Genomic DNA, 264785 nt, shown 5'->3' on the forward strand with positions numbered 1-264785 from the left:
TTTAATTATGTACTGAACGGAGTAGTTTTTCTTTTCGTCATTAAAAACTGATTCATATATTGTGGATTAAGTTGTTCCAAGTGCCATTAACGAGTAACTAATTAATCTGCCCTACCGCTGGGGTAAGCCTGCCATCACTTTGCTGATCCCAGACAAAAACTTCGAAACCTCGGAAATCTTGGTCAAAACCGGCCGCTGTGGCCGATCGGTTCTAGGCGCTTCAGGCCGGAACCACGCTGCTGCTACGGTCGGAGGTTTGAATCCTGCCTCGGGCATGGATGTGTGTGATGTCCTTAGGTTAGTTAGGTTTAAGTAGTTCTAAGTCTAGGGGACTGATGACGTCAGATCTTAAGTCCCGTAGTGCTTAGCCATTTGAACCATTTTTTCTTGGTTAAATCGGACTATTTTCCCGCACGCACATAGTCTGCAGACGGGAAATGGCCAATGGCCACGATGTACCGTGGTAAGCGGGGACGTGAGAGGGGGAATGTTTCCTCGTTTGCGTTCCAGTGCTGACGACACCAGCGGATGCGCGCTTCCTACCGATCGGCGCATGTAAATGACGTACGAGATTAACAAGGACGTATTCAAACGTAGTACTCATTTTCAGTAAGGAATCAGGTGATGATGGCGATATGTATGATCGCCGAAATATTGTGCCCGTAGGACACTGTAGACCGGCAGTACACCCGTGGATATTTTGATTATCAAATACGCCGGGAGAAACTCAAGAATCACGACATTTAAAGTATTCAGTTGACGGGAGGTAGTGCCGGCATCGCGGTGCATATGATCGCTGATTGACGTCGACTTTTTACTGTCTCAGTAAAGAAGTATGGAAAGTACTGGGTCTTCCAAAATGATATTTACAATCTTGATCATATGTATTTCATAAATGGGGAGAGGTACAGACATGCGAAAGACGTACGGACATAAGTGACTTTTCATCTCTGACAATAATAGATTCTGATTGAGAGAGAGAAAAAAAAGCAGAAATCAATTACTTTTCCTACAGATAAGGGAAACATCAATTCTCAAGTATCTGACTGCGAGATTTAAAATACTCTTACGTGTCCTAACAACAATACTGCAATGCTTCTGCACTCAACAGACAACTTACCTCGTCTTGCTGCTGTAACCGCGTGACCAGCAACACCAGCAATACATCTGCATCTACATCATACTCTGCAAGCAACCTAATGGTGTGTGGCCGAGGGTACTTTCGGTACCACTATCTGATCCCTCCAACCCTGTTCCACTCGCGAATAGTGCATGGGAAGAATGATTGTCGGTAAGACTCTGTATTGACTCTAATTTCTCGAATTTTCTCCTTGTGGCCAACAAGCGAGATGTATGTGGTGGGAAGTAATATGTTGTTTGACTCCTCCTGAAAAATACTGTCCCGAAATTTCAGTAGTAAATCTCTCCGCGATGCACAACGTCTCTCTTGTAACGTCTGCCAGTGGAGTTTGTTTAGCATCTCCGTAGCGCCCTCTCCCCAGCTAAACGATCCCGTGACGAAACGCGACGCTCTTCGTTGGATCTTCTCTATCTCTTCTATCAGTCCTACCTGATAGGGATCCCAGGTAGATGACCAATACTCAATAATCGGGCGAACAAGCGCCTTATAAGCCACTTATTTCGTGGATGAGTTACATTTCCTTAAGACTCTTCCGATGAATCTGAGTCTTGTGTCTGCTTTTCCCACTATCTGTTTTATATGGTCATTCCACTTAAGGTCGCTCTGGATAGTTACTCCTACATTTTTTTACGGCAGACGCTGTCTCCAGCTGTTTGTCATTAATAAAGTAGCTGTACAGTAGTGGGTTTCTTCTCATATGTATGCGCAATATGTTACATTTATTTACGTTCAGGGTCAACTGCCAGTCTGCACCAATCATCAGTTCACTTCAAGTCGTTCTGCAATTGCATCTTTCAGCACGATCGAGCACCTGTTCACAATGCACGGCCTATGGAGGAGTGGTAAAACGACAATAACATCCCTGTAATGGACTGGCCTGCACAGAGTCCTGACCTGAATCCTAAAGAACACCTTTGGGATGTTTTGGAACGTCGACTTCGTGCCATGCCTCACCGACCGTCGTCGATACCTCTCCTCAGTGCAGCACTCCGTGAAGAATGGGCTACCATTCCCTAGGAAACCTTCCAGCAACTGATTGAACGTGTGCCTGCGAGAGTGGAAGCTGTCACCAAGGATAAGGGTGGGCCAACACATATACTGAACTCCACCATTACTGATGGAGGGCGCCACATACATGTAAGTCATTTTCAGTTAGGTGTCCGATTACCTTTTATCGCATAGTGTACATACATATTGGAAATTCCTTATTTTTAGAAATTTACGTTTTATTCACATCTCCATGAAATAAAATACTTTATTTGTGTGTAAAAACATTACAGTCCTAGGCATGGTTCATGTATAACCGAAAAGGCTGAAAAAGTATGTAAATGAAAACAATCATACCCTGAGACTGAGTGAAAACATATAACGGCCGAAATCGACAGAGGCTTGGGCCCGTCGATTCTGCCGCATTGAATGATACCACTCAAACCCGCCAAAATAACCCGCCGGAAGTTGGGACAGCAGTATCATTTAATGGAAGACTGTTCACCCCACTACAAAAACGGTCTTAAAGCAACTGCAGAAATTGAAAAATTCAAAAATGATTGGAACCACAACATAATAATCGATAAAGAAATCTGTTGTAATTGACCTAGCACTGATCAATAGCGACGACCATGACACCTTCCTCATAGACATCGCAGTACAAAGTACTCACAATTTGCAGACCACCTGCAGTCAGAAGATGGCCGATTGCGAGCATTTGGCAGATGAGGTAGAGGCCATGAGGGCACAGATACTTGAACATATCGTCCTTCTAGTAACGTCGGAGCCTGGTGTTTTCCCAAAACTAACTGTGAAGACCCTATGACAGCTAAAACTGCATCCTCCTCTCTGTTGGCAAGTACAGAAAGCATCTGGAAGGAACACCTGCAGAGTATTTCATGGCAGATTAAAGCTGTGTGCCATACCGGGACTCAAACCCGGTTTTGTAACCTTTCACGAGCAAGAGATCTACGTACTGAGCTACCCAAGCACAATTCACAAACCCACCGTCTCAGTTTTACTTTCTACAGTACATCTCCCACCTCTTAAACTTCACGTAAGTTCTCTTGCGTAACTTGTGGGCTCTGAGCACTATGGGCCTTAACAGCTGAGGTCATCAGTCCCCTAGAACTTAGAACTACTTAAACCTAACTAACCTAAGGACATCACACACATCCATGCCCGAGGCAGGATTCGAACCTGCGACCGTAGCAGTCGCGCGGTTCCGCACTGAGCGCCTAGAACCGCTAGACCACCGCGGCCGGCTGCGTAACTTGTGGGATTAGCGCTCCTGGAAGAAAGGAAATTGTGGAATTGGGAATGTTTCCAGAATGAGTTTTCATACTGCAGCGGACTGTATGCTGATTTCAAACTTCCTGGCAGAAAAAAACGATGTGCCGGTCCGGCGGAAGTAAAGCTTAAAAAAATGGCTCTGAGCACTATGGGACTTAACTGCTGTGGTCATCAGTCCCCTAGAACTTAGAACAACTTAAACCTAACTAAGCTAAGGACATCACACACATCCATGCCCGAGGCAGGATTCGATCCTGCGACCGTAGCGGTCACGCGGCTCCAGACTGTAGTTCCTAGAACCGCACGGCCACTCCGGCCGGCAGTAAAGCTTCGAGCGTATGATTCACGCTTGCCATAGCTCAGTCGGCATTGCACTTGCTCATTAAAGGGAAAGTTCCCAGGTTCAAGCCCCGTTCTAGTATACAGTTGTAAATCAGCGCACTCTCAGCTGGAGGGTGAAAATTTATTCTGAAGATGTGCAGAACAGTTGATTGGGTTATTTGGAGAACATGATTAACATAATGAAAAAATGAAATGTCGTGTGGCTTGGGCCTCCCGTCGGGTAGACGTTCGCCTGGTGCAAGTCTTTTGAGTTGACGCCACTTCGGCGACTTGCGTGTCGATGAGGATGAGATGATGGTTAGGACAACACAACACCCAGTCCTTGAGTGGAGGGAAATCTCCGCCCCAGCCGGGAATCTAACTCGGGCGCCTTGGCATGATATTCCGTCGCGCTGCCCACTCAGCTACTGGGGCGGACATTAACATAATGATAAATTGTTATTAAAACGTTAGAACCTGTAAAAATTAGTGAACTAGTAAACAATAACAAAAAGAACGACAATAGTAATAATAATAGTAATAACAATAATAATGATAATAATGAGACATAGGAGGATGTTGACTCCTTTATTACGTGAGGGCTTACTTCTTATGAGAAGATGACTTGCAAAAACAAACGTACTTGAGGAAGTATGTGATGAACACCTCTCTCTGCCGTGTGCATATCTACTAATTGCAGCAGCTGTTTGGGTTGTTATTGAATCGGTTGTTTATAGTAAGGGACTATCCCTGCACTTACATGTGTTTGTAAGTATCTGTCTTTTCTGGAGCAGAGACCCGGGTAGGGCGTGCTGCACTAGTCCTAACTGAAAAAGTGATGTGCGTTCTGGTTCTGTCTCATGGTTTTGACCTATAAACGTATAACGAGCGATGAGATTAAGTTGGAAAGAGTCTGTAGAACTATTTTCAGTCACATTCTTCTCTTCCTCCAGTGGTTCTCGTACGTTTATTTTTTTCCGCTTGTTTATACCTCATGATCTGTCACATGGTTTTTACATCTACCAGAGCTTGCTGAAAAGTAATACGTCCAAATTTTTTATGTGAAAAATCTTCAAACTTTTTAGATAAAAAGAACTTTATTAACTTACGCTATATGAAGCAGTTTCGTTCCTTTCGCCAAGCTATCCTGAATCAGATTTTCAAAAAAAATGTTTCATGCACTTGGTTAATGTTAACAGCTTACTTACCTCATTATTTAATTTACGCACCATCTGCAGCAAAAACGTGTGAAGCACGCGCCCGCGAGCGCACGTGGGCATGAGCGTGTGCTTATGTGTCTGGGTACGTGGACGGATGTAGGGGAGAAGAGAGGAGAGCCCTTTGTTTTAGTTCCCTATTTGGTTACAATCTATGAAACAAACTTCTATAAAATAAAAATAAATAAATAAAAATATTTAAACCGCAGCAGAGGTCTCACTCTGTCTCAAATTTATTTACAAGAGTGTTTCATCAAACATGAGGGTATTAACAGATTGCTTGTGGTGTTTCATGCCTTAAAGCCTTTGGTGTACTCTACAGTATCCGATTTCCATAAGGCTTCTAACACGTAGTTAAAACATAATCGTATTGGCATACACATAGGTAGTTGAAAGACATTCATTAGGGCTCGATAAGTGAGGGTGATATTGAGTCAACGGAATAAAATGGGCGGACTGAGACCAGAGAACAAAAAGAGCCATTCCACCATTTTTCATAACCACTATGCCAATGGAACAATGCTCACTTGTAATCGTCAGCTCCTTCTCCTTCCAACAGGCTGTAGGAATGGATAACAAGAATCATCTCACCAAGACAACCTCGAAATGTTGCGAAGGTCACTCAAGTTTCGTCGCATGGCTGGTACGATCTGTGTAAACACTTCCATCCACGGCCGTATTTACGTGCAGACTACATGGGCTGCAGCTTACGAACCCATATCACAAAGGGGTTCGCACCACAAACGTTCAGAGTAAGACAATATGTTTGTTTTGATACTATTTAAGTCAGCATCCACGCCTCGAACCCCTCTCAGATTGCAGTCAGATTTCCAGTGGCGGCAGGTGTGATATTGTAGTTGACAAAACTGCCCAGACCTTTAAAAGAATGGTGGAACTATGGCATTTTGATGCGAGTTCGATTTCACGGGAAGCTGATATCTTCCATACTCATTTCATGCAGAAAAGAACCATAAAATATTTTGCTTCACAATGCCTTTTTTATCTCCTCAAGATGCGGAAAAAAATTTTCAGGTAACTTTATTCCTTAAGGAGATATTATGTCTTAAGATCCACTGTATCTAACAAGATAACACATTGTCTCGTGACGTCATGGATATCAGGCGACATCTAGTCGAAAATTCAGAAGCCAAACTAACAAACGCGATTTTTAATCTGTAAATCTATTCTTATAGAATATATTTTTGTTGTTGTAATAAATATACTACTACAAACGGGAAATAACTCCAAATACTCATCAACACCTATATTACAACATTGAGGGCTATATCCGTTACTGTAGGCAAATCACTACAATATACACTCCTGGAAATGGAAAAAAGAACACATTGACACCGGTGTGTCAGACCCACCATACTTGCTCCGGACACTGCGAGAGGGCTGTACAAGCAATGATCACACGCACGGCACAGCGGACACACCAGGAACCGCGGTGTTGGCCGTCGAATGGCGCTAGCTGCGCAGCATTTGTGCACCGCCGCCGTCAGTGTCAGCCAGTTTGCCGTGGCATACGGAGCTCCATCGCAGTCTTGAACACTGGTAGCATGCCGCGACAGCGTGGACGTGAACCGTATGTGCAGTTGACGGACTTTGAGCGAGGGCGTATAGTGGGCATGCGGGATGTCGGGTGGATGTACCGCCGAATTGCTCAACACGTGGGGCGTGAGGTCTCCACAGTACATCGATGTTGTCGCCAGTGGTCGGCGGAAGGTGCACGTGCCCGTCGACCTGGGACCGGACCGCAGCGACGCACGGATGCACGCCAAGACCTAGGATCCTACGCAGTGCCGTAGGGGACCGCACCGCCACTTCCCAGCAAATTAGGGACACTGTTGCTCCTGGGGTATCGGCGAGGACCATTCGCAACCGTCTCCATGAAGCTGGGCTACGGTCCCGCACACCGTTAGGCCGTCTTCCGCTCACGCCCCAACATCGTGCAGCCCGCCTCCAGTGGTGTCGCGACAGGCGTGAATGGAGGGACGAATGGAGACGTGTCGTCTTCAGCGATGAGAGTCGCTTCTGCCTTGGTGCCAATGATGGTCGTATGCGTGTTTGGCGCCGTGCAGGTGAGCGCCACAATCAGGACTGCATACGACCGAGGCACACAGGGCCAACACCCGGCATCATGGTGTGGGGAGCGATCTCCTACACTGGCCGTACACCACTGGTGATCGTCGAGGGGACACTGAATAGTGCACGGTACATCCAAACCGTCATCGAACCCATCGTTCTACCATTCCTAGACCGGCAAGGGAACTTGCTGTTCCAACAGGACAATGCACGTCCGCATGTATCCCGTGCCACCCAACGTGCTCTAGAAGGTGTAAGTCAACTACCCCGGCCAGCAAGATCTCCGGATCTGTCCCCCATTGAGCATGTTTGGGACTGGATGAAGCGTCGTCTCACGCGGTCTGCACGTCCAGCACGAACGCTGGTCCAACTGAGGCGCCAGGTGGAAATGGCATGGCAAGCCGTTCCACAGGACTACATCCAGCATCTCTACGATCGTCTCCATGGGAGAATAGCAGCCTGCATTGCTGCGAAAGGTGGATATACACTGTACTAGTGCCGACATTGTGCATGCTCTGTTGCCTGTGTCTATGTGCCTGTGGTTCTGTCAGTGTGATCATGTGATGTATCTGACCCCAGGAATGTGTCAATAAAGTTTCCCCTTCCTGGGACAATGAATTCACGGTGTTCTTATTTCAATTTCCAGGAGTGTAGTAGCAAAGTAAAGCTGTTCCTGTAAAAATATGATTATGGACCGCCATAGAATACTAAATAATCGCCATATACAGCAGGAGGAATTTAAAAGCGGAAGTACCATTTTTTTCATTTTTTACAGCTCGTCGACCCTAACAGATCATTAAGGGGAGCACACCGTGGTTGAGGTCGAAAAAAAACGATTTTCGGTTTTCATCATATTTCGATATATTAAGGTTTTGCCGGCCGGAGGGGTCGAGCGGTTCTAGGCGCTACAGTCTGGAACCGCGTGACCGCTACGGTCGCAGGTTCGAATCCTGCCTCGGGCGTGGATGTGTGTGATGTCCTTAGGTTAGTTAGGTTTAAGAAGTTCTAAGTTCTGGGGGACTGATGACCTCAGAAGTTAAGTCCCATAGTGCTCAGAGCCATGTTTGATTAAGGTTTTATTTAAGTACTCTGAAAAGGATTTTGCTGAAAAGAAATTTTTTTCGAGCATTTTCCTACGACGTGTGTTTATGTGCCACGCCCACTTTTTTGCCGCCCGCTTTCCTGCATATATTTTAGATCTTTATATCCCCTACATTGCACGTTAGGAATTTTTTTTTTACTCCCAAGTGTGTTCGCTATCCTTGGAATGCAACGGTCGATATTCTTTTGTTTCTGCTGTTTGTAAACAACACATTTTCAAACACGCGGTTAGTTTTGTTCAAGTGTGATTGCGAGTAGGTGTTATACTTACGTTTGCAGTGCTTGTTTACGTGTGTTTATTGAAGAAGATGACGAAACGTAAAGGCATTTTCAAGAAACGACAATTTAAAGGAAACAAGTATAGAAAGCTTTCCGTACATGAGGTTATGTCACCTGGCAACGATGTTTCTAATTGTAATTCTTCAACAAATGCATCATCAAAGAAGCTCTCACCATTTCAAGAGAGTTACAATGAATTTACTGTAAGAGGCAAGGGGTGCAGTAACATTATCATAAATTTGAGAATATTATCAGATGTAATTTCTAAATTTGTACAATGTAGACATTGTGGTGAGTCACAAAGTGTGAAAATTTGTGAGAGTGCCAGTGGGAGAAAAGGCCTAACAATTGCTTTGGATTTAATTTGCACTAAATGCTCAGGTGTGATTTCATTTATGAGATCTTCAAAAACCAGATGCAACTGGCCCTTATGAAATCAATACGAGATTAATTTATGCCTTACGATCCAATGGCAAGGGCATGGCTGCAGGGAGAACATTTTGTTCAGTGATGAACTTACATCAGCCACCAAATAAATTTGAAAAACTGATTGCAATATTAGAAAAAGCTGTATGTGAGGTCAGTGAGGAAAACATGGCTCTGAGCACTATGGGACTTAACTTCTGTGGTCATCAGTCCCCTAGAACTTAGAACTACTTAAACCTAACTAACCTAAGGACATCACACACATCCATGCCCGAGGCAGGATTCGAACCTGCGACCGTAGCAGTCCCGCGGTTCCGGACTGCGCGCCTAGAACCACTAGACCACCGCGGCCGGCGAGGAAAACATGAAACTGGCTGCTAGGGAAGCAGTGGAAGAAAATAATGGATGTTCGGATATTGCAGTTGCACTTGATGGAAGTTGAAAGAAAAGAGGACATACTTCTCTGAATGGAGTAGTGACTGCCACGAGTTTAGACACAGGTAAAATGTTAGATGTGGGGATAGTGTCTAAATATTGCAAATGTTGTAAAGTCAATGAACATAAAGAACACAACTGTGTGGCTAATTTTAGAGGAACAAGTGGTGGTATGGAAGTTCGTGGAGTACAACAATTATTTCATCGCTACGTAGAAACAAGAGGCGTACGGTACACCAAATATTTGGGCGATGATGACAGTAAGGTATACAACAATGTGGTGAACTCTAAGCCATATGGAGAGCCCATTATTAGCTAAATAGAATGTGTAGGTCATGTTCAAAAACGTTTGGGAAGAAGGCTGAGAAAACTAACTGCTGATATGAGAGGAAAAGAATTAGAAGATGGAAACTTGTTGACTGGACAGGTCGGTTAACTAAAACTGAAATAGAAAACTTGCAGATATACTGTGGGCAATCAATTAGGAGAAATGAAAATCGGGAAGCAATGAAGAGAGACGGGCCATATTCTTCCATAAGTCCTCTACTGATGATAAGCCATGTCATGGATTGTGTCCATCAGGAGAAAATTCGTGGTGCAAATTCAATAGGGCTCAGGCAACTGGAGAATCTTATTCTCACCAGCATTCTCTTCCTGCTGCTGTTATTACAGTTATTAAACCTATTTTCAGAGACTTGGCTCATCCTGACCTTCTAAGGAAATGTCGGCATGGGCAGACACAGAACAAATGAATGTTTCAACAGCATAATTTGGAACCACCATCCTAAAAGTGTATTTCAAGGCATGCATACAATGAACCTAGGAGTTCATGATGCTATTATTACATTCAATAGTGGTAATATTGGAAAGTGTCGCGTACTGAAAAAGCTGGGAATTAATCCTCGTGAAAATGTCACTGGGCTGCAACATTACGATCAAATCAGGATAGCTGACGCAGACATGTCTGCATCTAATATGGCCAAGAAAGCAAGACAAACATCCAGGAAGGTGAAAAAAAAAGCTGGAAGACCTGCTAGAGGCAAAAGAATGGCCATCATATGCAGCAGGACAGTTTTAATTAACTGCAAGTAACAAATTTCAAAGTCAATTTCCCGCTAACTAAAATTTTCAGTACATATGCCAGATTATATCAGAAATTATCATAGATAAATGAATGAAATTTTCAGAGACTCTGCGTAACATAAAAAGCCACCTCTGGTACTACATTCATTAATATTCCCTCATTAGGAAAGTCACAAAAAAATATTTTCTGCAGAAAAAACTTAATATTTTTTGTTAATAAATTTAAAAAAGTATTTCTTAAAAACTAGTAACATCTACTTTATCCATTTTATACAGTCGACTCTATTAGCAGCATGTAACATACAGTAAAAATATTACGCTCCTGCATCAAATAGTTTTTCAGAAATGGGTCAAATACTTGCCTAAATTAACATGGGTTAGATAGGCAGGGTGTGGTCCCCTTAACTGTTTATTCCAGTAACCGGTAATTTTTTATCAATTCTTCTGATGCCTGTAGCAGTCAGTTACACTGTCTGAACAAGACACCTAAACGACAGGAGCGTGGGGTGTGCATACTAACTGTATCAGCCACGTAAACGTCTCTTGTCGGCAGAACAACTCTGCTTTAGGTCGTTATTTAAATCCTTGGGTTTCGGAGAAAACGACCGACTACGCCGACAGCATTCCTTTTCGTGTCCACCATAACTGTACTTGTTTTCACAGTTTTCTTCTTTCGATCTTCTGTATTTTCTCTGTCAGTCCTACCTGTTACGGATGCAACACTGACGAGCAAAATTCAAGAACTGATCGAAGGAGTGTTTTGTATGCAACGTTCTTTGTTGATGGACTCTACTTCCTGAAATTTCTTCTAGTGAATGTCAGTTTGGCATTTGCCTTACTCGCACTTAATTTTGTGTGTTCGTTGCATTTCAAATCGCTCGGTAAGCATCCTGACTAGATCAACTGCAGGTTTTCCTGCATTTCGTTACAATTTGGTAGCGGTGCGATTTTTCTGTGTTAGGGGTCAATTTCCACTAGTACAAAGAATCTATCCACTGCAGGTCTTCCTGCATTTCGGTACAATTGTATAGCGTTGCGATTTTACTGTGTACAACAGGTTCACCGGCGAAAAGCTGCACTGAACTTCTGACGCTATCTACTAAGCCAGTTTCTGCCTAGCAAGCAAGAAGACCCGCGTTCGAGACCCGGCCGCAGCAAAAAATTTTAATTCATTTCGTCTGCTACGATTATTATCAGTTATGTATATTGTGAAAAGTAATGGCCCTATAAGCCTTCCTTGGCGAACATCCAAAGTTACTTTTAAGTCACCTCACCATTCAGAATGACGTTTTGCGTTCTGTTTGGTAGAAACTTTCCACTCCAGTCGCACAGTAGGTCAGATATTTTGTATGCTCGTATTTTGTTGATCAGGCGGCAGTGAGGAACTGAATAGAATAGCTTCTGGAAGTGAAGGAACACGGCGTTTTCTGTGTCTCGTGCACGAACAGATAGTGTTGTCGGAACCCATGCTGGTCCCTGCAGAGGAGAGTTTCGCCCTCCAGAACGTCGTCATGAACATGTTCCAAAAATCCGCAACTGACCGACGTCAAAGTCACATCTTCACGAAAATTACTGATTTCTGAATTAATTGCAATGTTGACCGGCAAAAATTGTGGACAATACCTATACACCGGGACATATTTAGGGTTTATTTGTTATCTCTCACCCATCACGATCAAACTTTAATCATAATTACTTCGTATAGGTATATATTTGAGAGCCTCAGAAGCTTGTTAGTCTCTAACCTACACTACTGGCCATTAAAATTGCTACACCAAGAAGAAATGCAGATGATAAACGGGTATTCATTGGGCAAATATATTACACTAGAACTGACATGTGATTACATTTTCACGCAATTTAGGTGCATAGATCCTAGAAATCAATACCCAGAACAACCACCTCTGGCCGTTATTACGGCCTTGATACGCCTGGGCATTGAGTCAAACAGAGCTTGGATGGCGTGTACAGGTACAGCTGCCCATGCAGCTTCAACACGATACCACAGTTCATTAAGATTAGTGACTGGCGTATTGTGACGAGTCAGTTTCTCGGGCCCATTGACCAGACGTTTTCAAATGGTGAGAGATCTGGAGGATATGCTGGCCAGAGCAGCAGTCGAAAATTTTCTGTATCCAGAAAAGCCCGTACAGGACCTGCAACATGCGGTCGTGCATTATCCTGCTGAAATGTAGGGTTTCACAGGGATCGAATGAAGGGTAGAGCCACGGGTCGTAACACATCTGAAATGTAACGTCCACTGTTCAAAGTGCCGTCAAAGGGAACAAGACGTGACCGAGACGTGTAACCAATGCCACCCCCTAACATCACGCCGGGTGATATGCCAGTATGGCGATGACGAATACACGCTTCCAATGTGCGTTCACCGCGATGTCGCCAAACACGGATGCGACCATCATGATGCTGTAAACAGAACCTGGATTCATCCGAAAAAATGACGTTTTGCCATTCGTGCACCCAAGTTCGTCGTTGAGTACACCATCGCAGGCGTTCCTGTCTGTGATGCAGCGACAAGGGTAACCGCAACCATGGTCTCCGAGCTGATAGTCCACGCTGCTGCAAACGTCGTCGAACTGTTCGTGTAGATGGTTGTTGTCTTGCAAACGTCCCCATCTGTTGACTCAGGGATCGAGACGTGGCTGCACGATCCGTTACAGCCATGTGGATAAGATGCCTGTCATCTCGACCGACCAGCAACCGTTTTGTCACTCACCTCAAAACTGTTGTCTTTGAACTGTCGAAACCAATTTGTGCACGTTGTTTCAGGCACAGCATGTTCTCCATTTGCTTCCACTACATAACGATGACTTTCTGTTGTGTCGATTCCCTAAGGTCTCGACACAATGAGTGGCTAGGTGCACGCGAAACTAACGCAGACGGGCGTAAATTCTGAAACAGGAGACTGGATGAAAACTATAAAGAAAAGAACGTATTGGGTAGATTACTTAACTTTTAATGATGTTCTTCTTGTTGAAATACATCTCTTGCATAGTAGTAAGCAATTAGCAATGATACACATGGCGCCTTGCTAGGTAGTAGCGATGGACTAGCTGAAGGCTATTTAATCTGTCTCTCGGCAATTGAGAGGAATACTTGGTAGGTCTAGTCGCAAGCTATGTCGTCCGTACAACTGGGGCGAGGTCAAGTCCGTGTCTTGTGACCTGCCCTGTGGTGGCGCTACGTTTGCGAATACACAGTGGCGACACGCGGGTCCGACATGTACTACAGGACCGCGGCCGATTTAAGTTACCACCTAGCAAGTGTGGTGTCTAGCGGTGACACCACATTCCTCCCCCGCAAATCGGCGAACGGTCGTGAGATAAGGCTTCCGCCCGCCGTGGGGAGGACCCCATGTTGACGTATGCGATGAGGTGGGGAGCCGAACAACAGGCGAGGCTGTGCCACCCGCACCCGGCCATTCGGTCCGAGGGGAGCTAGGAAACGCCTGCAAACCTAGTCCAGGGTGCACGTCAACATGAGGTGTTTGCGCACGGAATGATATAGAAGGGTCGACCTCCATGTGGTCGGAGCACCCGACGGGCGAAGACGACATCTGGTCCGGAGCGGGCAAGAAGTCCATGGCGGAGGACGGCTGGTCACGGGAAGCAAGCGGCGGCGCGGGACCCAGGGAGGCGCGAGGCGGCTGCAGCGAAGCGTCCGCTGCTGGCGGCGCCGGCGGCGGCTGCGGCGGCGCGACGCCATGAGGCAAAATGGAAGGCATCGTCGGTAACACCTGGGGATGAGGCGAGCCAGTAGATGGGTCCCCAAGGCGCTGACCGGACGGCTCCGTCGCTGAAAGCAGACGGGGAGCGGCAGAACCCAGGCGACGACAGAGGCGCAGCTGATTGAGATGCCGACGCACCTCACCAGAGGCCCCCAAAACCAAATACATCGCGCGGCCGAGGCAGCGAAGAATGCGCCCTGCGAGCCAACGCTGTGAACCGCGATAGTTGCGATAAGAGACAACGTCGCCAGGAGCAAAAGCAGGAGTCTGCCGCTGCACAGGAACCTGATGTGGCGGATGCAGCAAAGACATCAGAGTTCGATGAGGACGACCATGGAGCAATTCAGCCGGCGAGCGACCATCGCGGGGCTGAGAGCGATATGAGGACAAAAAGAGCAACAAAGCGTCCTCCCGAGAATGCGACTCTTTCAACTTCAACATCTGTGACTTGAAAGTCCGGACCAATCGTTCAGCGGCACCGTTTGACTGAGGCGAAAACGGCGCGGACGTCAGATGTTGAATACCATTGGCCTTGCAGAACGACTGAAATTCTGCGGACATGAATTGTGGGCCATTGTCGGAAACAATAGTCTGCGGAAGACCTTCAATGCAAAAGATAGCAGACAAGGCTTGGATTGTGGCAGAAGACGTCGTGGAAGACATCCTGACAACAAAAGGAAAATTACTGAAAGCATCGACCACAACCAACCATCGAGCATTCCAGAATGGACCAGCAAAATCGATGTGCAAGCGTTGCCAAGGGGAAGTGGCTTTCGGCCATGCAAAGAATTTCCGCGGCGGTGCGGATTGTTGTTCGGCACACGCCACGCAAGAGGAGCACATATTCGTAATCGCAGCATCGATTCCGAACCAAGTACAGTGCTGACGAGCAAGTTGTTTCGTGCGCACTATACCCCAATGTCCTTGGTGAAGAAGCTTTAAGACAGAGGACTGTAACGAACGTGGGACCACGACTCGGGATTGATCATTATCGGAACGCAACAACAAAACACCACGTCGTACAAAAAGTCTCTCCTTGTGAGCAAAAAAACGGCGAACCAAAGGATCCTCGATCCGTGACTTTGACAAGGGCCATTGCGTAGCAACAAAACGCAAAACGGAAGCAAGGACAGGGTCAGCAGCTGTGGCAGTAGCTACACGACGAAAATCAATCGGAAACGATGCGACCACGTCATCGGCTTCCGAATCAATGAACATGCAAGCAAGTTCGGAAGAATCGAATACTTTATCCTCAGCAACAGGCAAACGGGACAACGCATCAGCGTTTCCGTGCTTAGCAGTGGACCGATACAAGATATCGTAGCGGTACTGCGAGAGAAAAAGAGACCAGCGAATGAATTTCTGCGCTGTACGTGGAGGTACAGGCTTGTTTGGATGAAAAAGTGATGTCAAAGGTTTGTGGTCCGTGATGATTGTAAAGTGACGACCATACAAGAAATCGTGAAACTTTGTTACACCAAACACAAGAGCCAAAGCTTCCTTCTCTATTTGGGAATAATTTCTTTGCGCAGATGAGAGCAATTTTGACGCAAAGGCAATAGGGCGATCATGCGAACCATCTTTGTGCGCAAGCACAGCACCGATCCCGAAATCCGATGCATCGACCATCAACAAAAGGGGTTTTCGGGGATCGAATGGCGTAAGGCAAGTATTTGAAAGTAACGCCGATTTCAACTGGCGAAAGGCGCGTTCGCATTCCGTCGTCCAGACGAACGGAACACCAGTACGGCGTAAGCGATGAAGCGGAGCTGAAATGGAAGAAGCATTGCGCACAAACCGATGATAATAATTTACCTTACCCAGCACACTCTGTAGCTGTTTTAAGTTCTGCGGTGACGGCAAGTCCTGAATGGCACGAAGGTGCTCTGGACTCGGATGTATACCTTGGGCGTTAAGGACATGGCCCAGGTACGGTAAGTCACGAGCAAAAAACACACATTTGTCCTTCCTCAAGCGAAGACCATTCTGACGCAATACCTGAAATAATGTTCGGAGATTCTGCAAATGTTCGGCTTCTGTCTGTCCTGAGATCACAATATCGTCCAGATAGTTCGCAGCAGTAGGGACCGACGCACAAATAGTTTGTAAATATTGCTGAAATAAAGCAGGGGCGGATGCACACCCGAATGGCAGTCTTTTGAAGCGATACAAGCCAAGATGCGTGTTAACCACTAAGACGCGCTGGGATTCTTCGTCCACAGGTATTTGCAAGTACGCATCTGCTAGGTCCAATTTTGAAAAATATTTTCCCGGGCACAGTTTGTCAAAAAGATCTTCCGGGCGGGGCAAAGGAAAAGTAGCAGTCACAAGTTGTGGATTCACAGTGGCCTTGAAGTCCACGCAAAGTCTCAGTTTTCCGGAAGGTTTTGGCAAAATGACTAAGGGTGAGGCCCAGAGAGAAGCCTGCACACGTTCAATTACACCTTGAGATTCTAAATCGTGCAATGTTCTTGCGACCTCATCACGCAATGCGTGGGGAACATTGCGCGCTCTGAAAAATTTCGGTTGCGCGTTGTCTTTCAGTTCCAAATGCGCTTCATAGTTCTGAGCGCAACCAAGGCCCGGTGCAAAAATGTCTGCAAATTCTTCACAAAGACTAGAAACACTGGCGGAAGGCACAGTCTGATTTACTGAAAGGACCTGATTTACAATAGACATATTAAACAATTGAAACAAATCTAAGCCAAACAAGTTCACTGCACTAGAGGAACGAAGAACATAAAATGACACAAGTTTTGTCTGTCCCTTGTATGTTGCAAGAAGGCTGCACTGTCCTAACACAGGTATATGCTGTCCTGAGTAACTAGTTAACTTAACATTTGCGGCACGCAATGGCGGGGCGCCCAGTTGTTTGTACGTGTCGTGATTGAGCAATGAAACTGCAGCTCCGGTATCGAGCTGGAATGGTATCACTTTTCCTGCAAAGTCTAAGTCCACAAAAAGTTTATTGTCTTGTTGACGACAAGAGCGACTGTCTCGTGCAATGTGAACTGATACAGGTCCAGAAGCACTCGCAACTTTACGGGATTTCCGGCGACGTCGACGCACACTTTGGGTGGGACGAACACAGTCACTGTTAGCTAAAGTGTCACTGGACGGGTGGGAATGAACTACATGAATGTCCATGGGCGAAGGTCCACGAGCCTGATTGTCCTGGGTTCGATTCCGGCGCGAAGCAAAGGGCCTGGAATTTGTGTGAGTGTCTGATCTTAACTTTTTCTGGCAAACACTTTGTACATGTCCTTTCTTGTGACAGTAAAAGCAAATAGCTTGGCGTGACGGGCAATTTTCACGCGAATGTCTAGTTGCACACCGCGGGCAAGATTTCACTGCATTTGCTTGCGTACGCGGCGCACGTGGTTGCAAGCTAGGCTGCCGCTGCGAAGTCGGGCGCGAGGGCCGCTTAGCGTCCCGTGCAGCGGGCCCGGCGGGCCGATTAACGTGACACACTGCTGGCGAAGATTCAAATGATGCCTGAGCAAAGTCAAGTGTGTCTTGCCTGTCCAATATGTCTATCACTTGTTGCAGGGAGGGATTAACGAGTTTCAAAATCTGTTCCCTTATGCGAACATCAGAAACGTTCTGTGCAATTGCATCACGCACCATAGTATCTGAATATGGGAGGCCACATTCACAGGCAAACGCGCAGTCTCTAGTAAGTCCTTGCAAAGTTGCTACCCACTCCCTGTTAGTCTGACCGGCCGTACGTTTTGTACGAAAAAACGTATACCGTTTGGCAACAACATTAACCGTTTCTTTGAAATAGGCATCTAAAGCCGACAAAATTTCCTCGTAGGTCAGAGTTGCTACGTCGCGTCGGGGAAACAATTTCACTATCACACGGTAGGTAGACACACCGACACAAGAAAGCAAAAACGGCTGCCGCTCGTTACCTTGAATTCCATAAGCTGTGAGGTGGAACCGGAACTGATCGGCCCACTCAGTCCAGCTCTCGTTATGGGCCTCAAAGGGCCTAAATGGCGGTGCGACAGCGGTGTGTGGCTGCGGTAGCGATGAAACGGCTGCCGCCGCATCGGTTTGCAGCGCACGTTGACCCTGGACGAGCTGTCCAAGGGCTTCCAATAACGCCTGCGTCTGCTGATTCTGCAAGCGAAAAAATTCGGACAGTACATCTGGAGAATGCGGCGAAGCCATGACACAAGCAAATTAGAGCAAGTATAACACAAAGACTGCAACGTGGGCGCGGCATCCCATCCTCGTCGCCAAAATATTGTTGTGTCGATTCCCTAAGGTCTCGACACAATGAGTGGCTAGGTGCACGCGAAACTAACGCAGACGGGCGTAAATTCTGAAACAGGAGACTGGATGAAAACTATAAAGAAAAGAACGTATTGGGTAGATTACTTAACTTTTAATGATGTTCTTCTTGTTGAAATACATCTCTTGCATAGTAGTAAGCAATTAGCAATGATACACATGGCGCCTTGCTAGGTAGTAGCGATGGACTAGCTGAAGGCTATTTAATCTGTCTCTCGGCAATTGAGAGGAATACTTGGTAGGTCTAGTCGCAAGCTATGTCGTCCGTACAACTGGGGCGAGGTCAAGTCCGTGTCTTGTGACCTGCCCTGTGGTGGCGCTACGTTTGCGAATACACAGTGGCGACACGCGGGTCCGACATGTACTACAGGACCGCGGCCGATTTAAGTTACCACCTAGCAAGTGTGGTGTCTAGCGGTGACACCACACTTTCCACAGCAGATTTCTTGAGATAAAAGCAGAAGAGTAACACTTCCTGCAAATGCTATATTGTAGGTGCAAAACCCGAAATATTGCGGGCACTATGTAGGTGTGTTCTTTTCGGTCCACTTGAAGGTCACGCAAAGATCTGAAAAGCCTTATTTTTCTACTGTTAAACAGGCGTCGTGTGGCTACACTTTTACAACTGCTGCACACTCTTCGCCAACAGCGAGAATTAATTTAAGCTACGAATAGTTAAATACCCCTGGAATGTGTTATCACAGATGATCTGCATACCTGTAACTAACCGCGCATTTTAATAAAGTCTGTACAGCTGCTAAGAGTGTTTCCAAAAATGTCTTTAATCAAACATGTCAGATAAATCCACAGAATGATATGGAGGAAAAGAATGGCATAAATTTAGAAGGGGTTGGTGCTTGCTGAGGATGCGGGTGATGGAGCAATTGCTGAAAGCAGTGACCGCGGGGCAGTCGCCATATTGCTGTTGTGGCTGTCACCTTGGTAGTAGAGGACTGAGCAGACAGGATTAGCAAATGTACGGGAAGCTCACGACTAAAAGGAATGGTGCTGAGAGTTGGCACATAGGGTCCTCAGGGTCACTGTGCGTAAGTAGGAGGGAAGGGAAAGGTAAAAGTAAGTTAGGTTGAGAAGTACGGATTATATAATGACGGGGAGAGGGAGCTTACTGAAATTACATTGAGACTGAGTATGTAGAATGTCGAGGTCTGGTGGTACCCCCAGGTTATATAACTTGTTTGTATGATTATGTTTCCATAACTTTTGTTCCCTCGCTATACCTGCACTGACATCCATACAACACCGTGAACAGCAAGGCGAAGCGTACTTCACATAGGTCTGCAGCTCGTGGTCGTGCGGTAGCGTTCTCGCTTCCCACGCCCGGGTTCCCGGGTTCCATTCCCGGCGGGGTCAGGAATTTTCTCTGTCTCGTGATGACTGGGTGTTGTGTGCTGTCCTTAGGTTAGTTAGGTTTAAGTAGTTCTAAGTTCTAGGGGACTGATGACCATGGATGTTGGTTGGTTGGTTGGTTGGTTGGTTGGTTGGGGAAGGAGACCAGACAGCGTGGTCATCGGTCTCATCGGATTAGGGAAGGATGGGGAAGGAAGTCGGCCGTGCCCTTTCAGAGGAACCATCCCGGCATTTGCCTGGAGTGATTTAGGGAAATCACGGAAAACCCAAATCAGGATGGCCGGACGCGGGATTGAACCGTCGTCCTCCCGAATGCGAGTCCAGTGTCTAACCACTGCGCCACCTCGCTCGGTACACCATGGATGTTCAGTCCCATAGTGCTCAGAGCCATTTAGCCGTACTTCACATAGCACCAAATATTTGTGTTTGTTCTCATACCACCACATATGTAGTGCTAGAAGAATTAGTAGTTAAATGGCTTTGTACGTCTTTAATTAGTTTAATCTTGACTTCGCAAGCTCTACGGAGCGATATGCTGGGGACTGTATGTAGTACCTAGACTCATTGCTTAATGCTGATTCTTAGAACTTCGTAAATAGGTTTCAGCTAAATGGTTGGTGTCTATCTTCAAGATATATTTCAGCGTTTTCTTGCAGCTCTGTCCCGTGTCGAACAAAACTGTGACAGTTCATACTGTCCTTTGTGGATTTTCAGTGTACACTGTTTGATATGGGCCCCGCACACTTCTGCCAACGAACCGAAGTCTTACAGTTCATTTTCCTAAGACTGAATGCCATTTCATATCCCCACAAACTATTACACAGCGGCATTTGTATAAGCTGACAGATCTAATTGTGTCTCGTTGATATTGTAATAATAGAAAACTGCGATTTTGAGTTTGGTGAAGCGCACAGTTTCACATTTATGAACATTTAAAGCGAGTTGCCAATCTTTGCACGACTTACAAAGCGACAATTTGCGTGTTTAAAATATGCAACCAGTGGCTTTTTGTTTAATTTTGCAATCATTTATTTTCTGCACCGTTAACTAGTTTTCGAGCCACTGCCGGCTCATTGTTAGATGGAGGTGTTGCAGGAACATTAAATGGTAGACCATGTGTAGCTGGACGCAATGAGTGGTGTCAGCGAAACTGAAGAAACTTTATTTACAGGTAAGAAAAGTCAATAAAGCGAAAATAATTGTTATGTTTTAGCACAGACAATAGAACGTAAGTATCCTAAAACGTAAGTTCTTTCCGTTTTAAACATTTTCCGTTACCAGTAACTAAATTTCCATTATTTTCGCCGGCGCCACGGTCACTGCGTCCAGCTGCATATGGTCCACGATATTATGTTCCTGTTAACACCTCCGTCTAATGACGAGCCTGCAGTGGCTGGAAACTACTAAATGGTACAGAAAATAAATCTGATCAAAATTTTAAAAAGCAACTGCGACTCCTTCCATCTCATACCCACATTAATTGTGTCACCGCCAGACACCACACTTGCTAGGTGGTAGCCTTTAAATCGGCCGCGGTCCGCTAGTATACGTCGTACCCGCGTGTCGCCACTGTCAGTGATTGCAGACCGAGCGCCGCCACACGGCAGGTCTAGAGAGACTTCCTAGCACTCGCCCCAGTTGTACAGCAGACTTTGCTAGCAATGGTTCACTGACAAATTACGCTCTCATTTGCCGAGACGATAGTTAGCATAGCCTTCAGCTACGTCATTTGCTGCGACCTAGCAAGGCGCCATTATCATTTGCTATTTATCTTGTGATGCATGTACCGTCAGACCGATGTTCACCAATTATGGATTAAAGTTAAGTATTCCACAGCTACGTCCTGTTTTTGCTAGTTCATTTCCGTGTCCTGTTCCAGACCTCACGCCAGCCTGCGTGAGCTTAAACGCGTGCCTTTCGGCTTGACCTCGTAGTGGCTTGGCTGTCTTGCCAAGTCACAACATTAATTGCCAGTTGATGTCAACGTTGCGGTTCGCCATCCACAATGGACACAGTGAACTTTGAAACTGTCAATATCTGACTGAATATTTGTCTAACTTTTTGAAATAGTACTTTACCACTGATAATTGCATCATTTTCAAAAGTTTAAGGCCTGTTTCACACTGGGACACTGGTGACGGTCGCCAGTGACGGTCACTGGTGACTGTGGTTCAAATGGCTCTGAGCACTATGGGACTTAACATCTGAGGTCATCAGTCCCCTAAAACTTAGAACTACTTAAAGCTAACTAACCTAAGGACATCACACACACATCCATGCCCGAGGTAGGATTCAAACCTGCGACCGTTGCGGTCTCGCGGTTCCAGACTGAAGCGCCTAGAACCGCTCGGCCACTACTGCCGGCGGTGACTGTGGTGAACACTCTCGGATCACTGGTGTCCGATACCGCAGGTATTGCCAACTAACTAGTTAGTTAAGTGGACTCGTATAGGGGTAGCAACTAAATTTCGCTAGCCTTTTACGGTTCGAAAAATAATGTATTAAATTTGAAAAAAGGACATAAAACTTACCAATTCTGTTTTTCTTATCCATGCTCTTCTCATTGAAATCAGACACAAATTTCGTTATAATTTCTTGCCACGCACTCGTTTTCATCAGTTTGTTGTTATAGTAATCGCTTTTCACATCCCAAATAGCAGGACAGCTTTCTACTTCACTTACAAAATCTTCCGTGGTGTGTGTGAAATCTTACGGGACTTAACTGCTAAGGTCATCAGTCGCTAAGTTTACACACTATTTAACCTAAATTATCCTAAGGACAAACACACACACCCATGCCCGAGGGAGGACTCGAACCTCCGCCGGGACCAGCCGCACAGTCCACGACTGCAGCGCCTGAGACCGCTCGGCTAATCCAGCGCGGCAAAAAAAATCTTCCGTGTTAATCAAATCTAAACTCATGAGTACAGTGCGTACAGTATAATGTACAATGAATCTTTCGCGTCACTGTCTCAGAAATGGCTGCCCGTCAGTTGGCAAAACTGCAGCGTTGTGTCTGTGATCAGTGTTCCAGTGTGAACACTCCAGTTCAATCTAATGCATATGCGGCGGTGACTGCTGTGAGCACAGTGACCTTGTCCGTCACATGTGGCGAGGATGAGTGACTGCTGGGTCACAGTGGCTCGGTGAGACAGTGTAGTGTTCCGGTGTGAACGCTCCAGTTGAAACAAACTAAGATGGTCACCTTCGTCGGTGACCGTCGCTAGTAACCGACACCAGTGTCCCCGTGTGAAACGGGCCTATGATTACTGTTAATATTTTCTGCCTGGCCGTCAGTATAGAACGTGAACAGATATTATCTCAACACAGTTCTAGTAACAAATTCTGTTTCATACGCAGTGATAAGGAACTACTGTAAATAAGCGCTGGTGTAGTACTGAGTCAAATTCTTTTTTGAGTGTCTAAATTTATACACATCTTAGCTGGGTTTTATATCAGACCCTGACAAGTCGTGAGACTTATAGTCCTTTAAGATGTCCTGTGATGATGTCTTACCTTCCGAAGCGTCGACCAATGTAGAAAACAGTGGTTGGCCGTGTGATCTGCAGTTGCGGCGTTGAGTACGCAGTCCGCTAGGGTTGAGTCGTCTGTAGTTCAATACGAGCGTCATTTTGCGTTCGGTGAATCAGCATTGCCGTCGCTCGACGCGTTTCACTCGTCGAAAGACATTGCCACCGCCATGAAACGTCGAATATTTCGACCGACGTCATACTGTGCTATGTGTGAGCTACATTGTTTATTAGCGTATGGTCTTGAGACTGGTACTTACATCTGTTGCTTCATAATTGTCTATAGTTTGTATACTAAAATGCATGCCAGCCTTACCTTTTTTGGTGTATTTGTTAATTTCTTATGTGTCCTGTGCTCTCATGAGAAACAAGTGAAAAATATGGAGTATATGAAGTATGAGACAAGCCATGTTTGAGCAGCAAACCTGCTGTCGTTCCCTAAGTCACGGCCGCACCATTACAGAACAACGAGAAATTGAGGTTCCAAAATGTACATCGTGGTTTGCTGATATCGATACAGAGATTGCTGCGCACACAGAAAGTTGCAGTGTGTCCATCAGCTCAGCAAGTGGCTTATTGTGATACTGATGGTAAGCTGAAGCAGATTTTCAGGTCCTAAAATATAATCAAGTTTTCCCAAACCTATGTTCACGAAAAACCTTCGTCGGAAAGATCTAACAGCAATGTTATGGGGGCTCACAGTGATAGATGTCATATATAATTTTGTTATATGAATTTTTAGTATCTGAATCGATTGTGAGCGAGCATCGATGTTTTAAGCTGCATCCCAGAAGTTAAGCTAACATCTTTGAACTGCGCGAGGGTGTAATGGCACCAGACATGGTTTAGTTGTGGTAGAGACAGAGTCGAAGTTGAGATGTGTTAAAGTTAGGCTGATAATGTTAATCTGTGTTAGTGACGAACTATGGCAATATTATGTTTAAAATTTAATGTGTTAGTTTATTATCTTGTTCAATCGACATGATTATGAAACTGATTTGTGAAGCAAGAAATCTAATGGAATGTCAGGTAAATACAATAACGATGTTATTTTTTTCACTATTGCTGCGCCATCGAACGAACTTGGTTATTGTACTGAAAGTTGTTAGATTTGGGAGATAGGAAACTATTGTTTGGATGTTAGGAAGTTCATTTAATTTAATTTTAAAATCTGCCTTGAGCACTTCGTCTTTATACACAAAAACAGTGTGTTATTTATGCGCATATTTCGTTTTCTTACCAACCTTTTTCTTACAGTTCTTTTTAATGGATGACCCAACCAAGTATGTGCGATTTGCAATTAACAAAGAACTCACTGCACCTCTCGAGTATCTCTGTGTAGATACAATAATTTGCAGCTGTAGCATAGCGGCGCGCAAGACAGTAGTACTGCAACACGTTATCCAGATTTGCGCAGAATAGAAGTAAGGAGAAAAGATTATGATTTTTTTATTTATTCAATCAGGGCCAACGTACGTTATTAGACACAGTTTTGTGATCAAATTTTGCAAAGCCAATTACTCTAGGTTTCATGTTCAAGTTAATTATTCAGGCAGTTTATACTGGTCCAAATTCTCGCAGTCAGATTACTAACTTTTACAGTATGAAATACTTCCCTTTTCACTATGACCATTAATTTTTATTTCGGTGCAACTTTGCATTCGTTAAACGACGGATGATTTATTATCACAGCTCTGGCTTACAATCAGAAACAGAGTACTTCAGGTCATATTAATCCAGGTAATTTCCAACAGACCTATATGTTAGTATTCCGAATGTTAAAATTACTGGAAAGTGTAAATTAGGCCTTATCTTTGACTAACTCATGTGTTTAGAAGACAACATTAATAGCATTTCGATGAAGAATCCACTACATAAGTCCCGTACGAGGTGTGAAAACTGGCTGGCTCTAGTGACAGTACCATAACATATAATTTTCTTGGTTTTTTTTTTACTCTTGATTTGGCAATGTTAATGGTAGAGATGAGTGGATGCCCTTCCTCTCATATATTACCAACTGGGGCTCCTTCTGCACCCCACTATCATATAGCCCAGCCTGGTACCGGATGAAAAGAACTGGACTCTTCAATAGGTACTATCTCAAACAGCCCGCTCTACCCTAGGGGTAGAGAACGGAAGTATTAAAACAAAAAAGAGAACTCAGTACACCACTTTGTCCACCACAAGACTCATAGCAAGGCAGGTGGAAACATGGGCGAAAGGTCGGGTTTATCCATATAGTGATAGTTATCTTAGAACATCATGCTGCTCTACATTCAGAAAACTTAATTTAAGGAATTACAGTCCACTGAGGTAAGCGTAGGGTGAGGATTTTATTGGTACTTTTTCGGGACAGAAATAACTATGAATGATAATAAATGTTTATTTTATTTGGTGATAACAGAAACATTGGATCACTTGTACTTGGGCTCGAGCGTGTCCCTGACGAATGTAATATACTTCTCCTTGGCCTCGTCCTGAGACATGCCCTTCTTGCCAGACCATGCCTCCCACTTCGCCTTGCCTTTCAGGTCCAGCATGCCCGGTTTATCTGAAACAAACCAGTGACAAATAATTCAGCACAAGCATATATAATCTCTCTCGTACGCACACGTGCACGCAAACAATGTGCAGTAACATTTATCACTAATCTAAAGCTCGGTTTACACCTGAGCGAAAACAAGCGAATGAGCATCAGCGAATGGTCTCTAGTGCAAACTGTAGGCGAACTCTAACAGAATACGGCCGCGTTCGATTTCCATTCGCTGGTGCTCGCTCGTGTCCCAGTCGTCGTCGGTCTTTCAGCGAACAATCAAAGGAAGTTCGCACCTTCTCTGCTTCGAAGCTAGTACATTCATCTGATGTTTTGCATACGATTTGCTTTAATCGTTGAAATGAGCTGCGTGAGTGATGAGTGGTCGGAAGAGAATGTAATGTTACTGAGAGAATGATATACAGGGTGATCGGAAACATCCGTTACAATCTTCTAAGACTTCTAGAGGGCAATGATTAGCTACAGGCGTTTGGAAACATGTTTGCCAGGTAGGTGCGCGACAGGGCATTTATAGTAGGGAATGCTTGCGTTGGATCGGCTGATGTCATTTGACGTTTACCTTACCACTCTGTCCTGGTTCGAGCTTCTTCCACATGTCTTTATTAGAGCAACGTGTTTGAGTACAAGTTTGCAGAACATACTGACATGAGCCATCTGTATGGCGCAGCTTACGGTAATGGAAGAGCTGCTCTTAGCCTTTATTATGATCTTTATCCACAACGTCCGACTACATCGCATACCCTTTTCGCCACAATTACGCAACGGCTTCGAGAAAAGGGTAACTTCACTGTCAGCAGGTGTGACTCTGATACTTCCAGGCGAAGCTGCACACCCTAAATGAAAGAGGCCGTACTGCAAATAACAGTGTTAGTGAAAACTAAGTTTCCTTTTGCACCACACTGATATCACGTGCAGGTGTGCTGCTATTGTAACTGATCCTATACCGACGTTGTTTGTAAACACACACACGTGCGATATCTAGGTGTAGAACGCCGCACTATAATGGATTGCAGCATTTCACTTGAAAGTAAAACACCAGTAGGTTCAAAAATGGCTCTGAGCACTATGGGACTTAACTGCTGAGGTAATCAGTCCGCTAGAACTTAGAAGTACTAAAACCTAACTAACCTAAGGACATCACACACATCCATGCCCGCGGCAGGATTCTAACCTGCGACCGTAGCGGTCGCGCGGTTCCAGACTGTAGCGCCTAGAACCGCTCGGCCACCGAGGCCGGCTACGTCCTGATGGATGATAACTCGCGTGATCATGAAGCTGTTGTCGTGAACACCAGAATGGAGTCAAAATAAATAAATAAACCAAGAGAGAACATTAAGGATGGAAGACCAAAAATGAGATACTCGATGTGAAAAACGTGTGCCGGTGAGCTGCTACCATTAATCTACAAGCTCCTACCATTAATCTACACATGGAAGAAACAACGAACAGAAGAAAGATTCAAAGGTGGGATTAAAACGTATGATGTATGGATGTCACCGATTCAAAGGTGAGATTAAAATGCATGATGGATGGATGTCACTGACAATATTCGACGATGACATTACTATCCTCGGTGAAAGTGAAGCACAGGAAATGCAAAATAGCAGTGCCTATGTTATGAAGTACAATACAATGTTCCTTCGGATATGCATGCTTGTTCGAAGGAACAGGCACTCCAGCGACTATAGCCGCCAAGAAATACAGGACATGTATTCGTAATTTCGAATATGAACCACCATCGGCTGTATATTGGAATGACGACGAAAATCTGTGCAACACCGTAACACGAGCCCGGATTTCCCGTTTTTCGCGAGCGGCCACTTTAACGGCTTCGGTTATCCGTCAACGAATCACGGGCAGATCCAGACTTCCATATGTCGTCGTCTATGTACGTTACGTATATTTTCGTCTAGGAAGGGCCTGGTATTGGTCAATAAATACGAAATAGCAGTGCCTATGTTATTAAGAAGTACGATGCAATATTTCTTCGGACAAGCATTCCGTATTTATTCGCCAATACCAGGCCCTCGACTCTCAATAAATATGTCCTCCATGGACGGAATACACGTAACGTACGAATCCACGTCGTGACATGGGTGAAGTCGTATGAGAGTTTGGGTGTGGCCGGGATTCGGGCATGGATAGCAGAAGCGGTTAAGGTAACCGCTCGCTTGAAACGGGAATTCAGTTTCGAGTCCCTGTTCGGCACAAATTCGCAACTGCGAATACACTTCCGGAACTACAGAACCCGCTCAATGGAATGAGAAGTCCAATGGGTACAGAAATGGAGAGAGTAAAACGAAGAAACATGGAGCGGTTGAGGTGTAGCAGAAGTAAGAATAGCGATAAACTGGTGACCACGAAGTAGATGAAATTAAGGAATTCTGCCACCCTCGAAGCAAAACAACATACGACGGACAAAACAAAAAAGACATAAAAGCAGAATAGCACAGGCAAAGAATATTCGAGGAGGAAACAAGTCTTCTAGTATCAAATATCGGTCTTAATATTAAGAACAAATTGCTGAGGATGTTTGGAACTGCATCAGGTACTTTGGTAAAGCAGGGGAAGAAGAGACTCGAACCATTTAAGATGTGGTGCTACAGAACGATGCTGAAAATTAGTATCAAATATCGGCCTTAATTTGAAGTAGAAATTGTTAAGAATGTTTGGAGCACAACAGTATATGGAAGTAAATCGTGTAATGTGGGAAAATAGGGAAAGAAGAGAATCGAAGGGCTGAAGATTTGGTTCTGTAGAATGATGTTGAATATTAGCGATAAGCAGTGTGGAGTTTCTCGACAGGGTTCTGCAGAATGATGTTGAATATTAGTGATAAGGAGTGTGGAGTTTCTCGATAGCATTGGCAAAGAGAGAACATATGGAAATCATTCAGAAGAAGAAGAGAGAGGGTGATAGAACAAGTTTTAGACATCACTGAATGAAGTCCATGATACTAGAGAGTAAAAACTGTAGAGGACGACAGAATGGAATACATCCAACAAATAGCTGAGATGAAGAGTTTGACGCAAAAGAGGAGTTAATGGCGGGCCGTATCACAACAGTCAGAAGACTGATGGACCACTCTCTTCCACAGCACGCCATAATGAGGCGCTGAATATGAGAAACGGCAAACGTATTTCTCATGTCCAAATAATTTCCTGCTTCAGGAATATCGACCCTGTCAGAGTTTCTGAGATATTTCATCTGCTGAAGGGTGACGAAGTGCTAGATGTGTGATGAAAGTTAGTGTGATAAATGTTCGTTGCCGTACACACAGGCACCACAGCCCACTTTGAAAATACTAAGTAAATTCAGAGAACCAGTGATCGATGAATAGTTTTAACTATTCTTTTACTTCCACCATATGCCTCGCATTGGGATCTTGAGAAAAAGATAAGCAGTTCTGGTGCGAATACAGGCAGATAGTCACAGTCATTTTCCCCTCGCTCCTTGCCTGGTACAGATGGGCATTGTAGCGGAATGTGGGCATCACCAAATGATGTTTGTGGTGTCACCGCCAGACACCACACTTGCTAGGTGGTAGCCTTTAAATCGGCCGCGGTCCGCTAGTATACGTCGGACCCGCGTGTCGCCACTGTCAGTGATTGCAGACCGAGCGCCACCACACGGCAGGTCTAGAGAGACGTACTTGCACTCGCCCCAGTTGTACAGCCGACTTTGCTAGCGAAGCTACACTGACCAATACGCTCTCATTTGCCGAGACGATAGTTAGCATAGCCTTCAGCTACGTCATTTGCTACGACCTAGCAAGGCGCCATTACCAGTTATATTGAGCTTATTATAAAACCTGTACCGTCAAGAGCGATGTACACCAATTATGGATTAAAGTTAAGTATTACATCATCTACGTACTTTATTTGCAATTCTCAAGACATTGTCCTGTTCCAGACCTCACGCCAGTCTACGTGTAATTAAACGCGTGCATTTCGGCCTCCTCTAGCAACACGGTGTTGGCACTTCTGCCAATACTTCAATGTTCTAGCCTCTAAAGATAATGTCTGATATTGTCGTAGGAAAGTCCCAGGAATGCTCCAGACGAGGTCAGTTGTAGAACAGGAACAGATTAGTGATGTACCCTTCATAACAGAGGGGAATTATAAAACTGCCCATGATTAAACACAAGTACATGTTCAAAAACGTATAAGCGCAAATTCAGCTTACTGTCTTCTCTGTTTGTAAATAATTAAAAGAATGAGGGAAATGAAGGAAGATAAAAAGGAATAAGGGTGAAAGAGGAATGTGTATTAATTATCATTGTTAATGTGATTAGATGTGGTCTTCTTCCCTTCTGTTTTTCTCAAAATATTTTGGAAGAAATGTTAAATGGGACTGATGAACTGTTTACCACATAATATTACCTAAGGATTACCAAAAACGAAACAAAAATAATGATATTACTGAGAAGTGGCAGGAAAGTGCATGTCAACAAGGTGAATAGCAAATGTGGGAACGGCACAAAAGAAAAAGTGATACGAAATTTTTTGGCGTTAAGAACTTAAACATAGGACTAGCACTTTAGTAACAGTCTGTACAACATAATGTTTGGTGCAATATATACAAACGCAATGCTTTCAACGTAGGAACTAGGAAGGACGAGATTGGAAGCATGTGAAATGTCCTGTTATAGAGAGTGGTCGAATGAAGTACGAAGTGAAGAACTATTATCTTAGAAAGAACAAGTTGATGGTTAAGTTTATCAAAGAAGTTGATGAAGTGAAATGAAGATTACTAACAATATCAGTACCAGTACACAAGCTAACTAAACTGGCGATAGAGAGGACTGTAAAGGCTGTACCACGAATCACACATGATAGGGAAGCCTTAAAGACTGGATCATGTTTCACGTGTTATCGTTGGTGGATGCAGGAAGAATGAAGATCAGGCCACAGGAGAGGCAAAACCTAGGCTACGGCGTGGTCATACCAGTCGAGCGTCTGAACGATTTAAGAATGTTGACAACAATACATGAGGAGTTTAACACAAGACGTAGACACAACTTTCTTACCAAGATTGATAGCTTTGGAAGTCTGGAAGCCTTTCTGTAATTGATGAAATTTTCATAATGACCATGACCAGATTCAAAGAGTAAAGAATGAAGACTAGAGGGTGATTTCTCGCATACTAGCTGTACAAAAATGCTGAGAGGCATATTGACTCTTAAAAGTTCCTGGCAGATTGAAACTGTGTTTCGGACCAGACTCGAAGCCGGAACCTTTGCTTTTGACGGGAAAATATTCCGCAGACTGAACTATCTAGGCACACCTTACGAATCTCACCTCTTTACTTACATCAGCACCTATCTGCCACGAAGGCCCGCAAGGTATGCAGGCGAACTTTTGCCAAGTTTGGTAGGTAGGAGATACTTGCTAGTGGAAGTAAAGCAGTGTGGGCGGGTCACGAAGTGTGACTGCATGGCTTTCATCACATCACCAATAGCACGTTTTCACCTTTTTTGCAGTTCATTTAAAATTTTTATTCTAGGATACCATCAATTGGGTTGCAATTGTAAAAAATTTCCTGTCTAATTTACCTAAATTTATCTATAACAAGAGCAAACAATACATCAACATTAAAATCAAATTATTTTGTTTGAAACATATATATATACTCTTCTGGATACAATATCAGCACTGATGCTGTTAGTGTCATTTTTTGAAATCTTTGCATAAAGTAAATCGTTCGAAGGATGCTTTGATAATGAATAAGCTGAGTATAAACATTTGTACAACATTGTAGCTCAATGTATTTCAGCACAGTGAAAGACAGTTGGGACCAAAACAACTGATCAGTCGGGAGTCCATTTATCAGTGAAATGCAAAGGTTCTGGGATTAAATACCGGTGTGGCGCTCAGTTCTAATCTGTCGTAAGTTTAAAAATCAGCGCATACTACACTGTAGAGTGAAAATTCATTCTGCCATATTGAGTATTCTTAATCAGTGACTTCTATTGTGGCCTAAACACATTTTCGTCTATTACAAGACATTAACATTTAAAATGTTTTATCTCTTATAAGTGCAAATCACTATGCTCTTCGGGCTTTCGTCCATTATCTGGTGCCCTGCTTGCTCAATACCAACATAATGTCGACGAATAAAAATATATTACAAAGGAGAGCCTAAAAATTGTTTCCTTACAGGTGTCAACATATTGTAATATTATCTGATTATTAAACGGCAGAAATAGCAGTTCTGAGAGTTAACACATAATGTGCAAGTTCCAAAAATAAAAACAGAATGTTTATTCAGTGCAGTAATAGTTATTCTTGAAATCAATGCCACGTTATACTCTCATATCACTGTATGCGCTCGCTTTACTTGCTAAACACGAACTGTAACTTCTGTGCAAGAGGGAAGCAGAAACAGCAAAGATACAGCAGTTTAAAAGTGTGTTCATACATCGATAAATGTGTCACATGTATACATACTACATCTATGTTGTTATAAATGCATTAGACGGTCGAAACTTTAACAAACAATTTCAACATGGGCAGCATGTCGAAGCATCAAATGCATCTGCAAGATGGGGTAAAGTTAGGAAAAGGACAAAGGATTTCTTTATTGGATTTTGGGCGTAAATTAATTAAAATAAAAGTCTGCCGGATGGTACATAATAATAATAATATGACAGAAGCAAGTGACTACAGTTACGTATATATAACTACATCTGTATATGAAAAAATGTGGTTTGTCTTCGATAAAATAAGATGTAGAATCTCAACGATTCTCATATTTTGCCCATGCTTGCCTTTTTGCGTTTAATTAAATTGTCTTTCATAATTTCAAAGTTTAGGTTACTGGTATATTCGTACATAGATTGGCTTTATCAAAGGAGGTAAATCTATCTTCCTCTGGGATGTGGATGTTTCTGGTTTGGTCGCCCAGTTCTTGTGAGTTACGAGTTCTACATTTTTCTTCATGTGTGTACAAAAAAAAATGGCTCTGAGCACTATGGGACTTCTAAGGCCATCACTCTCCTGGAACTTAGAACTACTTAAACCTAACTAACCTAAGGACATCACACACATCCATGCCCGAGGCAGGATTCCAAACTGCGACCGTAGCGCTCGCGCGGTTCCAGACATGAGTGTACAGCTAGCTCATTATTAAACTATTCAATTTTATATTTGATAAATACGCAGATCTAACTATACCAATAGCTATGAGATGAGTAGAAATTTCAATCTTCAGTTCAGCTCATAGTGTTGGGGGTCCTAAGGTTCATTATTACGCACTCCCTACTTTCCTTCTCACAAAAATTAACCGCTTTCCTAAATTTGGCGTTACATTATTTACTTGGATTGTGGTTCATTTTTGTATTACAGATAATGTTAAAGAACTGATGAATTTTCTTTTCATAATCACTAATCCCCCCCATGAACCATGGACCTTGCCGTTGGTGGGGAGGCTTCCGTGCCTCAGCGATACAGATGGCCGTACCGTAGGTGCAACCACAACGGAGGGGTATCTGTTGAGAGGCCAGACAAACATGTGGTTCCTGAAGAGGGGCAGCAGCCTTTTCAGTAGTTGCAGGGGCAACAGTCTGGATGATTGACTGATCCGGCCTTGTAACATTAACCAAAACGGCCTTGCTGTGCTGGTACTGCGAACGGCTGAAAGCAAGGGGAAACTACAGCCGTAATTTTTCCCGAGGACATGCAGCTTTACTGTATGATTAAATGATGATGGCGTCCTCTTGGGTAAAATATTCCGGAGGTAAAATAGTCCCCCATTCGGATCTCCGGGCGGGGAATACTCAAGAGGACGTCGTTATCAGGAGAAAGAAAACTGGCATTCTACGGATCGGAGTGTGGAATGTCAGATCCCTTAATCGGGCAGGTAGGTTAGAAAATTTAAAAAGGGAAATGGATAGGTTAAAGTTAGATATAGTGGGAATTAGTGAAGTTCGGTGGCAGGAGGAACAAGACTTTTGGTCAGGTGATTACAGGGTTATAAATACAAAATCAAATAGGGGTAATGCAGGAGTAGGTTTAATAATGAATAAAAAAATAGGAGTGCGGGTTAGCTACAACAAACAGCATAGTGAACGCATTATTGTGGCCAAGATAGACACAAAGCCCATGCCTACTACAGTAGTACAAGTTTATATGCCAACTAGCTCTGCAGATGAAGAAATTGATGAAATGTATGACGAGATAAAAGAAATTATTCAGGTAGTGAAGGGAGACGAAAATTTAATAGTCATGGGTGACTGGAATTCGTCAGTAGGAAAAGGGAGAGAAGGAAACATAGTAGGTGAATATGGATTGGGGGAAAGAAATGAAAGAGGAAGCCGTCTGGTAGAATTTTGCACAGAGCACAACTTAATCATAGCTAACACATGGTTCAAGAATCATAAAAGAAGGCTGTATACCTGGAAGAATCCTGGAGCTACTAAAAGGTATCAGATAGATTATATAATGGTAAGACAGAGATTTAGGAACCAGGTTTTAAATTGTAAGACATTTCCAGGGGCAGATGTGGATTCTGACCACAATCTATTGGTTATGAACTGCAGATTGAAACTGAAGAAACTGCAAAAAGGTGGGAATTTAAGGAGATGGGACCTGGATAAACTGAAAGAACCAGAGGTTGTACAGAGTTTCAGGGAGAGCATAAGGGAACAATTGACAGGAATGGGGGAAAGAAATACAGTAGAAGAAGAATGGGTAGCTTTGAGGGATGAAGTAGTGAAGGCAGCAGAGGATCAAGTAGGTAAAAAGACGAGGGCTAATACAAATCCTTGGGTAACAGAAGAAATATTGAATTTAATTGATGAAAGGAGAAAATATAAAAATGCAGTAAATGAAGCAGGCAAAAAGGAATACAAACGTCTCAAAAATGAGATCGACAGGAAGTGCAAAATGGCTAAGCAGCGATGGCTAGAGGACAAATGTAAGGATGTAGAGGCTTGTCTCAATAGGGGTAAGATAGATACTGCCTACAGGAAAATTAAAGAGACCTTTGGAGAAAAGAGAACCACTTGTATGAATATCAAGAGCTCAGACGGCAACCCAGTTCTAAGCAAAGAAGGGAAGGCAGAAAGGTGGAAGGAGTATATAGAGGGTTTATACAAGTGCGATGTACTTGAGGACAATGTTATGGAAATGGAAGAGGATGTAGATGAAGATGAAATGGGAGATACGATACTGCGTGCAGAGTTTGACAGAGCACTGAAAGACCTGAGTCGAAACAAGGCCCCGGGAGTAAATAACATTCCATTAGAACTGATGGCCTTGGAAGAGCCAGTCATGACAAAACTCTACCATCTGGTGAGCAAGATGTATGAGATAGGCGAAATACCCACAGACTTCAAGAAGAATATAATAATTCCAATCCCAAAGAAAGCAGGTGTTGACAGATGTGAAAATCACCGAACTATCAGTTTAATAAGTCACAGCTGCAAAATACTAACGCGAATTCTTTACAGACGAATGGAAAAACTGGTAGAAGCAGATCTCGGGGAAGATCAGTTTGGATTCCGTAGAAATGTTGGAACACGTGAGGCAATACTAACCTTACGACTTATCTTAGAAGAAAGATTAAGAAAAGGCAAACCTACGTTTCTAGCATTTGTAGACTTAGAGAAAGCTTTTGACAACGTTAACTGGAATACTCTCTTTCAAATTCTGAAGGTGGCAGGGGTAAAATACAGGGAGCGAAAGGCTATTTACAATTTGTACAGAAACCAGATGGCAGTTATAAGAGTCGAGGGGCATGAAAGGGAAGCAGTGGTTGGGAAAGTAGTGAGACAGGGTTGTAGCCTCTCCCCGATGTTATTCAATCTGTATATTCAGCAAGCAGTAAAGGAAACAAAAGAAAAATTCGGAGTAGGTATTAAAATTCATGGAGAAGAAGTAAAAACTTTGAGGTTCGCCGATGACATTGTAATTCTGTCAGAGACAGCAAAGGACTTGGAAGAGCAGTTGAACGGAATGGACAGTGTCTTGAAAGGAGGATATAAGATGAACATCAACAAAAGCAAAACGAGGATAATGGAATGTAGTCAAATTAAATCGGGTGATGCTGAGGGGATTAGATTAGGAAATGAGACACTTAAAGTAGTAAAGGAGTTTTGCTATTTAGGGAGTAAAATAACTGATGATGCTCGAAGTAGAGAGGATATAAAATGTAGACTGGCAATGGCAAGGAAATAGTTTCTGAAGAAGAGAAATTTGTTAACATCGATTATAGATTTAAGTGTCAGGAAGTCGTTTCTGAAAGTATTTGTATGGAGTGTAGCCATGTATGGAAGTGAAACATGGACGATAACCAGTTTGGACAAGAAGAGAATAGAAGCTTTCGAAATGTGGTGCTACAGAAGAATGCTGAAGATAAGGTGGGTAGATCACGTAACGAATGAGGTATTGAATAGGATTGGGGAGAAGGGAAGTTTGTGGCACAACTTGACTAGAAGAAGGGATCGGTTGGTAGGACATGTTTTGAGGCATCAAGGGATCACAAATTTAGCATTGGAGGGCAGCGTGGAGGGTAAAAATCGTAGAGGGAGACCAAGAGATCAATACACTAAGCAGATTCAGGAGGATGTAGGTTGCAGTAAGTACTGGGAGATGAAGAAGCTTGCACAGGATAGAGTAGCATGGAGAGCTGCATCAAACCAGTCTCAGGACTGAAGACCACAACAACAACAATAATCACTAATCAATATATTAATTAAGATATTGCCTTTGTTGGCTTCAATTTCTACGACTTGGCTTGTTTTTAATTTGTTGTTAATGCCACACAGAGTACTACATTTGTGCATTTGTTCGCTAATGTAATTAGCACCACGATTCTCCTGTTTGGAAATCATTCTGGCGATTTTGCATGTGATTTCGTTTTGCTAGTGTTGGGATTTGTACCCATAGAGGTGAGAAAAAGAAGGGAAGTGGCTCTTGAGTCTTATGCTGTACGCTGTTTTGGTGTCAGAAAGGGCGCCATTTTAAGTAGCCAAAAACAGTAGCAGACTACTATTGTTTACGAGTATTTCTTGTTCATTACATCTGTCATTGCGCGCAATAACTGTTTTAAATACTAAGAATTACAGAGCTTACATGAATAACATAGTGTCACGGATGGCAATTTCGAACGTTTTTCTGTCGTTGAATGCTTATTTGCTCTAGTAATACGACACAGTCAGAGTGACGTCACGGTGAATGCGGTGAACCTGATGTTTTGCGTTAGTTAAGATGGCGGACATCGGCTTCAATTTGTGAAGTAGCCACCTCCTCTCCCACGTCCATAGTTATACCATGCCAATTGATACTCTGGTGACAGCGGTAATATTCTTTACCATACTACTCCGTAATTTTGAGGGCATTTTAAATTTTAAGCATTTGTTTAATAGGTCTGTTTCTGCGTTAGTGAACTGTATAAGTCAGATTCCTTGCTTCTTTAAAAATCTGAAATTACTATTATATGATCTATCTTCACTGTATTTGTTACACTGATTCCATTCTGTAAGCTCAGTACTTTTATTTTTGTGCCTCGTTCTAATATCTTTACAGACAACATGAGCAATGTCATTAATTAATGTAAAAAAAAATATCGGTTTGGAGGAGCGACAATACTTCCCTAATTTTAGATATGACACATAAAACAGGTGATTAAGTTTCCAGAATGAGATTTTCACTCTGCAGCGGAGTGTGCGCTGATATGAAACTTCCTGGCAGAGACACGAACTCGGGACCTTTGCATTTCACGGGCAAGCGCTCTACCAACTGAGCTACCCAAGCAGGAGCGCTTCTGTTAAGTTTGGAAGGTAGGAAACGAAGTACTGGCAGAAGTAAGGCTGTGAGGACCGGGCGTGAGTCCTGCTTGGGTAGCTCAGTTGGTACAGCGCTTGTCCGCGAAAGGCAAAGGTCCCGAGTTCGAGTCTCGGCCCGGCACACAGTTTTAATCTGCCAGGAAGTTTCAGGTGATTAAGTTGTTATTTATGAATAAATTTAGCACGAATTTCTCACTTTAACCACAGCACTTCACTAGCCTTTTTACTAGATGAGCTATCTTTGTTTTAGGATTAATTTTAAGACTGAAAAATGTAGGGATCATTTTATTTTAACACACTGTTTACGTAGTCTAATGGACTCAGTTGTTTTTAAGTTTAATTTTCGTCTGTTGGTGTAATACTTTACCTCTCGCCAAGTGGGGTAGCATCAATCATTTTCTTCATGTAGGGTACCACATCCCTCCATTTATTGATGGAATTTTAAAGCAAAGTAATAGATACTAGTGTGGCTGCGCACCTGTGTTGTTGTCGCCGACGGTGGCCTGTTTGAAGAGCGCGTACAGTTCAAGCAGCTCCTGGTCCGAGGGCATCTTCGTCAGCTTCCTTACATCCTCGGCTGCCTCGTTGAAGCGCTGTCATAGAACAGAAAGGTCTTTTCAGCTGTGTTAGCAAATTGCATCCAGCACTAAACAACTACACATTGATCAAAAATGATTACCATTATTTTATCGCTCGAGGCTAAAGCTATAGATCATGAAAAAAAATTTTCAAAATTGAAACTACTTTAGTGCCTTCAGCGCTTATGAATTTAGAATGCACATAAAGAGCAAGGACGCGGTAGTATCTGATCAGTGGTGAACATCTGAAGAGCAAGTAAAAGCTGTCGTCAACTCAGAGGTTGGTTGGACGGTCGCAGTGGAGATACGTTCAAACAGCTGTGAGTACATCTACCAGTATGTTATGCACATGACGAAAAACATTAGCAGTACTCACAAACAGTAGAATTCGTGATCATGGAACAAGATGTTTAGGTACTTTGGATTAAAGGTCACTCAGGTATTTTGTATAACGTAACTGATGACCTGTAGGCCAGGGAAGCTGCCATATCCGGAACCCTCTTACAAGGGGAGACCACGACGTTTGGAACGCGGATTTACTACAAACGTCGTACACTCGTAGTACTCCATGAGGACGACAAAATGTGTAAGCAGTAGCTTGTACTTCTCAAGCGTTATTGAGAAAATCGCAAGATAATTTCGGTCGTCAAATATATTCCTGCGCGTGGCCATTTTTACCATCAAGCTCCGGCAGCCGAGTGATTAGCGTTCAAGCAACGTAATCGCTGTATAGAGTCTTGATCGTCAGTTTCGTTTTATTTTCAACACAGTCATTTTCTTTGCTATTTATATTACAATTAATATAATGGGAAAAAATACGTGTAATCGGATGAACTTTTATTAAATTTACAATGCTATTTGCAGTCTACAAATTTTTATCACCACAAATAATTTAATATTCATAACTTGATGTTTTTCATGTTTTGACGAAAAATACCATCCTGCAACTCGTACTCGTAACTTCGAGAGCGACAATTAATCGTACATCTTCCGAAAGCCGTGTGTGCCGGTCAAAACTTGCAGTTAACAGGTAGTTTCGGGTTCCTTCCAGGTATAATGGATTTCTCAAATCACGGATAAGCATACATTTTCAGTATGGTCGTTTACTAGTCGATAGTTATGAATATTATATTATTTGTGATAATAAAAAGTTGTAGACTGCCAAATAACTTCGTAAATTTAATAAAAATTCATCCGATTACACATATTTTTACCATTACATCAATCGTAATATAAATAGTAAAGAAAATGATTGTGTTGAAAATAAAAAAAAAGAAACTGACGAACGGGTATCAATCCATCGACCCAGCGGTTACGGGGCTTGAACGCTAACCATTCGGCTGCCTCCGCTTCGTGGAACAAAATGGCCACGAGCGGGTATATATATTTGACAACCGAAATTATCTTGCGATTTTCTCAACAACGCTTGAGAAGTACTCGCTACTGCTTACACATTTTGTTGTCTTCATGGAGTACTACGAGTGTACGAAGTTTGCAGTAAATCCGCGTTCCAAACGTCGTGGCCTCCCCTTGTTAGATATCAAGTTACCTAACATCGACATATTACTTCATATTAAAATGGATGCCATATCCCACTGGGAAGAAGAATGGAAAACTTCAGCTGTAAATGAAGGAAAATATTATAGTTGGATACAACCCACATATGCAGCTAAGCATGGTATCACAACATGTCTGTAAACCGCAGACTTATCTCTGCAATCACGAGGATGAGATTTACTCGCAGCAGTTTTCCTTCGCATTTATTTCGTCTAAGAAATTCTGACATTGGTGATTGCAGGAGGTCAGATGTGGAGGACACTAATCATTTAATCTTCCCCTGCTCGAAGTACTATCAACATAGAGAACAATTCCTTTTCAGATCTTATCAATCTCAGGGATCCATTCCCAACACGTACTATTAGTTTTTAATAAGGACTGATAGAGAAGTGCTTCGATGTCTGTCAAGACCTATTTTAGTGGTCAATTTAAAAATCTGACTATAGGTCCTTAGTTAAAGTGCAACTTCTCTTTTTAAAGAATGTCTAGCGTTTATAAATTACCGTTGGTGTGCCTTTGTTCACACAACACAAAAAATAATGTTTTGTTGTGTTAATGAATCATGCTCATGTCAGAGTTAAAGAAATACCAATTTCAAGTGTTACTGGATAGTGTACTCACGCTGGAGCCCAAATAATAAATAATGGAACAAGAGCAATTCTAAACATAAATTTACCAACAGTAAACAAACACAGAGCACAAAACAGAATTTTGTACAAGGAAATAAAATTATACGTTGTCCAAGGAGATCAACGAATCAACTAATCTGAACCACGTGCACTGAACCACAAAACTTCACACATCTGGAGTTAAAGAGAATTTAAAGAACCTTCCGCCAGCGGCATATATTTTACAATATCTTACCATTGTGACCCAGAGCTGCAAAATCCTCCTCTGTGATTGTGAAACAGCTTTGCTACGGATTATCGAAGTATAATAATGTGTTACACGCTAAAATTCGTTATCAACGCGAAAGGAAGAAACGTTTGCAACGATAAACAAAGGCTGTTGTAACGCCTCTTCCGGTTATTAGACGAACTAGTTTCGAACAGTCGCAGATATGGCATCTCTTGCGAAAAATATGTGAACTATATGGAACTCTTGGGATCCTTATTTTGTAAACAGTACGAAAAGATTGATTTATAGATATATTTTTTCTAGAGGTTCATGGCGTGCAGTTTTATTCGGGATATGTCACGATTTTAATAGCACAGCTTAAACTGCTGCTAGGGAAACGATCATCAGTGATAGTTACTCTCACTATCGTAGCTTTTCCTTCGATACACCAACCAAAAATTAGGACGTATTTAAAATTTTTATATTTTCTTTTTACAATGAAGAAAAGGTAGTTTTATTAAGTATTATTCATATTTGTCTTGTTTGTTCAGGCCTAATACATAATAAATAAATTAATGGTATTCTTTGAACAGTTGGGCTCTAACATTTTTTTCCGTGGTTTACATCCCGCTAACATGCTGCCATCTGTTGGTCCACAATGGTAGTCAGTTCTCTCTCTTTCTACAGAGTTTTCGGAAATTACCGTTGCAAACTTCTAGGACTTGGAGAGAGGAATGAGGACTTAATATTTTGAACAGGAACCCATATTAGGAAAAGTCAGTAGTTGGACAAAGTTTCCGGACATGGATTCCTATTCAAAATACTATTATGTGCTCCAAGTCCTAGAAGTCTGTAACGGGAATTTCCAGACAGCCTGTACACTGAATTCCAATTCTTGTCAATGTTATTGCCAGCTGCCAGCAGCATTTTTTACTTTAGAATTCACTCGTCCAGAGGCAGGTTATGTAGCTTTCACGAAAATAAATCGTGTACAAATAGGAGTCTCAGTTCGTCATAACACTTCAAAAAAACAATTTATATAAATTAGTTTTCATTCAATATTCCGTGTGGGGCCCAAAGCTTGTTAATTTAAATGATTTGGAACTGACTCCTGTCCCGCTGGTTTACACACAGTACCGATGATTCTATTTCGGTAAGCGCTGAAGTAACGTGAACAGAAAGCTTTTAATACATAATTTTTTTTGATTGTTTGGTTACTTAATCACTTGCTTTTAAAACATAAACTGTCGCTTGTCGGAAGATTTTTTTTTTATTTTGAGAAATATTTGTCATCATTCATTAGCTTTCCTTGAATTTCTTAGACATGTGGTTTCATAATATGAATCATTCTTGCTAATACTGTACATCTCATTGAATTCATCTGGTCACCTCTTTTCATCCAGTCGTTTGGTTTCTTCCATTCCCACGCCACTGGTCGTTTCGGCATTCTGATCTTAACACAAAATTCGCTATAAAAAGGACACCTATTTATAAACGTTGACGAAAAGTTGACCTAAAAATTTTCTATTGGTATTCAATATAAAGCAAATATCGGAACGGCAATACCACTAATGACAGGCGATAACAGAATGCAGTCAACAATAACGATTGAATATTTCAACTCAGAAATGAAAGCGCCAGAATGCGTAGACTGTTTTCATTCCGTTGCTCTCACAGACTGGTTTCACTCAACAGAAATGAATGAATAGTAATGCTGTGGTCAGTTGGTCCGATTAACTGGCGATTAAATCGGTGCTTCCAACCACTGTATTCCGCGTTCTACATTGCTGTCGCAGGAAGCTATGGGTAAACTTATGAGGCAATCGTTGGACGAAAGAGGATGTGTGTTCTAATATATCTGACGTGTTAACAGAGAGCAAGTATATTTCAGCTTACACATATTCGTCGATTCGCCCTGAAAAAGTGCTTTTACTGAGGTTATTACATTTGTAACTGGAGCCGGCCGGAGTGGCCGTCCGGTTCTAGGCGCTACAGTCTGGAACCGAGCGACCGCTACGGCCGCAGGTTCGAATCCTGCCTCGGGCATGGATGTGTGCGATGTCCTTAGGTTAGTTAGTTAATTAGTTCTAAGTTCTAGGCGACTGATGACCTCAGAAAAGTCCCATAGCGCTCAGAGCCATTTTAACGTATACCAAACGGAAATAGCACGTGTAGCAGATTTTTGAAACATTGGAGGACAAGGAAGAACTAGTTATATGTAGTTTGTGTGGGTGGTCCTATGCCACATATGGAGGAATGCGTAACCCCCAACTATGCCACAAAGATTATTACAATGATGAGGGGCTATGAAAATAACTAAGTCTTTAAATAAGAAAAAGAAAGAATGTACATCAACATTTATGAAAATAATCGTATGCAAATGTATCGAAAACATCTAACAGGAGAAATATCTACATTTATGTAATTCAGCCACATGCATAGGTCAGTGTGTGTGAAGGGGGGGGGGGGGGGGGAGGGTACCGGGTACCAGGTACCACGCTTGTGGGATGACAAAACTTTGCAGGTTCTGTGGCACGAGTTCAGAAATATTGTTTTCGTCATTTCTTCCGTGTTTTTTTTTTCTAACAACTGAAAAACTCAGTATTATAGTGCATCGACAGGTTTGAACAAGAATCTGAAACACGTTGCAAAACCATGGAATTTATATCAGATCGTTTTGATATTTTAGAGCCCAGCGGTCTGATTAAAACGTCAGAAATTGGACTCCCCGAGCGTAAAAAGTTCAGTTGACAGTTAAGATGTGATTTCTGATTCCACGCCTCAGAAGATTTCTGCAAGTTTCTGAAGTCCAGAAGTACCGTTGGATATCTTAGTTCCTGACTGAATACGGATTTAGTTCTTTTCTTAACCCTATTTTCGTGTTAACATTTTTCTAAGCTTCGTATGTTTCGGTAGCGTCATGTGAGAGGAGTTTTTCACAACTTAGGTTCACATGAATCAAGAATTATTCTCTAGTTTATCAGTTTTGTCAATGAAAGATAACATAGCTAAATGTACGCATCGATTATGATAACGCAGTTTCATAATTAACAGCAGAAAAAGTTAGAAGGAAGAGATTCTAAGCTACATGATAAAGTCATCTATCACTAAGAAGGCTTTAGATTATTTGTACTACTTCATTAATAATTAATTAAACCGTATTATTTATAAAAATTTACATTTTTTCCATTCATAAAAATTATTTACAAAATAGTTAACAATATACTTTCCTTATTTGACCACTTGTATCGAAGTGTTGCCTTCCCCTAAAAAATTATTTGATATTTTTGAGGAGTTGGTGGGGTTTGGGAAGGTGACAAGTTAAAACATCGCACCAGATGTCAAACTACGCTGTGACGCTTCTGGCCATATGACAATTTCGTATGTCTTTGAATACAATTGTGAAGATAAAATGCTTTTAAAGTTAGTTTCTCCTGATTGTCTCGTGATGGGTCGAGCACACACCACCAGGAATTTTGTTCTTTTCTCAACAATACATTGATTCACCGAGACTGACATACTCGATTTAATTGTTTTGTGCCGACGCATTGAGACACCCCAAATTTAATGTAATTTATACCACTAGTAAAATGGTCTCACAGCGTTATTAATTTGTAAATGGTGTTTAGCTCTACTATCAATTTTAACTACTAGTTATTAGCTGTCACTGTAGTAACTTATGGAGATACATAAAGAGATCGTCTAGAGCTATTATTCTGGAGAGAAAAACTCGCATAGTTTCATCTGAAGAAAAGTAATTTCATGCCTGCATCGCGGTTGTTAATAAGGTTACGATAATACACTGTTTGCTATGTTGAAGAGGCCCTAATGACTAAGCGTGAAAATGAAACTAGATTATCGGTGTCTTTAGCGTAACAAAAGGTATTTAAAGTGAAATAGATGCCTCGTCCTATGTGTAGGATTCGAGGAAGAACAGAAGCCCGACGTCATGGAGACGGCGACTATTTGGAACTCTCTACCCCCTCATCCTCCACCTCGTCGTTCTGTTCAGGGCTCCGACAGAAGTTGTGCGAAGGTTCCGTCTATGGAAAAACTACTCTGTGAGCAGCACTACAGGGAACACTTACAAATATGTGTTCGAAAATTGTGGAGGGTAAAGTGTTTCCTGTTCTACATTAAGCCCTTTCTGCGTCCTTCAATTCGTTCAAGACCAAATTCTTTTTCTGCTCCACCTCGCCGTTCTGTTCAAGGTTCCGACAGAAAATGTGAGAAGGCTCTATCTGTGGAGAAACTACTCTGTGAGAAGCACTGCAGGGAACACTTATAAATGTGTGTTCGAAAATTGAGGTGGGTAAAGTGTTTCCTGTTCTACATTAAGCCCTTTTTGCATCCTTGAATTCGTTCAAGACCAAATTCTTTTTTCTGCTGATCATGTACACGATTCCTAATGTGTAGTTCCGGCAATCTCCCTTCCAGAATGTATTTCCGCTTTATCTGTCATAAAGGATTTTATTTTATAGTTTATTCTTTTTATGCTATCACACATTCGTTTCATCTTTCTCTCGTGTAACACTGCATCTCTACGTTGTCTGATTTTTCTGTCGTCCATTTTGCACGCGTTCCAAGTCTTAAGTATCTGTACTTAAGTCGGCCTTGTTGCCAGTGATGTCCATAACCTGACTCTCTCACCTTGCTTCCATTCTACATTTTTTTTATCGGTAAGTTATCTGTGATCAAATGACGGTCGCGCTTGTATTCCGCTGTACTGCTTAAGATGTGTATTAATTAACTCTTTTCTCTTTTCATTACGAATCTCACAACGTATTACCCTGTTAAAAACACCAAGCTTCTTTAACGCTATGGTGTTCAAATGCTGAAATTGTGAACAGGATTACATCTGACACTATGAATCCCAATGTCCCTTTAAATGTAGGATATGGAGGATTTGATACGGCGACTGTAATACTGACAATCACCTACCAAGTGAGTATAGCCCAGAATGTAAAAATACGCCTGAGAACACGTTTTAGTTACCAAAAACTTAATTGTTTTGCACTAGATACTGAAAAAATAGCTGTTATCGTTTGACACTTTCACTGTTCTGCACTGGAGATGTTCACACCAGGGAACCTGCGCCAGACTTTGACACTGTAATGACAGTATTTAAAATAAGTGACGTCGTTGGAATAAGTGTAGTTGGCGACAATGACATGTGTTTGTCGTTTCGGAAAGTGTATTCTTTCAGAAAAGTCAACTTGTACGATGGGCAGAGATAATGGACTATTGCTTTTGTCACCATTATTGTATATGACGATACTGTATACAAATTATCTAGTTCAAAACTAATTTAAAATGAATAAAATGGTATTTGTAACAAAACATATGAAAAGGGAATCTCTTACTTGTGATTAATAAGCTAGCTTCGTAAAGGTATGACGCTGGGCATCGATGATCCCTTTTTGCCTATGATAGTTAAAAGCCTCTTATGTTAAAATTTTCCACAAGTAGTAAGTTTTAGTGCAAAATCCGTATGGAATGTCAAATGCCGGTTAAAAAAATCTTTCTAACGATACCTCATTCATTGCTGAACGATTAGTACGTGTTGATAAAAAGAGATATTGATTTGAGAAATGATGTATATGATACATTAACGCATCTTTTTGACACTAACCTTTCCTTTAATGTTGCATACACTTCGATGTCATCCTAGAAACATTGCAACCGATGACAGACTGCCGAACTTCTGATGTCTCATTGTGAGAAATCTATTGTATTCCTCACCTTTGTGTCGCAAGTGAACTCTCACGTGCTACCCATGGCACACAATGGCCACGGCCGGATGACTGATAGGCTAAACGATAACAGCTACTGACCTCCAGAACACTAACCGGTATAAAAATCCAATAATCGTATTTCAGGAGCAGTTGCTATATGTAAAGTTTTTCTCTTTACCGAAAAGACGTACCACTCATCAGTACATCAAGGAGAGGAAAGTAATGTTAAAATTCTCACAGCCTGAAGCAGTGGCTCCCAACAGGGGGGAAATTATCCCCTGAGGAGTAAAATGAAATTTTCTAAGGAAGAAATAAAAAGGGTTCAGTAGTGTTTGGGTCTCGAAACTGAACTATTTTCAAAAGATCACTATTATTATTATCATCACTATTCCATAAAACTGTATTACTGATTACATTAGTTACCAATAATTAAATTTTTTATTTCAAATACTACCATTAAAGCTTGAGAGAATGTGGTGAAGGTTACAGCTTGTCAAACGAATGCATGAACACCACCTCCCTTGCTCTCCAAATAGTCCATCTGTGACGGTAATAATGATACATATTTGCTTAAATATCTCTTAATAATGCCCTCTCCGAGTTATATGTAGTTCCAACAATTGACCAGAAACTACTTCATTATTCACTTCGCTACAATAAACGATCTACTTCAGATCACAAAACAGCAGTAATTACGTAGTGGCTAGTACAGTGCTGTGCGGAAGTGGTAAGGCGCAAAGCACTGGCACCATAAAGTCTTCCAATTTCTGTAATTTTAGGTGTAAGCAGTCCAAGAATCTCATGGTACACAAGCATATGGTGTAGTGTACACCCTTTGACTTCGTTGATTTTAAAATGGGATTGCTGGGTGTGAGTAAAGCAAGTGAGAGGAAGCACGTTTTGTAAGTACCATCAATGTGGATAATTAGCTTTCTTTTCTGAGGAGGAGTTGTACGTAATCATCGCAATGAATTGAGAATTACATCTTTCTATAAATATGAATAAAATGTTGTTACAATTAAGCAGTACCAGTTGTATCATTAATTCATTATTTCGGGGGTTTAATAAGACACATACTAAAACTAACTACCATTTACCTTCCATCATTTAAAAAATAAAAGCGTTCACAGATAATGCTCTTACATTCTAAAATTTCCTTAGGCGCTAATGTTGTTGATGGCTGGGAGACGGGGTGGGTAATAGCCAGTATCTAATTGCACTCAGGGGTCATAGTCTCCAAAAGGTTGGTTAATCACTGGCGTAAAGCAAAACCAAAGTTTGATGCCTGCCGCATACACGTTTAGTGCTGCAAATTTAATTGAACTTGGTAACTTCTGACAGCAAAAAACAATTCTCTGTAATGTCTCTCTTCCATTGCTTCTCGCGAATTATACGTCAGACATATGCCGTCATGCAAGAAATCCTTTTACGATACTGTGTTGGAGAAATTCTATTTGCTCGCAGATACCAGTGAGGCAGAATTTGTAAACATCTGGATTTGTGGTCGAGTGCCACACGGCATCGATAGTAGAATCCCTGGATTCTTAGCAAATTTATTGAGAAACACGATACTTTTTCGGCCAGCAGGCTATGGAAGAAGATCAAAACCGGAAGTGTTCGCTTGTCTAAGCGATCGTAGAACACTACTGGTGACACTTCTTTCGTTTGGTCGGCTACAATGCTAAGTTGGTATTGAAATTTAAAAATATTATAGCCTAACTTATGGGAAAAGGGTCTTTTTTTCAGAAGACTTTATGGTTTTCCTACTTGTTGCCTGTTTGTTGGTGAGATACTAAATTCCTTTCTTTCATCTACTTCTATATCTATATAGTGCGAGCTACTTTACGGCATGTGGTAGTGGACTGTGTGTTGTGAAGATGTGTACTTGTTAGAAGCTAAAGCTGAGAGACTGTTAGCAGTGTATTATTTATTGCTGGTCCAATGGCTGAATAAGGAGTTTCTCGAGTGCAGTCACACAGCAACAGATCTCAGGTGAGTGACGTCGGAGTGAATTGTTTTCTTCGATAACATGATATTGGCGAAAGCTATCAACACAATTCGGGAAGCATAGCAGCATAGAAAGTGCATCGGTGTCACCGATAGTGTGTTTTCTTTACCAATCCTAGCACAGTTACAGGGCAGCAAAATAGTGAGGGAATATGGAGCACTTAAGTCATCCTTTCTTCCGACTTCGCAGAAGGATGAGGAGAAAGTTTCGTCTCAGTTACGTTTATCCTTTCTTTTTATTTATTTTTCTTGATTTTTGGGATGTCAGTTATAACGATATGGAGGTGAGGAATACACGACGCCCACTCCTTGAGCGCAGAAAATCTCCGGCCCGGCCGGGAATCGAACGCGGGCCCTTTTGGTTATCGATCCGCCGCGCTGATCGCGTAGCTACTACCGATGGGGACTAAGTTAACCCTACAGTTCGGAGAAGGAGAAGGAAGCGAACCAAGCCCGCATCTGTTTGTACAGTCGCACTGTTTAAGGGAAAATTGTGTCGTTCTGCTTTGGTCTTCACTCATGCAGGGTTTAAAGCGCAGTGTCAACTCTCTGCTGGAGACGCGGAAAACACGTTTTTCGAGGGAAGGAAACACAGCAAGTGTACTTGCAATGGAGCGGCAAACGGCTCGCAGAGAAGACTGACACGATTTCACACACGGAAGACACAACAGTTTCGACAAGGGAAACTCCCCTTCGCACACTCCTCAGATTTAGTGGTAAGGGGGCCCAGTGGAGAGCCGGTCAAAACCTGAACACAGATAAAGTATGAAAACAGGAAGAAGGCATACTGAACTTTGAAGAAAAAGTGAAATAGAAATAGTGAACGGTCGAAGGACAAGAAGTGCAATTTAAAGCAATTTACAACTGGCTAAAAGAGCAACGGCGTCGCGGTTAACGTCAGAGTGTTAGCTGCCCTCTGTAATACAAAACTGAGTGAACGGATCAACGATGAACTTGAAAGAGCGTCATGGAACGCCCGCCCCGAACAAATACAACGAACAATAACGAACAGAATGAGATAAAAAAAAGATGGCCACGGTGTTGGACTGCCTAGTTCAAACCTCTCTTGTGCTAATAGAGATTTGAACACGGGTTACACACTTGGCAGTCCAACACCGTGACCACATTTTTTTTATTTTCTATTTTGTTGATCTCATTTTCTTCGGTCAAGGTTCGTTCGGTTTGTTCGATGCGGACGTCCCATGACGCTTGTTCAGGTTCATCGGTGATCCACTAGCTTAGGTTTTTTTTTTTTTTTTACTGAAGACACAAGACACCTAACCCTCTGACCGAACACGCTGAGCTACCGTGCCGGCAATAATCTCTACGCCATTGATGTGTTAGGCTGGTCTATCTTGCACTTCTTGCCCTTCAACCGTTCACTGTTTCTGTTTTGCTTCTTTTTTTCACAGTTCAGCAAACGTTCTTCCTGTTTTCATGCTTGATCAGTGTTCAGTTTTTGATGGGCTGTCCACTGCGCTACCTTACCCCTAAATCTGAGAGGGGTGCGATGAGGAGGTTCCCTGGTGAGTAGTAAGCGAACAAGCGCAGAGAACCAGGAAGTGAAAAGAAAATACAGTGAAATGAAAAATATACAGATGTATCGTGAGTGTGTTCTCTGTAAGGAGTACAATGTCCAGTGTTGTGGTGCAGAACTGTGTATTACATTTCGGTGAATTTGAAATGCTAATGAGTCACACAGAACTGAAGAGTGGAAATCTGACCACATAGGATAGATATTGGAACAGTAAATAAATAAATAAATAAATAAATAAAAAATGGATGAAATATGTGAAGAAACTATAACAGAGTGCCAAAAAAAGGAAAAGTAGAAATGTTCAAGGAATACTGAACACTGATCAGTTTAAAGAGGAAAGAAAGGAAACAGATAGGTTAATTAGAAGAATCGAAAGAGATTCTGAAAAGAGAAAACTTGCAGAACTGACTAAAACTTTTGTAAAGTAATACTCGTGATTTTTATCAGTCATTTAAGGGCAGACTGAAAGGAAATAAAACCCCATGTGTCTATTCATAAATGAATATGGCAGGTTTCGTTAAGCCACATTGAAAATTGCGAAATAGTTCCAAAATATTTTGATCAGTTTCTTAATTTCCAGAACCAATCTATAATGTGGAATTCTCAAACACTCATAAAATCTAGTAGAAGATTTACCACTGACTTTCAAAGAAAGCTAATGGAGAAGACTATTACAGCGGAACTTCAGAAATGGCCTTTACCAAAAATAAAAAAAATGTGCTACAATTAATCTTTGAAGAAACCTGGAGAACAGAAGAAATTGCAGGAGAGTGGAAGATAGCATCGATACATCGACTTCAAAAATTTCTTTGCTACTAGTTGCATATAAACTATTTTCCAAGATTCTACTAAACAGAGTAGAAACAGTACACAGTGAACATCAAGGTGGTTTTATAAAGGCGTATGAACAAATATTTAGTCTGAAGTCCATCATTTTCCACAGATTACGGAATTCAGAAGATATTACAGTAATGTCTGCTGATTTCAGAAGGCCATTACTTTTGTTGACAGAGACAGTATACATAAAATAACCCGAGACTTCTAAATTAGTAAATCTTATTCGTGACACACTTGCACTCATAGTATCTAAACTGAATTTACGGAAGTCAGCCCTGCGAAATGAACACAGGTTTACGGTAAGGTAATGGTCTATCTGCAATTCTTTTTAATTGTGTTCTAGAAAAAACAGCGAGAATATGGAAATAAAAACTGAATGAGTAATATTTCACCAATGACGTTTGGAAGAGGAAACGAGAATACTAGAATAAACGGCTCGCATTTTGAGATGATTGTGCTATACTTTCCGAAAATATGACCCATGTTGTAATAAAAATTAACTTTTAGAAGAAAGTGGCAGAAGGATCGACTTCATAATTTATGCAGGAATAAATAAATATTTAACAAGGGTTAATGCACCGAAATTACTGAAAACAAATACCGGCGAAATAGAAAAAATTTTTAAATTTCAGTATCGTGGGGAAATAATCCAAGAAAATGGTTTGTAAAAAGCCGCAGTAGAGAAAGGATGCATAAAGCGTATATAGTGTAACTAAAGACCTTCAAAATAATAAGTGCCCGTCTAAAAATGCAAAAATAAGGCGTTACAATACAGTAGTGAAACTAGAATGTCTAGATGGAAGCGAATGTCTTGCGTTAAATTACAATATAGATAAATTAGAAATAACAAAGCCAAATGTTTAGGAAAATATTATACATACAGATAATTATGGAAGGCTAAAAATTACGAAGTAACGATGGACTTTATCTAAACACAGAAAACATATCAGAAATAATGAGAAAACGAAGAGTGATATTTTTTGGACTATAGACTAGCCAAAACGATCTTCAGATATTTATGGTTTAATAAGCCAACAATAAACTGGATCTATGATGCCAAAAAATACTGAGAAAAAAGAGTTATAATAGCTGAAGGAATAACTGTCAGAAAAGGATAGGAAAAAAGTACTGGATACAGAAGATTTCGAAAGTAGGAAAGGGAAAAAAACTGATCTTAAATTGTCAGAGGAAAGGGAAAACCATACTGAATAGACGAGAAAGTAGAAAAGAAAAGAACAACAGACAAGGAGTTGAAACTGGCTCATGATCCTTAGTTGGCTCATTCGAGGATAAAACGAAAATTAAAAAGGAAGCCTGTCGCACTTGGAAAGAATTCTAGTAGAACGAATGGTAAGAGAGACATTGGCAGACCAAACAGTCGTTGGCAACTACTTTCACTGTGAATCGCCCACTTTTTGAAAGAAGAAGATGTGAGAAACAGTGTGTTTTGGCTGAGAAACTTAAAATTATTAACATTTTCCTGCACTTTGTTCGCTAGTTTAAATTATTAGTTCTTGGAAGCTTTCTGTGTTGCTAAGGACAAGACAGCAAGCCCAAAGTTTCGAGGTTTGATCTGCAGTCAATCCTACGATTTCTTTTTCTGTCACTTATCTCTTCTTTCACCTCTGCTAATAAAGTGTTGATCTGAAAAATTCCAAATTGCACAGCGGTTCAAAATCGCCATTAAACTTTAGGTCCCTCTATAATTGATTGGGTAAGTCATTTCAAAGGTCGTAGCACGGCAAGTGCATGCTATGTGTAAACTAATCTTCAGGTTGAGGACAGATTTACTTACCGCGAGAAATGATTGTTCAACATAAATGGAGATGTTAGGCAATCCTGCAGGTTGCGCTGTTGTACACTAGTGGCCATTAAAATTGCTACACCAAGAAGAAATGCAGATGATAAACGGGTATTCATTGAACAAATATATTATACTAGATCTGACATATGATTATACTTTCACGCAATTTAGTTGCATAGATCCTGAGAAATCAGTACCCAGAACAACCACCTCTGACCGTAATAACGGCCTTGATACGCCTGGGCATTGAGTCAGAGCTTGGATGACGTGTACAGTTACAGCTGCCCATGCAGATTCAACATGATACCACAGTTCATCAAGAGTAGTGACTGGGGTATTGTCACGAGCCAGTTGCTCGGCCACCATTGACCAGACGTTTTCAGTTGGTGAGAGATCTGGAGAAAGTTCTGGTCAGGGCAGCAGTCGAACATTTTCTGTATCCAGAAAGGTCCGTACAGGACCTGCAACATGCGGTCGTACATTATCCTGCTCAAATGTAGGGTTTCGCAGGGATCGAATGAAGGGTAGAGCTACGGGTCGTAACACATCTGATATGTAACGTCCACTGTTCAAATTGCCGCCAATGCGAACAAGAGGTGACCGAGATGTGTAACCAATGGCACCCCATACCATCAAGGCGGGTGATTCACCAGTATGGCGATGACAAAACACGCTTCCAATGTGCGTTCACCGCGATGTCGCCAAACACGGATGCGACCATCATGATGCTGTAAACAGAACCTGAATTCATCTGAAAAAAATGACGTTTTGCCATTTGTGCACCCAGGTTAGTCGTTGAGTACACCATCGCAGGCGCTCCTATGTGATGCAGCGTCAAGGGTAACCGCAGCCATGGTCTCCGAGCTGGTAGTCCATGCTGCTGCAAACGTCGTCGAACTGTTCGTGCAGATGGTTGTTGTCTTGCAAACGTCCTCATCTGTTGACTCAGGGATCGAGATGTGGCTGTACGATCCGTTACAGCCGTGGGGATAAGATGCCTGTGATCTCGACTGCTAGTGATACGAGGGCGTTGGGATCCAGCACGGCGTTCCGTATTACCCACTTAAACCCACCGATTCCATATTCTGCTAACAGTCCTTGGATCTCGACCAACGCGAGGAGCAATGTCGCGATATGATAAACCGCAATCGCGATAGGCTACAATCCGACCTTTATCAAAGTCGGAAACGTGATGGTACGCATTTCTCCTCCTTACACGAGGCATCACAACAACGTTTTACCAGACAACGCCGATCAACTGCTGTTTGTGTATGAGAAATCGGGTGGAAACATTCCTCATGTCAACACGTTGTAGGTGTCTCCACCAGCGCCAACCTTGTGTGAATGATCTGAAAAGCTAATCATTTGCATATCACAGCATTTTCTTCCTGTTGGTTAAATTTCTGCGTCTGTAGCACGTCAGCTTCGTGGTGTAGCAATTTTAATGGCCAGTAGTGTACGTATCCATGAACGGCACCTGTGCAATGTCGTCAATACGTTACTAGTGTCGGTTACGGTGAGAAATTTTTGTGTAGTTGTAAGTGCATTATGCCGGAGCTAAGTGGATTCTAACGCGGGTGCTTTCGTAACCAAGGGAGCCGAAGAGTTTCAAGGGTCATTGTATCGAAGATATATACAGCAAACAGGGAAAGCGAAAAAACGCCATCCGCTAAACTACAAAGTCAACGAAAGTGTATGTAGAGCGATCGTGACGGTCACTGAAGAGGACGACATCTGGAAAAATCACTGCAGAAATGAATGTCGCACTCGCGAACCCTGTCAGCATCAAAACAACACGAATGGAGCTCCACAAACGGGGAATTGCAGGGCGAGCTCTAATTCCAAAACCACTTATTGGTGATACAGTTGCCTGTAACACGAATACATGGTGCGGAAGCAATAATATCTGGAGTGTAGAGCAATGGAAGAAAGTCATTTGGTCGGATGAGTCTAGTTTCACACTGTATCCAACTTCTGGCTGAGTTTACGTCCCAAGATTGAAACATGGCGGAGGGTTCGGAATGATTTGGGTAGCCAAACCTTGGTGTTCCATGGGGCTCATGGTTACTCTGCAAGATCGCATTACTGCCAAAGATTATGTGACCATTCTGGTAGATCAAGCCATTCCCACGGTAGAAGTGTTTTTTGCCCAATGATGCAAAATTGCAGCGGTGTACTGTAGGTCTCTAGAAGAGCGCAGCGTTCCAAAGGATTGGAAAACGGCACAGGTCATCCCCGAAAAAGAAGGGACGTCGAACACATGTGCAGAACTATAGACCTATATCTCTAACGTCGATCAGTTGTAGAATTTTGGAAGACGTATTATGTTCGAGTATAATGACTTTTCTGGAGACTAGAAATGTACTCTGTAGGAATCAGCACGGGTTTCGAAAAAGATGATCATGTGAAACCCAGCTCGCGCCATTCGTTCACGAGACTCAGAGAGCCATAGACACAGGTTTCCAGGTAGATTCAGAGTTTTTTGACTTCCGGAAGGCGTTAGATACAGTTCCCCAAAGTCGTTTAATGAATAAAGTAAGAGCATATGAACTATCAGACCAATTGTGTGATTGGATTGAAGACTTCCTAGATAACAGAACGCAGCATGTCATTCTCAATGGAGAGGAGTCTTCCGAAGTAAGAGTGATTTCAGGTGTGCCGCAGGGGAGTGTCGTAGGACCGTTGCTATTCACAATATACACTCCTGGAAATGGAAAAAAGAACACATTGACACCGGTGTGTCAGACCCACCATACTTGCTCCGGACACTGCGAGAGGGCTGTACAAGCAATGATCACACGCACGGCACAGCGGACACACCAGGAACCGCGGTGTTGGCCGTCGAATGGCGCTAGCTGCGCAGCATTTGTGCACCGCCGCCGTCAGTGTCAGCCAGTTTGCCGTGGCATACGGAGCTCCATCGTAGTCTTTAACACTGGTAGCATGCCGCGACAGCGTGGACGTGAACCGTATGTGCAGTTGACGAGACTTTGAGCGAGGGCGTATAGTGGGCATGCGGGAGGCCGGGTGGACGTACCGCCGAATTGCTCAACACGTGGGGCGTGAGGTCTCCACAGTACATCGATGTTGTCGCCAGTGGTCGGCGGAAGGTGCACGTGCCCGTCGACCTGGGACCGGACCGCAGCGACGCACGGATGCACGCCAAGACCGTAGGATCCAACGCAGTGCCGTAGGGGACCGCACCGCCACTTCCCAGCAAATTAGGGACACTGTTGCTCCTGGGGTATCGGCGAGGACCATTCGCAACCGTCTCCATGAAGCTGGGCTACGGTCCCGCACACCGTTAGGCCGTCTTCCGCTCACGCCCCAACATCGTGCAGCCCGCCTCCAGTGGTGTCGCGACAGGCGTGAATGGAGGGACGAATGGAGACGTGTCGTCTTCAGCGATGAGAGTCGCTTCTGCCTTGGTGCCAATGATGGTCGTATGCGTGTTTGGCGCCGTGCAGGTGAGCGCCACAATCAGGACTGCATACGACCGAGGCACACAGGGCCAACACCCGGCATCATGGTGTGGGGAGCGATCTCCTACACTGGCCGTACACCACTGGTGATCGTCGAGGGGACACTGAATAGTGCACGGTACATCCAAACCGTCATCGAACCCATCGTTCTACCATTCCTAGACCGGCAAGGGAACTTGCTGTTCCAACAGGACAATGCACGTCCGCATGTATCCCGTGCCACCCAACGTGCTCTAGAAGGTGTAAGTCAACTACCCTGGCCAGCAAGATCTCCGGATCTGTCCCCTATTGAGCATGTTTGGGACTGGATGAAGCGTCGTCTCACGCGGTCTGCACGTCCAGCACGAACGCTGGTCCAACTGAGGCGCCAGGTGGAAATGGCATGGCAAGCCGTTCCACAGGACTACATCCAGCATCTCTACGATCGTCTCCATGGGAGAATAGCAGCCTGCATTGCTGCGAAAGGTGGATATACACTGTACTAGTGCCGACATTGTGCATGCTCTGTTGCCTGTGTCTATGTGCCTGTGGTTCTGTCAGTGTGATCATGTGATGTATCTGACCCCAGGAATGTGTCAATAAAGTTTCCCCTTCCTGGGACAATGAATTCACGGTGTTCTTATTTCAATTTCCAGGAGTGTACATAAATGACCTTGTGGATGACATCGGAAGTTCACTGAGGCTTTTTGCGGATGATGCTGTGGTATATCGAGAGGTTGTAACAATGGAAAATTGTACTGAAATGCAGGAGGATCTGCAACGAATTGACGCACGGTGCAGGGAATGGCAATTGAATCTCAATGTAGATAAGTGTAATTTGCTGCGAATACATAGAAAGAAAGATCCTTTACATTTAGCTACAATATAGCAGGTCAGCAACTGGAAGCAGTTAATTCCATAAATTATCTGGGAGTAGGCATTAGGAGTGATTTAAAATGGAATGATCATATAAATTTGATCGTCTGTAAAGCAGATGGCAGACTTTCATTGAAAGAATTCTAAGGAAATGCAATCCGAAAACAAAGGAAGTAGGTTACAGCACACTTGTCCGCCCACTGCTTGAATATTGCTGACCAGTGTGGGATCCGTACCAGGTAGGGTTGATAGAAGAGAAAGAGAAGGTTGGTTGGTCGGTTGTTTCGGGGAAGGAGACCAGACAGCGAGGTCATCGGTCTCCTCGGATTAGGGAAGGACGGGGAAGGAAGTCGGCCGTGCCCTTTGAAAGGAACCATCCCGGCATTTGCCTGGAGCGATTTAGGGAAATCACGGAAAACCTAAATCAGGATGGCCGGACTCGGGATTGAACCGTCGTCCTCCCGAATGCGAGTCCAGTGTCTAACCACTGCACCACCTCGCTCGGTCAGAAAGAGAAGATCCAACGGAGAGTAGCGCGCTTCGTTACAGGATCATTTAGCAATCGCGAAAGCGTTACGGAGATGATAGATAAACTCCAGTGGAAGACTCTGCAGGAGAGACGCTCAGTAGCTCGGTACGGGCTTCTGTTGAAGTTTCGAGAACATACCTTCACCGAGGAGTCAAGCAGTATATTGCTCCCTCCTACGTGTATCTCGCGAAGAGACCATGAGGATAAAACCAGAGAGATTAGAGCCCACACAGAGGCATACCGACAATCCTTCTTTCCACGAACAACACGAGAGTGGAATAGAAGGGAGAACCGATAAAGGTGCTCAAAGTACCCTCCGCCACACACCATCAGGTGGCTTGCGGAGTATGGATGTATATTTAGATGTAGAATGATGGTGATGTGTTCCAAGACGACAGGCCCCCTGCTCAAATAGTTCACATCGTCCACGACTGGTTATGTGACCACGAGGATGATTTTTCGTATCTCCCCAGCTCACCACACTGACAGATCTCAATGTTATTGAGCCTTTGTGATTTACTCTTGAGAGAAGGTTGCGTGACGCCATCCATCTCCAGAATCGTTACCTGAACTTGCCACCATTTCGCAGGAGCAAGAATGGTATAAGATTCCCATAAAAATCAAACAGGGCCTTTGATTACCTATTCCGAGAGGACTGGAAGCTGTTTTGAACGGAAACTGTTTTCCTACACCGCGTTAGACATAATGTTTTGCGATTTTGGTGTTTCCATATTTTTGGCCAACATTATGCATTAACTACACACATGCTCATAAATTAAGGATAATGCTGATATACGAGGTGTGGCTAGAAAAAAACCGGACTAGTACTGGTGAAACAATAAAACGAATTCAATAAGGCTGAAAGTCTCGTGGCCTGTCACGTGACTCTCGCTCCGCCTACTGCTCGAGTTTCATCTGCCTCCTGCACTCAGTCTGCCCGTGGCGTCTGTTTTAAGTAGTTGACGTTTTGTCTGTGCGTCGGAAAATGTTGAGTGTACAGAAAGAACAGCGTGTTAACATCAAATTTTGTTTCAAACTAGGAAAATCTGCAAGTGAAACGTTTGTAATGTTACAACAAGTGTACGGCGATGATTGTTTATCGCGAACACAAGTGTTTGAGTAGTTTAAACGATTTAAAGATGGCCGCGAAGACACCAGTGATGACACTCGCACTGGCAGACCGTTGTCAGCAAAAACTGATGCAAACATTGAAAAAATCGGTAAACTTGTTCGACAAGATCGCCGTTTAACAATCAGAGCAGTATCTGAGTTAACAGGAGTTGACAAGGAAAGTGTCGAACAAGTTTACCGATTTTTTCAATGTTTGCATCAGTTTTTGCTGACAATGGTCTGCCAGTGCGAGTGTCATCACTGGTGTCTTCGCGGCCATCTTTAAATCGTTTAAACCACTCAAACACTTGTGTTCGCGATAAACAATCATCACCGTACACTTGTTGTAACATTACAAACGTTTCACTTGCAGATTTTCCTAGTTTGAAACAAAATTTGATGTTAACACGCTGTTCTTTCTGTACACTCAACATTTTCCGACGCACAGACAAAACGTCAACTACTTAAAACAGACGCCACGGGCAGACTGAGTGCAGGAGGCAGATGAAACTCGAGCAGTAGGCGGAGCGAGAGTCACGTGACAGGCCACGCGACTTTCAGCCTTATTGCATTCGTTTTATTGTTTCACCAGTACTAGTCCGGTTTTTTTCTAGCCACACCTCGTATGTTGAGACAACGCTCTGGTGGGCGGTTTGCGGGTTTTTAATCACCTCGGGGTATGATCATGCGGTGCATTGACCTGCGGTCGTTGCACAGTGGCGCTGGCAGCAGTCCACATATGCACAGGTGTGTTGGTGCATGTCAGAGTACGCTGCAGCGAGTAAGTGTGCAGACGTTTCCCGACGTGCTAATAGTGACTGTGTGTTGAAAATGGCTCAAAGAGCACATATTAACGACGTTATGAGGGGTAGAATACTAGGGCAACTGGAGGCTGGTCAAACACAGCAGGTCGTAGCACGGGCCCTCCGTGTGCCACAAAGTGTGATCTCAAGATTATGGCAACGATTCCAGCAGACAGGAAATGTGTCCAGGCGCTACAGTACGGGACGTCCACAGTGTACAACACCACAAGAAGACCGCTATCTCTGCATCAGTGCCCGCAGACGGCCACGGAGTACTGCAGGTAGCCTTGCTCGGGACCTTACCGCAGCCACTGGAACAGTTGCCTCCAGACACACAGTATACAGACGACTGAACAGACATGGTTTATTCGCTCGGAGACCTGCAAGGTGCATTCCATTGATCCCTGGTCACAAAAGAGCCCGTAAAACCTGGTGTCAAGAACACAATACACGGTCATTGGAACAGTGGTCCCACGTTATGTTCACGGACGAGTCCAGGTATACTATGAACAGTGATTCTCGCCGGGTTTTCATCTGGTGGGAACCAGGAACCAGATACCAACCCCTTAATGTCCTTGAAAGGGACCTGTATGGAGGTCGTGGTTTGATGGTGTGTGGGGTGGGATTATGATTGGTGCATGTACACCCCTGCATGTCTTTGACAGAGGAACTGTAATAGGTCAGGTGTATCGGGACGTCATTTTGCACCAGTATGTCCGCCATTTCAGGGGTGCAGTGGGTCCCACCTTCCTCCTGATGGATGATAACGCACGGCCCCACCCAGCTGCCATCGCGGGGGAGTACCTTGAAACAGAAGATATCAGGAGAATGGAATGGCCTGGCTGTTCTCCAGACCTAACATCATCGAGCACGTCTGGGATGCTCTCGGTCGACGTATCGCTGCACGTCTTCAAACCCCTACGACACTTCAGGAGCTCTGACAGGCACTGGTGGAAGAATGAGAGGCTATACCCCAGCAGCTGCTCGACCACCTGATCCAGAGTATGCCAACCCGTTGTGCGGCCTGTGTACGTGTGCATGCTGATCATATCCCATATTGGTGTCAGGGAACATGGGCAGGAAACAGTGGCGTTTTGTAGCAATGTGTCCGGGACGGTTTTCTCAACTTATCACCAATACCGTGGACTTACAGATCTGTGTCGTGTGTGTTCCCTATGTGCCTATGCTATTAGCGCCAGTTTTGTGTAGTGCAACGTTGTGTGGCACCACATTCTTCAATTATCCTTAATTTATAATTATCAGTGTATATCAGTGAACACTACTACGAGATACTACTTGAATTTGAAGTTGGATGTTGGTAATAAGTAATGTTTCATACTGGGAGTAATGCTGTGATGTTCACATCACTACTCCATCTGTACAAAGGAGGCATTAACGTCGTGGTAGAATACGTAAGTGCATTGGTGATGGCCACAAGGCCAGACGCTATTAAATTATGTGCACATGCAAATTTTAGCAGCCTTAGATATGATTTCGTGCTGTTGTAATTATGACATGTCTCGTTTTTTTTTGGGGAGGGGGTCATCAGTTTACTGACTGGTTTTATGTCGCTGCCACGAATACTCTCCTGTGCCATCTCAGAGTAGCGCTTGCAACCGACGTCCCCAGTTATTTGTTAGGCATATTCCAGTTTCGTTCTTCTCCTACAGTTTTTAGCCTAACAGCTCCCTCATGTATCATGGAAATTATTCCTTGATGTTTTTACTCATGTCTTATCATCCTGTCCCTTCATCTTGTCAATCTTTACCACATGTTCCTCTCTTCTCGATCCTACCGAGAATCGCTTCATTTCTTATCAGCCCACCTATTTTTAAACATCCTTTTAAAGCACGATTTTCAGACGCTTCGGGTCCCTTATTTTCCGGATTCCGTGTGTGCAGGAGTTTAAATAGGCGCCCCGTAACCAAGTCCCTCGTCGCGATCGATGTTTTCCTCTGCTGGAAACAGAAATGCAGATGTTCAGAGGCGACTCCGGTTGAACCGTTCGGTAGATTATGCTGAGTGGAAGTTACAGCGGTTGGTCGCTGTGGCCGAGCGGTTCTAGGCCCTTCAGTACGGAACCACAAGGCTGCTACGGTCGCAGGTTCGAATCCTGCCACGCGCATGAATGTGTGATGTCCTTAGTTAGGTTTAAGTACATCCAAGTCTAGGGGATGATGACCTCAGATGTTAAGTCCCATAGCGCTTAGAGGCATTTGAACCATTTTGAAGTTACAGCACAGTGTCACCGCCAGTTGCTTTCTGGGAAAGGTATGTTGATTTTAATTTGCCATTGCCTTACTCCGCTGTAATTGGTATTCTTGACAGAACGGAAACGATGATAGTTGCAATACATGATACTGATACAAGGCAAACAATCGTGAAAGGCCAAATCTTGTCGAAAGTAGACTCTCCGCAAGGAAGTGGGATACGGAAGTACCAAGGAGTGAAGAGACATGCTTGACGTTCTCTGAGGCTACAGATACCGCGATAATGAATAGCCCAGTAGGCAGTTCAGTTGAAGAGGAATGGATACCTCTAAAAAGGGCAATCACAGCAGTTGGAAAGAAAACCGTAGGTAGAAGCAAGACATTTGGCAAGAAATCGCGGATAACAGATGAAGTACTTCAAGCTAATCGCCCAAAGAACGGGTACAAAAATGTTCAGGGAAGTTCAGAAATACAGAAATACAAGTCACTTAGGGGTGAAATAAATAGGAAGAGCAGAGAAGCTAATACGAAATGGCTGTATGAAAAATGTGACTCAGCACATAGGAAAGTGAAAACAACCTTCGAAATTAAAAGCAAGGGCGGTAACATGGTGGAATGGGAATTCCTCTGTTAAACGTAGAGGCGAGAGTGGACAGGCGGAAGGAGTACATTGAAGGCCTGTGTGAGGGCCTTGTCTGATGACGTGATAGAAGAAGAAACAGGAATCGAGAGGGAAGAGCTAGGGGATCAAGTATTAGAATCAGAATTTAAGAGAGCTTTGGCGGACTTAGGAATAAATAAGGCAAAAGAGACAGATAACATTCCATTGGAATTTCTAAAATCGTTGAAGGACATGGCAACAAAACGACTATTGACGTTGGTGCGTCGATTACACGAGACTGGCGATATACCATCATGTCATCCACACAATTCCGAAGATAGTATGAGCCGACAAGTGCAAGAATTATCACAATCAGCTTAACAGCTCACAGGCAACGGCCTTGCCGCAGTGGATACACTGGTTCCCGTGAGATCACCGAAGTTAAGCGCTGTCGGGCGTGGCCGGCACTTGGGTGGGTGACCATCCAGGCCGCCATGCGCTGTTGCCATTTTTCGGGGTGCACTCTGCCTCGTGATGCCAATTGAGGAGCTACTCGACCGAATAGTAGCGGCTCTGGTCAAAGAAAACCATCATAACGACCGGGAGAGCGGTGTGCTGACCACACGCCCCTCCTATCCGCATCCTCAATGAGGATGACACGGCGGTGGCCTGAAGACAGAGTGCTTTTAACAGCTCATACATCAAAGTTACTCACAAGAATGCATGAGCCGAGATGTGCAAGAGTTATCGCACAATCAGCTCAAGAGCTCATATATCAAAATTGCTGACCAGAATGCATGAGCCAAGTGCAAGAATTATCGCACAGTCAGCTTAACAGCTCATGCATCAAAGTTGCTGACAGAAATAACAGACAGAAGAATTGAAAATTGAGGATGTGTTAGATGGCGATCAGTTTGACTTTAGGAAAAGTAAAGACACCAGAGTGGCAGTTCTAATGTTGCAGTTGATGACGAAAGCAAGACTGAAGAAAAATCGAGACACGTTCATTGGGTTTGCCGACCTGGAGAAAGCGTTCGATAATGTAAAAACGTGCAAGGTGTTCGAAATTCTGAGAAAAATATGGTAAGCTTTAGGAAGACTGGTAATATACAATATGTACAAGAATCAAGCGGGAACAATAAAAATACGAAGAGCGAAGTGCTCAGATTAAAAAGGGTATAAGACAGGGATGTAGTCTTTCGCCCATACTGTTCAGTCTATATATCGAATAGGCAATGAGGGAAAGGTTCCTGAATGTAATTAATATTCAGCGTCAAAGGATATCAATGATAAGATTCGCTGATGACATTGCTATCCTCAGTGAAAATGAAGAAGAGTTAGAGGACGTGTTGAATAGAATGAACAGCCTAACGAGTACATTATGTGGATTGAGAGTAAATCGAAGGAAGAGGAACATAATAAGAAGTAGTAGAGATGAGAACAGCGGAAAACTTTACATCTGAATTGGGGATCACGTAGTAGATGAAGTTAAGGAATTCTGCTACCTAGGAAGCAAATCAACCCATGCACGGAGCAAGGAGAATATAAAAAGCAGACCAGCACTGGCTAAAAGGGCATTCCTTGCCAGGAGACGTCTGCTAGTGTCCAACACAGGACTAAATGTGAGGAAGAAATGTCCAAACATGTGCGTTTCGAGCACAGCATTGTATGGCAGTGAGACATGGACTGTGAGAAAAATCAAATGGTTCAAAATGCTCTGAGCACTATGGGACTTAACTGATGAGGTCGTCAATCCCCTAGAACTTAGAACTACTTAAACCTAACTAACCTAAGGACATCACACACATCCATGCCCGAGGCAGGATTAGAACCTGCGACCGTAGCGGTCGCGCGGTTCCAGACTGTAGCGCCTAGAACCACTCGGCCACTCCGGCCGGCGACTGTGAGAAAACCAGAAGATAAGAGAATTGAAGCCTTTGAGATGTGGTGCTACAGAAGACTTGAAAATTAAGTGGACTGATAAGGTAAGGAATGAGGAGGTTCTCCGCAGAATTGGCGATGAAATGAACGTATGGAAAATACTGACAAGAAGTGACAGGACGGTAGGACATCTGTTAAGCCATCTGGAAATGACTTCCATAGTACTAGAGGGAGATACAGAGGGTCAAAACGGCGGAGGAAGACGGATTCGAATACATTCAGCAAATAATTGAGGACGTTTGTTGCAAGTGCTACTCTGAGCTGAAAAGGTTGACACACAGCAGAGGAATTCGTGGCGGGCCGCATCAAACTAGATAGAAGACGGATGACTTAAAAAAAAATCTGCGATATGTGTAAGAGCAACCTGAAGAGTAATTTGTAATAAAACCTAAGGCGATAAATTATGGTTTGATGGTTTGTACGTCTTCGTCTATAGTCTGCAAGCCACCTTACGGTCTGTGTCGGAGGGTACTTTGTGTACCAATGACAGTTCCCCTCTTTCCTGTGCCAGGCGCGAATAGTTTCTGGTAAGAACGATCTCGTGTGGGCTCGGTCCCCTCTGATTTTATCTTCATGGTCTTTTCCCGAGACACACATAGCAGAAGGTAATGTGTGTCTACTCTTCTAGGAATCTACGCTCTCGAAACTTAACAACAAACGACACCGTGATGCTGAACGACTAGAGAGCAGCGTCTGCCACTGTAGTTGGTTGATCATCATCGTCACGCTCTCGTACCTACTAAATGAACCTGTAATGAAACGCGCAGCTCTTCTTTGAATCTTCTGTATTTCATATGCCAATTCTATCTGGTGCGAAACCCATACTAACGAGCAATATTCAAATATTGGTCGAAATGCCCGTACCATTGTAATTTCTTCCTATCCATTACGTCGTATATTCATTCTTTTATTTCTATTCTCCTTATTATTTCGGTGTTACTCATCTTCTCTTTCCTGGAGAGTCTTGCCGATCTTCTCCAGAAGTCCATCTCTAGAGCTTGTAATTTTTTAATGTACTTCAGGTTAATTGTCCAGGTCTCCAGGTCTCCGTTCCATACAGAACCATACTCTCTAATATAGATTTGTATATTAATTTTTTAGTTCTGCTCATTACATTCCTGCTCCATAAGACTGTGTTAAGTATCCCAATGACCTTCCGTCAGCTAATAATTCTTTTATTGATTTCTGACTCTGATTTTTCCCTCGATTTCTAAAATGGATCCCAAATAACAGAAAGTATTTATCTTTTTCAATTTCATTCCTTCAATCATCTGAATCATTAGTCAAGTATACTGTTTTTTGGTAATTAATCTGCAAATCCCAAGTTTTGTATGCTACTGCTAGTTTATTGCTCCTCCCGATATTGTGGTTCAAATAGCTCTGAGCACTGTGGGACTTAACTTCTAACGTCATCAGTCCCCTAGAACTTAGAACTAATTAAACCTAACTAACCTAAGGACATCACATACATCTATGCCCGAGGCAGGATTCGAACCTGCGACCGGAGCGGCCCGATATTGTGCTACGACTACTTGATCATCAGCAAACATTAAATGATGTAGGTAAACTCCATCTCTTATTTCTAATCCCATACTATTACATTTAAGAGACCATGTTCTTAGGCTAATATCTATATAGGTTTTAAATAATGATGGTGACATGCGACAGCCCTGTAAAAGGCCTTTGCTTGTTCTAAATTTCTGTGAAAGTTTATGACCAACTTTCACTTGACAAATGTTATCTTTATACATTTGTTGTATTATTTTAAGAAAGGAAGGACCACGCGGTGTGGCCGCGCCGTTTGAGGCGTCCTGTCACGGACTGCGCGGCCCCTCCCGCCGGAGGTTCGAGTCCTCCCTCGGGCATGGGTGTGTGTGTGTTGTTCTTAGTATAAGTTAGTTTAAATAGTGTGTAAGTCTAGGGACCGACGACCTAAGCAGTTTGGTCCCTTAGGAATTCACACACATTGGAACACAATCAAGGAAGGATTAATGTTTGCCTTATGTAGTGCTCTCCAAAGTAATTTTCTTGGAACAGTATCATACGCTTTTTCTAGATCTATGAAAATTAATCCTATATTTTTTGATTTTTCCTTATGTTGCAAAAATTCTCATTAATGTGTTTGTAACACAAATTCCTCGATAGTTTGAACAAATTTTGCGATCCCCTTTCTTAAATATGGTATTAATGTGGCCTAGCTTCATCTCGTTGGGTATTTAACCTCCTTGTATCATTTTGTTGAAGAGCTGTGTTATCAGTTTCACAATTTCGTCACCGCCATATTTCAGGCACTCCAGACTGATATTGCCCGGTCCAGGTGATTTACCGTTCTTTCCTGTTCTCAACGCCTGAAGTACTTCACTTTCTAAAATCTCAATCGCATCATCTTCATGTCCATTTTCTTCCACTGTTCCTTCTTCTAGATATTCTTCTCTGTCCTTATTTCATAATTTTTGAATGTTTTCTTCCCATTCCTTTTGTGTTATCAGTTGGAGATTTGTTTTGCTTTTTGTATCCTGTCGAAGCCTTTTTAATACTGACCACGCTTCTTTTGCTCTCCCAAATCCTAATTTGCTATTAACTTTGGCACATGTTCTTTCCCATGCTTCGTTTTTTGCCATCCTTATTTTTTTCATCACTTCATTCTTCTTTTCCTTGTATATTGATATTGTTTCTTCTGATTTATCATTCAACCACTGAAGGAACGCATTTCGTTTTTCTCTAACGAGGACCTCTATTTCCTCTGACCACCACTCTGCTGCACTGTTGTGGTTGCTATCTTTATTACCCAACACCTCTGTTGCTATGATTTTAACATTAGTTTTTATATAGTCATATACAGGGCTATTACAAATGATTGAAGCGATTTCATAAATTCACTGTAGCTCCATTCATTGACATATGGTCACGACACACTACAGATACGTAGAAAAACTCATAAAGTTTTGTTCGGCTGAAGCCGCACTTCAGGTTTCTGCCGCCAGAGCGCTCTAGAGCGCAGTGAGACAAAATGGCGACAGGAGCCGAGAAAGCGTATGTCGTGCTTGAAATGCACTCACATCAGTCAGTCATAACAGTGCAACGACACTTCAGGACGAAGTTCAAGAAAGATCCACCAACTGCTAACTCCATTCGGCGATGGTATGCGCAGTTTAAAGCTTCTGGATGCCTTTGTAAGGGGAAATCAACGGGTCGGCCTGCAGTGAGCGAAGAAACGGTTGAACACGTGGGGGCAAGTTTCACGCGTAGCCCGCGGAAGTCAACGAATAAAGCAAGCAGGGAGCTAAACGTACCACAGGATGGTGCTCCACCGCACTTCCATCATGATGTTCGGCATTTCTTAAACAGGAGATTGGAAAACCGATGGATCGGTCGTGGTGGAGATCATGATCAGCAATTCATGTCATGGTCTCCACGCTCTCCCGACTTAACCCCATGCGATTTCTTTCTGTGGGGTTATGTGAAAGATTCAGTGTTTAAACCTTCTCTACCAAGAAACGTGCCAGAACTGCGAGCTCGCATCAACGATGCTTTCGAACTCATTGATGGGGACATGCTGCGCCTAGTGTGGGAGGAACTTGATTATCGGCTTGATGTCTGCCGAATCACTAAAGGGGCACATATCGAACATTTGTGAATGCCTAAAAAAACTGAGTTTTTGTATGTGTGTGCAAAGCATTGTGAAAATATCTCAAATAATAAATTTATTGTAGAGCTGTGAAATCGCTTCAATCATTTGTAATAACCCTGTATTTACTCTGTACTTCCTTCAAATGATTCAATCAGTTTCCATCCTGGCCGCAAAGTGTGTTCTGATACTTTCGTCTTGTAGGCTCTGCCGGCCGAAGTGGCCGTGCGGTTAAAGGCGCTGCAGTCTGGAACCGCAAGACCGCTACGGTCGCAGGTTCGAATCCTGCCTAGGGCATGGGTGTTTGTGATGTCCTTAGGTTAGTTAGGTTTAACTAGTTCTAAGTTCTAGGGGACTAATGACCTCAGCAGTTGAGTCCCATAGTGCTCAGAGCCATTTGAACCATTTCTTTCTTGTAGGCTCTCAATATTAAAAGGTCGTTTATAAGTACTGTGAAAAGTAATGGCACTGTAACACGCCCATATTGCTTTTAGACTGAAAACTTTTGATGTCTCACGTATGCCGACTGCCACAGCTCTCGTATCCCAGGCGGCCTAAATGAAAAGAGCTGCCCCAGCTAGTGGCCGCCATAAATATTGATAGAGGGTCAGGATCTCATATTAATATTCTACCCCGTATCAGACCGTGGGAAGGCATGGACTACGACCCTTCTTGTAGAGAGCCACCGATTTGAATGGATACTAGGGAAAGGGATAGGAATCGCAATACTAATAAACATGAGATTTAGAAAATAAGGAGATGAAATCAGTATAGACAAGGTACTATTAACCGACGGCAGCCTTAACCGATATAAAACATTCACAGAACTACACATAGAGAGAGAATTGACCTGTAATTACTCAACTTTGAATGAAACACTTCGAAAAGAGAATGCTGAACTACGAGAAGTAAGTTTAACCAAAAAAAAGGGGGGGGGGTTGGCAGATTTCGATGAGTCGTACCGCACGGCTGGCGCTGCTGGTCTCCGTAGTATAGCAAAATCTTCGCGATCGTCAAACGACCGAAACGGCGATCGAGTCCCGGCATTATTGCTGGACTGTGTCCGTAGCAAAGAAACGTTAAACTTTACCGCAACATGGCGGAGCGTACCCATAGAGACCACGCGGTCGCTGGCGAGACGGCAGCTGGTCGTTCCTTCAGCAAGGTTGCGACCGGCCAGGAGAAGCGGTGCTCAGAGATTTTGTTAGGTTTGCCGGCACCTCAAACTGGTGTTCCTACGACTGAAAAAAGTAGTTGTGGTGCCAACTTGCTGGGTAGTCAAGCGGGTAGCTGTCGCATACTGGGCGTTAGAACTGGCCGCCTTCTTTTTGCCCCCAAGGTTTCCTAACCTGGCGCAGCTTCGCCCGCTGGAACGGCGGACTTTCCTGTATTAGTGCGCTTCTCTGGACCAACAAGAAGCTCCGTTTAGTCTAGAATCTTTTTAACGGTCACCGCCAAATTCAACGAACTATTAATTTCTGTCAAAATGACGGCAACCAAAATCTGCTTACAAAACAGATGTCGGGTCCTCTGTATGTAGGGTATTATTATTACAAGTTTTTCTTCCTTTCTGTAATTTTAGATTCCTGGTTTTTATGTTGGTAACGCCACGTAGCGCTCTATATGAAAATCACTGACTGTGCTGTGTGAAGTCTGTGGCTGGTTTGCATTGTTGGAATATTTGCTATTGTAGTGTTGGGCAGTTGCATGTGAGCAGCGCGTAGCGTTGTGCAGTTGGAGGTGAGCCGCCAGCAGTGGTGGATGTGGGGGGAGAGATGGCAGAATTTTGAGAACGGACGATCTGGACGTGTTTCCATGAGAAAGAGTAAATTTGTAATAATGTGTATCGTGAACTAATATATATACGATGACTTTTGAACGTTATTAAGGTAAATACATTGTTTGTTCTCTATCAAAATCTTTCATTTGCTGATTATGCCTATCAGTAGTTAGTGTCTTGAGAAGATACAATCTTTTATTTAGCTGGCAGTAGTGGCGCTCGCTGTATTGCAGTAGTTCGAGGAACGAAGATTTTTGTGAGGTAAGTGATTCATGAAAGGTAGAAGTTATTGTTATTCAGGGCCATTCTTTGGTAGGGATTACTGAAAGTCAGATTGCGTTGCACTAAAAAATTGTGTCAGTTTAGTGTTGATTAGAATAAGTAAAGAGAGTAATGTCTGAGTACGTTCAGTTTTGGTCAGCTGTTTGAAAAACAAATGACGTAAGAGGTTTATCTGCACTGTAATTCATTAATTTTTCTAAGGGGACGTTTCAAATTGATGAGCAAATTATGCATACAGGAGTGGTTGTTCCTCATTAAAAGGTACCGAATCTGTCACCTGCTTTCATATTCATCAATTACTTCTCGGCGCTTCCTTTGCTTCCGGCCTTGCGCGCCGCCCTCGCGCTAGTCATGACACGTGGCATTCTTGGGAGGGTTCGTAACAAAATGTGTTACCCGTTCAGAATGACATAGTGTGTTCTATTTGCTAGAAAATGTTCAATACACTCACGCACTTGGTCTGATATTCCGTACGCTAGTATTTCCATCATTAGGTGGAACTGTATCAAATGCCTTTCCGACGTTAAGGAACACGGCATCCACCTGGACGCCTGTATCTACTTGATTTAAATTAACTTTTTAAAACCACTTGCGTGGCTGTTTGCTGTGTTAAGTTATAAACCTTATTATTCCGTTTTGAATCCTGCAGGACTGTCCATAAATGCGTAAGAGTATTAGGGGATGGAGATCTCTTCTGAATAGCACGTTGCAAGGCATCCCAGATATGCTCAACAATGTTCATGTCTGGGGAGTTTGGTGGCCAGCGGAAGTATTTAAACTCAGAAGAGTTTCTGGAGCCACTCTATAGCAATTCTGGACGTGTGGGGTGTCGCATTGTCCTACTGAAATTGCCCAAGTCCATCGGAATGCACAATGGACATGAATGGATGCAGGTGATATCACCTGTCGAGTCGTATCTAGACGTATCAGGGTCCCATATCACTCCAATTGCACACGCCCCACGCCATTACAGAGCCTCCACCAGCTTGAACAGTCCCCCGCTAACATGCAGGCACTGTAGATTCATGAGGCTGTCTCCATAACTGTACCCGTCTATCTGCTTGATACAATTTGAAACGAGACTCGTCCGACCAGGCAACATGTTTCCAGTCATCAACACCCCAATGTCGGTGTTGACGGGCCCAGGAGAGGCGTAAAGCTTTGTGTCCTGGAGTCATCAAGGGTACACGAGTGGGCCTTCTACTCCGAAAGCCCATATCGATAATGTTTCGTTGAGTGGTTTGCACACTGACACTTGTTGATGACCTAGTATCGAAATCTGAAGCAATTTGCTGAAAGGTTGCACTTCTCTCACGTTGAACGATTCTCGTCAGCCGTCGTTTGTTCCATTCTTGCAGGATCTCTTCCCAGCCGCATCGATGTCGGAGATTTGATGTTTTACCGGATTTCTGATATTCACGGTACACTGGTAAAATGATCGTACGGGAAAATCCCCAATTCATCGCTACCTCGGAGATGCCGTGTCCCATCGCACGTGCGCCGACTGTAACACCACGTTGAAACTCAGTTAAATCCTGATAACCTGTCATTGTAGCAGCAGTAACCGATCTAACAACTGCATCAGACACTTGTCTTATAAAGGCGTTGCCGTATTCTGCGAGTTTACCTGTCTCTGTATTTGAATACGCACGCATATACGTGGCTTTGGCGCTTCAGTGTAGTACCGCAATAGTGAATACCAGTAGTAAGATGTATAGGGGTAGACGTAATACCGATCGTTTTTGTAAATTTGCTGTCATCTTTTGATCACCGCTTAGCGAGAGTTTGAATCCCAAAATTTCCAGGTTTTCCACGGTTACCCAAAATCGGAAATATAAGCTAGACCATTTAATTACTTTCCTGTCATCGCCCAATACCAACTTGCGCTGCTTCATTCATCACCTCGATGTCACGTGGCTTTTGATTTAATAGATATTCCCTTAATTTTCTTACTGCTTTTCTTGCTGCTATTAAGCCGATGCTAAAATCAAAGTGGTGTTCTTCGTTGTATCTTTGATAACTGCAGATTTTATTTTGCCACTAATGGTTTCAGAGCTGTAACGAAAACTGAGCAAAAGACGGAGCGAATCATTTTGTTCGATTTTTTTTGATTTTTTTATTTTTTATTTTTTTTGTGACGATCCTTAGCCTCTAAATACTTTATGAAAGAAAACATGTTTCTCACCGAAACAAAATTTTAGTGACTTTGCCGAGTACAACATGGGATAATGTAATTAAATACCAAGATACTTGGATAAAGATACTGAAGCTGAATGAACGTGTATGGTTCAGGTAAGGCGTGTCTGCAAAAGAACGTGCTTGAAAAAGACTTATGATCGAAATTAGCTAATCGCTCCATTTAAATGAGGAACGCTCACATTAAAGCCTGCAACGGATGATATTTTCTTTCATAAACGAATCTTTGTAGTCGAAATCTTTGACTGCGAGATGGAGATCTGTGTCCCACAACCGATCTCACCACATTCATTTGATGCGTCCGCTCAGTGTTATTAAAACTGGGACCCTGTATGAAACTACTTATATTTCAAGCCTGTTACAAGGGGAGCCGAGATTACTGCCTGCGTCTAATCTGTATCGAGCAGACTTATCGATGATAAGATAGCTCTGTGTGCGTCAGGCGGGTTCCAAAAATACGGAGACGATATGCGCCGATGCGCCTTTCCATGTAAAGGTCAATTAACGCTGGACTTCAAGAAACAGAACTTAAGAGCATTGCACAATGCATTTCAAATGGAGGCAAACACATAGAACGTCAACTGAACAGAACGCCACCGTCCAGGATTCTTGGAAAGAAACTTTGTACGTTGACGTCATCTGCTAGCCTTGGATGTTGAAGTGTTTTGTTGCACTGCGTAAGGTTACACTAATAGACTTCATGCTCTTGTGTCTTAATTTGCATTTTTATTGCTTAGTTTGTTCTCATTGCATATTGCGAAGTTTCCATGAGGACACGGTAAATTTAATTCGCTTGTTCACTGACTAAACAGATTAGTATACGAACGCCTGTTATTATTTGTTTATTTACAGGAAGAAAGAGCCTACACTGAGCGTAAATAAGGAACAGATCCATTAAAGGAAAATATAAATTTTTGCCTATATTTGACAATTAAAAAGAATATTGACTTCTGTCTCGCGATCTTCGCCCGAAATTTGTTTGAAGATTTTTCTAACGCTTCACCAATACGTTTGGCTGGCATTGTCAAAGCTTCACTCTCTATCGCTGGTGTCCGCAACTACGGGGAGAAGCATTGACAATGCCAGCCAAACGTATTGGTGAAACGTTAGAAAAATCGTCAGACAAATGTCGGCCGAAGATGGCGAGACAGAAGCCAAGTGGCCACGAAAGACTCAACAATTTCGTAATTAAAAACAAGCCAAGACACAGAAGACAAAGCAAAAACGTGATGTCTACTATATTTGAAATATTGTTTGTTGGATAACTGTTTTCATATCGTGTGCCACAGCCCTAAATTTATTAGAACAATGCATTTTCCTACTTGGTTGTAATATGACGACAGTCGTTTATTTCACACTATGAACGTTGTGTCGTCCGCAGCTCGTAGTGTAGTGGCTAGCGTTGCTGCCTCTGGATCACGGGGTCCCGGGTTCGATTTCTGGCGGGGTTGGGGATTTTCTCTGCCCGGGGACTGGATGTTTGTGTTGTCATCATATCATCGTCATTCGTGAGCGTGGCGAGATCGAACTGTGTAAAGATTGGGACTTTGTTTGGGCGCTGATAACCGCGCAGTTGAGCGCCCCACAAACTAAAATCATTAAAAAAAATGGCTCTGAGCACTATGGGACTCAACATCTGAGGTCATCAGTCCCCTAGAACTTAGAACTACTTAAACCTAACTAACCTAAAGACATTACACACATCCATGCCCGAGGTGGGATTCGAACCTGCGACCGTAGCAGTCACGCGGTTCCGGACTGAAGTGCCTAGAACCGCACGGCCACCGCGGCCGGCCAAATATCATCAACGATGTGGGAGCGGGTATATTTAAATTATAATGACAGACGTGCGAGGGAACTGCAGAAAGTCAGTTACACATGACGTCTCACGCAAAGACCATTGCGCAACAAGAGCGGCGAAATATCAAAGGAGAGTACATGTACTTTGTTTCCTGCAGACACAGTTTTGCTGCGGTACGGATAATAGGTGCGTGACACTGCGGGAGTGAAGTGGCGCGGCAACAGGAAACGTACAACAAAGTTTAAGTGCGCGTGACAGTAGGATTTTTGTGGGCAAGACGTCTACATTGCACACAGATTCAACGTTAAATTCTGGCGGTATTCAGACCAAATCCAATGTCGCATCCAGCCTTAGTGAAAATGGTGCCAACAATTCAACCAAGGCCGGACAGACGCGGGTGACGCCGATCGGGAAGGGAGGCCATCGATATCGACCACAATTTTCACGCTATCGAGTCACTTTGAAGTGTAATGCAGCATTCAGTAAAAGTTTACTCGCCCGCCATATTAATCTACGAGGGTCACTCCAAAAGAAATGCACACTATTTTTGTGAAAATACAGTTTTCATTCTGCATGTGTGAAAGTTTTACAGTGTGTAGATACATCCTTCCCGCTTGTTTTCAAACTTAGTTCAACTTGTTCCCGTGAGTGGCGCCGTCACAGCATGTCTTCAAGATGGCTGCTACACTTGACGTTGTCAGAAGCAACGTGCTGTCATAGTATTCCCGTGCTGTGAAAACGAGACAGTGGGAAACATCCACAAGAGGTTGAAAAAGATATATGGAGATGCTGCTGTCGATCGCAATACAGTTAGTCGGTGGGCAAGCAGGTTACGTGATGAAAGCGGGCACGGCAATATTGAGGATTGCCCTCGCAGTGGCAGGCCTCGTACTGCACATACTCCAGACAATGTGCAGAGAGTTAACGAATTGGTGACTGCTGACAGAGGCATCACATTGAAGGAATTGTCACGCTACGTTGGGATAGGGGAAGGAAGTGTTTGCAGAATACTGAAAGTGTTGGCGCTAAAAAAAGGTTTGTGCCAGGTGGGTTCCCAGAATGTTGACAGTGGCTCACAAAGAAACAAGAAAAACGGTATGCAGTGAACTTTTGGAACAGTACGAGAATGGTGGAGATGAATTACTTGGGCCAGCCGGAGTGGCCGTGCGGTTCTAGGCGCTACAGTCTGGAATCGAGCGACCGCTACGGTCGCAGGTTCGAATCCTGCCTCGGGCATGGATGTGTGTGATGTCCTTAGGTTAGTTAGGTTTAATTAGTTCTAAGTTCTAGGCGACTGATGACCTCAGAAGTTAAGTCGCATAGTGTTCAGAGCCATTTGAGCCATTTGAATTACTTGGAAGAATTGTGACAGGTGATGAAACATGGCTCCATCATTTTTCACTAGAGACGAAGAGACAATCAGTGGAGTGGCATCATGCAAATTCACCCAAGAAAAAAATATTCAAAACAACACCTTCTGCTGAAAAAGTTATGGCTACGGTGTTTTTCGATTCCGAAGGACTCTTGCTTGTGGACATCATGCTAAGTGGAACCACCATAAATTCTGATGCATATGTGACGACAGTGAAGAAACTTCAAGCTCGACTGAGTAGTGTTCGACCACATCGGCAAAAGCAGGATGTTTTGCTGTTGCAAGACAATGCACAGCCACATGTCAGTCAAAAAACCATGGAAGCGATCACAAAAATGGGACGGACAACACTGAAACACCCGCCTTACAGTCCTGACCTGGCTCCATGTGATTATCGTCTCTTGGGGAAACTGAAAGACTCTCTTCGTGGAACAAGGTTTGAAGATTATGACTCCCTTGTGCACGCTGCTAAACAGTGGCTCCAACAGGTTGGTCCAGAATTTTGCCGTGCGGGTATACAGGCGCTGGTTCCAAGATGGCGTAAGGCAGTTGAGATGGACGGAAATTATGTGGAGAAATGAAAATATTGTTGCTAAAGGATGTATCTACACACTGTAAAACTTTCAAATATGTAGAATAAAAGATGGATTTAAAAAAAATAGTGTGCATTTCTTTTGGAGTGACCCTCGTATAACTTACTTTTTTAAGTCCTCTCGTATATACCCACACAGAGACACTGTGTAAAATTAAGAAGATATAAAAAAACACTTTAAAATGGCACAGTGCCGTTCGTGTGAAATAAATGGTTGTGATCATAATACAGTCAAAGTGAAAATAGAATTGTCTTGTTTGTTGTGCTTATATTTACATATTTTCTCGAGCAAATACATGTTGATGTTTTTAAATGTTTGTACGATACTTTTAGAACTTTTTTCAGTTTCTCTTTGGTGTGTGGATTCACGATTCGTCAAGAATTTACATTATGTACTTGCCTTTGAATATTAAGGAAATCTATTAGCACTGCTTCTTCTTAAATGCTGATACTAAACTTGGCAAAAAGTGTAGCAGACTGTAGCAAACCACATAACAGATGACTACAACACCAGCAAAACAGCGGAGGCTGTGTTCCTGAACATTGTGCAGGCTCTGGAGGACAATCCTGGTCACTGGCTACCTGAAAGGTGGGGGCTGCGAAGCTCCTGGTGCCTTCACTTAACGCTTTGTAGTGATTAAACGACGACGTAGCGAGAGCGTCGGAGTAAACACGAGAGAGAGAGAGCTTTAATAAAACGAACACCATGTACATTGTTTCAGCCGGCCGGCGTGGCCGAGCGGTTCTAGGCGCTTCAGTCTGGAACCGCGCGACCGCTACGGTCATAGGTTCGAATCCTGCCTCGGGCATGGATGTGTGTGATGTCCTTAGGTTAGTTAGGTTTAAGTAGTTCTAAGTTCTAGGGGACTGATGACCTCAGATGTTAAGTCCCATAGTGCTCAGAGCCATTTTACATAGTTTCATGTAAGGTGAAATAAAGTGATTTCATATTATTGGGATAAGCCAAATTGAAACTCAGCAATTTGGAAGAAATTTGGTTATGTACTTTGTGACAAGGAGAAATTCAAAGATATGGTAGCTAATTTTGGTTGTAAAAAGTATATTCCTACACAGGACACAAACCTGGGACTTGAAATTTGGTAAAATGCTCGAAAGAAATTGGAAAAAGTAGTGAACTTTTTTAAAAAAAACTCAGAGAGACGCGAAAGTTTCTGAAGTCTCACCGAATTAGATAGCGGCGACAAACAAAAAACTCATCAATCTTGTCGGCAAAGACATTTTACCTCTAGAAGTTGTATGTGTGGAAGTCGATTTCTCGATATTGCGAGAAAATTAACGGAAACCTCCGGTCGTCTATGTGAAACAGTTTCTAGAGAGGTGAGGGTTGTTTCAATTGACGTAGGAAGAGCACTAACATAGATCCATCGTGTGATTCGTATCATAAAATAAACTTCAGCGGAACGACTGCACATTACATTAACAGTGAAGTAGCAACAGTTGAGGACGCAGTGTTGTGCACCAAAGATTTCGAGAGAGACTTAAAAACAACTGGAGAAAATATTAAACATCAACTGATAAAGATATTACGGTCTTTTGATTTGCTCAGCACTGTGCGAAACGTCGTGTTTTGGCCGACAGATGTCCAAACTTTGTAGAAACAGTTCGTCGATGTAAGAGACACTTGTGCTCAGCACACGTCCTCATCACTCGATCGATAAGAGTAATGTTTATTAATGCTTGTCAAGCTGTCACCACTGTTTCAAAACATCTGGCCCTCAGGACCGCCTGCAGATGTCACTGAAAGGAGATGTGAAGACGCGACAGAACAGCAAACTAGTTGTGTTTGAGTCGATCAGCTCTGTCTTCAGTATAATGTCCCTGTGACACCTTCATCTGATGATGAGCCTGCAGTGTCTCAAAAACTAATTAACGATACAATAGATCAATCCAAAATACAAGACAGCGACTGGTTGCATATTTCTATCCAAACAGATCGCCATTTAACTCGCAATGGTTCGAAGTTACAGCAGTTTTGTACGAGAAAAATCAAGACAATTTAATTGACGCTATTGATGAAAAAATATTGGAAGATGTTTTCTAACACCATTTAAAAATGCCTCCTGTGATCTCGAAACCTCAAAACACCGAAGCTGTATATACACTGCTGGCCACCGTAAATGTAACACCCTAAAGGAAGCATCCGAATCAAGTGAAATTGACACCATTGGTTTGCAGCGATGAGATATGCAACTGATTAGAATTTCAGCGCAGACGCACATCACGCGCGCCTGTGGCGCCACCTCATAGCGCCATTTAAGGCTTGGCGATTTCGACGAGTGTACGTTTGGCACGTGTGTGTACCTTGTGGTTGTTTCACAAGACGATCAGTTATGCCTCGTAGACAACAGCGAACATCGTTTGATCAATTATCCGAGTTCGACAGAGGAAGGATAGTGGCTTACCGAGATAGTGGATTATCATACAGAGAAATCGCTAGTCGTGTTGGACGAAACCAAACAACTGTTAATGCGGATATGTGACCGTTGGATGCAGGAGGGTACGACGGACCGACGTGGTCGATCGCATTCACCTCGGTGCACCACTGCACGTGCTGATAGGCAAATGGTGCGCATGGCAGTGACGGATCGCTCAGTGACATCCCGAACCATAGCACAGCACATTGCGTCTGTAACGCATCATCCAGTGTCTGCGCGTACCATTCGACGCCGTTTACAGCAGAGTGGTCTGTCCGCAAGACGTCCATTGCTTCGTCTACCATTGACGCAGGACCACAGACGTCTCCGTCGCCAATGGTGTGATGACAGACGGATGTGGACGGCAGAATGGAATGACGTTGTCTTTACTGACGAGGCACGCTTCTGTCTGCAGCACCACGATGGTCGGATTCGAGTGTAGAGACACCGTGGAGAGAGGATGCTGGACAGCTGCATTATGCACCGTCACACTGGTCTTGCACCGGGTATTATGGTATGGGGCGGTATTGGATATTACTCTCGCACGCCTCTAGTACGCATTGCCGGTACTTTAAATAGCCGGCGCTACATATCCGAGGTGCTGGAGCCAGTTGTCCTTCCTTCCTTCAGGGCTCGGCCACAGCCATATTTCAACAGGATAATGCGCGACCACACGTGGCACGCATTGTCCAAAGGTTCTTCGTCAATAACCAGATTGAATTGCTTCCATGGCCGGCTCGCTCTCCGGATCTTTCGCCGATAGAAAACATGTGGTCCATGGTTGCTCAACGAGTGACGCAGATTACGTCTATAGCTGCCACACTAGATGATCTTTGGCAACGTGTGGAAGCTGCTTGGGCTGCTGTACCCCAGGAACACATCCAACGTCTCTTTGACTCAATGCCGCGACGTGTGGCAGCGGTGATCTCCAACAATGGCGGCTACTCTGGCTACTGATTCTGGCAGGAACCACATGTCACAGACGTCTGTAAGCGTAATCATTTGATACTTGGTCAACATGTTATCTACAAAATAAATTTTGTTGTGCTACCTCTTGTCTTTCTTGGTGTTGCATTTACGGTGACCGGCAGTGAATGTGTCTTGTCGAAGCTGATACCACTTTCCTTTCTGGAAACCAATCAGGGCGAAACCTCATTTCCAATAGATTTGAGGACTAAGGCGAAAACACCTTTAATGAGAAAGTGGGAAATAACAACAACGCACAAACTTGAAACGTTTTTAAAACCTAAATACGAAAGTGCCGAGAAATATGAGATTATAACGGTAGCAACGAATTGCGTTGCAAGAAACGGTTCAGAAACAATAAAATAACATATGAGGTTCTAGCAGAGCAACAAACCTCAATGACTTTTTTAACGAAGTTAAAGACCGTCGGAAGTTGAATCTGCAAGGGACATTGGTGGTGCGGCAGATCAAATTTCGAAATATATCATCGATAAAGCCCAGTCTGCGGAAGGCAGCAGACTGGTAGCGCGGACGTGAAAGCATGTATCCACACTTTTCCAAACTGCCGTACATCTTCGAGCATTGTGGCTCGCCGTCGACACTATAATATACCGGCTATGGCACATTGCAGCCTTGTGATCACCACCATGCCTTGATCGCCGACCTCATACTGCTAGCATCCCCACAACACGGACTCCGAGCAGCTGCAGTGAGCGTACCGGAACGCTTCTGCTTTATGGCCGGACAACTGTCTACAACACTGACCATCAAACTTTTTTGCTTTTTTTTAGTACCGTCTGACTTCCATCTGTTCCCAATAACGAAAGACGATTTGAGGGAACATCATTATGCTTCTGATGAAGACGTTGAGAGAACTGTGAAACTGTGCTTGCAGAAACAGAGTGTTGTGTTCCTGTGCGACGGCTTCAGAAAACTAGTTCATCGTTGGCAGAAATGTATCCAATTGGCTGGTGATTTCGTGGAAAAGTGAATTTTGGTAATTAAAGATCACATTCTAAGGATTATTTCTGCTTTTGATTTATTAAAATATTCTCATCCAAAGTCAATTAACGAAGGCGGAGGCACTACTTCTCATTCAACATTCCTATAATCAACCTGAAACCTTCCAGTGTCTCCAGGTCTCTTCCACGTATACAACCTTCTTTCGTGATTCTTAAACCAAGTGTTAGCTGTAATTAAATTATGCTCAGTGCAAGATTCTACCAGGCGGCTTCATCTTTCATTCCTTTCAAATGGCTCTAACCACTATGGGACTTAACATCTGAGGTCATCAGTCTTCTAGACTTAGAACTACTTAAACCTGACCTTAGGACATCACACACATCCATGCCCGAGGCAGGATTCGAACCTGCGTCCGTAGCAGCAGCGCGGTTCCGGACTGAAGCGCCTAGAACCGCTCAGTCACAATGGCCAGCTCATTCCTTTGCCCCAATTCATATTCACCTAATACTTTTCCTCCTCTTCCTTTTCCTACTATCGAATTCCAGGCCTCCATGACTATTAAATATTCGGCTCCTCTTACTATCTGAATTATTTCTTTTATCTCATACATTTCCTCAGTGTCCTCCTCATCTGCGGAACTAGTTGGCATATAAATTTGTACTACTGTGGTCGGTGTGGGCTTTGTGTTTGTCTTGTCTGCAATAATGTGTAGGCCTACACTGTGCTGCTTATAAGTAGCTTATCCGCATCTTTATTTTTTTACTCATTGAACCTACTCCAAAATTATGAGACTGTAATTGCCTGACGTAGCGTTTTTCTGTTGTCTGAGTGACTCGGTGTTTAATGGACTAATAAGAATAATTTTACTTATATTGCATAATGCATTTAAATATGACACGATCACAAAAAGTGCTAAATGCTTTGAATGTCAGTTTTCTTCCACTCATTGCATCATGTTACAACCACCTTAATTTCGTATTGCTTGCTACAAATACACTCCTGGAAATTGAAATAGGAACACCGTGAATTCATTGTCCCAGGAAGGGGAAACTTTATTGACACATTCCTGGGGTCAGATACATCACATGATCACACTGACAGAACCACAGGCACATAGACACAGGCAACAGAGCATGCACAATGTCGGCACTAGTACAGTGTATATCCACCTTTCGCAGCAATGCAGGCTGCTATTCTCCCATGGAGACGATCGTAGAGATGCTGGATGTAGTCCTGTGGAACGGCTTGCCATGCCATTTCCACCTGGCGCCTCAGTTGGACCAGCGTTCGTGCTGGACGTGCAGACCGCGTGAGACGACGCTTCATCCAGTCCCAAACATGCTCAATGGGGGACAGATCCGGAGATCTTGCTGGCCAGGGTAGTTGACTTACACCTTCTAGAGCACGTTGGGTGGCACGGGATACATGCGGACGTGCATTGTCCTGTTGGAACAGCAAGTTCCCTTGCCGGGCTAGGAATGGTAGAACGATGGGTTCGATGACGGTTTGGATGTACCGTGCACTATTCAGTGTCCCCTCGACGATCACCAGTGGTGTACGGCCAGTGTAGGAGATCGCTCCCCACACCATGATGCCGGGTGTTGGCCCTGTGTGCCTCGGTCGTATGCAGTCCTGATTGTGGCGCTCACCTGCACGGCGCCAAACACGCATACGACCATCATTGGCACCAAGGCAGAAGCGACTCTCATCGCTGAAGACGACACGTCTCCATTCGTCCCTCCATTCACGCCTGTCGCGACACCACTGGAGGCGGGCTGCACGATGTTGGGGCGTGAGCGGAAGACGGCCTAACGGTGTGCGGGGCCGTAGCCCAGCTTCATGGAGACGGTTGCGAATGGTCCTCGCCGATACCCCAGGAGCAACAGTGTCCCTAATTTGCTGGGAAGTGGCGGTGCGGTCCCCTACGGCACTGCGTAGGATCCTACGGTCTTGGCGTGCATCCGTGCGTCGCTGCGGTCCGGTCCCAGGTCGACGGGCACGTGCACCTTCCGCCGACCACTGGCGACAACATCGATGTACTGTGGAGACCTCATGCCCCACGTGTTGAGCAATTCGGCGGTACGTCCACCCGGCCTCCCGCATGCCCACTATACGCCCTCGCTCAAAGTCCGTCAACTGCACATACGGTTCACGTCCACGCTGTCGCGGCATGCTACCAGTGTTAAAGACTGCGATGGAGCTCCGTACGCCACGGCAAACTGGCTGACACTGACGGCGGCGGTGCACAAATGCTGCGCAGCTAGCGCCATTCGACGGCCAACACCGCGGTTCCTGGTGTGTCCGCTGTGCCGTGCGTGTGATCATTGCTTGTACAGCCCTCTCGCAGTGTCCGGAGCAAGTATGGTGGGTCTGACACACCGGTGGCAATGTGTTCTTTTTTCCATTTCCAGGAGTGTATATACCACATTTGAAGATGACCATCACTATGATGTGCATTCACGAACCTGTGTTCTTTTCATTGAAATTTATGCCACAGCAGCAGATCAGTGTGCGTCACACACGCCCCTCAGTGGTCGGTACTGGACACACTGTCCGAAAAGGACTCTGACTCTCAGCAGTACAGACCGACCGGCGTGTCATCCTCAGCTGATAGGCGATGCAGATACTCAGCACATGTGGTCACCACACCGCTCTGCCGACGTTGTCAGTTTTTGTGACTGGAGCCAATTCTCAATCAAGTAACCAGCCAACTTTAGTCGGATCATGGCTGAATTCACCAAAATCAGTTATAATGAAGCTCTTCTTAAAATATTACTGTCCCTGAAAGTATTCTTGTTTGTTACTGAGCACTGGTAAGAAACAATGTTAGATGATATCTTCCCACCTTTCCTGAAATCCAAATGTATCAAGGAGCCACTGCAAGTTGGAATTTTGCCGACGCCTTGCACCAGGCATGGGCAACCTATGGTGACCGGCGGACCTGATCTACATACTTAATCTCGTGGGTCACCTCGTCACAAGAAGCGACAGCAGCGCTCTTAACGCTTAAAGTCACAACTGTAGCGTCTGTGACGTTATGTTTGTGGAGTATCGCACCAATATGAATGGCACCCATTTCTCGATATTCCACACCAGCAAATTATGCCTCGAAACACGCGATTTTGGGAGTTCATTCATTATTTTATGTTCACCCAATCATCAGATTTTTATATTTATTTACGCGTCGGAAACATTATTTCCTTATGACGTTTTACAATAGCTGTCTTAAGAACTTCAGTTGCAAAACCCTGTAGCACCTTGCTCTCTCTCACGAATTTCTTGTGTGGGCGGGATTGAAACCAATCGTGGACCGGATACATGGCCGGATACTGGATAAGGAATCAGTCTGAAATCCCTACTGCCTGTTACTATTTGCCCCAACCTGGGGCAAGCTCTTTTCATTTTTTCTGCCTGGGATTACAAGAGATGTGGAAGACAATCGTTGCCGTCGTTAACTGACAAAGTGTGCCTGTTCTAAGCTGGAAGTGATCTTTTGCAGCAGGTTGAGAGAGTGAACACTGTACAAAAACTGCTCTGGAGACTACTGGAGACACAGCACACACTGCTTAAATGCATTCAGACTACAGCTTCAGTCTCATCGCCATTACACAGATACTCACTTCCTGTCACCAAACAAATGTCGAGAAAGAGGTTTTTGATCAAAAAGCATAAACTATGCAAGCCATGAGCGTTGCCAAACTCCTTGCTAACTGTGTAGCACTAAGTATCTACAGTCGGATGAATAGTCAGGTGTAGCGGTAATACGAGGATTGCCCAGAAAGTAATGCAACGCATTTTTCTTGCACAATTCTTTATCGAACGTAATGACAATTACACACACGAAAGAATAGTGTTTCATCTACATTATTTTTCCGCGTAATCTCCATCCCTATCTATGGCCTTCCTCCAGCGCAAATACGTGCGGTATACCCTGTCGGTACCAATTCTTGTCCTGATGGCGTAGCCAGTGCTTCACTGTATGATTACCTCCTCATCGGCCTCAAAATGTCTTCCACGAATGGCATCCTTTAATGGTCCAAACAAGTGGAAGTACGAGGGGGCTCGCTGTAACATGTCAGGTGTGACAGCCGTGGATGGTCCCCCGACTGCTGCAAATCGTGGGACTTCAAACCGTGTTTTGATGACCTCACCCTCTGTGCAAAGCGACTAACTGTACTCTTGTCGATGTCAGATGCTCCATAGACTCTGCATAAGCGTTTGCGAATATTCCCCACAGTTCCTTCTCTGCACTGAGAAATTCAATGACGGCACGGTGCTTGTAACATACATCACCTACAGACGCCATTTTGTAACTGTCCTGCAGCTACGCTATCTGTCGGAAGCAACGGAAACTTTGCGCGCACTCTCAGGAGACTTCAAACAATACATCGTAACGGTTCGCATTCGTAGCGTTGTTTCCGAACTGAAAAAAAAGTGCGGTGCATAACTTTCTGGACGGCCGCTTTGGCCGAGTGGTTCTAGGCGCTTCAGTCCGGAACCGCGCTGCTGCTACGGTCGTAGGTTCGAATCCTGCCTCGGGCATGGATGTGTGTGATGTCCCTACGTTAGTAAGGTTTAAGTTGTCTCTAAGTCTAGAGGACTGATGACCTCAGATGTTAAGTCCCATAGTGCTTAGAGCCATTTGAACCATTACTTTCTGGGCATCCCTCTTAAATAAGATATACTAACCATCCTCGAGCATCAGTCTAACTATTGTTGAAAACCGTATCAAAATCCCTACAGTCGTTGCGTAGATTAGCCTCTACTTACTGACGGAAAAATGCGGGCAATAAATGATTTGTGATAAGTATGGATTCTGGTGAAGGTTTGTAGGTCTCTAGAGTTATGCCGGCTGTTTAGTGCTTTTCTCGACAGATAACGCCTCTTCTGTAGCTAACGGGCTCACTAGATGTCACTTACCGACACCTGTGGAACAGGTAACAACCAGTAATACGGGATCGAACTCCCATGCATGAAAAAGCTTCAAACATCTCCTTATATTACAAAGGAGTCAATCTGTTGAACATCTGACGCTGACCATGTAAGCGACGTCCATCTTAGAAAAGATTCTAAATTTTAGAAATAATTCAAAAGCCAAGATCGCTTAAATATTGTCTACTCGATAACCTGTTTCAACACACTAAATGTGCCATCATCGGATCTGAATGTAGATTAGCATTTATAAACCATTTGGGTATAACGATATATGAGGCAGGCCAGCTGATGTAAAATCATTGTCACAAAAATTAAGAAACAACTGCTCTCCTGGTCATTCTTTTCCATAAGATACGCAAAACCGAAGTCACAAGATAAAACTATTTGGTACATGACCGCTGCTCGACTGACAGCGGTCGGCATCGCAGTGTGGTTCGGCTCTGAACTTCTTCCTCATCCACCCTCTTCATCACACACAGCCCCAAGTGAGTTCTTCGTGTTCCCTAAAGTGAAACTTCTGCTTCTCTGGGAGGTAATTTTCGTCAAATGAAAAGTGACATTTGCAGTCAACGAGTATTTTGCAGTGTTTGACAGAACCTACTTTTCGACGATTGTATATCTCTTTCCCTGCTTTTTTGCCAGACATCAAAAGACCATCGTATACCCGATAGCTTTACCAGCAAACACGGAAAATGCAGTAGCACCAAACCCAAATGATAAACATTCACATGCAGATTTGCAGTCAAAGCAATGAACAAACGGTGGTGCACCGAAGAAGGTAAAGACCATTTTAAGAGCTGGTAAAATGATGGCCGCTGTTTCTTGGGATTCTCAGGCAATAATCCTCATAGATTAGTTCATATTAGTGCATATTCACATGCAGATTTGCTCCTCAAAGAAACCCCCGATCGTAACGAGATATTCATAGCCGGCTTCCTTACATACGGCCGAGCAGCACCCCGGAATCTGATTTATGACACGATCATTATGAGGAATTGTAGCAATTTCTCCAAAATGGCGATAACAGAATCCGCTGAACATTTGATCGGATTCTTCTCCTCCAAAGAGGCACCTTGTTACAGAAGACATATTTCTTTGCGTCGGTTGGCAGCTATGCAGGAAAGCTCTGAGGAACGAACGCATTATTTGCCTTCTACTGTATTTCCCAGACGGCAAAAAGTGGCCACTGCCTTTCTCAGCAGTTGGCAGGAGACCAGGGGAACTTGTCTAGGAGAGGGCACTCCAGTGTCATAAAAGTCCGGCTCATGGCCATGTCGTTAAGATCTTACTGTATTACTTGTCTTATCAGCGGCTGCTGTTCGGAAGACGCCAACGGTTATCGCATTCGACTTGCCGCCTAGAGTGTCGTTACAGCTTTCCTGTTCATTACCTTGGACAGAGGCACGTAATGTCGCCCGCGATAAGGCGCCAGCCTTGATGCTGCAAACCATCATCGACATCGCCATGTGGTAAGAAGATATTGCAGCCTCCCTGCATTGTCGCCCCGACTGAATTCTCATGACTGCAATAGCCTCTCAGATGTGTCTGGTTTAACTCGAAAACTTTCTCCAACTGTACCTATAGCAAGGAGATTAAATTTAGGTTCGAAAATAACACAGTGTCCGCCAATCTGTAAACACTGCCTGTTTATTATCATCATCATCATCATAACTATTATCATTAGTATTATTGTTATTATTTAAACTTCCTGGCAGATTAAAACTGTGTGGCGGACCTTTGCCTTGCTCTACCATCTGAGCTGCCCAAGCACGACTCACGCCCCGTCCTCACAGCTTTACTTCTGCCAGTACCTCGTCTCCTACCTTCCAAACTTTACAGAAGCTCTCCTGCGAACCTGGGAGGACGGGGCGTGAGTCGTACTTGGGTAGCTCAGATGGTAGAGCACTTTCCCGTGAAAGGCAAAGGTCCCGAGTTCGAGTCTCGGTCCGGCACACAGTTTTAATCTGCTAGGAAGTTTCATATCAGCGCACACTCCGCTGCAGAGTGAAAATCTCATTATGTATTGTTATTATTAGTACTATTTCTACATCGATATTCCGAAAACCACCGTACGGTGCGTGGTAGAGGGTACCCTATACGACTACTTGTCATTTCCTTTCCTGGTTCAATCTGAAATAGAGCGAGGAAAAAAGATCATCTATATGCCTCCTCATGAGCCCTCATTTCTCGTATCTTAGCGCTCCTTACGCACAGTGTATGTTGGCGGCAGCCGAATCGTTCGGCAGTCAGTTTCAAGCGCCGGTTCTCTAAAATTTCTCAATAGTGTTCTTCGAAAAGAACATCACCTTCACTCCAGGGATTTCCATTTAAGTTCCCGAAGCATCTCCGTAACTCTTACGTGTTGTTCGAATCTACTACTAACGAATCTAGCAGCCTGCATCTGAATTGCTCCGACGTCCTACTCCAATCCGACCTGATACAGATCCCAAATACTCTAGCCATATTCAAGAACAGGTCGCACCATCGTCTTATATGCGATCTCCTTTACAGATTAACCGCACTTTCCTACAACTTTCCCAATAAACCGTTGTCGACCATCGCCTTCTCTTCCGAAGGTCTTGCATGCTCGTTCCATTCCGTCTTGCTTTGCAACTTAACGTCCAGTTATTTAAACGATTTGACTGTGCCGAGCAGTACACAACTAATGCTGTATCCGAACATTACAGGTTCTTTTTTCTATTCTTTCGCATCCACATTCATGAAACCAAGCAGAAATTTTGTCTAACACGGGGACCCTCCATACCGTAAAATCACGGATTTTGATGCGCTTCAAATATGTTGTAGAGCCACTTACCCTGAGAATCTGGCTATCCGCTTGTTTAGCGACAGGCCTTGGTTTTTGAGAAAATAGATTTTGAAGTTCATTGCGAGATTTGTATACCCGTAACATTACGTATATTCCGAGCAAGTCAGTGTAACGCAGCGGTAAAAGTTCACGGCTACTGCGCTGGAGGTACCGCGTTCGAATCCTGCTCGTGTATTTTTTTTTCTTCTTCTTCAAAATCGACCGAATTTTTCAATTTTATTTCATATAATATCAACACAGTGTAAGGTGTTCAAAATTATAAATATATATTCAGTTAATTTTTTCTGTCATACAATATTACAACATCTTATTTTTCATCGTCCACATTTGCAGGATGTGCCAGAACAATATTGTGGATGACATTTATCACAGAAACAACAGAAGTACAAATTTTCGCAGCACCACGCGCATTTAATGAAAGCAACCGTCTTGCAGGCGCACGGTTTCTTTATGAGCGATACCGGGAAACACAATTCTTTCGCATTAAAAAAAATGTCTCTTTCATCCGCTAATTTCGATGCGAACCATGCGTATCTAATCATGCTTTCAAAATTAGGTGCACTGAATTGATGTAGGATTAGCGAATGTAATTTTATCGAATCTTTCCTAGAAGCGATCTTCTTATTGTCTTTCATAAAGTAGGGAGCATTCTGAATAATTTTCGTGAAGATTTTCACCTGTCGGTAAAAATAATCATCGCAGGGCTGGCAGTAAGGAGTGCACTTTGGTGGGAACACTTTTAGGGTGCAGGTGCTCGCTTTCCTTTCATCAGTAAATAAATGATCGTATAAAGCTGAATCGGTTTGCCCTTCCCACGAATTGATAATGTACAAAAAAATATTCTATCCTTCGTACGGAAGAATTACAGAACGCAAAAATTCTTCGTACACCAGTTTCGTGAACTTCTCGGATTTCGTGCAGGACACGACTACATTTCTGTATTTCCCAGTTAATTCGTCTACTAGTTTTCGAACGTTAGGACCAAATTTTCCGGACGGTTCTCGCATACATAAAAAACATATAGGAGCAGGATTCGAACACGGTACCTCCAGCGTGGTACCCGTGAACCTTTAGAGCTACGCTACGCTGAGTTGCTCGGAATATATGTAATGTTACGGGTATACAAAGCGTGCAATGAACTTCAAAATCGATTTTCTCAAAAACCAAGGCCCGTCGCTAAAAAACCGGATAGCCAGGTACTCAGGGCAAGTGCCTCTACAACATATTTGAAGCGCATCAAAATCCGTGATTTACAGTATGGAGGGTCCCCTTGTAAGTCCTATCTCCTTACAGCGACTCAACTTCGACACATTACCGTACACGACAGCATCATCAGCAAATAACCGCAGACTGCTGCCCACGCTGTCCGCCAAATCATTTATGTACGAGCATCAGTCCTACCACTCTTCCCTGGGGTACTCCTGACTATACCTTGTCTCTGATGAACACTTGCCGTCGAGGACAACACAATGGTTTCTATAACTTAAGAAATCTTCGAACCACTAACTTACCTGCGAACTTATTCCATACGTTCGTACCTTCGTTAACAGCTTGCAATGGTGCACCGCGTCAAATGCTTTCCGCGAATCTAGAATATAGAATCTGCCTATTGCTCTTCATCCATAGTTTGCAGTATATCATGTGAGAAAAGAGCAAAGTGAGTTTCGCACGAGCGATGCTTTCTAAAACCATGCTGATTCATGGACATAAGCTTCTCAGTCTCAAGAAAAATTACACTGTTCTACAAAAAAAAATTTTTTTTCTATTTCTGATAAAAAATATTGTGATCCTAGTTGTATTTTGAGTGCTGAATTGAAAACTGTTTTTGGTTTTTTTCTGTCATGGATAGTTTATGAGTAATCGCAATTTTATTTTTATTTTCAGTTTCTGATATAGTGCAGCAAACGTGAGGTGAAATTCGACAAATAAACGGACATCTTTATGATGTTATAAGTTCATCACATTAATGGAGGGTGGGATCTAACATATAACACAGTAACCTTTGTGTATACACTTTGAAGCATTTATTTGACATGAGAAATTACAGAAAATTGTCAATGAGCCACTGCCTTGTAATGCACATCACTTTTCTCTCTTGTATTGTGAATCTTTCTTCTCTTGAATGATATTCCAGCAATAATCTGCTAACATAGAAGGTACCCACTTCCCTTCATAGCGCCTTTCTATGGTAGAAATGTCTTTATGGAATCTTTCCCCATGTTCATCCGATACATCACTACAACTCTCTGTGGAGAAGTCCAGATGAGAGTCCATCATATGTACCTTCAAAGACATATTGCACCCCAAATCCTGATACGCTTTGATCATATCCTTCACAATTGCTTTGTAGTTAGTAGCTCTTCTTCTTCCGAGGAAGTTTTCCGACACCATCTTGAAACAGTCCCATGCGGTTTTTTCTTTATCAGTTAAACATGCTTCAAAATTTGCATCTTTCTGCAGCTCCCTGATTTGTGGGCCCACAAATACACCTCCCTTTATTTTTGCAACTGAAAGACGGGGGAATTTGGTAGCTAGATATGCAAACCCACAGCCTGTTGGATCCATGGCCTTCACAAATTGTTTCATCAGGCCAAGTTCGATGTGAAGCGGTGGAAGTAGTATACGAGGGCCGTTCAGAAAGTAACCCCCGGTTGATTTAAAAAAATACACCAAGTTAAATAAAAATATTTTAATATATACATCTTACAATTACATCTTTGCACTATTTTTCTACATAGTCTCCATAGCGATTGAGGCACTTATCGTATCTCTTCACAAGCTTTGAAATTCCTTCTGCATAAAAATCACCCGCTTGTGCCTGGAGCCAGCCTGTGACCGCATCTTTGAGCTCTTCGTCGTCATCAAACCGCTGTGACCCGAGCCGTTTCTTCAAATGCATGAAGAGGTGATAATCACTTGGCGCCAGGTCTGGGCTGTAAGGTGGATGGTTGATAACGTCCCACTTGAAGGACTCAAGAAGGGCCGTTGTTCTGCGAGCAGAGTGAGGACGGGCGTTATCGTGCAAAAAAACGATACCGGAGGTCAGCATACCACGGCGTTTGTTCTGTATAGCCCGTCGTAACTTTTTTATTGTTTCACAGTACACGTCTTGATTAATGGTCGTACCACGTTCCATGAATTCAACCAACAACACCCCTTTGGCATCCCAAAACACCGTTGCCATCAGTTTTCTGGCAGAAAAATCTTGCGAGGCTTTTCTTGGTTTGGTAGGCGAATTTGAATGTGCCCACATCTTTGATTGTTCTTTTGTCTCAGGGTTCACGTACTTAATCCAGGTTTCGTCACCGGTCACGATTCTGTTTAACAATGGTTCAAATGTTCAAATGTGTGTGAAATCTTATGGGACTTAACTGCTAAGGTCATCAGTCCCTAAGCTTACACACTACTTAACCTAAATTATCCTAAGGACAAACATACACACCCATGCCCCAGGGAGGACTCGAACCTCCGCCGGGACCAGCCGCACAGTCCATGACTGCAGCGCCCAGACCGTTCGGCTAATCCCGCGCGGCTACAATGGTTCTCCTTCGTCCTCATAACGTGACAGAAAGTCTAATGCAGAGGCCATTCTTTGAGTTTTGTGGTGGTCGGTAAGAATTTTGGGCACCCATCGTGCACAGAACTTACGGTAACCCAATCTTGCTGTCACTATCTCGTACAAGAGAGTCTTAGAAATCTGTGGAAAACCACTAGACAACTCCGACATTGAGAAACGTCGATTTTCACGAACTTTTGCATCAACTGTCTGAACGAGTTCGTCAGTCACCAATGATGGTCTACCACTCCTCTCTTCATCATGAACGTTTTCTCGTCCACTTTTAAATAAACGTACCCATTCACGGACAACTCCTTCACTCATAACTCTTGGTCCGTACACGGCACAAAGCTCACGATGAATAGCTGCTGCAGAATATCCTTTGGCTGTAAAAAACCTTATGACAGCACGCACTTCACATTTGGCGGGGTTTTCTATTGCAGCACACATTTCAAACTGCCACAAAAACTAAACTAGCGCAGGTACGACGTTCACTCGACCACGGCTTGGTGCCGACTGACCTGTTGAGTGCGTGAACGCACAGATGGCGTCGCTACTCCCCCCACAACCCGCACTGTGACCAATCGGAGGTTACTTTCTGAACCGCCCTCGTATATTCAGGAGCTAGCAGACTTTCACGTTGTACATTCTTTTCATCAACTTTCCACCTTCGCCTTGGCCATTTCTTTTTCATGTAGTGAGAATTTCGGTCTTGACTATCCCACTCGCAAAGAAAACAGGCATACTTTGTGTAGCCTTGTTGCATTCCCAGTAACATAGCAATTACCTTGAAATCTGCAAATATTTTCCATTTGTGTTCATTGTATTTTAATGAATTTAGCATCCTTTGTACGAATTCGTAATTCTCTTTTGTCAAACTAGCGTAAGCCACTGGAGCAGAGGGTATTTTATTTCTGTTATGGAGCAAAACACCCTTCAGACTTGTTTTCGATGCATCTATGAAAAGTCTCCACTCCTGTGAAATATAAGCGAAGTTTAGCACTTTCATCAGGCCAGCAACGTCATTGCAAAATGTCAGTGCTTCGTCAGTTGAAAAATAAGAAATAAAGGCATGTTCTCTGTGCCTGAACACACTGATTTTAGTACTTTGGTGCAGTAGATTATACTCTTGTAATCTTGAACCAAGCAGCTGTGCCTTTTGTTTACTTAGTCCTAGATCACATACTAAATCATTTAAATCTGCCTGTGTTAACAAATGTGGCGATGACTCACTTGTGCAGTGATATAAAGAATCATCATCTGTGATTTCTTCAGTACTACTTATTTCACTGTCACTCGGAATTTGACCTCGAGCTCTTGAAGGTACTGGAAGGTTGTCGGAATGCTGCACTGACATTCTCGCAAGGCAGATCTGGGTAAACAATGTGCCTCTTCGACTTTTTGTTTGTAAAACCCTGAATTTTTGTTAGACATGGTCCTTAGGCTCCCTCCACACCATCGGAACAGCAAACAACGCCACATTCTCTTTACCTTTCCACCACTGAATTAGTTTGCAGTAACATGTAGCACAACAGAAATGTGGTGCCCATTCTTTATCTTGGTCTCTTACCTCTACTCCAAAGTAATGTTTGTATGCTTTCTTTATGACTGAAGAAATTTTCTTCCTATTTCTGGCAAAAGTGAACTTCCCACAGATGTAGCAGAAGTTGTCTGGCTTATATCGACATCCACGACGACGTGGCATTTCTGCAAATTTAAAAATACCACTTTGGTAATACACCTGTATTAAATTAATAGTAGGGAACTAGAGGAACGCTGATGTGTAAAAACAAGCAGTCGTTTTACCTTCAGCACCAGGCTCAATCAGTTTACACACAGGAACTAAAAAATTCAACCGTGCTCGGAAATATGACAGACAGTTACTTGTCAGCCAAAACACCCACTTGTTAAGGCTGACACAAATTGCGGCTAACACCACTGTTGTAAACTCGATGAACCTGCCACTAGGAGGCGTGAAGCTTTACTGCCGAGGCAGAGATCGGCTGTCGCCGTTCGAGTTAATGAGATGTTTCAGGTGGTCCTAATGACATAGGTGTGGCGGGGGATAACCTGATAATGTCTGATTCTTCCCACCTGCTGATGCACAAGAAATTATCACGTTCTATCACTACTGGATGCAGCAACATACCCGTATTTCTCTATAATGTCTCTGTGTTTGCCATAAATTGTGAATATACATATATATTACATGAAAAGTATCCCTGACAACGATATTTTGTTTACATTTTTGAATTTCCCGCGGTAAAATGGTCTAGAAGCACATACTTTAATATCAGAAATGGAACCCATGTCGAACAGTGTTATTATATTCGAACTGAGAATATGTTCAAGTATTCTGCCGCAAACCGAAGTTAGGGATATTGGTCTGTAATTTTGCGGGTTCGTTTTTTTACCCTACACACAGGATGACCTGTGCTTTTTTCCAGTCGCTTGGAACTTTGTGCTGGGCGAGAGATTCGCGACAGATAAGGGGCAAATGCCGTAGAGTACTCTTCGTAAAACCAAAATGGGATTCGGACTTGGTGACTTATTTGCTTTTAAATCTTTCATCTGCTCCTCGTGTGCTTGAATGGTCTGGTGCCTTTCTGTAGAGACGCCACTTCGGCGACTTGCGTGTCCCTTAGCTACCCCAGTTATCCACCCTGGAGAAAGGGGACCTGCAGTTTGACGTGGAATCAGAACCATTCCTCGTTTCTGCCATCTGGTCACCTCGTGAGAGGTGCAGGCTGGGTTAAAAAGCAGACTGAAAAATCTGTGGTCTGAGTGGAATTCGATCACGCTACATATCGGTTTCCAGGTACGGGGCCGGCCGCTGTGGTCGAGCGGTTCTAGGCGCTTCAGTCCGGAACCGCGCTGCTGCTACGGTCGCAGGTTCGAATCCTGTCTCGGGCATGGATGTTAGTTAGGTTTAAGTAGTTCTAAGTCCAGGGGACTGATGACCTCAGATGTTAAGTCCCATAGTGCTTAGAGCCATTTGAACCATTTTTGAACCAGGTACGGGCTCTATGGCTAGACCACCCTGGCGTGTTGGTGCTAAGTAGTTTTGCTTTTACTTCGCGTGTATTTTTCTCTAATATTCTTGGTCTCTAATATTCTTGGTTCAAGAATCATAAAAGAAGGTTGTATACCTGGAAGAATCCTGGAGATACTAATAGGTATCAGATAGATTATATAATGGTAAGACAGAGATTTAGGAACCAGGTTTTAAATTGTAAGACATTTCCAGGGGCAGATGTGGATTCTGACCACAATCTATTGGTTATGAACTGCAGATTGAAACTGAAGAAACTGCAAAAAGGTGGGAATTTAAGGAGATGGGACCTGGATAAACTGAAAGAACGAGAGGTTGTAGAGAGTTTCAGGGAGAGCATAAGGGAACAATTGACAGGAATGGGGGAAAGAAATACAGTAGAAGAAGAATGGGTAGCTCTGAGGGATGAAGTAGTGAAGGCAGCAGAGGATCAAGTAGGTAAAAAGATGAGGGCTAATAGAAATCCTTGGGTAACAGAAGAAATATTGAATTTAATTGATGAAAGGAGAAAATATAAAAATGCAGTAAATGAAGCTGGCAAAAGGGAATACAAACGTCTCAAAAATGAGATCGACAGAAAGTGCAAAATGGCTAAGCAGGGATGGCTAGAGGACAAATGTAAGGATGTAGAGGCTTGTCTCACTAGGGGTAAGATAGATACTGCCTACAGGAAAATTAAAGAGACCTTTGGAGAGAAGAGAACCACTTGTATGAATATCAAGAGCTCAGATGGCAACCCAGTTCTAAGCAAAGAAGGGGAGGCAGAAAGGTGGAAGGAGTATATAGAGGGTTTATACAAGGGCGATGTACTTCAGGACAGTATTATGGAAATGGAAGAGGATGTAGATGAAGATGAAATGGGAGATAAGATACTGCGTGAAGAGTTCGACAGAGCACTGAAAGACCTGAGTCGAAACAAGGCCCCGGGAGTAGACAACATTCCATTAGAACTACTGATGGCCTTGGGAGAGCCAGTCATGACAAAACTCTACCATCTGGTGAGCAAGATGTATGAGACAGGCGAAATACCCACAGACTTCAAGAAGAATATAATAATTCCAATACCAAAGAAAGCAGGTGTTGACAGATGTGAAAATTACCGAACTATCAGTTTAATAAGTCACAGCTGCAAAATACTAACGCGAATTCTTTACAGACGAATGGAAAAACTGGTAGAAGCGGACCTCGGGGAAGATCAGTTTGGATTCCGTAGAAATGTTGGAACACGTGAGGCAATACTAACCTTACGACTTATCTTAGAAGAAAGATTAAGAAAAGTCAAACCTACGTTTCTAGCATTTGTAGACTTAGAGAAAGCTTTTGACAACGTTAACTGGAATACTCTCTTTCAAATTCTGAAGGTGGCAGGGGTAAAATACAGGGAGCGAAAGGCTATTTACAATTTGTACAGAAACCAGATGGCAGTTATAAGAGTCGAGGGGCATGAAAGGGAAGCAGTGGTTGGGAAAGGAGTAAGACAGGGTTGTTGCCTCTCCCCGATGTTATTCAATCTGTATATTGAGCAAGCAGTAAAGGAAACAAAAGAAAAATTCGGAGTAGGTATTAAAATTCATGGATAAGAAGTAAAAACTTTGAGGTTCGCCGATGACATTGTAATTCTGTCAGAGACAGCAAAGGACTTGGAAGAGCAGTTGAACGGAATGGACAGTGTCTTGAAAGGAGGATATAAGATGAACATCAACAAAAGCAAAACGAGGATAATGGAATGTAGTCAAATTAAATCGGGTGATGCTGAGGGGATTAGATTAGGAAATGAGACACTTAAAGTAGTAAAGGAGTTTTGCTATTTAGGGAGTAAAATAACTGATGATGGTCGAAGTAGAGAGGATATAAAATGTAGACTGGCAATGGCAAGGAAATCGTTTCTGAAGAAGAGAAATTTGTTAACATCGAGTATAGATTTAAGTGTCAGGAAGTCGTTTCTGAAAGTATTTGTATGGAGTGTAGCCATGTATGGAAGTGAAACATGGACGATAACCAGTTTGGACAAGAAGAGAATAGAAGCTTTCGAAATGTGGTGCTACAGAAGAATGCTGAAGATAAGGTGGGTAGATCACGTAACTAATGAGGAGGTATTGAATAGGATTCGGGAGAAGAGAAGTTTGTGGCACAACTTGACTAGAAGAAGGGACCGGTTGGTAGGGCATGTTCTGAGGCATCAAGGGATCACAAATGTAGCGTTGGAGGGCAGCGTGGAGGGTAAAAATCGTAGAGGGAGACCAAGAGATCAATACACTAAGCAGATTCAGAAGGATGTAGGTTGCAGTAGGTACTGGGAGATGAAGAAGCTTGCACAGGATAGAGTAGCATGGAGAGCTGCATCAAACCAGTCTCAGGACTGAAGACCACAACAACAACAACAATTATGAACCATAGTCTTGAATGTGATAATGTGTAGAATTAGCATCCAGCTATTCTATCTGATAATTTTTTCGGTTTCTTTATTTTACACACACTTTAATCAAGGCCTTACATCCTCAAGAAGTGAACTATGTGACTAAGTGAAATTTAACAGCTTACGTTTTCGCAGCTGTCCATCCGTGAGAAAGTTAAGGTTAAGAAAATAGATCGTTCAGCACCTGATATTATAATATTTCAGCCAGGCATAAGCAAGAACAAGAAATACTCGTACAGCCATAACTTTAATTCTGAATGGTACCAACAAAAAAGTTGACTCTGCTGCTGTGAAGTAAAATGTGCAGTCCTGCTTTCTGTGTTTACTATTTGGAGGTAATTTAACGTGGATAAAAGAACATTTTATAAATGTGAAATGAAAGAAAAAACTGAAAATCGTGAGGAACGAAAGAGACAGGTTGAATATGTAGTTTCATTGTCACTTTTAGGAACTGACAGTATTAAGGAGAAATTCGGTGATGCGGTATGTATGTTTGCCTCCTTTTACACAGTTTAAAAATACAAGCTAAAAATTTTCTGGAGCAGCATCCCACTAATTTTAGGTACGAGCCGCCACAGACTGTCTTACACAGTCAAGACAGATAATGGAATTATATTCGATTTTTCTACAAACAGGCCGAGAAATGCCTCCCCTCTCACCTCGTCGCTCCCCTCCGTCGCTCCCCTCCCTCCCTCCCTCCCGTCACTGAGACAGAATCGTCTACGAACCAAAAAGCCTTTTACCATAAATCATATGGATCGCACATGTCGTCATTACATTGAAACCAACATGCCGGTCAGCTGACTGGCAGCAGCATCGATTTGCAAGCGACATCTGCAGTACTCTTCACTGTATCTTAATACTTTAAAATTTTCATTAAAGATTTGTTTATTACAATGGTGATATCCCGAGCAGCGTTTGGTTGAGCCGAAAGAAATGTGAAAGGAAGTAAAAAAAAAAAATGCGAATACATTTTTCGAGATTAAGTCAGTGAATTTAAGTACTGAAGCTAAGAAGTGATATCTTACCAAGCAGATGCGAATGGCCCTCTATTTGAAAGTATGTGTGTCTAAATTTTAGAAACTCAATAATAAAGGTCAATATATACATCTGTCACGAAAAAGTAAGTGTGGAAATTTATTAAATATTACTCGGAAGGTATTTCTTTTCTTTTGTTTTCTGTTCAACTTAAAATTTTTTTAAACTGGTTACAGTGTTCCGACTGATGGAGTACAAGGGAATATTTGGACCCTTGCTTTGAAAAGTTGAAAGTTAGGATTCCTCAGATCTAACACTCGTTGAATGACGAAGATCATGAGACGACCGAATACTGATAACTAACATACTACAAGAATTTTCTCTATAACCAACGTTTTCTGAACTATAATGCTTCTTATATTGATATTGTTTCGGTATCTACACTGGATTAAACAAAAGTCACGAAATAAACGCTTCTTTTGTGTGGAAACGGGACGTTATGGACAAATATAGTGTCAAATGTGTGTAGGTGTGAATTCCTAAGGGACCAAACTGCTGAGGTCATCGGTTCCTAGACTTACACACTACTTAAATCACCCTAAACTAACTTATACTAAGAACAACACACACACCCACACCCACACACACACACACACACCTCTATGCCCGAGGGAGGACTCGAACCTCTGGCGGCAACAAAAACAGGAGATCACTAATGTCCTGAAATTCTGTGAAAGAATTGTCAGTAGAGTGTTTAGAAGTGCCTGTCATCTTGTCACCTGACCGAATGCAAAAAAGATACCTATTAATACTGGCAATTTCGGAGAAATTAGGTTAGCTACGTGGGGGTACCCAAAAAAACCAGAATTATTTTTGAGAAGATATATATTTTCAAATTGTTTACAAAATAATCTTATCCCATTCGAAATACTCTCCATTACAACTAATACATTCGTCCCACCGGTGTTTCGACTGTCCGAAACATTTTTTGTAGTTATCTTGAAAAATGGCTGACAGCTCCTCCCTCTTTTTTTCTCGACTTCTCCGGTGTTGTTAAATCGGTGTTCTTTCATGCCCCTTTTTATGCGTGGAAATAAGAAAAAGTCGCACGGAGACAGATCAGTCGAGGAAGGTGCGTGGGGCAGCGGAACCATGCGACTTTTAGCAAAAAACTGTAACAGCTGTGTGGATGTGCATTGTCGGGGTGGAAAACCAGTCTCCTGTCTGCTAAATCTTTCGTTAAAATTCGCTAAACGGAGATCCAAGATAACCCACTAATCTCTGATAGTTGATCAACTGCTTGTCGACGTTCTGTGAGCAAAAGCTCTCGAATTTTTCCTATATTTTCGTCGATTCGGGCAGTTGATAGACGTCCAGAAAAAGGTCGCCATTTTTAAATTGAGCGAACTACTCGTAGAATTGAGTTTTCTCATAGCGTGATCTTGGTAAGCTGTTTCCATCATTAAAACAGTTTTACCGAGAAGAAAAAATTTCACAGCTGCACGTTATTCACTTAAACTTGCCATCATATAAAAGAAACAAGAACAAAACAACGCTAGCTAGCGAATAGAGTCACTGCAGATGAACAGAGCAAGCCAGGTCGACAACACAGGCTGCTCTGAGCTGGCAATGAGATGCGCTCTTCACGCCTAGAAGCAGAAATGCGTACTACACAAGCTCCGTCCACGGCAGTGTTAATCCGGTTTTTTTGGGTCTCTCTTCGTATACTATACATGGATAACGTTAACAAGTCGTTCAGTTGTTAAAAGCGGTGCATTATTCCAGTTATAAATTACAGAAAAAAATAGAAAAAACTGTCAGCTCCGTTTGGCATGGTGCGTAATGAGTGACATTCGGCTTTTTGCCCTCCGACATGTGACTTGAATGTTAGTTTGAAACCGTAAACGGCACAGTTAGGACGTGCTAGGCCTAACAGTATCTGATCAAAAGTATCCGGACACTTATTAGTGCACAATATATGGGGTGTGTTCCCCCTTCGTCCGGCCTAAAATCTGCTGAGAAAACTTTCCATAATGTGTTTGTCTGTGGAGAAATCGCAGCCCATTCTTCAACAGCTAAAATCGGTAAGGTATTGATGTTGGACGCTGCGTTCTGGTGCGTAGTCGACGTTCCGACTCATCCCAAAGGTGTTCCGTTGGTTTCACGTCGGGACTCTGGGTAGGCCACTCCACTTCAGGAATCTTATTGTCCACGGACCGCTGCTTTATGGTCTTTGGTCTTGATGACTGCACGGCTCAAAACTTATGCCTCGTCTGGACCCGTCAACACCGACATTGGACTGTTGATGACTGGAAACATGTTGCCTGGTCAGACGAGTTTCGTTTCAAATTGTATCGAGCGAATGGACGTGTACGGGTATGGGGATAACCTCATGAATCCATGGACCCTGCGTGTCAGCAAGGGATTTCAAGCTGGTGGAGGCTCTGCAATGGTGTGGGGCGTGTGCAGTTTGAGTGATATGGGGCTCGTAATAGGTCTAGAGATACGACTATAACAGGAGGCACGTACGTAAGCATCCTCTCTGATCACCTGCATCCATGCATGCCCATTTTGCATTCCGACTTGGGCAATTCCAGCAGGACAATGCGACACCCTGCACGTCCAGAACTGCTACAGAGTGGCTCCAGGAACACTCTTCATTCTTCTGAATTTAAACATTTCTGCTGGCCACCAAACTCTGCAGACACGAAAATTATTGAGCATATCCGGGATGCGCCGCAACGTGCTGTTCAGAAGAGATCTTCACCCCTCGTACTCTTCCGGATTTGTGAACAGCTCTACAGGGTTAATGGTGTCAGTTCCCTCCAGCACTACTTCAGACATTAGTCGAGTCCATGCCACGTCGTGTTGCGGCACTTCTGTGTGCTCGTGGTGGACCTACGCCATATTAGGCACGTGTACCAGTTTCTTTGACTCTTCAGTGTATTATGTAAGTGTAAAACAGTTACACGAGGAGCGATATCTCCTAAGCTCACTTGCACCGCTAATTGTTGAGCTGAGGAACGTGACGTTTAGCTATCGTTACGTCTAGTGCGGAGAGACAACATTTGACTGTGGCATTCTGTTGACCCCAGCGTGAACAAAACCTGATGCCAGGAACGGAATTCTCCACTGCGGTGGCGGTAACGACCTAGACCGCCGACTCATTCGGTACGGAGGCAGCCGGGCGGCTCGGGAGGTCGTCGACTCCCCGCAACCGGCTTCGCCCTCTGTCCTTGCGGTGAGCGGGTACAAGGTACGGGTGCGGGTGCAGGTGGAGGAGGAGGAGGAGGAGGAGGAGGAGGGGACAACCGCGGCCGCCTCACGCTGCCTGCCTGCTCCACTGCTGCTGCGGAGCCGCCGAGAGGAAATGAAGCGCCGGAGAGACCTCGATCGGCGCTCGTATTTCCGGTAGACGTGGTCACAAGAAATATACGAGGTGGTCTATTGATCGTGACCGGGCCAAATATGTCACGAAATAAGCATCAAACGAAAAAACCACAAAGAACGAAACTCGTCTAGCTTGAAGGTGGAAACGAGATGGCGCTATGGTTGGCCCGCTAGATGGATGGCGCTGCCATAGGTCAAACGGATATCAACTGCGTTTTTTTAAAAATAGGAACCCCCATTTTTTTATTACATATTCGTGTAGTACGTAAATAAATATGAATGTTTTAGTTGGACCACTTTCTTCGCTTTGTGATAGATGGCGCTGTGATAGTCACAAACGTATAAGTACGTGGTATCACGAAACATTCCGCCAATGCGGACGGTATTTGCTTCTTGATACATTACCCGTGTTAAAATGAACCGTTTACCAATTGCGGAAAAGGTCGATATCGTGTTGATGTATGGCTATTGTGATCAAAATGCCCAACGGGCTTGTGCTGTGTATGCTGCTCGGTATCCTGGACGACATCATCAAGTGTCCGGACCGTTCACCGGATAGTTACGTTACTTAAGGAAACAGGAAGTGTTCAGGATATGTGAAACGTCAACCACGACTTTTAACAAAAGATGATGCCCAAGTAGGTGTTTTAGCTGCTGTCGCAGCTAATTCACGCATCATTAGCAGACAAATTGCGCGAGAATCGGGAATCTCAAAAACGTCGGTGTTGAGAATGCTACATCAACATCGGTTTCACCCGTACCATATTTCTATGCGCCAGGAATTGCATGGCGACGACTTTGAACGTCGTGTACTGTTCTGCCACTGGGCAAAGAGAAATTACGCGACGAAGACAGATTTTTAGCACGCGTTCTACTTAGCGACGAAGTGTTATTCACCAACAGCGGTAACGTAAACCGGCATAAAATGCACTATTGGGCAACGGAAAATCCACGATGGCTGCGAGAATTGGAACATCAGCGACCTTGGCGGATTAATATATGGTGCGGCATTAAGGGAGGAAGGATAATTGGCCCCCATTTTATCGATGGCAATCTAAATGGTGCAATGTATGCTGATTTGCTACGTAATGTTCTACCGATGTTACTACAAGATGTTTCACTGCATAACAGAATGGTGATGAACTTCCAATATGATGGATGTCCGGCACGTAGCTCGCGTGCGGTTGAAGCGGTATTGAATAGCATATTTCATGACAGGTGGATTGGCCCGCACGTTCACCGGATCTGACGTCCCCGGATTTCTTTCTGTGGGGAAAGTTGAAGGATATTTACTATCGTGATCCAGCGACAACACCTGACAACATGCGTCAGCGCATTATCAATGCATGTGCGAACATTACGGAAGGCGAACTACTCGCTGTTGAGAGGAATGTCGTTACACGTACTGCATTGATGTTGACGGATATCATTTTGAGCATTTATGGCATTGATGTGGTATTTACAGGTAATCACGCTGTAACAGCATGCGTTCTTAGAAATGATAAGTTCAGAAAGGTACATGTATCACATTGGAACAACCGAAATAAAATGTGCAAACGTACCTATGTTCAATTTAAAAAACCTACCTGTTACCAACTGTTCGTCTAAAATTGAGAGCCATATATTCGTGACTATTACAGCGCCATCTATCACAAAGCGAAAAAAGTGGTCCAACTAAAACATACATATTTCTTTACGTACTACACGAATATGTAATAAAAATGGGGTTCCTATTTCAAAAAAACGCAGTTGATATCCGTTTGGCCTATGGCAGCGCCATCTAGCGGCCCAACCGTAGGGTCATCTGGTTTCCCCCTTCAAGGTAGACGAGTTTCGTTCTTTGTAGTTTCTTCGTTTGACGCTTATTTCGTGAGATATTTGGCCCGGTCACTATCAATGGACCACCCTGTATATCCATTCTCTACAAACCACTGCTAAATGCATCGCAGGCGGCTCTCAATTGTACCGGTTATTAGGGTTGCGCCCGTTCCATTCGCATACGGATCGCGGGAAGAATAATTGCTTAAACACCTTTTTGCTTGCTGTAATTAGTCTAGCCTTGTCGAGGCGACCTCTGCGGGAACGGTACGTAGGACGTTGTGCAGGATGGCCAAGATAAGACGCCCCATGTTATACTGAATGTAGTGTTGCTATATCTAGGTGGGACCTCGTCGGGACTCTGAGATGAGGTTGTAGAAATGAAGTTTAATTAATACAATTACTTTTTATTAAGAACACAATTACATAGAACTTGTTGCTGAAGATGTAGTTGGTACACCATATTTTTCGGATGATTTCAACTTTTTCAGCAAGTCTTTTTTTCCCTTTTACGTATTCATAAATCTTTATGCAAGTCAACTTCTTGTTAAATTGGCACTGTATAAGAATGATTCCACACTCCCTGGCAGCGGTGGATTTCTTTCATCAGTCCAATAGGCCGACATCAGCGAAAATACTCTTCCCACAGTAACGTTGTGTGCGGGAAGAGAAAAAAATTCTCGCATAGTTTTAGCGGTTGGCACTTGCGATCAGGATTTTTGATTTCCTTAAAAAAGTAAATATACCTTTCTTCCACGGAGTGTTTAGACTTCCAGTCTTCCGAGTCACGCTTGGTTTCTAAAGAGAGAGCTCTCCAGACACATATATTCCTGAAAACAGTTGTCGCCTGAAATTTTCACGCCATTTTTAGTCAGGTATATAGCAGTGTCTTCAATCATCACCCAATCTGGGGTTTCAGATAGCGTCATCCAATCAAACACTTGATTTTTATTAAAAGAAATAGCCCATCTCTCTAAGTAATCAAAGACTACGTACAAAAAGTCATTGTCTCTTCCTCAAATTTCGAAATCAAATTAAATTATTTCTTGATTAGGGTTCTCATTCTTTAATTTGTTCAAAATAATCTTGGGTCGCATACCAATAAAATAAGCAGTCTTCCTTTCATTCAGACATCTTTGAATATCGATTAATATATTTATTTCAGCTATCGAGACTTTATTCTTCACCACGCTTTTTATATTTTTTTCAAACAGAGTCAAGTTTGACTGCAGAAACATGAAGTAAAATTTACTGATCAGACTACTGAAAAAATTTTCGGCTGCCTGCCTTCGGCGTGAAAAAGTTGTTGTAATAGAATCCAAAGCTTAAGAATTTTCTCAGTTGCTTGCATTAACGACAGACATCTTGTTTTTGAGTGAGATAGGAGAGTCTGATGATTGACATCAACGTGTAAGCAGAACTTTCTCAGCTTCTCTGTCTTTACCGTGTATATTGAAAAATAATTGAATATTTTCATGACTATTATTTCAATGTCGACTCCAGCGGCGCTTGACATAATACGATGGAGAATATGGGCAGGGCACTCAATTCCTTTTACATTTTTTCCTAGTTCTTGTTTAATGTGGTCAAACGCATTCCGCTGGTCGCGTCGATGAAGCCCTCAGAAGTTGGTGTTGGCACTGTCTCCACAAAAAGGCGCTTAATTTATCTAATGGAATTTGCAGTTGTCTCAAAGTTCCAGGGCAAAACTTTGCAGTTGTCTCTGATGTTTCGTTATTCAGCGAATAAACTTTACCTGCTTCCGTTGGATTCCATCAGTTTCAGTTAAGTGTTTAACAACTAAAGGACACGTCTTTTCAGCCTTGTGGTTCGATGCGTCGGTACCTGTACCGTAAAGTGAAAGTTCTTGCAACTGTTCTACGCATTCTGGCACGGAGTGTGGTGCGAGAATATTTTTAACAATCGCTGTAGCTTTAGTCCTGACTGTACACTGCTTTACGGTGGCTTTGAAGTCGAAGGGTATATTGCGGCATTCAGTCAAGAAAAGTAAAGACCTGATGATGCTTGACAACTTTATAAGCTGCTCTTAGTTCTGCATCAGCAATGAGCAATTCTTCTTGGGTGTCTTCTGTAAACATGAATATAGAAATAGGCTTTGATGTCGATGATGCCGCGTATGAATTTGTATGAACCTTCGCAGAAACATGAAATCTCACTTCTGCCTTACCTCCGTGGGTTACTGAGACAAAACAGCTTCAAATCTCACACAGTGCCTCCTGGTCCGTGCGTCTTTTCTTGATGAAGAACCACTCTTTTGTGTAATCACCGAAAAGTGACACTTTCTCTTTCCATCCCTTGGCATTTTCTTGGGTTGTGGTAAGTTTATTAGGTGGTGAACAGTCGACAGTAACACTTCAGTCACTGAAGTACACGTCACTACACACTTCACGCCCTATATAACAATATTCAACACTTCAAACATTACTTACTTGCACTCGTTTTTCGCGTTACGTTTACAAATACTTTTGTTATCAGATCGCTATTTAAATGAGAACTGGCCGATTCTTCCGCATGGCGGTACTTAAATAGTTCCAACCACGCACTACTGGAGAATTCTGTATTTTCTCGAATGATGACACTTGGTCTAGAAGGTGCTTGCATCGTCGATACAAGATACGCAGCATGGAATGCCGTCTGTGAAACGACCTTGTCAACATAAACTTGACATAAATAAAACTAAGTAATGCTCATTTACATGTTGCGCAAACAGACGGCGTTACTTCAATACTTGATCCAAGCTCGTAAAAGTATTTTGCAAAATCGGGAGAAAAGTAGGGGTGGGGATGTCGGGAGAAGAAGTCCCATAACGGGACGGTCCAGACATATCGCGACGGAAGGCAACTCTAACTGAACGTGATATTTGAAGCTATGTGAGTGTTGCTATTTCTTAACGCTAGGGCGGCGCTCGAGCGGGGTCACGTGATGTACAGCAGCGATTTAGTGATCAGTGCTGCGTTGTCGATAGTCACTTTGAAGCTTCTTGTCAATGCAATTTGGCAGAATGCCTTTCTCAATCCAACAAAGAGTGTTTATTGTTGAAACTTCTTTTGGATGTAAATCTTTACAAGGTTCACAATACAATATCCAGACACAGCTGCACCTGGAAAAAAGTATTATGCAGAAACTGATGACTGAAGTTAGAGTAACAGGTCCAATCGCTAACGCCAAACATAATCCTGTAATGAAAGACTGTTCGCCGGAAAACACTGGGCGTGTTCAAGAGACTATGGTAAAAAGTTCACGGAAATCAACTACACGTCCATCCTTCTAACTAAATATCAAACGAACGTCATACCGGAACGTGTTGAAGCTGTTATATATGAGAGCATACAAAGTAAGCATTATAACCTACGGATTACGCACAACGACAACACTATTGCGAGCGACCGCAACGGTCGCAGGTTCGAATCCTGCCTCGGGCATGGATGTGTGTGATGTCCTTAGGTTAGTTAGGTTTAAGTAGTTCTAAGTTCTAGGCGACTGATGACCTCAGAAGTTAAGTCGCATAGTGCTCAGAGCCATTTGAACCATTTACACTATTGCGAATGGTTACTCACGCATGTCGTTGGTGGTTATCTGGATCCAAATCTTTACTTCAACTCAGACGAAGGCGAACACTCAAGGCACATGCTATCGGTCAATAGACACTCCCAGGGAACGCTTTGAAGTGTGTCTGCATCATTTGAAAGTAGTCGTTTGGTGTGCAGTTTCAGGCCAACAGTTTGCAGGCCCCAATTTCTTTAACAATACTGTGAACTCTCAAGTGTATATAACGAAATTATTGCAGCCATTCATAGTGCAGCTAATGGGGGAAGAACGAGAGTGTGCATTTTTCCAGCAAGATGGCGATACGCCGCATCATACTTCACGGTTTTCAACGTCATACGTCAAAGAAGCTTTCGGAAAAGAAAATACAGTTTCTGCAGATTTGTGGCCTTCCACATCTCCCGATCTGTCTACCTGTGATTTATTATTAATAGGTTATTTTAAAAGGTAAAGTCTTCAGTAACAATCCACATACAACTGAAGGGCTGAAAACAAACATCGCAATAGACTGCAGAAATGAGACCAAATGCACTGACAAAAGTTTGCAGAATCGCGTTGAGACATGCTGTGAACTATTGACCTACTGAATGTGATTACGTTGTTTTTCATAATAACGATAATTTGCTATTCTGTATTTACAATAAACGACTGGTTGGTGGTACTCTGTTCATAAGTCAGGGGCTTCTTATTTTGGCTACCCTGTGCTGTAGTCTAGAATCCTCAAAGTTGTCCCTTGTAACGTTGTATATACTCTTTCTAGGGATAATTTGGGTCTATCTTCAAGAGTCAGTCCCTCTACCGAAAAATTAGGCCTATGACCATGACATCCAGGTAACGTACTTTGGGGGCAAGAAACATTAACACATGTCAACTTGGATACATTGTTGTTGTACTGGGATTCTTATGAGCCTTGTAAGATGTGTTTTTTAGGCATCTTTTACTCGCTTAAAAACAACCATTTCCAGGCTGCTGCACTGCGTTGCTTGTGTCAGTCATTTCTACCGTCCTTTCGGCTGCGATCGTTGTCCGCGAAATTTTGAATGTATTAGGATGGGCTTTATTGGCGTTAGAGTAATTTTTGTTTACGTCCGTGGAAAGGCGTACGTAGAGAGGTGTGTGTGTGTGTGTGTGTGTGTGTGTGTGTGTGTGTGTACTACTCCACCACCGCTATTGATAACCTCTGTGAGTGGGTGCGCGTGTTTTAATACCTATTGTGTGAAGTTTCACAATTAACTTAGTCTGCTGAACAGTGTTTTGTTTCGGAGTTGTTAATGTTTTAAACTATAACCTATACACGACGCGAATAATGCAGCGTGTTTTATTACGTCATGAAACCTTTATTATGATATTCGTTTTGATGCGAGACATAATGTTTGCGTTACATTAGGAAACTCTCATATGCCCGCAGACCTTGCTATAAAATGAAAGCAGAGAATACTGGTTTGCAGAACTTAAGGAAGACATTAACTTTCGCACGCTGTAACACTGCCAAGTAACACAGCTCGATGAACCTTGGACCGTACATGGAAGGAGCTACTACAGTGTAGTACAGAATGTAAATAAAAGAAGTGCGCACTGAGATGAGCAGAAATTACAATTTTATTCAAAGGGTACACGGAAGTCCTGTGATTCATGATGGTTCCCCGGACATTATAAAAGGCGAGACGTGGTTCTCAGTGGGGTATGTGGTCACCACGGACGACAGTGCATGTGCTCTGCAATGTGCCCTCATGCTGATGACAAAGCCGACAAGTAGCTCTTGTGATAGGACGTACCTTCCGTCCTCCAGCACTTGTCAACTCCAGGATGGTGGCTGGTGCATGTGAACTCGCTGCAATACATCTCCCAAACGCATCTCTCACGTGTTCGACGGGATTTAGGTCGGGTAAACGGACAGGCCAGTCCATTTGCCGAATATCCTCCGGATCCAAGAGTACCTCCAGCTGCGCTGTTCGAGGTGGTAGCTCATCGCAGTCCACAAAAAGTCAGGATCAGCTGACCCCAAAAATGACGCACATGGTGAAGGAGCAGTGTTACAATAGCGGTAAACGGTGGGTATACGGTGTTAAAAGATTTGGGATCAGTAAGCCCATGCAACATTACCCTCCCCACAGCATAACACCTGCACCACCAAAACGATTATGTTTCTCCAGTGCTAGACGTTCCCTCATAGGGCGAGAAAAAAAAAGGCTCTGAGCACTGTGGGACTTAACTTCTAAGGTCGTCAGTCCCCTAGAACTTAGAACTACTTAAACCTAACTAACCTAAGGATATCACACACGTCCATGCCCGATGCAGGATTCGAACCTGCGACCGCAGCGGTCGCACAGTTCCTGACTGTAGTGCCTAGAACCGCTCGGCCACCCCGGCCGGCATATGGCGAGCTGTGGGAACCATAATGCATCCAGTAACATTGTCGAATATGACGGTGCGGTGAGCATAATGTTACATCAACGTGCTAACCTCCAAATCTTCGAACTCCGAACACTCACCCGCCAATATCATGTGACACTGTACATGTGAGTCTTTTCAGGGGTGCAGTCGGCCTTGACTTCATTTTTGTGGATAACAATGTACGACCGCATCGAACAGCGCTCGTGGAGGAGGTCTTGGAACCAGAGGATTTTCGGCGACTGCATGGTCCCCCGACCCCATCGAGCGTGTATGGGATGCGTTGCAGAGAGCTATTACAGTACGTCCATATGCAACAGCGACCATCTAGGGGTCATCTTCTGGGCGTTTACATCATTGGTCGACTGCTGCTGGTGTCACTCCTGTCTACATAACGGCAGGAAACTATCCAGGAGTGACACCACCAGCAGTCGACCAATGGTGTAAACGCCCAGAAGATGACCCCTACGTCGGGTTGAAACCGGTTGGCGGTATTATAACAATAAAAATTGAGAATGCGCTAGGTGACGATCAGTTTGGCTTTAGGAAAAGTAAAGGGATGAGAGAGGCAATTCTGACGTTACGGCTAATAATGGAAGCAAGGCTAAAGAAAAATCAAGACACTTTCATAGGATTTGTCGACCTGGAAAAAGCGTTCGACAATATAAAATGGTGCAAGCTGTTCGAGATTCTGAAAAAAGTAGGGGTAAGCTATAGGGAGAGACGGGTCATATACAATATGTGCAACAAACAAGAGGGAATAATAAGAGTGGACGATCAAGAACGAAGTGCTCGTATTAAGAAGGGTGTAAGACAAGGCTGTAGCCTTTCGCCCCTACTCTTCAATCTGTACATCGAGGAAGCAATGATGGAAATAAAAGAAAGGTTCAGGAGTGGAATTAAAATACAAGGTGAAAGGATATCAATAATACGATTCGCTGATGACATTGCTATCCTGAGTGAAAGTGAAGAAGAATTAAATGATCTGCTGAACGGAATGGTCTAATGAGTACACAGTATGGTTTGAGAGTAAATCGGAGAAAGACGAAGGTAATGAGAAGTAGTAGAAATGAGAACAGCGAGAAACTTAACATCAGGATTGATGGTCACGAAGTCGAGGAATTCTGCTACCTAGGCAGTAAAATAACCAATGACGGACGGAGCAAGGAGGACATCAAAAGCAGACTCGCTATGGCAAAAAAGGCATTTCTGGTCAAGAGAAGTCTACTAATATCAAATACCGGCATTAATTTGATGAAGAAATTTCTGAGGATGTACGTCTGGAGTACAGCATTGTATGGTAGTGAAACATGGACTGTGGGAAAACCGGAACAGAAGAGAATCGAAGCATTTGAGATGTGGTGCTATAGACGAATGTTGAAAATTAGGTGGACTGATAAGGTAAGGAATGAGGAGGTTCTACGCAGAATCGGAGAGGAAAGGAATATGTGGAAAACACTGATAAAGAGAAGGGACAAGATGATAGTACATCTGCTAAGACATGAGGGAATGACTTCCATGGTACTAGAGGGAGCTGTAGAGGGCAAAAACTGTAGAGGAAGACAGAGATTGAAATACGTCAGGCAAATAATTGAGGACGTAGGTTGCAAGTGCTACTCTGAGATGAAGAGGTTAGCACAGGAAAGGAATTCGTGGCGGGCCGCATCAGACCAGTCAGTAGACTGATGACCATAATGCGATTAAGACTGTTCTTGAATTACTAATTAGTCATACTAATCGCTGCTTCTCTCGACAACCATGTTGTCCAGAAAGCGACCATCTAGTTGTCAGCCGCGCTGGTGGAGAAATGGAACACCCTACCAACCTTGTAATCAGAAAAAGACCACGTCGCAGGGCACGCATTGTCATCCACGGTGATCATACACCCTATTAAGTACCAACTTCCGCCTTTTGTAATGTCCAGGGGAACATCATGAATCGCAGTGACTACAGTGTGATTATTATCTTTGAGGAAAAGTGTCATTTCTGTTCCTCTCTCAGCGTATTTCTTTCATTTGGCCTCTGTCATTTCTTCCTATGTATGGTCCCAGTTTCATTGAGCCATGTTACTAGGCAGCGACACATCGTGTGAAAGTTACTTTCGTCCTCACGTTTTGCACACCAGTAGGTGCAATAAATGAGCAGTGAAAAAACTATATAAATCAGCCATATCTAGTGCAATGACAAAACAATCAGTGAAAAAGAGTGGGAAAGATAAGTACCGGGTGATCAAAAAGTCAATATAAATTTGAAAACTGAATAAATCACGGAATAATGTAGATAGAGAGGTACAAATTGACACACATGCTTGGAATGACATGGGGTTTTATTAGAACCAAAGAAATACAAAAGTTCAAAAAAGTATATTGCTAGACGCGTGGAAGGTCTCTTGCGCGCGTCGTTTGGTGATGATCGTGTGCTCAGCCGCCACTTTCGTCATGCTTGGCCTCCCAGGTCCCTAGATTATTGGCTTTGGGGTTACCTGAAGTCGCAAGTGTATCGTGATGGACCGACATCCCTAGGGATGCTGAAAGACAACATCCGACGCCAATGCCTCACCATAACTCCGGACATGCTTTACACTGCTGTTCACAACATTATTCCTCGACTACAGCTATTGTTGAGGAATGATGGCGGACATATTGAGCATTTCCTGTAAAGAACATCATCTTTGCTTTGTCTTACTTTGTTATGCTAATTATTGCTATTCTGATCAGATGAAGCACCATCTGTCGCACATTATTTGAACTTTTGTATTTTTTTGGTTCTAATAAAACCCCATTCCAAGTATGTGTGTCAATTTGTACCTCTCTATCTACATTATTCCGTGATTTATTCAGTTTTCAAATTTATACTGACTTTTTGATAACCCGGTATGTCTCGCCGAGTCTTTAGACAACGTAGGCACATTGAACTTGCGTTCTGATGCGTGTAATGGTGCCGATGTGTATGACTAGGAATGCGTCCGCGAGCATTCAGTGTGCTCTCGATTATGTTGAAACCGGCAACACACCTAGCTCAAAGAATCTGCGAGAAGACGGCGCTGAAAGGTTTGTACAGTCTTTACACGCACATATTTGTAATACTCACTCTACATATTCTGCACCCAATGATGCCAACACACCTTCCAACCAGTCTTCTTTGTGTGTATTATCGTATCTGTGTTTGTTTATTGTTTACATGGCTTCCTGTTTGGTTCTACAATGTAAGTGTTGTTCTCTTTGCTCCCAACGTGCATCATCATTTTGTGTACACGCTTAGCTTGCGGGACGGATCGTTTGTAACAGCAGATGTGTAGCGCTTAATTTGGCCTAGTTGTAGATGAACTCATTGTTGGCCCCCAAACCCTCCAATCACAGCAACTCTCACTCAGACTATTCCTACATCAATTCCGTTAAGAATCATGTAGGCACTGAGTAGGGACACACACACACACACACACACACACACACACACACACACACACACACACACACACAAAAAAAAATAATCCCACTCTAAGTGGAACCACCAGTCCTCCTTGATGGTCACGAAACACTCATTGATTTGTTTACTTTTGCTTCAGGGCGCAAAAAACAACTGGGGTCATACGCGCCCAAGTCAAAACTATAGAACACGAACACAGAAAGGAGTTAACCGACTATACGTCAGTCCCAATTGGCAGAATAGAAGACAGCTAAAAACAGGCACGTGGAAAAAGGGCTAAAAAAGACACCATACAGAAACAGAGGACCAAAACTAAAAATTAAATGGCCTTCACCATATTGCTTCGGTGGATAAAAAGCAAAACGCGATCGACAGCCCGCGCATCATTCGCTAAAACGGCTGACAAATCAGACGGCAAACCCAAGCTGGAATGTGATTGGTTAAAAAAAGGGCATTCCATCAGGAAGTGGCGAATAGTTAAAATTAGGGCGCAATCTGTACAAAGTGGTGGGATAGCGCCACTTAGCAAATGACGATGGCTAAAAAGGCAGTGCCCAATACGCAGCCGTGTTAAAACAATCTCATCACGGCGAGAGGGCCGAGAGAAGGTCGTCCAAGACGCCGGGAGAGGCTTAATAAGCCGAAGCTTATTCCCGTGAAGCGAGGACCGTTGGCGATGCCAAAGGAACACCACCTCCTGACAGACGGCAACGCAGAGGTCATCCGAGTGAATGTAGGTACTCGCAGGCTGAGATACGAGGAGGGCAGCCTTGGCAGCAGCGTCAGCAGCCTCGTTTCCTTGTAGACAGACATGACCAGGAAGCCACAGAAACATGACACTGGCTCCACCAAGAGTGAGCAAGTGACAGTTTTCCTGGACCCACTGCACTAAGAGATGGGCAGTGTACAGCGCACATAGACTTTCAAGGGAACTGAGTGAGTATGAGCAGAGGACACAATTGAAAAGGCTGTGTTACCGGATGTACTCTGTGGCCTGGTACAAGGTGAAGAGCTCGGCTGTAAATACTGTGGAGTGTACCGGAAGCTAATATCGATAGACACAGATGCCAATGACGACGGCACACCCAACCCCACGGTCAGTCCGAGAGCCATCAGTGTACACAAAGGTACTATCGCGAAGTTCCACGCGAAGGTCGTGAAACAAAGTGGTAGACCGACGGTGGAGTAGTGCCCTTAGAAAGCGATTGAAGGACAAGGTTAATATGGACCGCTTCACGAAGAAAGGTGGTGAAGGGTTCACACTCGCCGGGAATGTTGCAGGTAGTGTGAAGTTAAGCCGCCGTAGCAAGTGGAGAAAGCGGACTCCAGGAAGTAACAGAGAAGCGAGATGAGCCCCATACTGACGATCAAAGGAATCACCAAAGAAGGAGGCATAGGAGGGGTGGCCACGCATGGCAGACAAACGGCATGTATACCTGCTGAGGAGAAAGTCACAGCCGTAGGGCAGTGGTAGTTCAGTAGCTTCAGCATACAGACTCTCAGCTGGGCTGGTGTAAAAGGCACCCGTGGCCAAACGGATGCCATGATGGTGGGTAGTGTTGAGACGGCGTAAAAGGGATGGGGGTGCAGATGTATAAAGTTGGTTAAGGAGGTCAGCCAAGAGGGCACCTCTCTGACAGGTCCTGGGAGAATCACAAAGGGGATGATGCGTATTAAAATCACCGAGTAGCAAAAATGGGGGAGGTAGCTGTCCTGGTGACAGCGAACGACGGAGGGACATATATGGTACAGAGGGAAAAAGACAGGTGGAGAAGGAAAACGCGAACTGCAACAGCTTGAAGATTGGTAGGTGGGAGACACGATGACTATGAATGTCATCCGTTATGAACAGCATGACACCCCCATGAGATGTAATGCAGTCCTCAGGGGGAAGGTCAAAACGAATCGGTAAGAAATGTGATAGCTCAAAGTGATCGAGACGGCACAATTTCGTTTCCTGAAGGCAGAGTACAAGGGGACGCTGTAACGCTAAAAGCATCTGTAAATCCTCTTTGTGGGGCCGGAGGCTGCAAACGTTCTATTGGAGGAGAGTCATGAGGAGGAAGAGATGTAGGTGTGTCACTTCGGCAGCTGCTGAGTGACAGCTGGGGAAGAGGCACTACTGCACGGCCCAGAAGCAGGAGGATCAGTTCAGCAGGTAGCAGGAGGTGCATCTCTACCACAGGTGACACATTTGGCTGGGTGTCGACAAGACGTTCTAGTGTGGTTGAAACGATGACACTGGTAGCAGCACACTGGGTTCGGAATGTACGGCCGGATGGTGATAATTTCATAGCGAGCTTTGCACTTGGACAGAAGCGCCACTATCAAAGGGCAGAAAGAGAGTGCGTGTGGGCACTAAGGAGGAATCTACCTTTTTCATTACACAACGGAGGCAATGACACCCTGACCAGAGAGGTAAGATTGGATTTAGGCCTCGGTTATACCGTCGAGCAGCCTGGTGTAAATTACACCACGGGGAGAATTCAATGTTCCTCGACACGAACAGGGTGAACTTGGAGAAGAGAGGCAGCAAGCAGTTGTGCTTGAGAATCAGAAGTGGTCTCCAAAAGCAAAGTGCCATCCCGTAAACGAGAGCAGGATTTCACAGGGCCAGCAATTGTATCTACACCTTTCTGAATAATGAACGGATTTACTGTGGCGAAGGATTGACTGTCTTCAGTACGTGAGACCACGAGGAACCGTTGGGCAGCGGGAAGGGTCTTTGAATCAGTAGCCTCATTACATTTACGTTTTATAGACACTGAGCGGTGAGCTCCCTGGACCTGGCCTGTACTAGGGGGTACGTGTGAACCCTACCTGTCGATCCGGGGCTGGGAATTACACGTTACCCAGTCACCTGTTATGCGTCAGACACATAGGGAGGAAGAAGAAAGAAGAGGACCCTCAAATGGAGGAACGAGAGGGGAAGGGAAACAAAGAAAGGAAAAGGGGGCGAAAACAAAGGTGATACTGTTCTTACGTCAGCGACAGAATGCAGAACATTCTCAATAATATCCCAGAAATATTGCCCAAGGGAGGGGAAAAAGAATAGGAAGAGGATAGACACGCAGCATGGAAGGGAAAAAAATGCTGCAAAGGCTGGGGCCTCATGGTAGCTAAGCACGAACCCTGCAAAGAGTGGCGAGCTCCCTGGGGGACGAAACACTCATGCTATCCACCACAGAATATTACTCAAGTACAGGGTTATTACAAATGATTGAAGTGATTTCGCAGCTCTACAATAACTTTATTATTTGAGATATTTTCACAATGCTTTGCACACACATACAAAAACTCAAAAAGTTTTTTTAGGCATTCACAAATGTTCGATATGTGCCCCTTTAGTGATTCGGCAGACATCAAGCCGATAATCAAGTTCCTCCCACACTCGGCGCAGCATGTTCCCATCAATGAGTTAGAAAGCATCGTTGATGCGAGCTCCCAGTTCTGGCACGTTTCTTGGTAGAGGAGGTTTAAACACTGAATCTTTCACATAACCCCACAGAAAGAAATCGCATGGGGTTAAGTCGGGAGAGCGTGGAGGCCATGACATGAATTGCTGATCATGATCTTAACCACGACCGATCCATCGGGTTTCCTATCTCCTTTTTAAGAAATGCCGAACATCATGATGGAAGTGCGGTGGAGCACCATCCTGTTGAAAGATGAAGTCGGCGCTGTCGGTCTCCAGTTGTGGCATGAGCCAATTTTCCACCATGTCCAGATACACGTGTCCTGTAATGTTTTCTTCGCAGAAGAAAAAGGGGCCGTAAACTTTAAACCGTGAGATTGCACAAAACACGTTAACTTTTGGTGAATTGCGAATTTGCTGCACGAATGCGTGAGGATTCTCTACCGCCCAGATTCGCACATTGTGTCTGTTCACTTCACCATTAAGAAAAAATGTTGCTTCATCACTGAAAACAAGTTTCGCACTGAACGCATCCTCTTCCATGAGCTGTTGCAACCGCGCCGAAAATTCAAAGCGTTTTACTTTGTCATCGGGTGTCAGAGCTTGTAGCAATTGTAAACGGCAAGGCTTCTGCTTTAGCCTTTTCCGTAAGATTTTCCAAACCGTCGGCTGTGGTACGTTTAGCTCCCTGCTTGCTTTATTCGTCGACTTCCACGGGCTACGCGTGAAACTTGCCCGCACGCATTCAACCGTTTCTTCGCTCACTGCAGGCCGACCCGTTGATTTCCCATTACAGAGGCATCCAGAAGCTTTAAACTGTGCATACCATCGCCAAATGGAGTTAGCAGTTGGTGGATCTTTGTTGAACTTCGTTCTGAAGTGTCGTTGCACTGTTATGACTGACTGGTGTGAGTGCATTTCAAGCACGACATACGCTTTCTCGGCTCCTGTCGCCATTTTGTCTCACTGCGCTCTCGAGCGCCCTGGCGGCAGAAACCTGAAGTGCAGCTTCAGCCGAACAAAACTTTATGAGTTTTTCTACGTACCTGTAGTGTGTCGTGACCATATGTCAATGAATGCAGCTACAGTGAATTTATAAATCGCTTCAATCATTTGTAATAGCCCTGTATGTGGAAACCGTACCAAACAGGACTGGCAAGGCATTCAAGTGTAAAATGATGGGCAGCACGAATAGTCACATTTCTTTCACCTAAAGGGAAGTGTCATGACAGACACATTGAGCGAAAGCTACCAAACGGATCCTGCTGTATTTCCATGCTAATAAGAAATTTTACTTAAAATTTGCTGTTTATGAGGGCTGATCGTTACCACATAAAGAATTAATTGCTACATAATGGTTATTAGATGTGTCTAAAATTAATGAAACTTTTCGGGCGCTGATCGCAACAGTGTGCCCACAGAATTTGCAACTGCTGCGTATCGCCATATTTTGGACTATGGGGAAAGCAGAATCATTGACATGAAGGACATAGAAACATCATACAGACAGATCTCGCAGATAGTTGGCTGTGATGCAATGACTGAAGAAGAAGTGATGGCTAGATGGACTCAGGACGACGGTGAGGAAAGAAGAATATGCATGGGTACCTCCAGAGAAACTAGACATGAAGAAGATGATAGGATTATTGGAATAGCTCTGACATTTGACGCCCAGGCAGAGCTTACAGACAGTCACCACGAACCTTCAGAGGCATACTGCTGGAAGTTGGGCTGAGACCTAGGGGTGCCCCGTGGCTGCTGCTCGAACCACGCCACAAACGACAGGGACTTTCTTGCTGTAGAGCCAGAATCAAATGGAACAATTTTTCATGATGGATAAATCCGCTCCAGTTGTACCTGAATAATCCTTCATCCAAATAGTCATACAAACGACACGGGTTTCTGGAATTAAATCCCATCTTCAGTCGCTACAAAAAACAAAACCAAGTGGGATGATTCATAGAATCAATTAACATTAGAAGGGCCTATAAAATATGAACTTCAGGTTATACCTTGATTGCTTACGAGAAAGTTTTACCAGACGCTCTTTCTGGGCTCTCACGACATGCGGCGGACTGGGACTTTCCATGGTAAGCTACTGTTGTGATTCACAAATTGGCATTCTACGGCTTGTATGCCTTCATTTCTACACTCCTGGAAATGGAAAAAAGAACACATTGACACCGGTGTGTCAGACCCACCATACTTGCTCCGGACACTGCGAGAGGGCTGTACAAGCAATGATCACACGCACAGCACAGCGGACACACCAGGAACCGCAGTGTTGGCCGTCGAATGGCGCTAGCTGCGCAGCATTTGTGCACCGCCGCCGTCAGTGTCAGCCAGTTTGCCGTGGCATACGGAGCTCCATCGCAGTCTTTAACACTGGTAGCATGCCGCGACAGCGTGGACGTGAACCGTATGTGCAGTTGACGGACTTTGAGCGAGGGCGTATAGTGGGCATGCGGGAGGCCGGGTGGACGTACCGCCGAATTGCTCAACACGTGGGGCGTGAGGTCTCCACAGTACATCGATGTTGTCGCCAGTGGTCGGCGGAAGGTGCACGTGCCCGTCGACCTGGGACCGGACCGCAGCGACGCACGGATGCACGCCAAGACCGTAGGATCGTACGCAGTGCCGTAGGGGACCGCACCGCCACTTCCCAGCAAATTAGGGACACTGTTGCTCCTGGGGTATCGGCGAGGACCATTCGCAACCGTCTCCATGAAGCTGGGCTACGGTCCCGCACACCGTTAGGCCGTCTTCCGCTCCCGCCCCAACATCGTGCAGCCCGCCTCCAGTGGTGTCGCGACAGGCGTGAATGGAGGGACGAATGGAGACGTGTCGTCTTCAGCGATGAGAGTCGCTTCTGCCTTGGTGCCAATGATGGTCGTATGCGTGTTTGGCGCCGTGCAGGTGAGCGCCACAATCAGGACTGCATACGACCGAGGCACACAGGGCCAACACCCGGCATCATGGTGTGGGGAGCGATCTCCTACACTGGCCGTACGCCCCTTGTGATCGTCGAGGGGACACTGAATAGTGCACGGTACATCCAAACCGTCATCGAACCCATCGTTCTACCATTCCTAGACCGGCAAGGGAACTTGCTGTTCCAACAGGAAAATGCACGTCCGCATGTATCCCGTGCCACCCAACGTGCTCTAGAAGGTGTAAGTCAACTACCCTGGCCAGCAAGATCTCCGGATCTGTCCCCCATTGAGCATGTTTGGGACTGGATGAAGCGTCGTCTCACGCGGTCTGCACGTCCAGCACGAACGCTGGTCCAACTGAGGCGCCAGGTGGAAATGGCATGGCAAGCCGTTCCACAGGACTACATCCAGCATCTCTACGATCGTCTCCATGGGAGAATAGCAGCCTGCATTGCTGCGAAAGGTGGATATACACTGTACTAGTGCCGACATTGTGCATGCTCTGTTGCCTGTGTCTATGTGCCTGTGGTTCTGTCAGTGTGATCATGTGATGTATCTGACCCCAGGAATGTGTCAATAAAGTTTCCCCTTCCTGGGACAATGAATTCACGGTGTTCTTATTTCAATTTCCAGGAGTGTATTTCTTGAGCCCATGCCACACGTCTGCTTGTTCGCAGTTGGTTCATAGGTTACGTTAGTCTGGCCGTATGTGCCTATCTGTTGCTACATTCATGGTTTTTCGGTTAGGTCCCCATTACCGGGTGTGGTACTGGTTGACTCACAGAACCTTTCATTGCCTCAATCCGACTGGATCTCGCATGCTACTCAGCAGTTTTTGGATGACTGGTGCGACTTTCTCGTACACAATCAATATTTATGAACCGATGTTCACATTTTTACGGATCCTTTTAATGTCAATTTTATGAAGCATCCCTCTTAGTTTCCCCTGTTTTTGTGGCGCCTGAAGATGGGATTTACGTTTTGACACATGGGTCGTGTGTACGATTTTATCCAAAGAAATGATTAGGGTTATGGATGTCCCGTAAAGAGTGTGTTATGAAAATGGGACAACGTTTGGCATTCTATTATGTTCAGCGATATGTCTCTTCCTTTGTGTTGGGCAGATAGACGCCAGTGTGTCTGTAGACGATCTAGTGAATGGCTGGTGGAAATTGAAACGCCAGCACTAATATCGTTTAGAATGAGATTTTCACTCTGCAGCGGAGTATGTGCTGATATGAAACTTCCTGGCTGTTTAAAACTGTATGCCGGATCGAGACTCGAACTCGGGACGTTTGCCTTTCACGGGCAAGTGCACTACCATCTGAGCTACCCAAGCACGACTCACGGCCCCTCTTCACAGCTTCAATTCTGCCAGTACGTCGTCTCCTACCTTACAAACATCACAGAAGCTCTTCTACGAAACCTGCAGAACTACCACTCCTAGAAGAAAGGATATTGCGGAGATATGGCTTAGCCACAGCCAGGGGGATGTTTCCCGAATGAGATTTACACTTTGCAGCGGAGTGTGCGCTGATATGAAACTTCCTGGCGGATTAAAACTGTGTTCCGGACCGAGACTCGAACTCGGGACCTTTGCCTTTCGCGACCAAGAAGCTGTGAGGACGGGTCGTGAGTCGTGCTTGGGTAGCTCAGATGGTAGAGGACTTGCTCGCAAAAGGCAAAGATCCCGATTTCGAGTCTCAGTCCGGCACACAGTTTTAATCTGCCAGGAAGTTTCACTAGTATCGTCTGCTGGGCTCCTACTAGGAGCACGGTAGTCACGGACAGAAGCGATTTTCGAGACACACATCGCCAACTCCTGGATCATTTTACAGGGAGATGTTGCATAAGACAACACGACTGATTTGATATCATCACTGAAGGGAGGCTGAATGCTCGCCAGTATGTGGTAAGAAGGCAAACCTTGTTGTCACACCGTTCCTGATCAAGATACAAAATAGCATATCCTAGCAGGACAGTGCAAGACCTTAGATTGCAATTCAGTACATAAGTCGTGAGGAATCTACAGATCCTTGACAGATGTGTCTGGTCCCCCTTATTTCTCACTTACAGAGCACGTCTGGTATGTGATGATAACATTATTTTCATGCCATACTTTAACAGGCACTTGTGTTCAAAAACTGATACAGCTTGTGTTTCAGGTATGGTAAGAAACCTCCCCCCTCCCCCCCCCCCCCCCCCCGCCCCAAAGATGACATGCGGTGTCTGTTTACTTCCAGGCGACAACGAATACAAGAGCGTGATCGTCTGCTTGGAGGTCACATCTCGTACTGATTATGACTGGTATCAATTCCGAATGGAATGAAAGTTTGATCAATTAAATGCGCTTTGTGATGAACGTCTCCACAGAGTTTGATAATTATCGGACTCATATCTCAAAGTGTAACACTTTCCATTCCGTCAGTGGATTAGCAATAGATTTGTCAGTGAAATGGGTAGACAGTAACGTGGAAATGATACAACGAGATGTAAACATAATACAAACTGTAGCAATAACCTAGCATTCACATACTCCAAATACAGGAAGCTTCTATCAATTATATTCTCCGAGAAAATCTGTCTAAATGCTCACTGAGAATATCGCGACTATAATGTAGCATGTCGGGGTAAACAAACATGTAACTGAGTTTTGCCTTTATGTAAACAGGGCATAAAAATAAAAAGAAAATCTTTAACTGGTAGAATTACGGTAAATTGATTTGCTTTTTTCCGTTAGCGTGCGTTTAATGATTTTTTGTAGCACAAAAATGAATATTAATAATTTTTATAGAGCAAATATAAATATTAACTGTAAAAATGTGCGATCGATAGGGACTTTTGAATTTGCTATCCACCAGGGAACATTTGATGCTCTTAATAAGACGCAGTGTTGTGCGAAATAAATAATGAGCAGCCCAACGCGTTATGCGTCAGTCAGTCCGCTTCACCAGGAAGTAGGCATCACGGCTTACTAATATTCGTACGTGTTCCGGTGACTCTGGACGTGATGTGCTTATGCTCTCCCCTGGAGACGTGCTGCTAACAAGACTTGTGGCGTTGCGTGTTTGTAAACTTACCTCGTCAAGGGATGCCATTCTTGTTGCCGAGAGGTGACACAGTGACCTGCAAAAAGAAACAATTGCTTACGTAAGAGGCGATATCCGAGACTCAATGCCGACTTGACAAGGCTGACTGCGGCCGATTGTGAGGCGTGCAGGCCTAGAGGAAATTGAAGCTCCAGCACTAATGTCGACTGCTGAGTTCGTTCTAGGAGCACGGCAGTCACGGACATTCAAGGTGAACCAGAACCTCTGTAAATGTCGCTTAACTCTATAAAAGCTATCGTTGAAGAGTTGGCTTGTCCGTAGAGCAAACATGTCAATTGTGTACTTTGTGGCAAACAAAAGTAAAAAGAGAACTGAATAATATCGGTCAAATATTTTATCAACCGATCTGTCTAGAAATAAGTAATAATATAGATTACAGACACGTTTGACGCACCTCATTTGCTGCAGATTCAAACGTGCGTGAAATGTTTCTCTATTTTTATTTCTTACATTTAGGCAAATTGTTCCACAAAATATTTGACTGATTTTTTCATTTTCTTTTATTTTCATGTTTAGTTCAGAAAGTATGATCTTATTGACACATTTGCTTTCCTAGTGTCTTCTGTTCTTGACATGTCCTTGATTAGGAGGAAGCGTTTTTGACAGATAATACCACTCCAATTTGTGTGCAAAATGTCTAGGCATTGAAGAGATGAACTTTTTGGCTCTTCATTTACACAGTTAGCAGTAGCTACTCGTGAAATACATCAATTTTTTTTTCTCAAATCACTAATCAAGGTTTTGTTAACTACCATGGTTATTTTAAAAGGAATTAATTTTTGTTGTTGTAAAATAGACATCACGATATTCAGTTTGATATCCCATTTTCCCCTTTTGCAATTCATCGTTTGGCTGTGAAAATTCGGACAAAAACCCGTTGTGTAATTTATAGTGGGTCTGCTTTCACGCTGCTCAAAAATTTGAACAATTAAATGCAAGACAAAAATTCATGGTAGAAATGAATGACAACTATGTAGGTAGGCGAGACACACCCAGATCTCTACATTTTCTGGAGCTTGCGAGGGTCGCAGGTTCCTAGAATGTTACAAAATTCCACGTGACGTTCTAGTGACGGGATCAGTTGCATATGGTAGTTGTTGGATGGGCAGCCAAGAGAACAGATATAAGGAAATCTTCATGTTTTAATTTATGAAAAATATGCTACTAAGTGGTGGGATGTAAGGGGGCGTAGCTGTCAGCCACGAGCAGTGGACTGAGTACCTAGCCACTGACTGCATGTAACCGACGGCCGGTCGAGGAATTATTTATTTACTCGCTTCCGGCAGCTAGCGGCCATTTAGACATATAGTACAAACCATAAACTGATGACATAACAGTGATACAAGTATAACAAGATTAATGATTAATGTTGTTGTAGTGACACAAAAGAATAAAGATGCACGTATCCGTTTGACAAAGGTATTGAACATGCCGTGTATGAATTTTACACGGCACCAGAAGTTAACAGATAAAACGAAAAAGTAATAAAACTGGAAATACGCCTGTTGAGAGCCTAAATTGAAAAAATATACATATAAAATACATATTAACATGACAGTAAAGGTAGTTCCCGGTGCTGATGTAGGATGCTGCGAACACAAAAGAGGAAGATTATCGAAGGCTGCCGCTGAAAATGAATATGAAACAAAGAAATTAATATCTGGTCTGATACGTCATTATTACTGTAACGTTCTGACAGCGCCTGGAATGCTTTTCAACTGAACTCTGATTGTAGTTACTGAACCTCGTAGTCAGTCATGGATTGGTTGGTGTAAACTTGTATTAGTTATGAGAAAATATAAGGGCGTTATTGTTAACTGCTATTGGAAGGGATTCAGTAGCACAGACAGTATTAATTGCGATGGATGGTCAGTGTAATGTGTTCCGTGAGGATTTTTCAGTGACGCTCCGCTGAATTTAACTATGATAATAAGTTAGTGATTACTTGGCGAGTTCTACTTGATTTATTCTGGGCTAGTTATTCCTCGACTTTTGTGAATTTTTCCTGAATTGTGGATTAACGAAGTGTTACACACGACTGCTTCTGATTAGTCAGAATAAACGGGAAGTCAGGGCCTAGTAATGATTAGCAAGAATCGTTTATGGGAAGGGGATTATATTTTTGTATAATTTAGCCCCTGGTTTGTATTTCACCTGAGGCTGTAATTATAATTACAGTGGAAGCCCTCAGGTTTCACGTAGGTCGGGAGGTGGACGGAACAACTACACCCGTGGATAATACGAGGGCAGTTCAATAAGTAATGCAACACATTTTTTTTCTCGGCCAATTTTGGTTGAAAAAAACCGGAAATTTCTTGTGGAATATTTTCAAACATTCCCGCTTCGTCTCATAGTTTCATTGACTTCCGACAGGTGGCAGCGCTGTACGGAGCTGTTAAAATGGCGTCTGTAACGGATGTGCGTTGCAAACAACGAGCAGTGATCGAGTTTCTTTTGGCGGAAAACCAGGGCATCTCAGATATTCGTAGGCCCTTGCAGAATGTCTACGGTGATCTGGCAGTGGACAAAAGCACGGTGAGTCGTTGGGCAAAGCGTGTGTCATCATCGCCGCAAGGTCAAGCGAGACTCTCTGATCTCCCGCGTGCGGGCCGGCCGTGCACAGCTGTGACTCCTGCAATGGCGGAGCGTGCAAACACACTCGTTCGAGATGATCGACGGATCACCATCAAACAACTCAGTGCTCAACTTGACATCTCTGTTGGTAGTGCTGTCACAATTGTTCACCAGTTGGGATATTCAAAGGTTTGTTCCCGCTGGGTCCCTCGTTGTCTAACCGAACACCATAAAGAGCAAAGGAGAACCATCTGTGCGGAATTGCTTGCTCGTCATGTGGCTGAGGGTGACAATTTCTTGTCAAAGATTGTTACAGGCGATGAAACATGGGTTCATCACTTCGAACCTGAAACAAAACGGCAATCAATGGAGTGGCGCCACACCCACTCCCCTACCAAGAAAAAGTTTAAAGCCATACCCTCAGCCGGTAAAGTCATGGTTACAGTCTTCTGGGACGCTGAAGGGGTTATTCTGTTCGATGTCCTCCCCATGGTCGAACGATCAACTCTGAATTGTATTGTGCTACTCTTCAGAAATTGAAGAAACGACTTCAGCGTGTTCGTAGGCACAAAAATCAGAACGAACTTCTCCTTCTTCATGACAACGGAAGACCTCACACAAGTCTTCGCACCCGAGAGCAGCTCACAAAACCCGATCTCGCACCGTCTGATTTCCATATGTTTGGCCCAATAAGGACGCAATCCGTGGGACGCACTACGCGGATGATGAAGAAGTTATTGATGCAGTACGACGTTGGCTCCGACATCGACCAGTGGAATGGTACCGTGCAGGCATACAGGCCCTCATTTCAAGGTGGCGTAAGGCGGTAGCATTGAATGGAGATTACGTTGAAAAATAGTGTTGTGTAGCTAAAAGATTGGGGAATAACCTGGTGTATTTCAATGCTGAATAAAACAACCCCTGTTTCAGAAAAAAAAATGTGTTGCATTACTCATTGAACTGCCCTCGTAGATGGCCGACAGATAAGGGAATCGCCACAAGCTATAACGTTGATACATTGGGTGAAGTACGTTAGTCCCTTGAACTATTAGCCTAATATATTTCGAAAGTACCAAAACTAAGTTCTCATGAGCCCCATCCGGTCAGAGAGATATTATTTCTCTTAATCTACCGAAACTGATAAGTGTGAAGGCTGTTGTGATGCCTTTGAAAATGACGCGAAGATTATCTAACCCCATTTTTGTCCATTTCAGACTTCTGCTTCGTTTCTAAGTGACTTCATCATTAATGTCACGCCAAATTCAAGTGTTCCTCTTTTTCTTTCGTAAACGGACGTATTTACGCGATATATACAGAGATTTTAAAGCAGATGTCATTGCCACAAAAAGGAAATTCCTACTTGTTAAAAGCGCGTGAGAGAAATACAAAAAGGACGTTATAAACTGCTCAAAACAAAGTTATGCACCACTTGCATTTCTACGATATCTGTGTACCTAGATTAAAGAGAAACTTGTGATGAAAGAATATACATTTTGTTGAAAAATTAAAACAAACCAGTCATAAAAATATTGGCAGTCTATTCGTAAGTGCACAACCTGGTACATACTGAAATCAAAGACTAATTCTGCATAGAATTCGGTACGTCGTTGCTGCAACTCGTGCACTGTAACATGACTGGATCATCGTTGGCATGCTCCCGTTGGGCGGTTAAGACGTAGCTGCTCAACCCTTTCCAATGGCGGCCCCCCTGACGTCATCTAGTCTGTGACGAGGTTTCCCTCGAGCAAGCATTGCAAATTTCAACTGATTCCAAGTACGCTGGAGTCACCTAATACAACAGGCCATTCCATTCGGTTGATTCGGAAGGTGTTCACGAGGTGAGCAAGGTATGCTCATGCATTATCGTCTTGGAAGAATAACACATCGCCGAAATGTTTACCGAAGGGTTGGACAAACAGGGCGGGGGGGGGGGGGGGTCTGTCCTGATACTGCACGGCCCGCAACTTAGTCTCTATCGTGATGAAAAGGACTGACATTCGTACACTATGAAGGCCCAAAGCGTGGCTGATTTCTCTCTCTGCTGATCTGGTGAGACTGCTTGCTTTAAACGTGCGTTAATATCTGGCCATCTGTTGACTCTTCCGTGCCGATCGTCGGGTGTGTATAATTCGTTGGTGAATACTTGCCGACACCATTGATCTAGACTGCAAGGTTACATTCCGGAAGGTGACAGGTGGGGGTCGGGGGGGGGGGGTAGTATTCTAGTTCGAAATGGTCGCCTAGAGGTCAAATTGATCCTGCGAGGCTGGTTGCATACTGTGTGTCGCCACAGCCCTCTCAATTTTCTCCAGAAAGGCAGCCTTACTTTGTAGGTAAAAATCACCTGCGTTCGAAACTTCACGCTCTACACTCTCCCAAATTTTTAAAAAACGTCATTCTGTAATACTCTGTACAATTTTATATTTGTACCGATCTGTTGGCGATATAATTTAATACACCCAAGCCAAATAATAAAACCGACGTTTGCAATTCAATCTATCAAGTGGAGCGATTAAGAACTGGTTTTTCCTCTCAGTTATGCTCATAATCATGCAGTTCCTTCCGAATTAAAAGCACGCTGTGACTCCGTGGATATTTTCTCTCTAAGTATTTCCAGTTTCCTTCGGTTATTCACGGCTGGTATTTCGGAGAACACAACTGTATTGTATGCAAACAATCCACGTGTGCCACTCACATCGCCTGGTCGTTTACATATACTGGGAACGGACAAGCTCCTTCACACTTCCTTTACACCCTCATAACGTTCTCTTGGTTTTTTATTGGACATTCATCAAGCAGAGCAACTGAGTCGCTACCGTCAATCTTAATTTTCTGTGTCCCAATCAGTACTCCACGAGCTTGTGTATCAGCTGACAAAGTAATCTAGTGTCGAAAGACTTTGGGAAATCTAAGCGTATACAACATCTCTCTTCGTCTTCGTCTATCATTTGCGAGGTATCGTCTGCGAAATATTAAAACGTTAATGATATAGCTTTAGGGTCGTGTGCATATCTTCTTATACAGATATCCATCCAGACACGTACTCTGAAAACCAGTGTGATGTGCGTGGCAGAGGGTACTTAGCATTTTACATCTTAGGGTTTCTTCCAGATCCAGTCTCATACGGAATGTGTAAGGAATAACTGAATACCTCTGTGTGTTCTGTAGTTAGCGTTACCTTGTCTTCACGAACCCAAAGAGAGCAGCGATACGTAGCGGGATGAAGAAAATCTCTCGATGCTTCACTTCACATTGTTCTCGGAATTTTATAAGTAGACTTTTGCGGGATATTTTGCGTCTATCCTGGCAGTTCACGATTTTCAATATGTTCGTGAGTCAAATAAATCACGCACGTGGAAGGACACAGCTGGAATGCAGAAGCGACTGCGTGTAGCTTCCTTTGCAGACTGACTGCATTTCCTCAGTATTCTTCCAATGCAACGGAGTTTGTCGCCTGTCTTACCTACGATCGAACCTATTTGGTCACTCTGTTTTACATCCTACAAATATTTTACTCAGGTAGTTTTTTGAGTTTACCGATTCTGACTGACTCACTGTCGTTTTGCTTATATAACACTATGGTTTCTGTTTTTGGTTTTGCGAACTACATCAGTTTACGTTGCTGCGCATTTAAAGAAAATTGACAGTCCTTGCACTACTTTGCAATCTTATCAAGATCTGATTGAATATTTCGATAGCTTTTTTTTTCAGACAGTAGGTCGTTTGCGAAAAGTCTGAAGTTACTATTGGCTTTGACGTCATTAACATACTACATGAACAACAGAGGTCTCATTATACGGGGTGTTAAAAAAGCCTCTACGCAGTGCCGTATGATTGGTAGCCGCGCGTTCCGTATGCCGCAGTGAATATACCGAAATGAAAATCAGTGAAATACAAGTTATTAATTTATTGAATATTCATTTTACTTACAAATTTTCACATGAAATGTTGAAAGTGTCCCTCCTGCTGTTGAATATACAATTCAGTTCGTTTAATCATTTTTCCAAACACAAGATGAAACATTTCTTCTATAACAGAAGCAGTGAAAGTGGATATTGCAGTTTTCAATTCATCGATGGATTTTGGACGGTTTTTATAGACATTGCTTTCGATGCACCCCATAAGAAAAAGTCAGGTGGTGTTAGGTTAGGCGATCGTGGAGGCCAAAGTCCCTGTGAAATTATGCGATCATCAAAAACATCAGCAAGCAGTGACATAGAAACGCGAGCTGTATGCTCGGTTGCACCATCATGTTGAAAATAACCGTTTAGTATTTCACTTAACACAAGTTCTCCTATGAATGGGTACAGAATATCACTGCAGTATCGTTGTGCGTTTATTGTCTCGTTGAAAAATATGGGACCCACAATCCGACGTCTAGAAATTGCAATCCAAACTCCTATTTTCACAGAATGAAGTGGTTCCTCATGAATACACAATGGATTTGCAGTACCCCACATACGAGAGTGTGCTTTGGCCGAGCGGTTCTAGGCGCTTCAGTCTGGAACCACGCCACCGCTACGGTCGCAGGTTCGAATCCTGCCTCGAGCATGGAAGTGTGTGATGTCCTTAGGTTGGTTAGGTTTAAGTAGATCTAAGTTCTAGGGAACTGATGACCTCAGATGTTAAGTCCCATAGTGCTCAGAGCCATTTGAACCACTGTCAGAGACGAGTGTCGCGTCCTCTTATAAAGAGGGAGTTTTCACGTGTTCGTGGTGAGGAAGTGATAGTATTGGTTAAAATTCATATGGCTTCCATTGGTGGGCCATAGTCATAGGCTAATATTCCCGCTCTGATGCAGAAGAAGGGGTGTTGTTAGCTAACCTCCTGTGGATAGCATTGGCCGCCTATCGTCATTGGATAGAAAGCCACTATACCACACTTACGCTGGAGAAGGGTTAGCCGGCCGTGGTGGCCAAGCGGCTCTAGGCGCTTCAGTCTGGAACCGCGCGACCGCTGCGGTCGCAGGTTCGAATGCTGCCTCGGTCATGGATGTGTGTGATGTCCTTAGGTTAGTTAGGTTTAATTATTTCTAAGTTCTAGGCGACTGATGACCTCAGAAGTTAAGTCGCATAGTGCTCAGAGCCCTTTGAACCATTTTTGAGAAGGGTTATTGGTTGAAATTCCTGCTTCCGCTATTGGTTGGTCGTCATCATTGGCTAGATTCGAAACGGACAGACCAAGAGAGGGGGAATGTTTACCCAAAATATAATTGTCCGCCGAGGTGACTTGCAGCGCGTTGTTTATGCCGCTCACACACCGCGGCCGCGTATTTACTTCCTTGATGGCGGTGAGCCACGACACCGGAAGCCTATAGCCGTCCTCTCTATTGAAATTACATGCATTCTTAGAAATTTCAACCGCTTCTCGGACCTTTCTTCTATAAATGTTTGTTTCTTTAGCCAGCACACGTACGTTATTCGATGTCAGGGCCACAGTTCTCATGATGTTCCGCTACTGCCGATTTTGAACTTTGTTTTAGCCGCATACGCCGTTCGTGTTCCTTAATGCGTTCTTTAACAGTTCTTCCCGTTTCGCCTATATACACTTTGCCGCAGTCAAATGTCACTAAATAGACGCCTGCATTGTGGAGGCAATCAGGTGCATCCGTTTTCCGTCGGAAAAAATCTTTTATTTTGTTTTGGCTAAAGAAAGATGTCTGAAAACCATTTTTCTTCAAAATTCTGCTTATGCGGTCAGTGTTCCCAGAAACGAATGGTAACCTGAGGGAGCGAGAAGGCGGTTCCTCGTCATTCTTATTAGCGGTATAAATATTCCGCCTAAAAGCCCTGTTGATTGACAACTATCATACCCATTTGCCTTCAATATCCTCTTTAAAAAAATCAACTCTGATTCGAAGTTGTCGTCATCACTGTACGAAAGACACGTGAAGACTGAGTGTTGAGTACCGCTTTCTTCTGTGCTGGGTGGTGGTGCGAAGGGCATCTAAATACCTGTTTGTGTTAGTCGGCTTTCTGAACACTCTGTGACCTAGAGTGTTATCAGATCTTCTGTATACCAACACATCTAGGAACGGGAGACCGACCAGACTCTCAGCCTCCAAGGTAAATTTGATTTTGGGATGAATTCCATTTAAGAAGTTGTGGAACGTGTGAAGTTGTTCTTCGCCTTGTGGCAATATAACAAATGTATCGTCTACATAGTGGAGCCAACAAGAAGACTTCAAAGGAGCACTACTTAACGCTTGTTGCTAAAAATGTTCCATAAAAACGTCAGCTGCAACTGGCGAAATGGTTGAGACCATAGGAAGGCCGTCGGCCTGTTCATAGAATTCACCATTGTATTTAAAATAGCTCGGACGAAGACATAATTCAATTAGTCACAAACATCTGGAGCAACATTCTCCCTTATGACATCCATTGTATCTGATACTGGGACGTCAGTAAATAACAATGTCACATCGAAGCTGACAAGAATGTCACCTGCAGATATCTTCAGTGTGCGTATAATTTCTAAAAAATGTTTCGAATCTTTCATAAAAGTATTTGTTTGACCAACTAGATGTCGGAGTTTGCCAGATAAATGACGTGCTAAAAAATAAGTCGGTGAGTTAACCCCACTGACTATAGGCGTCTGATATCAGGTTTTTCACTTTCCGAACGATTCTGTTCGTCGGATCGCTTTTTAACTTGCGATACCTATGTATTCGCCCATAGACTTCTCTGCAGCCATCGTCCATTCCTGTCATCTATGCCCATGGTCCACCACAGTTGCATCGGCCCCTGTTTTGGATGGCGCCATTTTGCCACGCACGGTATACTTTAGCCACGGCGGCAGTGAACATTTATCATACTTAACGGTTTCGGAAATTCTTCCACCCTTGACCCAAAAGACATTGGTCACGACCTTTCGCACGTCAGGTAAATCGCTCCGTTTCCGCATTACGAGCACGACTGCGCTGTTTCCCGTGACCCCCGGTACACTTTATACAGGATGATTCAAAAGTAACTGTTCACACTTCGTATGTGTAATTTACAGTCAAAATAAGAGTAAAATATTAAATAAAGTTTTGTCTCTTTTATTTCCGAATTATGGTGCGTAATGACATTTGTGGTAGGCTTTACATCACGGGCCTGTACAGGCTTTTGGCGCGTCGTGTTCGCCTGCATATCGACTGATGTTGCTTTTTCGACGGTGCCCCTGAACATTTCAGTCGGGAGGCAAGAGAGCGTCGCAAAGTTGCTTATCCGGATGTGAGGACCGCTCATGCAGGACCAGACTTTAAACCTGTACTTTTACCTTTGGGACTGTCTCAAGGAGCTCTTCTATAGTGCTGCAACTGAGGATGTGGCACAACTACAGCAGCGAACTGGAAACGGCTGTGCAGTGTCCAGAATGTGATGGACGGAGCCTGCAATATTACGAGAGCGGTAAGAAGTCGAGCATGCCACTGTCTTCGAATACATGGACATCATTTTCAACACGTGGGGTAAAAATACGGTACGTAGCTGAGCTGAATTTCGGGTCCCTTCGTATCTCTGCTTTCTGAGAAGAACTGATTTTTGTTGTTTGGGTTGCACGTTTGACCCCTAATCTACTGCATAATTCTGAAATAACGCAATATCAGACAAAGCTTTATTTAACGTTTTATTCTTATTCTGATGATTACATTACACCCAAGAAACACGTACCGTTACCTTTGAATCCCTGTATATCTTCCACTACCTGTTCTTCCACCTGCCGTCTACGACTCGTCATTGCACGTTGACGTCCAAAACAGGCAGTGGTCACATTAATGTGACTGGACGGTGTATTAAGATCTCCTGCAATTAATAGCCATTGTGATCGTCGATGGAAACGGTGCCACTCCCCAGCAACTGACTGACTTAAAAACCAAACTGTGACTTGACCCTGAATCACTGAGACACCAGGGGAGAAGCTCATCATCATCATCTTTTCTTTGGAGCCTTTGTCCCACTTCAACGCAGGGTCGGCCTTGTTACTATGGATCTGGCGGTGTTAGTTGCAAAGTGTGGCAGGATAACCATCCTGTCGCCACCCCGAACCCTCCGGGACGGAATTAATGTACTCCAGCTGCCTGCGTCTAGTGTAAGCCATGAAATAGTGCGAAAGTTTCCAAATGTCTGCGAGTCGTGTAACTAAGGAGGAACGGGGGGACCAGCCCAGCATTCACCTAGCGGGATGTGGAAAACTGCCTAAAACGACATCCAGACTGGCTCGTCGTTAATCCACAGGGCGTATTCGATCTGGGGCCGGCACACCTACCAGAGTCCAGCTAACCTAGTGGGCAGGGGAGAAGCTCATGAATATGGTAAATAGTCTACAGGCTATTCCTTTTTGCTATTCCTTTTGTTGCCCTAATGTGTACTGTATACAAAATACCAGACAGTTATAATGATTTGAAGAAACCATATAGAGCTTCAGTCAGTGCTCGCAAACTCCTCTGGGAACACAGGACTATTCTTTACTGAAACTAAGATGCACATTATCCTGTAATAAAATCTTTATGAAACATGCTATATACAAGCGCAATTCTAAAATATTTGGCAGTGTATTATGTTACTTTTTGATATCGCCTACGAAACTTGGACGCTCATCGTAGAGTTTGTAAAAGTTACGTCAATGGTCTTTTATGATGTAACACTGCCAACGCCCAAAATCATGAACAACAGCTTTTTTTTCAAAAAATATATTTTCTCGATCGGAAAGTTCGTCCGAACACCACAGTCCTTTAATAAGATATTTTATGGTCATACTGGAGGTGACATGCCTTTGCTTTACCTCAGCCTTTAAACTGACTTATCAGGCTTGTTAGAATGGGACTTACAGATTAACGTGAACCCCAAACCACAGTTCAAACTGAACTACTCGCAGAGGTGAAAGAAACGATATGTGACTGAAAAATCTTAGCATTAATTATGGATCGAACTTCGAACCATAAGAGTGAAACCGAGCGAGGTGGCGCAGTGGTTAGCACACTGGACTCGCATTCGGGAGGACGACGGTTCAATCCCGTCTCCGGCCATCCTGATTTAGGTTTTCCGTGATTTCCCTAAATCGTTTCAGGCAAATGCCGGGATGGTTCCTTTGAAAGGGCACGGCCGATTTCCTTCCCAATCCTTCCCTAACCCGAGCTTGCGCTCCGTCTCTAATGACCTCGTTGTCGACGGGACGTTAAACACTAACCACCACCACCATAAGAGTGAAACCTTAACAGAATACCAACTGCCTATGTCAATGATTACTCCTATCCAGCTTATGCATCTACATTCAAACTCTCCAAACTACTCTCATGTGCGTGGCAGAGAGTACTTCCCAATGTACCATTTACGAGGGTTGTCCAGAAAGTAAGTTCCAATCGGTCGCGAAATAGAAACCACAGTGAAAACCAGAAACGTTTTATTTGCAACAGTTAGGTACACCTTCCAGCTACTTCTCTACATAGTCGCCGCTCCAACTTCGAGTTTCGTCATAGTGTTGTATCAACTTTACAATATCATCATAGAAAGCAGCCGCCTGTGCTTTTGGCCAGTTACCTGCACTGGTCTGCAGCTGGTTGTCTGTGGAAAAATTTTGTCTTCATAGCCAGCGGTTCCTGTGAGCAGAGACAAGACTCAGGGGGAGCCAGTTACGGACTGTATTGTGGGTAATCAAACACTTCTCATCGGAAACGCTGCAGGAGCGTCTTCATTGCCCCTGCAGCGTGCGGCCAAGAATTGGCATGAAGAAGGAACTGCTCGACAGTTGTGTTATGTGGGCTGCATGACACAGGTGAAATCTCTAACCAGGCCATCATACTCGACGGGAGACGCTGTTTCCTACGCATCTTTACGTGCTCACTGTTCACTCAAAACTGAAAAGAGCGACGCGATACGATAGACGGGCATACTAGAGACACTGCCCAACACATGCAAAGCCTTACCGGATTTTCCCAGTGGTTTCCATTTCGCGACCGATCGGAACTTACTTTCTGGACAACCCTCGTATTAGGGCTTCTTCCCATTCCATTCACGTATGGAGCGCAGGAGAAACGATTGCTTAAACGCCCCTATGCGCGCTGTCATTAGTCTAATCTTGTCTTCACAATTGCTGTCAGAGTGATACGTAGGGTGCTGTAAGAAGTAAGGAAAGGAGAGTAGTATTTAACATAGATACGGAGCACACTCTCAGATTAAGGAAGGGTTGGGACGGACATCAGTCGTGCCCTTTCAAAGGAACCATCCCGTCATTTGCCTGAAGCGGTGTAGGGAAACCATGGAGAACCTAAATCAGGACTGCGTGAGGGATTTTTGATACAGAGTGTTGAAGTACATTTCTGGATTCATCACTTAATGTTGGTTTTTGAAACTCTGTAAGTATGTTGTCTCGGCATAGTGAAAGATTGTAACTCTAATTTGCTTTGCTGAATAGCGTAAGATTGTGACTTGAATTTGGTATGCTGAAATCGGGTGCTAATTAGACCATGAAAGCGGTTTAAAACTGTGAGCTGTCTTGTGAGGTTAACCGTGCGTTTACTGGGCCACTGTTTCACGACTGGGTAACTAGTCTAGGTTTACCACATTACCAATCAGACTATCATTGATTATAATCTTTTACAGTCATACAACAACCGGTAATATATCTATATAAAAAAAGGAGAATTTAAATAAAAAGAAAGAAATCAGTTTATATTTGCAAATTTATTTTAAAGATTGTTCATTGAAATTTCAGCATATTATACGTGAGTTATAACTGAGCTGGTGCCTTATTTACGATTGTGAGACTGTGAGATTGGAATATTACGGAACACATAAAATATGGAGTCAAGATTGGGAGACTGGATACAACACTGCATTCATAAAACAACACACAAAGAACATTGAAACGCATGCAAGAGAAAGTTAATCACTACAAACAGATTCAAATTTTTACCCAAAGAATTTCCGTTCGAAGCACAATCCTGTCCGTCATGTAATTACCACACACTGGTATACTAAATTCACATTAAATCTTTGTGAAATCTTCCCAAGAAGAATAGCTGATGGCTACTTTGGTGATTACACCACATGCTCCACGTGGTCAACTTGATTTACAGAAAGCGTATAACTCCACAATAATTTAGATAATAAAAATACATTCGATCGAAAAGCAAATTACAAAAGAAAAACCTCGAACTGGTTACTAACGTCTTACTATTAACCTGATGGGTCAAACAGTTATATAAGGACGTGGTACTGGTCTCACAAAGTACACGCCACGTGGGTTGAACATAAAGAAAAGTTGGTATATTCAAAATCTTTTCAAGACGATACGTTATAATCACACAAGCATTTGGCTTTAAGATTGATCTTACTTAGAGTTACTGACCAACACGTGGTTCCACTTTACTCACAAAGTAATAACAAAGCAACTACCGCCAAATAATCTGAACTGGACACGAGAATCACACTCCGCTGCAATTAAAGATAACCTTAGCTATTTTAAAGCTAACCCGAAATAAAATGATTAAATTCTCAGTTAACCTGAACTTAACAAATCCATTGTCCTATGGACTTAACAGACACGCGCTTGGCCGGAGATCTTACCACTTCAGACGCTCGCACCGCCAGACTGCAACTGCTGGACTGCCCTGCGCTACTACTGGACTCCAACTGCTTACTGTCCAGCTGCCAGACTCCTACTGAACTACCCAGCGTGCTCCCGAGAGTCGCTCACCAAGACAAACGGAAGGCGCCAGAGAGGCAGCTTCCTATACCAACATGACAGGGGACGGACCGGACCATACTAAGAATGGAAACCTCTCTGCTTTTAGGAACCGTAGCTACCTGTTTCAACGTTGGTCCTACTGTTCTCTAGCAGACAGCCTTGTCTGCTACCCTCAAGCATGCAGCTACAAACACATTTGATCATTCATCCTCTCACACAGAAGGGAAGGGGGATGACAGTATCTTATCATACACAGTATATAAAAGAAAGCGGATGTAGGTTCCGTATGAGACTGTGTGACATGAATTACATATAAGAATTACATATAAACTGTGCTTTAAAGTGTAGTAGTGTGAGAGATCGTTCTTGTTTACGTGTAAAAGTAACACGTTCCACTACTCAGTCTCCTCCCAGATAGTCAGAAACGCCACAGTAAATTTAGAAGAGGAATTTATTCCATAAAAGACAACAAATTTGAGAAATTAAACATGAAAGGAATCCAACAGAGACCTTTCATAACCCCAACGCTCCGGGAAAAGACTGTGCAGGGAATTTTCTGGCCATGCTAGGACATTCCCAAGCAGGCTTCTCACACCCTACTTAAACCAAAAGTGTAAAGAAAAAAAGGCAAAAGGTCACCAGCTACTTGCTAAAACACAATAATTTCAAACATCTTTACAATCTACCAATTTCAAAGAGAGAAAAATAAAAACACACAATCTGTGACACCTATTTAAAAGGTCGTGTAGACCTAAATCGGTCAGCAAGTAAAAACAATGGTTCCTGTGTCATTGATATGAAAACAATTTCTGGTTGTTACCCTTATGGAGTTCACCAGTATTTGCTCATTGCAAGAGCCAACTGATCACAGGCAAATTTATGACTGTTTATTAACAAGCAAAATTTATGAAAATAGCAAAGGTGCCACAGCAATTAAAAAGCAACAGGAAATAACATCAGTATTACAAGGCAGAACATTACAATGCACAATCGGCAAAAGCAAAAAAATGATAAGAGAAAAAACATGTTTTACAAAGTGGTTATCGCAAAAAAATTCTATATCTTATAAAACTAATAATTTGTAGAATTAAAATAACTATGTGGCACTAATTTAATCACTCTACAATATTTCAGTTGGTTAGCAAACAATGAGCACTGTGTCATTATACTGAAACTACAATAATTGTGTGATTGTTACCCTTAAGGGGTTCCTCACAATAAATATGCCCCATGCAAAGGCTAATCGATCACAGTCCAATGAGAATGAATAGCAATCTGACTGATAAAGGAAGCAGTGCCACAGCAATGAATTTACCAAACAAAATAACACAAATCTAATACCTAACACAAGAACAAACATTGATCAATAAAACAGTACAATAGTCAACATCTAAAACAAAACACCAATAAATAAAACACCTGCAAAATACAATAGTCAAAGTTTTTAAAAAAATATAGAACACCTGCAAAATACAAGAGTCAAAGTTTAATAAAGACCAATAAATCGAGTCCCTGCAAAACACACGAGTCAAAGTTTCTGTGACAGAAACACACGTATATGCATTGAACTAAGAACCGTATAATCACTGTTCACTTATACACTCACTAGTTCCACTGTTCCGTGGCACAAGATAAGGGGAGGGGGAGGGGGTTCGTCGCCGCAGCTGTCAGTAGGGATTTTTGTCCATCTGTTGCGTGCGATCCCACCGTCTCTGCCCTCTCATGAAGTTTCTCTTGTGTCACGAACATCTCGATTTTGTTCCATGTTTGTATTGTCAAATTCGTGCAGTATCCTCGATTGACATGCCAGGTTGATATTCCTGGGCAAGGATGACACTTCAATGGCTCTTCTTCGTGTCACCCTTAGCGACCAGAGAACATCTAACCATGAATTACTGTCGCTTGACAGTAGGCATCCGTCAGGAAATGTCGATAGGCGTCGTTGACGTCTGCAAGTTTCTTTGGACAGTACCTGTCAAAAGGCTCCACGCCCTTTGTGTTGTTACACCGCAGCCGTCTCGTCACGGTCGCGTGCGTGAGGTGCGTTGCCAGGAGATGGATTTCCGCGCGGTGGACCGCTCGCCCATCTCGGGTCATTCCCTTCAGCTAGGGTCGCGCGGGGCGGCCGCCCATTAGCTGCAGGTATAAGGGAAGTGTTTGCGGCGTCCCATCCTTCTTTTGTTGTCGGCCGCGCTCCCGAAGTGGCCTGGCTGACAGCGTGTCCTGCTGGGAAACCCGCCAGTTTACAACTAGCTGGCTGCTCCCGCTGTCTCTTAAGAGTTTTGCCGGTTCGCTTTCACGTTCTCAACTGCATTCACAGAAATTTTTCATCATTCTTATGTGATTACACAATGTCATACATAATACCACTTAGTATTGTCTTTCACAATTTTTAACACAATTTTTAAGAACAAAGTTAGATGAATCGACAATATAAAATTAAAAGTTAAATGACTTGACAATATAAAAAAGATAAAAGTGAAATGACTTTACAATGTAAAAATAAAAATTAAATGAACTGACAATACAATATTTAAATCCACATCACTAATGTGGTTCACTTGTGTTTTAATAAATCAAATGCCACTTATTAATTCACTAAAATGAATAGGGTTATGTCTTGCGCAAGTATAGGTTAGGAGAGCATGGGGTTCACATGTTATTTACACACACACATGCACATCTGTTGTCTATTCTACAAACTAACTACCCATAAACATCCATTACTCAAAATTCTACTTCTATCCACTACTAATTAATCCCACAAGCCACTTCAATGCTACTTCAACAAAGTGTTTATACCACTACAACATTTTTTATACTTCGTACTCTTCTTGACGCTCGCGGCATACGTCTTGTCACATGATAAATATGTAGAAACTTTCCTTAAACATACACAGTAAAAAGAACAATGGTTATTTACACGCAAAAACATTTATACCAGTTCTCACACCTGAAAAGAGACTCGCAATTATACATTTGTCATACTCATAGATTCACACATAAAACAGTAAGAAAATTTCATCTAAAATTACGTTATTACAAGACTTAATCACACAGATGGCTCTGAGAAGGTAAAATATTTTAATTATACAGGTTATATTACATTTTCTTACCCATTTTGCTTCGATTTCGTTCCTTCTTTACGTTACCTTTCGCCTTCAAATCAGTTATTTCGCCTGTGGTGGTTATTCTGGATTCATTTCTCATGAATGGCAAAATTGTGGTCACCTCTATTCTGTAAAACAGTATCATCTTAACATATTGAACTTACAACAGACACAAAAGATCCGAATCCTCCTGTAGTTTAAATGACAAATGTTTTGCTTCATCCTTATTACCTTAAACCAAGCTTTCCTTCGTTCCCATAATCAAAATTATTTAACCATCCTCTACCTTCAAGAGGGAAATTTCCTCAGTACAAATCATATAGGCTGCAGTGCATCCCGCACCAGCGAAAACAGTAGGCTGTATTGCTCACAGCATCAGCAAAACACAAAACACATAAACGTCGCTTTTCTGGGACAAGTATTAACGCAGAATAAGTTTTCCAGGCTTTGGCTCAACATCAATCAAGACTACAAAAAGGATCCATATTTCCGTTCCATCCTCCATTTGCTGAAAAAAAAAACTGCTCGTATTTGACTACCACAATAATATTTCAGAGCCACGTAAATTACACAAACCACAATTCTTCTTTCACCTTGAACGGAATCAATATACTTACGAAATCCACAGACAGCACTTTACGTACTCAGCTATAAAGAACAAACAAGACATATATCATCAATATTAACATATCGTCGCATATTGGGAAGCCAATGGTTAAACAATCGTATTATCGCATCCTGTTTTCAAGATTCCAGATTTACTCATTCCTTTCTCAGAGTTCTCCTATCTTAAAATATTCATACAGCACGCATACTATAGTAAGAGATCCTCATTTATACCGACAGATATAGAATAGTAATAGATAGATAGTAGCACTGAAAGGAGAAAATCGGAAACAAGGCTACTAACAGCTGGGGACCTGGGTTTGCCAGACCCATAATATCCATAGATCGGATATTCCCCTGAGTTCTTGCAATTTCAGCAACGATCTTGCTTCTCTCAGGAGCGACTCTTTTCAATTGACACAAAAAAAGCATTTCACTTGTTCACAAGGAAACCTTTTATGTTCACATTAGAACCAACCTAAATCCTAATTGCACAAGGAAAGAAAACAAATTAAAACATCATTTCAATCAATCACATAGAAATATCTGTATCATTATTTTTACTAACATATTATTCAAAACCTGCCTACGCCACAAATTTAAACTAATCAATTCATTCTCCTCTCTACAAACCTTATGTACTCATTTGCCATGTCGCTCATTTGTTCCGATTGGCGCCTTCTGGGCTGATCATTTGTCATTGCCGGTTTCGTTCATTCCCATTTGTTGGATTATGTCTGGGGTTGGCCGGCCGAATTTCGACATCATGTGGGGCTCCGCCTACAATTCTACTCCCACCGTGTTCATCGTAGTAACGATGCTGGTTGCCGTACCTGTTGCGTTCACGATCTTGTCCCCATCCTCTATCATTTCTGTTGCTCCATCTGTGTTCGCGACTGTTACCCCAGTTTCTGTACGGCCTGTCTCGATTATTGTTTCGTTCGCGTCGCGACGACCAGTCACGCCGTTGATTAGTAATACGGCCACGACTGCGATCGCGCTGCTGAGCCCCGTAATAACTTTGTGCCTGATTAGGCGGGCATTCTGGTGTATTGTATTCCAACTCTTGGAGAAGCGTTTTAAACGTTTCCACGTCCTCTTTGCATCGTCCCGCAAGAATGACGTGCCGCAAGTGCATCGGCAATTTGGTGATGCATATCCTAATTAGTTCCGCAGGTCCGTATGGGTCGTATAAAAATTGATTTGCCTGCAGCATGTGGTCGAATAGGCGTGCAGGGCTGCCGAAACCAGACTGGTTCAAATTTGGCAGCATAATTATGCCATGTTTGACCCTATCTTGTGCCGCTTCCGACCAATAGGCGGAGAGAAAGGCTTGTCGAAACTCCCGAGTGGAGTTGCAGTGACGCGCTGCCGACCTCATACGACTCGCCGGTTCGCCTTCCAAATAGCCACACATATACTCTATTTTATGTGAACTTGCCCAGTCGGGAGGAAGACAGAACTCAAATTGCTCGAGCCATGCTCGTGGATGTATGCCTTTTAGAGAATTTCGGAATATCTCAAATTTTCTTACCGTAAGGAAATGTTTGAAATCAAATCCCCGCATTTCCTCCTGGCGAGGCCCTTGAATGTTTCTATTTGCCTCATGTCTGCCCCTTAAATTACATTCTTCCCTGTCGTCAAAAGCTCCCTCATGGCCTGAGTCCCTCTCTGCACTGTTCGTACGGCTATTTTTATTGCTATTGGCGAGTTCGGAATCACACGCCATGCGGTTTTCCAGATGCGCCACGCGTTCTTGTAAATCGCCTGTTACAGCTTTGTGCTGTCTGTTCACTTCAAACTGTCCCTTCTGGAATTTAAGAAGCGAACGCACTTCTTCGGTCTCTGCGGCCGCTACCTGTGTGATATTGTTCTCGCTTTCCATCAGCTTCATCGTGCCTACAATGTCCGCTAATGCCGCGATCTTCTCATCTATTTGTCTCTTGTCCTCCGCCCCAGTCTGCTTCAATTGTTCGACCTGCAGTTCCAACGCGTGGATCGCTAAACTGTTGTCCGCTATTGTGTTGCTAACGGCCGTGGGACAATGCGTTTCAGCCTCCTGGACCCTCGAGAGTATCTGCTGACGATCTCTTTGGCATTGTTCTCTCAGCTCTTGGAAATTCCTAAGTAGCCGTTCTTCGCTTTCTTTAGATTCGGCCTCGCCACTGCGCTTGCTCTGTTCTAGGACTTGCAGACGGTCATCGATTTGTTCAAATGTACGGCCTAATTCTTTCATAATGTCACTTTTTATTTCACTTGCCAGATTGTTTATTCTTTGTGAGATATCATCGGACACTCTCTGCATCGACTTGTCAACTTTATTTGTCTGCTGGATTAATTTTTCGTCTATTTGTTCGCCTAGCTCGCGGATCGATTTTTCAGATTTCTGCGTCATTTGTTCGCCTAGCTCGCGGATCGATTTTTCGGATTCTTTTTGTTCTCGGAACAATTTTTCTGATAATTCTTTTTGTTCTCGGAACGATTCTTTATTTTGTTGTAATAAGGCTTTCACGAGTTCTGCCAAATCAATTTCGTTAGTTGGAGGCACATTAATTTGTGGCTCTGATGTGAGGCCGTTCGTGCTGTTTTGCATTTCGTCTGAAGTATTCCCCATTGCATTTTCGGAACCGCCCGACGCGTTAATATTGGAAATCAAATTATCCCCTTGGTCCATGTTGCTTAAGTTGTCGGACCGCTTACTTTTAGCTTGGTTACGTGTCAGCATTAGTGCAGTTTACACCCAGTACGCAACACACTAATCACAATAAATGTGTCCCCCAAAATTTACGACAGTCACACGAAAGATACTCAACCTAGTACGCACTTTTTTTTTTTTTTTTTTTACACGCAAAACAAATTTTTATGTTTAATCGAAACAGTGGAATTTACAAGCGAGAAAAAAAAACACACATATATAGAACAAACAAATATAGAAAACAAAACAAGACAAACAACACAACGCCGCTCAACAACGCCGTGAATCTTTTGAACGTCTGCTCGGAAACAACGCAAAAGTTGTTTGAGCGCTGTAGGGAAAAAAAATTAAGATTATATAACGCTTGCAATCTAACGTCTCAGAGATTCCAGAGTCTAGCGGAATCACAGAACAGGGTCGCCATGTGAAAGATTGTAACTCTAATTTGCTTTGCTGAATAGCGTAAGATTGTGACTTGAATTTGGTATGCTGAAATCGGGTGCTAATTAGACCATGAAAGCGGTTTAAAACTGTGAGCTGTCTTGTGAGGTTAACCGTGCGTTTACTGGGCCACTGTTTCACGACTGGGTAACTAGTCTAGGTTTACCACATTACCAATCAGACTATCATTGATTATAATCTTTTACAGTCATACAACAACCGGTAATATATCTATATAAAAAAAGGAGAATTTAAATAAAAAGAAAGAAATCAGTTTATATTTGCAAATTTATTTTAAAGATTGTTCATTGAAATTTCAGCATATTATACGTGAGTTATAACTGAGCTGGTGCCTTATTTACGATTGTGAGACTGTGAGATTGGAATATTACGGAACACATAAAATATGGAGTCAAGATTGGGAGACTGGATACAACACTGCATTCATAAAACAACACACAAAGAACATTGAAACGCATGCAAGAGAAAGTTAATCACTACAAACAGATTCAAATTTTTACCCAAAGAATTTCCGTTCGAAGCACAATCCTGTCCGTCATGTAATTACCACACACTGGTATACTAAATTCACATTAAATCTTTGTGAAATCTTCCCAAGAAGAATAGCTGATGGCTACTTTGGTGATTACACCACATGCTCCACGTGGTCAACTTGATTTACAGAAAGCGTATAACTCCACAATAATTTAGATAATAAAAATACATTCGATCGAAAAGCAAATTACAAAAGAAAAACCTCGAACTGGTTACTAACGTCTTACTATTAACCTGATGGGTCAAACAGTTATATAAGGACGTGGTACTGGTCTCACAAAGTACACGCCACGTGGGTTGAACATAAAGAAAAGTTGGTATATTCAAAATCTTTTCAAGACGATACGTTATAATCACACAAGCATTTGGCTTTAAGATTGATCTTACTTAGAGTTACTGACCAACACGTGGTTCCACTTTACTCACAAAGTAATAACAAAGCAACTACCGCCAAATAATCTGAACTGGACACGAGAATCACACTCCGCTGCAATTAAAGATAACCTTAGCTATTTTAAAGCTAACCCGAAATAAAATGATTAAATTCTCAGTTAACCTGAACTTAACAAATCCATTGTCCTATGGACTTAACAGACACGCGCTTGGCCGGAGATCTTACCACTTCAGACGCTCGCACCGCCAGACTGCAACTGCTGGACTGCCCTGCGCTACTACTGGACTCCAACTGCTTACTGTCCAGCTGCCAGACTCCTACTGAACTACCCAGCGTGCTCCCGAGAGTCGCTCACCAAGACAAACGGAAGGCGCCAGAGAGGCAGCTTCCTATACCAACATGACAGGGGACGGACCGGACCATACTAAGAATGGAAACCTCTCTGCTTTTAGGAACCGTAGCTACCTGTTTCAACGTTGGTCCTACTGTTCTCTAGCAGACAGCCTTGTCTGCTACCCTCAAGCATGCAGCTACAAACACATTTGATCATTCATCCTCTCACACAGAAGGGAAGGGGGATGACAGTATCTTATCATACACAGTATATAAAAGAAAGCGGATGTAGGTTCCGTATGAGACTGTGTGACATGAATTACATATAAGAATTACATATAAACTGTGCTTTAAAGTGTAGTAGTGTGAGAGATCGTTCTTGTTTACGTGTAAAAGTAACACGTTCCACTACTCAGTCTCCTCCCAGATAGTCAGAAACGCCACAGTAAATTTAGAAGAGGAATTTATTCCATAAAAGACAACAAATTTGAGAAATTAAACATGAAAGGAATCCAACAGAGACCTTTCAATAGTTCACGTCTCTCTTCTAGTGTCTGCCAGTTCAGTTTCTTCAGCATCTCCGTGACACTCTCGCATGAATAAAACAAACCTGTAACCACCTGTGCTGCCCTCCGTGTAGCTCAATATCCGCTGCAAGTCCTCTTTGGTACGGGTCCCACACACTTGAGGCAATATTGTAGGATGGGTCGTGCGAAAATTTTGCAAGCCATCTCCTTCGTAGACTGATTGCATTTCCCCAGTATTCCACCAAAGAAGGGAAGTTTGCCACATACTGTACCTAAGGCTGAGCCTGTGTGATCTTTCCACTTCATATCCCTGCTAACTGTTACGCTTAGGTAATTGTATGATTTGATCATTTCCAGTTGAGACCCGATGATATTGTTGTCATAGGGTAATTTTTTTATGTAGTGCTTAATTTTACATTTCTGAACATTGAAATCAAGTTGATAATGTTTGCATCATTTTGAAACCACTTCAAGATAATTTCGCTTTCTGAAGGTTGTATCACGCTACAGATCAGTGCATCATCTCTGAAAAGTCTTAAGTTTATATTAATATTGTCATTAATTAACAACATGAACAGTAAAGACCCCAGCACGCTTTCCTGGATCACTCCTGAAGTTACTCGTACATCTGTCGATGACTGTCCAACCAAGATAACGTACTGCATTCATACTACCAAGAAATCCTCGATCAGGTTACAAATTTCGCTTAAGAGCTGATAAGCTCGCACTTTTGATAATAAGCACTGTCCACCTCCACAGGAGTGTGTTCAGCGAGGCAGAATGCAATGCGAGAGGCGCGGGTTCGATTCCCAGCTGGGTCGCAGATTTTTCTCCGCTCGGAGACTGGGAGTTGTGTCGTCTTCATCATCATATCATGCTCATCAATACGCAAGTCAACGAAGTGGCATCAACTAAAAAGACAGGCGTCATGCGACCGGTCTGCACGACGGAAGTGCTTTCCAGATGAACATTTCATTTTCATAATAAGCGTTGTGTGTGGTACTGAGTCATATGCTTTTCTTAAGTCAAGAAATATTGCATCTACCTGAGTGCCCCGATTCAGGCTTTCAGGATACTGTGTGTGAAAAATGCGAGTTGCGTTTCACACGATCGATGTTTTCAGAAGCCATATTCTCTTTTAAATAGCCACCACAAAAAAATCTAAAGACGAACACCAAACGCATCGAACAAATCCTGGTCTCACATCTTAATTCCATAAGAAGGTCCTGTTTTGTATTGGGTACTTATACTGTGTTGCTTCTCAGGGACGGTGCGAGGAGTACAAGGAAGCGAAATGAGGGATGTCCAGGGGGAGTTCCTTTACAAGAAAGAGCGAGGATGGACTTAGGCAGCTGAACGAGTGTCGTTGGTGTCCCCCGAGACACGGAAAGAGTAATCCTCCACAGACGGTGGAGAAGGTCTTTCGTTTCAGAAAGGGTTTCTTGAGGATTCTTAAGGCTTTTTAATGGCCACAAGACAATTACTGATCTACCCAGTGTAATCGACGTTATTTTCAACAACAGATTTTCGATATTGTCAACACCATCTCCCATATCTGGGACTCACTGAAGAGTACACAGTCTTACATTTCTTCCTGAACTCCTAACCCTACATTTCAACCAACATCGTCCACTCGCTACTTGCACAGAATACTCATCCGTGTTTTCCTCACAGCCATTTGTTTGTTGGTATCCCCGCCGGACTCTCTACGGAAAGGTACGGGCCACGTCAACTGGTAACTCACCTATATCTGTCCTACAGGTGGTAAAAAAGAACGAGTCGTATGGAATTGCCGGCCGAGTCACTGAAGAGTTGCTCAGTCACTTAAGTGGAAAAGTTATCTTCCTCTTGGCACGCTAACAACTTTCCTTCGCCAAGTGCAAGGATTGCCTTAAGTACAGTGCCTGATAAAGTCAAGCACGGAGAATGCTTGCTCACATGTACACGTACAAACCATCGACGGGTAAATAATGGGAGTTTGTAATCTACCCCGTCCTTCCTATTTGCAGCTATTGTCCACATTAGTATTTTATCAAGATTTGAGAGGAGCGAAGATTACAATAAACTTTCTAGTTTGCTTATTTTTTAACGTTTGGTTGACTCCAGTTCTTCTTGTCTAGGGGTCTGATTCTTGAAGCTGAAATTCTCACATTTTAGGTCCTCATGGTTGAATTGACCGACATAAATCTGAAAATTGTTGTTGCAGAATTTTTGTTGTTACGTTAATATATTTTGTCACATTTTAGTATATCATACAGTCTTTTGATTTTTCACAGTAACAAAGCCGAAATTACGTTGTTCGGTCAAAATACAAAAATGCGTCCGATCTCAGAGTCATACTTACTATTCTTTCACTCAGCGGAAATAACAAATTCTAAAGTGTTACAGTTTTTCTTGACAAATTAATTTCTATTAGTTTCGATTTTCATTTCATAAATGAATCCAGAAATAAACATAGTAAACAGTACTAGCTTGCGTAATTAATAATAAAAATTTTAAGTGTGCCGGATAATTCGTAATTTCAAATGTTTCTAAAAAATTAATTTTAACTGTATATTCAGAACTAATACTTATCGATTATAGCATCCAAAATAAAGTAAGTCCTTTTCATAAATTTTAGCTTGAAATATAATACACTCTGTGTGTATAAAATTATATGAAAGTTTTCAGAAAAGCTACTGAGATAATACTGACCTGCCCAAAATTCGAAAAAAAAAAAAAATTACTGGTATCGACAACCACTGTTGAGGAAAAGTAATGCTAGAGGAGGAGGTCCCGTTACAAGTTACAGTCACCTGTGATACGGAGAACGGCCACCAGAGCGCGTTTGTGTTGCTCGTGTTTAGTGTTATTACCAGAGCTGGTAGGATACGTAAGGGGGCGTCAACAGCACCAGATGTTGAGTGGTCACTTTGCAGGACACGGAGGTGCGGCTTACTTGTGTCAGACAGCGGCACGTCACGGACATCCTGCGTCCTCATGCCATAATTCTCAAGTGACCGTATCGTGGTGCCATTTTTCAACAGGACAATGCTTGGTCACAAATGGAACGTATCTCTATGAAATGTCTGCGTGATGCTGAGGTATTCCCATGGCCAGAAAAATCTCCAGATCTATCCCCGACAGAACACGTGTGGGACAAGCTCGAACGTAAACTCCGTCCCAGCACTAGTTTCCAGGATACCAACGTCCAGTTACAACACTTGTGGTCCAGCTTGCCTTAGGGGAGGATACAAAGGCTTTATGACAGAGCATGTGTCCAGGTCAGAGGAGGTGCAAGTTTTTTGTAAGTCTGGCTCGGTTTTGTAATCACTGAAGTAATAACAAATACATTCTGATCTCGTGATGTTTCATTTCGTTTCCCCCTCCTGCTTCACTGTTTCGTCAGGCAGTGTAAATATGTTTCGTCTTTATAACGAGAGCATGTTGTAAGTAGTGTTATTATTGAGGATGAAACTGTGTATTGGCACATAGCATGCTCTTTTCATACGGCTCTTAAGTTCGGAGCACAACACACGATATTGGCGCAGAGTTTGGTTATGAGAAAGCGTTCGCCAGCAGTCTGCTTTGCTGCTCAAACATCTGTGATGAAAACTTAATTAACTAGCTTCCAGTCGGGAACCATGTAACAGTCGTGCTTTGCCGACCTCGGCGAAGGAGCGTAGCAAGTAAAACATCGCAGCCCATGCGCATCTGATACTTTTGTACGAGAAAGTGCGGCTGGAGTCTATAATTTTGATGCTAAACTGATTGTATTACTACCCACCACCTTGGCCGCAGTCGATAACGTGATAACGCTTTGGCACTTGACCCTAATGTAATCTGTGCCAAATCTACACATATTTGCTTCATTACTATCTAATCTAACATCCATTATTCCAGCCAGTCTTGGAATGCGTTTAACCTTGAAGTGAATTATTAATCAGCGAGGCTTCATGTAAATTTTATGTGATATGTTCGTGGAGGGAGCGACCTAAATTAGAGGCCAGTTACGGAGTCTACTCATGGGTGTACTTATTCACCAAATTACGTTGTCCAATAATGAAAGGCAGGTTGCGTGAACAAAATGAAAATATTGCGGTTCAACGGCGGGTTTAGCGACTTGATTTCTGGAGCCGCGAGATGGAGGGATACAATCGAAGAAAAATATACTCACTAGTTTCTGTTTCAGAATACAGTGGGTACAGCGAAGCCATCCAGTGTCCAGAAATAGTGCTACCCATTTCTTTTTATTGCTCCTTGATCGTCGCGGAAAATGGAGTCTTGTTTGGGTGTAAGAAATCGTATCCACTAGGCATCAAGGGATCACCAATTTAGTATTGGAGGGCAGCGTGGAGGGTAAAAATCGTAGAGGGAGACCAAGAGATGAATACACTAAACAGATTCAGAAGGATGTAGGTTGGAGTAGGTACTGGGAGATGAAGAAGCTTGCACAGGATAGAGTAGCATGGAAAGCTGCATCAAACCAGTCTCTGGACTGAATACCACAACAACAACATGATATCTAGAAATAGATATCAACTAAAGGGGTGAAAGGAGAACACAGATGGATCCCGCTGCAGTTGCTGACTTCACTACTGCACGGATCTAAAGCTGCTTTTCAAATGGCTTTCCTTATCGATCTTGCTTTGCGAGATAACCAGATAGCCCAGTGGAAAGGATAGTGGTCGTTGCACGCCAGACAAAACTAAAATTTCCTTTGCTTTTTTAAAACAACTTTCATATAACTCTACAAGGTAGTAACTCGATGGGAGACTACGTGCCGGCCGAAGTGGCCGTCCGGTTCTAGGCGCTGCAGTCTGGAATGGCGAGACTGCTACGGTCGCAGGTTCGAATCCTGCCTCGGGCAGGGGTGTATGCGATGTCCTTAGGTTAGTTAGGTTTAACTAATTCTAAGCTCTAGGGGACTAATGACCTCAGAAGTTGAGTGCCATAGTGCTCAGAGCCATTTTTTTGGAGGCTACGTCGTGAACGAAGGCAGGAGAGTTCGTTCTTTCAGAACTCTACAGGGTGGGTCTAAGGCCTAAGTGACGCAAGCAGCCGCTTGTAAAGGTCTTACCAAGAGATAACATTACCAATAGATAACCTTCCTTCGGAATTTCTAAAATCGTTCGGGGAAAGTAGCAACCAAACTACTATTCAAGTTTGTTTGAAGAATCTATGAGTCTGGATACATACCATCAGACTTCCGGAAAAATGTCATCCATCTAATTCCGAATCTAGCAAGGGCAGATAAGTGCGAGAACTATCGCACAATCAGCTTAACAGCTCATGAACCCAAGCTACTGACAAAAATAATACACAGAAGAATGGAACAGAAAACTGGGTATCTGTTTGATGATTAGTTCGGCTTTAGCTAAGGTTAAGACACTACAGAGGTTGTTCTGACGATGCGCTTGATAATAGATCCAAAACTTAAGGAAAATCAAGACGCGTTCATAGGAAGTAGCGTTCGACAATGTAAAATTGTGAATGATGTTGGAAGTTCTCCGGAAAATACATGTAAGCTATTGAGAAAAATGGGTTACATACATTACGTACAAGAAGCAAGAGGGCAAAATAAAAATTACGTTCTCGGGTTACAAAGAGTGTAAGTCAGATGCAGTCTTAAGTCAGATGTTGTCTTGTGCCTTGTTGTTCAGTCCACAAGTCGAAGAAACAATGGTGAAAATAAATAAAACGTTCAGGAGTGTGTTTAAAATCCAGATGAAAGGATATTAATGGTTCTCAGTGAAAATGAGAAATAATTGCAGGACCTTTTAAAAAGAATGAAGAGTCGCCTAATGAGCATAACTGTGTACTGAAAATAAGGCGAAGAAATACGAAAGTAATGAAGAGAAGCAGAAAAGAGATTAGCGTTATATGTAGCAACAAAATTGGGGACCACGAAACAAACTAAGTGAAGGAATTCTGCTGTTTTGGAAATAACCCGACGGACGACGCAGCGAAGATATAAAAAGCAGACGAGCACAGAAATATAGGCCATTCCTGAGGTAATTTAGAAGGATGTAGAAATTTAGGTGGGCTGATAAGAAATGAAGAGGTTCTCTGCAGAGTCGGCGAAGAGAGGAACACACGGAAGACATTGACAAGGAGGGACAGGATTTGTAGGACGCCTGTTAGTACGTCGAGGAATAACTTCCATGGTACTTTAAGGAGCTTATGGGATAAAAACCGTATGGGACGACGGTAGTTGGAATGTATCCTATAAATAATTAAGGGTGTTACTCTGAGATGAAGACGTTGGTCAGTGGCAGGAATTCGTGGCAGGTCACATCAAACCAGTCAGAGGGCTAACAGAAAAAAAAACAGGAATCCAACTTATGATGACGGAGGATGGGGAGTTAAGCGTCAAATATTATGCTGCATTTGTGGAAAAATGTCCTAGAACCGGCCCTAGAACTATGGTGTGGGAGCATTCTTTTTAGTTACCTTTGCATCGGCTGTTGAAAGTGCACTATATTGGTATTTGCTAAGGTACCTGAAAGTTGGACTTATTCTGCTGTTGCGTGCATACACGAACTCTGGGTCTGAGATATTATTATCGAGAGTGGTAGCGGGCGAACAGTTGAGAGTAGTCGGACGCAGAGTGACGTCGCATGGGGAGAGGTCGCAGCCTGCTTTGACGGTGCTTCTAGCGTCTTAGGAGATTATGGTATTAATCGAGGATTTTTGGTAATTCGCCCTTTTTGTTGCACGTGGTTGTTGCTTGCTTGCAGACTGGCGAGCTTTATCAGATTTGTGTTTGCGTACGTTGAAAGTAAGATTCACATCTTTGTTGTGACCAGATGCGAGATTGATTATAGACATTGTGGAATAATTAAGGGTTTTGCTAATCAAATTGTCCAAGGAAAAAAAGGCCTGAGTAAAGTTTGTCAGTGTATGAATCTTTAATTTTTAGGATATAGTAAATTAAAAGTTTTTATTGATTCCTTTCATCTTTTTTTGCACTACTTAAGGCTTGTTGAATAAACCCTTCCGGAACATTTAATTTCTATAAAAATAAAATAAAGGAACAATTGCAGCAGTAGTTGTGACCATGCATTGCACGGAACGCAACATTTCTTTTGAATAATTTTTGCACGTTGCTGAGAATATTCTTGCGGCTGCAGCGGATAGACGAGGTAAGTTGTCCGCTGCTTCCAGGGGAATTGCAGCATAATTGTTAGGAGACGTTAGAGAATATTTTAAAAATCGCAGTCAGATACTAGAGAACTGATTTCTCATGATTTATGGGAAGATTAATTAATTTCTGTTTTTGTTCTCTATCAGAATACTGGCATTTCAGATAGTTGGAGATTCCGGAAAATGTTTGAATACTGACATGTCGGAATAAGTGTGTTCATAATACAAGTTGTAAGGCTACATATCCGATTTTATGATAACGATAATAGAGTTCCATTAGACTGCCTTGCAATTTTTACAAAAAGAAGTATAGATAAGGGTAATATTGTCAGAGATACAGCTTTGCACATTTCCGTACGTCTTTCTCAGGCTAATAACAATTACAGTTTCTAGACAACAAAAGTTTCATACTATATGTAAGAAGCCAAACCAAACTTGGATATTGTTGTAAATTTATGTCTAGTTATGATCTATTGACATATTTCAAATGAATGTTTACATATAACATCAAATTCTAAGATACTTCCTCTACGTACCATCTGCTTTGGGCTAGATTCAACTACTAGGAACGCGGTCGCCATTACGTTCTTTTCCCGATGCCTATTATGTGAAGGATAGTAAGCGGAGGCTGGCATCGACTCCCTGTAAAGGTAATGCTGCATCCCTTCCAGCATTTTAGTGGCGCGGAACCAGTTTTACAGGTATCCAAGGCTTACCTGACATCGGCAAGCGAACGAGGACGTCGCAAACCGGACCGAATTCTGACGAAGGAAAAAATTTCCACTATTTGAGTTTGGAAGGTAGGAGAGAATGTGTTGGCTCACGGTTCACGACCACACTATGTTCAGTGCTCTCAGTTACGGTCCAAAAATCTCTACGGAGTGTCAGATTTATGTCAGAAAATAACGTTGGTAGCGATCTGTCTGTTGGACGGGAACGTTAGACTTGGTGTACTAGTGGCTGTGCAGCTGCGTCGGGTTGAATTCTCTCCCTTCTCCTCATATCAACGCAAGAACACCAATAGCACACAGTACATACGCAACGAATGTTGTGATTTGGAATGAATAGTTAGTGCAGCAATGTGAGCCTTTAATCTCACGTTGACCGCAATGTTATTTAGAGCTGAAGCACCAAGACGTATGGCACAAGTATTAGGAAGGAAATCGGTTACGTCCTTTTCAAAGGCGATTTACGGAAATCACGGAAAACCTAAATCTGGATCGCCAGACGAGATCTGAAACTCACTCTTTCCTAATCGGACTTTCTTAGCCACTGTGTCACACCTCTTGGTACGAACGTTCTTCTTTTTCTTTTTCTTAATTTTCTTATTCGTTGTCTGTTACGACCCGTGCACTAAGTGTAGAACAGTAGCTACCCAAAATGACTATTTTGTCGGTCGGTAGTGAGTCAATCCCTAATCAAGTTTAGGGATAGCCTTTACGAACTCCTCAAAACGATCAGGAACTGGAGGAGAAAAATCACTCCATTAAAGCGTTGAACCGTCCGAAAAGGAGAAAACGGGATAAGCATCTCCGGAATTTCATAAGACGACTACGCAAAAACAAGACATTCAGGAAACAGACGTGTATCAGTGTATGGCGCATCTCTTCATGTTTTTAACTCACTCTGTAGGTGCTCAATCTGGACACTGATTGTGGCGCGGCGAACATCAGTCAACACGGTTGTTCTTGTAGAGAAAACTCTGACTAAAGGCGATCTACTGATTGGAACTAGAACTAGATACACACGGAAGAAGCAAAGAAACTGGTACACCTGCCTAATGTCGCGTAGAGCCCCCGCGAGCATACAGAAGTGCCGCAACACGACGTGGCATTGAGTCTACCAATGTCTGAAGTATTACTGGAGGGAACTGACACCATAAATCCGTAAGAGTACGAGGGGGTGGAGATCTCTTCCGCACATTACGTTGCAAGACATCCCTGATATGCTCAATAATGTTCATGTCTATGGAGTTTGGTGGCCAGCGGAAGTGTTTCAATTCACAAGAGTATTCCTGGAACCACTCTGTAGCAATTCTGGACGTGTGGGTGTCGCATTGTCCTGCTGGAATTACCCAAGTCTGTCGGAATGCACAATGGACATGAATGGATGTAGGTGATCCGCCAGGATTATTACGTACGTGTCACCCGCCAGAGTTCTATCTAGACATATCAAGGGTCCCATATCGCTCCAACTACACGCGCTGCTCGCCATTACAGAGCCTCCACCAACTTGAACAGTCCCCTACTGACATGCAGGCGCCATGGATTCATGAGGTCGTCTCCATACCCGTACACGCTCGATACAATTTGAAACGAGACTCGTCCGACCAGGCAACATATTTCCAGTCATCAACAGTCCAATGTCGGTGATGACGGGCCCAGGCGAGGCGTAAATCTTTGTGTCGTGCAGTCATCAAGGGTACACGAGTGGGTCTGCGGCTCCGAAAGCCCATATCGATGATTTTTTTATGAATGGTTCGCACGCTGACACTTGTTGATCCCCAGCATGGAAATCTGCAGCAATTTGCGGAAGGATTGCACTTCTGTCACGTTCTTGAACGGTCTTTTTCCGGCCGCAGCGATGTCGGAAATTTGTTGTTTTACGGATTCTCGGATGATCGTACGGGAAAATTCCCACTTCATCGCTACCTCGAAGACGCTGCGTTTCATCGCTCGTGCGCCGACTAAGCACCACTTTCAGGCTCATTTAAATATTGATAATCTGTCATTGTAGCAGCAGTAACCGATCTAACAACTGCGCCAGACACTTGTCTTATATAGGCGTTGCCGACCGCAGCGCCGTATTCTGCCTGTTTACATATCTCTGTATTTGAATACGCATGCCTATACCAGTTTCTTTGGCGCTTCAGTGTATAATTATGAACGGCAGCGAGGGTCCTCCAGTACATCTATACTCCGCAAGCCACTCTGTGGTGGATGGCGGATGGTGGCTTGTGTAACAGTGTCAGTTTCCATATTTACTGTTCCAGTCGCGAATGCTTCACGCGAAGAACGATAACTGGTGAGCCTCTGGGTGATCTCCAGCCTTCTTGTTCTTCCTGCAAGGTACACCTAGGAGGAAGTAATATGTGAGTTGACTTTTCTAGGCACTTACACTCTCCGATTTTTAGCAGTGGACCACATTCTTATGCGAAACGCCTCTCCTCAAGCGTGTGTCACTGGAGATGGGTGAGAATCGCCGTGCTGCTTTCGCACTTCTATATGAATCTGGAACGAAACATGATGCTCTTCTTTGGGATTCTCTATTTTCAATCCCGTCTGGTGTGGATCCCATACTAACGACCAATAGTCAGATGTTGGTCGAACGAGGGTTTTGTAAGGAACCTGGTTTGTGGATGGACTACTCTTCCTAAGGATTCTTCCAATTAATAACGTTCTGGCATCTGCCTTCCCTGCGATCTATGTGGCCGTTCCATTTTCAACAGCTCCATACGCGTACTTCTAGATATTTATTGGCTGTGACTGCTTCCAGTGCTGCAGTCGCGTAATCACAGAACAATGGGGTTTTCTGTTTATTTATACACAATGCGTCACATTTGTTTATGGTTAGAGTCAACAGCCAATCCCTGCACCACGCGTCTATTCTGTCGGTCTTCCTGGGTTTCCCTACAACTTTATAGAGTTGCGACGTCCCTGTATACAATAGCCTCATCTGCGAAAATTCTCATGGAACGATGTTATCAACTATCCATTACATACATTGTGAATAGTAATTGTTCATAACACTCCATTGTAGTACGCCCGATTACTTTTACGTCTGAAGAATATCATGCTGTGCTCTATTTATTACGAACTCTTCAATCGAATCACACAGCAGGTCTGATGTTCCGTATGGTCGTATTTTTGTCATTATGTGACACTGCAGAAATGTATGAAACGCCTTCTGGAAGTGAAGGTGCACTGCATCAACATGAGCGCCAGTGTCTACTTTCTGGGTTTCGAGGGCGAACAGCGTGAGCTAGGTTTCACACAGTCGTTGCTTGCGGAATCCATGTTGATTGCTAACGGTTTCTAGAAATGTCATAATATAGGAGCATAAAATTTGTTTCAAAATTCTACAGCAGACCGACGTAAACGATATTGGCTAGAGTTTTGTGCCTCTGTTCGAATATCTTTTATGAAAACAGGAATGATGTGCGCTCTTCCCCAGTCACTAGCAACACTTGGCTGCTGTCCGCTGTACAAGCATACGTGAAGTTTAGTTCATCATGCAGATGTTTCCAGCACGTAAAAATGGGAACAGTGAATAAAGATAGTTGCCTGGAAGGCAGAAATCGTGAAGCTGCCTTGCAGAAACCTATAGAATGTGCCTTCTGTCCTTTTTTATATGCCTGAAAAGTGGAAGGGTAAGAGACGTTCGCTGGTGCCAGTGCAGAAGAGATCGCAAGATATTCCGCAAAGAAAGCTGGTTCAGTGGAAATACTACTATGATGGGGTAGGCTAGAAATAGTCGTCGGTCGTTGATAGCCAACTATCTCACAGAGTCCGACCCACATCGGGTAACAGGATGCATTCATTCCCAGGGAGGTGACGCATAGTTCCCAGCATTCTTTCTTCTGATACTTAAAATAAAAAATAAAAATTATTTGTCCATTTCGGGCAACCGTTTGAAGATTATGAGACTGACCGTCAAGGAGCCTCGTTTAAATCTTTGAAAATCTGGCTGGTGGACTCAGATCGTAAACGAAAGTTCCTAATTCCACCACAGCATCGGCCATCGGTGACGAAGGCCCTTGGAGACTGGCTTCACGTCATAGTAGTGCCGAGGATTCCAGTTGCTACATAAGATCATCGTCAATTAGTTCAGATGCGTAGAGAGCAAAAGTGACGTTGGAAATTTTAGTGTTCCAGTTTGCTTTCTGGAATGCCCGAAGGTTTGGTGGGGGAGGGAGGAAGCGCGGGGGGCAAGGGGATGGGTTAGGCAGGACTGAGATCTGGTCATTGTCACAGACAATTAGGTACAACCCACTGTGAACTATAATAGGATGACTAAGTTGGACGAGCAAAGTGCAAGATCAACGACTGAGAAAGAGCCATGTGCTACGCTAATATATGTAGAGTATCCGTCATTGAGATAACACAGTTCAAAATCATCAAGCAACTTTTTGATGAGGAGATCCCTACCAGCTTGTCTTGAAGTCCTCCATAGGGGGTTATGCGCATTTAAGTGCCTGAGATGCAAGAAAGGTGGGAAGGAGTTGCTCCAACAGGTTAAGCAACACGAGATGTTACAAATTGTGATAACAACGGTGGTTCGAACATGGACAGCCACCATCTCCAACTGTGTTTTGAGGGGCAGCCGTTCGCTATAGACATTCGACTGAACCAGCGTACAGTGCAGATCCATCTGGACATCCTCATGGGGTACGCACGATTCCTACGGTGAACTTGGTATAAGTTGATCTTAGAGCAGATATTAGCAGAAAGATGGGTTTAGTGCATGGCCATACTGTTGCAGCATAGAATTTTGTTATTTGATGGTCTACAATGTGATCAAGAACCCTGCCCCACGATGTCTCTCCTCCCTCTTTGTCTTAAACTCGCTTTGAAAATTTTTTCACTAGCGGAATTCGATATGGCTACTTCCATAAAAAGTTTCAGTACAGCAACATGCATTAGCAAAATCTTATTCGGAGGCGTACCAAACATTACACCAAATAGAACGATCATTAATATACTAGCTCGGTAAGTGCTTACGTCTCTGATACTTTATTGGGACTCTGCCACATTACTCGCCTGAAATCTTTTTAATACATTTTCACTACATTTTCGGCTGTCGTTCTTTCGTATTTCATTACCGAGAATGGGTAAGACGTAGCTCAATAACAGTTTGAAACACGTCCACAAGCTCATAGGCCATGCGGGGTAGCCGCGCGGTCTTAGGCGCCTTGTCACGGTCCGTGCGGCTCCCCACGTCGGAGGTTCGAGTCCTCCCTAGGGCATGGGTTAGTGTGTTGTCCGTAGCGTAAGTTAGCTTAAGTAGTGTGTAGGCATAGGCACCGATGACCTCAGCAGTTTGGTCCCATAAGACCTTACTACAAATTTCCAAATTTTCCAGGCTCATAGCCTGACACGCGGACCATAACGTTAACGTTCGCTGCTCTCAACTTCACCATTTATTGCGCAATTTTTAGTGTACTTAATTTTGTATCAGGTACTTTATTTACTTTTCCGTGTTTGTAGAGAGGATAAAGTTGAGATAATAGTCATATCTATATAAGCACAAGGTTTTCGTTATCTACGGTCAAGATATCGAATTGGCTTTGACGTGTACCCACCGGGTAGGCAGCTTCAACGACATTAGCAAACACCAGGCGTGCCTTTGCTCCATTGCAGTCCGCTGGCACGCCTTTGAAGTATATCTGTGATTTATTTTCTACGAAGTGGTGTAAAAAACACTGTCGACGAATGTCTCGCTTTATCGCTGCCTTGTGAGTGAGACTATTACAGGAATGGTGTCGCACAAAAGAAGGGTCCAAATTTGTTTATTGGTTGAGCAGTCTTATAGACGAGTTTTCACGAGATAACTGTGTTAACTGTACGTGAAGTAAGTTGCAAGAACGATATTTATGACGAAACACACCGAATGCGGTGGCGGCATGGTTAAAGTAATACGTTCGTACATAGGGAGAGGGATGTTCAATTTCTGCTCCAGTCGCTAATGTTCTTCCAACCAATCGCGAACAATTGTGGCCCGGTGACATGGGGCATTGTCATCTAGAGAAGTTTCACCGTCGTTTGGGAACACTGAGTCTATGAATTGCTACAAATGGTCTCCAAGTAGCCGAACATAACCATTTTCAGTCAACGATCGGTTCAGTCGGGCCAGAGGAATGAATACTTCCATGCAAACATATATAATAGTATTGTCCATCAACCTGGAATCCTTTGAAAGTGGAATTAATAGAATGGATGGTGAAGATGCAACGAAGAACGTCGCGTTTCGTCAAGGGGTCGTACTCTGAAATGACGAAGTCATGGGATAGCGACATGCAAATATACAGTTGGCGGTAGTATGGCGTACACAAGGTATAAAAGGGCACTCCATTAGCGAAGCTGTCTCCCCCCCCCCCCCCCCAAGTCCTTTTGTATTTCCCTCCTCTGCCTACCCCACTCCCTGTCGCGTCTGCCCCCCACCCCTCTTATGGGTCCTCATCCTCCATCAGCTCCTTTCCCGGTTCCCCCCTTCGCTTTTACTCTCCTTTCCCCCCTTTTTTTGTTTTCCCATCATCTGTCCAGTTTCCCCCCACCTGCTTTCGGCTGTGGTACGTCACATTTGCCAACTTTTTAGTGCAGTGTTCCAGTGACTATTCAGTGTTGTTCGTCTTTCTCGTGTTGCGAACAGAAACCATGCTGTCGCTAGGTGTGAATTTTATGTCTTTTGCGAACAGAATCCAGACTGTCGCCGTGTTTTTTCATTGTCTGTCTATTGTTTTACTTGTCTGCTTCGTATGTATTTTATTAGAATCATCATCCCTCTGTTCTTTGTTTTAAGTTCTACGATTTCTTTTCGCCATGTTACTCTTTAAGTCTCCGATTTTATCGCCTGTTTTTCTTATTTATTCTCTTCATCTTTCTCACAAAGTCTGTAGGCTGAAGAGCGGCATACTAAGCTGCTGCCAGCCCGCCCCCTTCGGGGGGGGGGGGGGGGGGGGGGGAATTGAAATTCAATAAAGAAAAAAAAAAAGCGAAGCTGTCATTTGTACTCAGGTGGTTCATGTGAATATGTTTCCGACTCGATTTGGTCACACCTCGAGAAGTAACCAGATTTTGAACGGGGAATGATAGATGGAGCTAGAGGCATGGGGCATTCCACGACACAATTATGGAGCGACCACCAGCTTACACAGTGCCCTGTTGACAACTTGGGTCCACGGTTTCGTGGGGTCTGCAACACACTCTAACCTTAAAATCAGCTCTTACAAACAAATATCAGGACTCATCTGACCAGGCCACGGTTTTCCAGTCGTCTGGGCTCCAACCGAAATGGTCACGAGCCCAGGAGTGGCGCTGTAGGCGATGCCGTGATGCTAGCAAAGGCTGTCGCGCCGGTCGTCTGTTGCCATAGCCTATTAACGCCAAATTTTGCAGCATTTTCCTGACGGACACGTTCGTCGTGCGTCCCACGGTTATTTCATGCGCAGTGTCGTTTGCCTGTTAGCACTGACATCTCGGTCGCTAAGTGAAGGCCGTCGGCCACTGCGTTGTCCGTGGTGAGAGGAAATGCCTGAAATTTGTTTTCTCGCCGGCCGTTGTGGGCGAGCGGTTCCAGGCGCTTCAGTCCGGAACCGCGTTGCGGCTACGGTCGCAGGTTAGAATCCTGCCTCGGACACGGATGTGTGTGCTGTCCTTAGGTTATTTAGGTTTAAGTAGCTCTAAGTTCTAGGGGACTGATGACCTCAGATGTTAAGTCCCATAGTGCTCAGAGCCATTTGAACCATTTTTTGCTATTCTCCGCACACTCTTGACACTGTGGATCTCTGAATACTGAATTCCTTAACGGTTTCCGAAATGGAATGTCCCATAAATTTACAGGGTGTTTCAAAAATGACCGGTATATTTGAAACGGCAATAAAAACTAAACGAGCAGCGATAGAAATACACCGTTTGTTGCAATATGCTTGGGACAACAGTACATTTTCAGGCAGACAAACTTTCGAAATTACAGTAGTTACAATTTTCAACAACAGATGGCGCTGCGGTCTGGGAAACTCTATAGTACGATATTTTCCACATATCCACCATGCGTAGCAATAATATGGCGTAGTCTCTGAATGAAATTACCCGAAACCTTTGACAACGTGTCTCGCGGAATGGCTTCACATGCAGATGAGATGTACTGCTTCAGCTGTTCAATTGTTTCTGGATTCTGGCGGTACACCTGGTCTTTCAAGTGTCCCCACAGAAAGAAGTCACAGGGGTTCATGTCTGGCGAACAGGGAGGCCAATCCACGCCGCCTCCTGTATGTTTCGGATAGCCCAAAGCAATCACACGATCATCGAAATATTCATTCAGGAAATTAAAGACGTCGGCCGTGCGATGTGGCCGGGCACCATCTTGCATAAACCACGAGGTGTTCGCAGTGTCGTCTAAGGCAGTTTGTACCGCCACAAATTCACGAAGAATGTCCAGATAGCGTGATGCAGTAATCGTTTCGGATCTGAAAAATGGGCCAATGATTCCTTTGGAAGAAATGGCGGCCCGGACCAGTACTTTTTGAGGATGCAGGGACGATGGGACTGCAACATGGGGCTTTTCGGTTCCCCATATGCGCCAGTTTTGTTTATTGACGAAGCCGTCCAGGTAAAAATAAGCTTCGTCAGTAAACCAAATGCTGCCCACATGCATATCGCCGTCATCAATCCTGTGCACTATATCGTTAGCGAGTGTCTCTCGTGCAGCAATGGTAGCGGCGCTGAGGGGTTGCCGCGTTTGAATTTTGTATGGATAGAGGTGTAAACTCTGGCGCATGAGACGATACGTGGACGTTGGCGTCATTTGGACCGCAGCTGCAACACGGCGAACGGAAACCCGAGGCCGCTGTTGGATCACCTGCTGCACTAGCTGCGCGTTGCCCTCTGTGGTTGCCGTACGCGGTCGCCCTACCTTTCCAGCACGTTCATCCGTCACGTTCCCAGTCCGTTGAAATTTTTCAAACAGATCCTTTATTGTATCGCTTTTCGGTCCTTTGGTTACATTAAACCTCCGTTGAAAACTTCGTCTTGTTGCTACAACACTGTGTTCTAGGCGGTGGAATTCCAACACCAGAAAAATCCTCTGTTCTAAGGAATAAACCATGTTGTCTACAGCACACTTGCACGTTGTGAACAGCACACGCTTACAGCATAAAGACGACGTACAGAATGGCGCACCCACAGACTGCGTTGTCTTCTATATCTTTCACATCACTTGCAGCGCCATCTGTTGTTGAAAATTGTAACTACTGTAATTTCGAAAGTTTGTCCGCCTGAAAATGTACTGTTGTCCCAAGCATATTGCAACAAACGGTGTATTTCTATCGCTGCTCGTTTAGTTTTTATTGCCGTTTCAAATATACCGGTCATTTTTGAAACACCCTGTAGTTCCACCTATAATTCCGCGTTCGAAGTCTTAATTCCTGTCGTGCGGCCATAATCGCGTCGGAAACCTATTCTCACGAGCCACCTGAGTGCAAATGACAGCTCCGCCAATGCACTGCCCTTTTATACCTTGTGTACGCCATACTACCCTCATCTGCATATTTCAACATCGGTATCCCAAGACTTTTGTCACTCCAGTGTACGATCCCATGACTGAATGCAACGTTCTTCGTTGGATCTTCTGTATCCATTCTATCAATACTACTTTATTAGGATCCCACGCTGATTATCAATGCTCAAAATATGATATGGTTATTGCTAAGAAAAAGGGAAGGGAGACCAACAGTATCGAAAATAACTATACTAGATAGTGTAACATTGGATGCACATTTGCTCGATTCATTTAGGATCAATTCCCACGCCAAATATCTCGAGAACTTGTTTTCAAAAAATGGTTCAAATGGCCCTGAGCACCATGGGACTCAACTTCTGAGGTCATTAGTCCCCTAAAACTTAGAACTAGTTAAACCTAACCAACCTAAGGACATCACACACATCCATGCCCGAGGCAGGATTCGAACCTGCGACCGTAGTGGTCTCGCGGTTCCAGACTGCAGCGCCTAGAACCGCACGGCCACTTCGGCCGGCCGCATGTTTTCAATCTTTCATTAATTATACCGAGTGAAGTGGCGCAATGATAAGAAACTTTTTCCCGGAGGAACGCGATTAGTATCACTGTCTAAACACCCCGATTGTTAATGTTATTTCCGTCATCCGATTAACGCGAATGCCGGGATCGCTCCTCTAAAGAGACTCGACCGATTCCCTGCCCCATCTCTCGCGAATTCAAGCTTCTACTCCGTCTGTAATGAAGTTGTCGTAGACGTAATGGTAGACCCTAATCTTCCTTTCTTCCTAGTGAGCAACAGACTGGAGTACAGTACTACCTACCACATGTTAAAAACAGGTAGGAAGACTTACTCGAAACAAAAGTGGTCCGTATTTATGGTAGGTTTCGGTTTCTTCTGCCCAATCAAAAAATGCTTGCCGATTGAATGTGGGAGCGTAGAGGAAGGGATACTGCATTGGACAAGAATACACTGACACCTACCCAGTAGCGTATTGCCGCTCCGTCCGAACAGGCCTCTGAGGGCCCAACGGTACCGACCGACCACCGTGTCATCATCAGCCCGAACTGCGCGCATGTGGAGCGGCGTAGGGTCAGCACAACGCTGTCCCGGCCGGTGTCAGTTTTCGTGACCTGCAGCCGGTACTACTCGGTCAAGTAGCTCCTCAATTGGCCTCACAAGGGCTCAGTGCACCCCGATTTCCAACAGCGCACGAAATACCAGGATTGTTAGCCACGCCCGACGGTGCATAACTTCGGTGATCCGACGGGCGGTGTGTTAGTCGCGGCATGTCCGTTGGCATGTAATAATGATCTAGTGGAGGCAGTTGCTGGACGATGCTATTGTGCATTGCAAAGGTGCAACGCCGAAAGAAGTAAGAAGCGAAATGCAGAAAGACCTGAAGGAGATTGACGATTGATAGGAAGTTGATGCTGAAGTTAAATAAATGTAAGATAATGCCCATAAATTGGGCGAAGAAACCCAGTACTGTTCGATTCCACTGTTATGTTATGCTAACCGGGGACCTAGAAACGACGGAGAGACTCCGTCCCCGCCGCAGCCACAATGGTCCACAAGCCCACGACGGCTACTGCAGTCCACTTCACCCCTCCGCCACCCCACACAGAACCCAGAGTTATTGTGCGGTTCGGCCCCCGGTGGACCCCCCTTGGAACATCTCACACCAGACGAGTGTAACCCCTATGTTTGCGTGGTAGAGTAATGGTGGTGTACGCGTACGTGGAGAACTTGTTTGCGCAGCAATCACCGACGTAGTGTAGCTGAGGCGGAATAAGGGGAACCAGCCCACCTTTGCCGAGGCAAATGGAAAACCGCCTAAAAACCATCCACAGAGTGGCCGGCTCACCGGACCTCGACACAAATCCGCCGGGCGGATTCGTGCCGGGGACTGGCGCTCCTTCCCGTCCGGAAAGCCGTGCGTTAGACCGCACGGCCAACCCGACGGGCTAATGATCTCATAAAAAAAATTGCTGGAAAACCAGATGCCAGGCTGAGATTCATTGGGAAAAACCTTAAGGAAATGTAATTCATGCACAAAAGAAGCGACCTACAAAACGTTCGTTCGACCTATTCTTGAGTACTGTTCTACAGTCTGGTACCCTTAACCAGGAGTATTAATAGAAACAGAGAAGATTCTGCATCTTCAATAAGACAATACTGTTCTTCGTCGCTCCAAAATCAAGTTGTCATGATTTGCGAAACACCCTGCCGACATTACGCTGCTCACGTGATTACCCAGCTCGCCTGCTGCTGATTGAGCATACCTATGACGCCACCTAGCGAGATGTGTACCCCTTGGACCCAGTTCCAGCCAGCATATGTGATTTATGGACGGTTGTTGGGTGGTTATGCTTCACAATGACTTTCCAACCCTTCCAGTGTTTCGAGGAGTCAGTGCAACGTTGCGTCCCGTCGTCATCAGTCCCACGTCTAAATTTACATATATACTCCCCAAGTACCAGGGTACTTCTGGTACTACTATCTGATCGTCCCATCCCTGAAACATTTATGAACAAGTGAGAAAGATTGTTGGCATGTCTCCGTATGAGCTCTAATTTCTCCGCTTTTCTCGTCGTGGTCATTTCGCGAGGCTCCTGTTGGGGAAAGTAAAGTGTTGTGCGAATTTTGTTGGAACGTACGCTCTAGAATGTTCAACAGTGCGCCTCTCCGTGATGCAAAACGCCTCTCTTGTAGCGTCCGCAACACGAGTTGCTTTTTTTTTTTTTTAAAAAAAAAAAAAGGTCCGTAACACTCTCGCGCGGAGTAAACGATCCCGTGACGAAAAGCTACACACTTTATTGGATAGACGTTGAGGTCAGAAGGTGCAACAACTTTAATCGGGAGAGCAACGATGCCCATAATGGTACATGGAAACGGGCGCTTGATGCTGAAAGGTAGCAGAGAAATAAACTAACAGTGAGTCATGCACCATCTAATGAAATCAAGAATGTTGCCAATATTCTTGCATCACGGACATCGATATAATCTCTCGCAGCATATGGGAGTTCCGTGCCCTTGTGCCGTCTCCACGGCGTAATTCGGCCTGCTAAATGAAGTAACGCACGGTCTACAGATAACTCCTGACAGTAACGACGGAAGATGTCTGAATACAAATCAGACACGGCTACAAGTGCGTGAAGCATTTATTCAAGAATGTCGCGGCGAAAACTATGTCGTCAATGGGATATTTGTGAGGATATTCCGTGTACACGTAATTTATTTAATTGTCGGCGATGCCCAACTGTATCGGATCTTTGTGGAAGCCAAGGACCACAGCATGAACTTGTGCTCCTGTGCTTACGACCTTCCGAACCTCGTGAACTAACAAAGCAAGCTGCGTTTCGCGCAGTCAGTGCTTGCTGAAATCATACTCGTTCCTGAATAGGAGTCGTTCTGTCTCCGAAAATGTCATAGACGAACATAATATACAGGGTGTCCCAGGGAGAATGGTCACAATTCAGGGATACGACAGGAATGTTCATCTGAAGCTAAAACCTTCATATGGACATATGTCCTATTCCGAATAGTTTCGAAGATAGAACAGATTTAGTGCACATTTGTTTTTATACCATAGTGGCGCTCATGTATGTGTCTTACCCACCCAACTTCTTTGATGTTTTGCTCTAGCCTAACGTACCCCGTTGCTCTCTTTGCTCAATTCGATTCTCGGCCGGATCGGGGGTTTCCTCTGCCGGGGAATGCGTGTTTGTGTTGTCATAATCATTTCATCATCATTGGGGAAAGTAGCGAGACTGGACGCTGAAACGATTGGGAATATGTACGGGTGCTGATAACCGCGCAGTTGACCGCCCACAAACCATATCATCATTATCGTCTCTGGTAGGAATCTGTTTCTACCATTCAACTGGCCCTTGGACGAGTCCATGATGTGAGTGAAGTGATGGGAGGGATTGAGAGTATATCAGACAGATCCATCGGTTTAACTGCGTCTGTACAAGCGCTGAATAAAATGCCAGACATTTACACTAAGTGGTGTGGTATCGATAGCTACAATGCCGCGGCGTAGGTAGACGTTCCTAGGTTGGCACTACGACACAGACACCGACGGCAGCGCCCGCTAGCCGGCGCTGCGCAGCTCTACGAGCACCGCTCCGGATTCTGTCCATTTGATCAAGAGCAGACGACCAAGCAACTTAGCTTTTACTTCATAGGGGGCTAGCCAGGACAGACTTTGCCTTTGTTAACTTCAATGATAGTTTGTCCAACTACTAGTAACTGTTAGCTTTCATACGTGAACGGCTTCGCACCTACGCGCTCATCTGTCCGCAAAGTTAAGTAATACTATAATTTGTGTATGTTCATACACCAGTAAATGAGCTTTAACGTATACGCAGTACCGAAGAACTTCAGCTTTTCCTGCTCCTACTCGCGTCCTTCACTCTCGGCCTATTTTGCAGAAGCAGTTCACGGGAGCAGATCCACGCGCCGCCTATCCAGGCGGGATACAAAAAAGGTGTATGTTTACAGTTTCTGCGGTGGTGGTATTCCTGCTGCTGTCTAAGAATACCGTCGGCATTTTCCGATATGTCGAATTCCTTAACGTAGAATTTACCGCGGTTTTCAGCACATTTCGTGAAACAGGTATTCTTTCAAGTTCCAAATTTTATTCAGAACGTGTAGTTCAACAATCTATGCAGGAACAGCAACACATTGTTGGAATAGTGCAACTAGTCTCGCTACCTGCACATGGCGACTTTCTGCACGTATCAGTCGCCCACGAACATATGATGGCGAACATTACATGCGGAAAACTTGTACCCGTTTCACGTACAACGTGTCCACAATATTCTCATTGGTGACTGTGCCATTTGCTTCCATTAGTATTATTCACCGACGGAACCACGTTTACGCGGAAAACGATAAACAACACAAGTGGAACCATTGATCATTGCAAGAAAATCAATAGGCTAGAGTGCAAACTAGTTTCTGAGTTCGTTTTTCGATCAATGTTTGGTGCGGCATGATATGCAACATGTTGATAAAAAAGGAAAGTAAATTCGGCGATTAGGCCCTAAAGATCACGCGATAGTTGACCGACTGTCGTGTCATCCCCAGTGAGTTACCTTCGGATGAGGTATGCGGTCAGCACATCGCACTCCCGGCGGTGGTTAACGTTTCCGCCCTGGAGCCGCTACCTCTCAATCACGTAGCTCCTTAATTGGCATCACGAGGCAGAATTCACCTTGGTCCAGTCCTCCAGCCAAGGAAAAATCCCTGGCAGTATCAAATCGATCCCGGATCCCCCACGCATGAGCGTCCGTCGTGTAGACCTCTCGGCTCTGGAGACAGACTAACATGTTGATAGGTTCAAAAATGGTTCATATGGCTCTGGGACTTTACTTCTGAGGTCATCAGTCCCCTAGAACTTAGAACTACTTAAACCTAACTAACCTAAGGACATCACACGCATCCATGCCCGAGGCAGGATTCGAACCAGAGACCGTAGCGGTCGCTTGGTTCCAGACTGTAGCGCCTAGAACCGCTCGGCCACCCCGGCTGGCTGTTGATAGGTCCATCTATTTTAGAAGCTCGAATGAAGGGACGGAATCACTTGCTTTTTTTGTTTTTGGAAAATTCGTTTGTTGAACACTTTGATGACTTTCCTTTGCCCACGCATTATAGTGTACTTCTGCGACGTGAATATTTTACCAGACATGTGAGGAAACATCTCGACCACACTTGCTCTAATCACTGGATTAGCCGTGGCAGTACAGCTAACTGGCCACCAAGATCGCCAGACCCTACGCCGTTAAATTTTTGTTAGTGTGGTTGGACGAAGTCTGATGTGTACAAACGAAAGGTAGTGAACTGCACGGCCGCACCCTGGCGATGCTGCCCTCATTAGGAAACCTGCACTGGCACAAATAACATGTTCTCCCAAGAATGCACAAATGCATTGAAGTTCACGTTGCGATGTTCAAACGTTTATTATGAACTGCACAACAGCTGTAATGTGACGTGTACGATAATCTTAAGGGGTGTATGTGTTATACTTATTTTAATTGATTGCAAAATGCATGTTTTAATAGTTTCTAACTGCTGTGCATAAGTGAACCTGACAATGTACTGAATAATACAGAAAATAAATAGCAATGGACGTTAAATGTGTTTCATCTCTGAAATCATTCGAAATTGGTTACATTTCCACATGTAGTTTTTTTGCTTCAAATGATCGTTCCTGTCATATCGCTGAATACTGAGCATTCCTCCGGGTACAACCTGTGCATTCCATAAATCTACAAGAAAATAACGCCATTGAGATAAGTTTATAGTTCTGACCTTCGGTCTTGCGAGCCTTCTTACATCTTGCAACGACCTCTGACGTTTTCAGTCGCGTGTTTCGCTTCGTTCTTCCAACGACCTACGGTAGCCGGATGTTAAAAGATGGATTTTATTACTTAAAAAAGGTGCGAAATTGTATACTATAATTGGCGCAGTGACACATGCCTTTTATATGACAGCAAAGTGCAGTCTGTAGTAATACTCGACGCAGACAATGAACAATGTTCGTTGGCAGGTGAAATAAGTCAGCACTCACTAGTAATAAAACCTATTAGCAACAAGTTCCTGGTCTGGAAAATTGACAAGCAAATGTCCGAGCTATAAACCCATATTTAGTGAAAGAATGAACATTTTCAGATAGCGAATTTCGAGTCAAAGTAAAATTAGTAAAACTTCTTGGACACTACGATGACAACACGCTCGAAAACAGTTTTTGGTGCACCTAAACTGTTTGTCTTTTGGTGAAAGGTTAGTAGAGAATATCAATTATTGCTGGAGGATTATTTAAGAATGTTGGCTCCATTCGCAACAGGGTGCGTATGTATCGCAAAATTTGGACTATGTTACCAATGAAAACAGAAGAGTGAAACTGAATGCATTTGGAGTACGACTATAGCTTTACATCTAATCTACGCTACACAAGCTACCTTACGATAGGTTGAGGAGGATAGTTTGGTAGTGGGTACTTTCCAATTGTAATAGCTCGCAGGAAGAACGATTGCAGGTAGGCCTCCTTGTGTGCTCGAATCTCTGTAATTTCACGTCCATGGTCTTTCTGCGAGATATACATAGGAGAAAGCAAGTACTTTGCTCGACTCATCTAGGAACGTACGCTCTCTGAGCATTGACAGTAAATCCCCTCGTAATGCAGAAACCCTCCCTTGCTGCGACTGCCACAATTTGCATGAAGGTGAAGGATTTGCATGAAGTCGAAATAAAACTGAATATGAAAATAACGATTAGTACTTTCCAGCATCAGCTGTATCAGTAACTCGTTATTTACAGTTCTAATAAAACACCCGTTTCCTTTGTTTACCCTTTAAAAAATTATTAAAATTCGAGAACTTGTTCAGTCTAAACTGTAGGGGTACATTTTGTAGGGGTATTGGCTGACATCTAATATCTGTCAGAGTTAACGATCTTAGAAAGGTTGGAAAGCATTATGTTACAGCCTTTTGCTACATAAAATAAATGCGTAGGTAAGAACTAATTAATTCGGATCTCTTTTGGAACAACACTTTCTGCCATCCTCAGTTAGAATTTTGCGAAGTTCTTTAGAAGAAAGAAACTTATCTTTTAAAGGCGTGCTCCTGTGATTTGAGCTCCGAAGCGATCTTCGAGATTTATGCGCCTCTCGCGAGAAATTTAAGCCACATCAATAGCATGAGCGTATGGAATATGTAAACAAATATGTTCCTATCGTCGGCATGATGAATCTTTTTTCATAAGCTGTTCGACAAATAATCGTAAGTGCTATACAGAGCTGATTTTTGTTTCGCTATCTGCATACGCCTGACTGTAACGCGACGTACTGCTACAGCTACATTTTGTGCAACACGTCAGGTGTCCAAAGTCATAGCCCACACAGAACAGCAGATGAAACTGTTTGTGATGTTGATTTGTCGGCCGGAATGTCGCCACTGTAGCGTATAGTGAGAATGGTGATCGCAGAGATGGGGGGTGTGGAGAGCTACTCACCTGTCTGTGGGTTGGAGCTCGTCGCAGGCGAGCGGCGGTCGTAAGCGGACTGACGGCCAAAGCAGAGCGCAGAGCTGTGGCTGGAAACAGTTTGAAGGGGAGGGGAGGGGTGGGGAGGGAAGGGGGAAGTCGCTTTGGAGGGGGTAGGCCGTCAGTGCAGTGGGCCCCGCTAATCACACGAAATCCGCCAGCCGCGTGTGCAATCCCAAAACGTCAACTGACTGCTATTCCACGCTTGTGCCTGAGTGACGGAACAAAACACGTGCGTGGTGCAACACACCCGCCGTCAAAGAGCGAGTGCGTATTGAGGGTCCACTTAAACTACAGGTACAGCTACACCCCATATCTACTTCAGTGAGCCATCTCTCGGAAGAAAGGATGGTTAGCAGAATGAGATTTTCACTCTGCAGCGGAGTGTGCGCTGATATGAAACTTCCTGGTAGACTAAAACTGTGTGCCGAAACGAGACTCGAACTCGGGACCTTTGCCTTTCGCGAGCAAGTGCGCTAGCATCTGAGCTACTCAAGCACGACTCACGCCTCCTCCTCACAGCTCTACTTCTGCCAGTACCTCGTCTCCTACTTTCCAAATTTTGCAGAAGCTCTCCTGCGAACCTTGCAGAACTAGCTCTTCTGAAAGAAATGATATTGCGGAGACATGGCTTAGCCACAGCCTGGGGGAGAGCTTTACAGGAGTGCTTCTGTAAAGTCTGGAAAGTAGGAGACGAGGTACTGGCAGAAGTAAAGCTGTGAGGACGGGGCGTGAGTAATGCTTGGGTAGCTCAGATGGTAGAGCACTTGCCCGCGAAAGGCAAAGATCCAGAGTTCGGGTGTCGGTCCGCACACAGTTTTAAACTACCAGGAAGTTTCATATCCGCTGCAGACTGAAAAATCTCATTCTGGAAACATACCTCAGGATGTGGTTAAGCCATGTCTTCTTTTAGAAGTGCTAGTTCTGCAAGGTTCGCAGGAGAGCTTCTGTAAAGTTTGGAAGGTAGGAGACGAGGTACTGGCAGAAGTAAAGCTGTGAGGACGGGGCGTGAGTCGTGCTTGGGTAACTCAGATGGTAGAGCACTTGCCTGCGAAAGGCAAAGGTCCCGAGTTCGAATCTCGGTCCGGCACACAGTTTTAATCTGCCAGGAAGTTTCAGGATGGTTAGCGTTTAACGTCTCGTAAACGAATGGGAGAGGTAGATAGCTGGAGAGAGTAAAAACTATAGGGGAAGGAAGAGATTGGAACATATCTAACAAGTAACTGAAGAGTGTAAATGTCATCATTCTGTCATTTTTTCACAAAATGCGTTTTTTTATTTTTTTATTTTATTTATTTATTTATTTATTTTTTGCATGCCCATAGACTTGTTCCTTATGCCAAATGATGGAGAAAATGTTTCAAACATTGATTACAATGGTGAGACCTCTCTAAATTCCTGGTGCCATGCGTCAAGGTCTCCTCCAGTTAGCTGATGTACAGTTCGTAAGCTTTTTTTTGCATTAATAAAACATTTTTTGTAAAGGAAGGAGACAGTTAGGGTTTCAGAAACAGTAAAAAAAGTGAAAAACTGTGTGATCAAAGTGTCTGACACTCACTCATCTCAAATGGCTATTAGAAATTCTTATTCTTAGTCAAAAGAGGAAAGGCCAAGGCTGACGGATAACGTTCCGTACTTCATTCTAAAGACCAGCCATGTTTCTCAGCTGCGAAATGGAAACACCTGTTGACGATGTTGCCATTTCATCCTCAGCAGTTCAGGGAGCTCGGCAGTAAACTTAAAATCCTTCTTATTGGTACTCACGATCACTCAGTGATACGGTAACTAGAACGTTCTTAATAAATTATTTACTTTCTCATGTGTCTTATTATTTTTGCTGTGACGAGGTGGGCAGCATAATTTTGTATCAGAATACCTTCTCAATTTTTTGGATACAAAACAGTTGTGTACAAAAAGAGATCCGTCTTTTTGATTCTCCTGACAAATGTCAGATTTGGCACGCAGAACGTTCGGTATTTCCACTCTTCGGTTGAGAATGTTGGATGCAAGTGCTACTCCGAGATGCTGAGATTGACACAATGGAGGAATTCGTGTCAGGCCGCATCAAACCAGTCACAAGACTGAGGATCAACTGCCGGCTCCGAAGAAAGCATTCATTTTCTGCCGGTTGTCGTGCATTTTGCCACAGTTTTCTGGCGTTGTGGCCTTCCTATACGTAACTGCATCATCCGCGAACAACCTCATTAAGCTGTCGACTTTGGCTACAATCAAAAAATGTTCAAATGTGTGCGAATTCCTAAGGGACCAAACTGCTGAAGTCATCGGTCCCTAGACTTACACACTACTTAATCTAAATTAAACAATCTTATGATAAGAACAACACACACACACACACCCATGCCCGAGGGAGGACTCGAACCTCCGGCGGGAGGGGCCGCGCAATCCGAGACACGGTGCCCAAGACCGCGCGGCCATTCCGCGCGGCTGGCTGCCATCATTTACATGTACTGTTAAGAGTAACGGCACTAAATTCTCCCTTGCAGTACTGAGGAATCTATTTTTTTTTTGCCTGAAGATTTCGTACATAAGAACGACGTGTTGAGTTTTGTCTGCTATGAAGTCCTGAGTCCATAGACAAAGCTGATCCAGTATTGCATAAGCATGTATTTCTGTCATTATGCGTCAGTGCGGAGCTGTATCGAGTTCCTTCCGGAAATAAACGAACACAGCATCAACCCTGGAGTTGGTATCTACTGCCTTTCTGACGAACAGAGCGAGCTGAAATTCGCAATGTTTCTACCTAAGTCTGTAGGGGCGAGTTTCGTTTTCAAAAAGTTAATTTTACATCACAATTCCACAATTCTACAAAAATGTCCAAATGTGTGTGAAATCTTATGGGACTTAACTGCTAAGGTCTTCAGTCCCTAAGCTTACACACTACTTAACCTAAATTATCCTAAGGACATACACACACACCCATGCCCGAGGGAGGACTCGAACCTCCGCCGGGATCAGCAGCACAGTCCGTGACTGCAGCGCCTTAGACCGCTCGGTCCATAATTCTACAACAGATGTCAGTCAAGTTCTACATTTATGAGCACGACTCTACTTGAGAACGGATATGACCTGCGCCACTCTCTCTCTCTCTCTCTCTCTCTCTCTCTCTCTCTCTCAGTACTTTCACAGACTTCGGTGCCACATAGATGAGCTGCATATATCAACTTTTTTAGTAGTGTCCACAGACAATAATACGAAAGACTGAGGTTGAGGGAAGATGGCAACCTATCGAATCAATAAACTGGTGCTGCCACACCTATCCATAGGCCATAGTAGATATCATTCAGTGCACCTCGAACAGTGTGAATGAAAAATGCTGGTGGCCCATTATGCATAAACCACATGCCTCTTCTTACCTGAAGGAGTACTCCCTGTAGGAAACTGAAAAAATGTTCCGATAGTGCAGACAGCACATGTATGATGTGCTGGGAGAACATATGTACGTACCACTCACCTACAGCTGAGGACCACACATTTAGTTTTGCTGCCTACGCTGAATTAGACCGTGAGGAGTTTCGTCCACAGAAGCTAGTAGTTAAAAGTTTGCCATTCCAAATCGGAATTCGACAGCGACGAGGATCGTGGCCTATCGAGACACCTGTTTATCGTACCGCGATATTGCTGCTCGCGCTCGTCGAGATGCGATGACTGGCATGCGAGTGCGGAATCAGTTGGTTCAGGAGGACCATACTCAACGCCATGCAGGATCTCAACGGCCCCATGCGTGAGCCCCTGAGAGAACAGATATATTGTTTTCTCTGTTGCGTAGGATTATACAGCTACCTCACATTGAGTCAGGAAAAGTGTTTGTTTCGAGCAAGACAAGTGTCCATACGGAGCGGTGTGTCGATGTGTGGAGCACCACGGACTATCAGCAAGGCGAATATCGTTGCTGCTGCCCTTGATACGGCTGCAGAGACACGTGCAGCGATAGTGGTGCGTCCAACGACAACACGGGCACAAAAGTGGCACCACATCGCCTTTTCGGACGAGTTCCGATTCTGCATACTACATCACGATGGACGTACCCATGTGTGGGTGCTCTCGTGTAAAGGACTAAAACTAAACTAAACTACTCCCGAACAGGCCATGAAGGCCCAACGGTACTGACCGGCCGCCGTGTCATCCTCAGCCCATAGGTGTCATTGGATGCGGATATGGAGGGGCATGTGGTCAGCAAACCGCTCTCCCGGCCGTATGTCAGTTTCCGAGACCGGAGCCGCTACTTCTCAATCCTCAGTTTGCCTCACAAGGGCTGAGTGCACCCCTTTCGCCAACAGCGCTCGGCAGACTGGATGGTCACCCATCCAAGTGCTAGCCCAGCCCGACAGCGCTTAACTTGGGTGATCTGACGGGAACCGGTGTTACCACTGCGGCAAGGCCGTTGGCCTCGTGTAAAGAACTGTTTCTGTATTGCATTTACATTTTTCACCGTCGTACCTGACCAGCACCTGTCTTGATGGTACGGTTGCTCAAGACGATCGCCTCTCGTTCGCATGGCTCTACTCTATCTTTGGGTTTTGTGGCGTTATCTTTCAACTAGATAATGCGCGACCGCATGTGGCCCCTGCTGTCCTGACCTACCTCGATACAAAGTGTATTCGTTTATGCCCTGGCTAGGAAGTTCTTCAAACGTCTCACCCGTAGAAAACATCTGGTCATGGCCTGCCGAGAGATTGGGCTGCTATTACTCGCCAGCCACTATTAATGATGAACCCTCACATAGAGCTGAAGCAAATGGGGTATCTGTAGCTGTCATCCAAGATCAGCTCCATTCGATTCCAATCCGAATTGGAGCGTTTTCACTGCCAGAGGTGGCAGTTCTATACGGTAAATTTCGCACTTTGGACACAACCAAATCACCTATCAATTTGAACATGTATTCTTTCTACTATATTGCATACATACAATAAGTAAAATTTGATTATTTTCTTCCCTACCTGACGCACTTTTAATTACCAACCGTTTAAATCCTCTTCGGTCTCGATAGGTATGGAAACACAATCGCAGGGATTAGAAACCAGAGTGCAGTAACTACCTTCTGATTAGATGTTGTACAATACTGCTTCCTGCCATCAGACGTTGCTGCAACGCCGTTAGTCTGGAATTGCGGCACGGTTGCACCACTACTGGTAATATTTCCTTCTTCGCTCTTCACATCCGGCCTTTTGTGCGTCAGACGCTGTAACCCGTTCTGCTCCGTGTGTTTCAGAGTAGTGCCATCACTGCAAGAATGGAACAGAGTGCCACTTTCTTTTTTAAAGTCGATTTGTCGTTAAAAACGAGAGAACAGACGGAGAGATGTCGATTGTTGCACACGTGTGGGAACTATGATACCCTTCATTGTAATGGGTCAGGACAATTAACGAAAAACCTAGATAGGCATAATCGACATCAGATCGGCAGTTATATTACATACTTATTTCAAACAGTGCCACCCTATCGTTTCTGTCCGATTCTTACAGGTAGCTAAATAAAGATGCTAACGTTGACGTCGTACATTAACACTAATCTACTGTTACGCCAGGCAATGAGCACGCTATTGCGCCCACGGCGGACTGGATAAATCCAGACAGAATTTGCACCAACTTCCAACTTCCTGCTGGTTGTGAATTTCACACGTGTGACGGAAAACTCCAGCAAACCAGCTTACGAGCTCATCAGTGTCTTGTAGTGGCGTCTACATCTACATCTACTCCGAAGAGCCAAAGAAACGGGTACACCTGCCTAATATCGTGTAGGACCCCCGCGAGCATACACAGGTGTCACAACATGACGTGGAATTGACTCTACTAATGTCTGAAGTAGTGCTGGAGGGAACTGATACCATGAATCCTGCAGGGGACTGATGACCTCAGATGTTAAGTCCCATAGTGCTCAGAGCCATTTGAACTTGTCCGACCAGGCAAAACATTTCCAGTCATCAACAGTCCAATGTCGGTTTTGACGGGTCCAGGCGAGACGTAGAGCTTTGTGTGTTGCAGTCATCAACGGTACTCGAATGGGTAATCCGCTCCGAAAGCCCATATCGATGATGTTTCGTTGAATGGTTCCCATGCTGACACTTGTTAATGGCCCAGCACTGAAATCTGCAACAATTTGCGGAAGGGTTGCACTTCTGTCACGTTTGAACGATTCTCTTCAGTCGTCATTGGTCCCGTTCTTGCAGGATCTTTCTCCGGCCGCAGCGAAGTCGGAAATTTGATGTTTCACCGGATTCCTGATATTCATGTACACATGTGAAATTGACGTTCGGCAAAATCCCCACTTCACCGCTACCACGGAGATGCTGTGCCTCATCGCTCGTGCGCCGACTGTAACATCACGTTCAAAGTCACTTAAATCTCGATAATCTGCCATTGTAGCAGCAGTAACCGATCTAACAACTGCGCCATACAGTTATTGGCTTATGTAGGTGCTGCCGACCGCAGCGCCGTATTCTGCATGTTTACGTAACTCTGTATTTGAATACGCATGCCTACACCAGTTTCTTTGGCGCTTCAGTGTACATTTACATACACATTGCGCAAGTCACCGTGCGGCGCACTGCCACTATTAGTCATTTCCTTTCCTGTTTCATTCGCAGACAGATCAAGGGGAAAACGACTGTGAATATGGCTGCGTACGAGCCCTAATTTCTCTCATTTTAGTTATCCTTACTTGAAACGTATGTTGGCGCTGCTAGAATCGGTCTTCAGTCAACTTTAGATGCCGATTCACTAAATTTTCTCAATAGTGGTTTGCGAAAACAATGTCGTCTTCCCCCCAGGGAATCCCTTCGAGTTCACAAAGCATCTCCGCAATACTGGCATCCTGATCGAGCTTACCGTTAACAAATCTAGCAGTAGGGATCCCAAACACTAGAGCAATACGAAAGTGGCTAGCAAGACACGCGGTCGTCTTTACAGACGAACCACACTTTCCCAGAATTCTCCGAATACACCGAAGTCGACCATTTTCCTTCTCTACTATAATCCTTTCTTTATTTTAATTTTTACTTGTCTGCATTAACTCAAGTTTTTCTACATTTAGAGCAGTCTGTTATTCGCTGCGCCAATGAGAAATTCTGTCTAAGTCATCTCGTCTCCTCCTACAGACACCCAACTTGGACGCCTTCCCATGTACTAAACTGTCACTGCAAACAGCCCCAGATTGCTGCTCACCCTATCTGTGAGAATAATAGCGCCCGTATCACACTTTCTTGGGGCATTCCTGACGATACCCTTGTTTCTGATGAACACTCGCCGTCGAGGACAAATTACTGGGTTTTATTACTCGAGAAGTATTCGAGCCACTCACACATCTGGGAACCTATCCTTCATGCTCGTACCTTTGTTAACGTCCTGCAATGGGACACCGTGTCAAGCGCTTTCCCGAAATATAAGAATATGAAACCATCCTATTGCCCTTCATCCATGGTTCGCAGGATATTACGCGAGAAAAGGGCAAGCTGAATATCGCACGAGCGACGGTTGCTAGATCCGTGCCGAGTTTTCCGTCTCAAGGAAATTTATAATACTCGAACTGAGAATATTTTCAAGAATTCTGCAGAAAATCTATGTTAAGGATTTTGTGGGTTCATTCTTTTACCCTTCTCACGTGCAGGAGTCACCGTCCCTTTTTTCCAGTCGCTTGAGACTCTGCGCTGGTCGACAGATTCGCTAAGTAAGGAGCCAGTGCCGTAGTGTACAAAACTGAATTTGGGTTCAATTCGGGCCTGGAGGCTTATTTGTTTTCAACTCCTCAAGTTGCACTCTCTACGCCAGGGATGCCTATTACGAACATCAGATTGATCCGCCTTTACGCTTTGTAACGCTTACCGCTCCGGCAGATTTACAAGTGATTCTCTGGCAAACAGTTTCATGCAGAACGGCGAACACGTTCTTGACGAATTTTTTCCATGAAAGCAGCTGCCGTCGATAGGCAAGTTCGGGTGGCAGTCATTTAAAACAAAGGCGTTTTTGGTTGCAGTGAGATCTTCTCAAGAAGTCACCAACTTTCCCGAATGCGAAAATACTTTCTGTGGGCGCCCACCTACACGATCACCGTAATAAAATAAGGGGAATCAGAGATAGAGTCTGTAAGTACATATAAGTACATAATACAAACATTTGAATAAGTTCCAGCTGCAGTTCTGAACAGAGTATAGAAGCATGTATAATGGTTTTGGACTCTCGTCAATCGTCGAGAACATAGTTCCAAAAATTAGCAGAACTCCTTGAGAAAACTGTTGTTGTTGTTGTTGTTTTGGTCTTCAGTCGTGAGACTGGTTTGATGCAGCTCTCCATGCTACTCTATCCTGTGCAAGCTTCTTCATCTCCCAGTACCTACTGCAGCCTACATCCTTCCGGATCTGATTAGGGTATTCATCTCTTGGTCCCCCTCTACGATTTTTACCCTCCACGCTGCCCTCCAGTACTAAATTGGTGATCCCTTGATGCCTCAGAACATGTCCTACCAACCGATCCCTTCTTCTAGTCAAGTTGTACCACAAACTCCTCCCCAATTCTATTGAATACCTCCTCATTAGTTATGTGATCTACCCATCTAATCTTCAGCATTCTTCTGTAGCACCACATTTCGAAAGCTCCTATTCTCTTCTTGTCTAAACTATTTATCGTCCATGTTTCACTTCCATACATGGCTACATTATACGATACATTTTAGACAAACAAGACCAATTTGTTTATCAGAACTAAGGTGGTGCAAGGTCATGTCCACGTTATCCTGAAAGAACAGTTAAACTTGTTCAGTACATTCAATATTATGTTCATACTATATACCAGACTTCTGGCACAAGCAACGATTCAGAGTACAGAACTCAGAGTCTTTTGCTGACCTCAGTTAAATCCCCTGTTTTTTTTCTCGCACTTGACTGAAATGTGTCGTTAAGTTATATACTGAATAGAAAATACAGTAAGCTGAGTAAGTTGAAAATGCAGCTTCATTTACGTTATACGTCCGCCCCCATAGCTGAATGGTCAGCGTGACGGACTGCCGTCCTAAGGGGGCCGGGTTCGATTACCAGCTGGGTCGGGGATTTACTCCGCTCATGGACTGGGTGTTGTCTTCATTATCATTTCATCCCCATCCGGCGCGCAGGTCGCCTAATGTGGCGTCGAATGTAATAAGACCTTCACCAAGGCGGCCGGACCTGCCTCGTAAGGGGCCTCCCGGCCAATGACACTCAAAATGGCTCTGAGCACTATGGGACTTAACATCTGAGGCCATCAGTCCCCTAAAACTTAGACCTACTTAAACCTAACTAACCAAAGGACATCACACGCATCCATACCTGAGGCAGGATTCGAACCTGCGACCGTAGCAATCGCGCTGTTTCGGACTGAAGCGCCAATGTGAACGAATGATCGGTGTGTAGCATAATAATAGTAACGTGTTGTATGAAATTGTCTTTTGAACAGATACTGTTAATTATTTGTATCACAGATATTCTTCCATTTTTAAAACTGTAAAAGTGTTAACGCAGACTTCGGTGTGCTAAATAATTGAATTTAATTACTTCTTTTGCTGAAATTACGTTAACGTACAGATTCGATATTGCACACCAAAGCAGAAACAACACATGAACATGATCTCTTTTGGTCTCCGGGCTTGAAACTTAAGGGGCCTGTATGTATAGTTATTTGTATCGCACTGGTTTGTACATGAAGCAGATTTAGTTATAGCTTTCTCTTAATGGCACCTACGTGAAAAACAACGTACTCGATATTAATGGCCCAGTACACTAAAATTTACATCATAAAATGAAAATAATGACGGAGATGCCTTACTACTTTCATAAATATATAAAATGAATACACATTCTTAGTAATATCTGGGCTAGAAGAGCCGTAATTACCAAAAATAGTTATACCGGCCATAACAGTGGACAACAACGGGGTAAGATAGAAACTAGTAAAACTTTCAATAACTGCAGGAAATGACACAATCCTCTTATAGATAAAAGATGTTTCAACAGTAACAAATAACATATTGTATTCTGAATACGACAGCCTATGTCAAAAATTAACTTTAGAAGAAAACTATCACAGCCAAAAATCAGTAGCCCAAGGAAAGAAAGTACTCAATGAATACACATCACTGTGCAACAAAACCCTCTTCGCCACAATAGAAGGACTATACAAATAACACCCACACCAAAACTACTCATGGAAAAAAATAAATAAATAAAAATAAAATAAAAATCTTTCTACCTCTCCCTCCCCCCCCCCTTCCCTCTCCCTCTCTCTCTTTCTCTACCTCTCTCTCTATCACTCTCTCTCTCTCTCTCTCTCTCTCTCTCTCTCTCTCTCTCTCTGCATCTATCTACGTCTTCTCTCTCTGCTCCAGTACTCAACACACGCACGCAAACCCACACAAACCACACCACCACTGACACCAAGTACAAATGAAACTCGCTCGCCTCACCCAGAAAAACACGCTACGAAACAAATGAACATCACTCAGCCACAACAACATGTAATGGCAGCGAAAACTCTGCCTATGTTTTGAGAAATCGAAAAAAGTGCAGTTCCGAGCGACCATAGGTTAAGAAGTAAGCCTATATACTTCGTCAATAACACAGGAGAACGCACCACAACTTCAAAACTGTAAGTTACACACAAAGAACGTGATACAGACTCATTTATGTTCGTAAATGCATAACAAACAGAAAATAAATTACGTTTTGCTGTTTGCAGATGACAAGTTGTGTAGCAGAACAGCTACCAAAACAAATGGACGATAACATCATGTAAGGTATGTTAACGAGTGCTTACATCCACTTTCCGCCAGTTAAGTTTTAAATGGAACTATTACATAGTGTTGTAAACAACACAAATATGTAACAACAATTTTACAGTTAAAAATAAAAGTTGAACCCACTGACGATAGCACAGAAGTGCTGAAACATGTATGGGTGAAACAAAACAAAAGCAGGTGTCTTGCATAAGGCGGAACTTCTCATCCCATTTTCGTATCAAGCACGGACACAACAAGAAGAACTGCACCACAATATGATTATTCGTGCCACATGTACTCATAAATAGTGTGTGTTTAGTCACTACATTCGACCTAGTCACTAGTGAGTGCTAGCCAGCCCAGCTGGAGAATGGATGGCAGGTAACCCCGGTCCGATGGCTCCTGGCGGTACCCTCGCCCCTGCGAAAGAACAGCAGTGAACGCAGTTACGACGTGTAAACTCGTAGTTCACGTTCCTTGAACGTTAAATGACGAACATGTTTATTTTGATGTGTGAATATTCATTTAATCGCGAATAATGAGTGAGTCACCAACACCTATCGGTATTCATTAACATCTGAATGAATCTAAACCATTATGCAGTCCTGAAGTCCTAGTCCCCCTGTGACACGTAGGTTTCACATTTCCGTCAGCGGACGCAGACAATGTTTGCCTCCGGTCTGGATTGTGATGGATTCGGCGAAGCAACGTGCAGCGGCAGCCATCCATTGGAGGAACAGCAGCGACGAGTTTCGGCGAAACAGCACGGATATGCACTCAGCAGCGTCGGCACGACACAAAGCTTAGTACCTGCTCTGCCTAACCTGCTTCCTGTGATTCCCATTCGTTGTAACTGCTGCTTCTGCTGTTGCCTGCCACCGTCAACATCCTACGATGGACAAGGTTTTAAGAAAGAAACTTGTTATTGAACTCTCGGTGGCGAAAGAAAGCCTTACAAGGCTGTTAAAGTTTTCGAACGAATTCGACGTAATAGGTAAATCGGACAGTTTGGACATTACTGTGAGGCTAGAACAATTGCCAAAGAGCATGAAGTATGAAGACGCGCATACACAGTTCGCATTGTCTGAAGACGTAGACATACATGCTGACGAAAAAGAAATCTTCGAAAAGATGATATCCGAGGTTTTGAATAAAAAGAGAGCAATTCAGTGGAATCACGCCATCGCAACTGACAAGGTTTCGTCAGAGGCTGAATTTGCCTTGACTGCATGAAAACGCAGCCTCAAGATGCCCATATTAAAACTGCCATCGTTTAACGGTGATATAATGCAATTCAGACATTTTACGACACATTTGCGTATGTCACCATTCACAATGTTGAGTTATAGGACAGTGCGAAGTATTATCATTTGCTCAGTTCATTATCAGGCGAAGTACACAGCGTAATTGCTCATCTTTCGATAAATAACACTAACTTTAAGGCGACCCGGTAGCGTGTGTATTTCCTATAGTTGACCATACTAAAGTTAGTATGTTGTTGTTGTGGTCTTCAGTCCTGAGACTGGTTTGATGCAGCTCTCCATGCTACTCTATCCTGTGCAAGCTTCTTCATCTCCCAGTACCTACTGCAACCTACATCCTTCTGAATCTGCTTAGTGTATTCATCTCTTGGTCTCCCCCTACGATTTTTACCCTCCACGCTGCCCTCCAATACTAAATTGGTGATCCCTTGATGCCTCAGAACATGTCCTACCAACCGATCCCTTCTTCTGGTCAACTTGTGCCACAAACTCCTCTTCTCCCCAATCCTATTCAGTACCTCCTCATTAGTTATGTGATCTACCCATCTAATCTTCAGCCTTCTTCTGTAGCACCACATTTCGAAAGCTTCTATTCTCTTCTTGTCCAAACTATTTACCGTCCATGTTTCACTTCCATACATGGCTACACTCCATACAAATACTTTCAGAAATGACTTCCTGACACTTAAATCTATACTCGATGTTAACAAATTTCTCTTCTTCAGAAACGCTTTCCTTGCCATTGCCAGTCTACATTTTATATCCTCTCTACTTCGACCATCATCAGTTATTTTGCTCCCCAAATAGCAAAACTCCTTTACTACTTTAAGTGTCTCATTTCCTAATCTAATAACCTCAACATCACCCGACTTAATTCGACTACATTCCATTATCCTCGTTTTGCTTTTGTTGATGTTCATCTTATATCCTCCCTTCAAGACACCATCCATTCCGTTCAACTGCTCTTCCAAGTCCTTTGCTGTCTCTGACAGAATTACAATGTCATCGGCAAACATCAAAGTTTTTATTTCTTCTCCATGGATTTTAATACCTACTCCAAATTTTTCTTTTGTTTCCTTTACTGCTTGCTCAATATACAGATTGAATAACATCGGGGACAGGCTACAACCCTGTCTTACTCCCTTCCCAACCACTGCTTCCCTTTCATGCCCCTCGACTCTTATAACTGCCATCTGGTTTCTGTACAAATTGTAAATAGCCTTTCGCTCCCTGTATTTTACCCCTGCCACCTTTAGAATTTGAAAGAGAGTATTCCAGTTAACATTGTCAAAAGCTTTCTCTAAGTCTACAAATGCTAGAAACGTAGGTTTGCCTTTCCTTAATCTTTCTTCTAAGATAAGTCGTAAGGTCAGTATTGCCTCACGTGTTCCAGTATTTCTACGGAAGCCAAACTGATCTTCCCCGAGGTCGGCTTCTACTAGTTTTTCCATTCGTCTGTAAGGAATTCGCGTTAGTATTTTGCAGCCGTGGCTTATTAAACTGATAGTTCGGTAATTTTCACATCTGTCAACACCTGCTTTCTTTGGGATTGGAATTATTATATTCTTCTTGAAGTCTGAGGGTATTTCGCCTGTTTCATACATCTTGCTCACCAGATGGTAGAGTTTTGTCAGGACTGGCTCTCCCAAGGCCGCCAGTAGTTCTAATGGAATGTTGTCTACTCCGGGGGCCTTGTTTCGATTCAGGTCTTTCAGTGCTCTGTCAAACTCTTCACGCAGTATCGTATCTCCCATTTCACCTGCATCTACATCCTCTTCCATTTCCATAATATTGTCCTCAAGTACATCGCCCTTGTATAGACCCTCTATATACTCCTTCCACCTTACTGCTTTCCCTTCTTTGCTTAGAACTGGGTTTCCATCTGAGCTCTTGATGTTCATACAAGTGGTTCTCTTATCTCCAAAGGTCTCTTCAATTTTCCTGTAGGCAGTATCTATCTTACCCCTAGTAAGATCAGCCTCTACATCCTTACATTTGTCCTCTAGCCATCCCTGCTTAGCCATTTTGCACTTCCTGTCGATCTCATTTTTGAGACGTTTGTATTCCTTTTTGCCTGCTTCATTTACTGCATTTTTATATTTTCTCCTTTCATCAATTAAATTCAATATTTCTTCTGTTACCCAAGGATTTCTACTAGCCATCGTCTTTTTACCTATTTGATCCTCTGCTGCCTTCACTACTTCATCCCTCAAAGCTACTCATTCTTCTTCTACTGTATTTCTTTCCCCCATTCCTGTCAATTGTTCCCTTATGCTCTCCCTGAAACTCTGCACAACCTCTGGTTCTTTCAGTTTATCCAGGTCCCATCTCCTTAAATTCCCACCTTTTTGCAGTTTCTTCAGTTTTAATCTACAGGTCATAACCAATAGATTGTGGTCAGAGTCCACATCTGCCCCTGGAAATGTCTTACAATTTAAAACCTGGTTCCTAAATCTCTGTCTTACTCCTGGAAATTGAAATAAGAACACCGTGAATTCATTGTCCCAGGAAGGGGAAACTTTATTGACACATTCCTGGGGTCAGATACATCACATGATCACACTGACAGAACCACAGGCACATAGACACAGGCAACAGAGCATGCACAATGTCGGCACTAGTACAGTGTATATCCACCTTTCGCAGCAATGCAGGCTGCTATTCTCCCATGGAGACGATCGTAGAGATGCTGGATGTAGTCCTGTGGAACGGCTTGCCATGCCATTTCCACCTGGCGCCTCAGTTGGACCAGCGTTCGTGCTGGACGTGCAGACCGCGTGAGACGACGCTTCATCCAGTCCCAAACATGCTCAATGGGGGACAGATCCGGAGATCTTGCTGGCCAGGGTAGTTGACTTACACCTTCTAGAGCACGTTGGGTGGCACGGGATACATGCGGACGTGCAATGTCCTGTTGGAACAGCAAGTTCCCTTGCCGGTCTAGGAATGGTAGAACGATGGGTTCGATGACGGTTTGGATGTACCGTGCACTATTCAGTGTCCCCTCGACGATCACCAGTGGTGTACGGCCAGTGTAGGAGATCGCTCCCCACACCATGATGCCGGGTGTTGGCCCTGTGTGCCTCGGTCGTATGCAGTCCTGATTGTGGCGCTCACCTGCACGGCGCCAAACACGCATACGACCATCATTGGCACCAAGGCAGAAGCGACTCTCATCGCTGAAGACGACACGTCTCCATTCGTCCCTCCATTCACGCCTGTCGCGACTCCACTGGAGGCGGGCTGCACGATGTTGGGGCGTGAGCAGAAGACGGCCGAACGGTGTGCGGGACCGTAGCCCAGCTTCATGGAGACGGTTGCGAATGGTCCTCGCCGATACCCCAGGAGCAACAGTGTCCCTAATTTGCTGGGAAGTGGCGGTGCGGTCCCCTACGGCACTGCGTAGGATCCTACGGTCTTGGCGTGTATCCGTGCGTCGCTGCGGTCCGGTGCCAGGTCGACGGGCACGTGCACCTTCCGCCGACCACTGGCGACAACATCGATGTACTGTGGAGACCTCACGCCCTACGTGTTGAGCAATTCGGCGGTACGTCCACCCGGCCTCCCGCATGCCCACTATACGCCCTCGCTCAAAGTCCGTCAACTGCACATACGGTTCACGTCCACGCTGTCGCGGCATGCTACCAGTGTTAAAGACTGCGATGGAGCTCCGTATGCCACGGCAAACTGGCTGACACTGACGGCGGCGGTGCACAAATGCTGCGCAGCTAGCGCCATTCGACGGCCAACACCGCGGTTCCTGGTGTGTCCGCTGTGCCGTGCGTGTGATCATTGCTTGTACAGCCCTCTCGCAGTGTCCGGAGCAAGTATGGTGGGTCTGACACACCGGTGTCAATGTGTTCTTTTTTCCATTTCCAGGAGTGTATAATCTATCTGATACCTTTTAGTATCTCCAGGCTTCTTCCATGTATACAACCTTCTTTCATGATTCTTAAACCAAGTGTTAGCTATGATTAAGTTGTGCTCTGTGCAAAATTCTACCAGGCGGCTTCCTCTTTCATTTCTTAGCCCCAATCCATATTCACCTACTACGTTTCCTTCTCTCCCTTTTCCTACACTCGAATTCCAGTCACCCATGACTATTAAATTTTCGTCTCCCTTCACTATCTGAATAATTTCTTTTATTTCATCATACATTTCTTCAATTTCTTCGTCATCTGCAGAGCTAGTTGGCATATAAACTTGTACTACTGTAGTAGGTGTGGGCTTCGTATCTATCTTGGCCACAATAATGCGTTCACTGTGCTGTTTGTAGTAGCTTACCCTCATTCCTATTTTCCTATTCATTATTAAACCTACTCCTGCATTACCCCTATTTGACTTTGTGTTTATAAACCTGTAGTCACCTGACCAGAAGTCTTGTTCCTCCTGCCACCGAACTTCACTAATTCCCACTATATCTAACTTTAACCTATCCATTTTCCTTTTCAAATTTTCTAACCTACCTGCCCGATTAAGGGACCTGACATTCCACGCTCCGATCCTAGAACGCCAGTTTTCTTTCTCCTGATAACGACATCCTCTTGAGTAGTCCCCGCCCGGAGATCCGAATGGGGGACTATTTTACCTCCGGAATATTTTACCCAAGAGGACACCATCATCATTTAATCATACAGTAAAGCTGCATGCCCTCGGGAAAAATTACGGCCGTAGTTTCCCCTTGCTATCAGCCGTTCGCAGTACCAGCACAGCAAGGCCGTTTTGGTTATTGTTACAAGGCCAGATCAGTCAATCATCCAGACTGTTGCCCTTGCAACTACTGAAAAGGCTGCTGCCCCTCTTCAGGAACCACACGTTTGTCTGGCCTCTCAACAGATAGCCCTCCGTTGTGGTTGTACCTACGGTACGGCTATCTGTATCGCTGAGGCACGCAAGCCTCCCCACCAACGGCAAGGTCCATGGTTCATGGGGGGGGGGGAGGGGGGGGGAAGTTAGTATACAGTTCTTAAAAACTATTTGTTCAAATAAAATCAAATTTTAAAAGTGTGTGAGTTATCATATCTTCTTCAAACTGTATTCCTTATATGATGCATTGTTACCATAGTAGAAAGTCCTAAAAAGTCATATAACCTAAAAAAAATTGGCATTTAAAAAATCTAAATATTTCTCGTGCCTTTTACTTGACTACCACAATTCTATTATATTTTAATGAAAGTTGTATAATTAATTTCTCTACCATGTTTCATTGACATAAATGTATTACTATCGGAGAAATTTGTATCTACAGCTAAAAATTTCATATTTGCGGGAAGATACATATAAAGTTTTTGATACGATCCAATCAACGCCCAACACTCAAAGTTAAAACTCGCCAGGTCTATAACAACCGTCATCGTTGCGGTTTTGTGTATCCTCCAACTTATGTCTGGAGGCCCTCTTTTGAATCCTGACCTCTTTTTTCATTTGTAGGGTACTTTTCTCAGCCACCCGCACCCACAGCTAGTCAACTGCAGGAGATTGGTGTTTAACGTCCCGTCGACAACGAGATCATGACAGACGGAACATAAGCTGGGATTAGGGAAGGTTGGGGAAGGAAATCGGCCGTACCCTTTCAAAGGAACCATCCCGGCATTTGCCTGAAGCGATTTAGGGAAATCACGGAAAACCTACAGCAGGACAACTGGACGCGGGTTTGAACCTCCGTCCTCCCGAATGTGAGTCCAGTGTGCTAACCACTGAGCCACCTCGCTCGATAGCTGGCCAACGGACAGAAGCTCATTCTTCATCTGCGCCCCTGATTCTATGCTGATATCACTGAAAAGTTTCAGCTTGCCGACTGACCCATCGTTGAAACACAACACTGCGCCAAAAACACACGTTTTTAGAGTTTAGAGGCCCACTAATACGATTTTAAGTTTCGCTGGAATTTTGAATCCTCCCATGAATGCAATTAGCAAGTAAGTTTTACAGTCCTGTGAAAGTAGGTGGCCCACACACCATTCCCATTTCTTCTAAATTATTAGTACTTCTCCGTATTATTCTACCTGTACTTACGACTATACGGATAAAATATAACTATAAACACAATAAGAGTACTTCTTCAAATCAAGCGTCTCTTCAAATCACTACGACGACGTGAACAGGCCGAATTGATGTTGAGCTGTTACCTACACTCGCGTATCAAAAATGGTTCAAATGGCTCTGACCACTATGGGACTTAACATCTGTGGTCATCAGTTCCCTAGAACTTAGAACTACTTAAACCTAACTAAACTAAGGACATCACACACTTCCATGCCCGAGGCAGGATTCGAACCTGCGACCTTAGCGGTCACGCGGTTCCAGACTGAAGCGTATCAAAGAGGTGGGCAACTTGAAAAGTAGTGGTCAAAGAATCAATAAAGACAACGAAAGTCTGCTGCAGTCAGTATAAACGCAGATTAATTGACAACAGATAAATGGGGAGGGTGGTGGGGGGGGGGGGGAGGCGTGTCGTTGTTTAGAAAATGGTCTTTTTCCGTTCAGTGTACACCAAACATACAAAAACCACACATATTCTTGTTCAAGGACTGAAGTATAGCTTAACACAATTAAAAAAACACTTCGTTATTTACCGAGCGAGGTGGCGCAGTGGTTAGGCACTGGACTCGCATTCGGGAGGACGACGGTTCAATCCCGCGTCCGGCCATCCTGATTTAGGTTTTCCGTGATTTCCCTAAATCACTCCAGGCAAATGCCGGGATGGTTCCTCTGAAAGGGCACGGCCGACTTCCTTCCCCATCCTTCCCCAATCCGATGAGACCGATGACCATGCTGTCTGGTCTCCTTCCCCAAAACCAACCAACCAACCAACAAACCAACTTCGCTATTTCGACGGATTTTCACTTTCTGGTTTCCATAAGTTAGCTTTTTAATTTGGCTTGAAATGGGTACAACATTTTTTGTTTGATTGCATCGGACACTTAAAGAAATTCTTAACACTAACGACAATGGCAAAGGCATTTGCAAGTGAGCTTGATGCGCTACAGAATGGGGCTTCGAACAATGTGCACGCGTTGATCGCATCACACCTAGATGTCTCTCTTCACAAGACATAATTACGTCACAGCTCCCCACAAAAAGCGCTGAACAGTCTATAAGAGCAAAGTTTGAGGTCCGTATGTCAGTTCGAATAGCTTTCTGACATTCAAAGGAACGCGTGCTTTTTTCGAAAGCAAATACAAGTCACTAGAAATCGTCAGGAACACAGTACCTGGTATTAATTAGCAGATACCTCCAACGCCAGGCAGATTGTCTGTTCGAGGCAGACGTACGTTGCTACTAGTGCTGAATGTGTATAGTGCTAGGAATTTTAAATGCCGCACCTTAATTTTTTTGCTATCAGAATGCCCAAATTAGCTTGTCTTGCAAATAAAACATTAAATGAACACACCTAATTGAGTTTTGGTTGCACCATTTTGCACCTTTTCGTAATATGAACCACTTTTTCCACTTGTTTAATATCTTTTGTCCTTTTGCCACATTTTATTCCTAAAGAAATAAAAAAATGAACGTCACTGTAAAGGTCCAGAAACGAAGAAGTTTCCGTCTGCGAAGCTTGGTTCTACGTAGTTCCTCAGTTCGCGGCTGGAGCCGTAGGCTCCCTACACTGTACTAATATGGTTGTAAGAACGACCCTGGTGAGACTGCCAGAGTTGTCAGTATTACATAGATGACGTTACAAAATTCGCTTTGACTACTATAGGCTCCCTTTGCCTTGTTGGATAACTGCGGTACGTTAAGGACACACAAGTTGCTGAAGTGCCGTTAAATTCAAAGACTTGCACCAGGCCAGTCAGGCACACGAAATTTATTTATTTTATTTTTAAGTGTTGATAGCATCAGTAATAAAGTATGCCGAAATAGGAAGTGAGCTCACGGGAATATGCCCAATAGCTTCTTGAAATTCGCCACATTTGTAGCATGTGGTATCCCTATTTCCACAACCCTATTATGAAAACATATATGCAGAAATATATCGGGAAGTCTGTTCCAAATGAGAGCACCTCAATAATCATATGCTCAGCCTCTGCCCGAAGACAAATTATAAGAGATGAGGCAAATAATTTCTGAAACATTTTAGTAGCTCTCCTGCATGGACAACAAGTGAAACCCATGCAGTCAAAAATCTACTTGGTGAATAAAAAAAATAACGCCATTGTGATGGAAAGTTTCAATGATGCAAGTGTCGTATTATGGGCTGAAGGAATACACTATGATCGAGTGTGGCTAGTACTTACGGATCAAGCATTTAGCATCTGCCAGCCTGAAATCTATGTTCTGTAATCTGAGGCACATGACCTGTGTTGCACATGCATTGCATCGAGTCTGTGAAACACTAAAAGATGAACATTCATATGCAAATACATTTCTGTCTTGCACAAAGAAATTGATAAAAGTGGCTCCTGCTAGGATACAAACTTATGTTGAAATTGCAGATCTTCCTGTTCCAATTTGTCCAGTTCTTACTAAATGGGGTACTTGGGTAAAGGCAAGGTATACTTATTTGTAACCGTTTTAAGGCTATATGTGATTTCATAGATATTATACCGAATGATTCTTCAGCTATGAAAAAGGCCAAAAAAGTTGCTGGTAAACGGAAGTTGCAAGATGAACTTTTTACTGCGTTTGGTTACTCTTTCTTGACAATTGCCATTACAAATTTGGAGGAGCAGTATCCTCAGACAGGAGAAAAATGGACTGTTCTGGTGAATGAAACAAATTTTACGGAGATGCTTTGGGAACTCAAATGGGAACCCCTGCAGATGAAGGCGACGTTCTTTTCGTGGAACACTATTGAGAAAATTTAGAGAACTGGCCTTTGAAGCTGACTGCAGAATCATTCTACTGGCACCAACGCACATTTTGCGTAAAGACCACGAAGAAAAGATAAAAGAAATAGTGCCCGTATGTAGGCATATAGACAATCGTTTTCCCCTCACTCTATATGCGAGTGGGGTTGGGTTGGGTTGATTTGGGGGGAGGAGACCAAACTGCGAGGTCATCGGTCTCATTAGATTAGGGAAGGATGGGGAAGAAAGTCGGCCGTGCCCTTTCAAAGGAACCATCCTGGCATTTGCATGAAGCGATTTAGGGAAATCACGGATAACCTAAATCAGGATGGCCGGACGCGGGATTGACCCGCCGTCCTCCCGAATGCGAGTGGAACAGGAAAGGAAATGACTGGTTGAGGTACAGGTTACCCTCGGCCACGCACCGTACGATGGCTTTTGAAGTATGTATGAAACTGCAGATGTGAAGGGAGCGCTGGAGGGTACTACAAAGCAGGTACTAGAACAGAGCTTAGCCAAAAACCCGTTTATTGACTACGTTACAGCAAACAGGGATTTCAGTTATCGACTGCTGACAAAATATACACCACTTGTATCTGCTTACGTTGAACGAACCTTTTCTGCGTACAAGTATTTAGGTAGTGGCCGGAGATGGAGCCTCATTGAAAGTAACATCGAAATCTTAAATTTAATCTGTTTTAACACTTTTATGGATATACGATTGTAATAATATTTTGTCCTGGGACTTCTTTTATGCAGATTTTTAATAGTGATAACACGAGAGAATTTTGTGTTATATGTGACAGAGAACTGGTTTTGATGATGCTTGTATAAATATTAGTATACAAAATCTGCACCTTTTCTGCACTTTTTCGACTAAATTATAGCACATTCGTTACGCCTTTTTAACCAAAATTTTCCACCCAAAATTTCTATGTCACTCATGTGCTACCAACGTTAAGTGTTGCGTTAAGTGCTGCAAATTCAGGCAAGCCGCAAGCAGCAAACGCGATGCCTTTGTAACGCGCAACAGCTTGTGCTACAATTATCTGAAGAGCGATCACAGAGCTTCTAATTGCACACCGATTAGCTGTCTTGCTCGTGGGAAACAACACCACATGTTGCTACACGACGAATTACAACACGCACAAGATGCGAAATGGAAGGATTGTCCGACTGACACGCAACACGAATACAATGCAAAAAAATCAATCAAGGACATCGAGTCACTGTTCACTAAAGGTCAGGCCAGGCGGACGAGTGCTCCTAGCGATGACGTGAATGACTTACGAGATAATAGTGGTAAATGGCAGACTTATCGTGCTCTATTAGATTCTGGTTCGCAGTCATGATTTATTTTCGAAGAATATACACAACGCCTCAGACTTTAAAGGCTTCACAGCAGAGTGCCTATTCAAGAAATACACTCATGTTCATAAATTAAGTCAAGGATAATTGCATAATGTGGTACCACACAACGTTGCACTCTACAAAACTGGCGCTAATAGCATAGGCACATAGGGATCACACACGACACAGATCTATAAGTCCACGGTATTGGTGATAAGTTGAGAAAACCGTCCCTAAACACATGTGCTACAAAACGCCACTGTTTCCTGCACATGTACCCCGACATCAGTATGGGATATGGTCACCATGCACACGTACACAGGCCGCACAACGGGTTGGCGTACTCTGGATCAGGTGGTCGAGCAGTTGCTGGGGTATAGCCTCCCATTCTTGCACCAGTGCTTGTTGGAGTTCCTGAAGTGTCCTAGGGATTTGAAGACGTGCAGCGATATGTCTACCGTGAGCATCTCAGACGTGCTCGATGGGGTTTAGGTCTGGAGAACAGGCAGGCCACTCCATTCGCCTGATATCTTTTGTTTCAAGGTACTCCTCCACGATGGCAGATCGGTGGGGCCGTGCGTTATCATCCATCAGGAGGAAGGTGGGACCCATTGCACCCCTGAAAAGTCGGACATACTGGTGCAAAATTACGTCCCGATACACCTGACCTGTTACAGTTCCTCTAAGACATGCAGGGGTGTACGTGTACCAATCATAATCCCACCCCACACCATCAAACCACGACCTCCATACAGGTCCCTTTCAAGGACATTAAGGGGTTGGTACTGGTTCTTGGTTCACGCCAGATGAAAACCCGGTGAGAATCACTGTTCAGACTATAATGCATCTTACAAGTCTCCAGGCGAATAAACCATGTCTGTTCAGTCGTCTGTAGATTATGTGTCTGGAGACAACTGTTCCAGTGGCTGTAGTAGGGTCCCGAGCAAAGCTACCTGCAGTTCTCCGTGTCCGTCTGCGGGCACTCCCATGGTGAGATATCGGTCTTCTTGTGGTGTTGTACACTGTGGACGTCCCGTACTGTAGGGCATGGACACGTTTCCAGCCTGCTGGAATCGTTGCCGTAATCTTGAGATCACACTTTGTGGCACACGGAGGGCCTGTGCTACGACCTGCTGTGTTTGAGCAGCCTCCAGTCGCCCTAGTATTCTACCCCTCATAAAGTCGTCAATATGTGTTGTTTGAGCCATTTTCAACACACAGTCACCATTAGCACGTCTGAAAACGCCTGCACACTTATTCGTTGCACCGTACTCTGACATGCACCAACACACCTCTGCGTATGTGGACTACTGCGAGCGCCACCGTGCGACGACCGCATGGTCACACCCCGAGGTGATTTAAGCCCACAAACCGCCCACCAGAGCGTTCTTTCACCATGTATCAGCATTATTCTTAATTTATGAACATAAGTGTGGTTGCAGCCCTGTCAGAAACAAAGTGTCTGTGCAAGTTAGTTTCTGCATAAGCAGCTTCATGTGTTTAGTTTTGTCAAAGATAACTGACGCCTTCCCAGAACAAATCATGGACCCCGGTATGTGTGTATGCGTTTTGTAATGGAAACGCAGCTGCTTGTAGAGAATACGGTAGACGATTTCCTAGCCGTAAAACGGCAAATTCGAGAGCGTTTCCTTCTGTATTCACTAAGCTGCGCGACACTGGTGCCGTGCCGAGCTGTCATATTCCATCTGAACGTGCAGATGAACAGAGTGTGGATGAAGTAGAGCACCTTATGCAGCTGGTGGAGCCTAATCTTTCAACAAGCATACGCATAATTTCTGCATGTGTCGGCGTTCCACATACAAGAATGTAGCGGATATTACAAATGCACAGCCGCTATCCTTACCGTTTAAAGACGGTTCAACAACTTCGAGGAGAAAGTTAATACCGAAAGTCGGTGGTTTACTGGAAATCGCCAAGTGATCTCTCACACCGGTGGTCCGAAGAAAAGCCACATTCCTTCGTGGAGGCATATTTCCAAGAACGGTTGACTGTAAATGTGCGGTGTGGTACGACAGACAATCAGGTGATTGGGCCTCTTGTGTTACCGCATCGTGTTGCAGGGTCCTGTTATCTACATTTTCTTGAGAACGAGCTTCCAGCATCAGTGCAAGAGGTTCCTTTTGGCAACAAGGACGGATATGTTCTTGCAGCATTACGAGACTCCTACACATTCTAGCCTCGCGTGACGCATCATTATCCCTGGACCTTATCCTTCTATATTTTTGCCTGTGGGGGTGCTTGAAAGTCTACAAAGGAAAAGTAAACCAACAGACAAATTGATCGTTCACATTATAGAGAGTGTTGCCGTCAGAAAGTAAATTCGAAAGTGTATTTAAGTTGAATTTATGAAAATAATCTTTGAAACAAGTCATTTTCCACTCCTTAGCAAGTCGGTGACTATGTGTGTAGGTTACATACTGGAACCTGTACATCTGTAACCAACGAGAATTAGACACAAGTTGTATTCGAATTAGTCTATACAAGTACATGCTAATATATTTACTATTCCTCCTGTAATAGCCTGTATAAAGTTCTGGAAGTGATTTTTATGATCTGAGAAGGAGCAATCTTACTGGCCTCTGACGAGAGTCAGACCTCACCTGTGAATTATTATGTCTCAAGAGAGATCAACAGCTCTAGCAAAGATATGCGTCGACAAAGATTTCAACGAGTGTGACACTGAAGAATTCTCTGCCTTGAGGAAAGGAGGATGGATTGTTCATAGGAGGATTTAGCGTAGGGCAAACGTTTTTCCGTGTACGATTTTGTACACTACTTAGTTCAAAAATGGTTCAAATGGCTCTGAGCACTAAGGGACTCAACTGCTGAGGTCATAAGTCCCTTAGAACGTAGAACTACTTAAACCTAACTAACCTAAGGACAACACACACACATCCATGCCCGAGGCAGGATTCGAACCTGCGACCGTAGCGGTCGCGCGGTTCCAGACTGTAGCGCCAGAACCGCTCGGCCACCAGCGGCCGGCCACTACTTAGTTTAATCCTCTTTAGGATTTCATTTATAACCTAACTGTCCATCTTCCAGCAACCAACACTAAGAAAAAATCCCTCCACGAACCCGTACTGATACAAAGTACAGGGTTATTACAAATGATTGAAGCGATTTCACAGCTCTACAATAACTTTATTATTTGAGATATTTTCACAGTGCTTTGCACACACATACAAAAACTCAAAAAGTTTTTTTAGGCATTCACAAATGTTCGATATGTGCCCCTTTAGTGATTCGGCAGACATCAAGCCGATAATCAAGTTCCTCCTACACTCGGCACAGCATGTCCCCATCAATGAATTCGAAAGCATCGTTGATGCGAGCTTGCAGTTCTGGCACGTTTCTTGGTAGAGGAGGTTTAAACACTGAATCTTTCACATAACCTCACAGAAAGAAATCGCATGGGGTTAAGTCGGGAGAGCGTGGAGGCCATGACATGAATTGTTGATCATGATCTCCACCACGACCGATCCATCGGTTTTCCAATCTCCTGTTTTAAGAAATGCTTCTGCTTTAGCCTTTTCCGTAAGATTTTCCAAACCGTCGGCTGTGGTACGTTTAGCTCCCTGCTTGCTTTATTCGTCGACTTCCGCGGGCTACGCTTGAAACTTGCCCGCACGCGTTCAACCGTTTCTTCGCTCACTGCAGGCCAACCCGTTGATTTCCCCTTACAGAGGCATCCAGAAGCTTTAAACTGCGCATACCATCGCCGAATGGAGTTAGCAGTTGGTGGATCTTTGTTGAACTTCGTCCTGAAGTGTCGTTGCACTGTTATGACTGACTGATGCGAGTGCATTTCAATCACGACATACGCTTTCTCGGCTCCTGTCGTCATTATGTCTCACTGCGCTCTCGAGCGCTCTGGCGGCAGAAACCTGAAGTGCGGCTTCAGCCGAACAAAACTTTATGAGTTTTTCTACGTATCTGTAGTGTGTCGTGACCATATGTCAATGAATGGAGCTACAGTGAATTTATGAAATCGCTTCAATCATTTGTAATAGCCCTGTATATTCTGTTTAACGTGGAGACACCTAATATTCCTTAAAAGGTCCAAAACGTCTAAAAACAGATTTCGACAAGTCCTAGTTCGCAAACTGGTGAACTTTTTTGCTACTTAAATGTAAGTATTATACTATTCCTTTGGTAAAGTGCCAGACTACAAATCCAAAGCTCACTGTTTCGATCCCTGTTCACTTCAAGAATTTTTATCTGTCACTTGTCACTTCTTTCACTTCCGGTAATGTCTGCTGATGTGAATAACGCCGAGTTGCACCGTGTTTCGAAGTGGACGTAGGTCTCCCCTATAGTTGCCTGGGTATGTCACTTCAAAGGTCAGAGAAAGACAAGAGTACATCACCTTCAATAGGACCATGTCTAGTACAGCACTGTGATATTCAAGTGTTGACCACTTTACTTTAGGAGATGAAGAACCAATTACTTTTTTTTAATGCAACAATATACTCCTTTAAAAGACATTCTAAAGCTCCTGAAATTGTGATATGACCCATGCTAATGTTTGAAGCTTTTTGTAAAAGGAGACTTATAATAACGTGAAGATCGAGCCGATTGGAACACCACAGTTCCACCTTCATTATCAGATAAATACAGAGAAAATAGTCGGACAAAAAGGTGGGCCAATAGCCACACCTACAAAATACCTGTTTCTTTTAGCAAGTAGTTAAAATATCAACGTGTTTATTGTGGGGCGCTGGAATAATGGAGAGAGGCATATCACAGAATATAGGTCGCTCTACTATGTGGGAAAGGTCGTTGGACAGGTACGCGTAGCTATACCCCTTCTTACTACTGTTGTGTAATTGTAGAATTATTGAAAGTATTTTGTTCTCATGTATGATGCCTGTTCTGTACGAACCACCAGAGTTTTTTTAAAGTAACGGCCTATTGAAATCCAATTGCGTCTATTCGTTGACGGGATCCAGAAGGCTGGTCTTGATGATCCTTGACTTCCACAAAGCCTCTAGTATAATTACGCTACGTCATCCAGCGAATAAAATACTTGCACAAGGAATATCGAAACATATATGCAGATAGACCGAGTAGTTCCTACCTTCGTCAGAAACGAAAGTATAGTTTGTTCACAACCTCCATAACAAATTCTCAGGGAGATGTGGGGAGTGGAGGAAGCAAGCCCCGCCCACCAGCTTCCAGCACATGGAAACCCAAGGCGGGAACAAACCGCGCTTTCGTTATCGCAGTGTTGGCTCTACATCCGTGCTTACTGGTTTAGTACGGCATGGCAACTGCTTCATAATAGCTACTGTATATCCTGGTACTGTATAGTTAGGGCGCCAATGTTGGTAGTGGCCAGACACAAAACACTCGTGGGCCAAAGTCGACCAACTTCTATCGGCTTCGGCCGATCTAGAATCAGGTAGCCTTCATCGAGGGGCTAGTGAACAAATAGCAGTGTACTCTGTAGCTGACAGAAGTGGGACTGGACCAGAACTGATCACGATACTGAGCGATGTGATGTAGAGGAAAATGAAGAATTAATCTGACGAGTAATCGGCCTAACAACTGTTAAGAGGAGAGCAAGGTGATTACATTCGAAACAGGAAGTGGACAAGTCAGTCTGTTTTCCGCTAACGACGTGATCAGTTCGGATCTGAACCATGGTTTCGTGGCGAGGTAAAGTCAGAAAACTGAAAAGAATTGAAACTGTATTTAAATTCGCATGACAAAAGGAATCGAAGATGAAGGTAGCCACAACAGAAACTATCATCGAGAAGACCATGGCTGCTAAGAAGAGATACCAGGAGAGGAACTAGTACTCAAAGGTGACCGGAAACGGAACATCTCAGAGAATGCAGATCTTTTCTGACGGTGGAATTACAGCAGTTCTATTCTTTACTTGACGCTATAGCTCCTAAAATTTGAAAAATAAAAGCGCTGTTTTACGAACAGCTATTCCAGCAAAAGTTTTTCTTGTAACTGAAACTGGTTATCACTTTCAACAATGTTTCTTCACAGAGTCCCAACCAACGATGAACAAATTTATTCCAGATGAAAAAAGAAAAATATTGCCAATGTCCGAAGTTATCTGCCTATTAAACAATCTACTTGAAATAAAATTGTATGTAACAAATAATGTAACTTTCATCTCTTACATCGGTCCAAGAATAACACAGACAAATATATACAAATACACATATAATAATACGCATACACAACAAGAAGCCGGCCGGAGTGGCCGTGCGGTTCTAGGCGCTACAGTCTTGAGCCGAGCGACCGCTCCGGTCGCAGGTTCGAATCCTGCCTCGGGCATGGATGTGTGTGATGTCCTTAGGTTAGTTAGGTTCAAAAATGTCTCTGAGCACTATGGGACTTAACATCTGAGGTCATCAGTCCCCTAGAACTTAGGACTACTTAAACCTAACTAACCTAAGGACATTGCACACATCCATGCCCGAGGCAGGATTCGAACCTGCGACTGTAGCAGTCGCGCAGTTCCGGACCGAAGCGCCTAGAACCGCTCGACCACCGCGGCCGGCGGTTAGTTAGGTTTAATTAGTTCTAAGTTCTAGGCGACTGATGACCTCGGAAATTAAGTCGCATAGTGATCAGAGCCATTTGAACACAACAATAATAATAATTGCCATTAGTAATAATAATATTAATAATAATAAAAATGTAAAATTAAAACCTTTTCTCGCGTATATATGGTCCCATAAAATTCCGGGCGATCTGCCGGATGTCAGTAAGCACTCGCGCATGAGCAGTGACTAACTGGTACGCCACGCATGCGGCAGCGTGGTTTAAACGGTAGCTGCTGGACTACGCCTCACTGTTAGGGCTCCATCACGCACTTTCAGCGAAGTTACCAGCCTGGTGATACCTCTTATAATAACTCCCTAGGTGGTTACTTTCTAGGTCGTATGTCTTCCCGTAACCCACATAGACTGTACAGTTTCTTGATAGTGTTATTTCTACCTGTAACTGTATCCTGAATAGGTGTGTTATTATTTTCAGTCTTCTGACTTTTTTATGTGTACTCCAGTCCATAACAATAAAGAGGAGCATTAATAATAACAATAAAATCGATTATTTTAGCACCCTCAAAGCCGTGTGTAGCATTATCAGGAACATATGAGACGATGAAAGAGGAGAAAATTGAACATTGCGGTGATAATAGCTGCTAAGAAAGAATAGACTGTCAGTGGAAGACTGTTGACAAGGGGAGGGAAATAGCAGGGGGAGTAGATGTTTGCAAGAGTGAGGTACAGACAAGTATGTGGAAGAGATAGATATTGTAATAGAAAGAGGACCATTAGCTGTCTTCCGCAATTTGAAAGGAATTTAATTTCTCTTATATTTTGAGGAAGATCATTTCAAAGTTGGATTCATGATACAGAAAAGGTTTTGAGAAGATGACTGTATTACGTAGTGATATAAAGAGTATTTTACTTAGTCGAGAACGAGTATTTATGATGCGCTATTTAGATAATAGCTTAAGAGTTGAAGATAAGTAAGAGAGAGCACAATGAGTGAGATGATAGAGCAAACACAGGGCGTGATAGTCTCTACACCTATTGACATTTAGACATGATAATTGTATGTAATCGGGGGTGATATGGTCAAAATAACAAACGCGGCAAATGTATCTCACACAAGCAGTCAACGCTAGTTCCAGCCGGCCTAAGTTCTAATTCGAAAGTCCTCGAAGAGTAGGATCACAAAAATCAAGTTGGGAGTATTAATGATACTACAAATTTCTTTCAAACTCGAGAGGCACTACATTCATTGAAAGAATGTCCACTCCTTGATTTTCAGAATCTTCTATTTTTTTCTTTTCTTGACCGTACGTGCCACGCGAATTTTTAATTTTATTTTTTCTCCAGGCGCACCAAACTGCGGTAAATTCATTGCTTCTACCGGTTTTAGATAAGCAGCATCCTGCATATTTTTGCCTGTGTACATAGCCCGTTTTTAAGTCTCACAAACATTTATGTGTTTAGTATTTTTGGACAGACTTCAGTGTCGTTTCATTGGACCACTAAGACATTTTTGAGACAACTTAGAAATCTGTCAGAGAAAAACGCTTGCAACAAAAGAGTCACTTCACCCCATTCATAGACTGATCGCACTGATCGAGTAAACAGTGAGACGAGCGCCGAGTTCAAGTCTTGCGTGGAGGAGAAAATGAACACTTGTCTATCCACTGTCTCAGCCGCATCGCTCGCCCATTACTACTGTAGGCCGAGCACTGCGTGTGCCCATTATATGAGCCGAGAAATCGGCCGAATTCACACTCTGGATCCAGCACTCAGCAGCAGTAATGAGGAGGCCTTTTAAGACAAGGGACTCATATTCTGGAAGACAGCGATCCAAGTCCCCGCCCAGCCATCCTGATTTAGGCTCTCTGTTATTATCCTGAATCGCTGAGGCAACTGTCGCCGAGGTTCCTATGAAGAGGTATTGTCGGTGTTCCATCTCTAATGACCTTATCGTCGACGGAACGTCAAACACCAGTCTTCCTTACTTGGAACAGGAAGGGATGGAATCAGGGAGGGAGATTTTAATACTCTTCACCACACACCATACGATGAATTGTGGAGTGCAGATGCTGATCACTGCTATCAAATAACATAAGAAACGTATATCACGCCATTTAGAAACGTTTTGTTTGCTTTAGACTCTAGGTAGATTGCGGAAATAAAGCGTGTTAAAAAAGTCACATATTCGTACAGCAGGTAGTGTTAGTAACAAGTGGAAGAAAAGTTTCTGTAATGACATGTTCGGAATCCAATACCTGCTCAGATCTGGGTAAATCCGTCCTCTCATTCCCATATGTTATGTAAAAGTAGACACTCTGGGCAGTGCTGCGCGTGGTTATCAAACATCCAGACATATCTTTCAGTCCTTCTTTGTAATGAATCACGCGCTTTTTCAGATACACCTGGCTCTGTTCGGATTGCTTCGCAGGCATTGGTCACACGCTCATGTAACGACTGCACACTGTTGATGTTTTAGGCATACGCCAATGCCACTAAATGTTCCCACAGCCAGAGATCCAACGAATTCAGTTCCTGTGAACGAGGAGGCCGTGCTACAGCTCCTCCTCGACCAATCCATCGTCCATGAAACGTTGCTGTGAGGTACCGTCGCACGATCCGTAAAAAAACGGGTTGGTTCCCCGTAGTGCATGAACCACAGCTGTTGTCTTTCTGCAAGAGTTAAGTTAGCCAGTGTCGCTGATAATTTGTCGCGTACATTACTGTAACAGTAAGACACATTGTTTGTCACAAGTAAAATGTGTCAATCTCAATACATGTTGGTTTCTGGGCATACAGGGTGAGTAACTAACTATTGTCACCTAGAATAATTCCGAAAGTATGATAGTAGCTGAGAAGTTTGTGGGACAAATGGTGCATGGGACAACGGGGGGCCATAATATAACGTTGGTTTTTGTTGCTAGGTGGGGTCGCTTCAGAGATATGAAAGACAACTTTGTTTTTTTAAGTGGGATGCTATAGTTTGGTACTTATTTTCTGATAGCGGCTATCGAGACGAATCAAATGGTGTGTAACAATAAGATCTTTGAAGGTCAACGAAGGTCACAAAGGTGGCATGAGCGTCCATTTACAGAAGGTACTCTAAGTGATGGTTCAAATGGCTCTGAGCACTATGGGACTCAACTGCTGTGGTCATAAGTCCCCTAGAACTTAGAACTAATTAAACCTAACTAACCTAAGGACATCACACACATCCATGCCCGAGGCAGGATTCGAACCTGCGACCGTAGCAGTCGCACGGTTCCGGACTGCGCGCCTAGAACCGCGAGACCACCGCGGCCGGCCAAAAAGCTCTAAGTGATGACTGTAGGTATCAATGCAGTGCTGAAATCTTATCATGGATTGAGTGGTATTCCTTATTATTTCGGCATTTATCGAAGCACATGCTCTGACAATTCTCTCTCGTATATCGTGTAAATAGTAAAAACTCGCCGAGCACGGCGTATCCATCTAATGTGCCATTGACATGTAAACACCATTCGACAGTTTCGCAATAGAACACTAACAGGAATGGTAAGACTAGTTCAAATGGTTCAAATGGCTCTGAGCACTATGGCACTTAACTTCTAAGGTCATCAGTCCCCTAGAACTTAGAACTACTTAAACCTAACTAACCTAAGGACATCACACACATCCATGCCCGAGGCAGGATTCGAACCTGCGACCGTAGCGGTCGCGCGGTTCCAGACTGTAGCGCCTTTAACCGCTTGGCCACCCCGGCCGGCGGTAAGACTAGTATCGTCGAATCAAGCGAATGTGAATGATGTATTCCTTCGAAGAAATAGTCGATATGCTTCTCATTTATGGAGAATGCCAACGAAATTCAGTGAGAGCTAGAGTCTCATACTCTGAAAGATACCCTCAACATACTCACCCTACACGTCGTATATTTAAAAATGTGGATGATAAATTGAGAACGACTGGGTCTTTGACGCATCGGAAACATATCCTGCAAAGGAAAGTTACTAACGAGGAAACGGAAATTGATATTCTTGTCACTGTGGTTCGAGATCTTTATCATAGTTCGCGTCAAATGGCAATGGAGTCTGGCATGAGCCAGAGTAGTGTTGTTGGTGTTCTGCATCGCCATAAATATCATCCTTACCATAAGGGTTAACTGGTACGGATTGTATGCATGGCATTGAATTCTGCCGATGGGCTCAACTTCAGATTCAGAGGGATAACACATTTATTAATTTGATTTTATCTACTGACTGATTCAAGAACCATGGAAATGTTAATTTGCATAACACGCATTATTGGGCAACTGAAAATCCATGTTGGCTGTGGGAAGTTGCACACCAAATACCGTGGACGGTGAATGTATTGTGTGGGATTCTGGAGGACAGAATTATAGGCCCCTACTTCATCGAAGGAAATCTTAATGGTAGGAAGTACGCCACATTCCTGCAAGAGAGGTTGGGTCTGTTATTGGAAGAAATACTTTTAGGAACAAGGAACAGAATGTGGTATAAACACGATTGGTGTCCGGCACATTTTTCGCTGATGTTTAGAAATGAGTTACAGAGACAATTCCTAAATCTTTGGATTAGACGCGGAGGAGATGTTTCGTGGCCGGCTCGTTCGCCAAACTTGAAGCCTCTGGATTTTTTTTGTGAGGACTCGTAAAGACATTGTTTATAAAGACGTTCGAATTACACCTGAAGATATGCGAGAGAGAATTGTCATAGCATGTGCTTCGATAAGTGCCGACGTGATCAGGAGTACCACTCAATGGATGACAAGAAGATTGCAGCACTGCGTTGATACCTACGGTCATCACTTAGAACACCTTCTGTAAATGGACGTTCACGTCACCTTTGTGACCCTCGTTGACCTTCAAAGACCTTACTGTTACACATCATTGGATTTGTCTCGAGGGCTGCTATCAGAAAATAACTACCAAACTATAGCATCCCATTTAAAAAAACAAAGTTGAGCTTCATATCTCTGAAGCGACCCCACCTAGCAACAAAAAACCAACGTCATACTATGGCCCCCGTTGTCCCATGCAACTTTTGTCCCACAAACTTTTCAGCTCCTATCATACTTTCGGAGTTATTCTTGGTGGCAATAGTTAGTGACTCAGCATATACGAGGGCCGTTCAGAAAGTAACCTCCGGTTGCTTTAAAAAAATTCACCAAGTTAAATAAAAATATTTTAATATATACATCTTACAACTACATCTTTGCACTATTTTTCTACATAGTCTCCATAGCGATTGAGGCACTTATCGTATCTCTTCACAAGCTTTGAAATTCCTTCTGCATAAAAATCACCCGCTCGTGCCTGGAGCCAGCCTGTGACCGCATCTTTGAGCTCTTCGTCGTCATCAAACCGCTGTGACCCGAGCCATTTCTTCAAATGCATGAAGAGGTGATAATCACTTGGCGCCAGGTCTGGGCTGTAAGGTGGATGGTTGATAACGTCCCACTTGAAGGACTCAAGAAGGGCCGTTGTTCTGCGAGCAGAGTGAGGACGGGCGTTATCGTGCAAAAAAAACGATACCGGAAGTCAGCATACCACGGCGTTTGTTCTGTATAGCCCGTCGTAACTTTTTTATTGTTTCACAGTACACGTCTTGATTAATGGTCGTACCACGTTCCATGAATTCAACCAACAACACCCCTTTGGCATCCCAAAACACCGTTGCCATCAGTTTTCTGGCAGAAAAATCTTGCGAGGCTTTTCTTGGTTTGGTAGGCGAATTTGAATGTGCCCACATCTTTGATTGTTCTTTTGTCTCAGGGTTCACGTACTTAATCCAGGTTTCGTCACCGGTCACGATTCTGTTTAACAATGGTTCTCCTTCGTCCTCATAACGTGACAGAAAGTCTAATGCAGAGGCCATTCTTTGAGTTTTGTGGTGGTCGGTAAGAATTTTGGGCACCCGTCGTGCACAGAACTTACGGTAACCCAATCTTGCTGTCACTATCTCGTACAAGAGAGTCTTAGAAATCTGTGGAAAACCAGTAGACAACTCCGACATTGAGAAACGTCGATTTTCACGAACTTTTGCATCAACTGTCTGAACGAGTTCGTCAGTCACCAATGATGGTCTACCACTCCTCTCTTCATCACGAACGTTTTCTCGTCCACTTTTAAATAAACGTACCCATTCATGGACAACTCCTTCACTCATAACTCTTGGTCCGTACATGGCACAAAGCTCACAATGAATAGCTGCTGCAGAATATCCTTTGGCTGTAAAAAACCTTATGACAGCACGCACTTCACATTTGGCGGGGTTTTCTATTGCAGCACACATTTCAAACTGCCACAAAAACTAAACTAGCGCAGGTACGACGTTCACTCGACCACGGCTTGATGCCGACTGACCTGTTGAGTGCGTGAGCGCACAGATGGCGTCGCTACTCCCCCCACAACCCGCACTGTGACCAATCGGAGGTTACTTTCTGAACCGCCCTCGTATATTGAATCGTTTCCGACATCATCTTTGGGGGCATCCAAGTTTAGCAGGACCGCGTGTTAAATGCGTATACCAGAAGTAAACGTGATAGAAATATTAGTTATGGGCCGGCCGGTGTGGCCGTGCGGTTCTAGGCGCTACAGTCTGGAACCGAGCGACCGCTACGGTTGCAGGTTCGAATCCTGCCTCGGGCATGGATGTGTGTGATGTCCTTAGGTTAGTTAGGTTTAATTAGTTCTAAGTTCTAGGCGACTGATGACCTGAGAAGTTAAGTCGCATGGTGCTCAGAGCCATTTGAACCATATTAGTTATGTCGCTTTCTGGATAGAGATGCCTCCGTCCTTGCAGTCGCTCTGACGGCAGACCCGTGCTGCCGTGGGCCAGGCTGCTGTAGTCACGGTCGCTGTCTTGCAGGACAGTTGTCGCTGCGCACCTGACAAGCTACCGGTTCCCGCAGGCCGCAGGACAGGGCCGTCTTCTTGCTCCCTTACCTCGCAGCTGCCACTTCTCGTTTATCGTGGATTGGGCACAGCTCCTCGGAGTCCAGCAGACTGCCTCGCTCGCTTGCTGCCGCAACAGGTCCGTCCTGGAGGACGCTTTCGGCATCAGAGACGTCCCGCGTGTATCGCGCCCTCTCTTTGACACATTGGAAGCTATGAGGCATTATTCCTGTCAACAGGGACACTTTAAATATCAGCACAGTACAAAATTTTGAAGCATATTTTTGTATTTGTTTACTTGTACGAGTACGGTACACACAGATGATATTGTACTGGCTTAATTAAAGTTTCATTGTGTCTGACAAGTTCCCCTTACTTGTCCCTAGCGATGTGGCGTCGCGCAAATAGTCATTTGTCGGCCCTATCCTTCCTTCATCACCGCTCTACGTATTCACAATCAGCTACTCCTGCTTCACCTATTCCACCCCACTGCAGATGTGCCTCGTGGTTCTGTCCTGTTTCCCCTCTTCACATTTTGTAGACTGCAGACATTCCCAAACCACCCCCCACCCCCACCTACCTCTTACAATATGTTGACAACACCTACTACCTAGCTATTCACCAAACCCTCCACGTCTCCCATCCCTCATTCCATCGTTACTTGTATCTCCTAGTCGAGAGCTGTAATACACGGAAACTTCAAGCTAATCCACAGAAAAGTTAAGCCTCCATGTTTGGATTCATATTAATAAGCATCACTATCGTAGAGAAACAACTGAAGGAGTTGAAAACAAATACGAGGGTCACTCCAAAAGAAATGAACACTATTTTTCTAAAAATACAGTTTTCATTCTGCATGTGTGAAAGTTTTACAGTGTGTAGATACATCCTTCCCGCTTGTTTTCAAACTTAGTTCAACCTGTTCTCGTGAGTGGCGCCGTCACAGCATGTCTTCAAGATGTCTGCTACACTTGACGTTCGTCAGAACCAACGTGCTGTCATAGAATTCCTGTGCTGTGAAAACGAGACAGTGGGAAACATCCACAAGAGGTTGAAAAAGGTGTTTGGAGATGCTGCTGTTGATCGCAGTACAGTTAGTCGGTGGGCAAGCAGGTTACGTGATGAAAGCGGGCACGGCAATATTGAGGATTGCCCTCGCAGTGGCAGGCCTCGTACTGCACACACTCCAGACAATGTGCAGAGAGTTAACGAATTGGTGACTGCTGACAGACGCATCACAGTGAACGAATTGTCACGCTACGTTGGGATAGGGGAAGGAAGTGTTTGCAGAATACTGAAAGTGTTGGCATTAAAAAAGATTTGTGCCAGGTGGGTTCCCAAGATGTTGACAGTGGCTCGCAAAGAAACAAGAAAAACGGTATGCAGCGAACTTTTGTAACAGTACAAGAATGGTGGAGATGGATTTCTTGGAAGAATTGTGACAGGTGATGAAACATGACTCCATCATGTTTCATCAGAGACGAAGAGGCAATCAATGGACTGGCATCATGCATTTTTCACTCAAGAAAAAAAATTCAAAACCACACCTTCTGCTGGAAAAGTTATGGCTACGGTGTTTTCTGATTCCGAAGGACTCCTGCTTGTGGACATCATGCCAAGTGGAACCACCATAAATTCTGATGCATACGTGACGACTCTGAAGAAACTTCAAACTCGACTGAGTCGTGTTCGATCACATCGGCAAAATCAGGATGTTTTGCTGTTGCACGACAATGCACGGCCATATGTCAGTCAAAAAACCATGGAAGTGATCACAAAACTCGGATGGACAACACTGAAACACCCGCCTTACAGTCCTGACCTGGCTCCATGTGATTATCATCTGTTTGGGAAACTGAAAGACTCTCTTCGTGGAACAAGGTTTGAATATGATGACTCCCTTGTGCACGCTGCCTAACGGTGGCTCCAACAGGTTGGTCCAGAATTTTACCGTGCGGGTATACAGGCGCTGGTTCCAAGATGGCGGAAGGCAGTTGAGAGGGATGGAAATTATGTGGGGAAATGAAAATATTGTTCCTAAAGGATGTATATACACACTGTAAAACTTTCAGACATGTAGAATAAAAGATGGATTTTAAAAAAAATAGTGTGCATTTCTTTTGGAGTGGCCCTCGAAGTCACCAGGTCTGGATGGATTCCCAAATCGGTTTCACAAAGAATACTCTACCGCATGGGCCTCTTACGTAGCTTGCATTTATCGTGCCCAGTACTAAGTCCGAAGCGACTGGAAAAAATCACAGGTGACTCCGGTGTATAAGAAGGGTAAAAGAATGAACCAGCAAAATTACAGACCAATATCCCTAAATTCGGTTTGCTGCAGAATCCATGAACGTATTCTCATTTCGAATATAATAACCTTTCTTGAGGCTAAGACGCTTATGTCCGCCAATCAGCATGGTTTTAAAAAGCTCGTGCGAAACTCAGCTTGCCCTTTTCTCACATGATATACTACGAACTATGGATGAAGGGCAACAGGCAGAGTACATATTTCTAGATTTCCGGAAAGCATTTGACACGTTGCCCTTTATGCACACTGTTAACGAAGGTACGAGCATATGGAATAAGTTCACAGATATGAGTGGCTCGAAGGCATCTTAAGAAATAGAACCGAGTATGTTGTTCTCGATGGCGAATGTTCATTAGAGACAAGGGTATCGTCAGGAGTGCCCAAGGGAAGCGTGATAGAATCGCTGTTCTTCTCTATATACACTCCTGGAAATTGAAATAAGAACACCGTGAATTCATTGTCCCAGGAAGGGGAAACTTTATTGACACATTCCTGGGGTCAGATACATCACATGATCACACTGACAGAACCACAGGCACATAGACACAGGCAACAGAGCATGCACAATGTCGGCACTAGTACAGTGTATATCCACCTTTCGCAGCAACGCAGGCTGCTATTCTCCCATGGAGACGATCGTAGAGATGCTGGATGTAGTCCTGTGGAACGGCTTGCCATGCCATTTCCACCTGGCGCCTCAGTTGGACCAGCGTTCGTGCTGGACGTGCAGACCGCGTGAGACGACGCTTCATCCAGTCCCAAACATGCTCAATGGGGGACAGATCCGGAGATCTTGCTGGCCAGGGTAGTTGACTTACACCTTCTAGAGCACGTTGGGTGGCACGGGATACATGCGGACGTGCATTGTCCTGTTGGAACAGCAAGTTCCCTTGCCGGTCTAGGAATGGTAGAACGATGGGTTCGATGACGGTTTGGATGTACCGTGCACTATTCAGTGTCCCCTCGACGATCACCAGTGGTGTACGGCCAGTGTAGGAGATCGCTCCCCACACCATGATGCCGGGTGTTGGCCCTGTGTGCCTCGGTCGTATGCAGTCCTGATTGTGGCGCTCACCTGCACGGCGCCAAACACGCATACGACCATCATTGGCACCAAGGCAGAAGCGACTCTCATCGCTGAAGACGACACGTCTCCATTCGTCCCTCCATTCACGCCTGTCGCGACACCACTGGAGGCGGGCTGCACGATGTTGGGGCGTGAGCGGAAGACGGCCTAACGGTGTGCGGGACCGTAGCCCAGCTTCATGGAGACGGTTGCGAATGGTCCTCGCCGATACCCCAGGAGCAACAGTGTCCCTAATTTGCTGGGAAGTGGCGGTGCGGTCCCCTACGGCACTGCGTAGGATCCTACGGTCTTGGCGTGCATCCGTGCGTCGCTGCGGTCCGGTCCCAGGTCGACGGGCACGTGCACCTTCCGCCGACCACTGGCGACAACATCGATGTACTGTGGAGACCTCACGCCCCACGTGTTGAGCAATTCGGCGGTACGTCCACCCGGCCTCCCGCATGCCCACTATACGCCCTCGCTCAAAGTCCGTCAACTGCACATACGGTTCACGTCCACGCTGTCGCGGCATGCTACCAGTGTTAAAGACTGCGATGGAGCTCCGTATGCCACGGCAAACTGGCTGACACTGACGGCGGCGGTGCACAAATGCTGCGCAGCTAGCGCCATTCGACGGCCAACACCGCGGTTCCTGGTGTGTCCGCTGTGCCGTGCGTGTGATCATTGCTTGTACAGCCCTCTCGCAGTGTCCGGAGCAAGTATGGTGGGTCTGACACACCGGTGTCAATGTGTTCTTTTTTCCATTTCCAGGAGTGTACATAAAATATTTGGCGGCCAGAGTGGGCAGCAATCTGCGGTTGTTTTCTGATGAGTTTGTGGTGTACGGTAAGGCGTCGAAGTTAAGTGACTTTAACAAGATACAGACGACTTAGACAAAATTTCTAGTTGCCGTGATGAAGGCAGCCAGCTCTAAATGTGAAAATATGTAAGTTAATGCGGATAAGTAGAAAAATTAAACATGTAAACCTGTGCGAGGTGCCGGGGCTAGCAGTGTATTTAACACTAAATTCTTCTAGAATCTACATATGTAGATGATGCTCTAAGCCCCCCCCCCCCCCTATTCTAATTCCGACTTTTACTGTTGCACATGGATTAAAAAGAAACACGAACTGACTGTAATCGACCCTGCAAGTGGAGTAGAAAACAGTTTGGCACCTGCAATAATTTCATTTGATAAATAAGTTAAATAAAGGAAAGTTTCATTAACGTAGTGAGAAATGATAGGGTTGCTCTACCGATTAACAGAATGATAGTTCTGTCCAAAATAACAATATGATTTATTATAACTCAAAATAATAAACAAAAACACATGAAACATTTACAATACATCACATTGGCCCAAATTGGATACTCAAATAAATGCTGTGAAGGTGAAGTTGTCCCTAAAATAGATTGTGACATTTATGACAAAGTGGTATGTGGAGCCAATTCCTTGCAACTCAAGTCTTAAGAGAGACACACAGCCAACCCAACATTAATTGCTGCTACAGTAGTGAGAATTCAGACAATGAACACCCAAGACAGAACAAAGTTAGAGAAAGACGAACAGGCGCACTCTGCTTAGCTCTGATTATCACCTAGGAAAATCCCTATCTGCCAGTGCTGCGGACATACATTACCAAACTGTCTTCTTAACTGCAAGAACACGAACTGGCGTACCGGAGGCGATGGCTGGTTGCTTCGACGTCCCGTCGTGGTGATGATAATGTCGCGAGTATAGCCCGAAACTAATTATCCTGGTCTGATTGTTCCAGACTAAAGACTTCCTAGCAATACACATGCGCCGCTGAGGGAGACGAAGAAGGCTCGCCACACAATCACTGACAGTACAGTGATTGATTTTAACAAGCGAAGTCACACTGTAACTCCGATACAGTCAAATTTAGCCAAAACTGCTCAAGACAGACAACATAGGCCACTTGTACGCAGAACGCTCAATTGCCAACTGTACTCGGAAAGTTACGTTGAAGTCGAAACTTTAGCAACTTCGTCAAACAGTTACAATTAAATAAAAGTATATTAGACAGCCAACGGAAGGCAGGCTGTCCAGAGCAGCGAGAGCTCAGTCTTGTAACCTACTCCGACCAAAAGGCGAGAGCCGACTCCTCAAGAGCACCCGTACAGGCCGAACACACAACATTCCCGCCCCCACGACAGTGGCCGTGGTTAAACGTTCCAATCAGCAACTCGAAAACCGGCGGAAAATTCCACTCTATTGCCAGAGCACTACCATTCCACCAATGGAGATTCTTGGTGCCAATTTCTGCGCTGATTTTGCTACGTCACGGAGCTATGCCCTGAGCAAGCCAATCACAGTTACTATTTTGCAGAAAGCGCGGGAATTTTCCCGCCACAACTGCCTGGGTACACAAGTCATTCCCACGCCTCGCTGGTAGCCCACCAGAAAGTGTTTTCGCTAAGTTTCTGCGAAGTAACGGAACCTCTAGCCCAGCCGCTACTTCAGGCCCCTGCGGGCGTGTCTTTTGACAATGTCGGCGTCTGGAAAGCATTCACTCGACTCCCTCACGCCCGTCGGCTTAACCCCTTCAAGTTGAGCAGGGCCCGCCTGTCACCGGACCACTCGGGTGACGAGAGACGCTGCGTGGGAAGTCCGCGTGTGAAGGAATAGCGACTTTTCACCGCATGCAATTAGAGAGGAAAATCGTAAGATAGAAATATGAGAGGGGGCTCATGCCACCTCTCACCTGTAATGTTCGGATACAATATTGATAGTGTCCTGCTTGATTCAGTCATGTCATTTAAATATCTGGACGTAACGCTGCAAAGTGATATAAGGTGGAACGAGCATCTGAGAACGGTGGTAGGGAAGGTGAATGGTCGACTTCGGTTTATTGGGAGAATTGTTGGAAAGAGTGGTTCACCTGTAAAGGAGACCGCATATAGGACGCTGGTGCGACCTATCCTTGAGTTCTGCTCGAGTATTTGGGATCCGTACCAGGTCAGATTGAATGAAGACATCGAAGCAGTTCAGAGGTGGACTATTAGATTTGTTATCGGAAGGGTTCGAACAACACGTAGGTATTACGGGGATGCTTCGGGAACTCAAATGGGATCCCCTGGAGGAAAGGCGACGTACTTTTCGAGAAAAACTGTTGAGAAAATTTAGAGAACTGACATTTGAAGCTGACTGCCGAACGACTCTACTACCGCCAACTACTGGACATTAAAATTGCTACACCAAGAAGAAATGCAGATGATAAACGGGTATTCATTGGACAAATATATCATACTAGAACTGACATGTGACTACATTTACACGCAGTTTGGGTGCATAGCTCCTCAGAAATCAGTACCCAGAAAAACCACCTCTGGCCGTAATAACGGCGTGATAAGCCTGGGCATTGAGTCAAACCGAGTTTGGATGTCGTGTACAGGTACAGCTGCCCATGCAGCTTCACACGATACCACAGTTCATCAAGAGTAGTGACTGGCGTATTGTGACGAGCCAGTTGCTCGGCCACCATTGACCAGACGTTTTCCATTGGTGAGAGATCTGGATAATGTGCTGGCCAGGGCAGCAGTCGAACATTTTCTGTATCCAGAAAGGCCCGTACAGGACCTGTAACATGCGGTCGTGCATTATCCTGCTGAAATGTAGGGTTTCGCAGGGATCGAATGAAGAGTAGCGCCATGGATCGTAACACATCTGAAATGTAACGTCCACTGTTCAAAGTGCCGTCAATGCGAACAAGAGGTGACCGAGACGTGTAACCAATGACACCCCATACCATCACGCCGAGTGATACGACAGTATGGCGATGACGAATACACGCTTTCAATGTGCTTTCACCGGGATGTCGCCAAACACGGATGGGACCATCATGATGCTGTAAACAGAACCTGGATTCATCCGAAAAAATGACGTTTTCCATTCCTGCACCCAGTTTCGTCGTTGAGTACACCATCGCAGGCGCTCCTGTCTGTGATGCAGCGTCAAGGGTAACCGCAGCCATGGTCTCCGAGCTGATAGTCCCTGCTGCTGCAAACGTCGTCGAACTGTTCGTGCAGATGGTTGTTGTCTTCAAACGTCCCCATCTGTTGACTCAGGGATCGAGACGTGGCTGTACGATCCGTTACAGCCATGCGGATATGATGCTTGTCATCTCGACTGCTAGTGATACGAGGCCGTTGGGATCCAGCACGGCGTTCCGTATTACCCTCCTGAACCCACCGATTCCATATTCTGCTAACAGTCATTGGATCTCGACCAACGCGAGCAGCAATGTCGCGATACGATAAACCGCAATCGCGATAGGCTACAATCCGACCTTTATTAAAGTCGGAAACGTGATGGTACGCATTTCTCCTCCTTACACGAGGCATCATACAACGTTTCACCAGGCAACCCCGGTCAACTGCCGTTTGTGTATGAGGAATCGGTTGGAAACTTTCCTCATGTCAGCACGTTGCAGGTGACGGCACCGGTGCCAACCTTGTGTGAATGCTCTGAAAAGCTGGCCAGTAGTGTACATTGCGCGTAATGACCACGAAGATAAGATTCGAGAAATCAGGGCTTATACGGAGGCTGATAGCCAGTCGTTTCTTCCTCGCTGTGTTTGCTAGTGAAACAGGAAAGAAATTGACTGGTTGTGGTACATGGTACCCTCCGCCGTGCACCATACGGTGGCTTGGGGAGTATAGATGTAGATGTAGATTTGGTCATACTACTCAGCGTTTCCATTGTCTAGATCGCCATCTCCCTATCTACAGCCAACCCATTCCTCTTATTAACGCAGTAAATTATTTAGGACTAACCTTCGCCGGCCGGGGTGGCCGAGTGGTTCTAGGCGCTTCAATCTGGAACTGCGCGACCGCTACGGTAGCAGGTTCAAATCCTGCCTCGGAAATGGATGTGTGTGATGTCCTTAGCTTAGTTAGGTTTAAGTAGTTCTAAGTTCTAGGGAACTGATGACCTCAGATGTTAAGTCCCATAGTGCTCAGAGCCATTTGAACCATTTTTGACTAACCTTCAACAGGAAAGTAACGTGGAATGCACAGCTCTTTACCATCCAACACGAAGCCCAAAACCGACTAAAACTACTAACAGGTCTACACCTTTTTACCATTATTCTCATTTATAAATCTCTCATCCTCCCCATCCTCACTTACGCCACCGTTGCCTGGATCTCCACTTCCGCTAAATCCCTTCAAATCCTGGGAAGACATTGAGACAGGTCGAAAGGAAATAGTCATCTGAAGAGTCATCACCGTTGTCTGTTTTGTCATAACTTATTGTTCCAGTGGCCGGATTGTAAATAAGATGCGTTGACTGTGGGTTTGATGTTATTATTATTTATTGTTTATATGTGTCGTTCGATGAGTAGCCGAGATATAAATTTTAGCGGCAAAGATGCTACTTACCGGGAGCAGGCAGTGTGAGTGGGTCGAACGGCAAAGCCTACGCTAGTAGCAGCCGACCACGAGTAGAGGAGCAGACGGCCGTCTTAAAAAATGAAGTAATTGTTAAAAGTAATGGTATCGCTCTACATTTGTTTGTTAAATTGTTCCTAAATTGTTTCGTATGGCTTTAAGTCAGTCGTGGATGAGCTATTCTTGGGGAGAGTCAACGCAGAAGTGCCTGGCTGGGCTCGGTATTTTCAGTATGGATGACATGTCAATCCATATTGCTAGCTATGTTGGTATTAGCCGCAGCGAAACAGTAGCAGTGGCAGTGTGAAATGAATTAGTTTTTTTGGTAAGAGTACTGACTTATTCGGTACAGCCCAAAGATAGATACTGCAAGTTCAGTCTGTGAATTCATGGTAAATGGTTATTGTGGTATACAGTGGAGGTGACGACGGGGATCTGGCTTTTGTTATTGCGTAGTAGGAGAAGATAAAACGTGAGGGTATTTCGTTGGAAGCGAGTATTCAGTAGCGTAGATTGTAGAGAGACCAGTCTGTGGTTGATGAGTTGCCATTGCAACGAGCGATCATGCGCTGTTCGGAACAGCAACCTAAATGCCTTTTTTTGTGCGCCAGTTTTGCAGACGCATTTATTGTTGAGTGTTGTAAGTGTTGTTCGGTGTATGAATTCGGCACAGTGTTCAACGTAGGGAATTGTGTAATTATACACAGACTGAGGTAATAGTGTGGTGCACTATAATTGAAAAGTTTATTTATTTTCGCTTTAGTGATAGGGATTCGGAAGCTACAAGTAGTATTTTGCTGGCACTAACTAATTTAGAAACATTATAATTGGTTGAACTTACAGCGTAAAGTTTTTCCCACTGAGTGCAAAGATCTTGGCTCGAAAGTTGAGTAACAATCGATTGGCACAATCTAACAGACGAATCAAGGGTATACCATTGCGTATCTTTTCCTTTCGATGAGTGACTTTAAGGTAGGAACAGATAGTGGGTCGCGATCAGCCAACATTTGAAGAGACTTAATCTTACTTTAATCTGTTTAAATGTTGTGGTAAAATCATTAATATGGGTTTAGAGTTTCGTGGTCACTCGTTCAATGTCGTCGACTACTTCTACATGTGAAAACAATTAAAGCTATGGAGCGTTTAACTGAAATGAAACTCGGAATCTTGATTTATCCTCTAACAAAAAAGAAAAGTACAACATATTCTCTCCAAAGGAAGTAAAGAAATTATCGAAACGAAGAAATGTTAAAATGGCATGAAAAGAATTATTATTGAATTGTCAATCAGAGACGTCCTTTGATGCTAACATTCATCTGTGCGAAGTCACAAAACGCTAGAAAAGTTGTAGTTTAACAGCAAATCTGAAATAATTTAAAAATCTTTTCTTGTTAAAGATTACGAAATATTCAAATTAGTTTCTCTAACTGAAAGATAGGGAATAGAAGTAATAGTACAGAATTTACCCGGAAGAGAAATAAACGAAATAAGCACTTACCAAATATACTGATTTCCATACGGGGAGGAAAGAAACAAGATAATTTGAAGTGTGATAATTTTATAGCTGACTGGACGATTTGGTACATCTAGGCATTTTAAATTTCTTGACGCATATAAATGACGATATTCACGCCTTGAAATTCAATGCATCATAAGCAATCAGTTATTTGCTAGATATATAAGATGATAATGTAATATTGCAGGCAGAAGGAAGTTGTTATTGGGTAAGTGACTGCAATATATAATTCGATTTCATCTCACGTTAACGTGAATAGCAAAGATGTAGATGAATCCACTGCGTATATAGAGGTATCTTCCGATTAGCGTTTCTGTAAGAGGGTTCATTTATTATTCAGATACTTGATGTGAAGGAATTACTCTAAGATTCCAAATTAATTATTAAATTAGAACAATTAATTGCCCTCTATTTGAGCTGTATTAACACTAAATGTGTAGTGTACAACGCCAATCATTAACAACAAAGTAGTCGGTTCAGTTAAATACATTCTGAAAGCTGGTTATATGCTAGTAAAGAAATATTGTCTGGTTAGTCTTTATTGTACCGGCCTTAATAATAATATTAGAATTTATGCTACACTCACGCTTTGACGAATACTAACATAGTGTGTTAGATCAATGGATTTTTCTGATCGCTATCAGTTCAAATGCAGTGATGTAGCGAATTGTTTGTACAACGTGCTGATAACCCACTTCATTTACGTCTACATCATCCTCCGCGAGCCACCTAATGGTGTCTGGCGGAGGGTACTTCCGGTTACCACTATCCGATCCCTCCAACCCTGTTCCACTCGCGGATAGTGCGTGGGAAGAATGAATGATTATCGGTAAGTCTCTGTATTTGCTCGAGATGTATGTGTGTGTGTGTGTGTGTGTGTGTGTGTGTGTGTGTGTGTGTGTGCGGATGGGGGGGGGGGGAGGGGAGAGAAGTAATATGTTGTCCGACTCCTCTTGAAAAGTGCTGTCCCGAAATTTCAATAGTAAATCTCTCCGTGATGCACAATGCCTGTCTTGTAACGTCTGCCAGTAGAGTTTGTTCAGCATCTCCGTACGACTCTCTCACCAGCTAAACGATTCCGTTACGAAACGCGCAGCTCTTCGTTGGATCTTCTCTATTTCCTCTATCAGTCCTACCTGACAGGGATCCCAGAGAGATGAACAATAGTCAACAATCGGGTTAAAAAGCGCCTTATAAGCCACTTCTTTCGTGGTTGAGTTACATTTCCTTAAGATTCTTTCGATGAGTCTGAGTCTTGTGTCTGCTTTTCCCACTATCTGTTTTATATGGTCATTCCACTCAAGGTTGCTCTGGGTAGTTACGCCTAGATATTTTACGGCAGACGCTGTCTCCAACGGTTTGTCATCAATAGTGCAGCCGTACAATAGTGGATTTGGCCGGCCGAAGTGGCCGTGCGGTTAAAGGCGCCGCAGTCTGGAACCGCAAGACCGCTACGGTCGCAGGTTCGAATCCTGCCTCGCGCATGGATGTTTGTGACGTCCTTACGTTAGTTAGGTTTAACTAGTTCTAAGTTCTAGGGGACTAATGACCTCAGAAGTTGAGTCCCATAGTGCTCAGAGCAAATAGTGGATTTGTTTTCCTATGTATGCGCAATATGTTACATTTATTTGCGTTCAGGGTCACCTGCCAGAGCCTGCACCATTCATCAATTCTCTGCTGGCCGTTCTGCAAATTCTTGCTACCTTCTGGCGTTGTTACTTTGGTGTAAACGACTGCATCATCCGCGAATAGCCTTAAAGAGCATCCGACGCTTTCTACTAGATCATTTATATATATTGAAAACAACAACGGTCCTATCCCTATGGTACCCCGGATATTATCTTTACATCTGTCGATTTAGTTCCGTTATGAGCTACGTGTTGAGTTCTATCTGCAAGAAAGTCTTGAATCCAATAGCTAGTCTGCTTCGATACTCCGTAAGCTCGTGTTTTTTTTTTTTTTTTCATTAAACGGCAAAGCGGGACGGTGTCAGATGCCTTACTGAAGTCGGGGAACACGGCATCAGCCTGAGCGCCGTTGTCCACTGCGCTGTGGATCTCATGGAGGAACAGAGCGAGCTGAGTTTAGCAGGATCTCTGTTTGCGGAATCCATGTTGACTTTTATAGAGGAGATGTTCATTTTCCAAACACGTCATAATTCTGGAGCATAAATTCATGTTCCATAATTCTACAACAGATTGACGTCAAGGACATAGGTCTATAATTGTGTGGATCTGTCATACGGCCTTTCTTAAAAACGGGAATGACCTGCGCTTTTTTCCACTCGTTAGGTACCTTCCATTGTTCAATTATCTATGATAAATTACTGATTACTTAATCAGTACTTAATCATTACTTACTCAATCAAGATCTTATAGGTATCTCGTCTGGTCCTGACGCTTTTCACCTACTAAGCGACTATAGCTGCTCTTCAATTCCGCGATCGGTTATCTCAATATGTGCCATTTCGATGTTCGTATGACGATTGAAAGGGGAAATAGTATTATGATCTTCCGCGGTGAAACAGTTTCGGAAGACCGAATTCAGTATTTCGGCCTTCTCTCTGTTATCTACCGTTTCGGTGCCGGTGTCGTCGCTGAGAGAATGAATAGATGATTTTGACCCACTTACTGATTTTACATACGACCAAAATCTCTTACGGTTTTTACTCAGGTCGGTTGACAACGTATTACTTTCAAAATCATTGATGCTTCTCTCATTGCTCTCCTTATGCACATTTTCACTTTGTTCAGCTTTTGTTTGCCAGCTAGGTTCCTGCTTCTCTCAAATCTGAGATGAAGTGCTCTTTATTTACGTAGCCCTTTTCTGGCGAAGCTATTAAACCACGGTGGATCTTTCGCATCCCTTAAAATCTTACTCGGAACATAATTGTCTGGGGAATTTTGAACCATACCTTTAAATTTTTTTCCATTTGTTCTCCACACCTTCATCCTCATTACCGAATATTTGATGATGACTGCTGAGATATTCTGAAATTTGTATCCTGTCACCCTTGCTGAGCAAATATATCTTCCTATCTTTCTTAACATTCCTTGTAGAACCCGTCGTCATGGATGCTGTCACAGCCTTATGATCACTGATACCTTCCTCTACGTTAACTGATTCGCTAAGTTCAGGTCTCTTTGTTGCCAGGAGGTCTAAGATGTCACCCTTACGAGTTGGTTTTCTAACTATCTGCTCAAGGTAATTCTCGGACAAGACATCCAGAACAATTCCACACGAATCCCTGTCTCTGGCACCAGTTTTGATGGCATAACACTCCCAATATATACCTGGTAAGTGAAGTCACCCCCTACCACGACGGCATGACCGGGAAAATTTCTAATGATATTCTGCAAGTTGTGTCTGAAGCGCTCTACAGCTACATATTCTGACCCAAGTGGTCTATAAAAGCATCAGATCACCAGTTTTGACCGTTCTTAGATAATCAATTTCACCCAGATTAATTCACATTCGGAATCCGTGATAAACTCGGTAGACTTTATCGAATATTTTACTGCAACAAACACGCCGCCACATTTTGGCGACCAACCTTTCCTTACCATAAACATTTCAGTCTGAACTTACGATTTAATTGTCACTGACCTCTGGTATCAACCAGCTTTCTGTTCCCAATATTGCCTATAAGTGACACTAATTCTGGGACCTTTCTTTGGATGCTCCTGCAGTTTACTAAAATTATATTAATCTTTCTATCTCTGGCCTGCGAGGACTAATATTCTCTGAGGTCACTGTGTCTGATTTAACAGGCAAATCGTCTTTGATCCGAAGGGAGAGGTTCTCTAACCTAAAAAAGCCCCATGTGCACACCACGAGTAATCCGCACCCTAGTTGCCGCTTCCTGCGTGTAGTGCACGCCTGACCTATTAAGGGGAACCCTACAATTCTGCACCAGATAACGGAGGTCGAGAAATTCCGATACCGTCGCAGAATCGTATGAGCCTCTGGTTTAGACCTTCCACTCTGCTCCAAACCAGCCTATCTGTGTATCGCACAACGACAGGGTTAGATACGTTACATAAAAAAGATTACCCTATAGCAGCTTATTCGTGGAAAACTAATATGAGAAAATGAGGAATTATTACATATATTAAGGCAGAAAAAAGTTCAAAAACATTGAGACGAGTAGAATTTGTAACGATCAGCACGTAGAAGTGTCTGCTTGTGAATAAATACTGGAAAATAGTTCACTTTTAATTTAACGTACATAGATCTCCAATGGGGAGATTTGAACTGTTTATGAGGAATCTGGATTCCTTGCTGTGCTATCTGTCAGAGAGCAGCAGCAGTTAATAGTCCACGGTGACTTCAGTGTAGATTTTCTAAGGTATTCTGATAGAAAGAAATGGTCTGGAAACCTCTGTGGATCTTACAATTTGATGTCAGTGATTCACTTCCCGACTCGGATAGATAAAGACCGTAGGACCCTAACTGATAATGTCTTCTTTTGGGAAGCTCAGAGTAAGAAACTAGTGTTCTCTTTGATCATGATACACACTCAATCAGGATAAATAACATAATGTCTTACCGTATGGATACTCCTCAGTGGAAATCGGTTAGAATAATAAATTACTCCGAGACAAATGATTTTAAGTATAATTTACGGGAGATAACCTGGGATTTTAATAGGATTGGGGAGAAGAGAAGTTTGTGGCACAACTTGACCAGAAGAAGGGATCGGTTGGTAGGACATGTTTTGAGGCATCAAGGGATCACAAATTTAGCATTGGAGGGCAGCGTGGAGGGTAAAAATCGTAGAGGGAGACCAAGATATCAATACACTAAGCAGATTCAGAAGGATGTAGGTTGCAGTAGGTACTGGGAGATGAAGAAGCTTGCACAGGATAGAGTAGCATGGAGAGCTGCATCAAACCAGTCTCAGGACTGAAGACCACAACAACAACAACAACAAAAACCTGGGATAAAATTTATAATGAACCAAATGCTAATGTAAAATTTAATCTACTTTATGATAAATTCATATCACTATTTGAAAATAGTTATCTGCATAAACTGATCAGAAAGGCCACTAAACAGCCGCGTAAAAAACCAGGGATGAATAGAAGGATTAAAGTATCTTACGAAAGGAAAAGGCAAATGTATCTTTTGGCAAAACCACTAGGGATCCTGCAATAATTTCACACTACAAAAACTACTCCAATTTACTAAGAAAGGTTATTAAAAATCAAGGAACAAGAACATAATGTCAAAAATCAGTAATTCCGATAACAGATTTGACCTTTTGGTGGGCGCGCCTTTCAAACATCAATGAGTGGGCGCCTTGTGGCTTTTGTGCCACAGCTATATTACGTTCTTAATCTTAGGAAAAATAATCTTCATATAATTGGTAGCTGCATCTTAACGGAGAAAACATAACATTACATTACGTGGCTCTATAAAAATAATCTTTCATTTATTTCTTGCCTTCACAATTGTCTATTATTGTCATTGTAGTTTATCAGGTGTCGACATTCTTTTTTCCCTTCAAGTTTTTTTTTAATTGTATCACTTAACTGCACTGATTCACATGAAAAGACAGTGACAAGAGTACACATTATGAAATGGAGCACTCATAAACTCCCACTTCTGTTTGTGACAGTGAATAAATTAGTTAACATCCACCTGCAGCTCATTTTCACATTGCACACATTTTGTGTCTGTGACACTTTGATTCTTGCATATGTTTCTGTTGCATTTCACTCATACTGATTTTGTTCTAGGTTTTGCTGTTTCCTAGGTCCGCCCTCCTTCGTTCCACAATTGGTCAGGAAGACATTGGGAAGTGTTTGAAATAACGATCGTCCGCTGATTCAAATGTTCTTCCATCAGGCCAAGAGCCAGATGTTTAAAAAAAAATTCCTCTTCTTTCAATGTTATAAGGATTGATGGAATTGAAAATAATGTTTGTGTTTATCCAAGCAGAATATAGATGTCTTTAGAATAGTGCCGCTGACCATCGTCGCGTAACTCTGGAAGTGCTGTGGAATGAGCACATCTGATCTACAGTGTCTACTCCTTTGGTAGCACTGTAGTCCATATTCAAGCTCGAGTTCTTAGTTTCTTGATCTATTACATTCGTGCTACGCATTGTCGATAAAAAGAATCACAGCTTTTTCCTTTTAGGAACGGTAGAGGCCATACAAAAGTCATCTTGGTTTCACTCTGCAGGCTAGATGTAGCGTAGTGAACGAGAGGCAGGACAAGGAACCACAGAACAGGATAACATCACTATTCATCTGAATAGATCGGCTGTAAATGATGAGTCACAGGTTGGAAGTGTATGTGATGATCATTTCTTAAATATAGTAGGAATCATGGAGACAAAGTGTTCAAGAGGAAAAATCACAGCAGTATGTTGAAAAAGTAACTCTCATAAAATTCAGTTACATCAACGTGTCACTAACTTCTCCTCCTGAAATTAAAAAGAAAAAGATACACTTTCTCTCAAAAATAAAAGCTTATCTGGTTTTGATGGTTTTTCCAATAGAAAAGTAAAGAACTCTTCCCATATAAAAACTCTGCTCTTATCTGAAATACAGGTACGTAATGCATCAATAACTTAGACATTTTTCCATAGAGATTGAAATATGCTGGTGTTAAACCTCTCTTTAAGAAATGTGATAAAAGAGATGTCAACAGCTACCGACTTGTTTCACTGCTGACATCATTTTCCAAAATTTTTGAGAAGGTGATGTATTCTAGAATGGTATCTCACTGTAGCAACAATAATATCCTCAGTGAATGACAGTTTTGGTTTAAGAAGGGTTGTTCTATTGAAATCGCGATTTACAAGTTCACTCACCAGATTTCCCAAGAATTTAATAATAAAACAGCATTGGTTGGCATTTTCTGTGACCTACCTAAGGCATTTGACTGCGTGAATCACGGTATTCTCCTAGATATATTGAAGTTTTATAGGACTGATGATATAGCCAACCAATGGATAATGTCATGTCTGACCAAAAGAATGCAGGAAGCTGTTCTTAGTAATTCAACCAACATACTCTGGGGACATAATTGTGGTTGGGGAGAAATCACATACGGAGTTTTTCAAGGCTCAATCTTAGGTCCATTGTTGTTCCTCGTATATATAAACGATCTTCCGTCCAACATACAACAAGCAGAGTTATTTCTTTTTGCAGACGACACTAACATCGTAATACATACAGAAACAGCACCCTCAATTTAAAAAAGTCAGAACATATTCCGTTCTGCACATCTAGGAGCACTACATCAATGAAAAGTGTAACATATTACAAGGCAATAACAAATAGGGTAGAAATATCAAAATTCTTAATTGCCAGTATTGATGAGAATTTAAATTGGAACCAGAATTTTCTGGAACTCATAAAACAACTTAGTTCAGCAACATTTGCACTTAGAAACATTGCAAATCTTGGGGAAAGACAAATCAGTAAGTTGAAATTTACATTTGCATCCACATCTATACTCTGCAAACTACTGTAACGTGCACTGCCGAGGGCACATCCTACTGTACCTGTTATTAGGGTTTCTTCCTGTTCCAGTAATGTATGGAGTGTGGGAAGAATGATTGTTTGAATGCCTCTGTGCTTGCAGTTGTTGTTGTTGTGGTCTTCAGTCCAGAGACTGGTTTGATGCAGCCCTCCGTGCTACTCTATCCTGTGCAAGCTTCTTCATCTCCCAATACCTATCGCAACCTACATCCTTCTCAATCTGTTTAGTGTATTCATCTCTTGGTCTCCCTCTACGATTTTTACCCTCCGCGCTGCCCTCCAATACTAAATTGGTGACCCCTTGATGCCTCAGAATATGTCTTACCAATCGATCCCTTCTTCTAGTCAAATTGTGCCACAAATTTCTCTTCTCCCCAATTCTATTCAGTACCTCCTCATTAGTTATGTGATCTACCCATCTAATCTTCAGCATTCTTCTGTAGCACCACATTTCGAAAGCTTCTATTCTCTTTTTGTCTAAACTATTTATCGTCCACGTTTCACTTCCATACAAGGCTACACTCCATACAAATACTTTCAGAAAAGTCTTCCTGACACTTAAATCTTTACTCGATGTTAACAAATTTCTCTTCCTCAGAAACGCTTTCCTTGCCATTGCCAGTCTACATTTTATATTCTCTCTACTTCGACCATCATTAGTATTTTGCTCCCTAAATAGCAAAACTCCTTTACTACTTTAAGTATCTCATTTCCTAATCTAATACCCTCAGCATCACTCGATTTAATTCGACTACATTCCATTATCCTCTTTTTGCTTATGTTGATGTTCATCTTATATTCTCCTTTCAAGACACTGTCCGCCCCTTTCAGTTGCTCTTCCAGGTCCTTTGCTGTCGCTGACAGAATTACAATGTCATCGGCGAACCTCAAAGTTTTAATTTCATCTCCATGGATTTTAATTCCTACTCTGAATTTTTCTTTTGTTTCCTTTACTGCTTGCTCAATGTATAGATTGAATAACATCGGGGATAGGCTATAACCCTGTCTCACTCCCTTCCCAACCACTGCTTCTCTTTCATGCCCCTAGACTCTTATAACTGCCATCTGGTTTCTGTACAAATTGTAAATGACCTCTCGCTCCCTGTATTTTACCCCTGCCACCTTCAGAATTTGAAAGAGAGTATTCCAGTCAACATTGTCACAAGCTTTCTCTAAGTCTACAAATGCTAGAAACGTAGGTTTGCCTCTCCTTAATCTATTTTCCAAGATAAGCCATCGGATCAGTACTGCCTCACGTGTTCCAACATTTCTATGGAATCCAAACTGATCTTCCCCGAGGTTGGCTTCTACCAGTTTTTCCATTCGTTGGTAAAGAATTCGTGTTAGTATTTTGCAGCCGTGGCTTATTAAACTGATAGTTCGGTAATTGTCACATCTGTCAACCCCTGCTTTACTTGGGATTGGAATTATTATATTCTTCTTGAAGTCTGAGGGTATTTCGCCTGTCTCATACATCTTGCTCACCAAATGGTAGAGTTTCATCAGGGCTGGCTCTCCCAAGGCTATCAGTAGTTCTCATGGAATGTTGTCTACTCCTGGGGCCTTGTTTCGACTTAGGTCTTTCAGTGCTCTGTCAAACTCTTCACGCAGTATCATATCTCTCATTTCATCTTTATCTACATCCTCTTCCATTTCCATAATATTGTCCTCAAGTACATCGCCCTTGTATAAACCCTCTATATACTCCTTCCACCTTTCTGCTTTCCCTTCTTTGCTTAGAACTGGGTTTCCATCTCAGCTCTTGACATTCGTAGAAGTGGTTCTCTTTTCTCCAAAGGTCTCTTTAATTTTCCTATAGGCAGTATCTATCTTACCTCTAGTGATATACGCCTCTACATCTTTACATTTGTCCTCCAGCCATCACTGCTTAGCCATTCTGCAGTTCCCGTCGATCTCATTTTTGAGATGTTTGTATTCCTTTTTGCTTGCTTCATTTACTGCATTTTTGTATTTTCTCCTTTCATCAATTAAATTCAGTATCTCTTCTGTTACTCAACTATTTCTATTAGCCCCCGTCTTTTTACCTACTTGATCCTTTGCTGCCTTCACTATTTCATCTCTCACGGCTACCCATTCTTCTTCTACTGTATATCTTTCCCCCATTCTTGTCAATCTTTCCCTAATGTTGTCCCTGAAACACTCTACAACTTCTGGTTCTGTCACTTTATCCAATGCCCATCTCCTTAAATTCCCACCTTTTTATAGTTTGTTCAGTTTTAATCTACAGTTCATAACCAATAGATTGTGGTCAGAGTCCACATCCGCCCCTGGAAATGTCTTACAATTTAAAACCTGGTTCCTAAATCTCTCTGTCTTACCATTATATAATCTATCTGAAACCTGTCAGTATCTCCAGGCTTCTTCCATGTATACAACCTTCTTTTATGATTTTTGAACCAAGTGTTAGCTATGATTAAGTTATGCTCTGTGCAAAATTCTGCCAGGCGACTTCCTCTTTCATTCCTTACCCCCATTCCATGTTCACCTACTACATTTCCTTCTCTTCCTTTTCCTACTATCGAATTCCAGTCACCCATGACTATTAAATTTTCGCCTCCCTTCACTATCTGAATAATTTCTTTTATCTCATCATACATTTCATCAATCTCTTCGTCATCTGCGGAGCTAACTGGCATATAAACGTGCACTACAGTGGTAGGCGTGGGCTTCGTATCTATCTTGGCCACAATAATGCGTTCACTATGCTGTTTGTAGTAGCTACCCGCATTCCTATTTTCCTATTCATTATTAAAACTACTCCTGCATTACCCCTATTTGATTTTGTATTTATAACCCTGTATTCACCTGACCAGAGGTCTTGTTCCTCCTGACACCGTACTTCACTAATTCCCACTACATCTAACTTTAACCTATCCATTTCCCTTTTTATATTTTCTAACCTACCTGCCTGATTAAAGGATCTGACATTCCGCGCTCCGGCCCGTAGAACGCCAGTTTTCTTTCTCCTTATAACAACGTCCTCCTCAGTAGCCCCGCCCGTAGATCCCAATGCGGGACTATTTTACCTCCGGAATATTTTTCCCAAGAGGGCGCCATCAACATTTAACCATACAGTAAAGCTGCATGCCCTCGGGAAAAATTATGGCTGTAGTTTCCCCTTGCTTTCAGCCGTTTGCAGTACCAGCACAGCAAGGCCGTTGTGCGTAGTGTTACAAGGCCAGATCAGTCAATCATCCAGACTGTTGCCCCTGCAACTACTAAAAACCCTGCTGCCCCTCTTTAGGAACCACGCATTTGTCTGGCCTCTCAACAGATACCCCTCCGTTCAAATGGCTCTGAGCACTGTGGGACTTAACATCTGAGGTCATCAGTCCCATAGAACTTAGAACTACTTAAACCTAACTAACCTAAGGACATCACACACATCCATGCCCGAGGCAGGATTCGAACCTGCGACCGTAGCGATCGTGCGGTTCCAGACTGTAGCGCCTTTAACCGCTTGGCCACTCCGGCCGGCTATGTCTGAGTGAACTAATGCATGCTCAGTAGCTTTATGTCCTCCACATACACAGTTATTTTATCCAATAATTCTGTCTAAGCACTGTGTCAAATGCTGCTATAGAGACTTCTGAACTAACGTTCAATCCAAACGGCAACACTCAGTATTAATAATATCTTCCAGCGCAGATAAATGCAGTATGTTTCCTCGAGTCTCCCAAGAGCAAAATCTGCCTTATGAAGATAGCATGTCGATGCTATATGAATACTTAACACCGCAAAACTTTTGTAGTTGCTCCTCCAAATTTTCAGGGGACGTTCGTACTGGTCAGTTGTTGGATCTGTTTCCCTTGTGTCGAATACGAAGTGTAATTTCCCATTGGGTATAACCACTGCAAGAAGCAGAATTAAGAGGAGAACAAAGGCTCGATGACCCCCTACTCCAACGTGCGTCGTATCTCTTGACTCACAGCCTCTCTCTTGGACCACATAACTGAATAGGAGTTTTCACAGAAAGCTTCATGGGATTTTGACCTCATGCGGTATTCATAGGTTCCAGTTATGCCTAGCTTCTTATCAAACACATGAATATCCTGTGACAGTAAATCTTACAATTGCTCCTGCTGTTGGAGAGTAGTATCGGTGGACTGTTAAGATTTTATCCTGAACTAATTTTTATCTTCACAACTCGAAGAACTGCGATGAACCATCAGTGAGTAACTGTCTCGTTTTGACAACAATTATCATGGTGCTGAGGAATTTTGATTAAATCCACGGCGACTTCCTCCTCATAAACTCGAAGATAGCATTTATTCATCTCTAAGTGAATTTTGACACACTTCTTCCTTAAGAACCAAACATACATCTTGCTATCAAATCCCCTATTGCTAAAGAGACTCTATGGCTGTGGTTTTGGATTAGGCCCTGTTACTGGTTTCGACATACTACCCGCTGCACCAACGATTCTGCAGTTTTGAACCAGGTAAGGTGGCAGCTTTCGAATTTTACTTACCTATTTCATCAAACAACACTCTAGACATGACATTGATCATCGTCCCAATGTCGAGTAAGATAAAAGTTGGAATAGCTTCTGTAGTATCTTTTATACGTGCTTGCACTGTTTCCCTTGAACCTTCAGCACATGTGTGAAAATTATCCGTTAATTCGTCTCTAAAATCTACATCTTCATTATACCTTAACAAGTGACTGCATAAATCAGTTTCACACCCACTCCATCTTATGGCCAACATCGGGGGTTAAATGTGGCTGACACAAGTTTGTTGAACTAGCCACCACAGGACAAGTCTCATTTGTGACGCCGACAGCATTCACTGTGGCATTTTCATAACTCCAGTAAGTGTCAATATCACGATTTACTTCAGCATTCTATTGGGGGTAGGCATTACTGTTTCCATTAAAGGGTATCTGGGTAATGCCACTGAGTGTTTGAATTACGAAGATTGCCCGGAAATTAATACACTGCATTTTTTTCTTCAACATTTCTTTATTGAAGATAATGAGAATTACACACACGAAAGAATGGTGTTTTATGTACACACCGTATTTTCCCACGTAATCTCCATCCAGTTTTATGGCCTCTCTCTCCCACGAAACAAGGTCATGTATGACCTGTCGGCATCAATCCTTGTCCTGGTGGCGGAGCCAGTACTTCACTGTGTGAATCACCTCCTCATCGACCTCAAAATGTCTTCTCGTGTCGTAATGCGTCTGTCCTCGCGAATGACATCAGCTCGCTGCAACATGTCAGGTGTGACAGCCGTGGATAGTCTACCGGACCGCTGCAAATCGTGGAGCTCCGCCAAACTGCCTTCTGATGACATCACCCTCCGTGTCCAGTGACTAACTGTACTTCTGTCGACAGCAGATGCTCCATAGACTTTGCACAAGCGTTTGTGAATATTCCCCACAGTTTCTTTCTCTGCAGTCAGAATTTCAATGGCGCCATTTTGAAACTGTCCTGCAGCTACGCTATGAGTCGGAAGTGATGGAAACTTCGCGCGCTCACTGAAGAGACTTCAGATAATATATATGTAACGTCTCGCATTCGTAGCATTGTTTTCATCTTAGAAAACAAAATGCTGTGCATTACGTTCTGGGCGACGCTCGTACTTTGCGTTTTACTGAACTCTGGTGTGTTTTGAGTATTGTAATACCACTGATTACGTTTGTTGTGAATATTCCGAGCGTGTTCTCGGTTGATGCATCTCATCGGTCCTTCTCCTACTCTCATGATTTGGAGAGTCAGTATTTACATATCAGTCAGCACCTGATACCTGAGGATTGGCGACGGGGCAACAAATCCGGCGCGAGCGTCAGCTGATCGGCGGATTGTTGCCATACTGTTGACTCGGCGGCGTTGCCCGATTAATTCCCTTCTCATTCCTATGATTATTTCCATTATTACTAGCCTTTGCATCTTCATTTATTAAATCAGTGGAGTCTAGTAAAGATAAAAAGTATTCCAATTTGGATTCAGGTACCTACACTAGCTTTTTGCTAATGAGACTTGACAACTTGCTTGTCAGAATATGAAACGCAACTTTATCTGATATACAGTAGTGGCATTAATTCTGGATGCTTTGTAGATACTCAGTGTTTATTCCATTCAGGAGCTTATTTTAGTTAAAATATACTACAAATTTTCAGAAAACATTTTTTAAAATCCATTATTTGAAAATTAAAATATAAAAATTTATTTAAATATTTAAAAGATCAAACAAATTACTCACAACCCACCAATTTTAAAAAGTTACAAATTACTTGGCACAAAATTATTACAATATTTCTTAGTATTTTGCGAGATATCCTTTTGATTTAGTCACTGCCTCGACTGAGCGTGGCATAGAGTCCACCAAACGTCGAGGATCTCCTGGTTTGATCGTTCTGAACCACGAACTGACGATGACCTCTTGGAGCTCCCTCTCACTGATAAGATTCTGTCGTGAAACCATGATGTTAAGCCTTGACCACGAGCTCTCAAATGGGTTGAGGTCGGGACTGTTACCAGGTCATGATAACACACTACTTTGCTGTTCATTGAAGCATTTCTTATTGATTTTTACGGTATGAAAATGCCCACTATCTTGCTGAAAGATGCACTGATGGTTGTTAACTTCAAGCAAATCGTGGATAGAGGGCAGCAATTTCAACACTAGGACTTCTTCTTGGTACTTTTTTACGATAATGTTTTCCTGTAACACTTCCAGACGTCAAATGCCATGACCCACCGTACAGTCCCCCACAATGACACTTCATAGTGGCAGCGGTGCACTGAGGGAAAAGTCTCCGCTTGGTCGACGACGAACGAACAACGCCACCATTTCCAGAGATGCAGATATTATTCTTGTCACTCTAAAACACTCTAGCGCAGTCTGTTTGCATCCATTCCCTGTGCGCTAATGCCCGCTGCTCCTGTTTCTGCTTCTGGAATTTGTGCAAATAAGGCTACTTTGTTGAAGCTCTCGCTCGCAAGCCGGCCGCGGTGGCCGTGCGGTTCTAGGCGCTGCAGTCCGGAACCGCGGGACTGCTAAGGTCGCAGGTTTCCATCCTGCCTCGGGCATGGATGTGTGTGATGTCCTTAGGTTAAGTTCTAGGGGACTGATGACCTAAGATGTTAAGTCCCATAGTGCTCAGAGCCATTTGAACCATCTCGCTCGCAAAACATTTTCACAAAGCTCCTGTCCGACGATTTGATCAGAAGCTCTTAACTACTGAAGTCTCCAAGGTGGCATTTATGTCTTTTGCAGTACGTTGACGATATTGCAGAGAAAGACGGCAGACAGTACGAGAGTCTTCATTAGTCAATACTGGTTTTCTGCTGGTTCTGGGAGCAGTTTTCATTGACCCAGTTTCTTCATATCGGTTGCAAACTTTCCTTGCACCCGACTTTGTAGTCCTGCACCTGATATTTTTGGTATTTCTGGGTACGTATAACCTTCTACACGAAGTGTTAATGTCTTATTTCATTTACCTGGTGATCAATCAGCACGTTTCGGTACAGGAGGTATCGTCTTCAGTCCGTCATCCGTCTCAACTCAGCTCACACTAAAGAAACCTTATACTTCAACAACAACAATGTATTGCTACTACTGGAGTTTCTTGCTCTACATGGTGAATAGGCAGAGACGGAGGTTGCACTCGCGGTTGTGTCGATGCCTGGTCTGGTGGGTCCTGTACCTCCTCACTGTGACCACTATGAGAAATCACAGTCATGTGTTGAGATGGTTGTTCGATTTCAGTCGGTATTTCTTGAGCAGTTCTTGGTACTTGATACATCCCTTGTACAAGGCAGGGTGATTCTCGCCGCAATTGGTGCACGTCGGTTTCTCTGTTTTGGGAAGTTTGCACTCTGCTGAGGTGTGGTGACCCGGCAATGGATGCATCGTGCTGGCAGGCAGCAGAAGTTTGCGGTATGTTCATAGTGCTGACAGAATTTACACAGCTATTACAAGTTTCCACTCGAATCCTGGGGTAAAATTAGAAACGAAGATAGTAATTTTGAAACTGTCCTTGCCTTTCGGAAGTCTCACACATAAGCTGATTGTGAAATAAGCTGCTTTGTCTTCTCAGCCTGATTTTTATACTGATGGGCGTTGATCACATTAAACGCAACTTCCTAGAGTGCCTTCAGAACTTCCGCTGCTGGTATCTGCTCTTGATAACAATCTTCAGTTCTCTATTTTTGGGTGACTGGTGGATAAAGAAGGAAATTTTACTGACCGCGAAAAACCTGAGAGCTTTATGTTGATCAGCAAAGGTCTCAGAGTGATATTTGATACGATCTTATTGGTATGTCGCCTTGAGCCCACCCTCCAGATGTGTCTTCAAAGCTTTGTTGAGTTCTAGGCAACTTGATGTGTGGTAAATCGTGACCATTGTAACAGCTGCCGGGCGGTGTGGCCGAGCGGTTCTAGGTGCTTCAGTCTGGAACCGCGCGACCGCTACGGTCGCAGGTTAGAATCCTCGGGAATGGATGTGTATGATGTCCTTAGGTTAGTTAGGTTTAAGTAGTTCTAAGTTGAAGGGACTGATGACCTCAGCTGTTAAGTCCCATAGTGCTCAGAGCCATTTTTTGGAACAGCTGTTGTCGTATTGCGGGCATAATCCACAAGGGATCGTTGTCGTGACTCTGCCGTTGCTGGGGCTGTTGATCGATGTGGATGGTGTGCCTGGATGGCACCTCTTCTCTTGGAGCAGGAAAGTTGCATGTCTGCTTTCACTCTTCATTTACGTGAGTTTTGGTCATCCAATACTTGTGCTTTGCGGTGTCATTTATATTGCACAGTCACGAATTCATCATTGTCCTGTAGCAGTGGATCGTGATCTTCCTCTCTCGATGATTGTTGGAATTGTTCCATTTCTTTTTCATCAGGTGATGGGTGGTAATCTTCTTCATTTGCGGCCTCTGGATCTGGTTGGTGTTGTGCCATGTTGTGAGGGTCAACATTTGCGTGTTGGTGAGATTTGTATTGCTGTTCCCATTGTGCTGCAGAGGAAGGTATGTTGTACGGTGTTGCAGAACACGGATATGTACTCTCCGATTGGCAGATGACACCAATTCCTGTCCTATCTGCGGTTTCTGTCACCATCCTGGTTAATAGTGTTGTCCTTTCATAAGCCATGTCCATAGCCTGAGTTGTCATCAGCGAAGACTTTCCATACAGTACTGTAGTTAGCATAGGTGGAGCAGCCAATGAGGTTGCTGAGGGGCAAGCACCGCTGGCCAGCGGTCAACCACATCCTGCGAGACCGGGGCAGTTGCCTCAGCCACATGCGCCTCTAGTTCTGTAGGTCATGGCATCGTGCACTACACTCGTGGCTCTGGATTGATTGTGAAGCTGCTGCACTGCCAGCTTTAAAGGGAAGCTGCAGGCGCCAATTAGCCAGCACAATAGGCATGTCCAGGTGGCAGTGCACACAGTGGCGACAGCAACACCCGCAGTTGTAGCAGTGCCACCAGCGGTCGTCCTCGATTTCCATACTGTCCAGTAGGCCATCAGACATGCCAGGCTCGGATACCAGATTGCTTCCACCTGAAATGGGCACATAGGATTGGAAGCCTCCAGACAATGCTAGGGAAGGCGCACAGGTGGCGTGGGTTGAAGCCTAGCACAGAAACCCACCAGCAGGGAGGAAAAAACTAGGGTCCTGGTAAAATGCTGGGGCATGGCAGCATGGTCAATTACGTTGTGGGTGATGACAGCCGAGAGGGCAGAGGTCATAGAGAGACCTCCACTTCAATGCCTGAGTCGTTGGTAAGCACGATTTGGGCCCAAGAGTTTAAGCTTTATCTGTGCAGCCAAGGGAGCGGCAAGAGCTGGCATTTCCAGACCGATAGTCAGTGGCTGCAGAAGAGTTAGTAGGCACAGATGGAGCTGGTTGCCATGGGGAACCCATCTAAGACATTCCATCATTCCTCATCGATGTGAAAACACCAGATTTCCTGTTGGTCAACTGCCAGGTCGGGCTCTGAGTCAGACAAGAAACGGTATCCACAGTTGTGCATTGTGCTATGGGCTTGTATTTAGTGTCCTAAATGTAGGAGCTGAGGAAGAGCGCCCAATTCTGGAGTCATGCAGTCAATTTCTGAAGACCAGAGTGGGCCCAAATAAAGCTACTAGAGGCTTATGGTTTGAAATGAGGATAAACGGGTCCAGAGTAGGTAGACATGGAAGTTTCTGATTGCAAAGTTGATTGCCAAAGCTGCTTCTTCTATCTGTGAATAGGTTTTTTGAGTGGATGTCAGCATCTTTGATATGTAGGCGACAGGTAGCTCAGTACCATCATCGTTCCTATGCACCAATACTGTGCCAATGGCATAGGGAGATACATTTGCAGGCAAAACCAGTGGATGCAACATGGTAAAGGGCATAAGGCAGGGCGCCGAGTGCAACAGATGCTTCAGCTGTGTGAAAGCACAGGCAGCTGTCACATGTACAAATGGCTTGGTTCAAATGGCTCTGAGCACTATGGGACCTGATACCTGAGGTCATCAGTCCCCTAGAACTTAGAACCACTTAAACCTAAATAACCTAAGGACATCACACACATCCATGCCCGAGACAGGATTGGAACCTGCGTCCGTAGCGGTCATGCAATTCCAGACTGTAGCGCCTAGAACCGCTCGGCCACTCTGGCCGGCTGTCACATGTACAGAATGCCCTTGTTTCGCTACTGGTTGGGCAGATGCGTGATGTGATCTGCTTTGGCAAGGAACTTAGAATAATAATTCACCTACCCCAAAAATGCCTGCAGCTCCTGTAAGTTTTGGGCATAGGGTAGAGAGACAATGGCAGCAATGTTGTGGTCAGTGGGGTGGATCCCATCGTTGTTGAGAAAGTGTCCAAAGTAATCCACTTGCTCCTGAGAAACCTGACATTTGTGTAAGGAAGAGCCCTGCATAATGTAATGTAGTAAAGAGGGTACAAAGGTTGCACAGGTGGTTCTGACCATTAAGTTGGCGAGATAGTTAGTACGAGCATGAATGGGCGTGGTTAACTGTTCCAGGTACATGGAAAATTGCCATAGTAGAAGATATCCCAAAAGGCGAGAACCTATATTTGTATAATCCAAAGGGTGTGTTGACAACCATAATATCAATAATATATTACGATTCCTCAACCAGAGGTACCTGCAAATACACATCAGCAAGGCGTATTTTGGAAAAATATTCTCATCCATCACACTTCATGGAGGTCCTTCAGATGTCGGTTGGGTAGGTTCCCACTTGTACCTCGGCATTAACTGTTGATTTAAAATCTCAACACAGCCGGAGAGAGCGATTAGGTTTCTTGATCACTATTACGACCATGGCACAAGCACTAATTTTGACAGGTTCTGTTATCCCAGCTTCATGGAGGTAAAAATGGAAATACTGTGTGCCTAGGGCCTCCCATCAGGTAGACCGTTCATCTGGTTCAAGTCTTTCGAGTTGACAGCACTTCGGCGACTTGTGTGTTGATGGGGATGAAATGATGATGGTAAGGACAACACAACACCCAGTCCCTGAGCGGAGAAAATCTGTGACCCAGCTGGGAACCAAACCCGGGCCGTTACGTATGGCATTCTGTTGCGCTGACCACTCAGATACCATGGGCGGACTTCATGGAAGTGATCTAGTTCTTTCCTAATGGCTACCCATAAAGAGACAGGAAGAGGCGACACTCGGCAGAAATGGGGAACAGCATCTGGATGTAAGGAGATATTGGCCTGAAAATCCATGGGGTATTCAACACTCCATCAAATAGAGTCGCAAAGGCGGTACAGAGGTCGTCAAGCTGCTGGAAGGGAGCCATGTCTAAGACAACCCGAACCTTGTCAGTGATGAAGAATCCAAACAGCGAGAAGGGATACAGATCAAAAGTGGTGCCCTCTGAGTGAGTGTTGACAACAAAGCTACCAGCCATACAACCTGTTTGTATGTAGCATTGACAATGAGGGGAATCGAACTGTAACCATAGGTGATCAACACACAGGAATGTGGGACCAAGTCAGAGGAACCAAAGTGAGCATACGTTTGGAGGTTAATGGAAGAAACAGTAAGTCTATGTCCACCTGGAAGCAGATGTCATGGTTGGCAATTATGAGGTAAATAAACAACTTAATGGTGAAAGTATCTCCGTGAGAAACAACTGCCTGAAGTTCATGCACCCTCCTGTGATGCATGCTGGGGATGGCATATGACTCTCTCGACAGTTGTTGGTTGGTTGGTTGGGGGAAGAGACCAAACAGTGAGGTTATCGGTCTCATAGGATTAGGGAAGGATGGGGAAGGATGTTGGCCATGCCCTTTCAAAGGAACCATCCCGGCATTTGCCTGGTGCGATTTAGGAAAATCACGGAAAACCTAAATCAGGATGGCCGGACGCGGGATTGAACCGTCGTCCTTCCGAATGCGAGTCCAGTGTGCTAACCACTGCGCCACCTCGCTCGGTTCTCTCGACAGTTGCAACGAAGTGTAGGTATCTGTCTTTCTGACCAAAGGTGCAGTACGCCCAGTGATCCAGCGTTCTGGACGAGGGTGAGCAGTGAAGTAGTCAGGACACGATGGAAGACCCTGATGCTTAAGTTGATGGGGTGTAACAGGCTGTTCAGAAGCCATGGAGTCATCCGAAACTGATGGATCACTTTGTCATTCGCGGTAAAAATATTTAGGAAAATGCCGCCCCTAAGGCAGCTGCTGGACGATTGCTGCCTGGTATCATGCCATGAGGCGTTCGTTTGTTGTCTGTGCGACCTCATAAGAGGGCGCAATTTTCAAGATATAGTCTAAGGAAGGATTGTCCAGTTTGAGGGCTGCAGTCTGCACTTCAGAATCGGGAGTCAGTTGGACCACGACATCTCGGAGGAGAGAATCCACATATGAAGTTTTAAAAGCCAGGTTGTACAAGTGAAACTGTGATGTCGATTCAACCATTGGAAATCTATCACATACGTGTGGTACAACTGACTAGGTTGACAGAACGTGAGGTGGGATGCAACCACATGGAATCATTGTGAAAATAATTGAACAGCAACAAACAGATCTTCCCAAACGTGAGAACGACTGGATTTGAGAGTGGAGTCAGCGTCTTCAGCAAGAGAAACGTCTATGGGGAAGCCCAGGAAAGGAAGAGCAACCATTGGAGAGCATCATCTGAAACCTGAAAAGCAGCGAAGTGCTGTTTCTATTGCTTGAGCCTTGTCCCACAGGGTCAGCCATCGTTAATCGGATTTGGCATGTTAATGTTTAAGGGGTGACCGGATGCCCTTCCTGCTGCCACCCCGTGCCCACCAGGACAGAATTAATGTAACCCAACTGTCTGCGTCGAGTGTAATCTATGGAATAGTGTGAAAGTGTTCAGATGTCTGCGAGCCATGTAACTGAGGCGGAACATGGGGACCAGCCCGGTATTCACCTAGCAGGATGTGGAAAACCACTTAAAAACCACATCCAGGCTGTCTGGCACATTGGCCCTCGTCGTTAATTTGCCGGACGGATTCGATCCGGGGCCAGCGCGCCTACCCGAGTCCAGGAAGAAGCGCGTTAGCTCTCTTGGCTAACCAGGCGGGTAGCGAAGTGCTGTTTCAGCCACTATAAATATGCGTCCCAGTCCTCCTCTGCATTGTTAAATGGCGGAAACGAGAGTGGGCAGCACTCTTCCTGTAAGTGACCACAACCTGGATGGCTGGGAAACCAGAAACTGTAAGAGATCCTACAGAAGTTGAAATTGTTTTTGGAACTGCCATTGCTTATACTGCTGTTGGGACTGCTGTAGCAATTGCTGCTGCAGGAGTAGCTATTGATGTTCTGTGAGTTGCACGAGCTTTATGACCATGAGTTGCACAAACCTTTTTAACTCGTCACCAGTTATAGTAACTGGAATCAGACAAAAACGGGAATAACTCGAGAACCAGTAGAACTGACTGACTGGCTGAGAGTGTCAACAGCAATCTGAGAAAGAATAACAGGTGACAACATGAGAAAAAGACAGACAACGAAGATGGGATGAGAAAATAAGAAGTCCGGTGAGCTAACCAAGATTAAAAACTAAGACATCATGAATTCAGAAACGAGGCAACAATGTGCAGCGAGGTCAGTGTTGTAACGCAGAGAAATCGGAAGTGACTGCAAAGCCGCTGTTTTCGAGCTTTAAAGGGAAGCCGTAGGCGCCGATAGGCTACTTGGCATAGTATACTACTAAAGAATCGTCCATAAAATACTTGAAAATAGTCTAAGGCTGGAGCTGTGCAACCGTACATGAAATAAAGAGAATAGCAGCTGAAGACATCATGAAATCATTCATTAAGTTTATTGCAGCTGCAGATAGTATCGGAATGAAAATCAGAGAGTCCAGTTTGTTGATATTGTGACTTTATTGACAGAGCAACAACCTCACCTCTGCCTGCACTGCTTCATCACTATCAAAGTGAAGTCCTTGAACCTGTTCTTTAAATTTTGGAGTCAGATGAAAATTGGATGGAGCCAAGTCTTGACTGTACAGTGAACCCAAGGTGTCGGATTGTTGCTGATGTCACTGCACTAGTGTATAGTCTGGGGTTGTCATACTCAGGCAGAGGGTGCTCCGTGTGTGACAAACTCTTTGAATTCGAAATTGGATTACAGCTCACTCTTTCTGACGCACGACATACTTTAAACACCGCCATGTTACATGCTGCAGTTTGGAACCCTCTAGTGACAAAGGGCTGTGAATAATCAGATATAAAGAATAAAGGTGTAGAATGTTAATAAATAGCTTTATTTATTTAAAAAGCTTTAAGAGCTTTCACATGAAAAATTCAGAGGGATTACTTTTCAGCACACCATCATGTATTCTGGAATATTCAATGTTTTGTACAAATAGCTCCAACCAAGAGTTCAGTTGTGTTCTGGCTGTACATTGGTGTTCATCATAAATGAGCTTTCAGTGCTAAGCATTGTACTTCACTGACATCCTGCCATTGAATTTGCACTGGGTTCTTTTTTACAGTGTGACATTGTTTGGAGGAGATGTCATGTACTTCAAAACACCTACATCACTGTGGCTCTGATTAGGCTATGTAAAAGCCATCATCTACAAGGACAGGAACAGGAACACAATCAGTACATCTTTCCCATGGTCTGTATATTCAGGATACCAGCGGATTACAAAACATCAGTAATCACCTGCACATCAGGCATCTATCAATATTTTCTGGAAACGCTGGTCAGAAACCAATGAAATGGCTGGGAGGATTAATACAATGGGTGGGATGACATGATGTGTTTGGCAAATGTTTACTTTTATTTTGATGGCACATCTCAGCAGTGATTTAAGAAGAGCGAAGAGAAAGTCAATAGCTGGGATAAATTCCAGGCCGAACTGAAAAAAAATGTTTGGCAAAAATCAGCAGCAAATCTGCTTGGCAGAAGAACACTTTAAGAACAAGTTCCAAAGACATGGAAAAACCACAGTCCTTTGCAACCCTATGCCACATTCTGACTCCAAATAAGACAGAAGCTGACAAAATCTCACAATGGATGAAATGAATCACAGAAGACATGTGGCAAACTCTTCTGATAAAGGGAACCACAGCAACATGGGTACCCATCAAGTGGTGCCAGCACATTCAACAGAAAAAAAAGGAAAGGAATTGGTTGAAAGAGGTATGACCGATTTCTGACTGTGGTCATTAAGCAAGTTGTGGAAATCCACTATGACCTCAATTCTCTCATTTGCCAGTTTGTAAGAGAAGAGGTACAGCATTTTTGGCAAAAGAACTATTGGACTGAGTAAGCAAGAGATAGCAGCCTTGAATGTTGATCTCATATTGCAGGAGATAAAAGAGAATGTTGAAGAGGAGGTGTATCGATCATAGCACCAACTTCAGCCAGCAGTCGAACACACCAACAAGGATGCACTTGGCCATCTTGGACTTACGTTGTAGTCATCACAGGACAATCCAGCATCTTACTGATGCATATACAACCACCTCCTATTGCCAAATATAGCTCCCTGCAAATGAACAAATGTTTGGAACATAAAGGCAAGGTGCCAGTATGCTCCCACTGTTGGCACCTTGAACACACTGTACACTGTTGCAGAGAAAGAAGACAAGTTTTCAATGAATACTATTCCACCAGATGTCAACCAGCACAACAGTCCTATTCATTCCAGTCAACTTCAGACAATTACAGTCAATTTCATTGACTAATTTAGAATCCTGGAATATGTCTGGCTCAAACACACATCAGCTTTCATATGATGACCAAAACAAAAGTATTTGTGCATCTGGTCCTGGTCATCGATTACTATGTCATAAGATAAGAACACGCTATTCAGTTTTATTTTCTTAGTTGGTGGAATATCACTGCTTTTGCTAAATTTTTGGTAGGTCGTTCCATCAACAACATGTAATATCTCATGTAATAGCTTTTATCTGGGTGAAAATATATATACATGTTTGAAGTGAATCCCCTCAAGGTCTGTTAACAGTAATGGAATAAGATTAGTCTTCCTGCAATCAGAAGGTCCAACAATGAAAGTACATATATTATGGAGGTGGCAGTGAGACATTCATCATCTTCTTCTATTTTACAGTATCATTACATGATCATTCAGTTACTACAAGACTCTTGTGATGGGGATGCGTTTTACTCTCTACCACGTTGATGAACATAGTTACATTAGCATGTAGAGGTTTTTTATAGCCACACTTCTTTGTTTATAAGCTCTTACAGATAGCAGAATGTATGAAGATGCTTAAGTAAGATTGTAGTTCTATGCCTACATTTAATTCACACATTTCGTCTTCTTTCTGCACTGATGTGCAAAACCAAATCGCAGAGCTGAGTAATGGTTTCTTCTAATGGTTGAGTAATTTTGGACCATCTCCAACAGTTTGCTCCACATTCTCTCATAGAATTGATAGGCATATGGCTGCCAGCTTTGCTGACAGTCTAGACTCTAGAGCAGTGGTCATCAAACTGCAGCCTGCAGGCCATGTACTTCATGAATCAAGTATTCATGCAACCCACAATTCTCAATATATTTTATAATAATATGCTACTAGCAACTAAAAGCTGAATCCAAAAATATCAACTGATATTAAGAGCTTCTTAAGAGTGTCTTTTTCTTGTTAATAACAAACAAAAATCTTACAGAGACAGTAATATTTCAAGATGTGCTTAATTTTAATTGATGTTGGTGAATTCTGCAGTGAGCTGAGTAAAGTTTGTTGCTCATGTTAGGCGCAGAGTGATACATAGTTTAGCCACTGAAGGGCTCACAGAAGTGAGAGGGGGAATATTTTATTATTTGTCTTCCAATATTGACAACCCATGAATGTCACAAGTAGCACTGATCAGGTGCTATGCTAAGAATCTAAAACAGAAGTAACATGGACTCATGAAAGTGCATTACAGAGATGGTTATCTTCAGATGTGGTATTGTATATTATATAGCATCTTGATAAATCCATTCAGTAATTCAGTGTACAGAAATGTACAACATGACATGGGACAAGTCAGGAAACATTCCACGTGGGAAAAATATATCTAAAAACAAAGATGATGTGACTTACCGAACGAAAGCGCTGGCAGGTCGATAGACACACAAACACACACACAAAATTCAAGCTTTCGCAACAAACTGTTGCCTCATCAGGAAAGAGGGGAAGGAGAGGGAAAGACGAAAGGATGTGGGTTTTAAGGGAGAGGGTAAGGAGTCATTCCAATCCCGGGAGCGGAAAGACTTACCTTAGGGGGAAAAAAGGACAGGTATACACTCGCACACACGCACATATCCATCCACACACATATACAGACACAAGCAGACATATTTAAACACAAAGGGTTTGGGCAGAGATGTCAGTCGAGGCGGATGTGAAGAGGCAAAGATGATGTTGAATGACAGGTGAGGTATGAGTGGCGGCAACTTGTCATTCAACATCATCTTTGCCTCTTCACTTCCGCCTCGACTGACATCTCTGCCCAAACCCTATGTCTTTAAATATGTCTGCTTGTGTCTGTATATGTGTGGATGGATATGTGCGTGTGTGCGAGTGTATACCTGTCCTTTTTTCCCCCTAAGGTAAGTCTTTCCGCTCCCGGGATTGGAATGACTCCTTACCCTCTCCCTTAAAACCCACAACCTTTCATCTTTCCCTCTCCTTCCCCTCTTTCCTGATGAGGCAACAGTTTGTTGCGAAAGCTTGAATTTTGTGTGTGTGTTTGTGTTTGTTTGTGTGTCTATCGACCTGCCAGCGCTTTCGTTCGGTAAGTTACATCATCTTTGTTTTTATATATATATGGTTATAATAGAGGGAAACATTCCACGTAGGAAAAATATATCTAAAAACAAAGATGTGTGACTTACCAAATGAAAGTGCTGGCAGGTCGACAGACACACAAACAAACACAAACATGCACACAAAATTCAAGCTTTCGCAACAAACTGTTGCCTCATCAGGAAAGAGGGAAGGAGAGGGAAAGATGAAAGGATGTGGGTTTTAAGGGAGAGGGTAAGGAGTCATTCCAATCCCGGGAGCGGAAAGACTTACCTTAGGGGGAAAAAAGGACGGGTATACACTTGCGCACACACACACACACACACACACACACACACACACACACACACATCCATCCACAAATATACAGACACAAGCAGACATCTCACAAGCAGATATATTTAAAGACAAAGAGTTTGGGCAGAGATGTCAGTCGAGGCGGAAATGAAGAGGTAAAGATGATGTTGAATGACAGGTGAGGTATGAGTGGCGGCAACTTGAAATAAATTAGCGGACATTGAGGCCTGGTGGGTAACGGGAAGAGAGGATATATTGAAGAGCAAGTTCCCACCTCCGGAGTTCGGATAGGTTGGTGTTGGTGGGAAGTATCCAGATAACCCGGACGGTGTAACACTGTGCCAAGATGTGCTGGCCGTACACCAAGGCATGTTTAGCCACAGGGTGATCCTCATTACCAACAAACACTGTCTGCCTGTGTCCATTCATGCGAATGGACAGTTTGTTGCTGGTCATTCCCACATAGAATGCATCACAGTGTAGGCAGGTCAGTTGGTAAATCACGTGGGTGCTTTCACATGTGGCTCTGCCTTTGATCGTGTACACCTTTCGGGTTACAGGACTGGAGTAGGTGGTGGTGGGAGGGTGCATGGGACAGGTTTTACACCGGGGGCGGTTACATGGGTAGGGAAGGTGGTTTGGGGATTTCATAGGGATGAACCAGGAGGTAATGAAGGTTAGGTGGACGGCAGAAAGACACTCTTGGTGTGGGGGAGGATTTCATGAAGGATGGATCTCATTTCAGGGCAGGATTTGAAGAAGTCGTATCCCTGCTGGAGAGCCGCATTCAGAGTCTGATCCAGTCCCGGAAAGTATCCTGTCACAAGTGGGGCACTTTTGGGGTTCTTCTGTAGGAGGTTCTGGGTTTGAGGGGATAAGGAAGTGGCTCTGATTATTTGCTTCTGTACCAGGTCGGAAGGGTAGTTGCGGGATGCGAAAGCTGTTTTCAGGTTGTTGGTGTAATGGCTCAGGGATTCAGGACTGGAGCAGATTTGTTTGCCACGAAGACCTAGGCTGTAGGGAAGGGACTGTTTGATATGGAATGGGTGGCAGCTGTCATAATGGAGGTACTGTTGCTTGTTGGTGGGTTTGATGTGGACAGATGTGTGAAGCTGGCCATTGGACAGATGGAGGTCAATGTCAAGGAAAGTGGCATGGGATTTGGAGTAGGACCAGGTGAATCTGATAGAACCAAAGGAGTTGAGGTTGGAGAGGAAATTCTGGAGTTCTTCTTCACTTTGAATCCAGATCATGAAGATGTCATCAATAAATCTGTACCAAACTTTGGGTTGGCAGGCCTGGGTAACCAAGAAGGCTTCCTCTAAGTCACCCATAAATAGGTTGGCGTATGAGGAGGCCATCTTGGTACCCATGGCTGTTCCCTTTAATTGTTGGTATGTCTGGCCTTCGAAATTGAAGAAGTTGTGAGTCAGGATGAAGCTGGCTAAGGTAATGAGGCAAGAGGTTTTAGGTAGGGTGGCAGGTGATCGGCATGAAAGGAAGTGCTCCATCACAGCGAGGCCCTGGACGTGCGGAATATTTGTGTATAAGGAAGTGGCATCAATGGTTATAAGGATGGTTTCTGGCAGTAACAGACTGGGTAAGGATTCCGGGTGTTTGAGAAAGTGGTTGGTGTTTTTGATCAAGGATGGGAGACTGCATGTAATGGCTTGAAGGTGTTGATCTACGTAGGCAGAGATACGTTCTGTGGGGGCTTGGTAACCAGCTACAATGGGGTGGCCGGGATTGGGTTTGTGCATTTTAGGAAGTAGGTAGAAGGTAGGGGTGTGGGGTGTCGGTGGAGTCAGGAGGTTGATGGAATTGGGTGAAAGGTTTTGTAGGGGGCCTAAGGTTCTGAAAATTCCTAGAAGCTCCACCTGGACATCAGGAATGGGATTACCTTGGCAAACAATGTATGTAGAGTTGTCTGAAAGCTGACGCAGTCCCTTAGCCACATACTCCCGACGATCAAGTGCCACGGTGGTGGAACCCTTGTCTGCCAGAAGAATGACAATGGATCGGTCAGCCTTCAGATCACGAACAGCCTGGGCTTCAGCTGTGGTGATGTTGGGAATAGGATTAAGGTTTTCCAAGAAGGATTGAGAGGCAAGGCTGGAAGTGAGAAATTCCTGGAAGGTTATATATATATATATATATATACACACACACACATATAATATTGTTTCTTATAGTGAACATCACTCTGAAGATACATGTGCATTCATAACAATATAAATTCAAATAATAATGCTGGTCATAATCACACAGCGAAAGCTCATTAATGGACAACAGTATAGTTCTAATAAAACAGTTTAGTTTTGAAAGATAATGAAAATAATAATTTAGTTTATGATAGATCACTTTAAAGAAAGTCTTGTATGTTGTAGAAGCAATGCTTCATTAATACGGCACTTAGCTACTTTTGTAAATTTTCTTAGCTCTTGAGTACTTTCTACTTCTTTGGGGAGACGGTGGTACAGTTTGCTTCCCAGACATTTAACACTACTACTATACAGCTTAGTAGAATGGGGAGCTAGTCTTAACAACAGTGTCTCGACCTTGTGTCATGATGGTGATTATCCATATTGCTGTGCAGCCTACTAATGTTTTGTTTAAAAAAATAGAGCAATTCAAATATATATTGACTAGGCAGATGTAGCATGTTTAATTTTGTTAAAGAGTGATTGACACATTTCTTTTTTGCAGGATTATTCTAATTGCTTTTTTTGCAGTATAAATAATTTCCTTGATTCAGTACTATGATCCCAAAAAATAATTCCATAGCATAGTACTGAATGGACAAGAGCGTAATACATGCATGTCAATGTGCTGGCGTTTAGCTCATCCCTCAGTGTCTGGAGCACAAAACAAACTTTGATTAGCCTTGTTGTAATCATGATGTGGTTTTTCCACGTGAAAGTGTCACTGATGTGAATCCCTAAGAATTTTGTCTCGCTGACAAATTCTACATTGCTTCCACTTAGTGTTTCTGTTGGAACCTGGAGAGTTCTGTTCTGAACGGTATGGAAAATTAGGGTATACTGTCTTTTTGGCATTGAGGATTAGTGTGTTTGAAGTAAGCCATGGGTCTAGTTGGGCTGTGTTTCTATAAACTGCTGACTGGAGAGATTTGTCTGTATTTGAGGTAAGGACATCAGTATCATCAGTGAAGAGAAGCACAAAGGAGACGTCATCTGTATAAAGTAGAAAGAACAAGGGACCTAAACCTGAGCCCTGTGGCATGCTATGTATTATGACTTGCGTAGACGAGTGCAACCCATTTAGGATTCCTGATTAATTTACTTTATTTATATGAACAGACTGTGCTCAGTCTTTGATGTAAATGCTGAACCAGCCATGGGCAGTTCCCCTGATCCCATAAGAATTCAGCTTTTGCAAAAGTATGTTGTGATTTACCATGTCAAAAACATTTGTGAGGCCAAGAAACACACCTATAGCTCGGCATTTCTTTTCAATGAGATGTAGAGTAGTATCAATAAATTAATATATTGCATCAGCAGTTGTTTTACTTTCTTGGAAACAATACTGAGCAAAAGAAGGAATGTTATTTTTTCAGAAAAATGATATTAGTCTGGCAGCCATTGCATATTCAAATATTTTGCTGAATACAGACAACACTGAAACTTGACAGTAGTTGCAGGTATCTTCTTTAAATCTATTTTTATGTATGAATATGACTTTTGCTGTTTCAAGTTTTCTTGGGAATATTGCGTATGAAAATGAAGCATTTATTACATGAAACAGAGACTTACTAATTAGTTTGCTGCATCCGTGGAGAAGGAAGCAGGGCATCATGCCTTCTCCTGCTGATGATTGTTCTCTTTATTTTATTATAAATTATCTTTTCTATCTCTGCTCTCGATGTTGCTGATAAAAAACTATGTTGATGGAGTTATTGAGGATTGATTGAGGGGGAAATTACTTTTTAGATATTCTGTTAGTTTTTCTACAGTTTCAATGAAGCAGGAGTTAAATTCCTGAGTTATTTCCTCTTGGTCAATAATCAATGTTCCACTTCCTTTGAGTTTAGATTTACTAACACTATTGCTATTCCTATCTGTTTTTGCATTAATTATTTGCAACAAGCATTTGATTTTGCCAAGTTTAGTCTTATGATGGAGAAAAGCTGTCTCTTCCTCTTGGCTGAACTTAAGATACATGCTGTGATCGAGTTGGAGGATGCTCTGTTGCTACACATATTTTTTTGTTTTTTGTTTTTAAGGGAGATGGAAATTGAAACAGTAACAGAAAATGTTTTAAAAAGTTTCAAATTGGTCATCTAGTGTTTGAGAGTGGTATACACTCTCCCAGTTTTCTGTCTGCATATAACAGACAAACACTGTCTTTTACAAATATGCAGCTTCATCTATCTCTGAAGATTTTCCTTGAAAAGTGATGCACTAGTTTGAACTGTGGTAACACAACTGATGTTATTTTGACAGACTTTGTAAAGTGTGTAGTAATACACACTATTTGGGCATCTGACATTTCACTGTTGTTACTTATTAAGCATTCTGACTCATTTAGCTTATTCTTAAATCCCTTTACATTATGAAAACAGATTTTTGAGGCAGAGTAATATCCCACACCAACCAAAGCGTTTCCATGGGAAAATCTGACGCTGTTTCATTTATTGAAATTGAATGTTCTGATTTGTTTATACCATTACTGTATGTCTGAACATTAACTGAAGTTGTTAAGTCTCAATGATGCGATTGCCACTATTGCTGATACCTCTGGTAATGATGGCTCCACTGTTTCTCATGATGATGCTGTTTCTGCTCATGATGACATCAGGCCCACCTATGGAATTACCCTCTTCACCTTTTCTCTGCTTGCCATGATTTCATTTACTATTTTATGTGTAAAACTCTTTCCTTCATAATTCATGTGCATCCTGTGCCTGGGATGCTGGCATCTGTCTAATTTGTCTACCGTATTTACTCGAATCCAAGCTGCACTCGAATCTAAGCCGCACCTGAAAAATGAGACTCGAAATCAAGGAAAAAAAAAATTTCCCGAATCTAAGCCGCACCTGAAATTTGAGACTCGAAATTCAAGGGGAGAGAAAAGTTTATGGCCGCTCCTCCAAATCGAAACAAAGTTGGTCCATTGTAATATGAGACACAATTTAGGTCGAATGAATGATGATATAGCTACAGTAGTTTGGTTCGAGTCGTAAGCTTAGCAGTTAAGGTTTACCAGGTAGCCATTGCTATGCGTCAGGCGCTCCGTCCGTATTTATACGGGTACCCTTCCTTCTTCACACGCTTCATCTTGTTTGAATTCATTGCTTGTTTTTCTTTGATCTGACAAGTGCCGTTCTCTTTGTTATAGGTGTTTACGTCACTCTAAAACTGAAAATGCCTTATTGTACTGTGTCATCCATTGTTTGTCGCATTCTGATGTTGAATGTTTACGACCTGTCGCCGATCGCGGCATGGCTTGCTTTAGTGCGCGCTGCTGCTGCTTACCATTAAAAAATGAGAGAGGAATTGTCTCATTAGTGAAACATTGGAATGAGACTGCTATTTGTTGTTACTTACACTGCTGCTTTCTTTGATAATGATCAACAAGAACCAAATAATAGACTGCGTATGATAGAAGATGTTCTGAACGAGAGTTAAGCGAAAATTTTTCTTCGTTTGAAAATCTTTGCAGGCGCCTCTTTAGTACATTACATTCTGCACAGAAATTAGATTCATCTTAAATTTAAAAATCTAGTCAATTGCCGTGCTTCATTTCTGACTGTATCACTATTAGGCATAAGAATAATACGAATATAATCATGACAGTATATTCTTCTGTGTTTGCTGTTGTCTCACTCTAGTTTCGTAGTTTATGAGGCAGACAGGATTTAAATGAGATAGCAGCAAACACGAAACAATACATGGCAAAATGTTTATATTCATATTATTCTTACGGTGAAGAGAATACTGCATGTGATTCACAATTCACAAAAGTTCCTATTAGCAACCATCTCTTCTCACAAGTAGAAAAAAATTCAAAACGTAGAGTTGGCCATATTGACAAACATCCCAAACCGTCTTGCCAGTGGATTTTTGTAGTACATTGAAATGCTGCTACATTCGAAGATGAACAATATGGAATTTGTGTTTACTTCGTTGGATAATGTATGAAAATGCAGTGGTCGAAACACGGGGCGGAGAAAAAAGCTCGTCTTCCATCTTTGTTTTTGAAATTTATTTACTGACGCAGAGGTTTTAGCGCCAGTATTTATCTTAGTGCCTGCAAAGCATGCCTGTGTAGCGCTACATATATTCGACGGCAGAAGTTCGATGTGGCGGCACCTACCAACATTTTTCAGAATTTCCGCTTGCTTTGCACTCGATTCTAAGCCGCAGGCGGTTTTTTGGATTACAAAAACCGGAAAAAAAGTGCGGCTTAGATTCGAGTAAATACGGTACCCACCAAGGGGTCTTGCTGCTCTTTGGTGGGTTTGTGCTTGGCTACCATGGGCCCCCAGCCTTTACAACATCTTTTCTGTTCCGTGCTGCCTGTCTGTCCTCTTGCTATTCTTTTTACCCTCCCTTGGGGAACATGTCTGGGGTGTTTTTGGGAATGTTCTGCATTTCTCGTAGCTGACATAAAAACAGTCTCACCACTGTTTTTGGTTTGTTTGTTTCTTCATTCACCTTCTCCTATCCTTACTCTGTGTCTGCTTTTGAGGCTCCTTCTTTTCTTCTTCCTCCTTCTGTGCTCCTCAAGGCCAGACCACGTGTCTGACGTGTAACAGGTGACTGGTTAATGCAAAATCCCCACCCCTGGGTTGTCAAGTAGGGTTTGCACATACCCCTTGGTACAGGCCAGGTCCAGGGAGGGCGATTCCTGAGCTGCTACCTTCCCAAATTGCTGACTGGTCCCTCTGTCAGGTGTTTGGGAGATGTGAACTGAGGTGTCAACAATCAGCTAAGGCAGGTGTGAGTCCCCCTCTGGGGGCGGGGGCGGGGGGGGGGGGGCAGTTGGAAGGAGCGCACCCATCATTTATGCAGTCCATGTCTACCAAACTGATTTTGGTCAGTCCTTTGCAGCAGTAAATCCATTTCTAATTCAGAAAGGTGTTGATGCAATTGCCGTCCCTTTGAAATCCTTCTCTCGTTTATGCAATGCACTTCACTTTTAGAGACTATATCTGATTCTCAAGCACAACTGTTTGCCGCTTCACTTTTCTATGGATATCCTGTTTGTGTTGAGGCTCATACAACTCTGAATTCTTTCTGTGGTGTTATTTACACTAGGCTGCTCAATGGTCTGACCAAGGCAGAAATCCAAATGTACCTCTCTGATCATGGTGTCACTGCAGTCCATTGGGTGATAAAAAAGGTAGATGCGTCCTTAGTACCCACACACACTCTTTTTCTCACATTTGATAGAGTGGTGCTTCTGTCCACGATCAAAGCAGGCTATGAATTTATCATATTTCGGCCATACATGCCAACCCCAATACATTGCTACAAGTGTCATCATTTCAACCACACTCGAATGTCTTGTCGACACCCAGCAAAATGTGTAGCCTGTGGTAGGGATGTGTAACATGCCGATTGTCCGCCTTGTTCTCCATGCTGTATCAACTGCCGCCTCCTCTCGAGACTGCCCCATGTATCTCGATGAGCAGGCTGTCCAGGAGATCAGGGTAAAGGATAAAGAGCCTTACCCAGTCACTCGCAAGTTATTGGCTAGTCCAAAGCCCTGTGTTTTACCATCTGGCACTTACAATACTGCTCTTGCTACATCTTGCTCCATGAAAGACATGGCCACACAGACATGCAACCTCAAATTCATTGCCAAGGTTGTGGAATCGCCCAGTGTCATGGTAGCATTGCTGTCTCCTTGTCCAGCTGTGCAACAAGCCACCAAACATTCACCTCCTGGGACAAAATCATCTGCTACACAACCAGCAGGCCGGAGAGGATAGAAGGAATACTCTCACGAAGACTTCCTACATCCCCCCAGCCACCACACATATGAGTCTTCCTCTGCCAACCAGAAAGGCTTCAAGAAGTCAAACAAAGGCAAACAGTCCTCTCCTTCACTGGCTCAGAGATTCTCTTCGATGGTGTCACCATGTGATATCCTTGCCTGGCTGAGCTTCATGTCACTGGTGCACACCGCCAATGTTTTTCTGCCCTGGACTCTGCAGATTAACAGAGGGAGAGTGCCAACACCTCTGTACCTCTCATGGAACAGGATCCTCCAGCCTCTGCACCCTGTAACAGTGAGTATTACAAGGCTGGCACTTGGCAGCCACTGAGGTGACACCCCTTCATTTTTTCCCTCCTCCCCTTTCCTCGTTATGGCTCCTCTTCAAAGGAACATTTGATCAAACAAAGAGGATTTATGGCTGATCTTAGAATCCCAGCATCCTCTTGTTCTCTGCCTCCACGAAACAAAATTGCATCCTCATGAATGCTTTGAGCTCTCGCATTTCTTCCCAGTCCATTTTGACTTTCCCCCCAATGATGGCATTCCATCTCATCGAGGACTCATGCTGTTCATACAGGATGATGTTCATAGTCAACCTATCTCCCTGACTAAATGCCTTCAAGCTGCTACAGTTTGCCTTTTCCTTCCTCACTTGAACTTTTCCCTTTGTACCGTTTACATCCCTCCACCATCTGATGTCACCAGAGCAGACTTCCTGCAGATTATTGGGCAGCTACCTCACCCCTTTCTACTGCTCGTTGACTCTAATGCACACTATCCCCTTTGGGGTTCTCCCAGAACCTGTCTGAGAGCTACCCTCTTGGTTTCTCAATCAACTTAACCTCCTCTGCCTTAATACAGGAAGCACCCACATTCCTTTCAAGCTCCTTGCACACCTGTTCCCATTTGGACCTGTCCTTTGGATTGCCCAGCTTGCCCATCATTTTGAGTGATCCGTTCTCTCTGACACATACTTGAGTGACCAACTCCCATGTGCTATCCATTTGCTGACTCCTACCCCACCTATATCCACACCCAAATGGCATCTTACTAAGGCTGATCGGGGGCTTTACTCCTCTCTGGCGACCTTCAAATAACAACAATTCGCCAGTTGTAATGACTGGATGGAATATCTTACAAATGTTATCCATACTGTCGCAGAACATTCCATTCTTTGCATTTCCTCTTTACCTAGGCTAGGGCGATGCCCTTCTGTTCGCAGAATCAAGAGTGAAACAATGCCACCTTTACTATGAGGGGCCCAGATCATGCTCTCAGTTCATCCCCATCTTCTGCCCCAGGGCCAGACAGTGTTCACATTCACATGCTGCAGCACCTTTATCTTGCAGGAAAGCACTTTCTGCTTCATACGTACAGCCGCATCTGGACAGAGGGCATGTTTCCCACACGCTGACATGAAGCCACTGTCATATCCATACCTACCCTCAGTAAGTACAAAAGCCTTCCTTCTAGCTACTGCCACCATTTCTCTCACCAGTGGTGTTCGCAAGGTGATGGAACGTATGATTTATGCCCGGCTGGTATGGTGGCTTGAGTTTCAGAGTTTACTAAGCCCTGCACAGTGTGGATTTCGAGAATGCCGTTCTGCAGTTGACCTTCTTGTCACTTTATCTACCCATGTCATTAATGGGTTTCTGTAGAAATCCCACACTGTGGCTGTCTTTTTCAATTTGGAGTAAGCCTACAACATCTGGTGGAGGGCTGGTATCCTCCGTAGTCTTTACACATGGGGCTTCCATGGCTGCCTGTCCCGTTTCCTTCAGGACTTTTTTTTAAAGGACTTAGTTTTCAAGGTACATGTGGGTTCTACCTTGTTGGACTCCTTTATCCAGGAAAACAGTGTGCCTCATGGTTCCATCCTGATCACTATCCTCTTTGCTATCGCCATTAACCTGTCTCCCACCAGGCATCTTCAGCTCCCTTTTCATTGATGATGTTGCAATCTATTAGCATTCTCCACAGACATGTCTCATTGAGCAGCTTCTTCTGTGATTTGATCATCTTTACTCATGAAGCATTGACAACGGCTTTTCTTTTTCCACTGACAAAACCGTTTTTATGAATTTCTTGTGGCACAATTGGTTTCTTCCATCTTTACATCTTGGGCCTGTTGCTCTTCTGTTCGTTGAAACTATGAAATTCGTGGGGCTCATGCTCAATAGATCCATGTGTTGTACCTTGCAGCCCGCTGTATGCAGTCCCTCAATGTTCTACGTATCCTCAGTGGTACTTCCTGGGGAGCAGATCAAACCACCCTTCTCCATTTGTACGGGACCCTTGTCCACTCAAAACTAGACTATGGGTGTTTCGTTTATGCATCTGCACATCCATCCCTCTTACACCATCTCAATACTATGGCATCTGTTTGGTCGCTGGTGCCTTATCACACTAGCCCAGTTGAGTATCTATGCAGAAGATGCTGAAGTACCACTGTCCTACTGCCATGACTTTCTCCTCAGGAGTAATCATGCCATTTGTCTGCCATGCATGGCCACCCATCCTATGCTTCCTTTTCTTCCTTTTTCAATGACTCCTTTGATCACCAGTATGGGGTGTGTCCCTCTTCACTCTTACCTCATGGAGTTTGCTTTCAGCTCTTGCTCCAGCATCTTAACTAAACTCTACCTGCAACTTTCCCGGTGTGCATACACCCTTCACCACCTTGGCTTCATGTGGCAGCCCATGTTCATCTTGGCCTTCATTCACTTACTAAGACACTACCCCAGCCTTGCTCTATTGCCTCCAGTTTCACGGCCTTCACATAGGACTTTGCAATAGTACCCTTGTGTACACTAACGGCTCTCAGATTGACCATGGTGTCAGGTGTGCCTTTGTCATTGGCACTGATGTTTTTCAGTACTGACTCCCTTCACACTGCTCCATATTTAGATCAGAGCTTCTCGCCCTGTATCATGCCACACAGTACATCTGGCGACACAGGCTTTTCAATTGCATCATCTGCTCCGACTCTCTCAGTGCCCTTCAAAGCCTCTGTGTGCTGTACACCATCTATCCCTTAGTGCAACACGTCCAGGAAAGCTGTAACTTGCTCACTCTTGATGGAGACAATGTGATGTTTATGTGGATTCCTGATAATGTCAGTCCTTGTACCACAGCCCATTAGTTCTTACATACCCTCTGATGATCTCTGTGCTGCTGTCTGGCAGCAGGTGGTGTCCCTTTGGCATCACCACCAGTACTCCCTTCACAGGCACAAGCTCTGGGTTATCAAGCCTCTCCCAGCTGTTTGGACGACCTCCTCTCAGTCCTCTTGCCATGAGGAGGTTATTTTAGTTAGGATGCACATCGGGCACTGTCTTTTTAGCCATCACCATTTGTTAAGTGGTGCGCCCCCACCACTTTGTACTCACTGCACTCAATCTTTGACAGTCCACCATTTCCTGATGGAATGCATTTTTTTAATCCCTTACATTCTCATTTGTGTTTGCCAAATGACATGCAGGCTCTCAACCACGTTTTACTTTTTATCCATCATAGCAACATGGCAAGAGCCATTAACTTTTAGTTCAAGACCCCATTTCTCTATGGCGTATTTCATAGACCTTTCTCCACATCTCTGTTTTTAGCTGTCTTCTCTTCCATTGTTTAGGATTAATGTGTAGTCATGTTCTACAGTTCTGACATGGGTGCATATGATCCTAGTTGGTTTTGTGCCATAAAACAAAACAATAATTTGTCTATATCGAGGGCACTGCATTATCTGAACAAAGAACACATCTGTTTTATTTTAATGTTAGTTTTCTGTATTTGTTTGTTCACATAGAAGTGATTCATTAAGTCACATCTGTGTGGTAATGTTGCAACATTGTACTGCATTGTTTATTATGTTCTAGGAACTTTTTTAGTTCTGCTAGACAGTTATCTGCTTCATTTTTTACATCATTTGTACCTGATATACACACCATATAATCACTTTTTGTTAACATTTTGTCATGAAGGCTGACCCCCATACTCTTTTGTTGTTGCTCCTGGCTTAAAAGTACATGTCAATTAGCATTTCCCGTGTTCTTTGGAAGGTCTTGTCATGTTTTTACTGTGGCTGTCATGTTTGTAATGTACATTTTTGTTAACAGTGTCCTTAATATTCGTTTCATGATTATGTAGAATGAGTAATATGAACAGCTTCTCACCATCACTGTTTTCTCCTAATGCTGAATTCAGACTTTTTTTACCATTCTGTTGACATAGTTGGTTTCAATGTTCATTTTCAGTTACCAGTATTGGTCCAGTCTCATCACTGATGGAAAAAGGATGACATTCATTTTTAATTGCCATTCATTCGATGCTCTCACTTTCTGGTGATTTCTTTTGTGTTCGCAGTTTTGTTTTTGTATGGTATTTTAGTCCACTCATTTGGATTTTTTGGCAGAAAAGAAGTGTACTTTTTTGCCGCACAGTTCATTCATTTCTTTTCAAAGTTTGAACATATCACTGCTCAGTGCACTAATGATTAAATGAAGGCTAGAAACATGCTCCTTTAACTTCATGATTTCATTCCTACAACTTAAACAAACTTTGCTTTTACTGTCATTATTTTCATTTTTTGTAAGAACACTATTCACTTGCATCTTTGTAGCAAGTAATATGCAATCAAATTAAGGCTGTTTTAATACAGTGCAATAAGTAAAAGAAAAATGTCATTCAAAACATCATAAGAGATACTTACTTCCAAAAAAAGACAAGCATAATACAACAGATAAAGCTGACTTCTAAGCCATTTTATATAGAAATCTATCACCCAACTTTCTGTCCCTTTGTGACAATTATGAATTAATTAAGTTATTTTAATCAAAGCCATCTCTGTCATTTGGGAGCCTGTGCAGCAGTGAGACATTGGTGTGGGAGTATCATGTGTAGATAATTTTTGAAATGAGAAATTTCATATTTCTGCTTTATGACTTAGTTTCAACAGCAGACTAATCTATGGGGACTGAATGGAGGTTTAACTGGAAAAGATATGCTGCTGACAGAGAATAAATATTCTTCAAACTGATTCCTTGCAATTGCCACAGAAATCTCCATGGAGACAAAACTGGATAACAGTTCAAAGCTATGTGGGAACACTGCAAATGTCCACAGGAACAAGCACCATTTATTATTTTACACTTATCATGATCATCTCTTGGATTCAAACACCACCTCCAGCTAGCTAACAGATCCACTGATTGATACAAAAGCTGCTTCGATGTCAACCAGTTGAGTGCTAGCATATGGGCATACAAGCCTTCCCAGTAAGGTGGTGTAAGGTCATCGCATTGAATGTAGATTATACTGAAAAAATAGGGTTTTGTAGCCAAGAGATTGGAGAATAATATGGAGTATTGGAATCCTGAATAAAACCAACTTGCTTTCAGAAAAAAAGGTGTCACATTACTTATTCAATGCCCCTTGTAGTACAGGAATGATCAATGTTATTCAGGAGCTGACTCACAATGAGCAAACAAAACACTGCAAAATGTCAGTCATTCTATTTTCTGGCTTTTGTTTAAAGCTTGATAACCATGTATGACTTTTTTTAACCTTGCCCATAGAACACAAATGCTATACATCATGTAAATGCCCATACTTCACCACATCTCGTAATGCTTTATTCAACTAAAATGTATCACCAGATTAATCATCAGGCCTGGTGATGGCTTTCCTGAATGTGAGTTATTGATCAAGTGAAAGTGTCTCAGTTCATAGTTGTATAAGCATACTACTACTGTGGTGATTTAGTGTCATTCTTCCTGTAAACATTGCAAATATTTTGGCCACCTTTGACACTCTATTAAAGTCTCACACAGAAGACCGGTGCAACATTTATTTACAGGCTATCTAGGCTACAGCATAGGGGCCCGCATCACAAAAATTCAAAATAAAAAGTGAATTTGTTAAAACTGTTGTGTGGGCCTTCTTATTATTACAGAAGATGTTGACATAATTATTCAGTATGTGTTTATTCAGTTGATTTCCTCAGTGGGGAGCTGATATAAATTAACTTACCCTTCACCTCTCAAAACCTGCACTCCCTCATGTCCATTCCCCAGTAACATCCAATCAAATGCTTGGCACTTCAGTCAGAGAGATAATTAAGATTTTTAAAAGAATGGTTAACAGAATTTTATCAGTTTGAAATGAGTTCACTTAGTTACTTGTTTATTTGTCTATAGTTGATTTTCAAAATGGTGTCAGACATGTCATGGTAACTGAAAATGGAAACAATGTTGAAAAACTAACTAATTCAGGCATACACAATATTGTCTTTTACACTGTTCACCTGTATCATGTCACTGGTCTCCACACACTTCGAACACATTATCAGCTGGCGTCTGGTCCTTGGCGATATATTCGCCATTGTACTGAAATCTTCAAGTTGTCCCTGACTGGTTTGATGTGGCTCACCATGAATTCCTGTCCTGTATCAACCTTTTTATCTCAGACTAGCAGCTGCAACCTATGTCCTCAATTACTTGCTGGATGTATTCAAATCTCTGTCTACCTCTACAGTTTTTACCCACTACAGCTCCCTGTAGTACCATGGAAGTTATTCCATGATGTCTTAACAGATGTCCTATCATCCTCTTGTCAGAGTTTTCCATATATTACTTTTCTTGTCGTTTCTGCAGAGAATCTCATCATTCCTTACCTCATCAGTCCACCTAAATTTCAACATTCTTCTGTAGCAACACATCTCAAATGCTTTGATTCTCTTCTATACACATCAAAATAAGATTTTTGCATCACCTTGGTTCCGAGAGTTTCAGAACCTGTACAGAAAATTGGAATAGAGATCAACATAAACATCACTTCTGCCCTTTTTATTGCTTATGAAAACCACCATACAGTGAGGCCTTCACAGGTGGTGGTCCAGATTGCTGTACACACCAGTACCTCTAGTACTCAGCAGCATGTCCTCTTGCATTGATGCATGCCTGCATTCATTGTGGCATACTGTCCACAAGTTCATCAAGGCACTGTTGGTCTAGATTGTCCCATTCCTCAACAGCAATTTGGTGTAGATCCCTCAGAGTGGCTGGTGGATCACATCATCCATAAACAGCCCTTTTCAATCTATCCCAGGCATGTTTGATAGGGTTCATGTCTGGAGAATATTCTGGCCACTCTAGTTGAGTGACATCATTATCCTGAAGGAAGTCATTCACAAGATGTGCATGATGGGAGTGAGAATTGTCGTCCATGAAGACGAATACCTTGCCAATAAGCTGCCGATGTGGTTGCACTATCAGTCGAATGATGGCATTCATATATTGTACAGCCATTATGGTGTCTTCCATGACCACCAGCGGAGTATGTCGGCCTCACATAATGCCACCCAAAACAGCAGGGAACCTCCACCTTGCTGCACTCACTGGACAGTGTGTCTAAGGTGTTAAGCCTGACCAGGTTGCCCCCAAACACATCTCCGACGATTGTCTGGTTGAAGGCATATGTGACACTCATTGGTAAAGAGAACATAATGCCAATCCTGACAGTCCATTCAGCATGTTGTTGGCCCATCTGTACTGTGAAGCATGATGTCTTGGTTGCAAAGATGGACTTTGCCATGGATGTCGGGAGTGAAGTTGCGCATCATGCAGCCTATTGCGCACAGTTTGAGTCATAACACAACATCCTGTGGCTGACCGAAAAGCATTATTCAGTATGGTAGTGTTGCTGTCAGGGTTCCTCCGAGCCATAATCCGTAGGTAGTGGTCATCCACTGTAGTAGTAGCCCTTGGGCAGCCTGAGCGAGGCATTTCATTGACAGTTCCTGTCTCTCTCTGTATCTCCTCCTTGTCCGAACAACATTGCTTTGGCTCACTCCGAGACGCCTGGACACTTCCCTTGATGGGAGCCCTTCCTGGCACAAAGTAACAATGTGGATGCGATTGAACTGCACTATTGACCATCTAGGCATGGTTGAACTACAGACAACACAAGCTGTGTACCTCCTTCCTGGTGGAATTACTGGAGCTGATCGGCTGTTGAACCCCCTCTGTCTAATAGGCACTGCTCATGCATGGTTGTTTACATCTTTGGGTGGGTTGAGTGATATCTCTGAACAGTCAAAGGGACTGTGTCTGTGATACAATACCCACAATCAACGTGTATCTTCAGCAGTTCTGGGTGCCGGGGTAATACAAAACTTTTTTGATGTATGTATTTCAATTTTCTGGCAGCCCATTTTTCCCTATCATACAATGCTGTGCTCCAAACAAATATTCTCAGAGCTTTCTTTCCCAAATTAAGGCCTAATCTGACATTAGTAGCCATCTCTTGGGTAGGAATGCCTTTTTTTCCAGTGATAGTCTGCTTTTTATGTACTCCTTGTTCCGTCTGTCAAGGATTATTTTGCTGTCTAAATAGCAGAATTCCTTAAGTTTGTCTACTTCATGATCCCCAATTTTGATGTTAAGTTTATTATTGTTCTCTTTTCTGCTACTTCTCATTACTTCCATCTTTCTTTGATTTATTCTCAGTCCATATTCTGTACTCATTAGACTACTCATTCCATTCAGCAGATCCTGTAATTCTTCTTCACTTTGCAATGTTGTCAGTGAATCTTATCATTGATATCCTTTTACCAAGAATTTTAAGCCTACACTTGAACCTTTCTTTTATTTCTATCATCACTGCTTCAATGCACAGATTGGACAGTAGGGGTGAAAGACCATCTTACACCCTTTTTAATCAGCACTTTGTTCTTGGTCTTCCAGTCTTATTGTTCCCTCTTTGTTCTTGTACAAATTGTAATTACTCATCTTTCCCTAGAGCTTATCCTGTTTTTCTAAAAATGTTGAACATCTTGCACCATCTTACATTGTCAAAGGCTTTCTTCAGGTCAACAGATCCTATGAACGAGTCTTGATATTTCTTTAGTGTTGCTTCCATCATCAACTGCAACATCAGAACTGCTTCTCTCATGCCTTTGCCTTTGCTAAAGCCAAACCAATTGTCACCTCACAGATCCTCAATTTTCTTTGCCATTCTTCTGTATATTATTCCATTAGCAACTTGGGTGCATGAGCTATTAAGCTGATCATGCAATAATTTTTGCATTTGTCAGCTCTTCTGTCTTCAGAATTATGTGGATGATGTTTTTCTGAAAGTCTGATGGTATATCGCCAGTCTCATAGGTCCTACATCCCAACATAAAAAGTTGTTTTGTTGCCACATCCCACAGTGATTTTAGAAATGCCACTGGAATGTTATCTATCTCTTCTCCCTTAGTTGATCTTAAGCCATTCAGAGCTCTATTAAATTCTGATTCTAATACTGGATTCCTTATTTCTTCCCTGTTAATTACTGTTTCTTTTTCTGTTACTTCATCACACAAGTCCTTCCCTCATGGAGGCCTTCAATACACTGTTTTCACCTATCCACTCTCTCCTCTGCATTTAACAGTGGAATTCCCATTGCACTCTTAATGTTACAACCCTTGCTCTTAATTTTATCAAAGGTTATTTAGACTTTTCTGTATGCTGAATCAGTCCTTCCAACAGTCATTCCTTCTTCAATTTCTTCATATTTTTCATATGTCATTTCACTTTAGCTTTGCTGCACTTCCTGCTTATTTCATTCCCAAGTATTCCTGTGTTCCTTAATTTTCCTGAACGCCCTTGTACTTCCTTCTTTCATTGATCAATTCATATAGCCGGCCGCGGTGGTCTCGCAGTTCTAGGCGCGCAGTCCGGAACCGTGCGACTGCTACGGTCGCAGGTTCAAATCCTGCCTCGGGCATGGATGTGTGTGATGTCCTTAGGTTAGTTAGGTTTAAGTAGTTCTAAGTTCTAGGGGACTTATGACCACAGCAGTTGAGTCCCATAGTGCTCAGAGCCATTTTTGATCAATTCATATATTTATTCTGTTACCCATGGTTTCTTCACATTTACCTTCTTTGTACCTATGTTTTTCTCCTCTACTTCTGTGATTGCTCTTTTAGAGATGTGCATGCCTCTTCAGCTTAAGTACCTACTGTGCTATTCACTATAGCAGTACCTTTAGCCTCAGAAAACTTCAAACTTGTCTCTTCATTCCTTAATACTTCCATATCCCACTTCTTTGCATATTGATTCTTCCTGAAAAGTCTCTCAAATATCAGCCTGCTCATCATTATTACTAAATGTATTGCTCCTGAGTGTGCCTCACAATCCATCATTTGATTTTGAAATCTCTGCCTGACCATGAGGTAATCTATGTATCAACCACATCATGAAGAGATATGGTTAAAATTGCAGACAAAATTCCTACAGAGCAATGTGAACAACCCAAATACATTAGAATTTTTAGTTATACTCATATCAATGCATTCACACTATAACTGTGTATCCTAGAATGGTCCAGTTTCCTATCTCAGTTTACAAAAGCAGATGAAGCTTTTGACAGGTTTGTCAATCTAATTTCCAGAATGTTTAATAACTGCTGTACCAAAGTATTAAAAAGATACAAGGGGTAACAGATCAAAGGTAGTCACAGAAGCTTGCATCAACAGTTCACACATGACCTCAAAAAATTAAGAACACAGGTTGTCCATTTCTATAATAGAGCAAAGAATAGTGACAAAGATAGACTTCACTACCTTCAACTAACGAAGAGATACAGATCAGAAATTATAAAACAGAAACGAATGGCAAATGATAATTATTATCAGCAATCACAAAACAACTGCAATGGTGCTTGGAGTGTTATCAAATCAGAATTGAGTAATACTAATAGAACTGCTTGAGGTGCTACCAACAACACACCTGATGGGATTATTCTGGTGATAAAGGACACCCAGCTCAACAAAATGACAACTATAAATGAGGCATCAATCAATCTCTCAAAAAAATAAAGTTATTCATATTGCAAAACAAATCTGCAACACCTACATTCAAGTGGGCACAATTTGCTGTCAGTGATGTTGCAGTAGCTATAGCAAAGAAGCAAGTCAGAAGACTTGTACCGTCTAGCGAGTTCTGTTACTAAAAAGATTGTGGTCATTATACTACAGCTAATAAATTGAAGTTTTATGAGTTGTTCTTTTCCAACCTGCTTAAAGATAGCAGTAGTTGTCCCTCTGCATAAAAAGGGGACAAGTCATGTGTTGATAACTACTGTCATACTTCTCTTAGTAGAACACTGCATGTATCAACAAATTTGCATACAGTTCACCTACAATGGAACATTGACAAGCACTCAGTATGGCTTCAGGGAAAATTCATCTACACTGAAAGCTGTTGAAAATATTGTTTCAACAATATCAGTGCCTCTGAAGCAAAATCATCTGTTGGTGTCCTACTGATTGACCCGAGCAAGGAATCTGACTCTTTGAGCCATCGGCTTCTAGTAGATAACTTGAGGTGCTATAGCATCTGAGATACAGAACCAACTCTTATAGAATCATATCTTGATAATACGAAGCAGAAGGTACACTTTAATGGAATGAGCTTTAGATTCCTAGATGTTTCTAGAGATGTGCCTCAAGGTTCCATACTGGGACCCATATTGTTTATGGTCTATATTAATGATTTCCTACTATCATGCCATGTACATCTGTTCTCTATGCTGATGATACCACTTTAAAAAAAGTGGTTCAAATGGCTCTGAGCACTATGGGACTTGACATCTGGGGTCATCGGTCCCATAGAACTTACAACTACTTAAACCTAAAGACATCACACACATCGAAGCCCGAGCCAGGACTTGAACCTGTGACCATAGCGGTCGCGTGGTTCCATACTGAAGCGCCTAGAACCGCTCGGCCACTTTCATTGTAACAGAAAATGGCAAAATGACAAAGAAGAGTTCAAGGAACAAAGCAAAATCAACCTAGGAAATTGTAATATGTGGTTTCAAGACAAGAATTAATGGAAAACCAGAATAAAACTGAAAATGTGAAAAAAGTGATTTTATATCTGTTAAACTTCTGGGTGTACATTTGGATTCCAAATTAACCTGGAACATCCACACAGATTCTATAAGTACTAAATCACCAAGAGTAATATACCTATTACAAAAAAATTAAGCATGTGCAAGTGAAAACATGATGCTCAGCTCTTATTATGCATTCTTTCACAGTCACATAACATACTGCTTTGAGGCAGCTCCATTGGAGCAAAAAGAGTTTTTCTGCAGCAGAAAAAGGCTATCAGATGTGTAGCAGATACTTTCAAAAACAATGTATCTTGTATGCCACTTTTCAAGAAACTGTTGTCATGACAGTCCCATCAATATTTACTCTTGGCTGCCTAGTCTACACAAAAGAAAACCAAGAGAGTTACAAATTAAGGCAGTCATTTCATTGTCACAACACATGTTACAAAGAAAAGATTGATCAATCCTTTACAAGACTAAGCAAAACAAAATATAACTATAAATACCTTATAGTAGAACTGTTCAGTGCACTGCCACCAGGAGCACACACCACTTCATTAAAAACCTTCAAAAATGGCCTATAAAACTGGCTTCAAAAGAAAGCTTTCTATGCCATGGAGGAAATTTTTGATTGTGCAAAAGAAGGTCTAAAATTTTAATTTAAACTCATTGTATCTTTGTATGCAAATCTACATGATCTAAGTATTTTATTCATTATTATTATATGTTGATTATTATTATATGTTAATACCAATTAATATCAACAGTGCATGCAAAATTCCTGAAGTTGAAAATAAATAAATAAATAAAAACTGTAATATTCCCACATCTTCAAGCCTTTTCCAAGTATACTTCCTCCACAAGTGATTCTTGAACAGAGTATTCACTATTATTAAGGTGAAATTTATTGCAGAACTCAATGCGACTTTGTCCTCTCTCATTCCTACTGCCAAGTCCATATTCTCCCATAACCCTTTGCTCTACTACTTCCCCTACAACAACATTCCAATCCCCCATGACTATTAGACTTTAATCTCCCTTTACATACTGGATTACTTGATCAATATCATCATATACCTTGTCTATCTTTTCATCTTCTGCTTGTGATGTCAATATGTATACCTGAACTATTGTTGTTGGCATTCATTTGCTTTTTGTAGTCAGTGTTCATTTACTTTTGATTCTGATGAGAACAACTAGCACTGAGTTGTTCAGAGTAACTCACTCTTTGCGCTACCTTATCATTCATACAGAATCGTACCTCTGTCATAACATTTTGTGCTGCTGTTGATGTTACCCTACACTCATCTGACTAGAAAGTCTTGTCTTCTTTCCATTTCACTTCACCTTCCCCCACTATATCTAGAGTGTGCATTAGTATTTCATTTGTCAGATTTTCTAGCTTCCCTGTCATGTTCAAACTTCTGAAATTACACACCCCTAGTCACAGAACATTATCTGTTTGTTGGTTATTTAATTTTTTCTCATGGTCACCTCCCCCTTGGCAGTCCCCTCCCAGAGATCCAAATGGGGCACTAGTCCAGAATTTTCTGCCATACAGAGATCATCATGACACTTTTTCAAGCACAGGCTACATGCTTTGTGAATACATATTATGTGTCTTGAATGCAATGGTTTTCATTGCCTTCAGCATCCTTATGCCATTGATCACTGCTGATTCTTTTGCCTTTTTGGGGCAGTTTCCCACCCCAAGAACAAGAGAGTGTCCTGAACTCTGTCCATTCCTCCTCCCTCTGTGACAAGGCCATTGGCAGAATGAGGGCGACTTCTTATGCTGGAAGTCTTCAGCTGCCATTACTGATGATTTTTATTCAAAATTTCAGTAGTGATGAGATTAGAAACTGGCACACAGGACATTTTGATTAGTTGTCAAAGACATTACCCCAAGATGGTGGGTTGTCTCCCTATGACTCATCTGATAAAAGCAACAAATGAGATGTTGAGTCCAAGCAAAGTTTAATGAATCTTACCATAAAATTCTATTCTCAGGATCTCTGATAACAATAACAATTTTGTGTGGTTAAATTGCTTGGTACAAGTCGTTCAACTGAATGCCACTTTGGTTTCTTGTGTGTCCCTAACCTGCCACAGCTATCCAGCTGGGGAAAGAGGACCTGCAGTTTTATGTGGTTTGGATTCCATGTCCTAAAATGCTGGCCTGAGGGACACCTATGTTAATATACTTACCATGTGGTAAATGTTTCACCAAGAAAAAATTCTTTATGTTAAGCCTGTGTCACATCTACTTTTGTACCCTGTTTTTCAGATATGTTCTGAACCAATCACTGGCAATTCTCTTATTCCTAGTGATTCTAGTTTCTTTTTACTAGTGTTTTATGGTCAAGAGTATCAAAGGCCTCTGATGGATCTAAAAATTACCCATGACACATTAACCTTCGTCTAGTGCATCAAGTGTCACTTGTAAACTTTGCTATGGTCTTTCTGCACTTCTACTACTCTGGAAACAGAACTGTGCTCCACTGAGGAAGTTATTCAAGCAATTCATTAGTCTGTCTTTCATAATGAACTGTATTATGTTTGAGAATGACGACAACAGAGAAACGAGTCTGCAGTTTTATAAATCACCTTTCTTTAGTGGAAGCACAACTCTTGCTTGTTTCAAATACTCTGGAGAGTTACTTGAGCTGAAAGACTTATTTATTAAGTCAGATAATGAGGCTTGTGTATTGACTAGGAGTTCTTGGAGAACACAGACTGACACTTCATCTATGCCTGCTGACTTCTCAGTTTTTAATTTTTGTA

General features: G+C 43.4%; 1 protein-coding gene and 2 pseudogenes across 1 annotated transcript; 1 reads left to right on the forward strand and 2 right to left on the reverse strand.

Moving 5' to 3' along the window:
• Positions 1–25680: 25680 nt before the first annotated feature.
• On the reverse strand, positions 25681–170291 carry LOC126252022 (acyl-CoA-binding protein homolog). Its single transcript, XM_049952807.1, has 4 exons — positions 170188–170291; positions 121878–121923; positions 38134–38248; positions 25681–25864 (listed from the first exon to the last, which is right to left on the reverse strand). Exons 2-4 carry the CDS (start codon positions 121893–121895, stop codon positions 25728–25730), a joined length of 270 nt encoding a protein of 89 aa, XP_049808764.1. The 5' UTR covers positions 121896–121923; positions 170188–170291; the 3' UTR covers positions 25681–25727.
• Positions 62528–62645, forward strand: LOC126254219 (5S ribosomal RNA; annotated as a pseudogene).
• Positions 170292–174506: 4215 nt separating the features above from the next.
• On the reverse strand, positions 174507–174624 carry LOC126254153 (5S ribosomal RNA; annotated as a pseudogene).
• Between the last annotated feature and the right edge of the window lie 90161 nt (positions 174625–264785).

Source organism: Schistocerca nitens, chromosome 4 (genome assembly GCF_023898315.1).
Source record: "Schistocerca nitens isolate TAMUIC-IGC-003100 chromosome 4, iqSchNite1.1, whole genome shotgun sequence".
Taxonomy (NCBI): Eukaryota; Metazoa; Arthropoda; class Insecta; order Orthoptera; family Acrididae; genus Schistocerca; species Schistocerca nitens.

Coding starts and splice junctions, on each gene's coding strand:
- LOC126252022 (XM_049952807.1), bottom strand. Junction 25,865..38,133: donor CGTCGGCGACAACAACACAG/GTGCGCAGCCAC, acceptor GGTTTGTTTCAG/ATAAACCGGGCATGCTGGAC.